Source organism: Mustela erminea, chromosome 12 (genome assembly GCF_009829155.1).
Source record: "Mustela erminea isolate mMusErm1 chromosome 12, mMusErm1.Pri, whole genome shotgun sequence".
Classification (NCBI taxonomy): domain Eukaryota; kingdom Metazoa; phylum Chordata; class Mammalia; order Carnivora; family Mustelidae; genus Mustela; species Mustela erminea.
In genome coordinates this window covers 42,692,509-42,980,866 of record NC_045625.1, presented here as the reverse complement: position 1 = coordinate 42,980,866, position 288,358 = coordinate 42,692,509, and the positions used below count along the sequence as shown (strand labels likewise).

General features: G+C 38.8%; 5 protein-coding genes and 2 long non-coding RNA genes across 14 annotated transcripts in view; 3 read left to right on the top strand and 4 right to left on the bottom strand.

Annotated features, from left to right (window-relative positions):
* Positions 1-16,211, bottom strand: part of PLAA (phospholipase A2 activating protein) — a 40,365-nt gene extending 24,154 nt beyond the window's left edge. For 2 of the 4 annotated variants that reach the window (XM_032306274.1, XM_032306275.1), the window contains exons 1-2: positions 15,635-16,209; positions 9,212-9,405 (exon numbers count right to left, since the gene is read on the bottom strand). In XM_032306274.1, the coding sequence (XP_032162165.1) occupies positions 9,212-9,405; positions 15,635-15,783 (343 nt within the window). In that variant the 5' untranslated portion in view covers positions 15,784-16,209. Of the gene's footprint in view, positions 1-9,211; positions 9,406-15,634 lie in introns of all 4 variants that reach the window. The other 2 variants (XM_032306277.1, XM_032306276.1) reach the window with 2 other exon arrangements.
* Positions 16,212-16,729: 518 nt separating this feature from the next.
* On the top strand, positions 16,730-102,996 carry IFT74 (intraflagellar transport 74). 3 transcript variants are annotated; one of them, XM_032306280.1, is made up of 20 exons: positions 16,730-16,824; positions 20,651-20,786; positions 24,341-24,476; positions 26,349-26,397; positions 28,079-28,177; positions 28,329-28,389; positions 37,135-37,194; positions 38,541-38,602; positions 49,742-49,880; positions 51,083-51,145; positions 55,938-56,081; positions 57,434-57,474; positions 64,935-65,014; positions 82,060-82,113; positions 83,433-83,530; positions 84,341-84,467; positions 94,231-94,394; positions 94,794-94,919; positions 100,656-100,716; positions 102,404-102,996. In XM_032306280.1, the coding sequence occupies exons 2-20, from the start codon at positions 20,667-20,669 to the stop codon at positions 102,520-102,522; spliced, it is 1,803 nt and encodes a 600-aa protein (XP_032162171.1). In that variant the 5' UTR covers positions 16,730-16,824; positions 20,651-20,666; the 3' UTR covers positions 102,523-102,996. The 3 variants fall into 3 exon arrangements, with proteins under 3 accessions (XP_032162171.1, XP_032162170.1, XP_032162169.1); XM_032306279.1 differs by lacking the exon at positions 16,730-16,824 and adding an exon at positions 18,152-18,346 and having other exon boundaries at positions 102,404-102,992; XM_032306278.1 differs by lacking the exon at positions 16,730-16,824 and adding an exon at positions 18,159-18,239.
* Positions 41,265-47,536, bottom strand: LRRC19 (leucine rich repeat containing 19). Of its 2 annotated transcripts, none has more exons than XM_032306283.1 (5): positions 47,452-47,536; positions 46,501-46,590; positions 43,957-44,470; positions 43,131-43,316; positions 41,265-42,618 (listed from the first exon to the last, which is right to left on the bottom strand). In XM_032306283.1, the coding sequence occupies exons 2-5, from the start codon at positions 46,579-46,581 to the stop codon at positions 42,293-42,295; spliced, it is 1,107 nt and encodes a 368-aa protein (XP_032162174.1). In that variant the 5' UTR covers positions 46,582-46,590; positions 47,452-47,536; the 3' UTR covers positions 41,265-42,292. The 2 variants fall into 2 exon arrangements, with proteins under 2 accessions (XP_032162174.1, XP_032162173.1); XM_032306282.1 differs by having other exon boundaries at positions 47,446-47,533.
* A 34,401-nt stretch (positions 102,997-137,397) lies between the features above and the next one.
* TEK (TEK receptor tyrosine kinase) lies at positions 137,398-233,470 on the top strand. 2 transcript variants are annotated; one of them, XM_032306250.1, is made up of 23 exons: positions 137,398-137,852; positions 181,425-181,736; positions 190,421-190,531; positions 191,388-191,540; positions 195,270-195,401; positions 195,715-195,855; positions 196,599-196,727; positions 199,465-199,616; positions 201,246-201,390; positions 206,081-206,242; positions 207,397-207,531; positions 211,530-211,817; positions 213,829-214,128; positions 216,193-216,347; positions 218,066-218,276; positions 220,650-220,760; positions 223,011-223,201; positions 223,751-223,864; positions 228,003-228,073; positions 229,113-229,153; positions 230,257-230,353; positions 232,036-232,135; positions 232,968-233,470. In XM_032306250.1, the coding sequence occupies exons 1-23, from the start codon at positions 137,801-137,803 to the stop codon at positions 233,040-233,042; spliced, it is 3,378 nt and encodes a 1,125-aa protein (XP_032162141.1). In that variant the 5' UTR covers positions 137,398-137,800; the 3' UTR covers positions 233,043-233,470. The 2 variants fall into 2 exon arrangements, with proteins under 2 accessions (XP_032162141.1, XP_032162142.1); XM_032306251.1 differs by having other exon boundaries at positions 137,400-137,852; positions 216,193-216,344.
* Positions 233,471-236,963: 3,493 nt separating this feature from the next.
* LOC116569862 lies at positions 236,964-252,576 on the bottom strand. Its single transcript, XR_004277226.1, has 6 exons — positions 252,314-252,576; positions 251,597-251,715; positions 247,943-248,016; positions 247,654-247,761; positions 245,870-245,985; positions 236,964-237,600 (listed from the first exon to the last, which is right to left on the bottom strand). It is a non-coding gene; the product is annotated as an uncharacterized LOC116569862 (long non-coding RNA).
* A 7,107-nt stretch (positions 252,577-259,683) lies between these two features.
* LOC116571035 lies at positions 259,684-279,205 on the top strand. Its single transcript, XR_004277660.1, has 3 exons — positions 259,684-259,821; positions 264,525-264,599; positions 278,873-279,205. It is a non-coding gene; the product is annotated as an uncharacterized LOC116571035 (long non-coding RNA).
* Positions 274,987-287,796, bottom strand: EQTN (equatorin). Its single transcript, XM_032308730.1, has 8 exons — positions 287,624-287,796; positions 287,286-287,396; positions 283,860-283,946; positions 281,817-281,906; positions 280,427-280,477; positions 279,113-279,178; positions 276,164-276,317; positions 274,987-275,698 (listed from the first exon to the last, which is right to left on the bottom strand). Exons 1-8 carry the CDS (start codon positions 287,700-287,702, stop codon positions 275,416-275,418), a joined length of 921 nt encoding a protein of 306 aa, XP_032164621.1. The 5' UTR covers positions 287,703-287,796; the 3' UTR covers positions 274,987-275,415.
* Between the last annotated feature and the right edge of the window lie 562 nt (positions 287,797-288,358).

Below are 288,358 nucleotides of genomic sequence, written 5' to 3'. Positions count from 1 at the left end.
AGCACATGCAGACAGAGAGGCAGGAAGAGACAGAGAGAGAAGCAGGCTCCCTGCTGAGCAAGGAGCCCAATGTGGGACTTGATCCCAGGACGCCAGGATCATGACCTGAGCTGAAGGCAGAGGCTTTAACCCACTGAGCTACCCAGGTGCCCCGAGGTAATTAAATCTTATTATCTTTTTTTTTAATCTTTTTTTTTTTTTTTTTAAAGATTCTATTTATTTATTTATTTGAGAGAGAGAGCATGATAGGGGAAGTCAGAGGGAGAAGCAGACTCCTCTTGGAGCTGGGAGCCCAATGTGGGACTTGATCCCAAGACTCCGGGATCATGACCTGAGCCGAAGGCAGTTGCTTTACCAACTGAGCCACCCAGGTGTCCTCTTTTTTTTTTTTTTTTAAAGATTTTATTTATTTATTTGACAGATAGAGATCACAAGTCGGCAGAGAGGCAGGGAGAGAGTAAGAGAGGGAAGTAGGCTCCCCGTTGAGCAGAGAGCCCGAAGCGGGGCTCAATCCCAGGACCCTGAGATCATGACCTGAGCTGAAGGCAGAGGCTTAACCCAATGAGCCACCCAGATACCCCTAAATCTTATTATCTTAATATAAAATTATATAAGCTAAAAATTAAACATGTGAAAAATTATCTAAAACAAAAACAAAAACAAAAACGAAAACCCAGAAACAAAAAAAGAGAGTTCTGCTTAAAAATGGCAGACTGTTGGGGCACCTGGGTGGCTCAGTGGGTTAAAGCCTCTGCCTTAGGCCCAGGTCATGATCCCAGGGTCCTGGGATCGAGCCTGGAATCAGGCTCTCTGCTCAGCAGGGGGCCTGCTTCCTCCTCTCTCTCTGCCTGCCTCTCTGCCTACTTGTGATCTCTGTCTGTCAAGTAGATAAATAAAATCTTAAAAAAAAAAAAAAAAAAAAGGTAGAGTGTTGGGGTGCCTGGGTGGTTCAATCAGTTGAGCATCTGACTCAATTTTGGCTCAAGCCATGACTTCAGGTTCCTAGGGCTAAGTCCTGTGTCAGGTTCTGTGCTCAGTGGGGAGTTTGCTGGAGATTCTCTCTCTCTGCCCCACTCCCCAGTCTTTCCACTTGCTTGCTTGTTCACTCTGTCTCTCAAATAAATAAATAAATCTTTCAAAAAAATTGACAGATTCTTCATCGTAAAGCTACCAATGGCATTAATCTATAAGGAGAAAGAAAACAGAAAATAACATAACTGATTTAGGAAAATGGAGATTATAATTTAAACACCCAGAGAGATTAGAAATTAATTCCCGGGGGGGGGGGGCAGGAAACTCTCATGAGACTCCGTAGCCAGCTACTAGGTTCCATGGAGAATGGGGCTAGGCAGAGGACTTGAAAAGCTAGATCTCTCCTTTCAACCTTCAGTGTTAGGAAAGCACATCCTCACCCACTGCAGGAAACTGGAGGTTTATTCTCTGGAGGAACTGAAGCACAGTTTGCATATTCAGGCAGCTGGACAAAATAAAGGTCTGGAATAAGAAGCCCCATGGCTCAATGGGTTAAGCATCTGCCTTTGGCTTAGGTCATGATCTCAGGATCTTGGGATCAAGCCCCATACCAGGCGCTATGCTCTGCTCGGCGTCTGCTCACCTGCACCCCCCACCTCCGCCTGCCTCTCTGAACTACTTGTGATCTCTGTCAAATAAATAAAATCTTAAAAAAAAAAAAAGCCCCATGAAACACAAGGGAAATAAATGGAAAATCTACATCCCCTTCTCTCACTGTACCAGCAGCCATGCATATATTCCCCGCCACCCAGGCAACAGACGGGAGAATTCTGCTCTAGGAGACTGAGAAATGCTAAAGAACTTCAGATAATGACATGTGAGAGGGTGTCCCATCTAAAAGGATAGACCGGTACCAGTTTGCATTCTAATGAAGCTCACCAATCACTAAGCTCTATCTACACAAGCTAAAAAGTTTTCTGTCTATTTCTTTATACCTTATTCTTGAATATGAGCAGCCAATTTAGTATCAACAATCATTTAATCAAAGTCTCCAACATGAAACAGAAAAATCCAAAGAAACACAAAAATAAGGGAGGTCATGAGGTCAAGCCCTGCACTCAGTGTGGAGTCTGCTTTAGACTCTCTCCCCTTTGCCACTCCCTCCTCCCCTGCACTCTCTAATAAATAAATAAACCTTTAAAACACACACACACACTATAGTATAGTATACTATACTATACTATATATACTATACTATACTATACTATACTATACTGTGTAATATACTATGTATACTATATATACTATGTATACTGATTGAACCACTATATATACTATGAATACATAGTATATTACCCAGTATAGTATACTATACTATAATATATATAGTATATATATATATACTATATACTATACTATATATACTGTATACACTCTACTATAGCAAGTACTATAATATTTGCAAATAGGTAGAATATTATATAAGAAAAATTAGTGACAGAATAAGAAAAATAAAAGCTAAAAGTAAAAGGTCCAAAACCCAAACCAAAACTAAACGGCAGTAGAAAAAAAGTCTCTCTGGAAAATTAGATGAAAAAGACAATGACACAAAAAATGGACAAGGAAAGCTTAAAAAGTCAAAATAATTTCAGAATGTTCAATATCCAATGATAGGGACTGCAGAAAGAGATAGCAGGGGACAGGGCAGAAAGGACAAAGAAATAATATAAGAAAGATTCTCGAAAGTGAAGGACATGAACCCACAAAGGTGCCAAATGAAAGGCATTTTCAGAGAGATGCACTGTGAAAATCTGTAACATCAGAAATAGAGGCAATCCTAAAAGCTTACAAGGGGAACAGAAATGTGTCTCACAGAGAAGATGGGAAATCAGAACAGAATCAAACTTTTCAGTTAACACCATACACTAAAAGGAAATAAAGTAATGTCTTCAAAATTCTACGAGTAAATGGTTTTAACACAGGATTTTACATCTAGCCAAAGCAACAATCAAATACAAGGACAGAGTAAAGCCATTTTCTAATATATTTAGCCCCTACATCACAGCTTTAAGAAGCTACAAAAGTTAAGTTAAAAAATGACAAAAATATGGGAATTTTTTTCTAGGAAATACATTGGCAAAGAGGAATCCAGGGTTCTTGCCCCACACTGAGAGAGAGGTGGATATGTTCTGCCTACACAAGGGAGAGCAAGCTGAATAAACAATATGGTAGCTTGCCCTTTCTGGGCATGACATTAGGTGCAGCTAAATGATGCAGACGTGAGTCAACAGTATGAATGGTGGCTGACACTTTCAGGTATAGAAGTTTCAGGTTTAAGAGTCCATGTATTATTAATCACATTGCCCTTTCACTGCCACAATAAACTCTTGAAGCACAGAGAGAGAGAGAGAGAGCCCCCATCAGCCTGGGTCCCTGAGAAACTCCAAGAACATATTCCCCTCCCTAATCCATGATGAATATGTATGGTGAGTGAGAAATACTCTTGTGTGATGACACATGAGTTCAGGAAAGTGTTTGTTACTCTACCATAACAGCCTATTCTGACTTATTATGTGTCTGACTATTTGAAAAAATGTAATAGGCACTTAGGAGACTTCCTGCAGCCCTTGTAAAATATCAACTATAGTTATGCAGAATTTCTATAGTTATGTAGAAATGCATATAGAAATGAAAAAAAAGGGGGGGGTCAAGGGGTCACTATCTTTAGGAAAAAACAATTTTTTACCTGGATAGGAATATATTTAAGAACTATATATGAATTGATATTTAAATAACATTCCCCGAATTTTATGACCTACTGTGCTCCAGAAAAATTTTAAGAGACTTTCATGAACATATACAGTGTAATAAAATTAAAAACAAGTAGAAAGTAGGACAAAAAGAAAATAGGATTTGTATGTAAAATATGAAGTAAACAGGTGCTGGTGTTGGGCTTCTGCAAAGCAGCAGACACCTTTGCTTAGTGATACAGAGACAGAGAGAGATACAGTCCTTACCACATGCCAGACACCATAAAAACATTATATTCCACAAGAATCCCAGGAACTAAGTGCTGCTATTAGTCCCATTTAACAGATGAAGAAACCAAAGTTCAGAGAAATGAAATGATTTTAATCTCTAAAATGAAAAAAATTAGATAGGAAATAGTCTTGGTAATTGGAGAAGAAAGTATCTTCTGTGAATCTGTAAAGTATTACCCACGCTTAGTCATAGGGACAAAGACTGAAACAGATGACTGTACACATAAAAATATGATTACTGGGGCGCCTGGGTGGCTCAGTAACCACTGAGCCTCTGCCTTTGGCTCAGGTCATGATCTCACGGTCCTGGGACTGAGCCCCGAATTGGGCTCTCTGCTCAGCGGGGAGCCTGCTTTCCCTTCTTTCTCTGCCTACTTGTGATCTCTCTCTCTGTCAAATAAATAAATAAAATCTTTGGGGCGCCTTGGTGGCTCAGTGGGTTAAAGCCTCTGCCTTCGGCTCAGGTCATGATCTCAGGGTCCTGGGATTGATCCCTGCGTCAGGCTCTCTGCTCAGCGGGGAACCTGCTTCTCTCTCTTTCTCTCTGCCTACTTGTGATCTCTGTCTGTTAAATAAATAAATAAAAATCTTTAAAAATAAATACATATATAAATAAAATCTTTAAAAAAGATATGACTACTGTATCTGAATACTGAAATCAAAGTAAATTTTTCCACTTACATGAAGAATTGTTATTCAAATAATTAAAATTTTTAAAAAATCAACTTAATAGCCTATGCATCATCAGTCGTTCTTTAAACTCAAATGTCCTGAAGACTAGTAAATTAACCATTTGATTTTATATTAATATATTATTAATGAACCAGTCTAAAAACAGAGAACCATAAGCTTTCAGGAAATGGTTCATTTTTAAAAACTTTTTTCTTTTGGATAAACTTATTTCTCAGATAATAATAATTTACCTCCAAAAACTTGTAACATATATTTCCTAATGGAAAATAGTGAATCAAGCTGATTATACAAAATAAGTTTCAGTTTTTAAATCTGTGGGAACAGGAGGTTCTTTCATGAAAAGAATTAATTACCAATTCCAATTTTCTAAATGTCTCATCTTGATAGTGTATTCGGGAATGCTTTTTATATTCTCTCAGAGATCAATGTAGCATACAATTCAAGAGAAACATTATTTTAGAAAGCTCAAAAAATTTCTTTCTTAAAATTTCTTTCAAGATCAGGCAGAAAGAATGAATAACAAAATAAATCTCTTTCAATATGTGTAAGGAAGATTCAGCTTTGAAAAAGCCTTTAGAGATCATATAATGAAACATGTAATTACTTAGAATCACAACTTATAATGTAACTGGGAAGTGTTATACATATAATATCAACTAAAGGATGGTACTACTTTACGATATTTAGAATATAAAATTTGGGCTAGAAAACTGACCAAAAAAATGACATAAAAATATCAATCATTAATTTCTTCAGCTACATTTGCTAGCATGGTATGGGCTATCAAAAAAGGAAAAAAAGTGCAAATAACACTTGGCCCCTAAACCATCACGCAAACTAACAGAATAACAAAAGATTACCTTATGATAACATAGAAATAAATCAGACTGGAAAAAATACCCTGCAAAGCTGAAGCAGTATTTTTTACTGTACAGATCTCTATGAGATCTTCTAACCTTAAAAGATCAAGACAAACATGATTACATAAAAACTGACTTTTGCATTACAAAAAAATGTGCAAAGTTAAAAAAGATAGCAAAATGGGAAAATATTTGTAATTTGTATTTAAGGGTTAATAAATATAATTAAGGATTTCAAAAATGGCCAGTAACCCTGTATTAAATAGGTAGGAGTTTTTAATACAGTTCACAGGAAAAAGAAAGGTAAAAATCCCTTCCATATATGAAGATGCCCCCCCCCATAAAAAGAGAGATGCAAATTTCACTTTTCACTTATTTTGGCAACAATCTAAAAATCTGACAACATACTCCATTGGCAAGGGAAATAGAGACTCATATGATGCTGCTAGAAATGCAATAAAAGTTACAACATCTAATGAAGGGGTTCCCCAATACCTAACAAAACTGCATGTGCACTTACCTTTTGATCCAGAAATGGGTATTAAACCTAAGTGACACTTCCAAAAGAAAGAAATGACATAGGCACAGAGCCATTTATCATGACACTATCTGTACTAGCAAAAGATTAAAAACTCAGATGTCCATTAGTAAGGGACTGGTTGAATAAGCTAGAATCACCACAGTACAACTAGCTAAACAGTGAATAAAAATGCCACTGTAAAAACGAATGACGATTTCTATATAGTATAATAAAGAGATCTCTAAGTTGGTAATATTATCAAGCAAAAAGAGGAAAGGCAGACAATTTCATATAGTATGCTATCTTTATCTTTTATATATAAAGGAGCAATACATACATACCTAACAAAGTTAATAAAAAGTATAAGGAAAGGAATAGTTTAAGAAAGCAATACAGACTAAATCTACACTTCTTTGAATATACCTTGAGTTGTTTTTCCTTTGAAACTGTTTGTTTTACAGAATTATAAAACAAAATCACGTTTAAAAAATTTCTGTTGAGCACCATTACAGCCCAAACTAAGGTTTCCAGCTATTATTGCCTGCTAAAAAAACAAAAGCAAAAAACATAGGCTTCTTGGTGAAACAGGTGATTTCAGGTCTAGAAGAAGAAAAGCATAAAGTGAACCTAAAACATTCTGTAGTACCTAAAGGAAGGAAGACTGCTAAAGGTCTTATCAAAAGCCCACAGGGGCCCATTTAAAGAGGTTTCAAATATGTCCCAAATATGGGACAACTTGAGAATTAAAAGAAAAAAAAAGCTTCTAGGAAACCTACTCATTCTGAAACTCAGTAAAAGAGCATTTATCCTGCCTTTCCTGTATCAAAGTCTCCCATGTAACCAAAGAATTGGTATAAGAAAAATCTATATTTAAAAATGCTAGCTATTGGGACGCCTGGGTGGCTCAGTTGGTTAGGCAGCTGCCTTCGGCTCAGGTCATGATCCCAGCGTCCTGGGATCGAGTCCCACATTGGGCTCCTTGCTTGGTGGGGAGCCTGCTTCTCCCTCTGCCTCTGCCTGCCATTCTGTCTGCCTGTGCTCGCTCTCTCCCCGCCACACTCTCTCTCTGATAAATAAAATCTTTAAAAAAAAAAAATGCTAGCTATTAAAGGCAAAAATAATGGTAGAATTAAAGTACAATGATTTTTCAAATTTTTTAAATATTTTACTTATTTATCTGACAGACTGAGATCACAAGCAGGCAGAGAGGCAGGCAGAGAGAGAGAGGAGGAAGCAGGCCCCCCACGGAGCAGAGAGCCTGATATGGGGCTCGATCCCAGGACCCTGGGACTATGACCTGAGCCGAAGGCAGAGGCTTTAACCCACTGAGCCACCCAGGCACCTCAATGATTTTGCAACACGAGATGTGTGTGATCATCAATACATGCTAAAAACCATTACATAAAAGACTGATCGGAATTTAAGATGAATGAATGATACAACACTTGAACCTACTAATTAATCTTAATATCACAGAGATTTTAAGTGCCTCTTAATGTGCTACAACAAAAAGTACACAATATTACCTATAATGTGTATTTGCCAAGAACTTGAATCTGAATCTGATTAAGCTTCTAGATCTAATAGCTTATAAGACATACAAGGGATTGAGGAACATGTAAAAGGAAACAATAAGGCTTTAATCAGCAAAGTTCAGATTGTGGGAAATCCTACAAGATAAATAAGCTGATTTCAAATACAGAGAGGTAAAAAAGGGAAAGAAACCCATAGAGTAAAAGACATGTGGACATTAGCTGGGTCACAGTTCAAACTGTAAAAAAAAACTTGCATGAGACAACTGAGTATAATTTGAGCCTTGATACTTGATAATAAAAAATTACGTTTTGTTTTAGGCATAATGATTATTTAAGAAAAAAAGATAATTTGTATCTTTTAAAGGGCTCAAGGAACTATGGCCTGTGGGCCACCTGTTTTTGTACAGTGTACAAACTAGGAATGGTTTTTACATTTTTAAGTGATTGAGGGAAAAAAAATCAAAAGCTATTACTTAATATGTGAAAATTATGACATTCAAATTTCAGTGTCTACAAATAGAGGTTTACTGAAATACAGACATGCTCATTCATTTATTTATTGTCAATGGCTGCTTCTGTATACAATGGCAGAGTTGAAAAGCTGTAAAAGTGACCACATGGCCTGCAAAGACTAAAATATTTACTATTTGGGTCTTTACAGAAAAAGTCTGCCAAACCCTATTTTAGAGCTACATATTAAAGTATTTACAAATGAAATAGTATATTGGAAATTTCCTTCAAAATACTGTTGTGGAAGAGGGGGTAGATGAAACAAGATAGGCCATGTGTTGACAATACATATAAAGCTAAGTAAATACATGGGTGGAAAAGAGCATTATCCTTTTATATATAACTCATAAAATAATGTGTTTCTACTCTTACATACATTTCAAGACTTAATAAAGTTTAAAAAAGTCTGTATCATTCAAGATTTCACATACATACACACAAAACAAACCAAATTTTTTAAAGGAATTAAGTTTAATGTGTTGATGGGCCATCCTATTTGCTTACAGATATGGATACAAAATAAGTACATATACTGCACTGATTAATAAGCTTATCATTTTATAACAAAGAGCTATGAAGCCACACAGAAATCTAGGAAGATCAATCAGAAATTTATACAAATCATAGAAAACAATATTCAAAAGTATTAAATATTCTGCAGTTATGATACAAGGCCCAAACACATTTGTTCTCAGTCTTCGATTTGCTTTATAAATACAGATGTAACAACCAAAAGATGAAGAAATACTTTTGGTCTTCCCAAGCATATTAATTCCTTGCACGAAGTAGTTGAAAAACCAAAACTACAAAGTGTATTAAAATTTTACAGCTTCTTCCTTTTAAAATGGAATACCTTATTTTTATGTATGTATTTTTAAGCATGTCAACCTTCACTGATGACAACAAAAAAATCTGTAACAGAGAATTTACAGAATGAGGATGATCTAAAAATGTTTTCACTAGCAAGCCACAGCCTACGTAAAACAAACATAATAATAGTATGGAATGCAGATATGTGAATTTTACTTTCAAAAGGATGAAACTTCTTCAAATAGAAAAAAACCGAAGCATTATACTCACCAGTATTCTTGTGACCTTTCAGTATATAAAGCGGTGCTGGACTTTCCAGTGAGAAAATGCAAATATTGTGGTCATTTCCTCCAGTGGCGATTAGTCCATGAGGGTACATGTCACTTGAAGGTATGATGCATACACAAGATACAAAATTGGAGTGACCACTCATACAGTGCATTTCTGTAAAGCCCCTGTTAGGACTAGAAAGATGTGGTAATTAACAAGACATACACCGTCCCCTTAATTGGCACAGGACATGAGATGAATTGCCAAAGTACTCGCTTCCTTTTAGTGTTTATTAGGTTGAACTTTATAGTACATATTACTTTAAGATATGATTTAAGTTAAATATGAAATAACTAATTTTATTAGCAACTATTGAGATTCACATCAAATTCAAAGTTTAATTTGTATTTCACTGAGAACAGCATGTTAATTAACAGAAAAAATAAGGAAGGAAAGGGAGGGAAACAAATATCGTAAATGGCTTTTTCTCATACTCCATCTTTATTTCTATTCATTTGTGACTGTTACCCTTAGAAAACCCTAGTGAAGTGAAACATTCATGCAATTAGGATAATGGAATCTACTATCAATAAGCCTTAAACACAATGAGTGTATATTCATACTATGAAACATTAACTTAGTACCCATTAGTATAGTATGTATATCTAAATAGCTAAACTACCAATCTAAGGGAATAAAGGGATATAAAAACAACTGCTCTAGGGACACAGCATATTAATAACTATCTTGGTATTAGAAAGATTATCAACTTCAGGGGTGTCTGGGTAGCTCAGTCAGTTAAGTGTCCTACTCTGGCTCTCACCTCAGGTCTTGATCTCAGGGTCATGAGTTCAAGCCCTGTGTGGTGCTCCACACTGGGCATGGAGCCTACTAGAAGGAAGGAAGGAAAGAAGGAAGGTTGGTCATCAATTTGTTTTACTCTTCAGTCACTCAGCATCACTGCCTTACCTACTATGTCAAACAACAGTAACTTAGAGGCTGAGAGCAATATAAAAAATTATATCCCTGACTCAAGCTAAATCAAAAAGTCTGCAGTGTAGTGGAAGGAGATAGGACAACTGCATATCAAAGACTCCCACATAAACATAAATACACACACATTTTAAAGAAAAGCATAAACCCACAAGGTCAGGAAGAATAAGAAGAAAAGAAACAGGAATACTATTTTGAATACTAAAAGCTGGCTGAAAAACAGTAAAGGGTATAGGAGACCTGAGAGAATTGAGTTCTAAGTAGGTATTAGGCAAAGTAGAGGGCCAGTCTACCAATGAATCCCCAAAAACCTCAACAATGTTAGCAGCACTATCTAGCAATAGGGACAAAAAAGGGTAGGAACTAGAATAAGGAAGACTACTGCAAATCTTCAGAATCAGTTGGAAGCTGAATCATACGAAAAAATCTTCAAAGGATGGTATCTGGTAGTAGCTATTTTTAACTTATCCAGTGCACTTTGGAAAAAAAAAAAAGTGCCCTTAGAAAGCATTATCAATATGCCTAATGAAATCCAAAAGACAGGACATGTTTAAAAATATGTATTATATAAACCACTAAATATACTTTGGGACTCTCAGCACTTCCCAGTATAGATGTTTATGTGCATCTTCTTTAGTGATCTATGAAGTTCTGAAAGGCAAAATCCAGATCCAGTTCTTCTTTTTATCTCCCCAAGCTCCTCACACAATGTTATATGTGGTAAGCATTAACTATTTCTTGAACTGATGAAAAAAAAAAAAAAACTTTAATACCAGTGTTAAGGGAAAAACAACAACAACAAAAACAGCCAGACACTGCCCTTCTTGCACCCAGCAAAAGCCTGAACTTTTATTCTTTAGAAAAGCTTAAAATCTTTGAGTGGAAGGACACAAGGCATATTTGAACTTTGGGGTATAAGGAACATGTACATTCACAAGGGCAGTCATTCTCAAGGCAGGAGATCAGTCCAATGAAATGGTCCAGCCAGATAATCTTAAAATGAAGCTGAGAGCCAGCAAGTCTGAACCGTGAGCAGACCCAGGAGCTTCTTTTTAGTTTTCCACTCTTAACAATGAGTACAAAATAAGGATTAACAGACATCTAGGGAAAGCCATTTTTACAATGAAATATAGCGATCAAAATAAATGGGGGGGGGGGAACCAATTTGAAGGAAACAGATCACTAAGAAAAAAATAACTTAAAAATTAAAAAATCATCACTATTATCCTTATTTTTTTTAAGATTTTATTTACTTATTTGACAGAGATCACAAGTAGGCAGAGAGGCAGGCAGAGAGAGAGGGAGGAGGAAAGCAGACTCCTGCTGAGCAGAGAGCCCGATGCGGGGCTCGATCCCAGGACCCTGGGATCATGACCTGAGCCCATGGCAGAGGCTTTAACCCACGGAGCCACCCAGGCGCTCCCCCATCACTATTATTCTTAGAGATAGAAGATATTGCAACTATGAAAAAAGAACATAATTTCACAAAAATTTAAGGCAATTTCTGAGAGAATAGAGCAGACAGAGAGAGAGAGAGAGAATAAATTCAGAAACAAGTTCAATATCTGAATTAAAAGTTCCAGAAAAGGGGTGCCTAGGTGGCTCAGTGGGTTAAAGCCTCTGCCTTTGGCTCAGGTCATGATCCCAGAGTCCTGGGATCAAGCCCCACATGGGGGGGGGGGGTGTCTCTGTTCAGCAGGGAGCCTGCTTCCTCCTCTCTCTCTGCCTGTCTCTCTGCCTACTTGCGATCTCTGTCAAGTAAGTAAATAAAATCTTATAAAAAAAAGTTCCAGAAAATAGGACAGAGAAAATGACAAGGAATAAACCTAAGAACTGAGTTAAGAAAATGTTCCAGAACTTACAGACACGAGTTTTCACATTTAAGGGCCCACTAATGGCTCTAAACAATGCATAAATATACCCTGCCTTCCAGAGAGAAAAAAATTATAACTCAAGAATCGGATTGGTTTCAGACTTCTCAATTGTAATATCAGAGGCTAAAATGCAATGGAGCAATTGCGCCTTAATTCTGAAGGAAAATTATCTGGGAATTAGAATAGTACAAACATTTAAATTATTATTCAAGTAGCAAGCAGAATAAAATAATTTTCAGACTTGCAAGGTCTTAATACATTTATCACCAGGGCACTGTATTTCAGGAAGCTCCTGAAAAATATGCTCCAAAAAGGCATCAGGAAAGAAAACAAGAAAGTAAAAGGATAGAGATAACAGAAATCCAATACAGGAGGCCCAAAAGAAGGAACTGTGGAGAGCACAATGAAGGGAGATTTCAGGATTTGTTGTGTACCAGGGATAGAAAGATTAGGGTCAGAAAATTTTCATTGCCAGGAAGATAAAACTGAAATATCCAGAGTGTCAAAAGGTCTTAAGAGACTTGGACAACTAGCAAAGAATATGAAGTTAAATTGATGATAAATACATAGAAAATGAAGCAAATGAAAACCTAAAACAGGGCACTTATTAGCTACAGGGAGATCATAAAATGGCTGAGGAAAAGTTATAGTTTATTCCACAGCTCCAGTGTAAATAGACTCTATACAGTCATAAGATACTGATTTCGTCTAAATTAAGGTTAACTATTAGAGTCAGAGCATAGAAAAGATGCATATGTGATGGGGGTTGGCTGGGTGCAGAAAGAGCTAAATTCTAATACTCCTCTGTAGGAATAGAAAATGCCTAAAACATTTAAAAAATAAAAAGAAACAGCATTAAGCACTTTATACATAGACACAGAAGTAAAACAAAAAAAAATAAGCAGTTAAAAAAGATAAAAATTTTGCCTCCAAGAAAGGGAAACCGGGGGCTAGGGAGAGAATGGCTCTGATTTCTCAATAAACCCCAGGGAACTACTGCACTTAGGTCCCAAAGTGCTGAGTGTTTACACAAGGGAGAAGTTATTTCAACCTCAGCATGGTCAATGAAGATTTAAAACACAACCTTAAATCTGAAGTTGCTTCTTTCAAATATAGATAGTTTTCAAAAGGCAATGCAACAGTTGGTAACGGATTTGAGAAATCCAGTTTAATTTGAAGTGGGCTTATAGAGAGGCCTGAAGCAATCTGGAATAATGGCATGTTGACTGGTTCAGTTCAATATACAATCAAAAAATAATGTCTTCATTCTGAAGAGACTTCAGAAGGCCCAGAGAGTTTTTTCAAGGGGCTTTTGCAAAAGACACAGTAAACCTGGTTTAGTGCATATAACTATTTTGCTTCCCTAAAACTAAATTAAATTCTCCCATCATCCCCACTCCTCTGTATACTAACTACCCTGATAGAGAACTCAATTAACAGTGCACTTGGGAAAACAATTTTTATTTACTATTTGGCCGCAAAACTTTTAGCAGTTCATTTACTTTATTAACATACCATGAAATAGAAATTGTCAGGATGTCAGCCTTGAGGACACTTTTTCTATGGATGTAGAAAAGACCCATCACCCAGTGGCTATGAGATGCCCTGCTCTGAGCAGTTGGAAATGAGAGATAAAACAATCTTTTCCCACTAATCACCCACTATCTACTGTGTGTGGCACAATGCATACTCTCAATCAGTGTTAGCTGAATACATTCATGAATGATTTTTAAACCAAAAACAAAAAAACAGGAGTTAAAAAAAATTTTTTTTTGCTCGACTACTTTCCAAATAAATGATCTCAGCCTCAAATTCCTGAAGTTCATAAAAAATCCAAATGCTCCAGTGACTTAAGCTCTTATTACCTAGCAGAGGCCTACCAAATGTGTGAAGTTTAATGACAGGACTCAACTATGGCAGCAGACATCCTTTAGTTACTCCTTGCTGCAATGTTTATATCCTACTGGTATATGCATCTAACTGAACTCAACTTTAAAGATATAAGCTTAATCAGGGGTCATACTCAAATACACAAAAGTAATGTATTAGTGTTACTAAGTGATTTGGAATATCACAGAATCTTAGAGGTAAAAGAGACCTGTAGAGATCATCTCATTCAATTCAATACAGGAGGTTGCTCTGCAGTATTTCTAGTCTCTTGATCATCATGTATTGGCTGCACTACAGCAAAAGCCTCCAAACAGATCTATTTCCACGTTTATCCCTTTGCAATCCAATCTCCACCAGCAGCTAGTAGAACTTCTCAACAAGTCAATCAAATCATGCTGCTCCCTGTATGATACTCACTGAAGGCTTCTGCTTACTTTCTAGCAGCGCTCATACCACAGTATCTGGTTCCCTCCAAACTCACTCCCTCCCGCACAAAGGGACTTGCCTCTTTCTTAATCCAGGGTCTCTGTGCTTGATCCTCCCACTGTCCATAGAGCTCTCTGAATTTATCCCTCCTCATTCCTTGCTCCCATGACCAGGTCCATCTTAGTGTCAGCTTTAAAAAACAAAACAAAACTGAAACCCTCCTCGAAGGGCCTTCCTTCTTTAACATCCCTCCACTCAATTCTCTATCTATACTTGCTTTTTTCATAGTACACATGCCAATGAACAATTACCTTTTTTTCTGATCCACCTTTCCTTCCAGACTATAAGAAAGCTCCATAAAAACAGGGAACTTGTCTCTTGTCTTACTCTTCCTCAGGATTGTAAACAAACAGGAGGCACTCAACCAACAGTTATGACCTGAATTTATGCATGGTTACCCAAAATGAGTGAAACCTATACCAATGGGGACTTACTACAAATCAAAGTAAATAACCAGAAGTTTTCTCTTTCTGAACTGAACTATGTCTCCCGGGTCGTAAATTTCTTGTAAGAACCAGACAAAAAAGAAAACGACACCTTAACAGGATTTGGACCTAAGCTTAACCTTTTGTTCCTTAATTTCTCTTTTTGGTTAATCTCTCCGACAATCTTTTGAAGGCAAATGGCTTTCTCTCAAGAAAATAGCACATCCCCAAACATCCATATAACATGTGAAAATCTTCATCCCCTCCATCCAGGCCCACCCCAGACTACAGACTAAGAAACTCTGATTTCGACTATGAGTAGAGGAGCCAATGCAACCTTCTGCACGCAATTTTTGAGAACCGAGGTTCTCAAAGAGGTTTCACAATATCACATTTAGGGAGAATGCACCTAGCATCAGTACATTTTCAGATCTAAAAGAAACATGGAAAATCATCGCCCAAAGGATAAGAGGATCGTCCAAGGTCACCCATCCGTTAGTGATTAGGTTAGGACAAGAATGTACGTCTCTGTTAACCGAGAGCCGTGTTCTTTCTCCCTAAATCTTACAGGTTTCTTACAGTGTGAGCCCACAGTACTAGTGCTCTCAGAACTGGGAGGGAGCGCGGACTGGAGTCAAGGCCGGGAAGAGTGCAGAACAACAGCAAGGAAGCGTCCCTCCCTTCCCATTAGCAGTAGGAAGCTTGCAACAGAGGCGGGGATGGGTGGTGGGAATCCCCGGACTCGCAGCGCTCACCTGTCGGGGACCCAGAGGCGGGTAGTGCGGTCTCGGGACACGGACACAAAGGCCCCCGGCGGATACAGACTGCATACCAGGCCCCGCACATCCAGCTCGTGGCCTGGGAGCGAGCAGCTCAGCCGGTACCTGGCGGCGCCGCTGGCCATGGCCCTCGTCGGTCCGGCGCCCGGGACCCAGGCACCGCGCGAGATCAGTTCGCAGGGGTGGCCGGGGGTGCGCCCGAGCGCGGCGTGCGAGGGGCCTGCAGGTGAAGGGCCGCTGAGGACCGGAAGAGCCCGAGAGCCGGCGCGGAAGGGCGACGGGAAAGGGGAGCGCCGAACGGGCCGAGTGACACAGCAACCCTGACATGCACACCGGAATTCATCATCTGTCTCAGCCCGCCATGACGCAAAGCGTGTGCGTCCCAGCTGCGGAGGCGACGCCGAGCTGAAGTTCGCTTCCCTTCCACTCCTCGGACCGCCAGCCAAGTTAGAGCCAACGTCCGGCTCTTTCGCCCGGTCACCCTAATCCAGATCCTGTCCGAGTCCGAGTCGTCTCCGAGTCCTGGCTGTACTGTTTATTGCGGTAAAAGGTGTGGGCTGGGACTACAGATCCCACAATGCCACGCGCCAGCGGGACGTGAGCCGCAGGGGCGCCGAATCCGGATATTTTAAATCTTGAACCGAGGGGCTGCGCGCTCCCTTGTGGTTGAGAAAAACTGCTTCGGTCCCTGTGTCGGGGCAGCTTAGCCCTGAATTCCCCAAACCTACTCTAAAGTCTCAGGAGATTTTCACAAGCTAAACGTTGTTTTTAGTTAAAACGAGAGAGCTAGGGACAAGTTGTAATCAATCGTTTGCCTTAAATCCTGTGAACCTAAGCTGCGTTCTTGGTACACTAAAAAATGAAAATATTTCATGCGTTAAGCCATTCTAAGATTAAAGACGTTTTTCCCAACTGTGACATCTTCATACAAATGACAAATGCTGGGTCTCTCCCCTATGTCTGAAGGCACTCAAGGAGAAACCTCCAGGTCAGTAGCTTCTCCCGGACAATTCTGTTTATGGAGCACGTGGACAGAGGTTGTAGGGAAGGAAAACTTTTTTCTTTCTACCCTTGTAGGCTTTCCGTGGGGGCGCTGTAACAAAAGATTAACAAGAGAAAAACAAACATAAATATGTATATCACATTCGTACAAGAGAAACTCAGAGGTGAATACTCCAAGAGGTGGCTAGAGTCTGGGCTTATATAATATCTTAACGAAGGAACAGTATTTACAGAAGAAAAGGACCTTAAGTCTCTAGACCTTAAGTCTTTAGAGGCAGCAAATTATGGAGAGGCAAATATATGGGGAGCTAAAGTTAGTAAAGTTTGTTACGTAGATTTCTCCATGTAGCCTCTAGGCTGACAAAAGGTCTGAAATTGTCTTCCATGACTTTTATCCTTCCTGGTACAGAGACGCAAGAAGGGACACCGTTGAAAATTTATGTCCTGCTTTTAGGCAAATAGGGGAATGGTCGGTTTTCTTGTATCTTCTTTCCAATTGCATTTAGCTCAAAATAATCCTTATACGAAAGTGGCATATTTTGGAGTGGCAAATGCTACTACCATTCACTACAGTGACCAAAAGGATAATAAATGACCACTACAAATATGCTGGGCTCAAATGGGAGAATTACATAAAAAATATCTAACAAACTTGAAGTGAGAAGTTAGCCACATGACATTATTTCATTTTCTGTTGGATTCATCTTAAATTACTTGAAGGCAGGCATATTAGAAAATAAATCTGGATATAAATAATATATGCAACTTGGAAATAATGTAAACAATGTTAAAAGTCCAATATATATGTAGGTTGTGAGTATCGCAGCCATCACATCAACTCGATAGGAAGATTGGAAGAAAGCAAACTGCTAGTTACTTCACTAGAGAGGTGGGATTTGAGATGAAGTAGTTCTTAGACTGTCTGGGTTTTTTAAAAGAAATACACTAAAATATTTCAAGAGCACTGTCCTTTTAATTCATCCTTTCTCACAAACTTTGATCAAAAGAACTCTGAAAGGAAGCTTAAAGATAGAAAACTTCCAACCATTGAAGAAATAGGTGGTACGAGAAACACTTCTATAATGTTGTATGCGTTGTGCAGTTCTAACGGGAAGGAAAACTGCCTCTAATAAAAAGATCGTACCAGGCTGCCTACCACAAAAAAACTTTAGTTTTTACTAAAAATAATAGCGCATGTGAGGTAACATAGTGTTATAATAAAACTCGCTAGGAGTGAATTCAAGTAGGGCACACTATCAGAGAGGTTGTTGTAACTATAAAAGAACACTAATGTTTTCCAATAAAATGTTCTTTCCCAGCTAAATCGTGGTTTTCGGCGGCTTCCAGAAAAGCACCGTGGTATTTCGCCGCAAAAATTAGCCCTCTACTCTCGCGAGAGCAGTTTACTCTCGCCTTGCCTGTGATTACCCGCAGAGGCTAAAGATTGGCCAATCAGGACGAGGGCTCTCTCCCCGCCCCGCCCCCGTTGCCGGGATACGCAGTCGCGCGGGGCTGGCAATGTTTAGGTCGCAGAGTCCGGGAAAGCTGCGCGAGGGCGAGCTGAGGAGTCGCGAATGAGGTAACGGTTACTGAGGTAGAGTAGTGGGATCCGCCGGGGCGGCGGCTTCGGAAAGTAGTTGGAACTCCCCTGACCGCTGCGAACTCCTTCCTGAGGCGACGGAGAAGGTGAGAAATTCCGGGTTTCATCTATCCCTCCCCCAGTCCCTCGGGAGCCTGTTTTCTCACGTTGGAGAACCTGGTCCGCTCCAAAGAAGACCTACCCGAACTTTCCCATTCTTAGCTGTTCTCCTCAGCCTGTCGCCAGGCTAGGGAAGTCCGACCCCAGTCCCGCAAAACTTGTAGAGAGACCGCCTCAGACAGTCCCCTGAGGAAACCTGACAAGGCGAGACCAGAGAGAAGAAATCCAGAACCTCAAAAAGGAAATTCACTGTGGGCCGAAGGATTTTACTTAAAGTAACAGATTTCTGTCTCGTATTGGCAACTTTCCACTTCTTCATATATTTTTAAATGGCTGGTTTGGGGACAATAATGTAGCAATAATTAGGAGGCAGATCTTTTAGATCTAGTATCTGTACTCTCCACAACAGCTCTGCAAGGTACAGGCTCACTGCCACACTGGGTCCTACAGAGGAGGAAAAACATCCAGCGGGGATTATATAGCTGGTGACAGTCAGAACTAAAGTTTATGTCACTCGTTTTTCTGGAACCAAAGGCCAGGCTGCGTCTCTGTGTGAATAACGGTGGAGATGGTGTGAATGTTTGCGTGAATGGCCCAGGAGTTAATGGCATGTTTGTTAAAAGTGACCCTTTTCATTTTACCTTCTGGGTCTCATCTAATGCTAAGCTTTTGCAAGACAACAAGGCAGTGGCAATCAGGTGGAAGTTTTATATATTGTACATTTTCTTGAAGTTATCAGGAAAGCTAGAGTAATAGACTTAAATTTTACATTGACAGCGGTCATTCCTCATTTTTCTTGAGCTTCCCAGATACTGTGTTGTTTTTGTTTGTTTTTGTTTTTACAAATTGAAGGTTTGTGGCAAACCTGCCTCAGGCAAGGCTACTAGCACCACTTTCCCACCAGCATTTGCTCACTACTTTTCTGTCACATTTTAGTAATTCTGTAATTGAAGTAATACTTCAAACTGTTAAATTTGTTATAGTCGTCTGTGAATAGGGATTAGGACTTGCTTAAATGATGGATAGCATTTTTTAGCAATATTTTTTCACTAAGGTGTAAATTTATGTAAAGATAACTGAAGCAAAATTTAATGAAACAATACTCTTCCTTTATGCATTGAACTCGTATTTTTTATTCCATGTTTGAATGGACCCTAACCCTAACCCTAATTATTTTCACAGCCCACTAATAGGTCATGACCCATAATGTGAAAAATGCTATTCTAAATTATCAGCCAAACTTTAAATATTATATTCTGATGAGCAAAGGAGGGGGCTGATAAACTGCGAGAGAATGAATGAATTAAAGAACTGATTTAAAGGGAGATGTAGTGAGAATAAAGATGAGACTGGTATAAGGAGGAGACTAAGATCAGAGAATGAAGTATTTCAGTTGATACTGAAGTGAAGCAATTCCAGGTGATGACAAGCTCCAGGTCTACCCACAACTATAGGTGACTGAAATGGAGTGAAATGGTTACTGAAATTTAAGTCTGGAAACTGTGACCTTGAATGTTAGGTATGTTACCTTGAACCCAGTATCCCCGTGGAATTCATCCAGGACATAGGTTGGACTGAAAAAGAGAGACTGAGCTAGGTACAAAAGACTTTAGTGAAGATGTGGGGGGGAAGAGGTGAGGTGGTCCCTAAGCAAAGCAACCAGAAAAGATCCAAGGCAATAAGGTTGCATTCCATGGTCATCAAAGGAAGAGAGTCTTGTTCTTTTTTTTTTTTTTTTAACATTTGTAAGAGTAATATTTTGAAAGTGACACTGGGGAGCAATGGAAGTGTTGTGCACTCCCTTTGCTTTGGATTTGTGGATTGAGAAGCAAAAACAGCCTTTACTACTGAAAGTGTTTTGGGGACAAGTTGGGATTCTGGTAAAGCAAAGAGTAAAATGAAGTATTTGACAATAGAATTGAGAATACAAGAGAGTGAATCATAGACCAAGAGTGCAGAGAAGAAATAGGGGAGAACAAAGCTGGATATGTCAGAAAAGAGAATTTTACTAGAAGATGGGAAGAGCTCAAGACAGGGGCATGCATTTTGGTAAGAAAATAGGCAACTGAGGAAGGCATATTATAGTAAATGATTTCATGGTTCTGTTTTAAATGTAACAGTGTCAAATTTGAATGAAATGAAGCAGGTTTAGCCTTGAAGTAGTACTTGGAATGGCAATTTGCAAGAAAAGTTACTGTGGATTAAATGTTCAAAGGAAAGCTATGTGGATTTCCATTGTCTTGCTATAGAAAATACAAGGGAGAATTGAACTGTTTCTTGTTTCCAAATAGTGGTCAAAGTGAACAAATGGCCAGTAATCACAAACCTTCAGCAGCTCGCCCTGTTTCTCGTGGTGGAATTGGGTTGCCTGGAAGACCTCCTTCTGGAATACGACCCCCATCAGGAAATATTCGAGTGGCAACTGGAGTAAGTTTCAAACAATTCTTGAGCATATGTCCTGGTAGAAGTTGGAAAGCCTGTTTATAATAATTCTTCTTTGTTTTTTCTTTATTCTGTCAGCATACTATTATACATGATTTTTTGGGGGAAAATACCTAGAAGTATAAATGTGGGAGGATGTCTGAAAGACATTATTGAGAGATGTCTGCTAATACTGATACTCAAATTTATTTTAAAGGTACAATAATTTAAATGGTATAGTTTATTGGTGCCTGGATCAAATGAAATGGAATAGACAAATAAAATTAGACATATATTAGAACGTAAGGATTAAGGAGACATTTCAAAATAGTTGGAAAAACATGAAGCATTCAGTACTGCATTCAAATAATGGGTAAACCATTTATTTTTAAAAATTGACCCCTCCCTCACACAGAATTCTACATGTTTTAGAAACTTCATATTTGAAAAATGAAACCGTCAACACACTAGAGGAGAATATAGGCAAGTACTTCATATAAACTTGATGTGGACTAGGCCTTTGTAAAACAGGAACACCAAATACTGATAGGGAAAGTATTTTATATTTACATATTTGAATTTTTAAAAATTGAAAACACCATAAAAAGTTAAAAATGACAAATTGGTAAAAAATATTTGCAATATATATGTCATAGAGTTCAGAATCTTAGAATGAGAAAGCAAACTTTACTAACTTGTAAGAGCTTTTTCTATATATAGTAAGGCTATGAAACCTATGTTCCATCAAAATTACATGAGATATCATATAAAACTATTCTAAAATTCATTTAAAACAGTAAAAAAGCAAAAATAAGGAAATGTACCGTACTCTAATATAAAAATACATTATAAGTAATAAGACATATTTTGGTTGCCACAGCAGTCTAGAAACAAACTAGAAAGTGTTAATAGCTTAATGTGAAATGGGGAGTGTCATAAATCAGTAAGGGAAATGTACACCACATTAGAAAAAATTAGATAAACATTATAAACTGATAATTCTAAATAGAATAATATCCTGTAAAGATGATTATTACAGTTTCATTAGAATTATAATAGTGAAAATATGAAAGCAATTACCTCACAACAGGTAAATCTTAAATAAATTATGATATATCTATCCCTATAATAGGCTATTAAGTAGTCTTTAAAAATTATTTTCAAAGAGTATTTGAGGAATTTATATGTCTTTATAATACAGTATTAAGTGTAAAAAGCAATGTGGTGCCAATTGAATAAAAATATACATTTATACATACATAGAAAGAAATTAATATGCCAGAATATTCATATTAATTTTTCTGATGCTTGCAACAGATGATTTCAACTCCTTGTATGTCAAGCTTACACAGTAGACTAACTGCAAACTAGAGATAATGCTGGGTCCTGTGTTTAATTCACAAGAAGAATAGTAATTTTTGGAGGGAAAATTTTTGGTTAAGTCAGGTTTTCTTAAACTTTTTGGATTTTTCTGGAGTTTCAGGTAATACTATCAACATCATCAGCTTATAGTGAAATGATTTTTCTAAAGTCTTCACATACATGGTACTGAGCTTCTAAGAATTTTTATTTTAGTAAGAATTTATGCTTGCTAATTAAGTATTCATAAAAGAATGCGGATACTTACTGGCCACCTACTCAGTGCCATGTGCTTTACCCATTTAATGTTTGTAGTTTTTTAAAATATTGATGCTTGCTGTAAAACATACAAAGGGGAAGTGTCAGAGTTCCTTCCTAAACTAGGTATAACTATTGTCAGCAGTGTGCTGTGTATCTTTCCAGACTTTTTTCTGTTCGTTTACAAACACTAACACACATGCATATGAGATTATATGATTTCAGTATTTTCTAAAATGACCATAATACTACATACATTATTATGTATCTTACCCATTACTTTCAATAATATATTGTAAGTATATTTTCATATGAATACATATGTCTATTCATTCTTTTAAATGTGTGTAATGTTCGTTTATACTTCTCTGTATTTTCATTTGGTAAAGTTTACCTGGGAAGAGATTTAGCATTCTCTTCCACAGATCACTCAGGATAACCCTGAACTAGTTTAGTTTGAATTTGTGGTAAACAGTGTTTCTGTGTCCAGCATATTCTTCGGAATGTTTTACTGTTGCTGCCCCCCGCCCCCCAGTAAATTACCAAGTAATTCTCAGAACCACTTAAGAATTATGTTAGCTGGGGCGCCTGGATGGCTCAGTGGGTTAAAGCCTCTGCCTTCGGCTCAGGTCATGATCCCAGGGTCCTGGGATTGAGCTCCTCATCGGCCCCTCTGCTCAGTAGGGAGCCTGCTTCCCCCTCTCTCTGCCTGCCTCTCTGCCTATTTGTGATCTGTCAAATAAATAAATAAAATCTTAAAAAAATTATGTTAGCTGATAGGATTAGAGAGTAGCTGTATTAAAGACAGTCAAAATGAATGATAATGGTTATATATAATCCCTGCCTAAAATGTCTACTATGTATTTAATCTACTACTTCATTCTTTGACAAGAGAGTGGGAAAAAAAGAGAGAAAGGATGGAAGATAAACAAAAGAAGGATAATTTGGAACAGGATCGGGTAGTCTCATACTTTCCCAACCTGTCCATGTTGTAAGAACTGACAAGAAGGGAATCTTTTTTTCTCCGGCTGATTTTATTTATTTATTTGAGAGAGAGAAAGCACAAGCGGGTGAGGCAGAGAGGGAGCTGGATGACATGGGGCTCAATCCCAGGACCCAAAGGCAGAGGTTTAACTCACTGAGCCACCTAGATGCCCCAAGAAGGGAATCTTTTGTTCTTTCCTCAGAGTGTCTAATGTTATATTGGATTTTGTAGACCTGACATAAAGAATCATGTGTAGTAATAACATGAATGCTTGTTGAATGATGTAATCCTTTAACACTTACTTGGCTTTCTTGTGATAGAATTATACATAGCTTCAATTTAAAAATGAAAATTTTTTCTTCTTTTGTGATTTGAAGGTCATATACACTTACTGTAATAATGCTGAAAACATCAAATTGTGAAAAGGGTAACATAAAAATGAACTATAATATCATTATTTTATATGAGGATAACCATTGTTACTGCTTATTATGTAATTCTCCATACTTTTTGTTTTACAAAGTAGAATTATGAATACTGTTTTATAAACTTTTTAAAATATATTACAACTTATTCAACCATTTCCTATGGTTAAATAAGGACAAATAGGTATATATTTAGTTCCTTTCCAATTTAGGGGTATTATAAATAATGTCTACACATAGAATTTTATTCATGTGTCCATTTAACTTATTTTTCTTGAAATATAGTTGACATAGAATTTAAATTTTTTTAGAATTTTAAATTTTAAAGAAATGTGCTATTTAATATTCACAGCATTTTAAATGTTAAAGAATTTCACTTAATATTTCATATTTCAGAAATTCAAAAAAAGGAATGCTTTACAAATTAAATAGAATTTTAATTTTTAAAATATATTATCTTTTCACTCTTAACAGTAGTAGGAGGTATAGTATTTTTCTAGTTTACTAAAACTGCAATCACATTTTTCATGTAGATGCCACCTGGAACAGCAAGACCAGCCTCTCGCGGTGGTCCCATAGCGACAGGAGGAGTTCTTTCTTCTCAAATCAAAGTTGCTGACCGTCCTGTAACACAACAAGGTTTGAGTGGAATGAAAACTGGAATGAAAGGTATCTATTTTAAGAAGATGAGTATATTTTATTTTTTTTTTTTTAAGATTTTATTTATTTATTTGACAGACAGAGGTCACAAGTAGGCGAGAAGCAAGCAGAGAGAGAGGGGAGGAAGCAGACTCCCTGCGGAGCAGAGAGCCCGACGTGGGGCTTGATTCCAGGACCCTGGGACCATGACCTGAGCCGAAGGCAAAGGCTTTAAACCACTGAGCCACCTAGGCGCCCCGATGAGTATATATATATATATATTTTTTTTTAATATTTTATTTATTTATTTGACAGACGGAGATCACAGAGAAGCAGGCAGAGAGAGAGGAGGAAGCAGGCTCCCTGCTGAGCAGAGAGCCTGATGCGGGGCTCGATCCCAGTACCCTGGGATCATGACCTGAGCCGAAGGCAGAGGCTTTAACCCACTGAGCCACCCAGGCGCCCCATTTTTTTTTAAGATTTTATTTATTAACTTGACAGACAGAGATCACAAGCAGGCAGAGAAGCAGGCAGAGAGAGAGGGAGAAGCAGACTCCCTGCGGAGCAGAGAGCCCGACGTGGGGCTTGATTCCAGGACCCTGGGACCATGACCTGAGCCGAAGGCAAAGGCTTTAAACCACTGAGCCACCCAGGCGCCCCGATGAGTATATATATATATATATATATATATATATATATATATATTTTTTTTTTTTTTTTTTTTTTTTTAAGATCTTATTTATTAACTTGACAGACAGAGATCACAAGCAGGCAGAGAAGCAGGCAGAGAGAGAGGGAGAAGCAGGCTCCCCGCTGAGCAGAGAGCCCGACGCGGGGCTCGATCCCAGGACCCCGGGATCATGACCTGAGCCGAAGGCAGCGGCCTAACCCACCGAGCCACCCAGGCGCCCCCCGATGAGTATATTTTAATTAAGAAGTATTACAGGGGCACTTTGGTGGCTCAGTAAGTTGAGCATCTACCTTTGGCTCAGGTGGTGATCTAGCAGGGGTTAGCAGGGAGTCTGTTTCTCCCTTTCCCTCTGCTACTCTCCCTGCTTGTGCTTGCTCTCTCAAATAAATCTTAAAAAAAAAAAAGAAGTGTTACTTTTTCTGATAATTAATGCTTCATTATAATATGTAAGTCCTTAAGGGACTAAGGCTAATGTATAAATTTTTACTGCATGTTTCCTTATGTCTCTGTATTTAAAAAGCCATAATAGTACACTCCATTTTATGATTAAAAAATTGGTTTGTGATATATATAAATCAAAGCATGGTGAAGTGCTTTATAGTGAGTTTGTCTCAGAGATAAATTATGAAAAGTCATAATCTCTTGCATTGAGAAATTCAGTCTAAATCTGCACTGTCCATTATGATAATCAATAGCTACATGAGCTGTAATTAATTAAATTAAGTAAAATAAATAATCAGCTGTCCAGTTGCATCAGCCACATTTCAAGTGCTCAATAATCCCAAGTAGCTACTTTGCTGGACAGTGCTGATATAGAATATTTGCATTGTTGCAGAAAGTTCTCTTGGATAAACCTATTCTAGACTTTCTCAGTTTGCATTTGGTTAACCTGACCTATAGAGTCTGCTGTCTCAACAGCCCTACCTCTAGTCCCATTTTTGTGGTCTTAATTCAAGTTTCCATTATGACATGATTCTGAGATATTCTTTTTTCATTTTACCCTGAGATCAAGAGTCACATGCTCTACTGACTGGCCCAGCCAGGTGCCCCAGTGTTCTTTATCATTTTAATGATTCGTCTTGATTATCAACTTTATTGGGGCATAAATAAAGACTATCAGAATGGTGGACTATAACTATGGTTGTGCTTTGGTTTGCTATTTTGGTGGCATTTCCAAACTGAACAGTAATAATTAAAAACTTTTTTTTTAGGTCCCCAGAGACAAATTTTAGACAAATCTTACTATCTTGGGCTTCTTCGGTATGTATTTCCCTATGTATGGTTATGAAGTTTTAACTCTGGAATTTATTAAGATAATTAGGTATCTTTTGATTTCTAAGAATTATTTTGTGTTCTGATATAATTTCTGGTTAATTTGGCTGTGTTACAAATGATAATACAGTTAGGCTGAGATTTTAAATTGTTAATGTATTTGCATGAAGATGAACTATTTATGTCAAGTTCACTATTGTTGATATAATGATAAGAATAATCTTTCATGCTTCTTTTCACTAATTCCCTGGAATATATTATTCATACCACTGACATGTCACCAGTTGCATCTAATAAGAAAGGGAAAATGTGTATACTTATTTATGATATATTAACTAGTGTAGGTTTTTACATAAATGTATATTTGGTCAATTGCTACAAGTGTGACCTAATTTTAATTAATTCAGAAGGTTTATTCTGTGGCTCTTAAGTATGAAGCTCTAAATTAAGAACTTTTTTCTTTTTCTCAGTCTACCTTTTTCTTGTTCAGATGACCTACTCTATTTTCCCATTTTACTTTGCTTTCTTCTTGGCTCATCTAGATCTTCTTTTTCTCTTATTTCCATTTCATTTGATCCATACTTCTATCATGTCCTAAAAGTTCTGTTTTCTTTCTTAGTTCTTTTGGATTCTTTCATTTCTTCATTATCAGGATCGTTTATGATTCTCAAACTTCTAGAAGTCAATAAAGAGAAGTGTAGGTTTTCCCCATCAGTCCATTAGTTAGCATTAAGCTAAACTAACATCAGAAAAAAAAAAACAGTAGTGAGACCATCAGTTGTATAGCATCTCTTAATATCCAGCCACGTTGCATTTCCTTGTTTCTCCAGGATTTGTGCTTCTGCATAAAAGAATAGTTCTAGCTATTCATGTAACTGTTTGATGCTATAGCAGTGGTTCTCAGCTGGCAGTGATTTTGCCCCCTAGAGAATATTTGGCAATTTTTAGATATATATTTGGTTGTCACAACTGGGGTTGAGGGGTTGTGCTACCAACACCTCGACCAGGAATACTGTTAAATATCCTACAGTAGACAGGATAGCTCTTTCACAACTGCCAGACTGCGAGACTATTCTTTAATGACCTAAAATAGAGTAGTGCTGCTTTTCAGAAGCCCTGTCCTAGAGGGTAGCAGGAGCTGTAAGGGTGACAATTAAGTATCTACTTCTGTCTAAAGATTATTAGTTTGACCAGGCTTACATTCTGGTCCTAATTCATCTTAATGATTAGAGAATATCTTTCAGTTTCTTTCTTTCTTTCTTTCTTTCTTTTTTTCAAAGTTTTATATATTTATTTAAGAGAGAGAGTGGGAGAGAGCATGAGAGGGGAGAAGGTCAGAGGGAGAAGCAAACTCCCCATGGAGCTGGGAGCCCAATGCGGGGCTTGATCCTAGGACTTGATCCTAGGACTCCAGGATTATGACCCAAGCTGAAGGCATTTGCTTAACCAACTGAGCCACCCAGGTGCCCTCTCTTTCATTTTCTTGTCAAAGTTGGGATATGCCTCATTCTTAGTTAAATAAGCCACATAATTTGTTTTTCTTCCTTTAGTGAAATTTCACAAAACCATTTATATTGTTACACATTTATGAGAAGTTTGTTTTGTTTGACTAGAAAGGCTCTTTTCTGTTTTAGAAATATTGTTCACTTTCTGATTTCTTTTCCTTTAGAAGTAAAATAAGTGAACTTACAACAGAAATTAATAAACTTCAGAAAGAGATAGAAATGTACAATCAAGAGAATTCAGTATATTTGTCATATGAAAAGAGGTAAGTAATTTTGGAGTTAAAATTATACAAGAAATTTTTTATTAATAGGCAACATTTAATGTAATTTCAGAAGTTTAATAATGAATTTATAGTTATACATAATGTAGTGCTCTTATTTATGTGTTTATGAATATTTGTTTTATGCTTGCAGAGCTGAGACTTTAGCTGTTGAAATCAAAGAGTTTCAAGGACAACTAGCAGACTACAACATGGTATTTTCTCTTTTCTGAGATTTTTTTAAAGATTTTTATTGCTTTTTGCTACTTTAAAGATATATTATTTTAAATACCAAATACTATATGAATACATGCTTCTGGTAAAAGATAGAAAGCAGGGAAAGTGTACGATTAAAGTATCACTTTTCTTTTTTCTCATTTCCCTACCCAGAAATAATTTGGTTTAACAGATTGATATATATTCTGCCAGTCTCTTATTTTTAATGTTTCATATTTTTATTTAAATTCTAGTTAGTTAACATACAGTGTAATGTTAGTTTCAGGAATAGAATTTAGTGATTCATCACTCATGTATAACACCCAGTGCTCATCACAACTGCCCTCCTTGATATCCATCACCCATCTAGCCCATTCCCACTCACCTCCCTCCGTCAACCCACAGTTTTCTCTCTGTTATTAAGAGACTCTTTTATGGGGGCGCCTGGGTGGCTCAGTGCGTTAAAGCCTCTGTCTTCGGCTCAGGTCATGATCCTGGGGTCCTGGGATCAAGCCCTCACGGGGCTCTCTGCTCAGCAGGGAGCCTGCTCCCCCCTCTCTGCCTGCCTCTCTGCCTACTTCTGATCTCTCTCTGTCAAATAAATAAATAAAATCTTAAAATATATATATATATACATGTGTATATATATATATATATATTTTTTTTTTTTAAAGTCTCTTTTATGGTTTGCTTCCCTCTCTCTTTTTTTTTCTTTCCCCTGTTTGTTTGTTTAATTCCACATATGGGTGAAACAATATGGTATTTGTCTTTATTAACTGACTTACTTCACATAGCATAATACACTCTAACTCCATACATGTCAGCCCAAATGGCAAGATTTCATTCTTTGTTATGGTTGGGTAATATTTCAGCATGCGCACAAGTGCACGTGTGTGTGTATCACATCTTTATCCATCAGTCAATATCCATTCCTCAGTCGTTGGACATTTGTGCTCTTTCCATAATTTGGCTATTGTTGATAGTGCTGCCGTAAAATCGGGGTCATATGTCCGTTCAAATCAGTGCTTTTGTATCCTTTGGGCAAGTATCTAGTAGTGCAATTGCTGGATCATAGAGTAGTTCTATTTTTAACTCTGCGGAACCTCCATGCTGTTTTCCAGAGTGGCTACATCAGTTTGCTTTCCCACCAACAGTGCAAGAGCCTTCCATTTTGTCCATATCCTCACCAGCCTCTTTTGTTTCCTATGTTGTTATTTTTAGCCATTCTGACAGGTGTGAGATGGTATCTCTTTGTAGTTTTGATATGTATTTCCCTGATGATAGGTAATGTTAAGCATGTTTTCATGTGTCTGTTAGCCATCTCTCTTCTTTAGAAAAATGTCTGTTCATATCTCCTGCCTTTTTCTTAACTGAATTATTTGTTTTTTGGGGGTTGAATTCATAAGTTCTTTTTTCTTTTTTTTTTTTAAGATTTTATTTCTTTATTTGACAGAGAGAGAGATAAAGTGTGATTGCACAAGCAGGAGGAGTGGCAGGCAGAAGCAGAGGGTGAGAGAGAAGCAGGCTTCCCAATGAGCAGGGAGCCTGATGATGGACTCCCTTGATCCCAGGACCCTGGGATCAAGACCTAAGGTGAAAGCAGATGCTTAACTGACTGAGCCACCCAGGCGCCCTGAATTCATTTATTTTTTGATTTTTTATTTTTTTCTGAATTCATTTATTTATAGATATTGGGATACTAGCCTTCTGTATCATGTTGATTGATTTGCAAATATTGAACCACCCTGGTAACCCAGGAATAAATGCCGCTTGGTGGGATTTTCCATTATCCAATGGAAAAAAATGGTAGGATTCACATGGTGAATGATTCTTTCAGTGTTCTGTTGGATTTGATTTGCTAGTATTTTGTTGAGAATTTTTCCATCCACATTCATTAGGGATATTGGCCTGTAGTTCTCTTTTTTAGTGGAATCATTGTCTGGTTTTGAAATCAGGGTAATTCTGGCCTCATAGTTTGTAAGTATTCGTTCCATTTCTATTTGGGGGGAATAGTTTGAGAAGAATAGGTATTAACTCTTCTTTAAATGTTTGGTAGAGGAGCATCTGGGTGGCTCAAGCATCTGCCTTCAGCTCAGGTCATGGTCCTGGGGTCCTGGGGTCCTAGGGTCCTGGGATTCAGGTTCCCTTCTGAGTGGGTAGTCTGCTTCTCTGTCTCTACCTGCAGCTCCCCCTGCTTGTGCTCGCTCTCTCTGTCTCTCTGGCAAATAAATGAATACAATCTTAAAAAAAGAAAAGAAATAAGTGGATATAATAACATCCAGTAATTATAATAAAAAGAAAGTTTTGGTAGAATTCCCCTGGGGAAGCTATCTGGCCCTGGGCTTTTGTTTGTTGGGAGAGTTTTGATTACTGCTTCATTTTCTTTGCTGCTTCAAACCGTTGCAATTTTCTGTTTCTTCCTGTTTCAGATTTGGTAGTTGATATGTTTTAAGGAATTTATGCATTTCTTCCAGATTGCCCAATTTGTTGGCGTAGAATTTTTCATAATATTATTATAATTGTTTGTATTTCTGTGGTGTTGGTTGTGATCTAGTCTCATTTGTGATTTTGTTTATTTGGGTCCTTTTCCTTTTCTTTTTGGTAAGTCTGGCTAGGGAGTTACCAATTTTATTAATTTCTTCAAAGAACCTGCTTCATTGATCTGTTCTACTGTTCCTTTTGTTTCTATTTCCTTCCTTCCTTCCTTTTTTAGAGAGAGAGACAGCTTGAATGGATGGAGGGCCGGAGGGAGAGGCACAGAGAGAATCCTAAGCAGATTCCACACTCAGTATGGAGCCCGACTCAGGGCTTAGTCTCAAGACCCTGAGATCAAGACTTGAGCTGAAATCAAAAGTCAGATGCTTAACCGACTGAGCCACCCAGACATCCCTATATCATTTATTTCTGCTCTAATCTTTATTCTTTTCATTCTTCTGCTGGCTTTAGGCTTCACTGGATGTTCTTTTTCTAACTACTTTATGTGTGAATTTAGGTTGTATATTTGAAATTTTTCTTGTTTTTTGAGGTAAGCCTATACTGCTATATACTTAGCTTTTATGACCATTTTTGTTGCATCTCTAAGGTTTTAGACCATTGTATTTTCATGTGTTTCCATGTATTTTCTCTTTTATTTCTTCTTCAATTTCCTGGTTAACACATTGATTCTTTAGTAGGATGTTCTTTAACTTCCATGTATTATGGTATTTACCAATTTTTTCTTATGGTCTTATGATTGACTTGTTCCAGTTCTATAGCACTGTGGTAAGATAATATACATGGTATAACAGTTGCTTTGTACTTGTTGAGCCCTGATTTGTGACCCAGTATGTGATCTGTTTTGGAGAATATCTCATGCGCCCCTAAAAAGAATGTATATTCTGCTGCTATAGGATGGAATGTTCTGAATATATCTCTTGAGTCCATCTGGTCCAGTGTGTCTTTTAAGCTGTTGTTTCCTTGTTTTCTGCTTAGATGATCTGTCCATTGCTGTAAGTGGGGTGTTAAAGTCCCTACTATTATTGTGTTATTATCAATGAGGTTTTTGTTTTTTTTTTATGTTTGTTGTTAATTGTTTTATACATTTGGGTGTTCCCAAGTTAGAAGCATAAATATTAACAATAGTTAGATGATCTTGTTGGATAAACCCCTTAATTATGATACAGTGCCCTTCTTCATCTCTTGTCATAGTCTTTGATTTAAAATCTAGTTGTCTGGTATAAGTGTGGCTACTCTGGCTCTTTTTTGATGTCTGTTTGTATGGTAAATTGTTCTCTGTCCCTTCACTTTCAATTTGCAGGGGTCTTTAGGTCTAAAATGAGTCTCTTATAGGCAGCATATAGATGGATCTTGTGTTTTTCCATTCTGATGCCCTATGTCTTTTGATTGGAGCATTTAGTCCATTTACATTCAGAGCAGTTATTGATATATATGAATTGAGTGCCATTTTATTACCTGTTAAATGTTATTTCTGAAGATTTTCTCTTGTCTTTTCTAGTCTTTGTCACTTTTGGTCTTTTTTCCCCCACTCAAAGAGTCCCCTTTAGTATTTCTTTTGTAGCTGGTGTAGTGGTCATGAGCTCCTTTAGTTTTTGTTTGTCCTGGAAACCCTTTATTTTTTCTTCTACTCTGAATGACAACCTTGCTGCATAAAATATTCTTGGCTGCATATTTTTCCCATTCCCGCTTCTGGTCTCCCAAGTTTTTCTGGATAGGTCTGCTGATAACTTTATTTGTCTTCCCTTATGAGTTAGGGATTTCTTTTCCCTTGCTGCTTTTAGGATTTTTCCATTATCTCTGTATTTGGTGTATTTTACTATGATTATCTTGTGTTGGCCTACTTTTGTTGATTTTGGTGGGAGTTCTCTGTGCCTCTTGTATTGGATGTCTATTTTGTTCCCCAGATTAGGGAAGTTTTCAGCTATAATTTGCTCAAATAAACCTTCAGCCCCATTCTCCCTCTTTTCTTCTTCTGGGACTCCTATGATAGAATGTTATTGGGACTCTTGGGTGGCTCCATGGCTTAAGTGTCCACCTTCAGTTCAGGTCCTGATCCTAGGGTCCTGGGATTGAGTCCCATATTAGTCTCCTTGCTCAGCAGGGAGTCTGCTTCCCCCTCTGTCTGCCTCTCCCCCTGCTTATTCTTTTTCTGTCTCTGACAAATAAATAAAATCTTGGGATGCCTACATGTCTCAGTCAGCTAAGCATCTGCCTTCGGCTCAGGTCATGATTCCAGGGTCCTGGGATGGAGTCCTGAATCAGGCTCCTTCCTCAGTGGGGAGCCTGCTTCTCCCTCAGCCTGTTGCTCCCCTTGCTTGTGCTTGTGTGCACATGCTTTCTCTCCCTCTCTGTCACTCTTTAATAAATAAAATCTTAAAAAAAAAAAAAAGAATGTTATTACGCTTTAAGGAATAGTTGAGTTCCCTAAGTCTGTATTCATGATTAAATATTTTTCTTTCCCTCTTCTTTTCAGCTGGATTTTCCATAAGTTCTTTTTTTTTTTTTTTTTTTTATTTGTTTATTTGACAAAGAGAGAGACAGAGCACAAGCAGGAGGAGTGGCAGGAGAGGGAGAGAGAGAGGCAGGCTCCCCACTGAGCAGGGAGCTGGATGTTGGTCTTGATCCCAGAACCCTGGGATCATGACCTGAGCTGAAGGCAGATGCTCAACTGAAGGCAGATGCTCAACTGAGCCACCCAGGCACCCCTAATTTTATCTTCTTTATCACTTTTTCATTCCTCTGCTTCTTCCATCCTTGTGGTCATCATATCTGTTTGGTTTTACATCTCAGTTTTAGCATTTTTTATTTTAGCATGACTAGTTTTTTAGGTCTTTTATATCAATGTAAGGCACTCCCTGGTGTCTTCAATGTTTTCCTTAAACCTAGCTAGTATTCTTATGATTGTTGCTTTAAATTCTGGCTCAGGTTTATTACTTATATCTGTTTCGATTAGATCCCTGGCCATGTCCTTTTCTTGTTTTTTGTTTTGGGATGAATTCCTCCCATTTCAGTATTTTTTCTAGGTCTTTGTCTTCTTTTGTGTGTTAGAAGAGCCTGTTATGTTTCCTGCTTCTGAGAGTAATGCTTTATTAAGAAGGGGTCATGTACTGTCCAGAGCTTGGTGGTTAAGCAAGTGTTTCTGGTGTATGCTGCATGCACTCTGCTGTTATGTTTTGGCTGCTCTTTCCTTCAGGTCAGTCCTCTGCAGAGTTTCTTCTTCCCTGCAGTGGGGAGTGTTTGGACCTTGGCCAGAGCGGCAGGTTTTAACTAGGTGTGCTCTGGTCTGCTTGTTAAAATGGGCCTGATACTGTTACCACTAGAGTGGCTCTCTTTGGTCATCAGACTAGGTGTGTGCTGGGGGGGAGGGGTGTTCTGCTGGTCTTTTGGGGGAGGGGGCTGATGCCCTGGTTCTCAGGTACACTTGCCCTAGTAAAGAAGAACCTGCAGAGCACAGGGGGCGGGGCTTGATGTAAGGCTCTCAGACCTCCACTGTTGGCCCTGTGCTGCTCACTGAAGTCCATCCGTGCTGATGGGTAGGGGAGAAAAATGGCACCAGCCCTCTCCCTCATTCATGGAGAGGGGAGTTCACCCCTATTGCTGTCCGGGAAGCCCTCACAGAAGAACATTCTCCCCTTGTGTGTCCCATGCATCCCTCAGATCCGTGCTATCACCCTGTCTGTCCAAGCTGCCGCCTCCTCGCAGTGCAGTACTCTTATGTTCTATCCCAGGCAGGCTGCCCAATTTTAAAAACTTTCAACTGTAGGGACCTGGTGTGAGTGGACCTGTTCTGGTCTTTTTGCCCGTGCTTGTACTGTTGCTGGTTTGTCCCAAAAGGGCAGTTGCACTAAAACACAGGGTGTAGAGTTTGTAGTTAAACACTGTGAAGAGCAGGTGTCTAAGTTAGCCACCCTCATCAAGTGTCTCTGCCTCTGCTGAGGTGCAGGGAAAGGAGTTGGTGCTCACTAGCTCTTTTGTCCCAGAGAGGCAATGCCATCTCTCCCAAGTGCAGTCAAGGAGGGGGAAACGTCTCTCCTAGTGCGTCTCGGGATCCTTGGATTGCACTGTCTGCTCCCAGGCCTCTCCCCTCCTTCTCCACAGGAGTACCACAGCACCTACCAGGCTCCATACCAACCATGTGCAGACTTCTAAAACTCCAGTCTTTGAACTCTGCTGATTATAAAAACTCATGATAATCAGCCCCTCTCATTTTCCTGGTCAGTGGTTTTGGGAAGTCTTTTTGTTATGTAATCCTCTGTTTGCTGCTCCCTCTCTCTCCTTTCTCTCTCTTTGTCTCTCAGTCTCTCCCTTTTCCCCATGCCCCTGTTTCCACGATCTGGGCTCCCTCCTCTCCACAGTACCCATGAATCTCTTCCCCTATAAATCATGTCTCCACGAGCCCTGCCTCCAGAGTGTGGTTTCTTCTCTCCACTAGTTGTTTTCCCTCATAGCAGTTTTTTTCTCTCAGTCCTCAGATCGATTTCTTGGGTGTTCAGAATGATTTCATATTTATCTAGGTGTGTTCAAGGGATGAGGCAAGCATAGGGACCTTCTACTGCTTCATCATCTTAACCCCTATTCTTCCAGTCTTAAAAAAATGTATTTTCTTATAAGTACTGCAACACACCTGTATTTTTTCCCTAACAATATTAAAATATTAATTTTAAAAGTAGCTAAAATTTTTTGTGTACTGAAGTTTATTTCTTTGAAAAAACACTTTGCTTTTCTATGGAGAGTGGTTATCATGAATTTTTAAAAACTCAACTACTTAGTACACAGATTACCTCCATCCTTATGTTCCATTCAAAATACAGGGGTTACCTTCTGCCAAAATAGAGTATGTAATATAAATATGATTCCACCAAGAATTTTTCTCAGTGTGTACTTCCTGAAGAAGTAGTCTCTTTGGCCTTCTTCATAATTGCCCCAGTCTTTGGGGTGATCTTAGCCCCATGAAAATATCTAGGGTCAGAATTTCCTTCTAACTCTGTAGGTCCTCTAGACAGCAATGGCATTTGGACTTAAATAGGGTAACTTTTATCTCACTTCTATTAAAAAATAGTGTTATATAAAATAAACATTCTAACATAATGGCTAGGTAAATTATGCTATATCTACTTGATATTGTTATATTGTACTCATACATTTTGCTGTTTATGGAATATTGTAATTCTCAGATATGTTGGACTATATAAAATCCATAACGAACATTTTGTAGAGCCTAGTATTTAGTGCATTTTTTTTTAGTAAATGTTCTGTTCTAAATATGAGGAAGTTTTTTATAAAATATGAAATACATTAGATAAAAGCCGTTTTTAGTTCTAGTATGTATCAGGCAAATTACTTAATATAATAATATTAATAATGTGTAAAACATGTTGTTTGTAGGATAATGAACTAATACCTAATGGAGGGAAAACATTTAGCCAATACCTAACGTATAGTAAGATCTCAAATGTTAGGTCTTAGTAGCACTTATTCATATCAGAAGTGAAATATTGCATATACTAACACATAGTATGTTAGTAAAGTTTAGTCTTTTAGAAACAGTTATATCCAAATAGTTAGCTTTTAGTAGCCTTCCTGTTCAGTTTCTGGCTCCACAACTTGATGAATTTCTTTATCTGCAAAACGTGGGTAGTGTCTTCTTTGTGGAGTAATTGTTAAAAGTAAGTGAAATGTGTAATACATTCAACAGGCCCAGAATAATGTTTGGCACAAGGTTAAATATGTTAGCTATTTCTGTCATTGCCAGATTTTTCGAAATAAGCTTACTGGTGTTCTGATGGTGCCTTACTTACTGTGTTGGGTTTTATTTATTTTTTATTTTTTAGAAGACCAAGAAAATTTTGCATTTTCACTGATATAAATTTATAAATCTGTTAATACCCTCTCTTCTGGGGAAAAGAGACAGACAGACATAGGTTTCCCAAACTTTTGTCTTCTTCAGACACTTCTTTTAAGGTCAGACATCTTTTCAAAGCAGGCAAAGCTCTTCAATGTATGGTCTTTGGGAGAGTAGTTTATTACTGCTCACTTTGCCACCCTAAAAATGTAACTTATTTATTGGCCAAATGCTTAGTGTATACTTAGATAGTTCAATATTTGTTTTTATCTTAGAAGATACAATACTTGGAAATATTAACACTTAAAATGACTACACATTGTTTGTAAGATTGAATACCAATTTATGAATTATAGAGAAAATTTATAAAGACTAAAGTGGTTTTTTTTTGTATCTTTGTTTTTAGTTGGTAGATAAACTTAATACCAATACTGAAATGGAAGAAGTAATGAATGATTACAACATGGTAAGAAGATTTATAAGTATAAGCAATAGACTTACATAGATCAAGTCTTCCAATACAAAGCATATATCTAGAAATTACACACCTTACAGATAGGTATTATTCTGATCCTAAATTCCATTATTACAGTTGAGGTTCCTCAGTTGCTTTCTTTTTTTTAATTAAAGATTTTATTTTTAAGTAACCTCTACACCCAACATGGGGTTTGAACTCACAAACCCAAGATTAAGAGTTGCATGCTATACTGAGCCAGCAAGGCATCCCTTCAGTTGCTTTTTAAATCTCTTCCTCTTGATCAGATCTCCCTAATATATGCTTTAGTTTCTTTGTACAAGGCTGGGTTGAACTGGTCTCACATACAGTATTAGTTAGGGAGTCTCATCTATATTTCCTTGTATATAAATTAGTTTGGTATACTTTTGGTTTAATATTTGTACAAATGGAGCTGAGTACTCACTGAAAATGCAATGTCATCTTTACAAAGTTGTATAAGTAAGAAAGAAAAGTAAATAGTTACCATATGATGCCAGATATAATACTTTTTGATTGATAAACGAGAACTTGTGTTCAGTGTTCTTAGATTCTTTGGTAGAAAACAAAATATTAGTAGCTAACTTGTTTTGATTCAAATGTTTGGAAGAAAATAACAAATAGAGCCGTAGTTTATATAATTTATAATTTATACAATTTTTATATAGCTTATGATTTAGGTTAAAACTTACAGTCAGACTATTCTGTGAAAGTATAGAATTTATACAATGACTTTTTTTTCTAAATTGGGATTCTAAAAACATAATTTGGTGAAATTAGTCTTAGGAACTCAGCAGAATTCCCAATTAAAAAATATATTTTTAATGCCACATGTAAAATGTGGAAACTTCTTTATGTGTTCTGTCAGTTGTTTCTGATAGAACCAAATTCTAAGTTGAGTATGCACAGGTAGAGTCAATTAGTAGTACTCAGGTAAAATTCTGTTTAAGGATGAAACTTGTGTTTGTTTGGCCTAAAATCAACATACTACTAATCAACTATTGAACATCCAAAAATTTCAGAAATTCTATTTACATAAATGAAGTTTACATTGGATTATTTGGTAGGTCACTAAAGAATAGTGATATTCGTAATATTTTTGGTTTGAGATTACAGTGCCTGTGAAAAAGACTTCCTTTTTGGGGGGTTATAGTTTGTTTTTAAATAAGTACTGTTTTGTTTTTTTTTAACTTTGCATGTGGCATTAGGATTATTATAATAATCTCTCAATTAGTTCATGACCAGAATAACTTTTAAAGAAGTAGTTCAGTTTAATAGTAATTTTTTATCACTAACTTCTCCATTAACTCTTCATTCAGCTTAAAGCTCAAAATGATCGAGAAACACAAAGTATGGATATCATATTTACTGAAAGACAAGCGTAAGTACAATCCATTTAGAAATCAAACACTTCTAAGGAGCTAAATTAGACAGTTTAGTGTTGAAGTCATTTATTTCCTTATAAATTCTCTTGCTTTTTTTTTCTTGCATTTTTCTTTTCTTAAGTAAGCTCCACACCCAGTGTGGAGCCCAGTGCAGGCCCAAACTCCTAACTGTGAGATCAAATCTTGAGCTGAGAGCAAGAGCTCAACCGAGTCACTGAGGTGCCCCTTCCCTTGCATTTTATTTTAAAAAGTTGAATATTTGCAGTACAAATTTTATTGTTTACACATCTGTTGTTTTCATTTACCATTAAGCACCCAAATCCTGGATAAATAAAATTACTATCATTTATCGTTAGGTACCTAAATCTGGGTAAATAAAATTAATACATAGACTAGATAAATAAAATTCCTATTTCAAGTAGGTTCAGAACCTAAGATGGATAAGAACATCTTCATCTCTACCATTTACAGCTTTATCACTTGTTTGAATTATGAGATTCAAGGTCCAGTCTAATAAAACACACATTATTAGTGAGCTATTTACATTATTTCATTATTCAGTTTTTAACTTCTAATTAAGTTATATTAATGCATATATGTGTATGCATCTTTTTATATAACATCATTAAAGATCCAATAGCAAATAATTTTGACTTTGGTAATAAGTGGAAGTGTGGCAGTGACAAAAGCCTGCAAAGGTAATAGGTAGATGTGATAACTTGTTTTAGTCCATTTGGGCTGCTATAACAATATACCCTAAACTAGGTAACTTATAAACAACAGGAATTTATTGCTTACAGTTCTAGAGGCTGGGCAATCTGGGCTCAAGGCAGCAATTTGGTCCTGTTCTGGTGAGATCCCTCTTCCTGTTCATACCAGATATCTTGCTATATACTGCTATGGTAGAAGGGGGTTGTGACATCTTTTTTTTCTTTTTCTTTTTTTAAAATTTATTTGACAGAAAGAGAGTGAGAAGGAACACAAGCAGGGGAAGTGGGAGAGGGAGAAGCAGGCTTCCTGTCGAGCAGGGAGCCTGATACAGAGCTGGATCCCAGGACCCTGGGATCATGATGTGAGGCAGACACTTATGACTGGGCCACCCAGGCAAGCCTGTGGGATCTCTTTTATAAGGGCACCAATCCTGTTTGTGAGGGCTCCACTCTAATTACCTAATCACTTCCCAAAGATTGTACCTTATAATGCCATTACCTTTGGGGGCTGGGATTGCAACACACATTTTGGAGGGACATAAATATTCAGATAATTACAGTAGTTAACATAATTATTCTTCATTGATTTTTGGCCATAATTAAATACTATCTGATTCTATGCAAATAGAATTTTATATACTCCCACCCCATACATATTTAGTCTCAGAATTTTATCAATCTTAATCTCTTTGAGAACAAGGGTAATAATTAATCAAAATTACTTAAATTCTGTGACACCAAATACACTGTCCTGTTACTTATGCATATAACATAAATATTTGATGAAGAATAAGATGTTAACATGTAATGGTAAAACATTTGAAAGATTAATATAATTTTTTTGTTGATTAAAAACAGAGGAACCTCTTTTTCCCTTATCTGTCATTTAATACTGCTATAAACTGCTGCCTGAAAAATTGTAAATACCAGAAGTCTCTTCCCACTTATGAAGAAAATTACATATGCATGGTGACCAAGCTCTTACTTGGAAACTTCTTTTTTACTGTTCTGGTTTCTGGTTTTAATTTAGGAAATATTTATCATTTATAATACAATAAAATAACTCCTTTAGTTACCTAAAAAGTAAATAAGGAACTGTAGTCCGTTGAACACCTAACAGAGTTTAGAACGTTAAGGTCCTCATTTATTTCATCACTTATCTGCAGTTATATGATGCTCGGGTCAGATTTATAAATACTATATGTATATGTTTTATATATATTTCATTCAGAAAGATAACTCACAGATTATAAATTTAAGACTGTTTTAGGCTTTTATAATATAATAATAGGCTTATAATATTATATAATATTATTATATATAATATTAATATATATAATAAAATAATAATATTTTATTATAGTGTTTTAGAGATATTCTTTTCTCTAACAGTTATACATGCACTTAATTTTTCACCCCTATGGAAGGTAAAAATGGTGGATTTTTATTACAATTCTTAACCACCTCTATTTGCATTGTTAAAATTATGATTACAGCCAATTGGTTATAAGGAAATTAGTAAATAATTGGCTTTAGACTCTTTAACAGTCTCAAGGTCATTGTTGTCCAAACTATGTTTTTTGGACCATTATTGTATTATGAACTCATTATAGACGTACCTGAAAGAAAGGGTTTTGTTGTCCAGTAAGTTTGGAAAATTCTTAATACTTGGTTCTTAAAGAGCAGAAAAAATTTCAGCTTTTTAGAGTCTTGAATTAAGTCCTATAGTAAAGACTCTTGTTTCACTTTGTTTAAACTCAGTATTTCCTATAGTAATTGCATAGTACTTTGACCATGTACTGTTTTTTTTCCCCTATAAATATTTCTTTTTTTTTATTTATTTATTTGACAGACAGATCACAAGTAGGCAGAGAGGCAGGCAGAGAGAGAGAGAGGAGGAGGAGGCAGGCTCCCTGCTGAGCAGAGAGCCCAATGCGGACTCGATCCCAGGATCCTGAGACCATGACCTGAGCCGAAGGCAGAGGCTTTAACCACTGAGCCACCCAGGCTCCCCTCCCCTATAAATATTTCTGAGCATTTCCCTGGAAATTAATATTTTAGAAAACAATTTGGGAAACATTGCTCTATCTACAGGATCCCAAACATTTGTTCATGGACCAACTGAAGATTCCTCTGCCCCAGCACAGACTCATATGACTAGAACTCTTCCAAAGAGAGGCAGAAATACAGGTTTTGAAAAACAAGATTTGTGGAGACTTCTGATACTCATTTTGGTATTTATCATACTATTCAGTTATGACAATCATGCATTATGGTGATGGTCTTTATAACTGAAAGCAGTAGTACCTTTTTTTTTTTCAAGTCCGTAGTAACTTATTAGGAATTGTGCTTGGACATTGTACCTGTGCTTTAAGTTGGTATTAAATTTTTAGGAAATTTATTGGGCTAATTCAGAAAGCATTTAAAAAAGTACTTTCCAATTCCATGAATTCATTCTATGAGTATAAAATGAATCTTGGTGTGTTGTAAGCATTTCACTTTGACAAATCCAAAACCTTTAATTTTTAAAAAATTTTTTCTAAAGATTTTATTTATTTATTTGAGAGAGGCAGACTTTAAAAAAACTTTATTTTTTACTGATTCTATTCAATAAAAGTTTATTGTAACTTAATATATATTATATCAAATATGTGGGCCAATATTAGAATCAGTTCATTTTAATAAATAATTTAATAAGTCTTTTCCTTATTAGGTTGTATGGTCTCCTGAATACTACTGAAAATAGTAATTTTAATATTGTCCCTGTAAGCTTACCAGAGGATACCATTTACTATGTTTGGACCTACTTGCTCAGTACCAATGAGAAAAACATGATTTTATGATCTTCCTGTGTGTTGCAATTAATATGAAAGTCTACTAGCCACAGTTTGGTATATCACATGCCTAATCTCCATTTATGTCTAAATTGTGAGTACACCGATAACATTTATTAAAAAAATCAAGCATTTAAGGGAATTAATTTTCTTCATGTAATTCATGAGTATCTATATATTTGTCTTCAATAAACCCATCGTCATCTACCACAAATGAATGCAGTTTTTCAAATATTACTATAGTTTCTTCAGAGTTTGTATCTGGGACCTGTGAAAGAGAACTTGAATTTCCAGTAAAACCATCTTCATAGGTTTCTGCTTCATGCTCTTCCAGGCGATGATGATTGTAACTAAGCAGAAAATTATACCATACTGGGCATTTGATAGCAGCAAAAATGAGGAATGAAGTCATCAGTACAGTGATCACCACACCAACCAGAAAAGCCCAGCTTTTTCCAAGTTTATGTTCTTAATTGGAATAACGAGAGAGAGAGAAAGACAGAGAGAGATTTTGTTAAATTGACAAAAATAAAATAATCATTAATCATATGTCCTAATAACTACATAATATTGGTATTAGAAATAAACATAATTTTCTTTAAGCAGTTTACTAAAACACAAGATTCTTATTTCACAGTGTGCTGAAAAAAATACCTTTATTCCAAAATAACTACTTGTCTTTGCAGGTATTGTTTATCAATTCACGAAAGAATATTATTGATTTATACTTGTTAAGAACCATGACTTACTTAATTGGTCAAAACTAAGACTCAAAAGTTAAATAAATTGCATAATGGCATTTGAATGGTAACTAGCAGAGCCTAGTTTGGAAACTTAGTATTTTGTAAATCTTTTGTTGAGATGAGAAACTGTTCTTTTACTTTGTTTCTAGAAATTTAAAATTTAGAAAAATGAGAACTACTTCAGTTTATTTAGTATACTGCCTTCAGCAATATTAATATTCAAAACCAGTACATTACCTGAATTTTTTAAGTTGTTCAAAGAGCTATTAAATGTTGAGTTGCTAATGGACTGAAGGTGGTTATAAAGATCTTCATTTATAGGTGGAGGAAATTTTGAGTAGCACTCAGCATTATAAGGTACTGTTTTGATACTGTAGAACTTCAGGATATCTGGGTAGGTACATGTGGTGATGTTCTCATTTTCTGGTAAATCAGAATAACATTTATTATGGAAATAGGATTATTATTGTTAATAAATTATTATGGCTTGCATTTTATAATTATTTTTACCTAGAATTTTTTGGTATACCTACCTGTCATTATTACAGATCATAAGAAACTTTTGTATTTGCCTAGCAATACAAGAAGGGAAAGATTCACCTTCTTATTTATTAAGTTATTTTATGATATATATGGTTTAAATGCAGTATCTGTTTATGTTTAGTGTGTGTTAGTGAAGATGTTATGATTAAGATTGTGAGCAAGGTTTGCAGTTAATGAAATAGGGCACCTGTTTTTACCTATTGTCTGGCAAGATATCTTAACCAAAGGAAATACTGAAAAAATTACTTTTATGTATTCATATTCAAACTATAAACTTAATACATGAAGTCACAGTCTCATCTTTGCATATATAGATCATTTAAATTTCTTTTCTTCTTTTTTTTTCCTAAAAGGCAGAGGAAGAATATCTATTCAACAATTACTTTTCAGTGTTTCTTCCTGCTTCCCTTAAACAGGAATAATTTCTTTTTCTTTAAAACATGAAGTGACAGACTTTCCTGGGGTGGGACAATAAAAAAATCAATCACAGTTTTGTTTTGATTAAATAATGATAGCTTACCTAGTGTCACATTTGATGTGTTCAACCAGTTCTGCAAATTCAGTAGACTGCAAGAACAGTTCCATGGATTTCCATATAAAATTATTAATTCCAGATGAAACAGTTGTGGTACATCAAAATAGCTAATGAAATTCCCTTGCAGATTCAGAAGTATCAGGTTTTTTAGAGGTACAAATACATCAGGATTCAGGTGAAATATTTTGTTTTGACAGAGGTATAACTGTTTTAGTTTATTTAAGCCCGTGAATGCACCCTGTTCAATTACATGGATGGAGTTTCTACAGATATTTAAAATTTCTAGATTGGAGAGGTTACCAAAGCCATTATTATATAACATAGTAACATTGTTCTCAGTCAAATAGAGTTCAGTGAGTAAAAAATATGTTTGTAGAACCCTAGTGTCTATAATATTCAAAGTAATTTGGTTATAACTGAGATCAAGTATAGTAACATTTTTATTGATATCTGTTGGAATCAAAGAATAATTATTTTTGGTGAAATTACATTTGACTTCCTAAAAAAGAAAAAATACAAATGCATTAGTTAGGAAAAATATTAACAGAATTTTCCAAATTTTTATATGCAGGCAATTAGATATTGGAAGGAGATAGTTTTGTTTTCTTTTTAGGCGGGGAGGGGTAAAGGGAGAGGAAGATCTCACAATTCTGTGTTCATGACTTGAGCTAAAATCAATAGTTGGATCCTTAACTGACTAAGCCACCAGACACCCCTGGAAGAAAATAGTTTTAGAAAAACATTTCCTCTCTAATATTTTGATGTTATAGTGTAAAAAAAAAAAAGTAAAGCAAATGCTTTTATTTCTTCATTGGGATGAAATACTGAAGATTAAGGAAATTCTGATGCCTGTACCTGACCAAAGAGATTCTAGTTGATCATATAGATAATCTTTTCTTACTACATACTCATTACAGAAAAAATGTGGGTATAATTTCATTACATATGTGGAAATACATGACAAATAATTCTCTTATATAGTATTTCATTTGCATATGATTTATAATGAGGAAATTATTTTAAAATTTGTTTTTAGAAATCAGAGCTACCAACAGTAAATAAGAAGTAATACTCAATATATAACTGTATATAGCGTTAAGAGCTCAAAGTTTGGTATTTAAAAAGAAATATTAATTTTTTTTAAGTAATCCATATAGCCAATGTGGGGCTTGAATTCATGACCCCAAGATCAAGAATCAGATGCTTACTTGCTGAGCCAGCCAGGTGCCCCCAGGAAATATTTATTTTATAACGGAAATTGAACCATATGAATTTAAGTGCCAGCTAACATGAGTACTTTTCTTATGTGGCTGCAAATCCAAAAAAATATTTATTTTGTTTATAATAATAATAGTAATGCAATACTATATTCTTATTAGGACGTATGGTCTCCTGTATACTACTGAAAATAGTAATGCTATAATAATAATAATAGTAATAATAGTAATGCAACAACAATAATTTTCCCATAATAATAGTAATGTAACAATAATAATTTTCTTCATAAATACGTAATTTTTAAAAAACACTTCCTACATTTTATTTTTTTTAAACATTTTATTTATTGGGCACCTGAGTGGCTCAGTGGGTTGAGCCTCTGCCTTTGGCTCAGGTCATGATCTCAGCATCCTGGGATCGAGTCCCGCATCAGGCTCTCTGCTCTCTCTCTGCCTGCCTCTCTGCCTACTTGTGATTTCTCTCTCTGTGTGTCAAATGAATAAATTAAAAAAAAAAACATTTTATTTATTTATATGACAGAAATCACAAGCAGGCCAAGTCAGGCAGAGAGAGAGGGGAAGCAGGCTCCCAGCTAGCAGGGAGCCTGATGGGGAGCTTGATCCCAGAAGCTTGATTCCAGGACCCTGAGACCATGACCCGAGCCAGAGGCTGAAGCTTAACCCACTGAGCCACCCAGGTGCCCCAACTCCCTACATTTTAAAAAGTGGTGTTTAGGGGTGCCTGCCTGGCTTGGTTGGTAGAATGTATGACTCTTGGCCTCGGGGTACTGAGTTTGAGCCCCTTTTTGGGCACAGAGATTACTTATAAAAATAAATAAAACATAAAAGACTGGTATTTATATCCTGAAACTAGTCTCAGATTTTATAGTGAAAATTTACAGACTTCTTTAACCGTTAAAGAATTTAGTTTAAATAAAATGAAGACTGCATTTGTCAAATTAGAATCTAGCTCACATACCACAGATTTTGAATATATATAGCTAACCAATTAGTTATGATAGTTCAGGTATTTTTTTTTTTTGCTTTAATTGCCTTGGCATATTTTACTAAATGTACATAAAGTATACTTTTTTTTTTTTTTTTTGACAAACAGAGATCACAAGTAGGCAGAGAGGCAGGCAGAGAGAGAGGGGGAGGAAGAAGGTTGAGCAGAGAGCCCGATGGGGGGCTTGATTCCAGGACCCTGGGATCATGACCTGAGCCGAAGGCAGAGGTCTTAACCTGCTGAACCACACAGGCGCCCCAGTATACCTTTGAAAATATTTTCACCACCTTGATTGTAAAAACTTACTATTTTAGAAGACTGGCTTTCGTCTGATAATAATAGCATAGAGAGGGGCCAAAACAAGGTTGTGATGCATGTAGTTTTCATATCGCAGGCCTGTTAGAAAACAGAGTATTTTCGTCTCAATAGAGAAAAACTTTATATTGAGAATATTTTAATTTCCTTTTTTCTTCTTTTAAATCCATTTTTTCTTAAAACATATGAAATGTGAAACAAGTACATATTCTGTCACCCTCCCCACACTCTAATCTTAAACTGGAAAGTTCCTGGCAAATGAAAGTGTTTTTTGAATGTCTCATTAGTTCCTGGATCAATTGAAATGAACTTTGAAACAAGTGAAGTGGTTATATATTTTAAAATTTTAATATATGTGCGTGAAAGAAAGTTAGGACTATATATTTATGTATATGTACATGTTTAAGTATATGCTTAAATTGCTATTTTATGGTTTTTCATTTTTAGATATTGTCTATTGATATAATCTGTTGACTTAAAACTGTGGAGATGAAAGCCATCAGCTCTTTTTCAAACATTCCCTACCGTCATCTTCAATCATCAAGTGTATGCTTTCTATCTCTTCATTCTCCATACATAGTTACTTATAATTTTCGTCTTTTTTCACCTTGTAAATTTGCTTTTACGTTAATGTCACTTTCAGAATGCTCTGTGATTAGCACATTTCAGAATAAAAAGATCTTATAAATTTGATTAGATGAAACCTTTTTTCCCCCAAAAGAAAATTAATTATATTACATTATAAATTTATTTGGAAAAGATTTTTTGGCCACATCCCATGTTTATATTTCTAAGGTAGATCATATGAAGATATAATTATATTTTTTGCTCTTACGCCCCATATTAAAGATTTTTGTAGATTAATAAGCCTAAATATGGTTTGTTTTTTTAAAACTCACCAGCAACCATCAAACCTGTAAATATATGGAATCTTACCTTTACCTGTTTCTTTTCTCTGAGACTTGTGTGCTAAGGAATCTATTCTGTTTCTTCTGCACCATTAAAAAAAAGTATGTCATATGGTTGCATTTCACTATGCTTTAACCTTTGTACCCAATGAACACGTGATGTAAAAAAAAAGCTAGACTTCCTTAGCAAAAGATTGACTAGAAGAGTAATTTCTTAGTCATCTTTGACTTTTTTGGCATAACAAGTAAAGTGCTTTGCTTAACCTTTGTGTTTCTTAATTACTCTTGAAAAATGTAAATATTAGCAAATTTACTTTGCAAGTTAAAGTATATAATATTGAAAATGCGTACTTGGAAAAATACATGGTTAACGTGATTTAAGGTTAGTCCTAAAGGTATTTCGTGTTTAAAAAGACTCAAGTTGAAAAGATACCGAGTTTTGTATTCCCATTTCAACTTTGTTTATTCATTTTTATGACCTGTCATTGGTGGTTTTATTGCCAAGTTGTAATAGGAGCAAAGTGCTCAAAGGATCAAAAGACCTAATGCTGGCCATATTGTGGCCTTCAAAAAATGAGTTACCTTCCTTGTGCTGCAGCTTCCCTTCTGTAAAATGGAATACTGTACAACACTAGCTCCTGTGTAACTACAGTAAACAGGTGTATCAGGCAAAAACATGGTTAAGATTCATTGTTGATAGTAAATAATCATGGAATTCAGAACGAGTTAGTTCCAAAAGATTAACTCCCTTGAGCCTCAATATCCTTAATTTATGAAACAAAGAGATTGAAATTGATGACCTTTCCTACTTGAAAGTTCTAAGCCCATAAACCCATATAAATCCAGCAGCAAACACATTTGTTAAATGATAATAATTTAAGTTCAAAGTGAAGATATTACTCCTTGTCCAATAGACAAAAATAAATAGAAATTTCATGTTGTTTGTTTGATTTTGTACATCTTTTATTGAGTTATTATGAGATGTTGTTTGTAGAAAAATTTCTGAATGTAGATTACTTTATTCTGGCAGTGTAAAAAGTGTGTGGGGAATACATGAACCTGTAGGGGTTAGAGAGTGATTGTGAAAACTGTAGTAGTTGATAACTACATGTGGAAGATTAAGTAGAATACTCCTATTTTGAAACTCAAAATTTTGATATTGAGAACAAACATTTATCTTCAAGTAGTCTTTTTATATGTAAATCTTGAAGTATTTATGTGATAACTAGCATCTTTTCCTTTTTTTCAAAATTCTAGAGAATTTTTTCAGAATTCTAGAGAAAAATTCTATTGATAACTGACTGTGCTTAGGTAATAAGTGGCTTATCACTGGTATTTCTTGTGATTATGTGATAAAGATGGTTATTATTTGTAATTAATTTAGTGACTATTACTCTTATATGATTTCACTTGTGATATTCCTGTTACATTTTCAGAGACACTAACTTATTATTTTGCACCGCTAAAATATAGTTGATAACTTTTGGAATACCAATTTTAATTAAAGTAGGTAAGCAAGATATATTATTAATCTGAAGTTATGTTTTTTTAAATCAAATTGCACTACTCTTAGATCAGTCAGAGCTGTGTTACTTTATATCATTTACATGGTGAACTACAATACAAGATTTCATTTGGTTAAAGAATTCCATAGCTACAAGATGTTTGAAAACCACTGTTCTAAAATTGTTTTGTCTTGTGGGTATGACAAAGTGTAAATACCTCCTCTACCACCTCATGTGTACAAGGCTTTAAAGATTTTCTGTGATAATCTTTGAGTTTTCTTACAAGAAAGTAAAATGAATAGTAGGGAAATAGAAGGATTTGGGAACTGAGAAGAGAAAGATGTAAAATAAGTCTCTGTTGATGTGAACAGTTCTTTTTTTGGAAGTATAAGGGATTTTCTTATTAATTTTTATTTGAGGTATAGTTGACACATAATGTTAATTTAAATTTCAGGTGTACAACGTAAGTGATTCAACAGTTCTATATGTTATGCAGTGCTCACCACAAGTTACCATCATCATACAGCACTATTATAATACCGTTAACTATATTACCTATGCTGTACTTTTCATCCCTGTGACTTCTTCATTCCATAATTAGAAGCCTATACCTCCTACTCCCCTTTACCCATTTTTGCCCATGCCCCATGCTCTTCCCTCTAGCATCCACCACTTTGTTCTCCAAATAGAATTTTTTATACGTCTATAAGAATTTACAAGCTCTGTTAAATAACTTTACCCTATTTAGTTGAGACTGTGACCTGAGTAAAATTAATCCCTCAATGTATTAAGAGGAATGTTGAATACTTTTGATTTCAGGAAGGAAAAACAAATTAGAAGTGTAGAAGAAGAAGTTGAACAGGAAAAACAAGCAGCAGATGGCATTATCAGAAACATGTCTCCTGAAAAACAAGTCAAGTACATAGAAATGAAAACCACAAATGAGAAATTGTTGCAGGTAATACTAATCGCTATCCTGTTCCTCAACAGGATGCAGCAGTCTTGCTACTATATAGTCTGAAGATGAGCAGCATTGGCATCCCTGAGAACTTGACTAGACCTACTGATCAGCATCTTAATTTAACAAGGTCCCCAGATAATTTGTATAGATGGACATTTAAATTTGAGAAGTACAATATAGAAAATTCATTTTCTCATGCTGCATGATGACCAAATATTACTCTAGTATTTGTTCATTTCTATGCATCTTTCACTTTTGCGTGTCATACAGATACATGAAAACACTTGCTTTTTAAATGAACTACTAATAGAAATAATAAAAAACCTCAGATACCAGTGCCATAGAGATAATTACTTCCTTTCTTCCCTGCCTAATAAGCAATGCATCTTTTACTTCTCTGTCCTTAATTTGAATAGCTCTTGCCTCCTAATCGTGGTATTTAAATAAGCAATTTGGGAGCCTGCTGAGGGGTTATTGAGAATTCTCCCAACATTCAGTGATGGTGGTGACTCAGATTTGCAAGTTAGTGCCCTTATATACCAAGATAGCCCTTAACTAAACAGTTAACAGAGAATTAGTCCCCATAAATGCCAAAAGTGAATGTAGTTCTGGTTTCTCAGATATTACTTAATTGACAATTTAATATAACTTTCTATTTTAGTCAGGATTCATAAGATACAATGAAACACTGAAGAAAGGGTATTACAGAAATGCTGAAGTACCATCAAAATACAGTTAATCTTGCACAGTTGTTTTTGAATAAGTAAATAGCTTGAAAGTCTTGTCTGTAGGAATGAGCCATATAAATTACTATATGTCTTGGCTCTAAAAGAAATTAGGCAAAAGATATGGAAACATGGTTTTAAAAAATCAAAGTTAAAAATCATAACTTTAAACAATAACATCATTAATTTGAGGGCTCCTGATATTTTCTAAACGGCAGTGATGATTCATTGTGAAAAGGTTTGGCTACCTTTGACAAGCTCATAAAGTATTTTTTAAAGGTAGATCATGACAAGTTTTGGGGAATAATGAAAGAAACTGGCAGAGATAGAAATAATGTTAATAAATTCTAGTCAATAGCAAGTGTTGGATGTGTTTATAAAATTTACTTTGTCACATCCATATACGAAAAGCTAAGAAACAAACATATTCTAAATATTACTTGTATGTATATTTACTTTTTTCCTTTTTCTTAGGAGTTAGACACACTTCAGCAACAACTAGACTCATTGAACATGAAAAAAGAGAGCTTGGAAGCTGTAAGTATAAAATCAAATAAGGGTTTTTATATTACTCACCTACAAAAGATAATTCCGCTAAATATATTAAAGGAACTCATTCAAGTATGTATTTATTTAGTAGTTTACTAAGAGGAGTATAACTTTTTTCCCATTCAGCACCACAAATATCCTACTTTGGTAAGAAATTAGATTCAGTTATTGAGTACCTACTGTGTGCAGGATCATTCTACCTTGCTGAGGCATGCGAAATCTAATGGTAATTTAAAGACATGAACAAGAGATTAAAAAGAATTGAAGAGGGAGAGAGAAATTAGATTCAGTTATTGAGTTCCTACTGTGTACAAAATCATTCTGCCCTGATGAGGCATGCAAAATCTAACGGTAATTTAAAGACATGAACAAGAGATTAAAAAGAAGTGAAGAGGGAGAGAAATCAGTTCATCACTTTAAAGATATAAATGCTTGCTATTTGCTATTTGTTCATTTAAAAGTTTTAATTAAAAAAAAACATGTTTATGGTTAAAAAAAAATTAAATAAGATGAAAGTGAAAATTCTCTTTTCCCTCTTTCCAGACAGAACTACTTTGTATTTTTTGAACACTTATTCTGTGCTTTTTTTGAGCTCTTTACATAGATCACCAGCATTGTCATTTAGTCTTTTTTTTTTTTTTTGTCATTTAGTCTTTACAACAATTTTATTATCCTATCTTGGTTTTATTGTTGTGGAAAACCTCAAGTGAGATTCACATTTAATATGCTGTCTGCAGTTTGGTTTGTTTGTTTTCACCTAACATTCTCTCTTGAATGTCTATATACATCAGCTCTCAGAGATCTCCTTCATTATTTTAAATTACTGTATTGTGTTACATTGCATGACTAGAACACAGCCTTGTAGATGAATAGGTTCTTTACATGTTTTTTAGTTTTGGGGGATTATAAACAATGCTGCAGTGAAACAATGCAGCATTAAATGGCTGTGTCATCAGATAAATTTGTTGCAATGGATCAAAAGATAAATACACACTTCTAAAATGTAAGGCTGCAGATTCCCTTCCAAAGAGGTGGTTCCGTTTACTACTTCTAGACTCAGTGTATGAGAGTGCCTGTTTTCCCATGCATTCAATAGCAAGCATTATTCACTTTTTCCATTTTTACTAGTTTAATACATGAAATTATTTCTTTATATATTTTTTGGCCAATGTATATCTTTTTCTGTGAACTACCTTTTTCAAGTCCTTAACACTTCAGTGTACTGTCTATACCTCAAACCTTGCCTATCTTTCTTGATTTCCTCTGGATTCAGGTAGGTATCATGATTCTAGGATTAGTAACAATTGTAGATTTGACAGGAGTGCTGTTACCCTTTCTTGCACAAGAAATAAGTGTGAGTATTTTGTAATTCTTTTGTAAATTTGCTGTTGAAAAAGTAGTTTGCTTAAAAATGCTAAGGGGTACCTGGGCGGCTCAGTCACTTAAGCCTCTGCCTTCTGCTCCGGTCATGATCCCGAGGTTTTGGGATCAAGGCCCACATTGGGCTCCCTGCTGAGCGAGGATCCTGCTTCTCCCTTTCCCCTTGCGCTTCCCCCCCCCCCGTTCATTCTCTCTCTCTGTCAAGTAAATAAATAAAATCCTTAAAAAACATTAAGATGGCTTTCTATACATATAGTCTACGTGTGAATATATATAATTTTTATTTTTTTTTATATCTCTGGTAATAGAAATATGCTTCAAAGAATAAGGACCACATTTAGTATTAACACAGCTATGCTGCAGAATTCCTTACTATCTGTTTTAGGGTGTGTGGGGAATGTCAGGTCTTATTTCTCTTGGCATATTTAGTTTCTGCAGGAAGAGGTGTAAGCTATGTCCTTGGATTTAGTGTTTGTATCGATGCCACTATATTGATGTCACTTTTTGGCATCAGCACAGTAACGTGAAATTTTATAAAAATTTATCTCAAATCAAGAATATATAAGTAGTGGGGCGACAGGGTGGCTCAGTCACTTAAGCTCTGACTTGATTTCAGCTCAGATCTTGATTTCAGATCAAGCCCTTGTGTTGGGCTCTGCGCTCAGCTCATAGTCTGCTTGTCCCTCTCCCTCTTCTCCTCTCCCTATTCTCTTTCTCTCTCAAATAAACAAAATATTAAAAAATATGTATATAGAAGTTACTAGTTCTGTTTAACTTTTGCCGGATTCCTTGTATTTTTTTTTTAACCTCTTCTTCAAGAAAACATTTTGTTAAATATCACTCATCTAGTATTTATTGAATATCTACTGTGTGCTTGCTCATTACGGTGCTAAGTATTAGTCAGTTCATCATGGAGTCGAAAAACAGGTGAAAGATCAGCACGAGTTTTATTGAGGAATAGTTTTATTGAGATGAAATTCGAACAAGTCTTAGGATGATTAAGCAAAAGGAAGGAGGAGATAACTATGAAAAGAGATACCCCATGGGGAGCCTGGGTGGCTCAGTGGGTTAAGCCTCTGCTCGGGTCATGTTCTCAGAATCCTGGGATTGAGCCCCACATTGGGCTCTGCTCAGTGGGGAGCCTGCTTCCCCCTCTCTCTCTACCTGCCTCTCTGCCTGCTTATGAGTAGGCAGAGTAACTAAATAAAGTAAATAAAATCTTACTTACAAGTAAGTAATCTTACAAGTAAATAAAATCTTTTAAAAAAGGGGATACCCCAAAATATCGTATTTCATTATCACGCCTTTTCACCTGAACCTAATCCATTACTTTGAGCTATGTATATGATGAGGGTTTTTTTAAGATTTTATTTTTAAGTAATCTCTACACCCAACATGGAGCCCAAATCCACAATTCCTGAGATCAAGAGTCCCATTCTCCACCAACTGAGCCAGATATATATGCCACTATATTATGCTTTTTAATAGACTTTCAAAGATTTCCACTAATTTACTTTTTCCTTTTAAGATTCCTTCTCTTTGAAAGACAATTATCATATGAACTTCCTGATGTGAAGAATTTGAGAGACAACGTGGGGGGTTTGGGAGGTAGGGAAGGAAAAAATGAAACAAGATGGGATCGGGAGGGAGACAAATCATAAGAGACTCTTCATCTCACAGAACAAACTGAGGGTTGCTAGGGGAGGGGGACAGGGAGAGGGTGGTTGGCTTGTGGACATTGGGGAGGGTATGTGCTGTGGTGAGTGCTGTGAAGTGTGTAAACTTGGCGATTCACAGGCCTGTACCCCTGGGGCTAATAATACATTATATGTTAATAAAAAATTAAAAATTAAAAGATTTCTTCTCTTTGGCTTTCAAAAAAGAAGTCTTGCCTCTTAAAAATTTGGTCTTATTCATGCTGTGGACCTAGTTTCAGATATCATCATTCACTTTTTTGTTGGTTAATATAGAAAATTATTTAGATCTGAGATCCTCAGTTTCTTTATGTGTAAAACAGATGATGATATTATCTGATAGAGTTGTTTTGAGGATTAGATACAGTATATAAAGAACATGGAATATAGTGCTTGGCACAGAATAAGTTATTAAAAAATAACAGCTTCAAATGCCATTTTCTCCCTCTTCCTCATCACTATCAACAACACTAGCTCTTTTGGTTGTCTAATAAAGTTACCACAGCCCTTATTTTCTCTTTGTGAACAGTAGAATAGTGTTGAATATACAACAACTATTCTACTCTTGTGTATTAATTTCCTCGTGCTGCTGTAATAAAGAACAAGAAATTTCCTAACAGATCTAGAGGCTAGAAGTCTAAAATCAAGGTGTCAACAGAGCCGTTTCCTCAGAGACTCTGTTAGAATCTTCCCTGACCTCTTCCTAGCTTCTGGTGGTGCCTATTGATCCTAGGCATTCATTCTTTATTTTAGCTGCATCACACCAGTTTCTGCATGTGTCATTGCATGGCATTCTCCTGTGTCTCTGTCTGTATGTCTTCTCTTACAAGGACAACCGTTGTTCCAGATTAGGGCATTAGGGTCCACCCTAATTACGTTGTCTTAACTTGACTAAATTGGCAAAGACCCCAATTCCAAGTTAGGTCATATTCATAGGTATCAGAGATTACCAAGACTTCATTATATCTTTTTGAGTGATACAGTTCAACCTATATAACATTGTATTAGAGTATGTATATGACTATATGTGTGGGTGTGTGTATGAAATATATATATATAATATATTAAATGAAATATATATGAATATAACATATATTATATGAAATATATGAAAATATATTCCCTCTAGAGATCAGTTCTTTAGACTTTAATATTGTGGTTAAAGTTGTACATACATTGGGGCGCCTGGGTGGCTCAGTGGGTTAATCCTCTGCCTTCGGCTCAGGTCATGATCTCAGGGTCCTGGGATCGAGCCCTGCATCGGGCTCTGTGCTCGGCAGGGGGCCTGCTTCCTCCTCTCTGCCTCCTCTCTGCCTGTGTCTCTGCCTACTTGTGATCTCTGTCTGTCAAATAAATAAATAAAATCTTAAAAAAAAAAGTTGTACATACATTGTGACATTTTCTTTATTATCTTTCCATTGGTAGAGATATCTTATCTTTGTTCAGGTTTTATATTTGGAAGAAAATATAAATTACCATGTTCTTATGAATCTTAGACTGAAAATAACTTATGAAGGAAAAGGAGTGTATTTTAATTCCAATTTACAAGTGTACTTTGTAGCATCATTGAGTACTATAGATATTTGATATCTCTATTTAAAAATGCTGATGGTTTAAATTCTCCTTTTTCTTATAAACTGAAACCTATATGAGAATAGTTCCTGATAAAATATTAATTAAATTTTTCTTCTTTTTGTGCCCTTCAGGAAATAGCACACTCTCAGGTAAAACAGGAGGCTGTCTTGCTGCATGAAAAACTTTATGAATTGGAGTCCCATCGAGACCAAATGATTGCTGAAGACAAAAGCATGGGATCTCCAATGGAAGAAAGAGAGAGATTACTTAAGCAGGTAGAAAAAACAAAAATACTTATTTTACTATATCAAGGTGTGGTAAATGTATTGATTTCTTTCATTTAAGGCATATGAATTGAACAGAATGCCAGTAAGTTGATTGTCTTAAAAAAAGAGTAAAAAGTGAGTTTTATCTAAATTGAGATAAACTATTTGACCAAGAAAAGCTGGGTGAAAGTCATTTCTCATATAAACTGTTTCTTGATTTAAGTCCTAATTTTATATGGTCATTATGCACATTTTGGCCATTTTTTCATCTTTTGGATCCACTAAGGAAATTGAAAGCCCTTTTTTTGGTTAGTAAACAATTACATGAGCTTACTGAAGTTCTGTTCCGTTATTTGTTTGGGGCTTCATATTTAGAAAATGATGTGCTCCAAGGCTAATGAATTTTTGTGGTTATTATTATCAGCGTCTTCATGAAGCGATTGAAATTAAAATGTCTTATTAAATCACAGTATGTCACCAAGTTGTGTTACATGTTTTCAGTAGCTTTATTACCACCCAAGCCTAGTTTTAATTTAGCACCAAGTTATAATTACCCTGTTTCTTAGAATGAGCCACCCTAACTATAGGGCCCTTAGGAGAAATGCAAATATATTTGGGAACAGCACCTATCGGAAATGTACAAATGAGACTCCTTTGTGGTCTGAGGTTGAACCCAAATGGTTTGGAAGAACCTTAGGATCAACTTGGGAGCTATTTAAGTATTAGAATCATTCCAGGAAGGTATTAAAATCTAAAATCTCTGAAGTTCCTTGGGAAGAGATCATTGGAGGCAGGGGACAGAGAATGTGATCTTGGGATAGGATTGTCAAATGAAATGCATAATAGCTATTTACATTTTAATTTCAGAAAGCAGTGAATAATGTTTTGAATAAGAGTGTGTGTGTGTGTGTGTGTGTGCATTAGGATGTTGGTATATACATGCCCTAAAAGTTATTTCTTGTTTACCTGAAATTCAGTTGTAATGGGTATTGCTAAATCTGGCAACCTTTGCTTTGTGTGTGGGGATTGAGAGGATGAGGGGAGACAGTCTCAGAAATCCTGAAAATCCTGGATATTTATGTAAACTGTTCCTGGCCTGAAGACATGTTAACCTCATGGTGCCATGTGGAGGGTATAGCTGTATCAGTCATCACCCTTCCTTTGAGGATGAAGGAAGAATCTATGAATAGTTCCTTAATGATGTGTTTTTTAACTTGAAAGGTTGAATTTTAAAAAATAGGTTTCAAGAAAAAGACTACATTTGGCATTTTAGTACAGCATACCTTCAAAGAAAATTATGTTTAAGGTATTCTAACAATGAGTAGTTCTTTAAGTACTATTTTCTTTTTATGCCTTTTTAGGTTAAAGAAGATAATCAGGAAATAGCCAGCATGGAGCGACAGTAAGTACATTTATAATAGGACATTTTCCATCCATTTCACATCTTTTAAATTACATTCTAAACCTGCAGTAGGTACATATTGTTACAGTTATTTTTCCTATAGTTCATACTGGTACTGTTGATGCAGCTTTAAATCTTATTTACAGCTTTAAATGTTTATTTTAATGTTTAGTTAAGAGCCACAGTGTAGTGTAATTATTTTTGAGAGAGAGAGCATAAGGTGAGTATGGGGAAGGGCAGAGGGAAAGAGAGAATCTTAAGCAGACTGCATATCCAGTGCTGAGCCCGATGTGGAGTTTGATCTCACGACCCTGAAATCATGACCTGAACTTAAATCAAGAGCTAGAAGCTTAACCAACTGAACTAACCAGGTGCCCCTAGTCTTAAAAAATAGCTTTATTAAGATATACATACCATACAATTCATGTATTTAAAGTATACAATTCAGAGGTTTTTAATGTATTCAGAAATGTGCAGCCATTACCCACTGAGCCACCCAGGCACCCAATAAATAAAATCTTTAAAAAAGAAATACATGGAAACAAATCAAGAGAGAGAAGTGTATAACAATACAGGCCTTTCTTAAGAAGCAAGAAAAGTCTCAAATAGACAACCAAACCTTACACCTACAGGAGCTGAAAAAAGAATAGCAAATAAAGCCTAAAGCCAGCAGGAGAAAGAAACAATAAAGACTACAGCAGAAATTAATGATATAGAAATAAAAGAAAAACAGTAGAGGAGCACCTGCGTGGCTCAGTGGGGTAAGCCTCTGCCTTTGGCTCAGGTCATGATCTCAGGGTCCTGGGATCGAGCCCCGCATCGGGCTCTCTGCTCAGCAAGGAGCCTGCTTCCCTCTCTTTCTCTCTCTCTGCCTGCCTCTCTGCCTACTTGTGATCTCTCTCTCTGTCAAATAAATAAATAAAATCTTAAAAAAAAACCCAAAACAGTAGAACAGGTCAACAAAACTGGGCATGGGTTCTTTGAAAGAATCTGTAAGATCTATAAACCCCTACTAGCCAGACTTATCAAAATGAAAAGAGAAAGGACCAAATAAATAAAATCATAAATGAGAGAGGAGAGATCACAATGAACACCAAAGAAATACAAGCAATTATAAGAGCACATGAGGAACAATTATATACCAACAAATTATGCAATCTGGAAGAAACGGATGCATTCCTAGAAACATATAAACTAGGAACAGGAAGAAACAGAAAACCTGAACAGACCCATCATTTAACAAACTGGAGCAGTTATAAAAAATTCTCCCAACCAATAAGAGTCCAGGGCTGGATGGCCTCCCAGAGGAATTCTACCAAACATTTTAAGAAGAATTAATACCTATTTTTCTGAAGCTTTTTCAAAAAATAGAAATGGAAGGAAAACTTCCAAATTCATTCTATGAGGCCAGACTTACCTTGATCCCCAAACCAGTCAAAGACCCCACCAGAAAGGAGAATTACAGACCAATATCCCTGATGAACATGGATGCAAAAACTCGCATCAGGATGCTAACTAATAGGATCCAAGAGTACATTAAAGGGATTATTCACTACGACCAAGTAGGATTTATTCCTGGAATGCAAGGGTGGTTCAACATCCTCAAATCAATAAAAGATTAATAAAAGAAAGACATTAATAAAAGAAAGGACAACCATATGATGCTTTATTTGCTATTCTTTTATTTAGGCTTTATTTGCTTTTATTTTTAAGCTCCTTTTGGTGTAAGGTTAGGTTGTGTATTTGAAGAATTTTCTTGCTTCTTAAAGGCCTGTATTGCTATATAATTCTCTCTCTTCATTTGTTTCCATGTATTTCTTTTTTAAAGATTTTATTTATTGGGCACCTGGGTGGCTCAGTGGGTTAAGCCTCTGCCTTTGGCTCAGGTCATGATCTCAGGGTCCTGGGATCAAGCCCCGCATTGGGCTCTCTGCTCAGCGGGGAACCTGCTTCCCCCCCTACTCTCAGCCTGCCCCTCTGCCTAAATGTGATCTCTCTCTCTCTCTCTGTCAAATAAATAAATAAAGATCTTAAAAAAAGAAAAATTTTGTTTATTTCCATGGAGGAAGAGAGAATGGGCACAAGCAGGGAGAGAGGCAGAGAAAGAAGAAGCAGGCTCCCCGCTAAGCAGGGAGCCCATCACAGGGCTCAATCCAAGGACCCTGAGATCATGACCTAAGCCAAAGGCTGATGCTTAACCAACGTAGCCACCAAGGCACCTCTATTTCCATGTATTTTAAAAATTCTTCTTTAATTTCCCAGTTACTAGGATGCTCTTTAACCTCCATGTGTTTGTTTTCTTTCCAAATTTTCTCTTGTGATTGAGTTCACGTTTTAAAGCATTATAGTCTGAAAACATGCATGGTATAATCTCAGTCTTTGGTACCAGTTGAGGCCTGATTTGTGACCCAGTATGTGATCTGTTCTGGAGAATGTCCCATGAGCTCTCAAGAAGAATGTGTATTCTGTTGCTTTAGGATGAAATGTTCTGAATATATTATGAAGTCCATCTGTTCCATTGTGTCATTCAAAGCCCTTGTTTCCTTGTTTTCCTTGTTGATCTTCTGCTTAGATGATCTGTCCATTGCAGTGAGTGGGGTGTCCCTTACTATTATAGCGGTATTATCAATGTTTTTCTTTAATTTTGTTATTTATTGGTGTATATAATTGTCTGTTCCCAACTTAGGGGCATAGATATTTATAATTGTTAGATCTTGTTGTTGGATAGACCCTTTTATTATGATATAACATCCTTCCTCATCTCTTAGTACAGTCTTTGGTTTAATATCTAGTTTGTCTGTTATAAGAATTGCCACCTTAGCTTTCTTAGCTAATGTCCCAGTAGCATGATACATAGTTTTCCACCCCTCACTTTACATTTGGAGGGCTTTTTGGGTCTAAAATGAGTCTCTTGAGACCACATATCCATGAGTCTTATTTTTTTTTAAATCCAATGCGATACCCTTGTCTTTTTATTGGAGTTTAGTCCATTTACTTTCAGAGTAATTATTGTAAGATATGAATTAATGCCATTGTATTAACTGTAGAGTCACTGTTTCTGTATTATTTTTGTTCCTTTCTGGTCCTTATTCCTTTTTGGCTCTCTCTTTGCTCAGAGGATCCCCTTTAATATTTCTTGCAGAGCTGGTTTAGTGTCCACAAATTCCTTTAGTTTTTTTTGCCCTGGAAACTCTTTATCTTTCCTTCTATTCTGAATGATAGCCTTGCTGGATAAAGTATTCTTGGCTGCATATTTTTCCCATTTAGCACATTGAGTATATCATGCCAGTCCTTTCTGGTCTGCCAGGTCTCTGTAAACAGATATGCTTTCATTCTTATCTTTCTACCATTTTAGGTTAAGGACCTCTTGTCCTGAGCTGCTTTCAGGATTTTCTCTTTCTCTTTCTTTCTTTCTTTCTTTTTTTTTTTTTTTTAAGATTTTATTTATTTATTTGACAGAGATCACAAGTAGGCAGAGAGGCACGCAGAGAGTGGGAGGGAAGCAGGTTGCCCGCTGAGCAGAGAGCCTGTTGCGGGGCTCAATCCCAGGATCTGGGATCATGACCTGAGCCGAAGGCAGAGGCTTTAACCCACTGGGCCACCCAGGTGCCCCTTCTCTTTATCTTTGAAATTTGCAGGTTTCACTATTATATGTCAGGGTGTTCACCTGTTTTTATTGATTTTGAGGGGGTTCTCTGTGCATCCTGGATTTAAAGGCCTGTTTCCTTCCCCAGATTAGGGAAGTACTCACCTATAATTTGTCCAATAAGCTTTCTTGCCCCTCTCTCTGTCTCTTCGTCTTCTGGGACTCTTATTATTCAGACACTAGTTTGCTTTATAGTATCACAGATTTCTTGAAATCTCCTTTGGTGATCCAGTAGTTTTTCTCTTTTTCTCACCGTCCTTATTTTCCATCATTTTGTCTTCTATATGACTGACTCTCTCTTTTGGCTCATTTATCCTAGCTGTTAGAGCCTCCATTTGTTACTGCAGCTCATTAATAGCATTTTTGTTTTTGGTCTGATTAGATTTTATTTCTTCTGTTTCTACAGTAAGGGATTCTCCAGTGTTTTCTGTGCTTTTTTTTTTTTTTCAAGCCCAGCTAACATCTTTATTTTTTTTTTTTTTTTTTTAAAGATTTTATTTATTTATCAGAGAGAGAGGGGGGCAGAGAGCAAGCACAGGCAGACAGAATGGCAGGCAGAGGCAGAGGGAGAAGCAGGCTCCCTGCCGAGCAAGGAGCCCGATGTGGGACTCGATCCCAGGACGCTGGGATCATGACCTGAGCCGAAGGCAGCTGCTTAACCAACTGAGCCACCCAGGCGTCCCCAGCTAACATCTTTATAATCATTATTTTGAATTCTAGTTTCAATATCTGTTCTTTCTTTCGGGGTGAGTTTCTCTGTCTCATTATGTCCAGAAAAGAATAGAAAAGAATGTGAGAGAAGACAAAAATAACAACACCAGAAAAAGAGCAAACAAAACTAACCATAAGAAAGCAGAAACAAAACAAAATAAGAAAAAAAATAAAACAAGAAGTAAAACAGAACAAAACAACAAACTAGATCCTGGGTGTGTTTGTTCTGTTTGTTAAAAGAAACTAGATCCCAAAATAGGAAAGAAAAAAAAATTATGCATATAGAAAAATAAAATACAATGAAAGGAAACAACAATAAGAAAATATATATATATATATATATATATATATATATATATATAAATTTTAAAAAAAGAAATGAAAAAATAAGAAAATCGCTGGAAAAAATAAAACTGAAAAACTAAAGAATAATAAAAAAAAAAGGAACCACAAATGCTATATACTATTTTCCCCAAGAGCTGAAGTTTTGCAACTTATCTGTGATTAGTAAACTTTGTGCTAGCCAGTTATTCTTCTGGGGTAGGGGCCTGTGAGCTGATTCTCAGGTGTCCTTGCCCTGTTGGAATTGCACCCCCATTGCCAGGGGGTAGGGCTCAGTGTAAGCGGCTTCAGATTGCCTGTGTGGTGCTGTTTTGCTCCCTGAAGTCTTTCAGCATCAAAGGAGGGGGATGAAAATGGTGGGGCCCCATTTTCTAGCCCTGGGGCTGAAGTTTGTGCCCCTGACTCTTCAGTGAGCCCCCAAAGGAAAGCAGTCAGTCACTCTTGTCTTTGTCTCCATTTGAATAGTGTGTTCACCCAGTCTGTGACTGAGGTTTTTTTTTTTTTTTAAGATTTTATTTATTTTTTTGACAGACAGAGATCACAAGTAGGCAGAGAGGCAGGCAGTGAGAGAGGAGAGAGGAGGAAGCAGGCTCCTTGCCGAGCAGAGAGCCCAATGTGGGGCTTAATCCCAGAACCCTGGGATCATAACCTGAGCTGAAGGCAGAGGCTTTAACCCACTGAGCCACCCAGGCGCCACTGTGACTGAGTTTTTATCTTAGGCATGCAACCCAGTTTTGAGTCTCTGGACTTTTTGGATTCCTGTGGTATAGATTCATACGTTTGTCCTGGGATGGGGAGGAGGGATCTTCCTGCACTTCTGGCTTTTGCTGGATCCCTATCCAGAGAGCAATTGTGTGATTCCGTAGTGATTCTCAGTTTATGGCAACACCGAGCAGAAAGCTGGCACCTAGATTCACTGTTTTCAGTCAGCTTCCCCACTCTGATGCCTAGGAACTCTGCTGCACTCAGGCACCCCTATTCTTTTTGTGAACCCAGGGTTCCTGAGACCTTGCTTTCCCACCTGGAGTTCTGCCCTGCTTCATCACTAAGCACCTTTAAGCTAGGGACTTCCCCCACCACAGCAGACTTCTAGAAGTTCCAATTTTGCACTCATTTGCTCTAATACTTTGTAGTAGCCTCCTTAAGAAAGCTCCCTCCTTAAGAAAAGCTCCCTCCCCTTGCTCTATCCAATATATCGCCCAGGATTCATGTCTCCATATCTCCTACCTCCCCAAAAGTGGTCACTTTTCTGTTGGTAGAATTGCAGCATTTCTTTTCTCAGATCTTCAGTTGATTTCATAGGTGTTCAGACTGACTGATAACCGTCTAGCTGAATTCTGGGGACCAGATGAACTTAGGGTCCCCTACTCCTCCCTGATTTATTTTTTATTTTAGGGAGAGAGGGAGAGAGAGAGAGAGAGAGAGAAGGCAAGTGCATGCATGAGTTGGGGGAAGATGGAGAGGGAGAGAAAGAATTTCAAGCAGTCTCTGTGCTGAGCAGGGAGTCAATGTGGGGCTCAATCTGGTGACGTTAACTGACTGACCCATCCAGGTGTCCCTCCTTTGCCCAATTTTTAATTAGGTTGTTTATCTTTTTATTATTGTGAGAAATCCTTATATGTTCCAGAGACAAGTCTCATATAATGTATTTGTTTTAGGGGTACAGGTCTGTGAATCATCAGTATTATATAACTCACAGCACTCACAATAGCACATACCCTCCCCAGTGTCCATAACCCAGTCAGCCTATCTTTCCTCTGCCGCTCCAGCAGCCTTCAGTTTCTTTCCGAGCTTAAGAATTTAAGAGACAAGTCTCTTATCAGATAAATGATTTGCAAACTTTCTTTTCCATTCTCTGGGTTCTTCTTATTTTCTTAAGTCATGTCTTTTGAAGCACAGAAGTTTTAAAATTTTGATAATGTCTAGTTTATTTTTTCTTTTGTTGCTTATGGTTTTGGTGACCTATCTAAGAAACCATTTCCTAATCCAAAATCAGGAAGATATATGCCTGTGATTTATTCTTAGAATTTTGTAGTTTTGCCCTAATGTTTAGAGCTATGATCCATTTTAAGTAAACTTTTGTATCTGGTGTGAGGTAGGAGTTCAGTTTTATTCTTTTCTTTTTGCTTATCCAGTTGTCTCAGCAACATTTGTTGAAATATTCTTTCAACAAATACTATTTAATATTCTTTCCCTGCTTAATTATTTTGACACCTTTGTCAAAAATCAGTTGTATATAGATACAGGGTCTCATTTCTTATTTTGTTGCTGTATATATTTTCCTTTATTTCAGTACAGCACTATGTTAATTACTGTAGCTTTGTAAGAAGTACAAATGCTGTTTGTTAAAATTTTAACCTATATAATCTTCAATCAATGGTAAATTTTCTCTTATTTCTAATTTTTGAGACTAATTTGCCATTTTAGTTCAGTTTGTACAAACCAACAAAAAAGAAGGTTGTTAAAGATTTTTCACTTTAATACCACAAAGTAAGCTCAAAAGAATGTTGGGGAAAGGTTTGCTTTTGAAATCAGGCAACCTAACATGCTCAGAACATACTTACACTCTAAATATGAATCCTAAAGAAAGATCTAGAAAAGATCTTTCTCTCTAAATTTACATATTGTCTTCAGAATAGGGCATATTATATACAGATACTATTTTTGCAACTTAGAAAAGATTTCCTAATATCATCATTAAATGTTTCTGTTGAATTTCTAAATTATCTGTCATAAATTTATTAAATAATATTTTCAACAGGTTAACAGAAATAAAAGAAAAAATAAATCAGTTCAATGAAGAAATTAGACAACTGGACATGGATTTAGAGGAACACCAAGGTAATTTTTCTGGAATTTTTATAATGTATAATAACAGATATATAGCAATATTGACTTAGTATTAACTCGGGTCTCAGGGACTATTTCCCTGGGATTTATTATTTAATTCTTAATGAGTTCCCTAACATAACTACTAAAATGATTAACTGTACTATAATAGTAAATATTATAATTACTGTTAAATTATTTAAGCAGACTAAAAACTTAAAATAACTTAAAATGGTTATATGGTGACAAGAATTTTTGTTTTTGCAAATCATTTTGTTAAAAAATGAACTAAAACATTTGAAAGTTATTACAGATTTCTAGTTTATACCTCCTTAATATGTCAACTATCAATCAGTTGGGATAAGAATTGAGATGGGAGAGAGAATCATGTCATAAATAGAAAGAATTAATTCTTAAGGGGGTCTTAGTAATGAGGTAGCAAGCACTGATAATTCTGTTCCTTTTCCAACTTTCCCCAGCTGTGGGATTGAAGAGCCAAAGGGACTCGAACACTTGTGGGAGCCTGGGGTCTGAACTAAGTGGAAATGCTTTTGGTGGCTGCTTGGGAGTTACAGTGTGTATGTGTGGTTGACGGGGGAAGAGATTGGGTGTTGTAGTTTTATTACCAGCTTCTTTGTAATAAGGATGAGAAAGGTGGGTTCCTCGTGACACTCTAATCCCAGATTAACTGCAAACTGGCATTTATGTGCTTGTGGATTAGCAAGAATTGACCATGTATTCTTATGAGTTACATATGATAATTGTAAATAGTATACATTTTTGTATATATCTATTATGGCTGAAGAAACACTCATAGCAGGGAAAAGGGGTGTTCAGTTCCTAAATAAATTTTTAACTTCAGTTTTAAATGTAGTATATTAGTTTTATTTACATTTTTCTTGATGTATGAATAATAGCATTAGCTACTATTGATTAATTACGTACCTCTACTGGGTACTATGTGATCTTTGCAAGAACTTTTTGAAGTCTTATAAGCCCTTTCATATTTGTTGAAGCTCAGAAAAGTTACTCAAATTCCCACAACTTGTAGGATTGTCTTGATTTTAGATACTTTATGGGAAACTTTCTAAACAATTTTCCTCTTCCTCAATTTAAATTTTTAAACAACATTCAATTTGTGTTTCCAGTAAAGTAACTTGGTTTAAGCACAATGATTTATTATTAATTTCAAGTTCTAAGATAAGTAGAATGTTTTGAATTTTAGCTTCTGTTTTCTTTTTTGATTTCTAACCTTCTTTGTCCTTTTTGATTAATGTGGAAAAAATCTAGAATATAATAGTACATATTAAATATATGTATATAGATAGATAGATATATCTCAACACATGCCTTTTTTTATTCTTCTGCTATAATGTGAACATCCTGAATTATGGATATAAAAGTACAGGGGGTTTTGTTAGAAGGTTATGTATTAGTTCAGGACTTCATTATTTCTTACCTATTACTATTACTGACCTATTACAGTAGATGTGAACATCCTGAATTATGGATATAAAAGCACAGGGGGGGTTGTTAGAAGGTTATATATTAGTTCAGGACTTCATTATTTCTTACCTATTACTATTACTGACTTATTACAGTAGATTTCCAACTGGTTGTCCCACCTCCAATCTGTCCCCTCTCAGATTCATCTACCACTCTGTTGCTAGAGTAACTTAATGTAAAATTGATTCTGTGTCATTCTCCTGCTTAACAGTGGCTCCCAATGACCTATGAGATAAAGTTTAAGAATCTTTGCATGGCATTATAGTCCCTCTGCAGTCTGACCTGTATGTTGTCCATCTCCTCTCCTACTCCTCATCATCTTTATCCTTACAGTCTAATAATAATCGTCTTGTGGTACTCCACACCTCACCCCCTTTTTGGTAAATCAAACTGTGTCATGCTCAATCCTTTGCTCCTACTATTTATTCCTTTGTCTTGAATGTTCTATCCCCTGTTATTTACTTTGTAACTTCTCACCTTTTAAAATCTAATTCAGGGGCGCCTAGGTGGCTCAGTGGATTAAGCCGCTGCCTTCGGCTCAGGTCATGATCTCAGTGTCCTGGGATCGAGCCCCGCATCGGGCTCTCTGCTCAGCAGGGAGCCTGCTTCCCCCTCTGTCTCTGCCTGCCTCTCTGCCTACTTGTGATCTCTCTCTCTGTCAAATTAAATAAAATCTTTAAAAAAAAAAATCTACTTCAGGTATCCTTTAATCCACTATTAATAACCCTAACTTCCCTCCCTGACCTATTCTGGGCTGAGCTAAGTGAGTGAATTACTCCATTATCAGAGCACACTGCGTATATCACTATATTGACTACATGATATTATCAGCACCTACTTGGATGTTTGTCTACCTCTGAGGCTAAACATCCTCAAAGGATCTAGACTGTGTCTTATTCATTCTGATAACCTCTTTCATCAACACAGAGTCTAAGAAAATAAACACTCAATAAATGTTTGTGGAATGAATGAAACAGTGCTATATTTCAGCAGGGAAAGATTTGTAGAATGAACAAAAGATGAAAGTTGGACTCTATCACTTCTTTCTGCCCTCTAGTTCTTAGGATGTACATATTCACTCTTCTCCAGAGATAGCTGGATTGGTTAGCAAAGGTTTTGTTATTTTCTGGAGGTTTTACCTTGGATTAATAACTTCCGGTGAAGTGGTGGGTTCTCACCTACATCTGCGTTCTCAGCATTTCCTCAACACAAGACTATAGATCATCCAATCCTTAAGATATGGAGGATAATCAAGTTATTTTGAGTTTCCAATTCATACTTCTTCCTGCCTCAGGCTTTATGCCTTCTGGCCTATTTTACTAATTTTGTAGATGGCTATCTTAGCTTCTGCTATTTATGGTACCTTTGTATGATCCACCTAAGACTACCTTTTGCCTTGTAGTGGTTCTGGTTAAGATAACTTATAAACTATGAATGATTTATATATGTCTCACTTTGTTAGTAGTTGCTTCATCTTTCAGTATTGTGTAATTCATTTTAAATTCAGAGGCATACTCTGGGGCTACATACAGTTTTATTCTCTGCTAGGTATTAATGGTGGCTGTGTAGTCCAGTATCTTCCTTAAGTGTATTATATGTATTCATTTTGGCAAGTCTCTAAAGTTATAATTTGCCAAAAGTTTCATTGAGTAACTATTTCTTAAAGTTAAACTAAGTAAATTCAATGAAGAGTTATTTGACTGTTCATGAAAATCTTCATTGTGCAGATGCTAAGTAATCCTCATAATACACCTGGACTTTTGACCAATTCTAGATAGGCTTCTTAGATCTAAAATCTTTACTTTGTCTTTAAGTGACTGAAAAGAGTAATAATTTCCTTGCAAAAATTTCAATATAATAAAATAGCATTACTCCTTTCAAACTGCTGAAGGATTTAATTTTATCATCTTAAATATTTGCTAGGCTTCACCCAGATAGTGGTTTTGCCTTCTTGATGGATGAAGTAATTTTTTATATGAGTTCTAAAAAGATTAAGATTGAAATACATATACTGTTCTGTAAATAATTATTATTTATGCTAACTAGAAGCAATGAGAAGTAGTTCTATTGAAATGGCCAGAATATGAGTATACTAAATGTATACTAAAATGGCCAGAATATGAGTACAAACTACATCATTGCTAAAGCAGAGCATTATTGGCTGATGCTGTACTATTTTTCAGAAAAGGCAGAACCCATCCAGAGTTCTCTTTTCTCAGCTAAATGCCAGCCATTAAATATTTTCTTAATTGTTGCCTTTTATTTATTTATTTATTTATTTATTTATTTATTTTAAGATTTTATTTTTTTATTTGACAGAGATCACAAGCAGGAGAGAGATGCAGGCAGAGAGAGAGAGGAGGAAGCAGGCTCCCCGCTGAAGCAGAGAGCCTGATGTGGGGCTCGATCCCAGGACCGCGGGACCATGACCTGAGCCGAAAGCAGAGGCTTAACCCACTGAGCCACCCAGGTGCCCCAGTTGTTGCCTTTTAAAATATGTTTCTTCTTAAAGCCAGCAGAAGGGGGAAAGTATAAAGATTAGAGGAGAAATAAATAATACAGAAACAAAAAAACCAGGAGGCACCTGGGTGGCTCAGTCAATTAAGCATCTGCCTTCAGCTCAGGTCATGATCCCAGGGTCCTGGGATCAAGCCCTACATTGGGCTCACTGCCTAGTGGGGAGTCTTCTTCTCCCTCCCATTCTCCCTCTGTGCTCTCTCTCAAATAAATAAATAAAATTTTTTTAAAAAGTAGAAACAAAAAAACCCAGTAGAACAGATCAATGAAACCAGGAGCTGGTTCTTTGAAGGAATTAATCAAATTGAAAACCCCCTAGTCACTCTTACCAAAAAGAAGCGAGAAAGAGCCCAAATAAAATCACAAATGAGAGAGGAGAAATAACCATCACCACAGAAAGGTAAACAATTGTAAGAGAACATTATGAAAAATTATATGCTAACAATTTGGGTAATCTGGAAGAAATGGGTAAATTCCTAGAAACATATAAATTACCAAATCTGAAACAGGAAGAAATAGAAAACTTGAGGAGACCCATAACCAGCAAGGAAATTGAAGCAGTAATCAACAATCTCCCAACAAAAGTCCAGGATCAGATGGATTCCCAGGGGAGTTCTACCTATTCTTCTCAAACTGTTCCAAAAAATAGAAATGGAATGAAAACTTTCAGACTCATTCTGTGAGGCCAGAATTACCCTGATTTCAAAACAAGACAAAGACTCCATTAAAAAAGAACTATAGGCCAATATCTCTGATGAATGTGGATGCAAAAATTCTCAACAAAATACTAGCAAATCAAATCCAACAGTACATTAAAAGAATCATTCCCCATGATCAAGTGGGATTTATTCCTGGGTTGCCAGGGTGGTTCAATATTTGCAAATCAATCAACATGATACACCACATTAATAAAAGAAAAGAACCATATGATCCTCTCAATAGATGGAGAAAAAGCATTTGACAAAGTATAGCATCCATTCTTAATAAAAACTCAACAAAGTAGAGATAGAGAGAACATAATTTAACATCCTAAAAGCCATATATGAAAGACAGTTAATTTCGCGCTTAATAGGGGAAAACTGAGAGCTTTTCCTCTACAGTCAGGAACAAGACAGGTATGTCCACTCTCACCATTGTTATTTAACATAGTGGTAGAAGTCCTAACCTCAACAATCAGAAAATAAAAGCATCCAAATTGGCAAGGAAGGTGACATGATACTCTATACAGGAAACCCAAAAGGAGGGCCTGTCTGGCTCAGTCAGAAGAACATAGGTCTTTTGATTTGGGGGTTGTGAGTTTGAGCCCCTGTTTACTTAAAAAAATAAGATCTTAAAAAAACAACCAAGAAAATCCCAAAAGACTCCACTAAAAAAATTGCTATACCTGATAACATGAATTCAGTAAAGTAACAAGATGCGAAATCACCGTACAGAAATCTATTGCCTTTCTGTGCACCAGTAATGAAGCAGCAGAAAGGATAAACCATGGCATTGCTCCCATTTATAATTGCACCAAAAACCATGATACCTAGGAATAAACCTAACCAAAGAGTTAGGAAATCTGTACTCTGAAAACTATAACACACATAGGAAAGAACTTGAAGATGACACAAAGAATGAAGGAACATTCCATGCTCATGGATTGGAAGAAGAAATATTGTTAAAAGGTCTATACTACCCAAAGCAATCTACACTTATAATGCAATCCCTCTCAAAATACCACCTGCGTTTTTCACAGAGTTAGAATAAACAATCCTAAAACTTGTATGGAACCAGAAAAGACCCTGAATAGCCAAAGCAGTCTTGAAAAAGAAAAGCAAAGCTGGAGGCATCACAGTTCTGGATCAAGTGATACTACAAAGCTGTAGTGATCGAGACAGTATGGTACTGGCAGAAAGACAGATACATCAGTGGAACAAAACAGAGAACCCAGAAGTGGACCCATAACTATATGGTTCAACTAATCTTCAACAAAGCACGTAAGATTATCCAATGGGAAAAAAGACATTCTCTTTGAATGGTGTTGGGAAAACTGGACAGGAATATGCAGAAGAATGAAACTGGATTGCTTTCCTACACCCTACCCAAAAATAAATTCAAAATAGATGAAAAGACTTAAATGTGAGATAGGAAACCATCAAAATCCTAGAGAGGAACGTAGGCAGTAACCTCTTGGACACTGGCTATAGTAACTTCTTACTAGATATGTCTCCTGAGACAAGGGAAACAAAAGCAAAAATGAACTATTGCAATTTCACAAGATAAAAAGCTTCTGCACAGTGAAGGAAAGAATCAACAAAACTAAAAGGCAACTTTCAGAATGGGAGAAGATATTTCCAAATGACATATCTGATAAAAGGTTAGTATCCAAAGTTTGTAAAGAACTTAATCAACTCAACAACCCTAAAAATAAGTAATCCAGTTAAGATACGGACAGAAGAAATGAATAGACATTTTTCCAAAGAAGATATAAAGCTGGCTAACAAACACATGAAAAGATTCTCAACATCACTCATCATCGGGGAAATACATATCAAAACTAACATGAGATACCACCTCACACCTGTCAGAATGGCTTAAATTAACAACACAGGAAACAACAGATTGGCAAAGATGCAGAGAAAGGGGAACTCTTTTGCACCATTGATAGGAATGCAGAGTGGTACAGCTACTCTGGAAAATAGTATGGAGGTTCCTCAGAAAGTTAAAAATAGAACTACTCTATGATCCAGCAATTGCACTACTAGGTATTTACCCAAAGGATACCAAAACATTGATTCGAATGGGCACATGAATCCCAATGTTTAGAGCAGCATTATCAACAGTAGCCAAATTATGGAAAGAGCCCAAAAATGTGTCAAATGGGTGATGGGTATTAAGGAGTTGACTTGTTCAGATGAGCACTGGGTGTTGTATATAAATGATGAATCACCAAATTGTATACCTGAAACTAATATTACAATGTATGCTAACTGGAATTTAAATAAAAACTTGAAAAAATATTGCTCTGAATGAGAAAGAGTAAGTAATGGAAAAAAACACTATTGTTGTGGGTAAAGAAAAAAAATAGTCGTCTGTATTATAACACAGGATATCCTTTAAATAAGGATCCTTTTACCTCAAGGTTTATTTGTGACATATAGCTAAGTAATTTGTTTTTGTGATTGTTGACTTAGGATTTTTTTATTCTCACCTACATATTAATACTTGAGACTTTATATAGTCTCATATTGAAGCTTCCTCAAAGTAGGTATTGTTTCTTGGTCTACTTATATCAGATCCTTTATTTATTCTTCACTATATTACATTAAATAGAAGAATGTTACTGTTTTTTTTTTAAGATTTTATTTATTTATTTGACAGAGAGAAATCACAAGTAGATGGAGAGGCAGGCAGAGAGAGAGAGGGAAGCAGGCTCCCTGCTGAGCAGAGAGCCCGATGCGGGACTCGATCCCAGGACCCTAGGATCATTAAAACATGACAAAACCTTTTATGGAGTAGGAACACAAAATAAGTGATCGGTCTTCTATGCAAAATTCTAAAACCTTTTGAAACTGACTTGGTTCTCAGCTTTACCCAGTGCTGGCTTAGGTTTAGGCTTTCTCTAGTCCGTTCAGTTAGTTGCTACTTGTCCATCTACTTACAGCTTTTGAAATTTTATTTCTGTTATTTTCTTTTTTAATTTTCATTTTTCCTGGGAATTTTACCTTTAAAAAATTTTTTTACTATAGTTTTAATTGAGTTTGGTGAGGATTAGAACTAATTGTGCATATTCAATTTGCCATCTTTTAAGAAATTATCAATTTCATATACCTAACTTACTCAGAATTTCTAGAGTTTTAATCACCTGAATGTGCTTTATTTTATAGGTGGTGTGTGTGTGTGTGTGTGTGACTTTGACCATTCTCATGCTTTCATTAACTGTACAATTAACCTTACCAGGTAGGAGGTTATCCCTTCCTGTTTTTTAAAAATCTTTTTCCTTGGGGATGCCTGGGTGGCTCATTCAGTTAGGCATCTGCCTTCGGCTCGGGTCATGATCTCAGGGTCCTGGGATTGAGTCCCGCATTGGGCTCTCTGCTTGGTGGGGTGCCTGGCTTCCTCCTCTCTCTGCCTGCCTCTCTGCCTACTTGTGCTCTCTCTGTGTCAAATAAATAAATAAAATCTTTAAAAAAAAATCTTTTTCCTTGAACTAGTTATTTTAAAGACTAGTTAATTTATTTTTTAAAATTTGTGCTTTTGATATAAAAATCTGGTATGTACTTAATTTGAAAATTTCAAGCGAAGAAAAGTGTATAAAGTCAAGTCATCTCCTTTCTCCTCATGGTCATCCCAGTGTTGAGTCATCCCAGCCTTTCAAATTATTTACAATTCGATGTCTTTATAGACTTTTAGATTTGTTCTGTACATACATAAGCATATGTATTTTAAGATGGAGTAATCTATAATTCCTCTGAGGTTGAATCTTTCATTTAACACCATATTTAATGTACCTTCTTCCATATGAGGATGTATACTTCATTCTAGGAAGTATAGCATAGTGGTCAGTATCAGGGTTTTAAAGCCAGGCCAAGAATGGTGCCTGGCACGTATTTATTACTCCCAACAACTGTTAGCTACCATCATCATCTTTGTTAGTGTTATGGTTAAATAGTATATTCACTGTATCCACATTGACATTTAAGTGGTTTCTATATTTTCACTACCAAGAATACTGATGCAGTAAATAACCTTGTTGCATACATGTTTTTTAACTTGAATATTTCTATAGGTAAATTTCTAGAAATGAAATTATAAATAGAATGTTACTTAAGTTTATAATTTTTATTATTTTTGCAAATTTCTTTCAGAAAAAGTTGTGCCATTTTATACATCCAACAGCAGTATGTGAAAGTTCTTCCTCACCAGTTATTTATAAATTTATTAGTTTTTGTCAGTCAAGAGAATACACACTTTTTAAAATTTAAATTCAATTAACATATAATGTTATTGGTTTCAGAGGTAGGGATCAGAGAATATACACTTCGACTGTTCACTGTTCCTTAAGGCCTGCATTTGTAGTACTACTATGATCCACAAGGTGGGACTGATTTTCTGAATGTCTACTTACACAGATCAGGCTTAACCAATAGAGTTGAGAATGTAGTCACATTATTTAAAAAAAAAAATCTTTTATTTATTTATTTTTAAAGATTTTATTTATTTATTTGACAGACAGATCACAAGTAGAGAAGCAGGCAGAGAGAAAGGAAGGGAAGCAGGCTCCCCTCAGAGCAGAGAGCCCAATGTGGGGCTTGATCCCAGGACCCTGAGATCATGACCTGAGCTGAAGGCAGACTTTAGCCCAGTGAGCCAACCAGGCGCCCCAAAATCTTTTATTTTTAAGCACTTGTCTCTCAAGAAGATTTGGGGGCATTATAGCTCACTAAAAATTATTCCTTCATTTTTAGAGTACAGTATCTTTCCAAAGATGGATAAGATTGTAAAACCAAATATGTTGTTATTGGTATAGCATATCAGACATTTAAAAATCTAACTACTACAATGTGATAAATATGTATCATGATAGAAATATATATGAAGTGCTATAGAATAATTGTATTACTGTCCTAAACTCTGTATAAAGTCTTTGCAATTTACTCTATAATTTATATGCTTCTTTGAAGGGTAATAAAAATATAAAATTTTTTCTTTGGTTTGTCTATAGACTACTTTTTTCGTAGTCAGGGTTCTATGGCCTAGTTTAGAAGCTTTCATTCTCTGCATATGTCAGGTAATTTGGAATTTATAAAGACAGGATAGTTTTATTAAAGAGTACAGGTCTGCAACCAGAATGTCTGGATTCAGAGCTGAGCTGTGCTATTTTACTGGCTGATTTTGGAATACTATTTGACTTTTTTTATATACCTTAGTTTCTTCATTTTTATTTTCTATTTTTTAGTTAATTCATTTTTATTTATTTTTATTTTTTAAAGATTTATTTATTTATTAGAGAGCGAGAATACACATGTGTGAGTAGGGGAGGGGCAGAGGAAGAGAAAGAATCTCAAGCAGGCTCCATGCTTAGTGCAGAGCCGGACTTGGGGCTCAAACTCACGACCCTGAGATCATGACCTGAGCCAGAATAAGAGCCAGCTGCTCAACTGACTGAGCCACTGCGATGCCACTAGTTTTTTCATTTTTGAAATGGAGATGATAACAGTACCTTCTTTCTACTTAGAGTCACTGTGCAGATTGGATGAAAGAGGTTTTGTGTGTGTGTGAGAGAGACTGAGAATAGCATACCATTATAATAGTGCATATAGTATTAGTTATTAGCTGTTATTATTAATGGTTTTAATTTATAAACTGAAACTTGAATAACTTTCCTGGGGATTTCCCCAAAACATATTTTGAAAAGTATTTTCCCCAGGATATTTAAGTTAATCGATTCAGTTTCCAAGTGATTTATATTCTGGTATCTGAGATGCCAAATGGCATTTACACATTGCCATTCTATAGGGATTCAATATACATTCAGTGAAGAAGAAGGAATCATTGCTTATTGTTCAATTTGAAGATTTGTTAAGCTATATTTTGTATTTTTTCATTAGAATGATGGTATTTCCAGATCAAGTGCATAAGCACCATCTGTAACAAATTCTGGGGCTCCACTTCAGACCTATTGAGTGTGAAATGCTAGGGATAGGGTTTAGCAATTTGTGTTTCAGCAACCCCTCCTGATGATTCTGATACATGCAAAGTTTATAACCACTGCTTTAGGAAATAATCAAGAAGTTATGTTGTATTTAGTACATTCCAAGGACTATTTTTTTTACCATCCGGTTTTATTGACATTACTCTGTTAAAACAATTTTTTTTTAATATATATGATTTTTATTTATTTATTTATTAAAGACATTATTTATTTATTTGGCAGACAGAGATCACAAGTAGACAGAGAGGCAGGCAGAGAGAGAGAGAGGAAGGGAAGCAGGCTCCCTGCTGAGCAGAGAGCCCAATGCTGGGCTCAGTCCCAGGACCTGGGATCATGACCTGAGCCGAAGGCAGAGGCTTTAACCCACTGAGCCACCCAGGCGCCCCTATTTATTTATTTGACAGAGACAAACAGGTGAAGTAGCAGGTAGAGGGAGTGGGAAAAGCAGGCTCCCTACTAAGCAAGGAGCCCAGTGGGGACTCGATCCCAGGACCCTGGGAGCATGACCTGAACCAAAAGCAGTTCCTTAACCAACTAAGCCATCCAGTTGCCCCAAATCAAATGTCTTCATGGTCCTTTTTCTTTTGTTTATATAGTGAGGCTTTTAGCAATAATTTAACTTTTGCATATTTGGAGAATTTTTATTATATATTTTTAAAGTGCCTCTAGTGTGTAGAAATAGAATTATCAGACTTGGTCTGCATAGCTGTAAAGAAACTCGCCTGCCAAAATTTAAAACATTTTGCAGAGAATGTATGGTTGATAAGTTGGAAGAATCCTGAAGCCAAAAGTTAGTTTAAAACATTAAACTTAGAGACACGTGGGTGGCTCAGACAGTTAAGCTTCTGCCTTCAGCTCAGATCATGATGCCAGGGTCCTAAGATTGAGTCCTGCATCTGGCTCCTTGCTTAGCAGGGAACTTGCTTCCCCTCTGCCTGCTGCTCCCCCTGCATGTGTGTGCATTCTCTCTCTCTGACAAATAAATAAATAACCTTTAAAAAGATAAAACATTAAACTTATATGGACTCATTTAAACATAGCAGTTTGGTGGTATTTGACATGCTAGTTTATTACTTACTGCTCTAATGACAGGTGGAGAGTAGGTGGGAGAGAGAAACTGAATATAAAAAGATGGAATATAATAGGAACCCTAAAGTAATTAAAATCGAAGTAAGAAAGGGAAGGAGAAAGTACCCTGGCTTACTGAAATATGTGAAAATGTTAGCAGAGATTTAAACAACAACTCAGTATTAATTAATGTGATATAGCCTCCAAAACAGCTGAAATTCTAGATTGCATTAACAGAAAATGAACATATAGACTGTGGGAAGTGATAGTTTTGAATCCTTAATTTCTTGGCATTCTTTCTTTCCCTTTCCCTTTTCCTTTCCTCTTTCTTTCCTTCCTTCTTTCTTTCTTCCTTTTCTTTCTTTCTTTCTTTCTTTCTTTCTTTCTTTCTTTCCCTTATCTCTCTTCCTCCATCGCTCCCTCCCTCCCCTTCCCTCACGCCCTTTCTTTCTTTCTTTCTTTCCTTCTCTTTCTCTTTTTCCAGTAGGGGGAGAGGGCAGAGGGAGGGAGAGAATCTTAAAAGACTCCATGGCCAGCCCAGAGCCTAGTCTTATGACCCAGAGATCATGACCTGAGCCGAAATCAAGAGTTGGATGCTTAACTGACTGAGCCACCCAGACAACCCTTGGCATTATACTTCAGAAGGGATAAAGAAGAACTGGAACTCACTAAGAGCAGATTGAGCAGAATGGCAGAGACTAAAAAAACCATGCCACATAAAGAACATTCAAAGGTACTGAACACTCAAAGGCCCTGGGGGAACTTAGCTTGCCTCAGAAGGACCCCAAGTGCTAGAGAGGAAGGAATTTGGACATGCAGAAGTCCTATGGGGTTTTATTCTTGGCCCACTTCTCTGATTTTATTTTCTTTTTGCTGCTCTTTCACCTCCAAAATCAGTAGACTGGTCAATTTGGGGGGCTTGAGGGCAAAAGAGTCATTAGCTTATAGCTTGTTATATATTAATCAAGATAGCAGGTGGGAGAAAAATGGTACTCAGACCTTCTCAAGTGGCAGAACTTCTCAATATAAAATTCAAGATAGCTCTGTAAGGCTAGAATCAAGGAAACATTGGATGGGGGAGAAGTAAAAGTCAGATGAGCTGGCTGTGAGGACAGAGGCGGCTGTGGTGTGCTACTCAGCCCCATGGGAGTACAAGAAGAACGTTATCTCCCTTACTCCACTAGCTTTCTATGGCAGAGAGCATCAGAAAACAATGATAATCCTCTGTACAGTATTCCAAGTCTTTTGTAATAGTCCATACCCATTTCTTAATTTGGGGTGCTTGTAGTATAAATGTCTTGAAGGCCAAGGTCTTCATCTCCGTAATTCCTTCGTTACCTATTAGAGTGCCTTGCTGATACAGTATTTTCTACATAAGAACCTTCTGAAGTCTTTCAACTATCTGCTTATTATAGGACTTCATACATACCTCATTTAGAACACTTAACGTTCCATTGTAGCTTTTGGTTTTGTACATCTAATAATTTGTAAGCCCTTCTAGGATAGAGTTAACGATCTTTTTTTTTTTTAAGATTTTATTTATTTATTTGACAGAGGTCACAAGTAGGTAGAAATGCAGGCAGAGATGGAGGGGGAAGCAGGCTCCCTGCTGAGCAGAGCACCCGATGTGGGGCACAATCCCAGGACCCTGGGATCATGACCTGAGCCAAAGGCAGAGGCTTTAACCCACTGAGCCACCCAGGCGCCCTGAGTTATAACTATCTTGCTCATTTTTATGTCCCCAGCACCTGCTATAGTATCTGGCATGTAGTAGGCATTCAGTAAATTTGGAATAAATAAATAAATAAAGGTAGAACTATAATTACATCAAATGTTAAGAATTTGAGGACAGCCCTAAAATAACCCTTATTTGCCAAAGTGCCCTTTTCCTTCTCCTTTGGTCTCTTTACTCTGATTACTTTGGACTCTTTTTTGCTTGCCTGCTTTTGTACCTCCAGTGTGACATATTGATCCCCATTATATGATCTTGTCCTCTCCTATGATAGTAGGATGTTATTAGTCTTAGACTTAGTAATAACTCCTTTATTTTACCCTGTCTTAGGACTGTCTGTATCTGTACGTTGCTTCTCATGGGCAGCTCAGTTAAGAATCCTCCAACTGAGAAATCACAAAATAGAGGAGTTCACTAGTTGCCTGATCTCCTTTCTTCTTAGCAGCAGTGATTTGGGAAGAAGTTTTATGAAGCTTGGGAATCTACAAAGATATATGGGATCTCTGTCCTGTCTAATCCAGCTGGCCAGCTATGTAACTGGAGACACTGACCAGATATGTCCTCTAGCTCAGTCTGATGACAGTTAAGAACATGGATTTGAGAAGAAAAGAAGGTTTCTGACTTGGATGATAAGTGTGTGGCCAAAGACTTCCAAACATAATAGGGAATGCAGAGGGGTGCAGACTTTGAGAGGGAAGACTGATGAGTTTAATTATGAATATACTGTTAGGATATCCTGAAAGATACCCACATGAATGTGTCTAGTAAGCAGTTGGATAAAATAGTCAGAAAATTAGGGAAAAGGTCAGTTTGAGAGTTTTTAAACCAAAAGAATGAGTGGAATTTTTTTGGATGTAAGGTAGTATTAGAAGTCAAGTAAAAGCAGAAGCCAGAATTTAAATGTTAAAGAAAGGGAAAGCCACGAAGAGAAGACCTAAAGAATGATCTGAGGGTAAGAAAAACCAAAGAAGTTCCCGCCCCAAAGACAGAAAAACATAAGGAAAAAAACTGAAAAGAAAGAAGAATGTATCAATAGTGTCAGATATTGCAGACTGAAGTAAGAACTGGGAATTGTCTCCTTGGATTTGGTAAGTAAGGAGTCATATAATCTTATTGAGAGAAATTGCTTTGGGATTGCAGAATGAGAACCTCACCTCAGTGTCTTGACGTCTGATAGCAAGATGAGGAACTTTTAAAAGCATGTATAGAAGATTTTTTAAGTTTATAAGAAAAAAGATAAGATGATAGGTAAATTTTTCTAAAGCCTATGGTGTAGGCCTTGCTCCTAATCCCTTAATGCCTAACCAATCTCTGAAGAGTGGGACTTCTCAGACAACCATGACTTTTTTAGAAACCCAGGATATTAAAAAAGAAGAAGAAAGAAAGAAAGCTAGGATATGGCAGGTTCAGTAGAAACTAGCTTTTCTGCTACTTCACTTATGTTGTATAACATTTCCATGCATATTACCCTCTTATGGAGGGTAATCCAGCTCTAATTCTTTGTTTCCTTCTCAAAAACCATTGCCATAAAGTGAGCAAACAGTGACATAGTTTTAATTTGTCTATAATCTATTTTTTAAAAAACTTAATCATATACAAATTTGTTATTAGTAATAAAGTCCATGTCTCCATGTTATTTGAGGCTCTACCCTAACTATCTCCCCTTAATCTTCCTAACTTTACTCTCGCCAGTGTTTGAAAAAATTGCATAGGAGTTTATACAGAACATGGGCTGACCATTGCTTTTTAACCTCTGCCCTGTAACTTTTGGTTCTCCTGGTTTTGTTTTTGTTTTTGTTTTTAACCCTTAAAGCTCTTCTTTTTTTTTTTTTTAAGATTTTTTTTTTATTTATTTATTTGACAGACAGAGATCACAAGTAGGCAGAGAGGCAGGCAGAGAGAGAGAGGGAAGCAGGCTCCCTGCTGAGCAGAGAGCCCGATGCGGGACTTGATCCCAGGACCCTGAGATCATGACCTGAGCCGAAGGCAGCGGCTTAATCCACTGAGCCACCCAGGCACCCCCTTAAAGCTCTTCTAAATGCCATTTTCTTATCAGGAACTGCCTTAGGAATCTGAACTCTATTGTTCTTTCCATCCTTACTGGGCATCATCTTAATAAGTTTCCTTAATTTTTCCCAGAATGCTAAAAATTGACTGATTTGGATAAATTACAGATTGGTGCAAGCACAAATTTATTCTGCTTTCTCTACCTGGACCCTGAGAACACAGGGCTGCAGCTGTCTCACTAGTCTAGGGAAGTAGTAGTGTCCTTCCAAAACTCAGTTTTTGTTACACTGAAAATCCTTTTGTTGTAAAATTATCATGATCCACCTCTGTTAATGGCTCCTTTATGCTGCTAAAGTGTCCATTTTCGTTCATTTGTCAGGATCTTGGGTTTTTGCCCTTTTAAACATGTCTTTCACATATATTAAAGGCAACATGTCCAAACCTGTTGTAAGCAATTTGTTCCTAAACTTGCTTCTCTTTTCACTTAATAATACCACCATGTCTTCCGTTGTCCAAGACAGAAACCTGTGAGTTACACAAAATCTATTTACTCTGGTTCTTAAATGACTGGATTGAAAATATAATTTCCATCCTGTTTGCCATTGCTCTGCTCCAGGAAACCTTCATCTTTTACCTGCATTACTGTGACAGCCTCCTAACAGATCATATTGCCTCCAATATTACTTGCCTTTTATTCACTCAACCAGAAATATTTTTCAGAAATGCAGATTGATCATTTTATTCCCCTGATTTAAGTTCTTTGGTAGTTTTACCATTTTCCTTAGATGGAAGTACAAACTTTTATGTGTCTTATAAAGTCTCTTATCATTTGTCTCCTCTTTATGCCACTTGTTCACTTCACATTCTCTGACTCAGCCATACCACTCTTTGACTTCTTTGTGCTACTATATTCATCCTCACTTTTGGGTTTCTCTACTTGAATTGCTTTGACTTTGAACCTCTTCTTCTCTGTTTCAGCCAGGTAACTCCTATTCATTTATTCTTTATAATGAAGCTTAGGTATTACTTCGTTAGAGAAAATTTCTGGAAATTCCTTAACTAGATAAATTGTCTTTGCTCTGCTTTTATAGCACCTTTTTTCATATGGTAGCACTAAGGCCATTCTAATTGCTTATTCAGTCTTTATAGACTTTAAGGTCTGTGAGGGAGGTTACTTAGCTATTTTGCCTGCCCTTGTGAGTTATTCAAAGATGGAATGAACTTTTAGGGGTGCTTATGTTTCCCATTACCAGAAGTGTTCATGTGCAGGTTGAGTATGTCCAAGTTAGGACCAAAATAGAGAACCATTGGGAAGTCTTTTAAGTTCTTTCCAGTCAGGAGATTGTTTTTTCTAAATTATCAAATATACATATATAGTTGTTTTAAAAGATTCTATGTTAATTAAAAAATTTTCACCGAATTAAAAATTTTGAATATTCAATAACTACTGGTATATAGAAAACCTAATTACATTTAGAGCACTGTGTCTGGAGTTTTTGAAATTGATGTTATATTTTGTATCTCTTGTAGGCGAAATGAATCAGAAGTACAAGGAACTAAAAAAACGAGAGGAAAATATGGACAGTAAGTGACCTTACTGATAGGAAAATATTCTGATATCTGTTCATGTATACAAAATCAGAGATTTCATTTTGGGAAGATACAATGGCTGATAGTAAGTGCAGAAGTGTGGACATTCAAAGTATTTGCCTTGAAGAATTAATAAATATCTAGCATAGTTTAGGGATGGGTAGAAAATTTTTAAAAGGTTTTGTACATTTGTGTGTATATGAGTATTTTTGTTCTACAGTTGGGTTCTAAGGCTAGTACTTATATTTATTGTTTGTACAGAGACCACTTACTAATTGAGTGTTGAATGTTCTCTTAACTGCTTCACTGTATTCATCCTTAGTATCTTTTGCCCTTTTATTTTTAGCTTTTCATAATACTTCCCTCTCATTATTTATCAGCCTTCACCTCAGATCTTGCTACTTGGTTCTGTTACTGACTGTAACTTTAGAAGCCTTGCAGCTGCTCATTTACTTTTTAAAAATCTTAACTTTCTAAGTAGATCTTCACTTAATTGCGTTGTATCTATAATATAGATAAATTTTTAAAAATTTATTATTATATTATCTGTTACCTGGTTTCCTTTGCTAATAATCATTTTGGTAGAATCTGAAGTTTTATTGGTCCGATGTCAATTGTTACCTTCATAGAAGCATGCCATAACGTAGAAATTGCCAACTCTGATTTAACAATATTCTAAGATTTCTTTAAATCTCAGCAAGTACCAAAAATTATCTCAAAGTAATTAGTTGTTTTGTGCTAATAGTAAAGTTATTGTAACTGTAAGTTTTATTTTTTGAAAGAGCCATAGAAATACCTTAAGAATATAAAAAAGTAAATTATATAATGATTCTATATTAGACAAGGGAAAGGAAGATTTCTTAGAATATTTGTAATGTGAATAAATTATTTAGTCGAGATTAATACAGCATTTTAAGGAAAATACTCATTTTCAGATGAAATAAGTAATTAGCAACTATTTTCCTTATTAAAATTTGTGGCTAGTTATAAGTATGAATAATTATATCAAGGAGAGCCTATGTAAAAATGGATTTTTTTGTGTTCTTCTATATATCAGCTGTTACCTCTGAGCCTGAATTTATACCTTTTAGCTTATTTGTATTAAGATCGTAACTGTTAAGCTTTAGAAGCTTGAGAATATGTAGAAATATTCTTACTGAGTAATTTAATTACCTGTGGTTAATAAAAGATTAAATATAGTCATAATGTAAAATTTGCTTTGAATTTCTAAAAAGTACTGTTAAGACCTATAGATCAGAATTTATATAGTGTTAACTATATTAACAGTAGCTTATCATATTTTGAATCTGCAGCTTTTATTGAGACGTTTGATGAAACTAAGAATCAGGAGCTGGAAAGGAAGGCACAGATAGAAGCCAACATTGTTGCACTTTTGGAGCACTGTAGTAGAGTGAGTACCATGTGCCTGTCTTAGTGTCCTCATTATTTTTGCTGTGATTACCTTTCCAAATATAGCTCAAAAAATGCAGTGGTGTACTATTACATCTGTTAATTTAATCTGTTTCCTTTACACTCCCTTGCTTATTTTTTTAAGCTATTAATTTGTTTATTTCTAGCAAAATTCAGCTAAGGATGATAGGGGAAAGGATGATATATGTATAATGTCAATTTTCAGTAAGCAAGGGACCAATTCAAAGTAATTATTATGATTTTCTTCTATTGTTAATGTATCTGAACTTGGATAAGTAATGTTTGCACAGAAACTTCAAAATCTGGATGTTATAATGGAAAATGATACATTTTTACATAGTCATTTGTATTATGAATAGAAGTGATTCTTGTAAGAATCTATAAGAGTATAGTTTATCAAGGAGTATCTTGATTCATAAAAAATGTTTATTGAACGGTTACTAATGAGTGCTAGAACAGAAGGAAAAATGCACAATCTCTTAAGTATTCTGTGTCTGAAGACTCCAAGCAGTTCTTAAAATAGTATATTTGAATTTCTTCTACAGTGAGATCAAATTCAGAATTATTTCTTTTACATTAGCTTTAATTTAGTCTCTCCTTATTGCAAAAACCTGACTTTGAATCTCACTATATTCTTCTAAGCAGACATAAAACATATATGATAAATGATGTATTTCAAAAAAGGATACTGACTCAGAACATCTAGTTGGTTAGCAGTGTTTTCCAAGAGTTTTCTTGGGGAAGCAAATCAGTGGAATTTTTTCCCATTTTTATTTCTCTACAAATATAGAATCTAAATCGTATGAAACAGATCTCGTCTATCACCAATCAAGAGCTGAAAATGATGCAGGATGATCTCAATTTTAAATCTACTGAAATGCAGAAATCACAAAGTACAGCTAGGAATTTGACTTCAGGTGAGAAAACATAGATTTTAATATCTTTTTTTTTCTGTAACAAATTGAAACTTTAAAACTTTAATGTTATTTTATTTGATATTTTAGAAAGGCTGATAGAGTAATTTATGATTGCTTATTTATAGCCTCAGAATTTTGTGTGACTTTTCACATCAACTTAATAGTATTTCATTGGGATATTCTGATCCATTTTTAACATTTATTGAATGCTTGCTCTATGCCTTTGCTATAATGTAGGTACACAGAGATTTTTAAAAAAAAAAAAAATGCGGTCTCTTTCCTCAAGGAACTTTGAGCTTGGTGGAATAATGACAAATAACTAAAATATAATGAAACAGTACATGATAGAAGGATAAAGAGCAACAGAATTATACTGTGTTCATATCCATCCCAGTCTTGGGTAATTAGGAGAGGAATCCTCGAGGAAGTAATATTTTAGTATATGTGCTGCCGAAGTGAGCACGAGGAAGTAATATTTTAATTATAATTAGTTTCAGCCATTATAACTGACATGATACTAGAATGCCAGCTACATATATAATTTAAATTTCCTAGTAGGTAGGTTATAAAAGTAAACAGGTGGATTTTAATATTTTATTCAATCAGTTTATCCAAGAGATTACTGTTTAAGCTTGTAATCAGTACAAAAATGAGATTTTGCAGTTACAGGTCATCTGGATGGCTCAGTTGGTTAAGCATCTGCCTTCAGCTCAGGTCATGATCCCAGAGTCCTGGGATTGAACCTCACATCAGGCTCCCTGCTCAGTGAGAAGCCTGCTTCTCCCTCTGCCTCTGTTCTTCCCCCTCTTCCTCTGCTTGTGCATTCTCCCTCTCTCTCTCTCTCTCTGTCAAATAAATAAAATAAATAAATAAATAAGTTAAAAAAAAAGTTACAGTCCATCTCAGCTTGAGAGTAGACATAGTCAAGTGTTCAAAAACTGTATGTGGCTAGTGGCTCTCATTTCGTCCTTGCAGATAGAGATTAAAAACAAATACACAAAATTGAGCTTAAAGAGTTCAAGATAGTGTGTCAGCTACACTCAAAAGAAAAAAAGAGTTTAGGATAAAGTCAGAATTTAGAATCTTTGTTTCTTGAACTGATGGTTTCTAACTATGAGTGTTTTTTTATGCTGGTATGTGGTGATTTTGAATTAGTCATTTTTTTTTCCCTACTTGGAATTACACTGGCAGTTAGTGAAATTATAAGGAACAAGGAATTAATATTTGCTAACTTAAAAATGTTGAGATTCTTGATTTGGAATAATGAATCCACAGTGTTTATTTATTTGGAATCCCAAAATCTAAAATGCTCCTGGCAGCAAAACCTGTCCTGACCTGAACTGACATGAGGCTACTTATAGTCTTAATTATCCTACCTAATGTGACTGTTCATCATTTTTACTGCAGAAATAGTTAAATACTTGATGACAGGGTGGTGCCTTAAACCCTGCTGTGGGAGTTACAATATATGTGCTATATTATTTTTCTAAAATCTGAAAAATTCTGCATTCTAAAATGCAATAACCTGGGAGTTTTATATAAAGATTATAGACCTACAAATATATGCTGAATGTTATTAATATACAGTTGAATTTAGATTGATGATATAGGTGGACAATAGTTATTTTACACATTTAAGTATATTTTATCTGCCCAGATTTTCTTGTATCTAGAACTCACCATAAGAAGTCTATACTATTCTTGTTCACCTTTCAGAGAAGATGAATTTTACATTCCCACTTGTGAATTGCCTCCCTTTTGGCTCTTGCATTTATAATTAGAAATCACCTGATTTTCTTAGTGTACTGTTTCTTAATAGGGCAATATTATTCCCACAGGGACAAAATTAATTCTTGGGGGGAGAGTAAAAAATATCTTAGTTATAATGGTTTGTGAACCCTCAAAAGGGTCACTGTACATAAACAGATATATATCTGTAATATATCTGTAATAATAAAGTTTCATGGGAGGGTGGTGATTAGGAAAAAATAGTCTACAAAAGACTCCTTTGGGAGGACAGTGATGGGGTAAAAAGAGATTGTGAAACACTAGTGTATTGCATGAGTAAAGAGGCAAGGAATCTGTCAGCAATAGTTTTTATTTATATTTTTGGAAAGGAAACTCCAGGGAATAAACAAATGCACTGATGGCAGAATATTTCAGAAACATTTCCCCATGTCAAAGTGGTTCCTTCTGAGATTTTGCTACTATGTACACACTGCTTAGTAAACTTTGCAACTTCATAGCATATCAGAAGGAACTAGTCTGCATCCTCTTCCTGTCTCTTCCCTTGGAGAAGTTTTTAACTTTTCAAGGGAACCTGCTGTTAAAGGAAGATAAACTTTACCCTATACCAACCAACCATTTTCTTTTTTTCTCTGGAAAAGCAGTTTGTATAACTCCTAAATGTATGTCCCTAATATATCTTCAAATTAAACTTTTAGTTAGAGTTCAATAATATTTCCACCTAACAGTCAAAATATATAAGCTATATGCATTTTCTTTTTAGAGCATTGAAACACCATAAGCTTCAGTGACTTTGATTTAGCACTTTGATTTTCATTTTAACTGTTTTCAACACTAGTTGAGATACGAATCCAACAAAACAAAACCCACTCAACATTTAAGTCCATATATCTGTATGAATTTTAAGACTCTTAAGGGGTCAAAAGGAAACGCTCAAGTTTAATTATACCAATTTCAATTTTGTTGGGAAAAACTTCCTTTCTTAAACCACTGTTTTTTGAAGCCTTAAACAATTTGATATTTTATGCTCTATGATAATTGTTATACCTGGAGAATCATTCAGTTTTGAACATATTTTTACTATATTACCTTCCACCTATATTTTGATTCATAAGGTTTCAGAGGTTGAAGAAGAAAGTTTAATATCTTTGTATTTGATTTTCTCATTAGGGAGTCTATATAGATAATAAACCTCAGTTTCAAGTAGAATTTGCTAAATTTTATGAGAAGAAGCCTACTTAATGCCTCCCACATAGAGGGAGACATCATGGTAAAAGTGCAGTAAAGTGCCAAAATCCACACGCAAACTCTATTCAGATCCTAATCTGACCAGTGAACTGTGTAAGCATTTGGGTAAACTTCAGGGGACCTAGGAAAAAGCAGCAGTTAGAAGTTGAAAGAGTTGAGTACAGAGATTTTATATACTGACTGCTACAAAGGAGAAGAGTTTAGGGTTTAAGTTCAGCAAAGTTTATTACTTGTTTAGTATAAATCAACACTTCTCAGAGGAGCACAGTTTAATCCAGAATCTCTACTACATATCATTTAAAGTTTCAATTATACTATAAAAATTTATAGGAAAATGTGAGTCAAGGGGAAAAACAGTTAATAAACATTGAACCCAAGATAATCCAGGTGTTGAATGAACAGAAGACTTTAAATGTTTAGGAACATTTTTAAGGGTTTAAAGGAAAATAAAATCATAACAAGTGAACCAATGGAGAATCCCACAGAAAGAGAAAAATTATAAAAAGAACCAAGTGGAAATTTTAGCATTGGAAATATACCTAAGATGAAAAATTCACTGAATGACCTTATATGAAGGTTGAAGACAGCAGAAAAAGAGTCAGTGAACTTGAGGATCAATAGAATAATATAATCTGGAGAAGAAATAAGAATGAACAGAACCTAAGTGATCTGTGGGACGGTTTCAGGCCATCTGACACGTATATAATTGGAGTCTCAGAAGGAGTGGAGGGACAGAGAATGGGGGAGAAAAGATAGTTGAAATATTAATGGCTGAAAATTTCCCAAATGTGATGAAAAACCAAGTTTTACAGATCTAAGAAGCTCATTGAACCCCAAACATGATTGGTATAAAAATCCTTTACGTAAGCCCATTGTAGTTAAAGTGCAAAAATGCAACATAAAGAAAAAACAATGAAAAATGCCAGAAAAAAATAATACATATATACAGGGAATAATACATCCCACTATAAGATTAAATTTTATGTTATTTTATTTTTAAAATCTTTCACCCCTAAATCTCTAAGTAATAAAAGGAAGATGTTCACATTTGTCTTAATACTCTGAAATACCACCATACTTTTCTGAGGCTATTTATATCTCTACTTTAAAATAGAGGTAAAATGAAAGCAAAGTGCTCAGAGATGAAAATGTTTCCCTACATGCCTCTATATACAAACAAATAACTCTTTGGGGTGTTATTATTACTGTCGTACCTAGTCCAGGGAACATAGAGAGGAAACCAATTTAGGCAGGTTTGAATTCAGATATCTTCATCTGGATGTGCATGATATATATATTTCAGTTCCATTTTAGTTTGCTAAAATTACATTTTACTTTGATAGCTGTAAGAAAAGCAAAACAGAATGATGCCTGGGGAAGCATGAATAGCAAAATTGAGCAAGTGTTACTACTGTACCTCTTCTCATAGCTCATTGTTACTCTTTGAAGCATCTTTCTGGATCATTAACATTTGCTGTTTTAAAAGTAAACCTTTCATAAACATGATAATATCACTCAGCACCAAAGCCTGACTGGCTGTGTGACCTTGGGCAAATTACCTTTCTAATGGGGTGCCTGGGTGGCTCAGTCAATTAAGCATCTGCCTTCAGCTCAGGTCATGATGCCAGGGTCCTGGGATCAAACCTCACATCAGGCTCTCTGCTCAGTGAGGAGCCTGCTTCTCCCTCTTCCTCTGCCTGACTCTCTCTTTTCTCTTTCTATCAAATAAATGAATAAAATCTTTTTTAAAAATACCTTTCTAAGCCTCAGTTTCATCATATAACATTTACCTCCTAAGGCTATTAAGAAAAGTAGAAAAGATAACATAAGACCCATCATATTTCAGCTATTCAATAATATTAGTTCCCTCCATTACTTTTCTTTCACCTTAAAAAAGAACTTTTTGGGGCACCTGGGCGGCTCTGCCTGTTAAACATTCGCCTTAGGCTTGGGTCGTGATCCCAGGGTTCTGGAATCAAGCCCTGTGTTGGGCTCTCTGCTCAGCAGGGAGTCTACTTCTCCTTCTCCCTCTGTGCTCTCATTCTTTCGCTCTCCCTCAAGTAAATAAAATCTTTTTGAAAAATTAAAAAATAAAGTTAGTACCACAATATTAAGAAGTCTCTGAAATATAGAAGGTAGATATTGTGTAATTCTATCAGAACAGAATATTTTTTAAAATATTGTTTTCTTGTTATTTGTACTCATTGTAGAGGATTTAGTAGATACAGAAAAAGATGAATAAGAAAATTTAAAATACAGTCTATCAAGAGTTTGTGATTATTAATTTTGGTATTTACAGTCCTTTTTTTCTTTTTATTAAGCTTTTTAATTCCAGTATAGTTAACATACAGTATTATATTAGTTTCAGGTGTGGAATATAGTGATTCATCAGTTCTATAGATTATTCAGTGCTCATCACAGTAAGTGTACTCTTTAATCTCCCATCATGTATTCAACCCATCCCCCAACCCACGTCCCCTCTGGTAACCATCAGTTTGTTCTCTATAGCTAAGAGTCTGTTTCTTGCTTTGTCTCTTTCTTTCTTCTTTTTTTCACTTGGCTCATTTGTTTCCTTTCTTAAATTTCACATATGAGTGAAATCATATTATATTTGTCATTCTCTGACTGACTGATTTCACTTAGCTGTATGCTCTGTAGCTGCATACATGTTGCAAATGATGAGATTTCATTCTTTTTTATAGCTGGATAATATTCCATATATATATGTGTATGTGTGTGTGTGTGTGTATATATATATATATATATATACCACATCTTTATCCATTCATCTACCTATGGACACTTGGGCTGATTCCATTTTTTGGCTATTGTAAATGCTGCAGTAAACATAGGGATGCATGTATCTCTTTGAATTAATGTTTTTGTATTTGGTGGGGTGAATACCTAGTAGTGTGATTACTGGATTATAGGGTAGTTCTGTTCTTAACTTTCTGAGGACCCTCCATGCTGTATGCCACAGTGGATGCGCCAGTTTGCTTTTCCACCCATAGTGCACAAGGGTTCCTTTTTCTCCACATCCTCACCAACACTTGTTTCTTACATTTTTTTATTTTAACCATTCTAACAGGTGTGAGGTGATATCTCATTGTAGTTTTTGCATTTCTCTGATGATGAGTGATGTTGAATATCTTTTCATGTGTCTGTTGATCACCTATATGTCTTCTTTGGAGAAATGTCTGTTCATGTCTTCTGCCCATTTTTAATTAGATTATTTGAGTGGTTTTGGTGTTGAGTTGTGTCAGTTCTTTATTTATTTTGAATACTAATCCTTTAGCAGATATGTTATTTGCCAATATCTTCTCTATTTTTTTTTTTTTTTTTGCTTTTTTCCCCATCTTGGAAAAAAAAGAAAATGCCTCTCTAGAGTATTCTCTGCCCAACTATCATCCTTCCTTTCAGAGGTTTCACATCCAGATTTTTAAAAGCCTTCCTTTCCCTCTCGGTCCCATTTTTTTCAATGAAATCTTTTCTCAGGAAATATGTCAAGGTTTTCCTGGACGGTAAATGCAACTTGTATTTTGCAGTCTTTTTGTTTGAAATCTCTAAGTAGTAGTCTTCATTACAAATCATTCCTTTATTCTTGAAATGTCTTTTCATTATCATTTGTGATTTTGCTTTTATTTCTTTGGTCATTTCTTATTCTCCCTTATGGGATCTTTCATGTAAATTTATTCTTTAAAAATTTTTTATTCTTGGGGCGCCTGGGTGGCTCAGTGGGTTAAAGCCTCTGCCTTCGGCTCAGGTCATGATCTCAGGATCCTGGGATCGAGCCCCACATCAGGCTGTCTGCTCAGCCCGAAGCCTGCTTCCTCCTCTCTCTCTCTGCCTGCCTCTCTGCCTACTTGTGATCTGTGAAATAAATAAGTAAATAAAATCTTTAAAAAAAAAATTTTTTTTTTTATTCTTATAGGTTCTGTCATGAATCCTTTTCTCTTGATGATTTTAGCCATTCCCATAGCTTCAGGTGCTTTCTCTATGTTGATGACTTCAAAATCTCTATCTTCAAATTTCTCTCAGGGCTTCAGACCCATTTATATCTATACATGGGCATGTTTACTATTTGGGTGCTTCTGAGGTAACTCGAACAGCATATCCTAAGTTCACTTGAATCCTTCATCTCTTTACCTCCTACAAACAAAAGTTGATACCTCCCTCTGGCTTTCCTAATATCTACACCTTTACTCAAGTTGGAAATGGGACTCTGCAATGACTCCTCTTCTCAACCATTGTTTTCAGTCAGTTCCCTAATATCTCTTGAGTCCGTCTACATCTCTCCATTTTTTTCCTCATTTATGTCCATGTGAAGTAACTTGAGATTTCACATAAATAGTTGTCTTCCATTGGAATATAAGTTCTATCAAGATAGGGATTCTCATATGTTTTGTTCCTTGCTATATCCCCTATTCCTAGAAGTTTGCCTGGCACATAGAAAGCACTTAATCAGTATTGCCTAATGAAAAAATAATCCCCAAAGTAACTATACTAGTCTAAGATTTATTATGTAGATCACTGAATCAACATTTAACTGGTCTTCCTGGACCAGTTAATGCTTTTCCAATTAATTGCCCACATTGAAACCAGAGTGAACTTTCTAAAATTTAATTATGCCATACTCTGATTTAAAATCCATCAATTACTTTTCATAGCCCTCAGGATAAAGTTCCAACTCCCTATTTTATTTTAAAAAGCACTTCATGAACTGAAATCCATCCCACTTTGAAGTTTGGGTTCTAGTCATATTGAACTTCTGTTATTGGCACATATGTACCATGCTTTTTTACCTCTAGACTTTGCACATTTTGATTGTGTTCTCTGGAGCACATTTACTTTTTCCTTGCTTTGGTTGATTGCTAATCCTTAAGGCCTTAAGTTAAAAGGCATGTCTTTAAAGAGCTCTCTTGGCAAGTACCACATGTTCTCATGGCTCTCTTTATTACTATTTTCATAGTAGTTATCTAGCTTATTGTAAATGCTCATTTAATTTCCTAGTTCTACCTCTAGAATATAGCTCCTTGAACAAAAACAGTTTCTCTGTTTTCTTAGCATCTAGCACATAGTAGATGCTCCACACTTTATTTTTTTTTAAAGATTTTATTTATTTATTTGACAGAGAGCACACTTTAAAACAAAGTATGAGACACAGATACACTTACTCTTTCACATACACATCTATACAGTCCACATTATTCAGGGTTGTGAATTTGCCTACTCTAGCATAATTAATTTGTAACCCCGAAATCAGTACTTTTAGCACTTTTACAGTCATTTGTGGATATGTGCAGAGTCAAAAATGTGAATTGCCTGACATAACGTTCCCATGAAGGTCAAATAAGGCAACACTGTCTTCTAATATTTTTTCCATTAACATATAATGTATTATTTGCCCCAGGAGTACAGGTCTGTGAATCATTAGGCTTATACATTTCACAGCACTCACCATAGCACATACCCTCCCCAATGTCCATAACCCAGCCACCCTATCCCTACTCCCCCAACCCCAGCAACCCTCAGTTTGTTTCATGAGATTAAGAGTCACTTATGGTTTGTCTCCCTCCCAATCCCATCTTGTTTCATTTTTTCCTTCTCTACCCCCAAGATCCCCCACCCTGCCTCTCAAATTCCTCATATCAGAGAGATCATATGATAATTGTCTTTCTCTGATTGACTTATTTCGCTCAGCATAATACCTTCTAGTTCCATCCTTGTTGTTGCAAATGGCAAGATTTTGTTTCTTTTGAGGGCTACATAGTATTCCATTGTATACATATACCACGTCTCCTTTATCCATTCATCTGTTGATGGACATCTAGGTTATTTCCATAGTATGGCTATTGTGGACATTGCTGCTATAAACATTCGGGTGCACGTGTTGCTTCAGATCACTACATTGTATCTTTAGGTTAAATACCCAGCAATACTCTTTTTGTTTTAGTCCTCACACTATTAATAATTATCCTTTATGTCACAAAGTTAGTGCCACTTTTCCTCACATTTTTGTACTTTTTGTTCTCAATTTTGCTATATAAAATGGCTCCCAAGCATAAGCTGAAGTGTTGGCTTGTGTTCCTAACCCCAAGAAGCTGCATTGTGCCTTATAGAGAAAACGTGTATTAGATTATCTTCATTCAGGCATAAGGTTGGCCTAGGGTTCAGTGTTAATGAATGAAAAATATATATGTGTGTTTAAATAGAAATACACATAAAACAAGGTGATGTGTTAGTTAATTGGTTGATGAAAATACTATGACCAGAAGCTCTTAGGAACCTAACCGTATATCCCCTCTAGGAGAAATAGTTCAGTATTTGCTAATTCAGTATTACAGTGACTTTATAGAATATAACTCCCATAAGTAAGGAGAATTGACTGTATATGTAGTTACAAAATTTTGTTCAACTATTTGTAATATTTCATAATTTGCCTTCATGTCCCTATTAAAGATAATGGGCCTTTATCTCATAATATATGTTATGTTATTAAGTAAGGAAAAAAACACCTATGTGCATTCTTAAATATTTTTGTAAGCATGGAGACAAATATGGCTGATATACATCAGGTTATGTTGGTTACCTGGAGGATGAATATTATTTTTCTTAATTTTTCTTTGTATTGTCTCACTGGTTGCAGTGAAACATGTTTCTTTTGTAGATATTCTTATAAAACATGATTTTTAATGGTTGCATCGCATTTCTCTTTGTGAAAGGAATAAAGTTTTGACTAATTATCATCTTGAATTTTCTTGTGATTCAGATAGTCAACGTCTACAGTTGGATCTACAGAAAATGGAACTTCTGGAAAGTAAGATGACTGAGGAACAACATTCTCTGAAAAGCAAAATTAAGCAAATGACAACTGACCTGGAGACATATAATGATTTGCCAGCTTTAAAATCATCAGGGGAAGAAAAGAAAAAGGTAAATGGTATTATAATTCAGATTGTTATAATTCAAATTGTTTTTTCTTGATCAAATCTAGCATATATATGTAGTTCATAGAATTTATTATTTGCAGTTGATTATTTGATATATAAGCTAAGATGTTTATGTATATAGGAGGAATTTAGAGAGATGTAGGTTTTAAACAAAAGGAAAAGCAAGAGCATTTCAACAAATATGAACTTTGTTAAATGCAGGTTCAATTATGAAATTTCCCTCCTTAAGACTTACTCATCAGTGGCTTATTCATTCAGTAATTATAATCTTGGTAGAATTTTACCAGAATATCATTGAAATTATTTAAGTTAAAAATGATTTATGTTGGCTTACTTGATATTTGCTAAAGTCTGTTATTTACTTCTATTTGGATCTATCTAGAAGTTACATCAGGAGAGAACAGTATTAACAACCCGCAGAAATGCTTTTAAGAAAATAACAGAGAAGCTAAACGTAGACTATGAGACACTAAAGACACAATTGCAAGAAAATGAGACACATTCTCAGGTAAAAAGGAAAAAAAAGACACTGAAATTTATTTCGTTTTTAAACTATCTGTCCCACGTTTTTAATCTCTATTTCTACTCCAAAACAGTTTTGGGGGGGGGCAGTTTATAGATTTCTGGTTTATTTTAGGATATCTTCTCTTTTTTCCCCCATTTTATTTTATTTTTTATTTCTTTTCAGTGTTCCTAAATTCATCGTTTATGCACCACACCTAGTGCTCCATGCAATACATGCCCTTCATAATACCCACCACCAGGCTCACCCAACTCCCCCTACCCCGCTTCGAAACCCTTAGTTTGTCTCTCAGAGTCCACAGTCTCTCATGGTTTGTCTCCCCCTCCAATTTCCCCCAGTTTTTAAAAAATTTGCTTTATTTATCCTTCCAGACTTTCTGGCTTTGAAGATAGCCTCAGGCTTTGAAGAAGCTTGTGTACGGGCTTCAGTTAGAATGAATTTACTTTTGCTCTCCTTCTATAAACCTATATTGAGGGACTTCTCTGTGCTAGGTCCTGTTCTGGGCATAGCTGATATGATAATAGCTTTTAAAAATTTCAAAAAAAATATTTTTTGAATGTAAAGCATTTTTAATGGAGAAACTTTTTTTTTTCATTTCTTTTCAGTGTAACAGTATTCATTGTTTTTGCACCACACCCAGTGATAGAGAAACCTTTTTTTTTTTTTTTAAAGATTTTATTTATTATTTATTTGACAGACAGAGATCACAAGTAGGCAGAGAGGCAGGCAGAGAGAGAGGAAGGGAAGCAGGCTCACTGCCAAGCAGAGAGCCCAATGTGGGGCTCGATCCCACGACCCTGGGATCATGACCTAAGCCAAAGGCAGAGGCTTTAACCCACTGAGCCACCCAGGCGCCCTGATGGAGAAACTTTTTAATGGAGATATTTTAATGGAGAAACTTTGCTAACTCAAAAGAATCACAAATAGAATTAAACTTTAATGACTAATATCCCACAGAAGAAATAATTCTTGTCATTTTTTAAAAATTCTTGTCATTTTTGTGTGGGTTCTTCTAGTCTATATATGTACATACATTTTATATATATGTATACATTTCTAGGTATTTATAGAAATGGTATCATATTGTACATATTATTTGGAAACTTGTTTTTCATTATTAACTATACCTAATAAGTAGTTTGCCTTGTCATATCTTTTAAAAATATGATTCTATATAATATTTGACTTAATGGATATAGTATAGTTTACTGAAACAGTTTCATATTATTAGACATTTAGGTTATTTTTAGTTTTAAAACTGTTTAGTGCTGTAGAAAAGCAGTCCTGCCCTTGAACTTCTTGATTTACACTTCCGATTATCTATACAGGATGCACAGACAAGCCCCCTTTTTATATCATTTATTCTACTGATAGAGTTAGCTAAGCAATATCAGATGTCTTCTAAATTGAGTGCCCTGTCTGAGAGGATAGAGAAGATACCTGTTTCATTCACTTTCTCCCCACACTGTGCCAGTGGTTGACACTTAATGGGTGTTTAATAAGTATTTGTCAGAGGATTAAATGAAGCATGTGTGACATGTACAAAATCAGTAAAGATTGATCATTCTCATCTAGTGAGTATATATTAGCAATTTACAACTATGATTTATTAATGCTAAATGCATTCTTCCTTTTCTTTAAATGGCAATATGATCATGATAGATAATAATTTGTTAACATTGGTATAATATTCTTGTAAATGTTTTTCCTTTGCAGTTGTATACCCATATTGATTATATTTTTACAAAAGGTGGAATACTATATATATAGTCGTTAAACATTCATTTTCTCACTTAAATATTTTCAGGCTCCTTTTTGGATTTTTTAATGACTATTTCATTATATGGATTTACCATTTTAAAAACAAAGACACACATTATATTCTTTTTTTTTTTTTAAAGATTTTACTTATTTATATGACAGAGAGAGATCACAAGTAGGCAGAGAGAGAGAGAGGAGGAGGAAGCAGGCTCCCTGCCGAGTAGAGAGCCCGACGCGGGACTCGATCCCAGGACTCTGGGATCATGACCTGAGCAGAAGGCAAAGGCTTAACCCACTGAGCCACACAGGCACCCCCCTTATATTCTTTTTGAAAGGGGTAAAATCTCATCAGAGTTTGCCACAACTACTTTAAAAAGATTAGAAGTCACTATTTTACATATTTGGATTTATCAGTTATTTTTGTCTCTACGTCATAATATACAGGTCTGGATATAGATTTGTAAGTGGCAAAATTATCCTAGTTTAGAGTGGGGATGGATACTGGAGAAGAAATATAAGAAAAAGTTTATGAGGCCATTGTCTTAAATGATTCTTAGGAAAAAGTGTACTGATACTGCTTATGAAATATTAGCTCTCCTTTTCTTTTCTTTTTTTTTTTTTTTTTTTTTTTTTTTTTTTTTTTTTAAAGATTTTATTTATTTATTTGGCAGAGAGAGATCACAAGTAGACAGAGAGGCAGGCAGAGAGAGAGAGAGGAGGAAGCAGGCTCCCTGCTGAGCAAAGGGCCCGATGTGGGACTCGATCCCAGGACCCTGAGATCATGACCTGAGCCGAAGGCAGCGGCTTAACCCACTGAGCCACCCAGGCGCCCTAGCTCTCCTTTTCACTGAATAGATTATTTAAGGAGGAAAACATTTGACAAACACAATTTCTTAGAGCCAGTCAATGGCTACTTGTTTACTGGCACATCGAATGCTAATCACATACTTAACCCCTTATACTGATAACAGGAATTCATAATATATCTGTTTGTTGCTTTTTGGGAATCCCCATTGATCAAATAAAATCTGATCTTATCTTTTGAAGCTCTTTTCTTGAAAACCATTTAAGATTTTTTTTTAATTCTACCATTTCAGTATTCCAAAATTCATTGTTTATGCACCACACCCAGGTCTCCATGCAATACATGTCCTCCTTAATACCCACCACCAACCTCACCCATCCTCCCAACCTCCTCCCCTCTAAAACCCTCTGTTTCTCAGAGTCCATAGTCTCTCATGGTTCATCTCCCCCTCCGATTTCCCCCAACTCCTTTCTCCTCTCCATCTCCCAATGTCCTTCATGTTATTCCTTAAGTGAAACCATATGATAATTGACTTTCTCTACTTGACTTATTTCACTCAGCATGATCTCCTCCAGTCCCATCCATGTTGATAGAAAAGTTGGGTATTCATCCTTTCTGATGGAGGCATAATACCCCATTGTATATATGGACCACATTTTCTTTATCCATTCACCTATTGAAGGGCATTTTGGCTCTTGCCACAGTTTGGCAATTGTGGACATCGCTGCTGTGAACATTGGGGTACATATGGCCCTTCTTTTCACTACATTTGTATCTTAGGGAAAATACCCAGTAGTGCAATTGCCATAGGGTAGCTCTATTTTTAATTTTTTGAGGAATCTCCACACTTTTCCAAAGTGGCTGTATCAACTTGCATTCCCACTAACAGTGTAAGAGGGTTCCCCTTTCTCCACAACCTCTCCAACATTTGTTTCCTGTCTTGTTAATCTTTGCCATTCTAACTGATATAAGGTGGTATCTCGGTGTGGTTTTGATTTGAATTTCCCTGATGGCTAATGATCTTGAACATTTTTTCATGTGTGTGTTAGCCATTTGTATGTCTTCTTTGGAGAAGTGTGTCTGTTCATGTCTTCTGCCCGTTTTTTGACATGATTATCTGTTTTTGGGGTGTCGAATTTGAAGAGTTCTTTATAGATCTTGGATATCAGCCCTTTGTCTGTGGTGTCATTTATGAATATCTTCTCCCATTCCTGCTTCATTGTTTTGTTGACTGTTTCCTTTGCTGTGCAGAAGCTTTTTATCTTGATGAAGTTCTAAAAGCTCATTTTCACTAAAAACCATTTTTTGGAGTCTATAAATTTCATAACAGACTTTTTGATGAAAGGCTATTATTTATTTGCTATTATTTAAACATATTTATATTGGAATAAACTATAAAACTCCTAGAAGAAAATATAGGGATAAAGCTCCTTGACATTAGTCTTGGCAACCATTTATTGGTTATGATATCAAAAGCATGAACAGCAAAGGCAAAAATAGGTATGCCTACATCAAACTAGAAGGCTTCTGCACAGCAAAACAAAACAAAACACATTTTGTTTTCAACAAAATGAAAACAACCTACGGAATGGGAGAAAATATTTTCAGATCATAATATCTGATAAGGGGTTAATATCCAGAATATATAAAGAATGTACAACAGAGTGTTTAAATAAGTTGTAAGAGAAAAACAGATTCATGATTCAAGATATTCTCGGAGGTTTAAAGGCAAGTCACTAATACAGATGTATAATATATAAGGAAGTTGACCATCTGACAGAGTGTTGCTTTTGTAGCATTATTCATTTAGCACTTAAGAGGTCTGCATTCTAAGAAGGCCACCTCTTTGTCTGAAACAAAGGGGAAAAGTTTGGTACTTGACTTTGCAAAAGGTTATTAGAGATTTATTGCCAAAATGTGCTGACTGTTTCCTTAAGTCCATCTTAACTTTGAGTTCCTATCTGGGAAGCCAGATAGAATTATTTATTTATTTATTTGTTTATTTGTTTATTTTTATTTTTATTTTTTATAAACTTATAATGTATTTTTATCCCCAGGGGTACAGGTCTGTGAATCACCAGGTTTACACACTTCACAGCACTTACCATAGCACATACCCTCCCCAATGTCCATAACTCCACTCCGCTCTCCCAAACCCCCTGGCCCCCGCCAGATCGAATTTTTAATAGTGTTAACTCACAGCATATGCAGTTTACATAATTAATTAGTTAGGACTTATCCTAATATCTAGATTTATCTCTTTAGAGGAAACAGTGGAATAGATGGTACATTAACACTGAACTTATGCCCTGAAAATAATTTTAACATGAGAGTAGAAAGAGATATTAATGCTGCTTCAGTTTTCAGATTCTTAAAACTGATCATTACCTCTTAGAAATGTCCACACAGAACGTTATTGTAATGTTTCATTTTTCAGATAGTCCTTTGCCTAGGAAAAATACTATGTGCATCTTAAAAAAGAAAGACATAACCCAGAGTTAAAAGGTTAATTAAATCAGAAAAACAATTTAATTCTATAACAGTAAAATTGTCTTCTGAGGAAGCAACCATCAATATAATATCCACATTAGCTTCCTGTTGATGCAGAAATTATTGTAACAGTGCCAGTTTTTAACCAACCCTCTTATAATCTTCACACTGCAGCTCTGCTCTTATCACAGCTTGTGGAATTAGACAGGAAATTTAGCCCTGGAAATAAGGAAGTTACTCCTATATAGTTGAACCTTTGACAGTGTTAGAATATATATCACATTCGTAGCATTAGACTTCTAGATTTCAAGGAGAGAGTCCCACCATGTCCCATTCTTTTCTTTCAAGTTCTTTTTGGAAAGGGAAGAGTCATAAATTATCTTCAGTTAGCATGTTCATTGGCATAATAAAATTGTAAATGTTTTCCAATTACGTATATAGAGTAAAACCTCTTGTCAAATTCAACATTATACTTATTAATGTACTTTACTATTGTTTAATCTTTTCTAATTTTCCTTTTTGTCTGCCATAGGTCTTTATCTCACCAAAATGCAAGCAGTTGATACGATTTAAAATTAAATGTTTTTTTTTCTTATCCTCTTAAAAGGGTGTATAATTGTTTTGAATATGGGTACTGTTTAACCTTTTTATTTTGTGTTTTTTAGCTTACAAATTTGGAGAGGAAATGGCAACACCATGAACAAAATAATTTTGTGATGAAAGAATGTATCCTTTAAGAAGAAGCAAATGAACTTGACTGAGTGATTTTTTTTTTTTTAAGATTTATTCACTTATTCGAGAGAGAGAGAGAGTAGGATGGAGGGGAGGTAGAAGGAGAGAGAGGATCCCAAGCTGACTCCCCACTGAGCAGGGAGCCCGATGCAGGGCTCGATCTCACACCCTGAGATCTAACCTGAGCCCAAATCAAGAATCAGATGCTTAGCTGACTGAGCCACCCAGGTGCCCCAGAGTAATTTTTTTCTAAGAATTTCTTTAAATAAATGAAATGAAATGAAATTTAACACAAACTTAACAAATATGTAATATGTATAAAACACCAAGCTTAACTATGTGGGGAATAAATGAGTAAGACTTAGTTTCCAGTCTATAATAATTAGGGTGTGTACAAAAGTAACAATAGAAAGCAGACTATACAAAGTCATAGTGTGGCAAAGTGACTAAGTGCACAGGATTTGGAGTAAGGAGATCTAAATTTCAGTGTTGACTGTACTGCTTGTAGGTTAAGGACTTTGGGCAATTTAATTTGTTTAAGCCTCACTTCTGTCATCTCAAACAAAGTTAATATTTCCTTCTCATAGAGTTATTGAAAGAATTATATAAAACCATGCATATATGTATATTCGTAATTGTTTGCTGTTGCTAATAATGCTGTACCTTGGATATCTGGGCAGCAGAGGAAGATAAGCCTAAGTAGTATCCTGAGAAATTTGACTTTCAAGCTCATTCTGTGTTTAGCCAATTCAACTTCATATTTCTATCAATGTAGTACTTAAATCCCATCTTCTTGCTAATTTTTCTGTGTGCTTACATATGGAGGAAATAGCTACTGAGGACATGTGTTGTGCAATTTTAAGAAACATTAACCCAGAAGTGATTTTCTATTCCTTTCTTTGACCCTTTAAGGACATCTCTGCTTGGAGAAGTAGCTCCTGGCTCATTGGAAGTTTAGATTCTCCTCTAGGAAACTGCCAAACTTCAGTTCCGGGCAGCATGGATCCCAGCTTACTTCCCCACCAAATGCATCAGGGGCAGTCATACTACTCAGTTTAAAAGCAAAAGACTCTAACTGAATATGCTTTAGTCTATCAGTCTAGTTTATGCAACACAAAGTAGGGGATTTTGAAATAGAGTGAATTATAGAGACTTCTGAAATTCAGTGTACTCTAGAGAACATGGTTGTTCTGAATATTCAGTTCTCAGACCAGAATTAGATTGAGATGCATAATGTTAAGTATAAAAAAGCTCGTAGGAATGCCTGGGTGGCTCAGTCAAGCATCTAACTTGATTTTGGCTCAGGTCTTGATCTCAGGGTCGTAAGATTGAGCCCCATTGGAGCCCTGCACTCAGTGCAAAGTCTGCTTGTCCCTCTCCCTCTGCTCTTCCTCATGCTTTCTCTCTCTTTCAAGTAAATAAATAAAACCTTTTTTTATTTTTTAAACTGTTCTACTGTAGGTGAAATTTTTTGAAACAAGTTTTGCTTAGCCTTTTAGGTTTCAATTGATCTTAATCTGTTAATATGTTTATTTTTAAATATATTCTATTTGTGCTTTTTCTGGCCATTTTCAATTTTCAGTAAGAGAAATTAAAAAAAAAAAAAGGATTTGATTCCTTCCTAACCCAAGTAGATTACTATTTTTGTTGATCACTGTTTCCCCTTAACTCATGTAATTAGTTATAGCAACCAAGAGTCAAGAGAGTGATTACCAGTCAATCATGAAGAATGTGACCAAGCAGATTGCAGAGTACAATAAAAACATTGTGGAAGCTCTACATAACATGAGCAGAAACTGAGTCTGAACCATCTGCAAGTCTCTATAGTAGTACACTCTTGTTGCTAAACTTTGTATAAGCTGACTGAAAAAGAATAGCTTACCCTTGAAGAGTTTAAAAATTTTGAGTGCTATAATTTTTGCGACCTCTTTGAAGAGGTTATACTATTTTAAATAGTATAATAGTTCAATAAAAAGTTTGCATATAGAAAAGCATCTTTTTATATTTGTATTTATTTGTGTGGGTGATAAAAACGTGTCAGCCAACTAAGAGATGAACTAAAAGTGGCCACTGAGATTCACTTAGTTGGTATAATCCATCTATGGCAGTAAATGAGATCATTTTTTTATGTGTCAACTTTAGGAGGAATACATGGAGTGAGATTCTGACTTACTACTTATATCATCCTTGTCAATTTTGCTTTTAGAAAAAGTAAGAATGGAAGGGAGTTGTTTAGCTTTGAGCTTTATCTTAAATAGGGTATATTTGATGTATTTTAGGGAATATAAAGTTCCAGGTAAATGTATTAATACATATTCTTTGTATATCAGTTATCCTTAAAGATTCAGAATTGAAAACTTTAACCTTTGCATTTTAAAAATATTTTCTCGTGTATATGCTAGGAAAAACATGAAGTTTAAAAGAAATGCTGCACATATGGTAGTCTGTTTTAGATGATGCCTGTTGCTGTTTATTGCCACTCTGGAATATACATTCACTCTTTTGGACTGTAAGTAGATTAATTTTGTATTGCCAGAACATTTGAAAAGAAAAACTAGAAGAGGTAGAATTGTATAGTATAAATCTAGGAGATATTTTAGTAACTATAGATGTATCTTCTCTTGTAGGCAGGAATAAGTCATCTTTACCAGCATAAGATAGTTCTTGCAACTGTCCTCCTTTTGCTCTGATTTTATGTTCATCAAGTAACTCCACTTCTCAGTATTCCTGAAACAAAAGTGGGGGGGGGGCTTTATTGAGCTACAATTTACATATTATAAATTACCCATCCATGTTGCTTTCTTGAAGTAAATATCACCATAAACTCTTCAACTTTAGTGTGTGTGAGATTATGTAGACGGCTGAGCATTGTCGATTTTGGTTAACTCTGGATTACTAATATGGCTAAAGATCCTGGACAGTGATAACATTCATTAAGGTGGCATTCTGAAAATATGTTCCTCTAATATTAAGTTCTTCAGGTTGTTAATAGGTGTTATGCCACCAAAGGATTCATGGTCAAAGAAGTTTGGAAAAAATGGTTTGTAACAAAGGTAAATTATTTTTATTCTTGACTGCTAAGAGGCCTTAATGTGCTAATGTACAATAAGATCAAGAAGAGTATATAGTATTTAAGGAATTTTTTTTTCCCCTGAGTGGTGGAATTGTGGTTGTTTTAATCTTCCTTGGACTTTCTGGCCTAAAAATTTTGGTTCAAAATCATCTATTGTGTATATAAAATATTTAGAAGTGCAGTCTTAAAAAAAAATAAAGAAGTGCAACAAAAATTCAGATAAAGTTCTATATACAGTTAGTAGTTCTAACCTGTGGAAAAGGAGTATAATAGTAAGACAACTCTGCAGTTATTGAACTAGATCTGACTCAATCTTCACCCAGAAAGAAGGTAGGAGGAAGAATCTAATAAACATATGTGTTTGCATTATAAGAATGAGAAGCTTGGCGGAAAAAAAAAAAAAAGAGTATTTCTTTTCAAAAAAGCAAGGTTTGCAACCTCTGTTTTAAATTACTCATATATGATATTTGCGGAACATAATTGAGCAGGATTTCTTTAAACTAAAATGTGTTATCTGAGGGAAATTCTCACTAATGTCTCTTCCTTCCTCTCAGAGCTTTTCAACAAATCCAACAAGAATATTTCTTTGCTAGGATAGAACTGGTGGCTACTATCTGCATGAACCGGCTCTTCCTCAGTCAGTCACATTGCTCAGTGAGTTCCATTCCTGTTAAAACAACACCTTGTAAGTCATATGGAAAGAAGCTGCAGACTGAACAAACATGCTGAGTAATTTTACTAATGAAAATCAACATGGGGAAGTTAGCAAGTCTTTGTTTTTCCCATCCTTATCCTTCATCAATAAATAAACATGAGTTCTTGAATCTCATTTTCACTAACTGGGGAGTCCTTGATTTGGACCACATTCTGATGGAATAATGCCATTCACACTAGAGATAAAAGACCAGTTAATAGCAGCTCCCAGGGTTCTTGCTATCTGCCTGCCAGGAAATTAGAACATTTAGACTTAAAGAAGGAGAAATCAAGATGGACTACTAGAGCATTATTGTCATCTATTTTAATATTAACAGATCTTTCATTTTATAGTATAGAATTAAGTATAAGTTTTGGATTAGGTAAATGAATTGAACAATCATGACTCCTCTACTAACTTGTTATATGACCTTGTGAAGTTCTCAGTCTCTGAATTTATTTTTTTTCATCTATAAAATAAAATAATAGGGCTTAATCATAAGGTTGGGCCAAACAGTGTGCGGAATTCAAGGCTTTTGACACAAATGGCTTTCAGAAAGGTAGCATGATAATTAGCAGTGTGCAAGAGTGCTGTTTCCCTGCACTCTTCAACACAAGTGTTATCCAGATTGACAATGCAGTTCCTCATTTGTTTTAGTTTTTTTAAATAAACCTAATTGCCTCATTACTATAATTAGAAACTTTATTGGGTTTTAATTAATATGCAGGGTATGTTTCATGCTAAAAAATTAATCTATTAATAAAAATAGAATTTAAAAATATTCATTATAACTTTGTAATAACAAAAGGTTAATGCTTGATGCTTATTTTTAAAAGATAGTAGACTATACTTTGCTGCTTCAATATCTTCTCTCATTAATATATCATAATGTGTTACTGCTCTGAAAAGCTGCCTGTATAACCTTAAGTGGAATAGGAAGAATCTGTGTAGAAATCTACCTGATAATAACCAGAGGTGTTCTCTTTGATAATTTTCTCTGTCCTTCTCCAGAGCAAGTACACATAAGGATAAGCTATGTTAGAGGAGAGACCATAATATCCATTAAAGAGTTCAGGGTGCAAGAGAGTTTGGAGAAGGCATGAGTCCTTAAGAATTCAATGGTCTGCTACCTAAAAGAGGCTTAGACACATTAGGTAAGTCTCTCACAAGAGAAATATAAAAACTAAAATTAGATTTTCAAAATTAACTTTTGTTTTATTTCCAAATCTTTCTGTAAAACAGTATTCTTACCATGATAACAACATGGTGATACCATGGATGAAAAGCAGACTTAATCAGTTAAAATTATATTTGGCACAAGGCCAAGAAAGAACTACTACTAACCAAATTGAAATATTATCTCATTTTCTGTGTTTTCGTTTTCAGTAGATAAACTTACCCTATTAGAGGAAGCCCAGACTGACATGAAAGTGAGAATATTTGAAATAGTCCATAAATTCAATCTGAATTTTTTATCAAAGGACACTAGTTCATTTTTTAAAAGCCTCTATGTTTAATTTGCTTCTTGCTGAAGTGAACTTTCCCTTAGTTTACTGGGGGTGGGAAGGGCTGCCTTAGAGATTGCCCCACCCCATCCCCCCTGCCAAGGACAAAGCAAGTCCCTGTGTCTCAGGATTAGGGGAAATGGTTAAGAAGGAGAGGAAAAGAAAATTGCTTTTCCAGCTTCTCTAACTTCCCATGTAGCCTACAGAGAAAAGGAAGCATCCCTTGGGAGGAAAAAACAAAAGTGCTAAACAGTAGATGGATGGATGAAGCCTGCATCCCTGCAGGGTACTGGAGCTCTTGCTTTTATAATGTCCCTTGGCTTGTAGTTATCAGAAGTCCAAATGGACGTTTACTACCAACTGGCCCAACCCTCCTGGGGCTTCTACCTTTGAAGATGTTCCTTGGCTCAGTTCTTTTTCTTGCCAGAAATATCAAAGTCAGTAAAGGGGGTTTGGTAAAGCTGTCAAAGTCTGGTTGCCTTGTTTCCTTTTCCAAGGGCACACTTGAGGTATCAGGTTAGACCATAAGAGAGATTCACAAGAGACCTTAAGAGACAGCTAATTAGAACAAGTGTCAGGTAATAAGAGATAAAACTCTTCTTGCAAAACCACGCAAACCTATATTATCTCCAAGGTGCCACCACTTCAGCCAAAAAAGAAAGTCCTCCACAAAATAAAGATTCTTTTCATTAAGCATAGATTGGAATTACTTACCAGATACTTTGATTGGGGCACCTGGGTGGCTCAGTGGGTTGAGCTTCTACCTTTGGCTCAGGTCATGATCTCAGGGTTCTGGGATCCAGCCCCGTATCGGGCTCTCCGCTCAGCAGGGAGCCTGCTTCCCCCTCTCTCTCTGCCTGCCTCTCTGCCTACTTGTGATCTCTCTCTCTCTCTCTCTGTTAAATAAATAAAATCTTTTAAAAAATACTCTGATTTGTCAGATGTTTGATTCTTAAAATATTTCATGACCGTCCTGTGTACTGCCATCAACAAGCATGGCAGGTATTGATGCCATATTTGCTTAATTATCTTCTCAGTAAGAATTAGAGTATGATCTGATGAAAAGAATCTTTATCTATCTATTTAATAAAGATTTTATTTGAGAGAGAATGTGCATGCATGGGGTTGGGGGAGGAGCAAGGGGAGAGGGAGAAGCAGGCACCCCACTGGGCAGAGAGTCCTGTGCCATGTGGGACTCGATCCCAGGACCCTAGGGTCATGACCAGAGCCAAAGGCAGATTTTCAACCGACTGAGCTACCCAGGAACCCCTAAAAAGAATCTTTAAAAGAATTTTTTGGTTTAATTGTCTGAAATTCATACCAAGTTAATGCTTTGATATTGTGTGATCACAGCCTCATAAATTTTAATGTAAACAAAAAGGATATTTCCAAATGATGAGAGGAAACTTAACACTAACACCCCAGTTAAGGAAAAGTCCCTGGGATTTCAGCTACCACATGGGTTAGACCCTTTGGCATCTCTTGTAATAATCTGAGTTTCTTTCTTTTTCGTTCATTATGATGAAAGCATCCATGACACAAATAATAGTTCTTTAGCTTTTTTTTTTTCTTTTTATTTATTTATTTGACAGAGATCACAAGTAGGCAGAGAGAGAGATGGCGAAGCAGGCTCCCCAGCGAGCAGAGAGCTGATACGGGGCTCAATCCCAGGACCCCGGAACCATGACCTGAGCCAAAGGCAGAGGCTTTAACCAACTGAGCCACCCAGGCGCCCCTCTTTAAGCCTTCTTCATTGAAAGACTTTTGTAAATCTAATTACTGCAAAGATTTCTCTTACTTACTGGAAAAGATCCATCCGTTCATAATACTCAAGCTAGTCACATAGTTGCCATGGCTCTTTGCTTTACCACCTCACTCCTCTGCTTGTACATAATTACAGAAACAACTGAAAGGGCATGGGACCTTTGAGTTTGGAAGTTCTTCATATGCAGCTCCAATAGCTGACAGCCTTTGGGCAACTCGTTCCAGTCTCCCTGAACCTATTCGCAGGGTTATTATAAGATTCCTATGCAATTAAGGTGTGGTGAAATTGCTTTAACATGTAGAATGCCATGTAAGGAAAGTAGTAGTTTCTATATTTCTTAAACTTGTTCTCATCCCCACTGCCTGCATACATCTTCATCAGTACCCATTTTTCCCTCTCAGAAGCACACATGTTCCATCTAAGAAGCAAATGTCTTAGGAGCATAGTTTCTAAGTCCTAAAAGAAGGTCCCTCTCTGTCCAAGGCTAACTCCTCCCCTGGTGCTTATCCTGTCCACTGCAGATTACTTATGAATCTTTCTTAATCTTCTATCATCCCATTTCTCCTGTGGTTTTAGTCATTTCTCCATTGATTTGATCATCTCAGTATAGAAATATATTCATCTTCTTCCCATTACTTTCACATTCATTGTCTGTAAAAGACTGATCTACTTCACACCCTGGTCTCTTCCCACCAAACACTGTTCTCTATTGCACTAAATCTGCTTCGTTAACACAACTGATAACCTTAATTACCAAAACTAATGGACTCCTTTGTGTTGTATTCTAGTAAAATTTTTGTGTAGGTTTTAAAATTATTAACCACTCCTTCTTTCTTCATTTGCATTTTATTACCTCTCTTTCACTTAATTCCTCTACCTTTTTGTCCACTCTTCAGTCTTTCCTAGGCATTTCCTCTTTTTGGTTCTACAAGAGGCTTAGAGAATATTAGCTTGCCAAATGAAATAGAAGTTTTCCCCTTGGCTATTGGAATTGTTTCAAAGATCCCTATGTGATAGGCTAATTTGATACTATGATAGTGAGTTCATGATTGGGATTACTATATAATGAAAACTGGACCATGACTGCTTATTTTCCATAGACTTCAAAAGTGTCACTAGATATGGGTAATTTTTAGTAACCGCTAACATGAAATTAGTTTAAGCCTCATGTAAAGGTATGAAAAGCTACAGTAGCAGAAATATAAGCCCCAAAAACCTCCATTATTAAACATTTCCTGAATACTAGTTGTGTAATTACCAAGTACCAGGGTCACTTGAGCATCTTGTCTTCATCTGATATTGCTAGACCACAAGTATTTTCTCCTTCCCTCTTTAAGGCAGGTTAGTAAAAATAATTTCTTATTTCTACTGAACTATGACATTTTTCATCACATTGTGGGCTTCCTGAGGTCAGAGATGATGTCTTAGTCATCTGTGTCTTCTCTGCCAAGCAGACTACTTGACATGTAAATTCACAGTGAGAGCTTACTGAGTTGAATTTGTTTGGATATGATAGACTAAACCAAATTAAAATGGCATGGGAGATGCTTTGGAAAGCGGTTTGGAACTTCCTTAAAAAGTTAAGCATAGATCACCATATGACTTAAAAATTCCGCTTGTAATTGTATACCAGGGAGGTGAATCCTATTCACACCAAAACTTAAACATGGATATCCATAGCAGCATTATTCATAATAGTCTAAAAGTAGAAATAGTCCAGGGGCGCCTGGGTGGCTTAGTGGGTTAAAGCCTCTGCCTTTGGCTCAGGTCATGATCCCAGGGTCCTGGAATTGAGCCCCGCATCTGGCTCTCTGCACAGCAGGGAGCCTGCTTCCCTTCCTCTCTCTGTCTGCCTGTCTGCCTACTTGTGATCTCTGTCTGTCAAATAAATAAATAAAAATCTTTAATAAAAAAAATAATAAAAGTAGAAATAGTCCAAATGTCCATCAGCTGGTGAATGGCTAAATAAAATATGGTATGTGTACACACACACACACACACACACACAAACATTATTCAGCCATAAAAAGGAGTGAAGTACCAACATATGCTAAAACATGATGAGCCTTGAAAACATGCTGAGTGAAAGAAGCCAGTCATAAAGGGTATAGAATTTTGTACGATTTTATTTATATGAAATATCCAGGATAGATAAATTAATAGAGACAGAAGGTATATTAGTGGTTGCCTATTGATGAGAAGAGTTGAGGCAGTAATAATAAAGGTGTAATATTTATTTGGGAGTGATGAAAATATTCTAAAACTGACTGAAGTGATGTATGTACAACTCTGAACATTTTTAAAAAATTTAATCATACACTTTAAATGGATTTTATGATATATGAATTACATCTCACTTTAAAAAAGAACACTAAGGGGCACCTGGGTGGCTCAGTTGGTTAAGCATTTGACTTTAGATCGGGTCATCATCTTGGGGTCATCGGACCAAGCCCTGTGTCGGGCTCCCTGCTCATCGAGGAGTCTGTCTCCCCTTCTCTCCCTACCTACCTCTGCCCCTCCCCTCATGCTTGCTTGTGCACTCTCTCTCTCTCAAATAAATAATAAATAATGCTAAGAAGAGTTAGGAAACTACATATAAATCATAAATCTAGACTTTGGTTAATGTGGAAGAGACTTTACATGAAATTACTCATTTTTTTAAAAAATTTTTATTTGAGAGGCGCCTGGGTGGCTCAGTGGGTTAGAGCCTCTGCCTTCGGTTCAGGTCATGATCCCTTAATCCTGGGATCGAGCCCCGCATTGGGCTCTCTGCTCAGCGGGGAACCTGCTTCCTCCTCTCTCTCTGCCTGCCTCTCTGCCTCCTTGTGATCTCTGTCTGTCAAATAAATAAATATTTAAAAAAAAAATTTTATTTGAGAGAGAGCGCACAAGCAAGGGGAGTGGCAGACAGAAGGAGAGGGAGAAGCAGGACTCCCCACTGAGCAGGGAACCTGATGTAGGGCACAATCCCAGGATCCTGGGTTCATGATCTGAGCTGAAGGCAGGCAGATGCTTAACTGACTGAGCCACCCAGGTGCCCCAGTATTACTCATTGTTTTAAAAAATGAAAATATGTGGGAGTTGTATACAGTTACTCAAGAGCTCTTTGAACATTCTCTTGGATTCTGCTCAGAAACAGAAATGTTTAAAACCCTATTTTTCGGGGCGCCTGGGTGCCTCAGTGGGTTAAAGCCTCTGCCTTTGGCTCAGGTCACGATCTCAGGGTCCTGGGATAGAGCCCCGCATCAGTCTCTGCTCAGTGGGGAGCCTGCTTCCTCCTCTCTCTCTCTCTCTGCCTGCCTCTCTGCCTACTTGTGATCTCTGTCAAATAAATAAAAAAATATTTTTTAAAAAAACAACAACTATTTTTTTCCCCTAGCATCACTACTATAATCCAAATGGAGCTTTCTAAAGCTTATTCAAAGATAGGCCAGATTTCTGTTCCTCTGGGGATGTTTAGATAGATAGATAGAAACAAAGAGAGCTGATTACACTTGTTGGAGAAAAATAAAAGTACAAAACTTGCCCTTCTGTAAATTGAGAAAAGAGTTCTTTTTTTGTGGAGTATTGGGATGGGTGAGAATTTTGGTAACTTTTCTATCATAATACTTCTGACATTTGCAGCAATTGATTCAGTTTTCCTTTTTTCTCTTACTGTGGCTGAGGCAGCATCTGTTGAAATTCATCATTTAAGCTTGCCTTTGCTTCCTAGCTATTTTTTGAGGGTCAATGATTTGTTATTTCTAGGCAGGATTTTTTTTTCCAATGGGCAGACTGTTTCTTCTCTAAGAATATATACAAAGAAAAGTAAGTATGAAGGCACTGGAACTGTCTGGGTGCAGACTTAGAGCCACTGTACAACTTGTACATTTTTAACATCATGTCAGTCATTTTATGTCTGTGGAGCTGCATTTGGAAAATGGGGGACATAGCTGTCTACTTCTTGAGAAAGAGCTAGCTAGGAATTAAATAGATAATGCTTTAAAAATATTTTGAATTAAAGATATATATATGTATAAAGATATATATGTATGTATATTAGAAATTAGAAAGCTTCATCCTTGAATAGACATGTGTGAGTGACTTATAGTCTGTGTCTATATATATATGTATACATATATACACACATATATGTATATGTAATATGTGTATATATAAAATATATATTTTATTTTTATATTTTGTACAATATTTTGTATATATACACATACATATCTATGTGTGTATATATGTATACATATATATACATGTCTATATATATAGACACATATGTATATATATACATGTGTGAGTGACTTATAGTGTAAGTGTCTATATATATTTATATATATAGACATGTATTTGACTTTAGGTCAGGTCATCATCTTGGGGTCTTGGGGTCAAAACCCTGTGTCGGGCTCCCTGCTCATCGAGGAGTCTGCTTGTCTCCCTCTCTCTCTGTCTACCTACCTCGGTCCCTCCCCTCACTCATGCTTGCTTGTGTACTCTCTCTCTCAAATAAATAGTAACACTAAGAAGAGTTAGGAAACTACATATAACATACATATAGGAAACTACATAAAACATAGGAAACTACATATACATATACATATACATATATATATAGACACATATATATGTATACATATATATATATATAGACACACACACTATAAATCATTCACACATGTCTATTCAGGTATGAAGCTTTCTAATTTTGTAGGAGGAAATACTGTCCTGCATATTTAGAACAGTGATGTCCAATAGAAATACAGTATGAAGTAAAAATGTGACCCAGAATTTTTAATTTTCTAGTACCCACATTAAAAAATGGAAAAAGAAACAGTTGAAATTCATTTTAATATATTTTATTTAACTCAATATATTCAAAATACCATATTAATGTGTAATTAACAAAACAAGTTATTGAGATATTTTATGCTTCTTTTTCTGTTCTAAATCTTTGCATTTTTATAGTATATTTTACACTTAATTGCTCAGTTTGGACTGGCCACATTTCAAGTTCTCAATAGCAAAATATCAATAGTGACTGCCAATTGGACAGCATAGATTCAGAATTTAGAAATTTTTATTCTGATTATAGCAAGGGGATGAGCCTTAGGAGGAGGCCAAATGGCAGTTTTGTTAAATAAAGTAAAATTGTTTCATAAGGAGAGAAAAAAAACATTTTCCTATGTGAGATTATAATCTAAAGTAGGACTTTCTGTATTCTTTTTGATTAGTCTTGTTACTTTTACAAACCTATTTTCTTTGAAAAGTAATTTTAATTGGCCCAATAAAGAAAAAAAATATATGTGGTAGTTAGGGATATTTTAGATACTTTCTTCTGAATGGACCTCTGAAAGAATCAGACTGGCCAGATCTTCTTAATTTCAGGAACTGAAAATATCAGAGGATTTGTGAATTGTGCTTACATTTAATAACTCCAATACTAAGAAACATTGTATAGCTATATAATATATGAATTAGTTATATATAATAGTATATTATTTATATATAACATATGCTAGTTATATATAGCTATAGTATTTTATATCCATTTATATGATGCCATTATCAGTAATATTTTCTTCATTTTTTTCTGTATCTAAATAGTAAACTTTAATTGCATGATTTGGAAAGCTTTGAATTACAGTGCTGCTCTAAGAAAGCCTCTAAACTGAGACCTCCTTTGGAAAAAAATCAATGCAGGAATGTTTTTCTAGTCTCTCCTCCTATGCCCCCATGTCCATTGTCAAAGATAACATATTGATAAGTCTATTTGACTAATAAGTATACCCTTTTATTTAAAATAATACTACATTGCGGGATGCCTGGGTCGTTCTGTTGGTGGAGCATCGACCTCTTGATCTCAACTCTGGTCTTGATCTCGGGATCCTGAGTACAAGCCCCACATTGGGCCCCATGCTGGGTTTGGGGCTTACTTAAAAAAATAATAAAATAATATAAAATAAAACTTATATTGGGAACTAATAGAAGTTTAGATGTAGCTACAAACAGTTCTCAATAGGGATTTACTTTAACCTGAATTTTGACGCTTAATGAATTATCAAATATTGTTATGTAACAATGTTTAAATGTTTAAAGTAGGCTGGGTCACACAAATAAACTTAAATTACATTCTGCTACTCTTGAGCTCTGCATGAAACTCTCTCTGCCTCATTTTGAGCCACACTCCCTCTCCCCAGGCCTTCCTCTCAACCTCACAGATCTCTGGCACTAGTATCTGCAGAGGAAGGAGTGGGGATGAAGGCAAGTGGATTAAAACAATGGGGAAGGGAAGAAGACAGAGTAGGCAAAGTACCTTGTGACCTTAAAATAACGAGCTGTGTTTTCCTGTGTGTCTGGTATACTGTCTCTAAAGACAATTCCAAAAAAGAAGCTATAAAAATGTTTAGAATAAAGATAACATCCTTGGGCTAAGAGCCTGCCCTACCAAGTTTGCTACTATGAAGCTCGTCACGTTTTTTAATGTAACTGAAAAGCAGATTTTAGTGTTTGAAAGGTGAGGAATGGGAATGAGGCGAGGTTAGTCTTGTTGTTAGTCTACAATCTTTTCAAAGAATGACAAGAAAAGTAGTATTTGCCCCCGTTCCCATCTGTGAGAAAAAATAACCAGGACTTCTTGCTTGAAAGAGAAGTTAGTTTCCAGGTTTATTGGCTCAGGTAAAACTGTCGTGTGCCTCTAAATTTTTCAGGTTTTTTTTTACATTGAAGCAACAAATAATGAATGAGCAAAGAGTGAAAATTTCAATGCAAGTAAGATTTCTAAATAACTGTGGTGCACAGAATATTGCCTCCCAAAGATGTTCACATCCTAAATCCCACAATCTGTGAATCTGTGCCTTAAATGGCGATTAAATGTGATTAAATTAAGGATCTTGAGATGGGAAGATTATTCTGGATTAGCTGGCTGTGCCCAACGTAATCACAAACATCCCTTTAAAAAGCAAGAGGGTCAAAGCCGCGGAGATAAAATATTGAGGAATAGAATCAAAATTTAGAATGATATAATTTTAAGATGGAAGAAGGGCTATAAGCCATGAAATGTAGCAGCTTCTAAAAGCTGGGAAAAGAAAGGAAACAATCTCCCCTAGAGTCTTTAGAAACATTTTAGCTACAGATCTCTCAGACTTGTGATTTACAAAACTGTAAGGATAATAAATTTGTGTTTCTTTAGGCCACCAAGTTTGTGGTAATTTATTACAGTAGCAATATATACAACATAAGCCTCAACCATCTGCAATGAATTTTTATCAACTATAGTTTCTGTCCTTGCATTTATTTATCATAATTTCACTGGCAATAACAGGAACTACTAATGTATGAAGTCCATCATGGTGAAAGCAAATCCTACCCATACATATAAAGGCAACCATACCAGCAAGTAAGGCTGCCTATTTCCATTTATCAAATTCATTCAGCTAATATATATTGAATAAAAAAGTGACCAAGACCAGCAAAATTCCTGCCCAGATGGAGCCTGCATTCTAATGCAGGAGACAGACAATAACCAAACAGTGCTGTTTCATATGATGATAAATTTTCTTTGTAAATGCAAATACTGGCTGATTTTGAAAAAGTAAACAAGTGTCTCTTTGTAAACCCAGCTGCTGAGTTCATGAATTCTTTACTACTTAAGACGTTTTTCTTGAGGGGGCCCCTGGGTGGCTCAGTGAGTTAAAGCCTCTGCCTTCAGCTCAGGTCATGATCCCAGGATCCTGGGATCAAGCCCTGCATCGGGCTCCTGCTTCCTCCTCTCTCTCTCTGCCTGCCTCTCTGCGTACTTGTGATCTCTGTTAAATGAATAAATAAAAAATCTTAAAAAAAAAAAAAAGACGTTTTTCTTGAGGCATTCAAGTAAAGCCTCCAGGAGTTCCTCAAGACCCGGCATCCCATCTATTCCATACCAATGTTCTCACATTTTATGGGATAATCACTTTCTAAAGAAGACATAAATGAATATAATAGCCTCTGTCCTGATAATCCACCTCTAGCCTTAATGCCATGTTCTGGCCAACATCGCAGAATAACCCAGGACTGCTGAGTCTCAAGTTGGCTCCAGAATCTTTATATAAGACTGTTTTAGGGATGGTAATTTCACTGAAAGTTTGGTTAGGAGACTCGTCTTAAAACTCTGTTGGATAGAAAGCACACCTTTTATTTGCAGAATAGTAATGTAGGGTAGGGGGTGAAATTCAAAAGCGTCCCCTAAGCCAGGTATTGCTACTGCGCTGTAAGACTGGTAAGTAGAAAGTTAAAGAAATCCAGTCACGGCCATGGGCAACTAGGGAAGTCTGAATCAAAACAAGAAAAGACTGAAGTCAAGGAAATCAAAATCAAGAAGGTTGGTTAACTAGAAATATGGTGGACACCAACTAAGCTCTGTTAATGTTCTGCCTTTGTGTTACCTGGGAGTAGAGCACCTCCTAACAAGATGTAGAAATACAGTATTCTTACCTTTATGCCTGACGTCATTAACCAGTAATTGTTCCAGCTGACTGTAAGTGACATTTAATGGAACTGCACAGGGAGTTTCATACTATCTGTGTTTTTGCCCTATAAGATAAAACTCTGAGCAGGTAGTAAGTTTACATGCAAAAACAGATTTAAGAGACAGCCTTCATTCTTTCTCTTACACCTTATATTTGATTCAACAGCAGCTTCTAAAACATCACCTGATTAATCTACTTTTTCCCATTTCTTTTATTATAATCCTAGTTGAAGCCACCATTGCATTTTTTTCTTGGACCTTAACTGATCTCTTGCCTCTCTACAATCCATTCTTTAAGAGCAGCCATGGTAATACTTTTTATTTTATTGAAAAATATAAGAAGTTGAGTAAATACAAAGAATTTTACAATAGTTGTCAGTATACTCACCAGAATTAACAGGTTAATATGTTGTCATTACAGATATGAATGGCATTTGAAATATAATAGAAATAGATATTACAAGAAAGGTGATGTCTTTTTCATTTCTTTTGTCATTTCCATAGCCCAGAACTAATCATCCCCTTAAATTTGGTGTTTATCCTTTCAGGCTGTTTTTACATTTTTATTCCATGTAAATAGTTATAAACAAAAGAATAGTATTCTGTATTCTTAAAAATTTTACATGAAAATATTATTGTGGACCTTCTTTTTCCCATTAAACATTGCTTTGTTGAAAGCTATCTCTATTGATTTTTTTTTTAAGATTTTATTTATTTGACAGAGATCACAAGTTGGCAGAGAGGCAGGCAGAGAGAGAGGAGGAAGCAGGCTCCCTGATGAACACAGAGCCTGATGCGGGGGTTCGATACCAGGAGCCCGAGATCATGACCTGAACCGAAGGCAGAGGCTTTAACCCACTGAGCCACCCAGGTGCCCCTTAAACTTGAATTTTTTTTAAATTGTTGTCTTAATGGTATTTCTGTGATTACTAGTGAGCTCAATTATCTTTTGTTCTAACTATTGGACATTAATTTTTCTTTTGTGCATTACCTGTTTATATCTGTTGCCTATTACTGATTTGGATCCTAATAATTTATATTTTATATATACCTTATCTTTCACTTTAATCAAAGTGATATTTAAAAATGCAAATTAGATCATAATCTTCCCCAGCTTAAAATCTCCAGTGATTTCTCACTGTTAAATACTTTGCAAGTCAATTTTTGTGATCTTGGAGATCATGATCTTGGGGAACTTCTGGCTAGATTGCCCTATCCCCCTCTATTAACTTTCTCTTTTTTGCAGTTATATTTCTATCTCTTCCTGGTATGTTCTTAAGTGTTTGATTAAGGTTGCCTCCACCCTCCAGCCTAGCAACTGAGCTCCATAACAGAAGAGACTTGGTCTGTCTTTTTTACTATAGTATCCAGCAGCACCTTAAGAAATGTTAGTAGGCACTTGTGTTTTTGTTAACAAACATAAAACGACCCTACTATAAATCCTGTGCTATTGGTAGTATATATCTGTATATAATAGAATGTGGACCCATTCATTCTCAAAAAGCCTGGAATAATGCTTAGTGCATAGGTACCTGGTAGGTACTCAACAGATACTTTTAAATAAATTAGTGATTATTTTTATCATTGCCATAAAATCCTGTATTGAGAAACTTATGCTTAGTGTTGGATAGTCCAAAAAATTTTTTTGGATAGTTGACAAAACTATCCAAACTATCCAACACTCATCATAGAATTTTTCTTTATGGTCTTTTCTTTCTAGGTATACCACATATCAAAGAAACCCTTTTCAAGAGAAGAAAGGGTTACAATACAGAGGAAATCTGGTTTCAGAACAATGGGGAACTAATATAGAATACTAGTTAAGAGAATGAATTCTGGAGCCATGCAAATACAAGTTTTAATCCTGCCTGCCACTTGCTAGCTGGGTAACCCTCACTACCTACCTGCCTTTTCTAATTCTCAGTTTTAGCAACCACAAAATAAAGAATATAATGTCTCCCTCATAGCATATAGATGAGGTGAACTAATAAGGTAAAGTAACTGCACAATGCCTGCCACCAAAAATGTTCAAGAAATTGTAGCAGTTAATATCATCAAATGGAAGTTACTATATATTCCCAAATATTCTATAATGGAAATAGAGAGATTTTAAGTTTTAATGGCATTTTAAAATTACATTAAGGTTACAATGTCCTAAGGAATATTTTTTCATTATGAGAACCAGTTGCCTCAGGTGATTTATTCCTATCTTTACTTCTGGTCTCCATCGATGAATTATTACAGATCTGTGCAAATTTCAAATATTACTGCCTAAGCCTTTTATTTATAAAAATGTTCATTTATTAATATATATGTATAAAATTTTAGATAATACATAAATATGAACACATCTTTAGTAGTGACTATTTTTTAAAATATCATCTCTCTTCCCCCACTTCAGGTCTTTTATACCCCATTTCTGTGATAGCCCATGTTAACAGCCTAATATGTATCCATCCATTTTTTCTCTTGATTTATATAAATCTATGCAGACCTATTCATATTTTTTACTTAAGAAAATACACGGTTATTTTGATCTTTAACTTAAAAAAAATGGGACCATATTCTCAAGTGTATCACCCAGTAATACCCAGAGGAAATACCTTTAATTCATTTGAGTATAACATGAATTCATACTTTAATAGCACAATAATCCATAATTTAGAAATAACAATATCTAGGGGCTCCTGTGTGGCTCAGTGGATGAAAGCCTCTGCCTTCAGCTCAGGTCATGATCCCATGATATGGGATCGAGCCCCATATCGGGCTCTCGGCTTGGCGGGGATCCTGCCCCCCCCACCCCACCTGCCTCTCTGCCTACTTGTGATTTCTGTCTGTCAAATAAATAAATAAAATCTTTAAAAAAAAAGATTAACAATATCTATCTAGTATTTCTCCAAGTATTGAGCATTCATTTTGTTTTCATTTTTTGGCACTACAAATTATGCTACAATAAATATCCTTATATGTCTTTATCTACCCGTGTATTTATTTCTTTGGGAAAGAGTCCCAGGAGTGGGATCTGTAGGTTGAAAGGAATGTGCATTTAAAATTTTAATAGATATTGATAAATCTTATCCCCTAGAAGCAAGAAATGTAAAAACAGCTTATGTCACTTTTACCAAAAATGCGACTTCTACACAACGGTTATGTAGCAATAAATGTGAAACCTTTAAAAAAAAAAAAGAACAATAAACTTCTGGTAAGGAAGTTTAAAACAAAGATGCATTCCATTGGGATATGTCCTCCTTTTTAATTACTGTAATTGGGAAGTAGAGTTGAGTAGGAGATAGGGGCAGGAGGCAGGAGACTTTAAAAAAGAAAGGATACTAAAATAGAAATCTTTCCAAGTTTACTTTCATCAATAGGTGACTTTCCCCTCCATTAAGTGTGCTGTTCTAAAACAGGATGTCTGAACATCCTGGTAATATACAATCATGTGGCTGTTACATACTTTTTCTTGCAAGTTCATTGGCTTCTTATTTTGGCTACATGTGGTGTTCAGCATGCTGATTTTTACCACTTAAACATTTTTCATTGATTTTCTGTAGTAAGGAGTGGAGAAAGGGGAGAGAGTTATAAGAACAAAGGCTGCCTTGGGAAAGAAAGTACAAATATATTATCAAGTCCTTCAGCAAGTGCAAGTGAAGTCTTAGCAGAGCTAATTGCCCATTTCACTAAGTTTATAGTGCATCTTTGTAGGGAGCAGCATAAAATGTATGCTTTACAAGTTGGAATGAAGGAAACTTCATAAAGCGAAGTTATCAGTCCATTACTATTAATAGAAAGAATACTAATAGAGGATAGTATGCATTCTAAATGTTTCTTCATTAGTAATTTCTGTTAAGAAATACAAGTTTTATACATGGTAGATGTATAATAAGAAAGATTGGCATATTTAATTTTCACACTAACTTTAAAAATATGATAGATGAAAATTGGCTAAAAGGAAACTGTTCAAAATGGTAAACAAATAAAAACGTAAAAAGATCTTTCTACTACAGACCAACAGGAGAAGAGCCTGATTAATTAATGGCCAAGTGAATTAATTAAAAAAGACAACATGAAAATGACATTTGAAACAAAGTTGAGGGACCCCTTGGTGGCTCAGTAGTTAGGTGTCTGCCTTTGGCTCAGGTCATGATCCCAGGGTTCTGGGATCGAGCCCCACTTTGGGCTCCCCGCTCAGCGGAAACCCTGCTTGTCCCTCTCCCACTCCCCCTGCTTGTGTTCTCTCTCTTGCTGTGTCATGCTCTATCAAATAAATAAATAATATCCTAAAAAAAAACAAAATTGATACAAGATTTTACATTATTTCAAGAATAAATCAAGCCCTTCTGCAAATATGTTTTATTAAAGAAGAAAATATTGAGAAACTTAGGTAATGGGAATACTTCCTTAGTGTTTGAAAATGAAACATTTCTTGCTTCTTGCATCACAAGGATGCTCCTTGCATCACATTGTGCTTTAGATGAGAACGTTCTGGAAAATACATGTATGTATGTATGTATGGATATGGATATGGATATTTTTTAACTGAGAAATTTGTCATCTTCTTAAAAGATAAAAAACTATTATTTTTAAAAAATACAACTTTAATTCAAATTGCGTGGATAATATGTTCCAAAAAAAGAGAATTTTCCTTAATTCCTAGGAAAAGGAGCAGGATATATAATGTTTTTCTACAGTAACATTGGAATTGTTTTTCTTCATCAACTGTAGGTTTGGACAAGCTCTAGGCCTGGTCTTTATCAGGCTTTCAATGAACTGAAGAGAAGCGGGTGAAGGTACAGACCAGGCATATCTCCCAGTGTGGGAGTGACTAAGAAGTACTGTATCTCTTCTTTTAAGTCTAAATCTTCAAAGAGAGTAATGATTAGAGGGCAATTGAAACTATCAAGCCAAAGAAATGCACACACCTAATACCTAACTGTCAAAGGGGTGATTCACAACTTAGTCTCATAACTGGAAGAAAAAAAGAAACTTTTGGAATTAGAATAAACAAATACACTTGTACAAGATCTGCTGAAACTCCAAGTGGTTCTTCTCATAATTTGGAGAATTTTTTAAGAAGGGTGCCCTGAAAATCCCAAAGTTATCTAGCGGCAACTCAAATTCGACATAAACCAGAAAGAGTCATCTTTCTCCCTGGCCTTTTTTCTGCTGTGGATTCTTTTCTATATGATCGAGCCTCTGGGCTGTGTTTGATTTATATTTTTTTATTCTGTTATTTTATATGCATTTTTAGAGAAATCACAAAAGGAAACCCCAACTGAATTTACTTTTTAATAAATACTACATAATAGAACTTTTCTAGACTTCAGTTCCTTGTTTGTAAATGAGGAATCAAACCAATTACGTAGAAAGATTATAGACTCAAAAACCAGATGTGTCTGTTCATACTCCCAACTCTGCCACTTACATGTATGCTCTCCTGGAAAATTTTAACAACTCATCTGCATCAAAGTTTCCTTGTTCTTACATTCTTTGACTTGATGATTTATCTGATGATGTTTCCATATTTCCATATCATACTAAAGAAAATTAAATAAAATATTAACTTTAAGAGAGCCATGAAATTAGATATAGACTGCAGAATTCATATATATTGCAGTTTGAAAAATTACAGTTGGAGGCTCCCAGGAGACTATTTCAATCCACTTGACTCTATACAACCATGTTCTTGCCAGCCCGAGTGACTGCCTCTAGCTGCTTCCACCTGAGATGCCCTCCTCCTGCCCATTTATATGTACCCTAGCCCCACTTCAAAGCCCAACTCAACTCACATTCTCTAACTGAAGCATCCATTTCAGAAACACCCTTCTAAAAATTTCAGTAAAAACTGAACAGTAACTGACCTTTCTAATTAAACAGGACTTAGGCTCATTTTGCATTTCCACCCTTAGCAATATGTAATATACCATTTTGCATGCATGAGGTACTTAAATTATTCATTCTCTTATTTACTTTCTTTAAATGCTCATCAAAAATGTACCACATACTCTGTGCTCTAGGACTTTATGTTTCTTTGTAAAATGGAAATGAAAATTCCTATCTTTCAAGGTTGTGGAAGATTTAAAACGATGTTAATGAAAGGGCCTGGCCTGAGTTATGGCATAAATGTCTGTTTCTTCTTCTTTTGTAAACAGGTATTTTCTGAAAATTTAAAAAAAATTAATTCTCAAGAATAAATGATATCCTATCCAGAAAGCAGTTTTCTTTTTTTGTCACAAGCAGCATTGTAACACTGTCTTTTTTATTAGAGTATTTTGGTATCTACTTGGAGATGTCTGTCACTTAAAAAAATTTTTAACTTTGCTAACATTAATAGAATTCCATGACCATAAGTTTAGAATACTGGGGAAAGGTGATTCCTTCTCTTCATGCTTGAAGGGTTGCTACATACATTTGTAATATAGATAGACTCTTTTGTTATGTTCTGTACTACATCTTTGGCCTCTTAAATAATTTTTAAAAAAATTCGAGTGCATTAAGTTTCACTCTTTGTGCAGTAAAGTTCCATGAGTGTGACAAATGCACAATGCCATATATCTACCATTACAGTACGATACAGAATACTTTCAACTGCTTCTAAAAATTCACTGTACTCCATCCAATCAATACTACCTCCAATTCCTAGAAACCATTGATCTTTTGACTCCATAGTTTTGCCTTTTCCAGAACATTATAGGAATCATACAACATCTAGCTTTTTTATACTGGCTTTTTAAATTTAGCAATATGCATTTAGCTGTTTTTATCACCAAATAGTATTCCATTGTATGCATATATCTGAATATATTAAAAATAGCATCTTATTCTTGCTTGTCTATTTCCTCCAGTTGCTTTTCTTCTGACTGTTTCTGTAAGCCTCTGGTAAAACCAGGCTTTCCTCAGATACCTGGCTCTCTTGGCTGTTTGTTTAAGAACAGGGGACCAAAAAGCTAACTGGAAGCTCTGAGCATGAGGTCAGTATGTTGAGTACGAATTTTCCTGTAGCAAAACTAATGGATTGGTTTTGTTGGAGGTGTCTTACTGACATATCTGTTGGAGAAATATCAACATCTTCAGACATAGTCACTAGGAATGGTCAGATTGCCTAGAGATCTGCTGATCCTTTTTGCCAACTTTCTGCAAGTAAAAGTGGGGAGAAAGCCCAAGGTTTAAATTCAGTTCAGAACTTTAGCCTATTCCTGTTGCCTATAACTGTATGGTCTAAAGAACCTCTCTTTTATACCTCCTTCAGCAAAACGGACTCCCATCCACTGTACTAGTCTTCTATGTGGTAGAAAAACTATGTTTGCTCTACTGTACAAGAAAATGCCTGGAGGGTCTAACTGTTGCATTTGTATTGGAATAGTTTTATTGAGATACAATCCATAAACCATACAATTAACTCTTTAAAGTACGTAACTCAACATTTTTTAATATATTCACAAAGTTATGCAACTCACAGCACATTGATTTTAGAACATTCTCACCACCTCACCAAAAGGCCCTAAGTCCTGCCCACTATACCTCACATCCTCCACTGCCCCCCAACCTTAGCCCTAAGCAATACTAATCTACTTTATGTGTCTATAGATTTGCCTAGTTGGGACATTTCATATAAATGGGTTCACTTTTATTTCTGCCAAACAATAGCTCATCATGTGGATATACCATATTTTATTTATTCACTTATCAGTTAATGGTTTGGAGTTGTTTCTACTTTTTGGCTCTTATAAATAATACTTCTATAAACAATTGTGTACAAGTTTCTCAACAGACATGTTTTTACTTCTCCTGGGTATATACCTAGGAATGGAATTGCTGGTAACTCTTTTTTAACTTTTTGAGGAACTGTTGGTATGTTTTCCAAAGTGGCTCAACCATTTACATTACCACTAACAATGTATGAGTGTTCCAATTCTCCACATCCTAGACAACACTTGTCATTATCTGACTTTTTTATTACACCACTCTAGTGTACATGAAGTGGTATCTCATTCTAAATGGTTTTAAAACATACTTCCAGCTACTCTTAGTTTTATTTCCACTTTGTCTCCGCTTCCAGAAGTATAAGTGGCTGCTAATTTATCATCTTTTAGGGGTTCTATAGAGTATGTTGCTTTCTCTACCAATCACTTAGCAGTAGCATTTTGGGGACTGCTATATCAGGTAACTCTGACCCATCAGTTTTTCAGCTTCTAAAGTTTTGTGGTTTCTGTCTTTCCCATTTTCTTTGGTTGGCTTTCTATCCTTAAACAATTCATTTGCTTTATTTTAATGATTTTTAAAGGGAAGAGTAGCCATGCATATGATTAATTCACCATCTCTAAACTGGAAGTTTATTTTCAATTCTACTTGCATGTTGCAGTTTTTGTTTATAAAATAAAGAGAATAAAGTTGAACTGTTTCTTTTTTCTAAAAGAGACATAAGGTGGCTTATGCCTCTTTTCTGAAAGAGGCATAAGCCATCTTAGAATAAAATACTACTTTTGGGAATAAAGGCAAACACAAACATACTTGAATTCTTTGTCATGGCTCTTTTGTGATCATTTAAAAATATATAAATTATATGAATAGAAACAACTTGTATTAATTTTTCTCATCTTTTAAACCCCTGAGCCACCCAGGTGCCCCAATTTTTCTCATCTTTTAAATTAATCACTGAGATACATTAAACTTTAAAACATCATACAAATGATGGCTATCAACTTCCTTTTTAAACTTTTAATGATGCTAATAGTAATACTTTGTACATACTGTATCCCAGGCACTGTGCTAAGCATTTTTCATACATTACCCCACATAATTTTTCTGGGAGGCAAGAACTTTCGAACCGCTAGTATAGAGAAGGAAGCTGCAGTTTTCATATCTACTGTAACATGCTAGGAAATAGTGGACTTAAGCATTTATATTTGCTTTTCTGATTCTGAGGCCTGTTCTCTTAACAATATGCTATATTTTACTGGGGAAGACCTTTGCTTATTCAAGTTAGAGGCAGCCCAGGTTGGTTAAATCTGCCATAGCAGGGACAGCTGGGTGGCTCAGTTGGTTAAGCCACTGCCTTCAGCTCAGGTCATGATCCCAGGGTCCTGGAATCAAGTCCCACATCCGGTTCCTTGCTCAGTGGGGAGCCTTCTTCTCTCCCTGCCTTTGACTGCCACTCTGCCTGCTTGTGCACCTACTCTCTCTCTAAATAAAATCTTAAAAAAAAAAATCTGCCATAGCATAAATTGTATATCTATGTGTTTAAACATTGTGCTTGGGTCTGTAGGTATTACTAATATCTGTCTACATTTTAAATTGAAGATATATAATTGATTAAATTCTTTCTGCTGATGGATTTTTTGAGCTTTAATCCAAATTAAAGTACAGATGATTATAATCAATTAACAACTTAATGTGGGATTCTGGAATGCCGGTTTTGGAAATCAATTAAATATGGGCTTTCCCGTTTTAAAACAATTTGTAGCATGTGGGCCCTTGGGTGCTTAGTCTCTTAAGTGTATGCCTTCACTGTAGGTCATGATTCCCAGGTCCTGGAATCAAGGCCCACATTGGGCTCCCTCCTCAGCAGGGAGTCTGCTTCTCCCCTTGCCCACCCCAACCCAGCTCATGCACTTGTGTTCTCTTGTTCTCTTTCTCACGAAAATAAATAAAATCTTTTTTAGAAAAAATCTGTAGCACAAAGGGACTCCATGTTCCTGCCTTAAAGAGTATTTTGCCAAATACAGGAGGAAAATAAAAACAAAACAAAACCTTCTTACTTAAAAAAAAAAAATTGGTTTCTATTTTGAGTTGTTTTGTCAAATTCCTCATTACAATTGTTTTTTTGTTTGTTTTGTATCTCATAAGAAGGACTGTGATTACTATCTCAGAGATTGGGTGTGGCTGAAGAGATGATACACAATCTAACATTCTTTCCGAGTTAATTTGTTCTCTTTCTCCATCTCTTCCCCCCTTGACTGAAGTGATGAACTGAAAGAGTTTTCGAGATAATGGGATGACTTACCACAAAGGCCCCAAGGAGGGGAATGGTTTATGAGGCTATGTGTTTAGAATGTTCCAGGAATAGTGAGGAGACCATTGTGCCTAAGTGCAGAGGGCAAGGGAAAGGCAGCTCCTGATAAAGCTGGAGAGGTTGGCAGGATGGCTCCGCTCCTGTAGGCACTGCAGGCCACACCAAGAGTTCACAATACAGAGCTGATGAGTAGCAATGAGTCACAAAGGGCAGGGGGCCTTCCATGTGGTCAAAGCCTTGTATAAGAGAGCACCTCATGACTCCCTACTGTTTTAGCCTCAAAAAATCAAAAGGGAGAAATTTGGGTCTGAGTTTCTAAATATTTTGCAGGCAGTTTTAAAAGTCAAAGAATTACTGTTGATTTATTTTACAGTGAGATGCCTGTATTCCTGACTGGCCAGGCCAAGATAGCTTCAATTTCATCTATGGACACATACATGTGGAACTATAAATCTTATATGCAAAAAAAAACCAAAAAAACAAAAAAACAAAAAAACTTAATGTGCAAACTGCCTCAATTCAGAGAGCTCTTCCTCGACATTTAATCCATCAGTGCTAATGGCACTGAACTGAATGAACTCAGGCTCGTGTAGGAACTAGTTGTATTTGCTTTTCCAAAATACTAATGCTATCCAAACTGCAATGTCTCCTAAATAGTATTTAAGGGCTCTGTATTTCACGTTTCGATTCTCTGAACCTTTATAGAAATAGCTGCTGAACAAGATTCCTGCTTTCAGGGAGCCCACAAACTATCTACTGTGTTAGAAAGACAGGCACACATTTTTTTTCTTTTTTTACATAAAGCATGATAGATTGTCCAGTGGAAACCTGATTCAACTTTTTCTCTGGTTGTCATAGGTGGATGTTGATGCTTTTTATCTGTGAAATGTATGAGTTCTATTTGATGATGATGATGATAACTATCATCAGGCATTCTGCTGGATGATTTACACAAATTACATGTATTTCAAAGTAGAAGTCCTCCTCCCTCTTCCTTCATTTAGTGTGTGAAGAAATTAGGCTTCAGAGAACTGAATTAGCCAAGGGTAAATTAGGTAGTGAGTGGGGTCACTGTGATCCCCCCATTAATGATTCTGGAGTTCTGTATTTCTTGAACCCTTCCACAGAGCAACTCCTTAAATACTATGATATATTTCTGGAATGAATCAGAGGCAATTTGATAGCAACTTTATCACTAACCCTCTAAGGACATTTGTACTTGTTTTGTTTTGAATGATCAAATTGTTCTCAAGTGTGGGCCCTTCTGTATTCATTTACCAAAACTTCACTGAATATCTGTGAGTGAAGCATGATGCCAATGGAGCTGCAATGATGACTACACCATTGTGCTTGACTCTGAAGAACTTCAAGCCTGAAGAGAAGCAAGGAATTATAATGTAGAGTCACAAATACTGTTAGAGTAATTTTAAAAAGCCCCCTTCCTGCTTCTCGAGTCCTGTCTGTCTCCCTCCTCTACTCTTCCTCCTCTATCTACTTCTTACGGTAGTAGCTTCTCTGGGGTCCCTCACTTTGCATGCCATCTGAGTGACCTCCTTCATCCCCAAAGCTATGCTCAGACTCTTCTCTTGAGCTGCAAGCTAAGCGTCTATCCAAAGTTGGCTATCCAATATCCAACCCAAACCTATGTATCCTAGAATTTTATGCTGAATTTTCAGTATTTCCCGAAAAATGAGCCTGCTGATCCTTTCACAGTGAGTATTATCATGTAAATATCGTTATACAAAACAGCAATCATGGACTTACCTCTAGTCTCTTCCCTCCATGTCAACCCCTAACACTCATTAAATTAATATTTATATCACTTTAACGCCTATCATTTTCTCCACCTCTGATGCTAGTAGAGCCTTAGCTCAGACTTTAATGATCTCTAAATGCCACATTGTAATATTCCTCTATGATGAGTTTTTCTAGCTATAATCTCTAAAAATTTAACATGTCCATTGTTTCCAGAGTGATCTTCCTAAAATAAAGTTTTGGTCATGACATTCTTTGATTTAAGACCTTTTATTTCCGGGGTGCCTGGGTGGCTCAGTGGGTTAAGCCTCTGCCTTTGGATCGGGTCATGGTCTCAGGGTCCCGGGATCAAGCCCCACATTGGGCTTTCTGCTCAGCAGGGAGTCTGCTTCCTCACACCACCCCTGCCTCTCTGCCTACTTGTGATTTCTCTCTCTGTCAAATAATAAATAAAATCTTAAGAAAATAAAATAAAACCTTTTACTTCCAAACATTGTTATAGACCTCAGTATTGTAGACCAAATCAGAATCCAGTTTGATCAATGCACCTTGTCTCTTACCAAACGCTTTCTCACCCTTATTTCTGCTTGCTCAATTAATCATTTACATTTCCCCTAATATGGTACATTGCCTCACACCCCTGTATTTTGGTTCAGACTACTGGTCCATTTGTTGAAATGCCTATCCTCCCTCCCTCCTGTTCTTATCATGGTTCACCTGGTAAACACTTCTGCTTTCAGCATCCCACTGGAGAGTCCCCTGAGCCATATGGACTTTTCTAGAGTGGAGGAATGAATAAGTAAGCATGAAGAAGAGAGAATAAATCTGCTATGACAAATTTCAAAAATTGCCACAATATCAAAGTAGACTTCAGAACAGGAAATATCAGAAATAAAGATTAGTATTAAAGACAAGTCAATTTACAAAGATATGTAACAATCCCAAATATGAATAAACCTAACAAATAACCTTCAAAAAATACATGAAGCAAAATTGATAGAATTGAAAGGATAAATACAAATCCATAATTATAGTTGGAGCCTTTAACACTCTGCTTTCAGAAACTGATATAACTGGTAGAAAAGAAATAAATAGGGATATAGAAGACCTAATTAACACTATACTCCAACTGGAACTAACTAATTTTTGGAACATTTGGCCACCAACAGAATGCATATTCTTTTTAAGTACATGTGGAACATTCACCAGGATACACCTTATTCTGGGCCATAAAACAAACCTAAATGAATTTAAAAGAACTGAGATCGGGGCGCCTGGGTGGCTCAGTGGGTTAAGCCGCTGCCTTCGGCTCAGGTCATGATCTCAGGGTCCTGGGATCGAGGCCTGCATCGGGCTCTCTGCTCAGCAGGGAGCCTGCTTCCCTCTCTCTCTCTCTACCTGCCTCTCCATCTACTTGTGATTCCTCTCTGTCAAATAAATAAATAAAACCTTTAAAAAAAAAATAAAAAAAATAAAAAATAAAAGAACTGAGATCATACAAAGCATGTTCTCTGATCACAACACAAACTATAAATCATATAAAGAAAGACACCTATAAAATTCCCTAAATATTTGGGGAGTAAACAGCTCATGGATTATAAGAGAAACTAGAAAATATTTTGAACTAAATGCAAATGAAAATTCAATTTATGAAAGTTGGAGGTGCAGCTAACACTGTGCTTAGAGGGAAACTTACAGCATAACATGATTGTATCAAAAGAAAAAAAATATCGATTTAGTGATATAAGTGTCTACCTTAAAAAACTACAATTTAAAGAGCAAATTAAATCCAAAGTAAGCTGAAGAATACAAAGAAACTAGAATAACTAAAACAATTTTGAAATAGAAGTACAAAGTTGGAGGACTTAGGCTCCCTGATATTAAGATTTACTCTAAAGCTCTAATAACCAAGATTAGTACAGCATTCACAAAAGAATAGACACAGAGATTAATGGCATAGAGTGAAGAGTCTAGAAATATACCGATACATTTGTGGCCAATTGATTTTTGGCAAAGATGAGAAGCATATTCAATGGAGAAAGGGTGGTCTTTTCAACAAATGGTGCTAGAATGGTTGAGCTTTCACATGCAAGAAAATGTACCTGAACTATTATCTGACATCTCATACAAAAATTCAAATGGATTAGTGAATGAAATAAAAAATTATAAGACTTTGAGAAGACAACACAGAAAATAATCTTTGTGACCTTATGTTTGGCACAGAAGTAATACTTTTTTAAAAAGATTTTATTTATTTGACAGAGAGAGACATAGTGAGAGAGGGAACACAAGCAGGCAGAGTGGGAGAGAGAAAAGCAGGCTCTCCACCAAGTAGGAAGCCCCATGTGGGGCTCGATCCCAGGACCCAAGCATCATGACCTGAGCCGAAGGCAGACGCTTAACCAAATGAGACACCCAGGTGCCCTCAGAAGCAATATTTGTAAAAGAAGATACAACACAGAAGCAATGTATATAAAAGAAAAAGATAGGGGCGCCTGGGTGACTCAGTCAGTTAAGCGTCTGACCAGCTCGGGTCATGATCTCAGGGTCTTGGGAATGAGCCCTGTATCAGGCAACTTGCTCAACAGGGAGATTGTTTGTTTCTCTCCCTCTCACTCTGTCCCTCCCCTTGCTGTTCTCTCTTTCTCACATAAATTTTTTTTCTTTTTTCACAGCAGGTGCTCCAGCGGCTGTGGATGCTGCGGTGGTCCATCCTTTCATGGCTTTCTCTCTGCTCCCAGGTCAGAGGCCACAGAAGAAGGAGCGGTTCTAGATTATCACATGAGAGAGGGGTTATAGCACAGAACCCCAAAAACTTAACTTTAAAAAAAAAATGACCCAAAGTCTTCATTTTGAAAATTTTTTGCCCTTTGCATTATAACTTTATAACTCTTCATACCAAAAGATGAAGTCCGTTTCCACCTCTTGGATCTAGTCTTAGCCAGGTGACTTGGTTAGGCAAATAAAATGTGGCAGGAATAATGATGTGCCTAGGTCTTGTTAGAAGATAAACTGAGCCATATAAAAAAGTTAAGAATTTATTTGAGCAAAAATTTATTTGAACCAGGCAACACCATATCAGAAGTGGTTAGGAACACTCTACCTACAGGAGTATGGGGAAGCAGCTCGGAAAGAGGCTTTTATAGAGAAAAGGAGGAAGGAAATTAAGAAAATTGGTTAGCTGTAGCTTAAAGCCTATTTGGCTGTGATTGGTTGTCCTTAAGGAGAGTTTTGATTTCATAATCTTGAGGCATTTACAGGCTTGGATTTTGGTTTACTTACCTTGGCCTAGGGCCACCTCAGTCTAATGAGCTCATTAAATTAGTTGAATGTCTTCAAGAAAACTTGCATCCCTGACTACAGACAAATGAGGGAGTCCAGGGGCACCTCGGTGGCTCAGTTGGCTAAAGCCTCTGTCTTCAGCTTAGGTCATGATTCCAGGGTCCTGGGATCGGGCCCAGCATCCCGGGGATCGGGCTCTCTGCTCAGTGAGGAGCCTGCTTCCCTTACCTCTCTCTTTGCCTGCCTCTCTGCCTACTTGTGATGTCTGTCAAATAAACAAATGAAATCTTAAAAAAAAAAAAATGAGGGAGTCCAGGTGAGCCTGAACTCTTTGTCAACCCACAAAACCACGAGCTATGAAGGTATTTGTTGTTTTAAGCCAATAAATCATGGGGTGGTTTATTGGAGATCATTAACCACCAACTGAAAGTTTTCACAGATGAAGTAACATATGAATTGTATTTTGAAGGATGAATAAAAGTTTCTTTTTCTCTTTTTTCTTATTATTTTTGTCTTTTTTGAAGGGTTTTTTGGGTGGGGGGCAGTTCATGAAAAATACCTCCAGTCTATTCTGTCTGTGGCATATTAGTCTCATAGTGGTTACGGGGCATCCCGGTTACCCGTTCCCCCAAGCCATTGAGAAAATAGCACAGGATCATCTGGAATGAATTACAGAGTCCCTGCAATCTTGGGGGCAACAGCACAGACTCCTAAAAATTTTATTGCCAGTACCACCCTTTGGTATTTAGCTACATAATGCCTGATTTTGTTATTTAACTTTTCCTGTTTTGATACATCATTGTCATGCCAGGACGGTGTCATTGTGAGGTTCAAAAGCTAAAACTACATCTTCTATACCTGCATCTCTTCCTACAGCAACAGGCATAGTCCTTGTCATTTAGATGCTAAAAGAAAAAAAAAAAAGATTTAGAGTAAATGAGGCTCATGGAGGGTCAGGTTTTTTTCCGTATTTTCCATAGCCATCAGCTCTGCTCTAGACCAGAGTGGGTGTTGCCACTTTAATTGTGGTGTCCTGGCAGAGGCCCAGGACTTAATTGTTGAAGACCCTTCCTTTTCTCCTAGCCACTGTTAAGTACAGAAGGTTCACGAAAAAGTTCATGAAAGTCCTAAAGAAGTCAGACGTGATGGCACTGGAGGTTCAGTAACCACAGCCCTACAAAAGGCAGGATGATACCAAGACTACCCTGTGGGAAACCAACACTGGAAATCTGCTCACCCCCTCGATGCTGAGCTTCACTTGGATCCCCTTCATATTTGTCATTGGGTGTTTTAAGGTACATCCTATGGCCTTGGGTCAACTCTCTCAAGGATTTCCCCCAGTCTTCTTATTATTTTTTAAAATGCTGAAATTATAGAAAGTTATAAAGAAGAAAATATTGTCAGTTTTCTAATAAACTAGAAATAATAGCATTTAACATTTTGGTATACATTTGTCATATATATAGGAGTGTGTGTGTATGTGTGTGTGTGTGTAAATTTCACACTGATCAAACTTTTTTCCCAGTCAACAATATGCCATAAACATCTTTATATCCTTCACTGTCAGTATGCTGACATTTTGACACTTTGTCTATTTTATTGTATATCATGATTTATATAAATCATCCATTTTTATTGGCTGTTCACATTGCGACCATGTTTTGATTATTGTCAACAATGCTTCTATGATGCCCTTGTACATACATTTTGGAGCACATCCTTGACCTTCACTTGGGATATATCATAAAAGTGGATTTTCCCAGCTAAAGGATATACATCTATGGCTTTTGCTACATATTTGTGATACTGACCTCTAGACATGTGAAACCAATTCACAGTAACATTGTATACTTTCTACACCTCTTCACATTTTTTATTGTCCCTTGATATTTTTGTTAATATGTCTCAAAGATTTTTAATGTTTCTTATGGATATTTTTTCCTATATTAAGTGCAAAAACCAGAGAATAGAAAAGAAAAGATTAGCCAAGTGCCTTGTTTGCTCATTGCTGGTTTGGTTCTTTTTGTTCTGTTGTAAGTATGTCTAGAAAAATAAAACTAAACTGAGTAAGCTTGACTCATAAGGAAGCTCCCTTTCATTTCCCTGGAGCAAGCAAGGCAGTGGGGTGCTCACAGGTCCTGGTATTAGCAATTACTATTTTGGAAGCACAATGAGAAGTGACTACATTCCTCAGTGTTATCAAGCTTTTTCCATTATCTGTCAAAGTTTCATTTCACATACTTTCTTAAGGTCTGGGTATACCCTGTTGATGTTTATGATATTTCCTATATTTCTCTTTATCTACTTTATCTACTTTTCAGCATATTGTAGTTCATCTAAAGATGAACTAAGCAAAAGAAAAAAAAAAAAGAGTCATATATTAAACTTGCAAAAATTGGAAACCAAAAGACCAGGATTCTAATAGTCCCTCTGCTACCCACAGCTGAACACATCACTTAGACTGTGTGGGACCTCATTTCTGCATTGCAAATAGCTCTATATAACAGTCCCGGGGGGTAGTGGTGGCTGTAAATGGGGAAAGAATCTGTAGAGAGCCTTTATTAAATATCACTTGTGCCAGTTACTATTTATTTATTACCTTGCTAAATAAGCATTATTTCCACTCATTTTATTTTTTTCTTTTCTTTTTTTCTTAAGCAGGCTCCATACCCAGCACAGCCCAGTGCAGGGCTTGAGCTCATGACGCTGAGATCAAAACCTGAGTTGAGATCTAGAGTCAGATGCTTAACTGACTGAGCCACCCAGGTGACCCCTGCCCTCATTTTAAAGAAGAGGAATCTGAGGTTCAGAGATGTGAATGGCCCAGGTCATACAGTGAGTTAGTCATAACTGTAACACGAAATCTAGGTTTGCCTAACTCCAAAGCCCTTTTTAGATGTGAGTATTATTTATTACTGACTAATGAGTAATTTGTTAGCTCAATTTATTATAATTATTATAATATTATATAATACATAGTATATATTTATATTATAACTATTATAATTATTATTATAATTTATTACTCAATTTATTATTGAGTGGTGAGTAATTTATTAGCTCATGAAGTATTTATTTAAGGCCTACTATGTGCCAAACACTATGCTCAGGTCTGAGAATTCAGTAAATAATTTATATCTTCTGCCTTATGAAGATTACAGTCAACTTGAGGTGGGAAGAAGAGACATTTAAAAGATAAGGACATGGGGCACCTGGGTGGCTCAGTGGGTTGGGCCTCTGCCTTCGGCTCAGGTCATGATCTCAGAGTCCTGGGATCGAGCCCTGCATCGGGCTCTCTGCTCAGTGGGGAGCCTACTTCCTCCTCTCTCTCTGCCTGCCTCTCTGCCTGCTTGTGATCTCTCTCTGTCAGATAAATAAATAAAATCTTCAAAAAAAAAAAAAAAAAGATAAGGACACAAATGTAGGATTACTAGTTGTGATTAGCACCATGAACAATAGGGCATGGAGTTGTGAGAGAACAGGGGAGACCTAATCTGAATTGAGCAGTCAGGGAAGAAATTCTGGAGCCTGAGAAGGTAGCAAAGAGTTAGTCAGGCAAGGATGGGAAGATAATTTCAACCTTTCCATGTGGACCAAGCTGCTAAGGGTGGAGAGCTGATCCAGCTGGCCCCCAACAAGCTCTTCAAGGGATGGAGAGGCCCTGATGATGGCCACAGCTCGCTTTCTAGAGAAGGGCTGTGGCATGTCCAAGTGTGTGGTATTTCCTTAATACGTTATGTACTGGGGAGAGTCCTGTCCAGACGTGGAAGTGGCCTCTCCCTTCCCTTGGAAATTCTGGCATGCCATCCAGTTTTGCAACTTCCCAGTATGTTGCCAGTCAGCTCTGCTAACCTATTGGCCCCACATCTCCTGGTGAATCTTGTAGTATTGTTCCTTGATCGGTTCTTCATGTTCTAATATCCACAGGGCAGAAAATGAGAGCTGAGCATGTTTAGCCACTTTTGTCTCCAATAATCTTCACTTTACACTGGGAATTTACATGCTAAAGATTCGGACATCTCAGAGAAAAGTTGCTCAGCCTTTTGACTAGTGATGTAATAATCATAGGCTCAGGAAATCTAGCAGTTTTTATTCAGTGGGGTCAATACTTTGGATAGCATTGGAAAGGATTACATGGAAGATGAGATCAAACTACATAGCTCTTTTGGATAATGGAGCAACATTGCCTTTTCCATAATGAGCAGAATTTCTGGATTACAAATGAAACTGAGTCATCTATTCTGGAGATGGGAAGGAGAGAGGACTTAACAATTAACAGTAAGTGTAGATCTTTCTGGATAACGGGGGAAAGATGAAACTGAGGTGCTTTTCTGAATAACAGAGAAATAACTGAAAAAAGGAAGCGAGGTAGTAGCATCTTTGGCCCACAAGAACAAGCCAACAGGAGGGTGTGTGAGCAAAGACTTCCTTGTGTGGCCATCAAGCACAAACAGAGGAAGCTGTGCCTGAGGAGGCAGGTGCCCTAGAGTTTGTTTATTTCCAAGGCTTTCCCTCGTTGCCGCATATGGCCTGGGGCCAGTAGAGCTCACAAAGCCTCAGCCGCCATGTTCTTAAAATAGAGCATGTTGTGACCCTCTAGGTTCCGCCGTGACTGAGATACAAAGCTAGCATCTTCTCTGAACTGCCCAGATAAGAGGATCTAGAAATCTACTCAGGGATGCTGTGAGAGGACAGTTTAGTCATTTAGACTTATGAACTGTTACCAGCGGAGGGAAATTAGTCACATCCAGTACAAATCCTTCATTTTACAGTTGAGGAAACTGAGGCCTGCAGGTGGGAAATGACTCGTCCAAGGTCTCACAGGAAGAACAGAGCTGGGACAAGATCCCAGAATCCCCGACTCCCAGGCTGATTCTTTACAACACCAAACTTAAAGCCATTTCATAAAACGAGAGAATGGCTTTCAGAGAAATTGCTTGGGGTGGAAATCAGAGACTGAATGGAAAGACTCAAGGAAATGAATACTCTAACATTTAACGAAAGCCTTCTATGAATTAGGCACTGTGCCAGCCTCATGTAATCCTCTCAAAAATCCCCCCATTGGAGATATTATTGCTGTTTTACAGCTGTTGAAACGGAGACTCCAAGAGATTAAGTAAATATGTGGCTGAGTAAGTATTTGAACTCAGGTCTGCTCGAAAACAGCCTGCGCCTTTCTACCAGAGCAGACTGGAAACATCCATGGTTCTCAAGATCATCACTGATGTGATAAAACCTGGGACAGAAATGAGGCAAGGCTAAGAAGCGCCTGCCTTTTTCTGTGGTGAGCAGGTCAGGAGGAGCAGACCGCTCTTTCCTCCGGCATGAAGGCAGGGTGATGAACAAGAACACTGACATTCTGTCCTGACGTCACAGTTTGTGTTAGGGAAAAATGATTTTCTGGATCAGTTCAGCATTTCTGATCTCATTTTAGCTATGGTTACTCCAAAGGCTGTTTTCCTTTTGGCCTATGTGGTCTCTCTGGTCTTATGAATGCTATTTTTATCCCAATTGAATCCCTTATATTAGGTTTTGACAGAGGTTATTTGTAAAGTTTTGTGTATAATTTGCTTCTGAAACACCAATGGCCAAGAACCATGAAATTCCTGTCATCACTAAAACTCTTCTAGACAAAGTGCTTTAAGAAATGAAATCACCTTCAGATAAATTGTTAATAAAAATTAAAGCCATAGCCAGTAGCATGGATATTTTTGGGCTCTTGGCCAGAAAAGTAACCATCTGTGTGCAGGAAAACAGGCCGACAATTTTGGATTCTGGTCTCCGGGGCTGCATTGTGCGTTGACCTCACCGGTAATTACCCAAATGAATTGCCTTTGGGTTGTGTTCTCTCATCATGGAAACCTTCTCTTACCAATGCAAACCACGTGGGTTAAAATGAGAAAATAAAAGCCAAAACTCCTCCCCACCCCATACCCGAAAGCCCCTCTGTCAGGGAGCCCAGGTGGACCTGGTGGGCGGAGGGCGTTTGCTGTTGGAGGCTGAGAAGGGCTGGTCCCCCCCCACCCCCCGCATGCCATCCATAGGTGGAGGGCTGTTATTCTGTTTCCCGCCTATGAGAGGATACCCCTATTGTTCTGAAAAAGCTGACCAGGACCCACACTTCCAACAAAAATTCCTCTACCCCTACAACAGCAGCAAGAGCAGCGGCAGAAGCAACAGCAATAGAGAAGTGTTTGATGAATTGCAAGACGGATAGGGCTTGCCATGCCCCCGGCCCTGCAGATACCAAATGCCTTTAAGATACAGCCTTTCCCATCCTAATCTACAAAGGAAACAGGAAAAAGGAACTTAAAACTCCCTGTGCTCAGACAGAAATGAGACTGTTACAGCCCGCTTCTGTGCTGTTCCTTCTTGCCTCTGACTTGTAAACAAGAACTAGTAGAACATGCGAATGGAAAGTCACAAACCTCTGTGTGTTTGAAAGGCTCCTTGGGACCTCATGCACATCTGTGGAAACTGGATGGAGAGATTTGGGGAAGCATGGACTCTTTAGCCGGCTTAGTTCTCTGTGGAGTCAGCTTGCTCCTTTCTGGTAAGGTTTGGCTTTGTTTTCTGAATTTAGTTTTTTTTGGTTTATTTTGGGTTTTTTTGTTTGTTTGTTTTTAACGGAGTTAGTGATTCTGGGCTTTCTCACCAGCTGTTAGTACTAGTTAACAAGGGGCAGCTGTGGCTTCGGCACTGTTTCTCCAGGACTTTCCATTTAATCTATGTGTGGATTGAAATGCAATGTCTTTACGGCATTGAACTGATTTTTCTAGAGTTTTCCTTCTGCGCAATTGCCACCTGTGTTGCTGCAGACTCTGTGAGAACTGAGCAGGTCACTTTATTTGTAGAGATCCACTTACTGTGATATAGTATTTGACTGCCCCTCATTTGGGATTGTTTTCTTATTTAAAAAAAAAAAAAATTCCCTGCTTCAAAAAAAAACTCCCATAATTTTGTAAAAAACAAAATTCATGCGGAGAATTATGGGACCCACTTACAGCAATGTGCAGATTGTTATTTTTAAATGAGAACAAAAACGCTTTTCTATAAGGATTTCATATCTATCCACCTCCTACTTTAAGCAAAACAGCCAAAGGCTTTTCTTCTTTTTCTCTTAGAGCTGGGGTCAGGACTTTATAATTTTTGTTAGATTTTTAAAAATATTTGGCATGTAGTAATTTATAAAGTCTTCATTATCCCAATGGGACGAAAGTTGGGGCAGTTACCCCGATCCCTGGGCACAGGAGAGTATCGAAAGCTGCTGGAGAGCTAAGAAATGGTGGGTTTGGGTGTTTTGGGATCTGGTCTGTCTGTTGCTCAGATTCTCCAGATAGTGGCATGCCTCTTCTATTCCCTCACTCTGTGGGAAACTGGCTGAGAGTGGAATGAAATCCTGACGTGCAAATCACAACTCTAATCGCCGGCAGCTTTTCCCTTTTAGTTTGAAAACATTCTAATTATTGTAATGAAAATAGAATTGTTAGTGGAAATCAAATTGGGAAAATGTGCTGAATTCAATGGTGCAGCCTATATTATGTTATTAGAAATGGATCCAAACATACACAAGTATGTGTTACATTATTTCCATCTTTTTCTATATGTTTGAAATACTATATTAAATAGTCAAAAAATTAATCCAACAAGATAAGAGAATTGCAGGTGATTTGTCTATAGCTTTTCAGTTTGCTTTCAACACCCAATTATACTGAGGATTTAATAATATTCTTAAGACTGTGTAATATAAACTGCTGAGATGGTTCAGTGTTTTGTACAAATTATTTATATTAACATAGAAATGCTGATTTCTCTAGTAATAGGCACCTTTAAAACAAATAATTACCATGATTCCATTTTTATTTTGCTTGCTTTTCTGTGTGACATATTTATCAGTAAAATGAAATCTGAAACTACTCTACGCCAAGGATTACAATAAGGCAAAGCCCAGGGGGCTACAGTTGCTCTGAGATACTTTATAAGTTAAATCACCTGTGTGTGCACACATGTGCGTGCGTACGCACACACACACACAGAGTTTTAATTCATTTTTTCCCCCTCAAAGTGACTGGATCATGGTACTTTGCAGCATAAACTTAGACATAAAATCAGACAAAAAAAAATTATGTGGCTGAAATAGTTGCTCTGTGTCTAGACCTTAGTTCCCTGGAAACATAGCCCTGACTTCAACAGGGAGAGGCTCAAAGAGAGGGATTTCATGCTCCTTTTGAAAAGAAAGGGTGACACTAGCAAAGTTGGTTTCTGGGGAAGGTCTGTTGTATTGGAATCCTAACTTACTTTGCCAGTATAACCCTCCATGGACATGGATACACAATGCTTGGTCATTGCCACAAGAATCCAGCGTGATCATGTCTATAAGCATAGGACTCCATTCTTTTTTGGGGGGGAGGGGCATGGGGAGGCCATTCTTTATACCAAACTCCAGTCGTGCACCACTTAATGGAACAAAGGACTTACGGCTTATGCATTTCTTTCTCTATTCCAGTGGGTGGTTTCTGATTCCTTTTTTCTTTGGACATAGAGGACTGAAACAATATGTCACATTTGCCTCAATGAAGGTGGTTCTGGGTGGCAGATACTGACCCATAAGGGGTTGGAAAATGTCTATAATTTTCAGAAGAATTCCCTAGATTGTGGAGAATGGAGATTTCCCCTCCCAAGGGAGAATCATGGCCAACTTCCAAACAAGTTCTCATAAACACACTAGCTTTTCCCTACTCTCCCATTCTCTCCAGTCAGGCTGTTTAGTCTAAAGAATTGTATATGCAGAAATACAAAATATATTATTCTTTGTGCTTTATCATAGTATGTCCTATACGATCAACACCGACCCAATGGTAAGTCTCTAGTAGTGTGCCTTCATATCTCTTTCCTGTTTCATTTGGCATTTTAAATAACAACTATTATCTCTAATAGTGGATATCTTGTCTGGAATGACAGTGGAAATTCGGTTACAAGGTCAGGGAAGTGGTCCCAGATGGAACCTTCTCTTTAGGGCTGGTCTTGGAAGGTTATATCGGGTCTGAGTAATCTAGGGTGGAGGTCCAGAAGCTGGGACTAGAGACACACCTGGGAATTAGTCTCACAGGGAGGAGTTTTGCTTTCTTCACAGATGCTCCCTCCTAAGCATTGTCTTTGTTGGAAATGTCAGGATTTCCCTTTCAGCTCTATGCTGGGAGAGCTTCCTGCAAGAGTTCTGGTTCTTTTAAGACCTCTCTCGAGGAGGGAAGTACTCATCCAAGTCCATTTCAGAAGATTGTGCTGTGTCTTCTGGGGGAGTCATATGGGTGGATTCCAAATTTTTCTGACGTTATAAATTTGTCTAGTAAAAAGATATGTGTATGATTGTGTAACCTGCTTATTCCCTGTAGATGGCTTATTGGTTAGGCCACAGAATCTGTATTCAGATGATTTCTCTAAGATGAATAAGTGGACCAAACCCAAAAGATAACATTTTAAAATGGATCAATGTGAAGTTTGGTTTCCACAATGTATATATTTATGTTCAGTGTGAGAGAGTCTTGTTTTGTTGAAAGTTCTAGGGAATAATACCTACATTTTGGTGATACACACAATTCATAGGTGCCAACATGTGCTCTGTTTACTAGAAATGTAATAGATAAGCTGCAACAGTTGACTTTAGTAGAAATATAAGGTCCACATTAGAAATGGTAGTCACGGGGCGCCTGGGTGGCTCAGTGGGTTAAAGCCTCTGCCTTCAGCTCAGGTCATGATCCCAGGGTCCTGGGATCGAGCTCCGCATCAGGCTCTCTGCTCAGCAGGGAGCCTGCTTCCTCCTCTCTCTCTGCCTGCCTCTCTGCCTACTTGTGATCTCTATCTGTCAAATAAATAAATAAAATCTTAAAAAAAAAAGAAATGGTAGTCACATCTCCACTTCCTCATATCAGGGAGATCATATGATAGTTGTCTTTCTCTGATTGACTTATTTCGCTAAGCATGATGCCCTCTAGTTCCATCTATGTCGTCGCAAATGGCAAGATTTCATTTCTTTTGATGGCTGCATAGTATTCCATTGTGTATATATACCACATCTTCTTTATCCATTTGGGGTGCCTGGGTGGCTCAGTGGGTTAAGCCTTTGCCTTCAGCTCAGGTCATGATCTCAGGGTCCTGGAATCAAGCCCCACATTGGCCTCTCTGCTCAGAAGGGAGCCTGCTTCCCCACCCCCCACGCCTGCCTCTCCTCTTATTTGTGATCTCTCTCTGTCAAATAAATAAAATATTTTTTAAAAAACATAAAAAAAGGTAGTCACGTTATTGCTCAGAGAATATCTATTAAACACTGAAGAGACTGAGAAATTTGACAGCAAACAGAGTGGACAAGCAAGAAGGTAAGTGCTTTAGAAAAATATTTAGCCAGGAGAAAAGAGATGAATTTTTAAGGTTTTCCATAGAGAAGACACCATAGATTGACATTGTATTTTGCTAGATCTAGCATACAAGGATGAAGGGAGTTTAGCTTGATTGATAGAAAGTTTCTGAATATTGGACCACCATCCCCATGATGAGTGAACTCCCACACTGGAGAATTTTGAGGCATAGATGGGGTGATCCTCTAGCAGGATCGTCTGAAGACACTTCTCTTTTACATCCCTTTCATTTTACTGTTTGTGGCTCTTCCCTGATCATTTAAGTGAAGAAGAGTTCAGAAAAGCCACCAACATCTTTGCCCAGTGAAACCAACCTGGGTGTTTCCTGAATTTTAACTCAACATGCCTTATGAGGAAAAACAGCGTATGCGTACATGTGCTATGATGACGCTTCCGAAGCCACTACTCTTGGAGACTGAGGTGGAGCTACAAAACAAACAAACAAACAACAAAAAACAGGAGAAACAGTGAAGAGTATGCATTGTGAAACCACAGATCTGGGGTTAAGCTCAAATTTGATGACTATGGGAATGTCACTTGATTTCTCAATGCCGCTGTTTTCTCCTCTTTCGTGGATGAGAGGACTTATTTCCCAAAGTCATTATGAGCAGCATGTGATGCAAATAGAGAGCTTAGCCAGTAAGAACTTCCTTAATAAATGAAGCAAGTATAATAATAATAATAATAATAGTAATAATAATAATAAGTGTTTCTATGAGGAACTCTGTGGTAGTTCAAGACTAGTTCGATATTCTCCAGCATGTAGGGAAGTCACTGCTCAGAGAGGAGGTACTCTCCTTCTAAAAGACATCAACTTTATCTAATTCCACAAGTTTTATGTTCGTCTCCAACAATGTGGAGCACTGGATATAGCTTCCCCTCACTCCTCTTCATCCTTGCTCTAGGCTCTTTGCATTCAGTCAGGCTCATCTCTACAATCTATGCATTCCTTCCTCTTGGCTCTTGTTTATGCTCCTCCAACCATTTGGAAAGGACACTCTCCATGCTTACTCAGCAAACACATATTCAACTCAACCTGCCTAGGCCAAATTTTCCTCCATGATCTTCCCCTAATCCTCAGTTCCCTTACCATAGAGGCTGTGTCTTTGTGATTTGGGCACATGCATTTAGTACATTAGCCTGTAACATTTTTGGCAAGAGATGTTACTTCTTTTCTTTTTTATTCTCCATAACACATGCATTTGATGTTGAATAATCTTTATTGGATAGAGTTTAATATGCCATAATAAGAAATTGTTGGTATGCCACAGCAGGCCTGAAAGAAAGAGGGAATGTTGTAGAAAGGGTTTTAGTCACAGTGAAGTAATAATAATGACAAAAATAACAAATAATTGGATGACAGTAATCAATTTCATGTAAATGGCAAGTTGTATTTGCTCAAATCTTAAAATGTTAGCTTATGTTATATATATATGATGTGAACAAGGTCAAAAGAAAATTCCTTTATTCCCTTAGATGCGAAACATAAAAAAAATTCATGAAGATGGGTCTAACCTGGCCTTTACCTAATATTAGATATTGTACTATTATTGAATTTCACCCGAAAGATAGACTCTTTATTCAATAGATTTTTGAGTTCTTGCCCACCTTTTCTTTGTTCATTTTATTCATTCCTTTACTCAACTATCATTTCGGTCAATGAAGACATATTGAAGATTTAGTTTATGCCAAGTACTGTACTACTTATGAGGAATGCAAAAAGGAATGAGTCATTTTTTTCTCCCTTCACATTTTAGTAGGAAAGAAGAGTATAGGCAGATGAATTATGTGATGTGATAAATGGTACCATAGGGATACATAGAAAATCAAGCTTTTCAAGAGCTACAAAAACTATTAGTGACTTCAATTTAAAAAGGAACTTTAAAATCTAAATTAAATGTCTAAAAACATAGAATGTCAACTTCATGAGTTGCTGAACATAGTAGGAATAAAATGAATAATATTTCACAACAATCTGTAGGTTAGATTTTCCTCACTTTGCAAGAATTCCTAAGTAGTTGTGGATATTGCCAATTATTGCCAATTGTAATTATAAGTTGCTCATAACCAAATGATTTGAAAACTAAGAATAAAAAAAAAGGAAAAGGGAAGAAAGCACTTCCCATTAGAGGGAGCAGGGAGTGTGGAATAGCAAGGCAAGTTCAAGAAAGTCAAGTAAGGTTGGAATGTAGGGTGGGAGTGGAGAATCATGGTTGGGGTCAGAAAGGGAAGGGCCTTGTAGACCATTTTAAGTAACTTGTACTTCATTCTGTACATGTTGAAATTTAGTATGGTGTTTGTCCCATAACAGCTGATTTATATCTTGGAAAATTCACTGTGATAATGGTATGGAAGATGGGTTGACCTGGCAGAGAGTATCAGCCCAGACTAATAATGTTTCTCTTCAAAACTCCAGGAAGGAAGGCCTGGATGGGCAGGGGTGTTGAGAATGTGAAGCTATAAGGGTTGGTGATGCGTTGCATTTGGGAGATTGAGTGATAGGGGACAGAATAAGTATTGCTCCGTGGTTTTGGTTTGAGTAACGGTGGTAAAATTCACAGTGCTGGGAAAGGAGGCAGAAGTAACTGGCTGGAGATGAGCTGAGATGGAGCCCGTCATTATTTTGTTCATGTTCACATTGAGGTTCCATGAAAAGGGAAATATTTAGCAAAATTGAGCTCTCTGGGTCTGAAGCTTAGATAAAGGAGACTGGGCAAGGGTTTGAGACATAGGCAACCTTGGTTTATGGGAAGTGAAGCCATGGTCATGGATGTGTACAAAAATTAAAGGATGAAAAATAGGAAGTCAAGGGTTCTATGAAGAAGCAGTCAGGGAGTTGGTAAGAGAAGTAAATCCAATCAGATTTCTTTTCTGGAATTTTAGAGAATTGGTGTGGCAGTAGCTAAAGAAGAAGAGCTTTTTAAGAAGAGGAGAGTAGGATAGGGACAGCAGAGTGACAGCCCCCGTGCTTGACGTGGGAGCACCAGAGTATCGGTGTGTTGTTTTACAGAACACCAGCTGCACTCATAACATTCTGGACCAGAACTGGAAGGGATGTCAGACGATCAGTTGGCATCACTCCCAGCCTTCAGGAAAGGGAATGTCTAAAGTTGCCTCCCTTATTTCTGGAATTTCGAACTGATAACCGAGTTCCCACCAGTCTGGCCAGACTATTCCTTACTCCTAGTACACGTGCACAATGTTTTTTAGCTTGATCTGTGCCTGCTTTCCTCTGCACCCCATCCCCCCACCACCTCCACTTGTCCCTTCAGGAATCTGACCATCCTCCTCTCCATGTTTCTTTACCAAGGCAGCAGGGGCAGGTGTGGGGGCGTGGGTCTGCCAGGTGGAGAGACTCCTCTTTTCAACACGTCTGCTGATGAGAGGGAGTGAATTCCTTCTGCCCCGCTGTTCTCTGTGGGACATGGTATGGATATGACAGGGGAGCCTGTCCGGCGGCCAGATGACAGACACTCTGGGTGGCTGCTGTTAGCTTTCTGTTGGCCACTGCCCTTGCTCAGAGTTTGACCAGTGAGGTGTATATGGTGGTCACACCCATCTCAGCAGATCTGTCAGCTTTCCCGCCTTTGTTAGAGGGTGATATCATGCTTCCTGGGGGGAGCGCTGGAAGACAATGCTCGGCCACTTTTCTCCAGATACAATAGGCGGAGTCAGGAAGGCAGTATTGACATTGCTGGGGCCAGGGAGGCACTCAGAGCTCTGCGGCCGTCAGATGGTGAACCAGCTTAACCTTGGCACGCGGGGCCTGGGTTGTGCAAGGCGTCTGGCTGCACAGCCAAAGGGGACTCCGCCCTGGGGACAGGACTGCTTTAGACATCTGGGAATCTGGGATTGGCTTCCAATTCTGATCCCTCTGTCAAAAACAACCACAAAACAGTAACAGTACCAGATAACAAAAATGACTACCATAGACTGAGTGTCTCTGTGGCAAGTATTTAATAGGATTTTTCCTAACTCACAACAATCTTGCTGAATAGATAATATTATTTTTTAAATAGACGGTAAAACTGAGGCTCAAAAAGTGACTCGCCCAAGGTTAAAAACTAAGACCTGTGTTATTTTGGACTGCCTAGCATTCCTATTTTTCAAGAGCTGTCATTAGTTCCCTCCATGTGACCTTGATGGGACTGCCAGTCACTGATTGCAGAGGGTAGCACTCCACTGACCACAAGAGTTGGTTCCGACGGAGGAAGAATGACCCAACAGGGACAGTTAGACTCTTTCTCCGGGAATTTGTGAGCAAGAGGTTCTCCTTGTCCAGTGAGGACACTGAACACCCATAGCTACCAGCTGAGAGAAATTGGTCTTTAGCAGGAGAGAATGAGTTCAGTCACGCAGAGAGAACAGAACCATGGCAGGCGCTCTGTGCTTACTGGAGTGTTGAGTCCAGTGGTTTTAGATTAGAGACCCAACCCTGTACCTTCCAATTATGAGAACCAGTTACCTTCATTTGCTTCCACTATTTTGAATGTTTTTCTGTCTCTTGAAAGTGAATAGTCCTGAGAAGCCCCATTACCTCAGGCTGGTTCCTGGAAAATGAGCTGACGACCACACTTCTTCATGTGGTTTTGGTAATGATTTTAAAAGAAATACTACTTAAAGTACTTAGTATAGTGTTGGTACATGATCCGTACTCAGCAAAACCAGATGCTCTTAAATGTTTGCTTATAAACAGAGCTTCAGACTCTTACATTGTTTGATGCCAGTCTTTTCAAAGTTCATCTGTGTGAGGGCAGGCAACTCCTATTCTATGCCAGATGGGGCTCCCCATCTTCCCTGGGTGAAACAGCCTTCGTATCCCACATTTGGCTTTGTCTTGGGGAAAGAAGAGAGAGCTTGGAGCTGTGGTTTCTTGGGTTTTTGCTAAAAATCTGGAGTGTCAGGTAGGGGAATTCCTTCCAGTCCCTCTATTGGGTAGCAAGATGGTGCTCCTTACTTTTCTCTGGCCAGCCCTCAATTCCTCCTTCTCTCTTGTCTTGATTGAACAGAGGGTCTAGGATGATTTGTCACCTATAAGTCCCACCTCAATTATCCCAAACCTAATTCCTAGTTCTTGATGATTTATGGTGGAATTGTCAATTCCAAATAGAAGTCACCTCATTTTTGACCAAGCTCATTATTGGATTTTTGGACCCAACTAGATTAAGTGTGCGTGTGTGTGTGTGTGTCTGTGTGCATGTGTGTTTGTGACAGTACTTCTTCTCCCATTTCACCACTGTCTTTGCTCCAATTACTCCTGCTCTTATTCTTAATTCCTCTTTGTGTCTAGTGCCCTCACGTCTAGAAAGCGCTTTTTTGTCTTCTGGGGTTGCTTTAAATGTTCACCTGTTTTGTTCCTTCTTGCTGCCTCTTCAGACTCAGACAGCAGGGTGCAAATAGCCGTTGGTTGTCCAACGGCTTGGTTGTCCAAGACCCTCACCAGGGTCTTGGGATTCTCAGTCCCTCATGCTAACCTGGATGTGTATTTCAGCCATTCCAGGCTCTTTGCAATCTCTAAACATACACTCCCAAGCCTCCCTGTCTTTGTATGTGCTGTTTCTCCTGCCCAGAATGCCCTCTTCACCTTCCCTTCTTCATTTGACTTATTCATGCTTCAAGGTTTATCTCCAGTGTCATGTCCTCCAAGAAGTCTCCCTGAACCTTCTTGCATGGGTTTGGGTCTGCCCTTGCCTGGGATTCCATCAGAAATGTGGCCTGAGGCAAAGGCACGTGCGTAGGTAGGTTATCTGGGAAGTGATCTCGGGGAGCAGAAGTGAGGAATGAGGGGAGCAGAGCTGTACTAGGACATGTTATCATTCGAGTTCCTGCTGTGGATCGTGGATCCTGGATCCCGCCGGCATCCCGAGGAGCCTTAGGAAAGGAGACTCAGGACTGTTCACCTGTAGCACGGGAAAAGGAGAGGCATTCATCCTTTGCAATCCTCCCCCTTTGTGCAAGGTTCTGTAGATAAAAGAAGCTGGTGAGTTACTGCTGGTGTCCTGTGCTGTTGAGCCAGAGGAAGTCCCAGGAGAGGAAATGAGATGGACTCACATGGGCTCTGGGTGAGCTACTTGGAGATTACATCCGCTGCAAGCTGGTGGAGGTCTGCTCAGAAGTGGCTGCTGCAGGTGGAGCTGGCCTGAGAGCTGGGATGGGGAGGATTTGCATTCATGCCCAAAAGGGGTCGCATGTAGGCACCCTTATGCTTGCTTCTGTCCTCGTACTTAGAACATTAAATTATAATTAACAGTTTACTTGTTGTTTTGTCCACTAGGCTGGGAGCTGTGTTGGGCGTTTCAATATTCTAAGCACCAGACATAGTATACTGGCTGGCAGAGAAATGCTTTAATAAATGGTTTTTGCATTGGTTTAATTGTTCTAGCCATTGCCTCCCTAAGTGTACTGTATATATGACTGCTGGCCAGAAAAAAATAATTTGATGTAGCTCTTGGAAACATATTCTAAAACTATCTACTTGTTTTTATATGTAAGTATAAATAGATGTGGTATATATATATATATATACACACACACACACACACACACACACACATATATCTATACATTTATCTATACATATATCAGTCATAATTTTTTGAATATTCTTTTTTTTTTTAAGATTTTATTTATTTATTTGTCAGAGACCGTGAGAGCGAGAGCGAGCATAGGCAGAGAGAGTGGCAGGCAGAGTCAGAGGGAGAAGCAGGCTCCCTGCGGAGCAAGGAGCCCAATGTGGGACTCGATCCCAGGACACTGGGATTATGACCTGAGCCGAAGGCAGCTGCTTAACCAACTGAGCCACCCAGGCATCCCAATTTTTTGAATATTCTTAATACAAAGCTAAGAAAACATGAGTTAAAGAGAATGGTTAGTAGAATAATTGTACAAGCAGCATGTAGAGTCAGTAAGAATCTGACTATCATACATAAAATTATGCAGTTTGGGAGACATTGTTCTAGTTAGTTAGCTAATCTTTTTCAGAGCTCTGTGTGTCCAAATAAAAAATAGAAAATAATTAGGTATATAATTAATACTATCCAAGTGAGATGAGCAAAGTGAAGGCATCTGTGGTGATCAACCTGTCTCAAGGACAGTCTAGGACTCTAATCTTACTTTTCCCAGTAAGCCTGGAAAGTGGGCATTTGTTAATAAATCAGATACCTAGTTTGCCCCTTGGGCATACTGGGAATCCATGAAAATAGGCTGAGTGGTCAGCTAGCAAGCCAAGAGTCATTGTCAACCAGGGGAGGAATGGATATGTCAGTGACAGTCACACATTCAGGCTAACTTCTTCTGAGCCCTTTCTATGTCCTGGGAATCTGCTAGGTAATGCAGTTAGAAAGATAGTGAAAAGAGGCACATAACCTCCAGTGCCTTGTGGTCTGCTGGGTGAAAATCTCTTTAATGGAGGCAGACATTGGGAGCATGGGAAATGGCGGCGGTGGGGGGCGGGGAGTGGTAATCCTGGATGTTTGAGGAGGATGAATAGGATTATGTTTTATGGAAAATCAGGAGTGAAAGAGAGGAGTAGAGCATTCCAGGCAGAGGAAAAGCATGAAAACGGGGAATAGAAAGTTTAAGAATCATTGGTACACTGGTTCTACATGGCTATACTCCAGGGCACACTGAAGGAGGTAGCAGGGGATACAGCTGGGGAGACGAGTGGGGAAGAGAAGGTAATTTGGTTTGAAATGGGCTGAGTGGGCAGGGACAGCGTAGGGACGCTTCCGGGAGTCATTAATACTGTAGGGTGAAGCTGTGTGAGGGAATGAGATTGCCCAAGAAGAAGACAGCAGAGTGGGTCTGGGGACACCTATATTAAGGGGTGAAATGGGTAGAGGAAGAGGAAACTGAAGACATTCAACGAGAGAGGCCAAGGGTGAAGGGAATTTCAACCACATCAAAAGTTGTAGAGGCAGGGGCAGCATAAAGAGAGGGACTAGGGACTGGGTAATTTGGGACTGTGCACTGCAGAGCATTCTTAGTGGATGGGCTGGGCTGGGGTTGAGGGGTAAGCGGGAAGTGGGGAAGTAGAGTAGGTAAGTGTAAGTTCCTTTCTGAGAGATGTCCCTTATCCGGGCAGGTTCCTGTTACCATGTGCTTTTCTCTACGCTTGATTCTGGGTGATCTGGTAGAAGGTATGAAGTCCTCTCTGCCAAGATTGGCTTGAGATGCTAGGAAGATAACACAGAGGTCTGGAGATAGTAGGGAAAGAACTCTTCCATCACAGACACCCTCTTTTGCCCCTGGATGCGGTCCCAAGTTACCTGTATTTTTTTTTTTAAGATTTTATTTATTTATTTGACAGATAGAGATCACAAGGAGGCAGAGAGGCAGGCAGAGAGAAAGTGGGGGAAGCAGGCTCCTGCCGAGCAGAGAGCCCGATGTGGGGCTAGATCCCAGGACCCTGGAATCATGACCTGAGCTGAAAGCAGAGGCTTTAACCCACTGAGCCACCCAGGCGCCCCCCAAGTTACCTGTATTAGGGAACTATTTTAGTCTCACAAACATGGTAATAGAGGTCTTCATGGAATAGAGTCTTCACGGAAGGGCCACACATTAACTGTTATACAGAGTAACAGAATAATAGGATTTAAGACTTAAAAGATTATTTAGTCCAGCATTTCTGAATACCAATTCCAGGAGAATCCTAGAATCTTTTATTTTTATTTTTTGTGTATGCTAGGGAGCTAACACAAGGTACCTTAAGAAATACTAACTTGGTTCAACTTTCTCATTTTATAGACGCCAACACTGAGGCTCACCACTTTGGTCAAACCCACTGAGCTCATTAGAGGCTAAGTTTTTTCTCTTTACCAGAGAATGTGGAAGGCAATAGAAATTAGAGCTTAATGCGCGTACTGTGTCATCAAACTACCTTTTTAAGGATAGTTTGTTATCATGTTATGCCTTCAGCTCAGGTCATGAATTTAAGCAGCAATAAAGTGCTGTTTAAGTTAGAGTCCCCATATCGTCCACTTAAAAATTCCTTGTATTCTTTTTTAAATGCTTAATGGACACAGCTGTAAGGCCCCCTAGCAGCATTGGCTTGCTTCGTGCTGCCCGGCCCTCCCATTCCCCTTCCCCCTGTGGATCTCACACCCAGAGTCAGTGGTGCTTTTCACACAAATAGTCTGCCAAGAGGTGTGGAACTAGAGCCAGAAACCCAGAGCAGCTGCAGAGACTCAGCCACATCTAGAGGCTTGCAGCAATCTCCAGCAGGCCTGGCCACAGCCCCAATCACTGAGTGACTCTAGAGTACATAAACTATCAGCAAAGTGTGATTCCAACATGAGTAATACATGCATTCTGCCAGCTGCTTCTGGAATGAAACAAACAAACAAAAAGAAACAGTTTTGTTGCCAGCCAGGGAGAAAAAAAAGATCACCATTAATTGCATCACTGTCTTCCTATTAAAGCTGGGGAGAGTCTGTGACTCAGGCTGATTTCTGTTAGAGAACCTCTTTTTCTCTCCTAGAGAACATTTTCTGATGGAACTCATGGCTTATCACCCCCGCCAAGCGCACATTTTCACTCTACCCAGATTATGAGCACAGACTGTGGGGGCAGGAGAATCTGGTCTGGAGCTCCACACACTGTGGCAGCTGTGCGACCCTGGACAAGTCCTTTGTCCTTTCTGTAGAATGGAGATATGTTATGCCTCTAAAAGTAGTGACAATTACATAATATAAGTAGATCAGAGGTTCAGCAAGTGCTGTTCCATACAAAAAGCTCAATAAATATTAGCTATCATTATTATTTCTTATGTTTCCCTATGTGCTGAAGAGCTCCCTGTTGCTAAGAATCTGTGCAAATGTTATTCTATTCCATCTAGTCCACTCGATCTCATTTCAACAGCTCCTTCCTTCCCAGCCTATTCTATTCTATGAACATTTCTTGAACTTGTCTCTGTGCCCCACCCTGGGTCAGCAGATGTGAAGATAAATACGGTCCCTGCTGCTCAGGGGGGCTGCCCGTGGGGTGGGACATACCGATGGCCGTCCAGTAGGTTCTCATCATTCAGAATAGTTCTATAAACTGCAAACACAGGGTTAGATTCAGGCAAGTCACCGCATTTTTGTCAACTAGTTGATACACCTAGGTTTTGTGTGTGTTTTGTTTAAAGGCAAATCATTTAGCACATGTGGCTGATGGATGAGCATGGACGTCAGGGTCAATGGCACTAACTGCTGCCTGAACAGAGCTCCTCTAACACACGCAGTTTCTTCGGAGGCACATCACCGCTTTCTCATGCTTAGCAACATGAGACAGCACTTTGACACTTGGGGACACTTAAACTTGGGACCATTTCATTTTTTTTATCTTTTGAGTTTGTCTTAAAAATTTTTTGAATACCGTTGGCGCACAAGGTATGTAATAAACGTTATGCTACGTTTATTACAAACGTAGCATCTGTGTTGTTACATCACTATTCTGGTATCATTGACTATATTATGATATGCTTTTTATTTGTTTGGGAGTCATTTTTTTTAGAAGATTTTATTTGAGAGGGAGAGAGCACCAGCAGGGGGAGGGGCAGAGGGAGAAGCAGGCTCCCGGCTGAGCAGGGACCCAGACCTGGGGCTTGATCCCAGGACCCCGGGATCATGACCTGAGCCGAAGGCAGAGGCTTGAGTGACCCAGGCTCCCCTAGGAGTCATTTTACATGGTGAAATTGCCAACTAATACCACCAAAAATGTGAAAAAAAAAATAGCACTAGGTACGGTGTGAGGAGGATACTGATTTACAGTTAGCAACATGGGCATCTGAGGACAACCTAAGCCACAATGGGGGTTGATTTTGAGGTTGTAAATAAACCGTAAGCACATTGACCGGTACAGAATCAACAAATGAGGATAGACTGTTGATACAAATGACTCAACTCAGGTGGTAATAAAATATCCAGAGACAGTCGAGGACAAGCACAGGAGAGAGAGAGAGAGAAATGGGATCCATCTGGGACAGTCCGCTCCACTGACGGCAATGAGGTGTTCAGAAAGGCATTTCTGACAAGCAGACATGGAAACTTGGAGGGGTGACAGTATGGCCCCAGGTTAGGGTTCAGGGCTGGAGGGCTCTGGGCCTCCAGCACTCTACTGTGCGGTCTGACTTGACTGGATACTTTTCGGCAGGCCTCTTCTTGCCCGCGTTCACTTAGAGGCAAGACCCAGCACTCTGAGACTCCAGACACATGAAACAATCTGACCCCATGGTGTTCGTGAGTAGTAGACTACTTAGTGGGCTGAAGGGAAAGATGCTTTGCATTGTACAGTGTGCAGCACGTTCTGAGCGCGTAAATAGACATCTCTCTATTTCTCTGACAAAGTTCATCTCCAGCTCCCAGTCTCCTGATTTTTCTTCCCTCGCTCCATTGCCCGCATGATCTAGTCCATTCCATTTTAACCCCCACTTGTACATACCACTCAGCCAAGGATAGACCAGCTAGTTATCTGGCCCCCTCTCCTCTGGAAACTTAGCCGGAGCCCAGAATTGTGAGTCGAGCATGGTTTTGGGGAGTTTGCACTCTATGCTTCATTTCCCACTTATCCAAATACTCACTCTGTAAAATATTTTCCTTCATGGTTTGGCATAAGCAATAAAGAAGTACAAGGTCCCAGATGAGTTACCACTCCCTATTACTGCCAGTTACTCCTGGTGGAGTATTTTCTCATCTTGGACATGTGACCCATGGCTGCTACAGTTTCTTAATCGCCTCGTCCAGGCTCTAGTCACATTAGATATTTGATAAATGAATAGATTTCCACTGAACTGATGATTTGGGGGAAAGGAGACATTTTTATATTTTTCTTCCTTAAAACTGATAGGTAATTTTACTGTCATTTTCTTATACCTTTTACAAGGTTTTGTAATTCTCCTCATGTTAAGTTCTAAACATTTCTTCCTAATAATTCTCATCAAAATTTCCAGTGATACTATTTTTGAAACTTAAAATAATTGTGAATTTTATCTTGAGGAATAAGCAGAAGGAGCAGCTCAGAAAATTCTGGAAGGAAGAAAGTACTTCTTGGGAATAGCTCTATTAGATCTTAAGGGCATCTTAAGGGCAGAGTACTATACTATATTAACAGTGGGGTACAGAACAAGAGTCTGGAGACACAGCTTGACAGACTAAAAAAATCAGAACCAGACCCAAGTTTATATAAAATTTTATTACCTATAAAGGATACAGATTAGTGGGGAAAGGAGTAATAGTTCTGGGAAAATTAGTTTTCTGTTTAGAAAAAATAACTGTTTAAAAAAATCCATCTGTTACCACACAGCAAAACAAATTCTAAATAGATTAAAGAGCAAATGCAAGAAATCAAGCCATCAAAAGAAGATGGAAGTGAATATATTTTGACCTTTTATATGGAGAAAAACTTCTTAAGTTTAAAAACAGTGGAAGAAACCACAAAAATAAAAATCAATAAACTTAGCTACATAAATATTTAAACTGTTAATTTAACAATAAGCAAAATTAAAAGGCAAAGAAAAAATGAGAACAATATTTACAACAATTATGGTAAATAAGCAACTAAAGGATTTTCATACATGAAGCTGATTGAAATTGATACAAAAAAATCAAAAACATCAACAGTAAAAGAGGAGCAAACAATTCACAGAGAAAATATAAATGGCTAATAGTCTTGTGAAAAAGTTCATTCTCTAAATTAAAGTAAAATCAAAACAAGATACTATTTTTCTACATCAAACTACCAAAGATTAAAAACCAGGTGGGCTAGGGTTGGTGAGATGAGTGTGTTTTCATATACTGTAGCTCTTTAAATAGAAATTTAGAAAAACAAAGCAAATTTTTACAAGATTTAAAATGTTGTAAGGTTAAGTTAAAATTTAGGATATGAAATGTTCTGCTTTAACCTAGGAAAAAACCTACATATGTTGGTTTCTGCAGTTCCTCTTTGTGTATACTTTGTGTATAAAGGATATACATCAAAATGTTAACAAGAGTAAAAATGTTTCATCATAACCATTTCTTCTCACCGTATTTGGATCTCAGTGTCCAGATTTGGATAGGCTTATCTGGTATTTAAAGAAAAATTTTATGAAAAGAATATGTATTTTTAAGTAGTTTACATTCTGAATGTTTTAAAAAGAAGATTAAATACAATACTTCTGTAGTTTTAGAGATATTCCCTGCTGATCATTTTTATTCTCAAATTGTTACTACCTAAAGGATAAAAGTAATAGGAAAGGAACCCACGTTTATCAGGATTGCTTTCTATTTTGCATACATAGATTGTTAGTGACTGTCAATATATTAATTCATGCTGCATGAATACTGGAAAAGAACAACATCTTCCTTGGACATTTTCATTGGGCCATTCAGATGATCTATTGAAATAAGACCAGGAGAGACTGAGAAATGTTTCTTTCACAGGATTCAGTTAATTTTTGATGTTTGGGAATAAAAAAGTACTATTCAAATTGGAACTCTGTGGTAGTTATTTCAAATTATAACATTTGTATGCATTAGCTTCCTTAAAATGTATATTTTTCTGTAAAAATAATTTGATTATAAAAATATTGACAAAAGTATTTCATGTTCCTATTGAAAAATTTGGATATGCATAAAAACATTTTAATATATAAATGAATTTTATACTTTTTAAATATACAAATATATTAAATACGTGTTAATATATAAATATAAGATAATATATAAATACAGAAATAACATATTTACAAAGGGATCAAGAGAGAAAGAAAGATTAAGAGACAGACTGAGAGGCTGTAGAAATAGATTTGATTATTTGGTTTTAAACATCTGTTAATTATTGTCTTAAGGCATAAACCCAGTTTTGCCAGCTCCCTTTTATGATGGGAACTGAGAGAGGGACAAAAAAGGGGTCTCCACCACAGCATCATTGACCATGAATCAGAAGGGCCATGCCAACTGAAGACAGAGCTAAGCCAGGTCTTTTTTTTTTTTTTTTTTTTTAAATAAGATTATTTATTTATTTAATTGAGAAAGGGTGAGAGAGAATGAGGGGGAGAGGGAAAAGCAGGCTCCCCACTGACAGGGAGCCTGACACGGGGCTCAATCCCAGGACCGGGAGATCATGACTTGAGCCGAAGGCAGACCCTTAACCAACTGAGTCACCCAGATGCCCCTAAGCCAGGTCTTCTGATGGTGCCATGTTATACTCAACCAAGCCCTGAAACAAATACTTTCCTCTTGTCCCTGGACCTCTCATCACTTAGACTTAACCGTGAGAGATGAAGTGAGAATTCAGGGAAGTGTGAACGATGAAGGTAAATTTCAGAAATGGAATTGGAATGTCATCTACATGTTACTTGTTCATAAAGAAGACCTTTTGGTATTGATGAAGAAGAGGGTCATGGCTTGTTTTAGGGTCACAAGGCTTGAGAATGTCCAGGAAGGCATTTTTCAAAATGTTGTGTCCTTCTGGCTCTGTGTCTTTTGCTCTCCATGTCACCATCTCTTTGTAAAACAGAGGGGCCACAGTCAGCTGAGTTCGAGGAAGGTGAGGACGGCAGCCGCCAGTGCCCTCCCAGTCTTGCTTCTTGGCCTCCTGTGTTATCACAGTGGCTGTGATGTGGCCAAACCTGAAGGCCAGTGTCCTCACCTCACCTTGGCCTTTAGTATTTGTATGCAAACTAATTACCACACCATGTCTGATCTTTCTACAGATATACCATTAGGAAGGCCAGTGGCTCTCATATTTTCTTTCTGGGGTCCTGGGATTGCGGGGGGCACCTGTGTGTCTGGCACACCTGGCCAAAGTGAGTGAATGCCCATTGGTCTCCAGCCCTATGCCCCTACTTTGCCAACTTCAATCAAGATTACTATACTTTTTATATAGTTAACATCATCTTCTATATAATATTTCACTTGGTAAAAGGACGTCTTTGTTTAACAAAAGTGCATGGGGAAATAGCTGACATCAGTTGCAAGATATACTCAGGCAAAGATGGCCCTGAGCTGGGCTGGGTAGACACGTATCCCGTATGAGGAATTATTGGCTCAAAACTGGCTAGAAGTACAGGTTTTGAAACTGAAATAAGAAAGCTGATGGGTTTCTTTATTTACTGTAAACCAGAAACCAGGTCATTACTTCTATCTGTAAAGGCTGATAAAGTTTTGAGAAGGTTTGAGAGACTCTTCTAGGAATAAAGGGGATGTATTTTTAAGCCATGGGCTAACACTGATCTTAGTGTTATGGAAAAGATTGTTTGCAAAAAAAACCCCAAAAATGGCATAATTTTGGCTGGATGAACTGTTACTTTATGGATATTAATATTTTATATATTTGAATTAGGAGTTAACACCATCTCATTTATTCTATGAGATTTATTGCCAACGAACCCAAAGTTGAGTAAGTCCTTTGGAAATCTATTGAATATGTACAGGTATTCCCTTTTAAATTGACATTTGAATGTTGATCCCTTTCACACATTAAAATTTTGAAATTAACCATTCAGACCTCAGCAATCAAGTTTTAATTTCAAGCAAAATAATAGAGCAAAAAATGATCATACTTTGAATACATTTTACATCACACAATCTAAGAACTAAAGTCAATTTGATCTTGTTTTGAACTCCTTTAGGAGCCAAGCATAGGACTCTCAGAAATTCTTTTTTGAAACCTAGGGCTCTGGCTGATGAGTCCTCATTTAAAATTCAGAATCCAGGGATTTTGGATTACATTCCTAGAGCAGATGGTAAGTCTTGTTTTCCAGTGGTGACCTTAGACTTAGTCATTCTTAGAATCAGATTTCATTATCATTAGAGAAACCATAGATTAAAACTCCATGGCCCCTACTAGAAGTTAAATCCATTTGAAGACCCAACCCATTAAAGGAATGGAGGCTTGAGCAACACAGCCCAGGAAGCCGGATGTAGAAGGAAGGTAGTTCTGAATGTTCAGAAGCTGATAGGCTGAGGGAGACTCATTTCTTGCCTCTGTTTGTGTTGCTTCTCTGGGCTGTTAGTATCTGGAAAAAAAGAGAGCAAAAGGTATGAAATAAATTTTTAAAAGGATCCTTGTCCCAGTGCACCGTTACTGTGCGGGATGGTATTTAACAGCTCACTCTCTGGACCCTGTTTTCTCTGGATGTAAGATAAAAATGCTACTATAAACTTGAGCTTTTCCCTGTGATGGGCTCTGCAAGCAGGATCACCCCTCGAGAGGGTGGAGTTGGGCCTATTCTGCAGGACAGCAGACCCTATTTTCTCCTCATCGGTCTCACAGCTTTAGGGAATCCTGAGGTCCTCATCTTCCTCCTCATCATCGCTGTTCATCGACTATTACACTATTTGTCACACACTCTTAACACATCATAGAATTTACAAAAATCGTTCTATATGATGTAGACCTGCACATGTATCCATCCTCAGCAAAATGCTAAGCGGTCAGGATCCTCCTGTCCTTACAATGACGCCTCGAAGGCACAAAAAGCTCAGTCATTCGAGGATGGGTCTGTGTTACATGAATAGTATATGGCAGATCTGGGACTCAAACACTGGCCGCTGGATTCCCGAGATTCTGACTGGGAACTGCATGGCTCTGCTCCTCAGCCAGGCTTACCTCGCTGGCCTTTCACGCCATGGGATCGGTTTTGAGATAGGCGTGGCAGGGCATTGAGGGCTGATACAGAGTTTAGACCCATCGCCACAGTGAGAGGCAGGACTGTAAATCCAAGACTTAGCGGGCAGAGCACAAGCCCTTTGCTTTCCTTCCAATGACTTCATTTAAAAAAATGTTTATCTTTTATTCTGTGTGTCTCCTACCACCATCCAGAGATAGCCACTGTTAACATTTTCCAGATAAGATTGAATTTTATATCCCTCCCTATAGAATTCACAAGCCTCCTACCAGGTTTCCCCTGTGAATTCCCAGGGCACTCCCACTCCCAGGGTTTCCCCCTACCCTAAGTTTGGCTTCAGTCTTTGTTTAATTTATGCCCCCCTCCCTCACTCCGTCCTGCTGCTCTAGTCTCTGTTCCACTTGGTGTCAAGCTAGACATGCAGCTCAGGCTTTTATACCTCAATTAAAAATAAAAAATGGCAACAGTTGTTCAACACACAGACAGACAACACATTTGTGATTATAACGCACTTGAGTTGAACCAGAGGTGGGGTTTATCCTGTGGCGACGCAGACACACCTGCTTCCTAAAGTCCTTTAGCTGCCCATGGTACTGCTCGAACTTCTCTTTTTTTCTCCTCTTTCCTTTTGTGCCACCAACTGGGATTATCTTAAGTTTATGAGTTAGTTTAGGAAGAGTTATCTTTCCACTTCAGAACACAGAGCATTTCTCCGTGTCTTTAGAGCTTTTTTTTTTTTTTAATCTTTCAGTAAAATTTTATAGTTTCATAAAGCTCCTACACGTTTCATCGTGAGCTATTAATACCACTGTGATCTACAACACCATTCTTGCCTGCTGGGAACCATAGATGTATTTACAGAGAATGAATCCTTTAATAAAGGGCTAAAGTGATTTTCTAATATTTGGGATTTTTGCTTTTTCAGAAGTGAGATAAGGAGTAGTTTTCACTTGTCAGCTATTTATTTGAGGTTAGATAACAGGATTATACTACCTTAAAGGAATTGGTAGATTTCTTTCTTTTTTTTTTTTTAAACATGCTGATGTATTGAATGAACTCATAAGCAAAATCAGTTGGCTCTGTGAATTTTTTCTTTTTTATTATGTTCAGTTAGCCAGCATGCCCTGTGAATTTTTGATGAGCTAATTCAGGCTTTGTATTTTTCGAGTTTAAGAATCTATATTTCCTGGGGCGCCTGGGTGGCTCAGTGGGCTAAGAATCTATATTTCCTAATAAAAATCACTGAATATATGTTTTTCAAATCTATTGAGAATTATACATGAGATTTTCTCGTGATTTAAAACAGCTTTTCAGGGCACCTGGGTGGCTCAGTGGGTTAAGCTGCTGCCTTCGGCTCAGGTCATGATCTCAGGGTCCTGGGATCGAGGCCCGCATCGGGCTCTCTGCTCAGCAGGGAGCCTGCTTCCCTCTCTCTCTCTGCCTGCCTCTCCATCTACTTGTGATTTCTCTCTGTCAAATAAATAAATAAAATCTTTAAAAAAAAAAAAAAAACAGCTTTTCACAAGCTATTTTGCCTTGTGTTTTATTGACAATTTTAGTTTTTTTTTTTTTGAGGACTCTCCTCTTATCTTTTATTTTAATCTTTTTTTTTAATTTAAACTTTATTTTTTCAGTGTTCCAAGATTGATTGTTTATGAATTGTTTACCACATTGTTTACCACACCGAGTGCTCCATGCAATATGTGCCCTCCTTAATACCCACCACCAGGCTCACCCAACCCCCCACCCCCTCCCCTCTAAAACCTTAAGTTTGTTTCTCAGAGTCCACAGTCTCTCATGGTTCATATCCCCCTCCGATTTCCCCCAACTCCTTTCTCCTCTCCATCTCCCAATGTTCTTCATGTTATTCCTTGTGTTCCACAAATAAGTGAAACCATATGATAATTGACTTTCTCTGCTTGACTTATTTCACTCAGCATAATCTCCTCCAGTCCCATCCATGTTGATACAAAAGTTGGATATTCATCCTTTCTGATGGAGGCATAATACTCCACTGTATATATGGACCAGTCTTCTTTATGCATTCATCTGTTGAAGGGCATCTTGGCTGTTTCCACAGTTTGGTGACTGTGGCCATTGCTGCTATAAACATTGGGGTACAGATGGCCTTTCTTTTCACTACATCTGTATGTTTGGGGTAAATACCCAGTAGTGCAATAGCAGGGTCATAGGGTAGTTCTATTTTTAATTTCTTAAGGAATTACTGTTTTCCCAAGTGGCTGCACCAACTTGCATTCCCACCAACAGTGTGAGAGAGTTCCCCCTTCTCCACATCCTCTCCAACACTTGTTTACTGTCTTGTTAATTTTGGCCATTCTAGCTGGTGTAAGATGGTATCTCAATGTGGTTTTGAATAGATTTCAGTGACTTGCTATTGTGAGTTCTATCCACAGCATAAACAACCTCTTGGAATTCTTCTTTTTTCTATTTTTATTAATATCTGTATTTAGCTTTATTTTTTCTTTTTCCCTGCCTTAATTTTTTTTTTTAACTTATTATCTATTTAGAGAGCGAGGGAGAGAGCAAGAGAGAGAGAGAGTGCGAGTTGGGACGGGCAAAGGGAGACGGAGGCACCATACTCAGAACAGAGCAAACACGGGCTAGAAATTGAGATCATGGACCTAGTCAGACCAGGACCCTGAGATCGTGACCTGGGCCACAATGAAGTTAGACGCTCAACCAACTGAGCCACCCAGGAGCCCTTCTCCCTGCCTTTTTAATGATTTATTAGTTCTTTTACACATATTTCCTGAGTAGAGTTATTGGTTTGTTTATATTCATTAATAAGCAAAGTATTTAAAGCTATACATTGTCTCTGAAAGTAGTTTTGGACTCGTATAGTTTTGAAAGTAAGAAGATTATCCTTTATTGTCTAGAAATCTTGTCTTTTTAGTTCTGGTCTTTTCTAAAAATTAGTTAGAAGACAGTTTTATGATTTTGAGGAGTTGGGAAGAGTTGGATTGTTTTCACTTGTTCATTGATAGATCATTAAACTCGATTTATCATGCTGTGTATGGCATCATTAGGTTGTGTTTGGGGAATGTCGCATGGGTTGTTTGTCTTTGTTGGACTTCACTGAGGCATGCATGCACCATGAGTTACGGCAGGGCTGATACTCCACTGTTTTATACTCGTTCATCTGTACTGATTGTTAAAAGAGTGAAATAATTCTGTGCTCTCTGGTAAATGCTGCTTTCTCTTCCTAAAGGCCCCCTGTCCTATCACCTTGGCTGCCTAGTCCCTGTAGACTTCCCAACCATCTAAAGGGTAATGTCTGGCCTGTCAGAGTCTTTCAAAGCATTTTCTGGCACTCAGATCAATGTGCATTTTAATTTGGTTGGCCCAGGTTGTTAAATATTTTGAATATTACCTCTGAGCCAAACCAAATGGAAATTAAGCAAATGCAACTAGATATGCTTGGTCTAAACCATATACAAATATAAAACGGTGCAGATAATTTCACATGCCTTCCCTCTTCCACAGAGCTTGGTCTCTATTCAACTGCTTCCCATGGTCTGGTTGTGAGCCCTCTGTGTGGAGGTACATATTTTTTGTGTCATCTGATTCCTGAATACCAACCAGCTCCTTTATCTGATTCTCATCCAAAGCAGCAGTGATCTCTTCCGGTGGGGGAGGAAAACCTACATGTTACATTTGTGGATTAATGACACACTTCCACATTATCTTTCTGGATGAGTTAAAAGATTATCAAAAGTAATTTTGTCTATATACAGTTTGACCTTACATGCTGATCTTACTGAATGTGTTGCTCCTTTGAGTGTACTCAATTTTGGTAAATACTGTTTGGATGGTTGGAGAAAAAAGAACCTGAATTCCTTGTTTTAAGGTATAGAATTATAGAAAAATATGTGTGTGTGCGTGCATGTGTGTATAATTTATAATAATTATATGTTTGATTTTTAGTCTACTTCATCAGTCCGCACTTGAGAGAGATGTGATGCTGTCCCCCAAAACTATTGTACTTATATTCTTTTTGCTTTTACCTTTTTTTTTTTTTATCTATTTGACTCTATATGATTTAAAGCACAGCAATTCATGACCACTATGTTTTCATTGTGGACTTCATTTTCCATCAGCATAATATAGATTTAGTTCCATTTCCATTTCATGCCTTCTGTCTTGAATTCCTCTTTGTCTGAAACTAATATTATTACCTTTGGTTTCTTTTTTCTTTATTTTTTATTCTTTTTTTCTTGTCATTTCTTGATCATCTCTTTGTTTTTAAGATTGTGTGAGTTTAAGTGAGTCTTCTATAAGGATCATCTAGGAATATTTTAGTTTTTAAACTAATTTTAATTAATTAATTTAATTTTAATTTTTAATTTTTTTCTGAGAGGATTTGTTCATAGGTGATTGTAAACACTTATCTTTAAATCATAATATATTTAATTTTAACTTCTAACCTCCTGTTTTATATCTGTTTTTTATACTTCCCTGATGTTTCCTTTTAGGTTTTTTTTTTTTTCCTGTCCTTTGCTTATTTGACTTATAGTTCTGTTTACCTTAGTCTTCTCTGGTCATTTTTGATATATACATACTGTTTTTAAATTTCATTAGTGGTTACTCTAAGTTTGTCAAAAACATTCTTTAACTTCTACTTCTCTATTTATAATAGTAAATAATGAATCCATATCTTGAACATCTGCATATCATTGAGGAACTCATCACATTTAAACTTCGTCCCATCCTTCATTCTCCCTTCTAAATCCTTGCTTACGTCATATGGAATTTGAGATCTAAGTTACAAATTTTCAATTTTAAGAGATACTTTTATTTTTTAAAAGATTTTATTTACTTGACAGAGAGAGATCACAAGTAGGCAGAGAGGCAGGCAGAGAGAGAGAGAGGAGGAAGCAGGCTCCCCACTGAGCAGAGAGCCCGATGCGGGGCTCGATCCCAGGACCCTGGGATCATGACCTGAGCCGAAGGCAGAGGCTTTAACCCACTGAGCCTCCCAGGCAGCCTTAAGGAGATACTTTTGATATTAAAAATATTTTAATAATAAAAATGAATACATTTTTCAGTCCAATTTTATTGGCCTTTGTGGTTGTTAGATGCTGATAATAGGCTGATCACTATAGCAACAATTCCTCATTCTTTGTTTTATCTTTAGAGAAAAATTGAAAGAAACTACACTAAAGGTGCTAGTCAGATGACACTGTAAATCTGAGATCCTCAGCTCAAGTGTTTGTTGATGGATGAATGGATAAAGAAGAGGTGGTGTATACACACAATGGAATATTAGTCATCACAAAGAATGAACTCTTGCCATTTGCAATGACTTGCATGGAGCTAAAGTATATAATGCTAAGCGAAATAAGTCAGAGAAAGACAAATACCTTGTGATTTCACTCATATGTGGAATTTAAGAAACAAAACAAATGAGGGGTGCTTGAGTGGGTCAGTCAGTTAAGAGTCTGCCTTAGGCTCAGGTCATGATCCCAGGGTCCCACAGTTGAGTCCCACATTGGGCTCCCTGCTCTTTGGAATCTTCTTCTCCCTCTCCCTCTGCTCCTCCCCCCTGCTCATGCTGTCTGTCAAATAAACAAATAAAGTCTTTTTTAAAAAAAGAAAACAAATGAGCTAAGGAAAAAAGAAAAGAGAAACCAAGAAACAAACTCTTAAAAAAAAGATTATTTATTCTAGAGAGAAGGAGAGAAAGAGAAAGGGAGAGAGAGAAAGAACATGAGCTCGGCAAGGGAAGAGGGAGAGAATCTCAAGCAGACTCCCTACTGAGCACAGAACCCAATGGGGGCTTGATCTCATGACCCTAAGATCAAGACCCGAGCCAAAAATAAGAATAGGAAGCTTAACCCACAGAACCACCCAGAGACTCCAAACAAACTCTTGACTACAGAGTAAACTGATGGTTACCAAAGGGGTGGTGGGTAGAAGCATGGGGGAAATAGGTGATGGGGATTAAAGAGTACACATATCATGATGAAAAAAATAAAATGACTGAAACAAGGGGCTCCTGGGTGACTCAGTTGTTAAGCGTCTGCCTTCAGCTCAGGTCATGACCCTGGGGTCCTGGGATAGAGCCCTGTATTGGGCTCCCTGCTCAGCAGGAGGCCTGCTTCTCCCTCTCCCCCTCCCCTTCTTGCCTTCCCTCTCTCGCTATGTCTCTTTGTCAAATAAATAAAATCTTGAAAAAAAAAATTGAAAGAAAACAAAAATAAATCTGAGATTCAGACTTTAGTATTTAGTGTTAATAAGCTCTATTTCTATTTCATGATGTTATTAATTTAATATCTCACATTTGTTATCTTAAAGTCCTCTGTATTCTTTAATTCAAAAAATAGGTATAGAGGGTTTGAGTTATCAGTTATGACAGCCTACGCATCTGAACTCTCTTGAACTTTGCAAAATGGAAGGGAAATTCCTGTTACCTTAGAGACTTGAACTGAGTCTCAGAAGAGACTGGACTTGAGCAGATCAACATACATAGGCAGGGGCATCCTTAGCAGAAAGAACCACGTCAGCAGTGGCCAGAGAGGCTGGGACTACAGAGACCACTATAAACTCACAGTAGTTCAAGTGAGAAAGAATGAAGGCATGAAAAGGGGTTGAATGTGAGAGACAGCGTCAAGCTAGAATGTGCAGAACATGACGATTGGCTAAAAACAGTGGGGGAAAGAGACTCGTCAACAATAACATGGAGTTTTCAGGTATCTGTTAGGAAAGGTGGAGGCTTAAGAGATTGTAGGAGAGGAAAGGTTAAGGCAAGAGAAGATGCTGAGTTTGTTACAGTCCTATGACACTTGAGATGCCTGTCGAGGGGTCCGTAGGCATTTTCATAACGTGTGCTTGTAGCTGGGAAGAAGTTAGAACTGGAGACCCCGATTTGGCATAAGTGGTCACTGAAGCCTTGGGAGTTGGTGAGATCACTGGGAACACGGAAATGGGGTGTTCCATAACCCTGGTCAGGCCATAATCTCGGGGCTAAGGCCACAGCCACTTGCTGAGTTTTGGCAAGAAGGGTGAACGGGAAATGAGATCCAAGGGAAACCTGCTCTTTTGGATGGCCGGTGTTACTCGCAGAGTACTCCCCACCTCTACTGGGATGACCTGATGTATGGGTACTGAACCAGTGCACATAGAGAACCTCCTGTGCCAAGCTCTCCCTCAGGGAAAAGGAAGAGTTAAAATTCTAACTCTATTGCGGGTGTTTTCCATTTGAGATCCCTCTTAGTCACGGGTTGCTTGGTTCAGTCACCACTGATGTACAGAGATATAAATGACCAACAGGATTGTTGTGAGAATTAAGTAAAACAACGCACTTAAGGTTCTGAATGATGGTAGGTTCTTGATAAGCAGTGGTTATCGTATTACTAGCAGTTTTAGTAATTGTTCACGTGTAATTGACACAATGCTATTGAAACACCAAACTAGCAAATACTTCACACTGATTTGCAAATGCTTAAACGAAGAGCTCTAGAGAGGCGCTCCAGGGGCTGCTTCAAGGTGGGGAGAGTAGGGACGAATGCTGGGCTCCGATTTCCCTGCCAAGCCACAGGAAGCATGGTTTTATCTGTTTTAGTTATCAGACATCACAAAAAAATGAGAGTTGTTTGAAACGAGCATAGACCTGAAGGCACGAGGGAAAGGAACAGTCACTGAACCCAGATAGAGCAGTGGCAACAGGGGACAGTCCACCAGAGCCATGGCTTCTGTAGATGGCTCAGCGCGGGGGATGCTGGGAGAACAGACGCCCTGACCGCACGCTCCTTCCACCCACCAGTCTCCTTCTGGGGCTTCCTACCAGCAGAACCCGGTGGAACACAGGGGACCTCCATGGACCCAGCGCCAGGGGAGAGGAGGTAGGAGAGTGGCTGTTGCGGGGCACATCTTGTCAAAATAGAACTGAGGAAAAGCCTGACCCTAGTGGTTGAGACTCGTACACTGTGACCTTCACATTTGTGAACTAAATTTGACTTAAAAATGGACTCAGCCTATCTATGTCCAGAGTATCTGACTCGGACATTTCATGAGATGCTTCTCTGGCTTTCATGTTTTCGGACTGCTTCCCCTCAAGTGACTGCACAGACAGGCTCTGTCTCCTTGATGCCAGAACAATCTAAGTACATCCCACCTTGTCTAATTGGGAAGATAAAGGAATTGTTCTTCTAAACCATTACAGTGATTAACTGCCCAGCAGCAGCTCTCTGTAGGATCACAGCCTCTCACACGGCCATACCCATCTGTGCCACAGGTACCACATCTGTGCAGTCCCTAAGACACAGCCCTGGGATGTGGCACCTGGGATGCTTCCCAGCATTACATGAGAGCATTAGCCTAGCTCGTGGGCCAAGCAACAGTTGACCAGTTGAATGTGGGCATAAAAGCCCTGGAGGAGGGCCATACAGGCACGGAGTGTGGTTCATGCCAAGAGATTCCAAAGTTGAATCCTTGGGAGGAGCTGCTGACATGTTTGAAATGATGTCATTGTCATTGGAGTAAATGTGTGGGGCCTGGCAGGAGCCTCAGGGATTACACGAATTGTAGCCTCCAGGGCTTCTCTTAGGAAGAGCACAGCCTAACACCCCTTGAGACATTCAGGCTGCCGTGTGATCGGGGAAAACCTGACAGAAAGTTGAATTGGTTTTCCACCTGGCAAATGTGTCTGTAATTTGGAAGTACAAAGGATTTTTTTTTTTTAAATGAAGGCAAAGGTATGTGAGGACATGTGACCAGACAAGCTGCTTTGCTTCAGAAATAGGTGACTTCCATTCACAGAAGTAATTCATGTAAGGCACAGAAGACAACAGATTCCAGAATTGTCATAAAGGAATTTCTAAACTAAAAGATGCAAGGCTAGAGGGCATCTGCCTTTTTTTTTTTTTTTACTATGAGTTAGGATCATGACCCCATTGATGAGGCCAATGCTTCTAGAATGCAGACCTATTGTCCTGTTTAAAGAGTAGAGAAGTATATAGAGTGCACAGACTCACTTTTAAAGATGTATATAGAGTGCACAGACTCACTTTTTTAAAGATAATGAAGAAAATGTCAGAGCAAGTGCTCTGGCCCAGGGACACACACAGTGGGGGGCTACTGGGTTAGGTGAGTGATTTATCTGAGGCTAGCAAAGGCTGATGGAAAGATTGCTTGTGTTATCTTCAAGTGGCCCCTAGTGCCTCTCAAAGTTGCCACTGTGTCATCAAGCCAGTTGTGAGACTGCTTTTCTAGAATCACTTGCACGTGCAGAGAATTGGTTTCCTGTTAAGGTCAGTCCTGTAAGAAAGGGGACAAGAATCAAAGTGCTTTTGAAGGAAACAGAGGGAATCTTCATTAGCTCAGGACTGGCCTGTTTCCTGTTCATGTGGGTTTGAAGTGTGTGGGAGGGTAGGCACGCAGCAGGACAGAAAGCCCTTAGCTTCCTTTTGTGGGTGCTTTCGTTCCCAGATGACTTAAAAAAATAAAACAACACAAAACAAAACCCCAGCTGTCCCCTAAGGCTAAGGCAGATCATGAGTTGATAGAAATTCAGTGATCAAATTGGCTTTGTGACAGGTTGATACAAATTGTCCTTGACACAGAAGTCCATGATTGAAATTTCATTCTCCCATTTCACAGTTGAGTAAAATGAGACAAGATTTCAAGACCAAAGATTTTAACTACTCCGTTATCTGGTTGACGGTGCCAGGCAATTAGTAATTCACAAAATAGTCACCTGGGTTTAAGATGGATTACTTTCAATTATTGTGGAATTCTCCAGTTCAACTTAAACATACCGAGAAGACAAGCTGTCAAACATAGTGCTTGATGCTGGAGAGTCAAGGGTGAGCAAAGCAGTTCTTTTCTTCAGGGAGCTCAGAGTCTAAGGATGGAAATGGACATCTCGATTACTAATTAGAACACGGCCGTTAGATTGATTCGCTGTGTTACTAATTAGAACACGGCCATTAGATTGATTTGCTGTGTGTGCTTTTCTGTAAATAAAAATATTTTAAAATTACAAAAAAATAAAACACTATATGAATAATAAGTGAACATCTCTTAAAAAAATTTTTTATTAACATATAATGTTATTATTAGCCCCAGGGGTACAGGTCTGTGAATCACCAGGTTTACACTCCACAGCACTCACCATAGTACATACCCTCCCCAATGTCCATAACCCCACTTCCCTCTCCCCACCCCCCTCCCCCAGGCAACCGTAAGTGAACATCTTGAACAGATACTGAACACAGTAAGTGAACATCTCCCTTCTTCCTCACCCCACCCTTAATTTCTTAGCCAGACAATTTCATTATCCAAAGGTACCACTGTTACTAAATCGGAGTATGACCTCTAGGCTTTTCTCTGTTTGGCAAAGACGAGATCACGCATATGGTTCTGTGTCTTTATTTTTATTATTTTTATTTATTTTTTACACTTTTGTTTTCTTAATGTATCAGGGGCATAAATCCCTGTAAACTTCTAATATTCCATTCTATGTAAGAATCATCATGTACTTAGCCATGTTCCTATTCATGAATTTCATGGTGTTTCCAATTTTTGGCCATAGGCTGTGATAAATATCCTTGCCATGTCTTTGCATATTTTTACCAGTAATTATGGAAGATACATTTTTATTGTAATTTTAAAATTAACATACAACATAATTGTGTGTGTGTGTGTGTGTGTGTGTGTGTGTGTGTGCAGCCCTATGAGTTTTAATGTTTTAGAAATTTGTGCAACTGTCATCATAATCAGAATACAGAACCATTCCATCACCCCAGAAGTCTTACTGGACTGACCCTTTGTAGCCCGATCTCTCCCACTCCTAATCCTGGGCAACCACTCATCTGTTCTTCAGCCATAAAAGGCTTTCCTTTTCCAGAATGTCCTATAAATGCAGTCATACAGTATGTAGCCTTCTGATGCTTCCTTATTTTACTCAACATAATACCATGTTGTTGCAAGGATCAACAGTTTGTTCCTTTCTGTTGTTGAGTAATATTCCATTGTGTGGATGTTGATAACTTCATCTATTGAAGGTCATTTGGGTATGTTCAGTTTTGAGTGATTATAAATAAATAGAGTTGCTATAAACATTCGTTGCAGAAACAAAAATTTCCATTTCTCTAAGGTAAATACCAGGAGTAGCCTTGCTGGGTGATATGATGAATATAAGTTTGATTTTATGAAAAAAATGTGAAAGCATTTTCACAGTGATTGACCCATTCATTTTATGTTACACCCAGGAATGAATGAGAGGTAGAGCTGTTGTGCTTTCTTAGTGCACTTAGTATTATCAGCGTTTTTTGATTGATAAGTTTTGTTTTTAGCCATTCTGATAGGGGTATGGCAATATCTCATCTTTTACAATTTAATTATAATTAATAATTTTAATATCTAATAGTTTTAACGAGCATTTCCCTAATGGCTAATGAAATGGGACATCTTTCTGCATGCTTTTTTGCCATCCATATGTTGTCTTTGGTGAAATGTCTCAAGTCTTTTGCCCATTACAAAAAATGAATTTTTTTTTTTTACTGTTGAGTTTTGAGAGGTTTTTTTTTTTTTTTTTTGATACCTTCTGGATACAAGTTGTTTGTCAGATATGTGACTTGCAAATATCCTCTCCCAGTCTGTAGTTGTCTTCTTACTTTTAACACTGTCATTTATAGACTGAAGTTTTCAATGTTGATAAAATATAATTTGTTCATTTATTTCCATATGGATCACAATTTTGGTGTCCTAGCTAATAACTTACAGCCTAACTCCAACATCATGAAGATTTTTCTTCCATATCCCCGAATTTTAACATTTTATAGGACTCATTTTCAGTTAATTTTTAAGGTTGGAGGTTTTTTTCAGGGCTCAGTTATTTTTGCATATGGATGTCCAATTGTTCCGACACTATTTCTTAAAAAGACCTATTGTCACTGAATTGCTGAAAGATACATTTTTTATGTGAAATGGTGTAATATGAGTATAGTTTAACTGTTAATAGGTTTTGAAGCCAGTCTGCTTAAATTTGAACCTCAATTCTACCACTAATTACCTTGGTGACACTGACCACGCACTTAACCTCCCTTGGCCTTAGTCTCCTTTTTTGTAGAACAAAGAGTTACAGTTCCTACTCCGTAAGATTGCTATGATGATGATTATGTGTAATACACTTGAAGCAGCACTTGACATGTAGTAAGTAATGAATTAGGGTTAGCTTTTATGTAGCTTTATAATTATTGTAGATATTGCAAGCATGTCCCATAAGTGCATTTCCAAGAAAATATAAACTATTGCAACCATTTTTTCTTCAACCTACTAGTTGGCTATTTGTATTTCTTCATCTGTGAATTAACACTGATCTATTTTCTCTAAGATTTTATTTATTTATTTGAGAGAGAGAGAGGGGGCACAAGAGCAGTGGGGTGGGGCAGAGGGAGAAGGAGGAGCAGATTCCTCACTGAGCAAGGATGGGGTGCGGGACTGGATCCCAGGATCCTGGCATTATGACCTGAGCTGAAGGCAGACATTCAACTGACTGAACCACCCAGGCACCCAACACTAATTTATTTGTATATTATATGTATTAACACTTGAAGTTTCACATATAATAGTGTTTTTTTCCATTAGAGGCTGGACCTTGAAGTTCCACCTCATACCCTCTGGGGAGAGGTGAGGAGCTGGAGGTTGAATCAGCCAATCGCCAATGACTTAGTTATGAGTCATAATGAAGCCTCCATAAAACCCAAAAGAACTGGACTCCGACCTTCCAGGTTGGTGAGAACGGAGCTGGGGATTCAGGGACCGTGGTGCTCCTGGAGAGGGCACGGAAACTCCCAGACCTCCTCCCATACTTTGCCCTCAGTACCTCTTCACCTGGCTGTTGATTTGGATCCTTTATCATATCTTTAATTAACTGGCAAATCTGTTTGTCTGAGTTCTTTGAGCCCCTCTAGCAAAATAAAAGAAATTACTCTAGCAAACCTCCTAAGAGGAGGTCCTGGGAACCTCTGCTTTATAGCCGGTCAGTCCAAAGTACAGGGAACAGCCGGCACTTGCAGCTGGGATCTGAAGTCCAAGGAAGAGGGTTTGGGAACCTCTGATCTGTAGCCCAGTGGAGAAGCACAGATAACAGCCTGGACTTGTCACTGGCATCTGAAACAGGGTAGAGGGTAGCTAGTGGGCTATCTTACAAGACAAAGCCCTTACTCTGGGGAATCTGATGCTGTGTCTGAGTACATAATGTCAAAATTGGGTGGAATTCTCAGACACTTGCTGCTTCCAAGAATTACTTGGTTTGGGACATTGGGGAACTCCTCCCCTCACATTGGAATTGAGTCCAGGAACCCAAAAAGGGTTGGTGTCAGTAAACCTATAAAATGGAATATAAATACCTTTCTTCACTATTATTATAAGAATTCAGGGGTACAGTGTTTGTAAAATACCCAGTACAGTACCTATTAAGTAGTATATGATAAGGAGTGCTAGCTGTGTCCCTACAGGGTATAATCTGAGGCCTGCTGGCAAGGCTACCTTCCTCCTTTGTCACTCTCTTCATAAAGACTATTATGATTCTGAACTTTTTCCATTACAGACTCATTTCTTTTGTTTGCTCTTCTAATAGTTCTCAGTATGTGGTCACTTAAGGCAATTCTTGATTATTCTCTTTTTTGTGCAAACAAATCAATCAAATTGACTTCTTTATCAGGATCTGGAGATCAAGGCATGAGGAGATAGAGTTGTTGAATTCTGCCTTGGAAGATAAAGACATTAGATTGTAGAAGCAGACACTCACACATTTGGGCAGCCTACGGGTGGGGGGGATCTTGGCAGGTGATTAAATCGGGAGAAGAGCCCAGAAAGAATTGGTGGCCTGGCACCAAACGTGGATTCCTCTGACACCCGATGCATTTCCTGGCGCAAATGAACGCAGTCCACTTAGGGAGCAGTCTTCTCTCGGGGTGAAGTGGACAGGAAAGATTGTAAGGCAGCATTGTAAGACTTGGGGGTATTTGCGAGGTAGGCAAACTTCATTTCTGCGTATTCCCAATCTCTCTGTCCTGTATCCTTTCCAGATTTTTGGCTGCCTCTCCTCCAGCTCTTTCCTCCTTGCCTGAGCTTCTACCAAGCGCCAGGATTCTCCACGTACCATTCTGCCAGATCTGTAAACATTCCCAGTTCCCTCACATTAAAGATCTGTCCGGTTACAATCCTATCCCTGGTGACAGAAAGGGCCCTGGAGCGAAATCAGCAATTGGGGACTGGCTTGACTATCGCCTTTCCTGTGACCACTGATGAGTCTCTTGTCTGTAGGCCTCAGTTTACTTTTTAAACACTGTGAGTCTTGCTTTGGGAAGTCTCTCAAGTCCCCTTCAGTTCAAACAAGCCTTGATGGGATGGTACCATGCTACCGCCATCTCCACGATGTGGAACAGAGTTTGTAAGTAAGTGCACAGGTGTGCTTTATACTCAGTAAAGTCTTACTGTGTGGATGTTCTGCCTATTCCCTGGAAATAAACAGTTTCCTGCCAACTGACTGTAGCTAATTCTAACTAGAACATGTGTTACTCTCAAAAAGAAATTGATAGGAAAAGAATGATGCTGAAATTGTAATTAGGTGGACAACATTGTAGTCTTGAGGTAGAATAAATGATGTCACTAAACAATATCTATAAAGTTAGAATATTTGTTATTTGCTCAATGTGTGAATTTATTCTAATTTAAGTTATCATATCTCAGGAGGTACTATAACCTCAAGAGGTGGGAACTGACTCAGTTTTTCTCACTGTTATGTTCTCACCACCTAGCACAGTGCCTGGTATGAGCGAATGCCCAATAAAGGTTTCAGGAGGAAAAAAAAAAAAGAACATGTGTTACTTATCCTGAATGGAAAATTTCTGGTATTCTAAGGTGGGAGAGGTTGCCATTTCATCCAGGAGACAGACAAGGACCGTATTTGGCTGGGAGGCAGGGATGGGAAACAGGCATGCCCTTTGGGCAAACAGGCTTGGCACAGCTCCTGGTGAGATGTTAGAGATGCACAGCCTAGTCACATCAAGGATGTCCTTCTCTAACTCCAAACTCCCAATTATACAATAAAAAAGTTAGCAACTTCCTTTAGTTATTTCTAGTCTTGTACGTTTTGGCATCTTCTCGTTAATTGCCCAATACCTTCTTGGAAGGAACCTTGAGGATAACGTTAGTCCTCAGAGACTTACTACATACATAAAAGGATCATGAAGAACAAAAAGAGATTAAAGTGTTGGAAGCATGCCTGGGAACTGGATTTCTTCAGAGAAGGCAAGAAAGCAGAGAAGATACTAAAAATATTTTAGCACAGACACATAGAAATGGCTCTAGTAGTTCTTAGGATCCAATAAGAAGAAACTAATGCCAACTTTAGGATAGATTTAAGAAAGAACATTCTAGAATAGAGTCTTATCAAACACTTAATCATTCTTAAAACCCTGCTTTGTAGTTACCCTTTCAGGGAAAAGTATTCTGTCTTCTCATATCCCTTTTGCTTTATCTGAATGAGTCTAATTCTCCTTCAGGCCAAATGTCACTTCCTGAGGGAAATCTACCTGACCCACAAACCATTCCCCCACCCCAGCCAAGTCTGATTAAGTTCACCATTATGCTATCCCACAGTCATCAGAACTTGTCATTCTCTCTCGTACTATTTATCATGGTTCCAGGGTTACCTTTATTTATGTACCTAGTTTCCTACATCTGTCTTTCACATTTGCCTGGAAGCTACATGAGGGTTGAAATCATCTGTTTTATTTATTGTTGTGTCTCCAAGATGGAGTACAGTCACTGGCACAAGGGCGGTACTCGGGAAATTTTTTTAGTAGATGGATGAACATATATAAATGACTTCATGACAGGTTTTTAACCCACAGATTAATTTTCCTTTTCTGGGCAGTATATAAAAAATAATAACTATTCCGCCAAATATCCTGGGTAGTTTGGGGGTTGTCTTGGCTTCTTCAGCTCTGTGCCAACTCCCTCATTCCAGAAATGCTTTGGTTAAGATAGTGTTCATTGACATTTTAAATATTTGGAAGTTTAAGACATCTACTGCTGTTATTAAGCTGAGACATCCAAGAACACCTTGAAAAGGTTTTAAATGTGGTTAAGATCAAATTTCCAAGAACTCATACATACAGTTGTTCTAGTCTATGGCCATACTACCCTGAACGAGCGCCTGATCTCGTCTGATCTCGGAAGCTAAGCAGGGTCGGGCCTGGTTAGTACTTGGATGGGAGACATACAGTTGTTGTAAAGACATGATATCTTACTCCAGACACATATTGATGAAACTTTACCAATACTACAAATCTAAGGTGTTAAGAAGCACAAATAAATGGCCTCAATATGCAATAATTTAACCTGCTTTTTCTGCTTACCCTGTCAGTGCTTTGAAGATGGGGGAGCTGGTTTAATCAGAACTTCATCATCTGCAAACAGTCTCGAACTTGAATGTGGGAAGAGAGGGACAGCAGGCTAATTGGAATAAGCATGTTGTACTGCACTGGAATGTATTCTCATTGATAATCATATTTAACCTTTCAGTTTTTTCATCTGTAAAAAGAAAAGTAGTTAAAAGTGGTGATCTTTGAGGCTTTGTGTGTCTTTATTGAAACCAATTTTTTAAAAGATTTTATTTATTTATTTGACAGACAGAGATCAGAAGTAGGCAGAAAAGCAGGCAGAGAGAGAGGAGGAAGCAGGCTCCCCATCGAGCAGAGAGCCCGATGTGGGACTCAATCCCAGGACCCTGGGATCATGACCTGAGCTGAAGGCAGAGGCTTTAACCCACTGAGCCACCCAGGCGCCCCTGAGACAAATTTTTTTTTCCCAATTTTTTCCCCAAATGAAAGCTTACATGAGTGTAAATGTAAACAGATAAAAGTTAAGTAGCTCATTGAGAGCATGTATGTGTGATAATTTCACCTCCACCAGTCTCAGAAACTTCTGGAACAACATTTTAGAAAACTGAGAAATAACTCCTTGAAATAATACAGCTTGAAAAATGGCTCCATCTCTAATTTCCAAATCAGTTAATTTCTATTGTATGGGTATTCATTTAGGTCCACAATCCTTTCATAATAATTTAAAAAAATATTTTTATTTAAAATATTTTAATTACAGCATAGTTAACATACGGTGTTATATTAGTTTCAAGTATACAATACAGTGATTCAGCAAATCCATATATGACTCGGTTCTGTTCAAGATAAGTGTACTCTTGGGTCACCAGGATGGCTCAGTCCATTAAGCGTCTGACTCCTGATCTCAGTTCAGGTCATGATGTCAGGGTTGTGAGATTCAGCCCCATGTTGGGCTCTGCTCTTGGTGAAGAGGCTGCTTCACATTCTCTCTCTCCCTCTGCCCCTCCCCCAGCTCCTGCACACTCTCGCTCTCTCTCGAATAAGTAAGTAAATCTTTAAAACAACATTAAGTGTACTCTTAATCTTCACGTTACCCTATTTCACCCATCCTGCCGCCCACCTCCCCTCTGGTAACCATCTTTTTATTCCCCATAGCAAAGAAACAGTTTCTTTGCGTTGTCTCTTTCTCCCTTCTTTATTAATTTATTTCTTAAATTCCACATATGAGTGAAATCATATGGTATTTTTCTTTCTCTGACTGGCTTATTTCACTTAGCCTAATGCTCTGGAGCTCCATTCATGTTGCTGTGAATGACAAGATTTCCTTCTTTTTTTATGGCTGAGTAATATCTTATTGTGTATATGTGTGTGTATACACCACATCTTTCTCCATGCATCTATTAGCAGACATCTGTGCTGCTTCCATAATTGGGCTATTGTAAATAATGCGGCTGTACACATGGGGTGCATATATCCCCTTGATTCAGTGCTTTTGTATTCTTAGCGTAAATACCCAGTAGTGCAATTACTGAATCATACTCTTCTTTAAATTTTTTGAGGAGACTCCATACTGTTTTCCACAGTGGCTACACCAGTTTGCATTCCCACCAACAGTGTTCAAGTGTTCTTTTTTTCCAAATCCTTACCAAAACTTGTTAAAAAACAAGTTTTTGATTCTAGCCATTCTGACAAGTGTGAGGTAGTATCTCATTGTGGTTTTGATTTGCATTTCCCTGATGCCGAGTGATGTTGAACATCTTTTCATGTATCTGTTGGCCATCTGGATGTCGTCTTAGGAGAAATGCCTGTGCATGTCTTCTGCCCATTTTTAAATTGGATTATGATTATTATTATTGGTATTGAGTTGTATAGATTCCTTATATATATTTGATACTAATCCTTTATTGGGTACGTCATTTGCAAATATCGTTTCCCATTCAGTAGGTTGTCTTTTAGTTTGTTGGTTATGTCCTTTGTTGTACAGAACTTTTTATTTTAGTATAGTCCCAATAGTTTATTTTTGCTCTGTTTCCCTTTCTTCAAGGGACATATCTAAAAAGATGCTATTATGACTGATATCAAAGAAATTACTGCTTATGCTCTCTTCTTGGATTTTTATGGTTTCAGGTTTTCCATTACGGTCCTTAATTCATTTTTAATTTCGTTCTGTGTACAGTGTAACAAACTGCTTCCGTTTTCATTCATGAATGTAGCTGTCCAGTTTTTCAACACCGTTTTGTCGAAGAGACTGTTGTTTTCCCTTTGCATATTCTTACTTCTTCTGTTGAAGATTAATTGACCATGTAATTGTGGGTTTATTTCTGGCCTTTCTATTCTGTCTCACTGATCTATGTCTATTTTTCTATGACTATTTTTGTTTGTTTCAAATTTTTATTTAAATTCTAGTTAGGGGTGCCTGGCTCAGATGGTTAAGTGGCTACCTTCGCTCAGGTCATGATCCCGGGGTCCTGGAATCGAGTCCCATGTCGGGCTCCCTGCTCAGTGGGGAGCTGGCTTCTCCCTCTGCTTCTCTTTCTCTCTCTATGTCTCTCATGAATAAATAAATAAAATCTTTTAAAAAAGATTAATTCTATTTAGTTAACATATAAGGTAATATTGGCTTCAGGAGTAAAATTTAGTGGTTCATCACATATAACACTCAGTGTTTATCACTAGTGCCCTCCTTAATCCCCATCACCCATTTAGCCCATCCCCCGCCCACTTCCCTCCATCAACCCTCAGTCTGTTCTCTATAGTTAAGAGTCTCTTATGGTTTGCTTCCCTCTTTTTTTTTTCCCCCTTTACCATATGTTTACCTGTTTTATTTCTTAAATTCCACATATGAGTCATATGAGTGAGATCATATGGTATTTGTCTTTGTCTGATTTATTTCACCTAACATAATACACTCCAACTCCATCCACATCAATGACTATTTTTAAAGAAAAAATTTCTTTGTCTTAGTTAATGAGTCATTATTCAAAGCAATATTAAACATAAGAAAATCTAAGGGCAAAAACAATTTATAAACATTTCGAGGGTACCACAATGCAGTTTAATAAGCAAATGTTACTGTGAATGATTAGATAATGTGTCCTATAGCAGACAAATGACAGAGTGAGAGAAGTAACATTTTAGGATATTGGGCTTCAACTGTGATGGACAATCATTTGTTAACTTGGCAGATGCCATGTCATGATGGAAAGCACTTCTTTATAAATAAGACACATTTTAGGCAAATATTAAAAAGTGTTTGCAAGGTCTTTGCTAAGGAAAAATCATATCAACTCCCAAAGCATGGAAGATGCCTGAAATTCAACATGCGTCTTACTTACTCATATAGCAAACTTAGCCTTTTCCTTGATGCTAGGTGTGTCAAGAACTAAGCACTGGATTGGACTAGAGCCCTTCAGACCGTGCCTGAGGTGAAAGAACTCCATGCCCGTCCCCAGTGGGACTTGGGGAAGACAGAGTTATAATGTAGGAAAAGGCGTTAGGCACAGGAAATGATACTGGTGTGAGCCTTGTCTGTCTTCTGGCAATTTTTCTGAGGCCCGTGTCCCCAGTAGCAGATTTCTCTGTGGCACCAGCTGTGTACCTACAGTCACACCTTTCACAGTGTCAGTGGCTGAACTCTTTCAAGAAGCCACAGACCACAGCTGTACCCATGGCGTTAGGGCCCCGGCTCCTTTATTCTCTTTGAGAGGTCAAGTATGGTTACTCTTCTTCTCCCTATTCTCAAGGGCTTTCTCTCTCTTTTTTTTTTAAACCCATGTTTTTCCCCCCGGCATTGTGGAATGGTATCACATTTCCCACTAAAGAAGAGACAAAGAGAAAAATGCATTACTTGGATGCAATCCAAAGAGATTGGGATATAGGGACAAATGATGAGAGACACATAGATCCCTCTGGCTCTTGATTCCTTTCCAAATACAACTTTTTAAGGGATGAGCAATAGCATTTACTTTTTACATTTGATTTTTATGTGTAGGTATTATTCAAATGGTTCTAAAAGCCAGCGTACATATGTATATGGTGACAAACCTTCCTCTTATCACGTCCCCCAGGTACCCCACTCTCCCCTAATGGGTCACTCTTGTTCTCAGTTTCTCGTCTCACCTTCCAGAATTGCTTTAGGCATATGCAGACAAGTTACAAATGCATACTGTTGTTTCAGGAAAATTAAGTAGATGATTTTTAAGATCCACCCCAGGAATCTGGTAGGGATTTCTTCTCATCTCCATAGCTCACATACAAAATCCTTCTGACACCTCACCGTAAATGGCATGACCAAGGACCGACAACTCACCAGTGGGAGAGGGCTTCCTGTAAGTGGCATACTGAGTAAGGGGAGGGAAGCCTAGTCCAGTCTGGACCCGCAGAAGTTACATGATTTCCCTTTCTGTCACTGAAAGTAAAGGGAGAGAACTGGGAGCAAAAAAGGGAAAAAGAAACCAGATCCATACCCAGAAACCGTATAGAGATGAAGTGTGGCTGTCTTTTCAAATCAGCTGCGTTTTCTATTATTTCCTAACATCCTTCAAAAACCAGAGCCAGCGCAAGTTCAGTGAGTTCAGAGTCGGTCCCTCAGTTTTGGCAAGTCACTCACCTCGTCCTAGAAATGAGCCTCGATTGAACCGGAGCTGAAAGAATGACGGTGTTTCCTTCCTCTGATGACTCTCTCTGGGAACATGCCTGGAATGAGTGAGTGTGGGAGACGAGGTGGTATCCACTCCAAGGCACAGCTGGACCTACGTGTGGAGGGGAGCTGGGCTCCAGTGTTATTTTTGGAAGCCCTAATTCCACTGCTAGTTTTCCTCACTCATCCTCTCTTACAGCACTTTTATTATTATTATTATTATTATTATTATTATTTTAAATCACAATCCCTGTCTCTTCTCTAGAGATCGTGAAGTTACCATTGAGGCTTGGAGCAAGATACATGCTTCTTTCGGGTCAGGTTGGGAAACCCATTCACGGCAAATTTTGTCCCTCAGTCCCAAATATTGAGTTAACATTACAAGAAAAAAATATATATATAGCTCTCATTCCCACTTACATTAAGATCTGACTTGGACATTCTTCTTAATTAATCAGACAAAAAGGTAACTCCTAATAGTGTCCTTCTCAAAATATCATGGCGTCCATCCAACACTGGCAATTGCCATTAAAATTCTAAGAGGACTTCATGGCAGGCATAATGTCTGATATAAGCAGAGGCTCAGAAAAGATCTGGTAGATGAATACCAGTCAGCCCTGTATACTCAGCAATTGATCACCTTCCTGTGGCATTTTATAAAAATTAAAACACTTGCTTTTTCTTTCTTTAAACTTAGTACTTCTCAAAACAGCCGTTTAAATTTGGGCAAGGATGTCAATTTAGACTCAGAGGAACACTTCCACGTTTAACTCATTATTCTAGAAGTCGGAGTTGTAAACTTGAACCAGGCAGATCTGGAATAAAATTGGTCCACCCATCCATCCACCCAACCACCCACTCATTCAACAAATATTTTGTTAAGTCCTACATGCAGGGACTAGGCAGGGTACTCCTATATACGTCAGTGTGAACAAAACAGCTTCTCTCCTTCACGGAAGAGAACTTGTCATCCATCGTGCTTGACCTCGGTAGCCCCCAGGTCACTGCATGTAGACTTGGGGATCAGCCATCACCTGAGCCAGTGAATACCCTTCATCCCTGGTTTTCCACACTTGAGAGGAGCAGAGATTTCATTAGTTCATCTTAGAAACTTTGGAAATCAGAGGAGAAGAGAGAGGAGGGAGGGAACCTGAAAAGAAGGCATTTTCTTTTCTAAAATGTGCTTCATCATTTATGGAAAACCTTTTAAAGGCCAGATAGGATTTCATTTTCACATGTGGGGATGGTTGAGGTGTGGGCCTAGGTGTTCAGGAAACAGAATTAAGAGAACTGAAATAACTGTCATTGTAAACCCCATAAGATACAGTGCTTAGTAAGTCTGGTACCTTATCTCATTTAATCTTTACAGGAATCCTGCAAAATAGGTCTTGTTAGCCTCGTTTTTTAAAATAACTTTATATATTTTTTAAGATTTTATTAATTTATTTGAAAGAGAGCAGGAACGAGAGAAAGCAGGAGCAGGGGGAGGGAGAGGGAGAAGCCGACTCTGCTGCTGAGCAGGGACCCAGACACGGGGCTCCATCCCAGGACGCTGAGATCCTGACCTGAGGCAAAGGCAGATGCTTCACCCACTGAGCCACCCGGCACCCTTGTTAGCCTCTTTTTAGAGATGAGGCAAAAGAGGCTCGGAAGGAAACGTGGCCCTCACTCAGTCCTTCTCTATGGAATTCTTTGATAACGATGAGAGTACCACATTCTCATTAATTTTTAATAATTATAATTACTTTCATTAATAATTAGTGGCAATAATGCTATTGTTGTCAATTTAAAAAACAAGCATTTGCTGAACACCTAACTAATGTCACAGACACTGGAGTGGGTAGAGCTATAACGCACAGCTCTGTTGGGGGGGATGGAGAAGAACTGAGAGTCCATGGCAGCCACGGTGTGCAGTGGGGCAGGAGGGGCTCGTAGTGTCTAGGTGATGCCATGGTAAAGAGTTTCAGTTCTTGTCCTATGGAACAGTAGCATTTTAGAAAGATGGCTCACCAGCTATTTTCAGCCAGGACTCTGTAAGCCCCCATTTATCCCATGGAGCCACATTAATAACCTTCCTCGTGGATGACGCACCTTCTTTCTTTTTCAGGAACAGTGGACAGTGCCATGGACCTGATCCTGATCAATTCCCTACCTCTGGTGTCTGATGCGGAAACGTCGCTCACCTGCATCGCCTCTGGCTGGCGCCCCCATGAGCCCATCACTATAGGAAGGGACTTTGAAGCCTTAATGAACCAGCACCAGGATCCACTGGAAGTTACTCAAGATGTGACCAGAGAATGGGCTAAAAAAGTCGTTTGGAAGAGAGAAAAGGCTAGTAAAATCAATGGCGCCTACTTCTGCGAAGGGCGCGTTCGAGGAGAAGCAATAAGGATCCGGACCATGAAGATGCGGCAGCAAGGTAACATGCCCATTCGTCGGGGGCCATGGCATCCGCTGAGGCTCACACAGAGCTTGTCTGCGGCTTGTCTCTAGTACGCACATAGCATTCGGGAGCAAAGACACCGGCCAGTCCGCCTCACCCACGTTCGACCCCTTCGCCGGACGTTGTGCCTGGTTCCTGAGATGAAATGAACTGTAAATACATATTGTGCTAAGGTTTCCGTGGCCCTTATGGAGATAGGAACATGTTACATGTATGGAGTAGGGAAATCACAGAGACGAAGACAACTGTCCATGCCAAGATAGGAGCTGTTTTGAGCTTTCTAATTGAGTTTTCATTTGTTTCTTTGTTTTGCTTGCCCCTGAGTGTTCTTAACAGAAGTCACTGTTTTCAGGGGACAATGTGGTAGAAATAAGAAACTTAAAAGGGGAGCATCTATCATTAACTTAACTGGTTCCTTAGTCTGTCGGTTATCTGTGGCCGAGGTCATGCTGTGTCCCACACAACCACAGACCCCAGTGGCACGGCACAAGTAAGCGTTCACAGCCTGTGAGTATAAGTCAGCTGGGCGGATTGGGTGGCTCTGCCATTCCTGACCCGGCTTTCTCACACGTGGATGTTGGCCGACAGTAGGCGTATTATGCCGGCCTTGGCTGCACCAGCCTGGGTCTGTTCCATGCGTCTATTTTCCTCTCGCAGGTTTAGCTAGGTGCACTCTCACAGAGATGGCAGAAGTGCAAGAGAACAAGAGGAAACGCACAACGCTTCTTGAAACCTAGTCTCAGTGTTGTGCGTTCTCACTCCTATCCCATTTCTTTGCCCAAGAAAGTCAGATAGCTGAGCCTAAGCTCACAATGGCTAGGCCTCCCACAATTAAATGGCAAAGATGACAGAGACAGGGAAGGTTGAAGCACTGGGGCCCTTCCAGCCCGCTGCCATTCTTGGAAAGAGAATGTGGTTTCGTTTTGGCACTTGAGTGGCCACACTTAGCTCACAGAACCCTGGAATTTTGAAGGCAGATGTTGAGGGCTTTCTGCAAAGGGGCACATTATTCTTAGCTACTGCCTCACAAGGCAGTGATGGGATGGAACCTTTGTCCCAAAATACAAGTGGCTCTAACCTAAGTCTTTAGGCCCGTCCACCAAACTGATGACCACTGGAGAAGGCAGCTGTGCGTATTCTTTAATGGTTCTGTTTTGCCCTAAGACTCCCAGGCCTGGACAGGTGGGTAGACTCCTGGTATCTTGATGCTGCTTGCTGGGAGGAAGGCACAGAATTCCAGCAGAGATGACTTCTCCTTGTTCTGACTGGAATGATCTGGCCACTCATGTGTCAACCCTTTTTTCTGAGCTGGTCATACCTCTAGAGGAATCCTTTCCAGATTGATGTCATCGTATCCACAGGGACCGTGGCCTGAGAAAGTGTCATTTTAGGAGATAATGACATTGTGAACTCTTCAGGGTTTGATTTTTCATTGTTAGACTGATCCACATAAATAACACAGCTCTACATGTGTCTCTGATGGTCTGTTTTTTAGCTAGGAGTCTGCTTTTTTTTTTTCTTAGCCCAGTGTCTCTCTAAGTTGAATGAGCTTCTAGACCAACCATGGGTCTTGGTAAAATGCAGACTCTGATCCGTAGGTCCTTGAGGAGAGTCCCGAGATGGTGCATTTCCCACAAGGTCCCAGGTGGTAAGATTCCTCTGGCGTGTGATAATGAAAAGATTTGAAGGCAGCAAGCTCATTTTAAAGTCAAAAGTGATAAAATCACCATTCATTACAAATAAAGGAAAAGGTTTTCTTAGCAAAACTGCACCGGTCACCTTTAAATGACACTAGGGTGAGTGGGAAAGTGCACAACAGACGTTCCCAGGAATGCAGCTCTCCGGTGAGGGAAGAGAGTTTGAACAAAGGGATGTGAGGTGTGCCAAAGCTATCAGAGCTGAAGAGTCAGCCCTGTTATGTTCCACACGTGTCATTCGGGATTTGACTTGTGTCAAGAGTTAGTCCTTTCTGCTGACGCTTCCACATTCAGAATGAAGATAATCCGAGACGTGGGCCCCAGTGCCTTCGTAGGAATGAAATGTGGGATGCCACTGTGCCCTTTTCAGGCTGGTATGGGTCTGTCCTTGATGGTATAGAAGTAAGAACCTGCAGAGTATATTAAACCAGAATTTTGGGAGTCAAAGACCAACCATAACAACTGCTCCAAACCGAAGGTCTAGGCCAGCGCAGGGAAAAGAGAGATTAAATTCAGCTAAATGAAGTGAAGGCTGGCTTTCTAGCGAGAAAGCACGGGGAGGAGATGGTTTTTAGATGCCTTTTCTCATGAGTTTTAATTCTTTCCTCAACACTCACCAGCTCTGGGGCCCTGGACAATTCCTTTAACATCCACTGGTCTCATTTTTCATCATCTGTGAAATGAGTATAATGATACCTTCAAAATACCATGAGTGCCTTTCCATGAAGAGTGGATGGGTACGGTCGACATGTTGCTAAAAGCTGGGGTGAAATGAGACTTTGCAGAGTGAGTTACAGAATAGCAACAGTGGTTTATAAATGGTGGGAATGGGATTTTTAAAAAAGATTTTATTGATTTATTTGAGAGAGAGAGAGAGAGGAGAGAGAGAAAGCATGAGAGGGGAGAAGCTCAGAGAGTGAAGCAGACTCCCTGCAGAGCTGGGAGCCCGATGCAGGACTCGATCCCAGGACTCCAGGATCATGACCTGAGCCAAAGGCAGTCACTTAACCAACTGAGCCACCCAGGCACCTGGGACTGGGATTAAATGACCTGTGACCTGACTGCTGAGCCTATGTGGGTGACCGTTACCATACGCTTGGCACATCCCTCCCACTTGCTGTTAACCCCCCTCCTCCATTCTGAGCACATGTTTTATAAGGTAGAGCCAGTCCATCGGAAAGCCTGCAGGGCACTCCAGGGCACAGTGTAGAGACATGGGCTTAAGCCTCTGCAACTGAATCATAGGATGCAGGGAAAACTCCTTCACTGAAATCATTTTTCTCACTTGAAAAAATTGATGGAGGTAGAGATTTTACCCCAGACATCTGAGAATCAAAGGAGATGGCCAATCTATCTGGCTCCTAGTAAGTCTTCAATAATCATCACAGTGCCATGGAAATAAGCAATACTTTAATAAGACTATTTTTCTACTCAGTTGTGGAAAAATGTAATACCATCCATTAACGTAATTGTGCAAATGTATACAAAAGAGAAAAAGAGGTAGCGCTTTCTCTCTTGCATTTTAATAACAACATCACCGGCTGTTGAACTGATTCTGTTTCTTTTGCTGACCATCCAGTAGCTGAAATGTGGTGGGAGGAAAGTGTTATCCTTTACGGTCAATCAGGAAAACCTGCACAGCTCGGTCTTTGTGACACTATTAATTCCCTAGCAAAACACCAGGGGATCTCAGAGGTGCCTGCGCAGGGACATAGCAGGATAGGATAAACAGCAACGTAGTCCAGCTTGCTGCTGACTCGTGCATCTGGGGAGGAAGTGGAAAATCCATTTGAGATGGGCCAAAATACGCTTATGTTGGCTCTCACACGCCAAACAGTCAAACCATTTTTATCAATGGCATCAGGCAAAAAAATCAAAAGCAGTTTGTTCAAACCTCGGTGATGATTTCATTTGGGGGTAGGGAGGTATAAGTGAAGTTTGAGACCTTTTTACATCCAAATGCTGTCTCGGTGTTCCATCAGAAGGAAGCATAGGGGGCGCCTGGGTGGCTCAGTGGGTTGAGCCGCTACCTTCAGCTCAAGTCATGATCAGGGTCCTGGGATCGAGTCCCGCATCGGGCTCTCTGCTCAGCAGGGAGCCTGCTTCCCTCTCTCTCTCTGCCTGCCTCTATGTCTATTTGTGATCTCTCTCTGTTAAATAAATTAATAAAATCTTTAAAAAAAAGAAGGAAGCATAGGTATTTCCTTCCTATTTTCATCTGAGAAATCGCTTTACTTTAAGAACATCAAACTTTGCAGGGGCACCTGGGTGGCTCAGTGGGTTAAAGCCTCTGCCTTCATGATCTCAGGGTCCTGGGATCGAGCCCCTAGTGGAGTCGGGCTCTCTGCTCAGCGGGGAGCCTGCTTCCCCTTCTCTCTCTGCCTGCCTCTCTGCCTATTTGTGACCTCTGTCTATCAAATAAATAAATCTTAAAAAAAAAAAAAGAACATCAAACCTTGTAAATATGTTTTGTGATGTTGATAAAGAGGAGCTATTTCTATCTAAACCAACACAAATGAATGTGTTAAAAGCAGAAAAAAAATAGGAAAACTTGAGATCTGATTCATTCATATATTCTTTCATTTCCCAAGTACTCTTAGGCCTCTTTTTGTGTCACACATGGGAACTAAAGTGACAGTAACATTTCCTGAATACTTCTGTGCCTGACATCCCCTAGCAATCTTATAGACATTACTGCATAGTTTAGTCTTTACCAAATGTATCTCTGACGAGGACTGTTAGGACCTGTATTAATAGATGAGGCTTAGATCAGTTGCAACTTAGATGCACTCACACACCTGGTTTTCATTGTCGGATCTGGAAAGGTTCACTCGGGCTGATCCCAGAAGCCAGGCCCCGACCAATACCCCATGCTGCCTTTCAAAACAGATGTGAACTTGTGTCTTGGAGCGTTCGGGCTAGCAGGGGTGCTGCGCTCTGCGGGGGCTGGCATGGGGATGTGCGGGGCCTTCGGAGAGCAGCCTTGAGGCACTCACCCTGGATCCCAGGGGAGGGGTAAAGTTTCTGGAGAAAGGGACATCTACGTAGGGGCCGAGGATGAGTGGAACTTGGTGAGACATAGGGGGAAGGAAGGAGCCAAGGAGAGAGAGAAAGTTCATGACTTGCGTATGAGTGATCCGTGGTCTTTGTAGAGCTGAGTACAGTTCAGAATGGCTGCCGTTGAGAGCTGAGGACGAGGACTTGGAGTGAGATGGGTCTGGAGAGCTAGCGTTGTTGAGCAAGTGGGGGCATCTTGAGTTCCTGTCTCAGCTTTCACACGGATTCACTGTGATTCACACTACCGAGGAAGCCTCGGGTAAGGGACTAAGTCACCTTAACTCCGTCTCCCACATGGGTCGACAAATGGATACACCATCTTTCTAGCACACTTGTGAGACTGCACAAAAAAGTAATGGGCATAAAACTATGTTATTACCCTTAGTCTCTATCATTAAAGGAGATACCCAAAATTGAACTCAATTATTTTACATCAGTGAGAAATATCTTTGTTTATAAGTGTTACTATGACCTCTTCTCTTCATCAGCCCTTAAGGAATAGGGAATCATGTTCTTAGTTAAGCTCTGTCCATTAAATAGCCCATTCAAATGACCTTGAGCAGTCATCTTCACATTCAGTCCCTAGCAATCTCATTGATAAACGAGGTACTAGGACTTTAAAGCCTTGTGAGTAGTAACATTATATAGCCTCTGAAAAGCTTCCAGACCCAAGGAATCTAGTTTAAATCCTGACTCTCCCATGAATTTGCTGCATGAATTTGAACAAGTTACTTTACCTCTCTGCATCTTAATTTCCTCATTTGTAAAATTAGGATAATTAATTGTAGTACCTATCTGATAGAGATATTGTGAAAATTATATCTGAATAAAGTGCTAAGAAAAAGTCGTGCCTGATCGTAGGCACTACTGAAAGGTGCTTATTATTTTCATGATCCTGTAAAGTCACATGAAATTAATCTGTGCATGCTGTAGACCAGCGGGGCTCCAGCAAAGGTCAGTGTGAAGGTTGTAGATCCCTATATTAGTACTCAGCAGAGAACAGTCAATTTAGAGCCATTAATGCAGGCGTGGGCAGGATGGGTGGCGTGGACTCTGCTGTTACTGTGTTTCTACCTAAGGAGACAAGGAGCTTATGGGACACCTGGATGGCTCAGTGGTTAAGCATCTGCCTTTGGCTCAGGTCACGATCCCAGAGTCCTGGGATCAAACTCCACATTGGGCTCTCTACTCTGCGGGGAGCCCGCTTCTCCTTCCTGTCTCTTGCTCCCCCTGTTTGTGCTTTATCTCTCTCTCTGATAAATAAATAAATAAAATCTTAAGAAAAAAATGAAAGAGAACAGGGAGCTTAAAAGGCACAAAGTCTAAAATAAGAAAGAACCACAGAGTGGAGGGGGGGAAGCCCCTTTGGAGCTGAGCCTCGTGGGGAATAGCAGTTCCTTTTCAGGATATGATGTTGAGTGAGAAGTTCCATGGTCAGCTCCACGGTCAGACCGCCACACAGAGGGGCAGAAAATCAAAACAAACCACAGAGAAAGGAACAACAGTAAAAAATGGTCACAAAAGGTTCTCTCTGGTTCTCCTGCTACAGAAAGCGGGAGCCGCATGTGTCACGACTGCTTGAGGAAGCCCCTTGTCACTGCGAGCAGGAGCCCCAAGTCCCCCTGCCAGTCATGCATGCCTTCCCTGCATGCTTGATCCGTCTCAGTCCCCGTGAGAAAGCTGCCCCTGTTGTCCGTATTGCACATGTCCGTGTAGCTGTGCTGTCGTTTGTTTATATTTGGGAAGGATGCTGATTGCTTCTAAGTCCCCCTGTGCTTGGAATCCATCATTTCATATTCCCCAACAACCTTTTAAAGTGAATACTTTTACTTCTAAATTAGAGACGAGGAAGCTGAGATGTTCAGAAGTTAAGTAACTCCTTCAAGGTCCAGTAAGTGGTGGAGCCACTTTGACAGCCCAGGACTGTCTTCTTCCAGTGCTCCCACTGCCCTTGGGTCTGTCCCATCCCCCCTCTAGGTGCTCCCCATGTCACCAAAGGCATTGATGGGTGTGTCCTGGGAGGGCGCTATGCCTGGGTGTGCAAAAAGACAAGAATAGACAGATGAACCTAAGGCTGAGTCCTGCTGAGTGCAGTTCAAGGCATCGTCTGCACCCAGAGTAGCCCTCTAAGCCCATGGTGTGCACATACCTAATCAGCCTCTCTCAAGGCACCAGTCTGAGAGCCACAGAGGAGCCAGGAAGGAAGGCTGATTCACCCTGCTGTCTGCAGAAGGCTTGCTCCTGGGCTGAAATGCCTTAGGCATCCAAACGTCAGGGCATAGGGTGCTTTGCTACTGATGACTAATTTAGGTGCATCTGGTCAGATAATTTGTTCCACGGGATATTGGTTCTATGTTATTTATGGAGATGTGCTTTGTGGCTTAATAAGGGAGGCAATGATCTTAGAACTGGGTACAGGGATCTGTGAACAGCCAACAGATCTTTAATTGTGTTACTCAGTAATTTTTGGTCTGTTTGATGGATCAGTTTTGGGAAGCTTCCACAATGTTTGTGGGTTTGTCAGTTTCTTCCTTTAATTCTGTCAGTTTCTGTTTCGTGGGTTTTGAACCTGTTGTTAGATGCATATATAGGTTTATGATTACTAGATCTTCCATTTTTTATATCATCATGTAAAGACCATCTTTATCCTTGAAATTTTGTTTTGGCTTTAGAGTAAATTATTTTTTTCTGACATAATTATTGCAGTACCAGCTTCTTTGAATTATTGAGTCTGGCATACATTTTTCTCTCCCTCAGTCTTATGTTTTACTATGTTTAATGTGTAGGTCATGAAAAAGAGCATGTGTGTGTGTGTGTGTGTCTGTGTAATATATTTTTAAAAAATTCATTCTAGGATTCTCTGGCTTTGGACATACATTTGGCAGAATCTATCTTTTCTGTATGTTGTGATTTTTACTTGGGCTTTTTTCTCCTTTTTTATGTCCCTCCTGGCCTCCATGTTTAGGAAATTTACATGTTCTGATTCTCTTTTTTAAGTAGTGATGCTTAAATTTTAAAAGTTGGCTTAACATGTATGTCAATTATACCTCAGTAAGGCTGAAATTTTAAAAAATTGACTTACCTCAGTAAAGCCTAAAATTAATCCCCCCTTATTCTTATAATTGTGGCTCTCTATAGATTATGGCATAAATTAAGGGAATTCAAATACTGTTGTGGCTGGAAGAATGCTAGAAGATTTTATCCACATATCTTGTCCAACAAACCAAAGGACTCAGACATATACATACATACATACATACATACATGTATACATACACACACACAAAATTAAGAGGAAGAAAGGAAGATACTGGATCTCATCTTTGCCTTACTGTCCAATATTCCAATATTTACATCATTAGTAATAAGTCCAGTATTGTGCTGATTCCATTTGAGAAATACTTGCTGCATTCCAAAGCAATTAGAATTAGTTGGATCGACACAACCCAGAAGGACCTTGACCCAAAAGGGAAGAGCCATTTGGCAAATCTCTAACCACTTCTATTCTTTTCTACTTTGAGAAAACTTGGTAGGAACTGGAGAAGGTTGTTTGATCCATTGTTACTATAGTTTATAGCTAATGTCAGGTCTTAGTTTGATATCGGATACTAATCAACATAAAGTCCTTATCTCCCCAACTAGTTGTATGAAAACAATGTGTTTATGTATAGTGTGTGTATATATGTATTTATATTTTTATGGAGAGAATGAGTATTTCTTTCATCACATTTTTCAAAACCTTAATGAAGTTTATAATCTGTTAGGGGCCATCGATTTTGCTGTCCTACAAATCAGCTGACTTCTGGCAAGTGCCATTCCCCATCTGTTGAAGTTCCAAGTTCACTTGCTCCTGAAGAAAATGTGTGACCTCATTTTCTTATTTGTTTTCCTTCTTTCTTTCAAAAGCTTCCTTCCTACCAGCTACTTTAACCATGACTGTGGACAGGGGAGATAATGTGAACATATCTTTCAAAAAGGTGTTGATTAAAGAAGAAGACGCAGTGATTTATAAAAATGGTGAGTATGTGTTTCATTTCCTGCCAGCACAATGGTGTGAGACATTAGATAGCATGAAATGTATCGGGTCATTATCTTGGTGCAGTCTTGGGGGCAGATGTTGCAAGCAAAGCTCTTATGATGCAAGACAGTTGAATCTTATTAAAGAAGCTCTATGAGTCACTGTGGTTGATTGCTTAATTAAGTAGAGATTCATATACATAAATGAATGTACATTCTAAATTTATGAGTGTATAATGTGAAACTGAATGTACAATAGACACCCCCTTATGATGTGATAAGAGAGGGCCCAAATTCAGCCATGTAAACTGAGGGTTGCTTGATTGCAAGGTTAAAGAAATTAGCAGATTGAGCCTGGGAAGCCAACTGGAAGTAGGTCTGGGAGTCCAACTGTGTCTTACAAATCTGTCCAGTTCCAGCCGTGATTTGGCACCTTGTGGTGGCAGTTGCCTGATCCAGCTGGAATATTGATGGGGACTATGCTGAGTTTTGTGGGTGGAGAGGACTTCCAGATTGCAGCAGGGATTCTAGGTTATCTCCTGGTTAGCTGATTAGTCGGCTGGGTGTCTTTGCCTGTTTATCTCGTCCTGCAGAAGATAAGCACTTTAGCCTTACCTCTATCTTCATAACTTTGGTGGTAGATCACGTAGACTAACCTATCTGCTCTATCACCATAACTTTCTCAGTTTGGGGGAGAGCACTGCATGGCTCAGCCTTTTCATTCTTCTACACCCAATATGCTAGAGCACGTTTTCTGTATCCAGTCAGAGCTGATGAAGTGGAGGGGCCAGAGGTTTCCAGGGGAAACAGAGTGTCTGCGTATGACTCACTGTTCTCTACTCTTCGCCCTCACCAGGTTCCTTCATCCACTCAGTGCCCCGGCATGAAGTACCTGATATTTTAGAAGTGCATCTGCCTCATGCTCAGCCCCAGGACGCTGGAGTGTACTCAGCCAGGTACATAGGAGGAAACCTCTTCACCTCAGCCTTCACCAGGCTGATAGTCCGGAGTAAGTGACTGAGAGGCCACAATCTGATGATTGGGTCATTAGGATTTTTAGTGGCAAATAACAGAAACTGACTCTGACTACCTGAGCAAAAACCAGGGGATTGGTTGGAAGTTTACTAAGGACTCTAGAAAATTGGTAGAATGGCTGACAAAGAAGTTTCCAGAAAAGATAGGCCCCAGGGAAGATCTGGGGCTCAGCGTGGGTGGGGGCAGATGGACTTTCTCTCAAGGAGGCTGAGCTTACTCTAACTGTGCTTCAGCAATGGTTTTCTATTTACTAAATTTGAATTCCCAAGATAGAGAATCGGATAGGCCTAATATATGTCAAATGTCTACTGGCTTACACCAATGAGCTATAGTTGAGTGTGGGGGCAACATACCAAAGCGCAGACTCCAGGACCTTACACTTGAATAGCAGCTTCATTCCCCTAAGAAGGGGGCATCGCAGTGAGCTGGGCAGTCTCCCTGAAATGCATCTGATACACGGGGATGAGTTGGGCCTTCTGGATTGGTCTAATAGCTAGTTAAACATTCAGTCTCCTGTGAGGCTCTTGGGTAGCTCAGTCAGTTAAGCATCTGACTCTTGATTTCAGCTCAGGTCACGATCTCAGGGTCATCAGATCAGATCAGATCAAGCCCCTCATCGGGCTTTGTGCTCAGCACAGAGTCCGCTTAAGGTTCTTGCCCCTTCCTCTCTCTCTGCTCCTCCCCCGTGTCCTCATGCTCTTTCTCAAATAAATAAATAAATAAATAAAATCTTTTTAAAAAAGCCACATTAAGTCTCTTATAAATCCTATACTGTCCAGACTATTTAATTCTCAAATGGGATTTCTATTCTCATGTTTGAAAATGTGCATGAGTTAGAGAACTAGTAAACACCCTGATCCCTTTTTACAACTATCAAAGTAGAGAGGAACTGTCAACCAGTAGTTTTTTGTTTTTTCTTTTAAGATTGTATTTATTTATTTGACCGAGAGGGATCACAAGTAGGCAGAGAGGCAGGCAGAGAGAGAGGAAGGGAAGCAGGCTCCCTGCTGCACAGAGAGCCCGAAGCGGGGCTCAGTCCCAGGACCCTGAGACCATGACCTGAGCCAAAGGCAGAGACTTAACCCACTGAACCACCCAGGGGCCCCTCAACCAGTAGTTTTTATAAGAAGTTGATTTATAGAAAGAAAAACTTGCCTTGAACTTCCTGGCTATTCCACGTATTCGCAGGTATTTGGGCTGCTCCTTCATTCTAATGATTGGAATCTTACAGTTTTTCTTTTTCTTTGCCTTATATTTATTCATTTGTTCATTCAACAAAAATCTATTAATCATAACTCTGTGCCTAGTATTGTGTTAGTATGAAAATACAAGGATGAGAAGATGAATCACTGTCCCTTGGGTAATTCTCAGAGCAGTTATATCGGCAAATGGATAAATCGTTTTGGATTATGACAGTGGAAGTGTGAAAAGTGTGGTTCATCTGGTTTAGTTCCCTTTTATTCCACTGCTCTCAGGAAGAGTCCAAATGGCAAGAGCACGGTTAGACTTCATTTCATTTAGGTGTTTCTCTCCAGCCTATATAGCACTGCGTACCAGGTATACTCAGAGTCCAGGGAAAAGGGCACATTTTCTAGTCATATCAGAAACACCAGATGTTGACATATGGTAAAAGATTTAACTTTTTTTTTAATGTCAAAACAATCATGATATAATATAGACTAGAATTTGAAACTCACCTGAAGTTTTAAGATAAAGTGAAAGATTTCAAACACATTTTGATCTCTAGCTATCTCTTGAGACTGCTAGGAGCACTCCTTTGCTTCAGAGTATTTTGGTGAAACTGAGAAGCATTGCTAATATCTAAAATAATTCTAAGAAAGTTTGAGTTCTACAATCATCCAGTTTAAGAGTATTTTTCGCCAGTATGATTTACTTGATGTTTTAAGCAATGAGGTACAGCTAACGGTATTTGTCCATTTCTCATAACTCTAGGGTATCTGTCCTGGACAAATTGAAACCTAGGAGTAAATCACAAGTTCCTTAGACTTTGTGCCAAGAATCACACTGGTTATATTTATAGCATTTCTTTTCAAAATAAATTCTCTCTCTGACAAAAGATTTCTTAGAACCAATGAATTTATAGGATTTCTCTCTATATGCATGAATATTTGGTTTCCTAAAAATATAAAACCTCAGGGTTTTTGATGAAAATCGCAGAAGCCTGATTGCATCTTGTTGCTTATCAAAAACCACTTTTCCTAGCTTCTCCATCTCTAGGAGATCACCTCAGTTTTCCCTTCAAGCTTTATTCTTTTGTCTTTCTCAGGATGAGGGGAAAAGCTGGGAAAGGTCTATAGATAAGTAGAGAGCTAGAGACATAATTCAGCGTAATAGGAAGCTCATCTTCTTCTCCATGGGCTGCCATCATTAGTATTCAACACGTGCAAATAAATGTGATGTGGCTTTCAAGAAATCACTAATTGTGCAGAAGTATTTTCCCCTTTATATAGTAAGGCATGTAAATATTAACTTTTTGACATTTTGTAGCTTTATCTTTTAAATGGAAGTCTGTAAGAAAGGGTCTGTGTAGACAGTCTTCCTGATTGTTTTAGAGAAAATACTGATAACCAGGAATTCTCGCCAAAGAAATTATTACATCAGCCGTAGGCACAGGTCCAACCTTACCACCGTGAGACTAAGATTCAGGGACAAAGACACTCGTTCCTATCAGATGAGAAATTAAATCGCTGACCACAGAGGGTCATCCCAACCCCCCTGCATTTTTTCCTTATATCAGAAGGTGTCTTTGGACCTAAAAAAAATCATCTAAAATCACTAAATGTTAGAAAGAAGTAACCAGTAAATAAGAATCTAGGAACATTTAACCATTCTTGTACTTTGGGTGGATGCTAGCAGCTCCTGCTCGCTCCTTCAGCCACATCTTGTCTCTACAAACTGTGGACCAGAGGTTCTCACACTCTGGCATGCATTAGAATTATCCGGAGGACTTGGTAAGAATAGATCGCTAGGCCACCTCCAATTCAGTAGGTCACGGATGGGGGCTACATTTGAGATTTGCATCTCTAGCAGATTCCCAGGTAATGGAGAAGCTAGTGCTCAGGGATCACACTTGGAAAACAATTGCTCTAGCTCTGATCGTACCTGCAGCTCTGGAAAATGCCAGGCCTTCCTCCCCTGCCCTACCTTTGCTTGGAACACACTTTGCAGCCTATCTTCTTTGCTAATTATGTGGTCATGCAGGTTCTGCTCGCATACCACCTCCTCCAGGAAGCTTTCCTTTCATCCCCAAGACAGGATTAGGTACTCCTTGTCTCTCTCTCTCTCTCTTTTTAAAGATTTTATTTATATATTTGATAGGGAGACACAGATAGCGATAGAGAGCACAAGCAGGGTGGAGAGGGAGAAGCAGAGAGCTTGACTGTGGGGCTTGATCCCAGGACCCTGGGAACATGACCCAAGTGGAAGGCAGATGCTCAATTGACTGAGCCACTCAGGCACCCCTCCTTGTCTTTGTTGCTATCCTTATTTCCTGTTTCCCACAGAGGACTATTAGCTTTTAAAGAACTGAGATTGTTTAAAAAAAAAAAAAAAGAACTGAGATTGTATTTTGTTTCTCTTCATTTACTCGTGTCTATTGAAATGACTGCCATGTTGTAGGTGTTCGGTAAAGGTTTATGGAATGAGTGTGCTCTACTCAGCAGAGCCTTGTTTTTCTTAAAAGGATGTGAAGCTCAGAAGTGGGGACCTGAATGCAACCGTGTCTGCACCGAGTGCAAGAACAACGGTGTCTGCCATGAAGACACGGGAGAATGCATTTGCCCCCCTGGGTTTATGGGGAAGACCTGTGAGAAGGGTAAGTCAGGAGTGCTTGATGAGCAAGTTCCACATTTAAAAAGCCATCATTGCTGGATGTAGAATTTTAACTCTGGACACTGTTGGGAACAGAAACTAAGTGGCTCATGTTAGGCCATGTAGGAACTCGGTGGGAACTGGAAAAAGGCACCCTTTCCTAAAGGTTCTTTATTGCCAATCAAAGTTGTCCCTGCCGCAGCTGAGATTGGATTGTTTTCTGTTTTCACTAGTCTAGGGGAGACCCGTAAAAGAAGACCCATACATTTCAAGGGGTTGAATATTTGACTCTGACTCATCTTTTTCTCCCACCAAAGCTTGCGAGCTGCACACATTTGGCAGAACGTGTAAAGAAAGGTGTAGTGGACCAGAGGGCTGCAAGTCCTATGTGTTCTGTCTCCCAGACCCCTACGGGTGCTCCTGTGCCACAGGCTGGCAGGGTCTGCAGTGCAACGAAGGTACGTGCCAGTCACACCCCTGAACATAAATGTTCCAGCACGTACACCCGGGAGACCCAGCTTGCAGGAGATCAGAGCGAGGGATGAACCTGGACTGTTCACTCTGCAATCCAGTGCTGAGCTATGGGTTGGTTTGTTTTTTTAAAAGATTTTATTTATTTATTTGACACAGAGAGAGCAAGAGAGACAGTGAGAGGGGGAACACAAGCAGGGAGAGTGGGAGAGGGAGAAGCGGGCTCTGATCCCAGGACCCTGGGATCATAACCCGAGCCAAAGGCAGATGCTTAACAACTGAGCCACCCAGGTGCCCCTGAGCTACAGGGTTTTGAATCACAGATGTTTTCATTGCAAGTTAATGATGCTTTCATAATTAAGCATAAGACTCTGGACGTTAGAGAAAGTGTTTTTCCTGCACATTATCTAGGGTTCTTATTAAAACACAGCCTCTTGTTCCATAGGTGTGGACTGGGTCCTGGGGTCTGAGTTTCCCAAAACTCCCAGATGGTGCTCCATGGTGCTGGTTTTCAGACCACATTTGAGTTGGAAAGGCCATAGAGATTTGTATTTTTTTAGTGGACTCTAGATATCAGAGCTCTTAGGTCCTATCCAGACAGGATTTGGGCTTTGAAAATAGAGGAAGAGCTTTCTTCTGTGGACCCAGTAACATCACCTCCTAGCCACCCACAGACTTCGTTTTCTCCCTTCGTCTCTGTTCACCATGGTTCTGGGGTCTTGGTTTACAGCATGCCAGCCGGGTTATTACGGGCCAGACTGCAGGCTTAGCTGCAGGTGCACCCACGGGGAGCTGTGCGATCGGTTCCAGGGATGTCTCTGCTCTCCAGAACGCCAAGGGCTGCAGTGTGAGAAAGAAGGTAAAGCAAGGTAACACTGTAATTAGGGCCGTGTTTAGCCTGTCTGCGCTGGGCTTTGCCGGTTTTAATTCTTGCCCAAATCCTCAAGCCCAAATTCCTCAAGCCACTTCTGTTTCCATCCAGAAGTTGGGAAGAATATACCCCAAGTTCTAAAGGACAACATTCTTGTTCTTTCCTACGGGCCCTCCTCCCGGCCTTCATTCCTCCTTCTGCGAGAGGAAACCACGTTCCCTTTGTGGAGCAGGGAGTGATGACTGGCGGGCGGAGGGCTCTGCCTACCCCGGCTGCTCCCTTCCAGGGCACCCATCTTTTCCCAGGGTATGCACAACAGGAGAGAATTCCTTTGGAGGGATTTGGACAAAGGCTATTTTTGAAAAGAAAGATAGAAAAAGGAAGCAAAAAGAGAAAAGATGAAGCCTCAAAGCGCAATTTTAAGTAATTCTACTTCAAAAATTACTGTAGAGCAAGGGGTCCACAAACCCTGACCCACAGGCCATTCAGTCCGCCATTTTTTTTAACAACTTTATTGAGATATCGTTTCTATACCATGAAGTTCATTCCTTGTAAGTGTGCAATTGAGTGATGTTTACAGAGTCGTGCAGCCATGACTGCAATCTAATTTTAGGATGTTTCTGCTCCTTCAGAGGAGACCTTGTACCTATTGTCTATAGATCCCATTCTCCCCCCCCACCCCGCCCCCTGGCAACCCTGAATTTACTTTTTGTCTCTATAGAATGACTTATTCTTGACACTGCATAAACTGTAGATGGGATCACCCATTACGTGGTCTTTCGTGACTGGCTTCTTTCACGGACCATACTGATTTTGAGGTTTAACTGTACTATAGTACTTATCCTTTTTATTTCCCCACCGTCTGTTGTTGTACAGAAAATTTGATTGGCAGGAGCCATACTAATTCGTTCAGAACATGTACTCGCTAGCTGCTTACACTCTACATCAGGGTTAAGGAGTTCGTTATTAGAGAACTTCCAGTCCGCAGAGCTGAAAGTATTTACTGTCTAGACAGAAAAAGCTTCATACTTCCTCTAGAATATACTTTATAAAATGAAAAGAAACATATTTTTATATATTTTCCCAAAATTTAAAAATAATGAACCTATATAACTTTTCCAACCCTACAAATCTAAATGTTCCAGAAGGAAATCTACACTCAGAGCAGCAAGACCAAGACCCTTACAGCTTTTTGTCTGTTCGTTTTTAAATTCAGAACAAATATGGGAGGAAAATACCAACAATTGTTTTCTCAAAGGCTTTGGCTTCGTTTTACTGTGTTCAGCCGAGCCCCCCCCCCCCCCCCCCCCCCCCCCCCCCCGCGCACTGTTCGGACTTCTGGCCACAGGGCAGGAACCTGGGAGGGTCTAGAAAGGCCTTGGGGCTGCCGGCGGCCAACACGCCCAGGGATTTGACTTTTCAATTTCATGCCCGCTTACCTTTGCTGAGCCTGAAGTTGCGAAAAGTGGGAAACCCTCAGACCGAGATGCAGCCCCCGGCTTTCAGATAGCAGCCCCGCACCCCGCTTCCTGGCTTCTCCTCCATCTCCACCTGCAAACGCGCCTTCCAGCCGACTGCAGGAAGTGCAAGGCGACAGAGCAGGAAAGACTTAACTGCCTTCAAAGTGTCAAAGCGCTTTTTAAAGTTCCTATGTGAATCACTTCTTAAGCCGAAAAATCTGGTAGATTCTAATCACAATCCCTTCAAGTCTACAGATAGATCAAGGAATTACCCTTGTAATTCTTAGACCTCTTTCCTCCCTGCTCCGTGCCTTTTACTCATCGCGTTCTAGGCCCGGGAATCAGGACAACAATATAAAATATGAATGTTGTGTTCAACACGGCCCCATCGCCTTACCCCACCTCCACCAGTAACCAACAGCTCGTAAGTCCCTGCTGCTCTTGGGGGGCATTTCCATCACCCACAGTCTTCATGAAGTGCTGGACTGGTTTCTACTGCGTCTCACTTTGAGTTACAAAGGTCTGAGGTTCTCTAAGACCCTACAATTCAGAATAAAATCGTTGTATTTCAGGATTATTCATTCTCTACCATGTAGGTATTAGGCAAGGAGTTCTGATACCCTTGTAGATACCAGAGACAGTGTCTTTCAGTGTTGGTGGCAACACTAGTGACTGGGCTGTTGCCTAGAAACCAGTTTGAGGGACTAGTTCTGTTCCACTTCCCTTCTTGCGTGTGTCAATGTTCCTCATTGCTCACCACCTGCAGATTCAGGGAGCTCTGTCTTGTTGAGCACAAGGGAGGCTCACGTTGGTCAGCAACGTTGTGGGGTTGTTTGCAGAGTCAAAGAGGACCGAGTTTTTGTTTTTGTTTTTGCTTTTTTTTTTTTTTTTTTTTTTGGTCAGCATTCTCTTAAAAAATAAAGGGAGCTGAAACTTCAGATCAGGGATGATTTGGTCATGAGGATCATTTTAACATAGAGACTGTCCACCCCAGATCCACTGAGGGGAGCACAGCATTATGGCAGAGTGTAGACTCTGGATTCATACAGATCTGAGCTTGATTCTGGGCTATGAGCCTCAGTCTTCTCATCTGTAAGGTGGGACCACAATAGCATTTTCCCCCACAAATTTATTACACGATGATAAAACAATAGAATACTTGCAAAGTTCTTACCGGGGACGCGACTTGCCAAATGGTAGCTGCTTTTACTTCTGTTGCTGCTGTGTCAAAGACTAGATTTCACAGTGCTGTTTTCCTCGTGCAGGCACACCAAGGATGATCCCAAAGATAGAGGATTTGCCGGATCACATAGAAGTAAACAGCGGCAAATTCAACCCCATCTGCAAAGCATCTGGCTGGCCACTACCTGCCAATGAAGAAATGACGCTCGTGAAGCCGGATGGGACAGTGCTCCACGTAGGAGTTCTTCTTCTTCTGGCTCCTGACAGCACTAGATGCTTTCGGTGTAGCAATCCCGCGCTGCAGGCTGGGTTCCACCCTGGGCTTGCATCCTCCAAAGCCAGTGTGTTGTCACCTTGGCCAGAATGCTGTGTCCCTGGGGAGGTAGAGCAGAGTCACCGCAGCCTGGCCAGTGCCACGGGGCAAGGCTGGAAAGAGACCACCACAGTGGAATTGAGGAAGCTGAGTGCCAACCACCCCACTCTTCCCGCAGAGTTTTCCCACTGTGTGTGTTGAGAGGAACATGTGAGGCTATGCAGGCTCTACTCCTCACAGTACATCCCCTCGGTCTAGCATCTATCAGGAAGAATGAGGGGGACTTGTGGCCACCAAAGGGTGTGGCTAGGTGTGGCCACATGAATCAGCAGGAGATTTTTGTGTTACCTACCATGTGCTATCAGGAAATGGAAATTTGATGACTGATCTACTTCTATTGTGTTCTTTGGAGCAAAAATTAGCAGAGCACTAAAGAAGGCAGTTCAGTCTAATTTCGTTGATTCCAGATAGATCTGCTCTCACACCTCCCATTCAGAAACCATAAACCATGGAATCCCTTGGATCCGAATACTTTCCTTGGGCCTCCGACCTCTTCATTCTGCCCTTGTGGCAGGAGCTCAGCTCTGGTTAGAGGCGATCAGAGCACTTCTTCTTTGCTGGAAAGGACTAAGCAACTTTTCCAAGTGTTTCCCTTCTCTCTTCCAACAATCTCCAGTGTGGCCCAGAATGGAGTTGCCCAAATTTCTCTGGGTCACCAGAGATCCTCAGAAAGTTGATATATTTTCTTGTCTAAACATTTTGAAATGGTTATCTTTTTGTTTTGTTTTGTTTTCCTCTCAAAGATAGCTGAAAATCAACCTGGCAAGAGGGACAGGGAGGGCCAGTGTCCTCCCGGGTGCAGGATATGTGGAATGTGCCATTATTGGTTTCCACATGTCAGCTGTTCCTGACTCCCGTCAAACAATTCCTTAGGCAGTGAAGCCAGTTGACAGCTGCTTAAAATCTTGTTGGCCTTTTCCTGACTAATGGAAGTAAGAGCTACCCTCTAGGGAGAGTCAGCCGTACTGTATACGTGCTGCTTATTATTCCCTGTCCCCTCACTAGAGAAGTGGAAATGGGCTGGGTGACGTTGACTCAGGAATTGTCAAGAGTGGCAGAGTAGGGATGTGAGTTGATGTCCATGTGTCTTCAGGGCCCAGATTTTTCCCACAACACTGCACTCGATAGCTCCTCAGTTATTTTGGGGAGCCATTTTGTCCTCTCACCCAGCCATCTCTGTATTAAACTGGGAAGGAACAAATATTGCCAGAGCAGTTTAAAGGAATTGGGTTCTTAGTCTGTAAGTATTTACCCCACACTCCCAAACACACAAACACAACAGCAGGATCTGAGAGGGCGTCAATCCAATATAAACTTTCAGGGTTACTACAATAGCTTTGGAAATAAGCCAATGATTACACTAGCATTGCATTTGGCTTCTTAATCTCTCCTAGAAAACTTCTTATCAAACAATGAGATGGGATCAGTGTTATGGACCTTTCGTGTGTTTATGCCTCCCTAGAAGCTTTTATTTGTGTTTGACCCTTCCAGCCCAAAGACTTCAACCTTACGAGTCATCTGTCAGTGGCCACATTCACCATCCACCGGATCCTCCCCCCGGACTCAGGAGTCTGGGTCTGCAGTGTGAACACCGTGGCTGGGATGGTGGAAAAGCCTTTCAACATTTCTGTTAAAGGTAAGCTCCATTTTCCAGAGAAGAGCTGGCCTCCTCGGTGCAGTGTTTATGTATGTTTGGGTGCGGCTCCCAGACAGAAATGTTATCTGAACACGAAAATGCCTTTTTGGGTATTTTCTAGGTTTTAAAATTTTTTTCATAGGCAAGAAAATGGAAAGGAGGGATTAAGCAGATAACCTTTAGAGTCACACAGCCCTGGCTTTGATTTTTGTCCCTAAGAGCAAGACAGCTTTTGTATAGCCCTGAGCAGATGAGTTTAACTTCTCTGAGCCTTTCTTCATTTGAAAATAAAGTTCAGTTCATCTACTGCTCAGGGTGACTGTGAATATTTGTTAAATATGCAAAACACCTGGAACTGTGTCTGGCACAACATGTCTAGTCGTGTTTATAGTACATGAAAAGTTTGACTTCATCATTGTTGTGACTTCCTATTCATTATTGTACAGAATAATTTGGAAAATACTTTGAGAATTACTCACTTATTATGAAGCACAGGCTATGCTATATAATAAACAATAATTTTTTCACATATTCTGCATGGCGCATATTCTTCCTGCTATGAATTAGTTTTCCAAAATTTACATTGATCTAAGTAGATGGGTATACATTTGTGGCTTGAGGGGGAGAAGGAACAGGAAGGTACATCCAAATTATCTTGGCTGGTATACATAGATACCACAAGGAATTTTAAATTTGGAAGTTTCTTATGAACCCATTTAGACAGAAATAGCTAACAGCTCTTGGATGTATTTTGTAGAAAGTCACCAGGCTAAGTACTTCACACACTTCATCTTATTTAATTATTATAAGAACTGTATGCAGTAGATATTGTTATTACCACTTTACCAGTCAGAAAACAGGTGCAGAGGGTTTAGTTAACTTGTATAAAGTAGCACATTTGTTAAGGAATAAATCTTAGTTTTGAACCGGGGTCTCCTGACTCAGATGCTGCACAATCTTTTCTAGACCATTTCGTTTTCTCTGTCTCCTGTGTTAAAGTTTAGGAAGCAAGATAACCAATGATGACTTGTATTTTACCCATTTGATTGCTTGATTAGGAATCTTTGGGCTATCTGAGAAGTAATTTCCATAAATAAAATAAAAGTAAATGCCCAGAGCATAATAATCTTTTTAAAGAGACCAGTAACGACATTAGCCTAAATACAACCTTGTAGATTGGGATTCTCTACTCTGAGCATCCATATAAACTGTCACAGAATCTTCAATATTTTTTTTTTGGAATTACTGGAAAAAGCCCTGATCTGTTTTATTCAGTAGAACATTCACATGATCAAAATAATTTCTTGTATCTTGCATGTTCTTGAAAGGAAGGAAATGATATGCAGACAAGACAAATTACCTTATTTTTAAGCTTCTTGGAATGTTTGCTGCCCATGGAAAATAAAAGTCAAAAATAAAACATGTTGCTAAAAGTCCATGGTTATAATTTTTATTTTTTAGTAGAAGACACAGCACATAAAATCAATGCATCAAAGCCTTTGTAGTACTAAGTTACTGATACCTCTTCATGTCATATATACTGATAGATATAAAATCAAAATAGCCATTTGGTAAATTAGTCAGTGTCTTTAATCACAGCAAAAAAAAAAAAAAAGTTGCAAGGCTTTTACTACCAGAATATAAGTTGGTACAACCACTTTGGAAAACTGAAAATGTATGCTTAAGTTAGCCTACATATACCTAGGACCTGGCAGTTCTCCTAGGTATAGGCTCAAAAGAGTGTATATGTTCAAAAAGACATCTTCAATATTCAGAGCAGTTTTATTCACGATAGTCCCAAACTGAAACTAACCCAATTATCCAACCACATGATAAAGGAGAAATAGATTGTATTAGATTCATACCTAATGGGCTGTCATACAGAGTGTCACAGATGAGGAGGCTTAAACAGAAATCTGTTTTCTCACATTCTGGAGGCTAGGTAAGTGATTGAAGTGTCAGCAGAATTTATTTCTCCTGAGGCCTCACTCCTTGGCTCATAAATGGCTGTCTTTTCCCTGTATTTTCACATGGTCTTCTGTGTGTGAGTGTGTGTGTGTGTGTGTGTGTGTCCTAATTTAATCTTATAAAGACAACAGTTGTATTGGATTGGGACCCACCCTAATGACCTCATTTTGACTTCCTTACCTCTTTAAAGACCCTGTCTCTAAATAGAGTTTCCTTCTGAGGTACTGGGGATTAAGACTTCCACTTAAGAATTTTGGGGGAATGCAGTTCAGCTCATAACATCATACAATGGAATATAAAACAGCAACAAAAGAGAATTCCTGCAACAATATGGCTATCATAGACATAATAAAGAGCAAATGAAAATAGATGCTTTATGATTCCATTTATATAAAGAACAGGCAAAACTAACTGATAGTGACAAAAGCCAGGGTAATAGTTCCCTATTGAATAGTTCCCTGATCCTCACAAGAGTGCCTTCCTGGGGACTGGAAATATTCCTTGTCTCAGTCTGGGTAATAAGTACATGGGTATGTGCACAAGTAAAGTCCCTCGAACGAAATACACTTAAGAGTTTTGCACTTTATGGGCGCCTGGGTGGCTCAGTGGGTTAAGCCGCTGCCTTCGGCTCAGATCATGATCTCAGGGTCCTGGGATCGAGTCCCGCATCTGGTTCTCTGCTCCACGGGGAGCCTGCTTCCTCCTCTCTCTCTCTCTGCCTGCCTCTCTGCCTACTTGTGATCTCTCTGTGTCAAATGAATAAATAAAATCTTAAAAAAAAAAGAGTTTTGCACTTTATAATATGTATATCTCAATACAAATTACTAAAAGACAAAAAACTAAAATAATAAATTACTAAAAGGAAAGTTTTGGAGCAGTTTGTTTCATGTTAATATCATGCATATACTGCATATCTGTTTATTACTTTTGTAATATCTGAGGCTTTTTTAATCCCATAAGAACCAATTTTAACCTATATGGAGGTGTTATTTCACCCTATTGAGAATATATGGTCTTTGAAATGGGGAGATTATTCTAGATTATCTGGGTGGACCCACTCTAATCAGATGAGTCCTTAAAAGCAGTTATCATTAGATAGAGATATCACAATGGAAGAAGGGTTCAAGATACATGATGTTGTTGCCTTTGAAGATGGAGGAAGGGACCATAAGTGAAGGAATGTAGGTGGTTTCTAGAAGTTGGAAAGAACAAGAAAACAGTGTCTCCCTTTGAGCTCTGTACAGTCCTACTAACACCTTGATCTTAGCCCAGTGAGACCCCTGTCTGACTTCTGACCTCCAGAACTATAAGAATCAATTTGTGTTGCTTTAAAGAGAAAGACCATGCATAGTTGAGAGGAAGACCAATATCAAATGTTCACACAAGCTCTCTAAGAATAATAAATTCTGAAAATTGCAATGGAGGACAAGATTAAGTTCTTTGAAGCCTAACTGAGGTTCTAGTATAGCCCCTGTAAAGAAATCACATCAGAGCTGATTAATGAATGATCAGTTAAGAGGTAACAGAGAAGGGTGAGAGGCCTGGGGTTTTGGTTTCAGGAAAACAACACTTAAAAAGAACAGAGAGATAGAAAGGAGCTTGTCACAGTTTTCCTTGGATGAATTGAAAGGTCAGTGGCTCGGTGATGGGCGTTAAGGAGGACATGGGATGGGATGAGCACTGGTGTTACACGCAACTGATAGATCATTGAACACTACCTCTGGAAGTGATAATGTACTGTATGTCGGCTAACTGAATTGAAATTAAAAAGTTTTTTAAAATTAAAAAAATGTCAGTGATACTGGAGGGTATTGAGTGAGGGGAAGAGGAGGCAGGGGCTCAATGTGCAAGGCCTGATAGGTCATGGTATAAATTTTAGATTTTATTCTAAACATGATGGGAATCCATGGTAAGGTCTTGATTAGAGGAGTGATCATATTTTAAGAAGTACTTTGCGGATAGTGGGTGGGAGGGGAAAGAGCAAGCCAGGAGACCACAGCGCAGGCGACTGCATTGAATCTGAACAGAGAACTCTTAAGAGTGGTATGGGAGACTGGGGGAGTTTTCAGGCCCTGAGACCTCAACCACCAGCCAGTGCCAGGTTCTTGACTCATGAGAAAGAATTCAAGGAATTCAGAGTATAGCAGAAGTTATATTACAAAGCCAAAGTACACTCAGATACAGGATCTGAGATGCCCTGGGTGGATGCTGAGTTCTGCTTTTTATAAGTAGTCACAATGGGCGGGTGATATATTCTTGAAAGCTGGGAATAGACGGGGTCTTCCAAAAGCTTTGTATATCATTATGCATGGTTTATGGCAGCTACTCTGCGCAGGCGCAGTCTAATTTTTCCTCGTACAGATACTCCATAGTCAAAATGTACGAGGAGTACTCCGGCGCCCCCAGTGGAGGAGTCATTCTGTCATTTGCAGGCTGACTGGGACTGTGTGTATGCGCGCCATGGGCTTGAGCCATAAGGGGATGCTTAGGGCCCTGAGAAACCACGGAGCTATCGCGGGGTTTACTCAGTTGTCACAAACAGTCTGTCGGGTGTCAGACTCCGTTCCCTGCCTTTTGTTCCTCCTGCAGTTACCCAGTGTTTCCCTATATACTGCCTCAAGGGGGTTTTGTTGGAAATGTAAGGTTACCTCTCCTCTGTCCTCATCAAAGTACAGGTAATCAAACTCCAGAAACTAATCTGATTGCTGAAATTTTTGTTTAGTTCTTCCAGAGCCACTGAATGCCCCAAACGTGATTGACACTGGACATAATTTTGCTGTCATCAACATTAGCTCTGAGCCTTACTTTGGGGATGGACCAATCAAATCCAAGAAGCTTCTATACAAACCTGTTAATCATTATGAGGCTTGGCGGCATATTCAAGGTAAGGTTTGAACAGGAAAGACTCCAACTAAAGATGGGGCACCAGGAGGGGAAAAAAAAATTCCTCAAATAAAGAAATACAGAAATCCTCTCTTGCACTCTCATTCCTCTGCCCCAGGGTAGTGGCTGTAGCCAAGGATTCCATTTCAGAGTTAATTACCTACCAATCTTTTAGTCTCACTATGCCCGTGATTTCCTAAAAAGGGCCCTCTAGGCACTGCATGTAGGTAATTGAGGAAGTTACAAAAAGGAGAACAAAAGGAGTTTGGGGCTTCATATTAACCCAGCTGACCTGGATATGTGAAATTAAGTCATGGCACTGTTACCGAGCCCTTCACATTCTATTGTAGACTCAGCCAAAATTCAGAATCTAGTGACGTAAGGCTGATTTGCAAAGTAGCTGTTGACAATATCAATGGAGAGGTTTTATTAAAAAGCAGCTTTTTTTTTCATATGATGGTAATAATTTGTCACTTTCCACAAACTGTTCTTTTAAGAACTTGTAAACCCAGCCCAATTTTTTTTTTCTTACCAACTGGAAATTTATCGTATGGTAAGGCAGTACTTTTGCAATACCTGTGGAGAATAGAGTGTGGCTAAAGCAAATGGCTAAGGAGAAAAGATGCACATACTATTTCTTTATGAGATCTATTTTTCAATGACTTCAGAGCCCTTCATTTGTAAATGGCATGATTATTACAAATCTGCTTTCTGGTCTTTGTAAGCAAATCCTCAAAGAATCTCTTCTCTTGATAGTCTGGTTGTGATCACTATGTATTTAAAAACAATGGCAATTAAATTATATTATTTTAATTGAGATCCCCCCCATTAAGTCTAATTGCTATTCCATATAGTTGAAGATTTGTGTGGTTTTATCCTATAAGTGAAAAGACAAAATCCCTAGAGCAAAAGTGATTCAGTGGCTCAGAGAGACTTACATTAATGTATACATTGTAATCTGGAAACTTCCTTAAAAAAGCCTCATTTTCCTTATGTTAGGAATGGTGAGGCCCTAAAGGGGGGGATTGGCTATTTCACTTAGAACATTGTATTTTTGAAAAACCAAACACTAGTTCACATCACAATAACAACATTCCACTTTAAACAATGTACAAGTATGCCAGCTTAAGTTTCCTGAACTTTCCCTCTTCTCAGTGACAAATGAGATTGTTACACTCAACTATTTGGAACCTCGCACAGAATACGAGCTCTGCGTGCAGCTGGTCCGGCGTGGAGAGGGCGGGGAAGGGCATCCGGGACCCGTGAGACGGTTCACAACTGCTTCTATCGGTCAGTGGAAGCAAACAGCATTTATTCCTGCACTGGGTGGGAGGGGGGAGGAAGGGGAAAGAGGAAGGAAGACCAGGAAGGGTGGTGGTGGGCGAGTGGGTGGGTGGAGATGTAGGGGAAGGAGTTGCTTTTGAATGGGTGGGAAAGTGACAGGAAGGTTGGCAGCTTGGAGCCAAAGAGCTCTTTTATTTGGGCTGCACTCCTGGTCTATGTCCCTGGGGGAGGGTGTCTGCAGCAGTACGGGGACAGAGGAGGAAGCAGATGAGCCTTCAGGAAGTCAGGGCCATCCCTTAGGACTTGGGATTTACTTAGCAGCAACTGCTTGGCTCCTGAGTTTTACCAACAGCTTCCTGTTTCCATCTTAAGGGCCTAAGTCAGACTCTTGCCACATACGTACTTCAGATATCCCAGTTTATTTATTTTTAAAACTAATTTCTAATTTTTCAAAGTAATTCATGCACAGAGTTAAAACATCAAATAGGATAAAAGGCTTTTATCTAAGACCCCTGTTCCACCTCCCAACCCTCCAGTGCTGCCTCCTACAGGCAGCCTGTTTTACCTCCTTAAGCTAATTTTTTTGAAAAGTTTCAAGATTATTTATTTGTCAGAGAGAGTGAGAGAGCACAAGCAGGGGGAACAGGGGAGTGGCAGGGAGAGGGAGGAGCAGGCCTCCCACTGAGCAAGGAGCCCAATGTGGGGCTCCATCCCAGGACCCTGGGATCATGACCTGAGCCAAAGGCAGATCCTTACTGGAATGAGCCACCCGGGCACCCCCCCTTAAGCTACTTCGTATTGTATATACGACTCCATGTGTCTAAATCACTGGTTCTCAAACATTAGTATCCTTAAGAATTACCTGGAGAGCTGGTTAAAACACATTTCTGGGCCCCACCCCCAGAGTTTCCAATTCAGTAGGTTTGGGGTAGGGAACGGGCTTAAGACTTTGCAGCTCGAAGAAGTTGACAAGTGGTACTTGTTGTTGATCCTTGATCTGTACATGCTGAGTAATAGTGCTTGGAGAAGCAGTGTGCAAATAAGGGATGGTTTCCTGGAACTCACCAGGTAGCAAATACAAAAAATAGCACCAGAAGCACTATATATATAGCGCTTCTGGTATTATATATATATACATATATATGTATATATATATGTATATAAAAATTATATAAATAAATTTATTTATATAAAATTTTATATATAAAATTTTATCTATAAAAATATATTATATACTTATATAAATTTATGTAAAAATATATAAATATATATTTATATATATATAAAATAAAAATAAAAATATATATAATATAAATAGATATATATATATATAAATAAAAGTTGGAAGATAAAGAGGCCTCTACTCTGTGCTCAGGTTGCTGCTAAAAGGCAAATGGTAGTTAATTCTCTCTCTGCCAGTGTTAATGAATCAAAGGGGAAGGTCATAATCTGACTCAGATGGAAAGTATTTATGAAACAGATCATAAAACACTTCACAGACCCACACAGTACTGTCTTCAGCATTCAGAGTATGTTCCAGCCAGGATGTCTTTAGAAGTCTCTTGGACTATTTCAAAGTAGTTCTCAGGGGTAGGTGGGGAGGGAATTCTTGAAGGTTCTTCTTTTCCCATCATTTGAATTTTGCTGATGTTTGTTTTTTAATTCATTGGGCAGTTGCACTATTTATAAGTGTGTTGATTTAATGGTGAAAGCCAGGAGGCCCGGGTTGGGGCTGGGGAGGGGAGAGAACACACTCTGAACACAGTCAGCAAAAGGGCAGGTGGGGCGGGGGGCGGGGGGGGGGGGTGAAGGGTAAGTTATGTTCCTGAAGGAAAGGAAAGGAAAAGGAAATGACCATTTATCAAGAGACTCTTCTGCACCAAGCCTAGGTTTCGGAGGTTTACGTATATGCTCTCATTGTCAAAGCAGAACAAAACTTTCTGTTCTGCTTTGTCATTCTAAGTTTGTCCGGCTCCTCTGGGCGGCTTCTTTTAGAACTTAAACTTCAGAGATAAGGAAAGGAGTTACCATCACCTCTTTCAACTTGTAAAGGTTATAGAGAATAAGAGCTATTTTAGAGTAATAAATGTATTAATATTAAATAGTTAAAATAATGATTATATTTGCAAAGGCTACAGGTGGTCATCCTGATGTATGGAAACGACCCTTTCTCTCACCTCCAACTGAAAATAGCAGTTTTTCAACCTTTTCTCCCTCTTCCTCTCTCTCCCCCTGCTCCTCCTCCTCCAACTACTGCCCCCTTTAGACATCTGTGTCCTTAGGACAAAATGCCTCTTTTGTCGTAATGCCTCCCCTGCCATGAGTTTTAATACCATAGATATATTTGCATACTGTGGCCCCGCATAAGCCACTGTAATATCTAAAATATTCTCATAGCCCACAAACCAGTTTTTGCCCTCTTAGGAACAACAGTGTCCCCACTGAGAATGCAAGAGTTAAAGGATCCCTGTTGCATGTTTTGAAAATACTTAATATCTAGAATTTAAAAATCAATTTACTGTTATTATAAACCGAGAATACAGCGTCCTGTGCCCGCTGACACAGATAAGACAGGAAGGAAGGAGGGAAAGTAGTTTATGTACGAGTCCCTGACTTCTCGTAAGCATTCTCCCATCCATTATCCCATGTGTTCCTCCTGAGTCTGAAAGATAACTAGTTCCATTTCGTGTTACGTGTGAACTTGGAGAGCTTAGGAATTTTCCCAAGGCTGCAAAACTAGGCGTGCTCCTCTCTCTTTCATTTCAAAACCCTTGTCGTTTGCGTTCGGGGACCTGTCTGGTAGCCCAGGTTCTCAGTCAGGGCAGCGTGTAGTCAGAGCCAGTCCCTTGCTGTGATCAGAGCAGGGTGAGGCCAGGCCCTGCCACCATAGCTGTTCCAATGTGTGAAATTCTTGCTACAGGGAAGGAACCCTGAAATTGCGTTAAAATAGATTGCTCAAAATCGTAACCGAAACACTGAATAGTTACCCACCCATCCTATCCCACAGCCTTGGAGCATCCACTGTTTTAATTTATAACAGTTTCCTCCCTATCCTTCACCAGCTGTATCCAGGACTTTTAGCAAACTGCAACTAGAGTTTTTTCTCATGTATTATAGATATTTTTATTGGCCTCCCATGCTTCTCCCAATGATCTATTTTAATCCATTGGATGGTTATATCATAATTTATTAAAGCACTTTCCTATTTTGAGCATTTAGGTTTCTTCTGATTGTTTGCTATTATTGAATAATGCCACAATGAATGTCTTCACGCACTTAGGTTTTTCTCTTCTTCTGGATTATTTCTTCAGGATAAATCAGGATAAAATTATTTCTTCAGGATATAATCTATAGTCAGATTATAGGGCCAAAGCAGATAGTTACTTCTAGAACTCTTGAAAACACTCCCAAGTTGTTCTCTAAGTGAGTTCCTCTATTATAATAACTCAAACTACAAATTAGAACTGTTATAAAGGGGCACCTGGGTGGCTCAGTCGTTAAGCGTCTGCCTTTGGCTCAGGTCATGATCCCAGGGTCCTGGGTTCCAGCCCCACGTCAGGCTCCCTGTTCCGTGAGTGGGAAGCCTGCTTCTTCCTCTCCTACTCCCCCTGCTTATGTTCCCTCCCTTTCTGTGTCTCTCCCTGTCAGATAAATAAATAAAATCTTTTAAAAAATAGAATTGTTATAAATATTTGCTATTTTGATAAGAAAAAAAAGTATGGCATGGCTGCTAGCTTGTGTTTCTTTGATGGTTTGTGAAGTTGTCTATTATTCTAGATGCCAAGGTTATTCTGTAAAGCTGCCCTTTGGGGCTGTTTGTGCTTCACCTGATACAAAAATCATGATCCAGGGGCACCTGTCTGGTACGACAGGTAGAGCATGTGACTCTTTACCTTGGGATTGTGAGTTCAAGCCCCATGGTGGGTGTAGTGTTTACTTAAAAACAAAATCTTTTTTAAAAAAACTTAAAAAAAAAAATCCGTGATCTTTCTGATTTCTCCCAGGTCTCCCACCTCCAAGAGGTCTCATCCTCCTACCAAAAAGTCAGACCACTCTAAATTTGACCTGGCAACCAATATTTCCAATTTCAGAAGATGATTTTTATGTTGAAGTGGAGAGAAGGTCTGTGCAAATGAATAGTGACCAGCAGAATATCAAAGTTCCAGGCAACCTGACTTCAGTGCTCCTTAACAATTTACACCCCAGGGAGCAGTATATAGTCCGAGCCAGAGTCAACACCAAGGCCCAGGGGGAATGGAGTGAAGACCTCATCGCTTGGACCCTTAGCGACAGTAAGTAACTCACCTGGCACTGGCCTTGCCCGAATGACATTTGGGTGCTGCTGCTTGGACTTAGCTACCATCAAGTCAAGCCTGTTTGCTAGACATCATAAAACGCAGTTAAGTGTGCATGGAGGTTAACTAGTGTCCCCATCCCAACATACCAAATCATTTAAATAACCTGTAATATATAAGAAAGCCCCATGTATTTAGATTTGCAATAATTCAGGCAGGACTGTGCTAAAATTTACCTTTCCTTGGTATGCTATTATCTATTAAGTAAATTAAATTAATAGCATGAATAAAGTTTCTAGGGTATGTTTAATTTGTTGTAGGACAGGTTTCAGGATTGTCTTGTTTCTTCAGACCCACAGATGCTGGTTAATTAGTTAGGTCTTTCTTAATCTTAAAAGTTGAAGAATTCTGCATGAAAAATCTTCAGTAGTAGATAATTCTTAGGGTTAGAAAATACATTTGAGAGTAATAAAACCTCTTTTCTTTCAAAATATTCTGCAACTCAGGATTTCCTCTATTTCAGATTGGTCATTTAAAATTAGATGGAACTTCTTGGGTTTCTTGGTAGTATTGAAAGTTTTTCATCATTAAGCAAGGAGTTCTGTTTTGCGTCACTGCATTAGAACTGTGTCTGTGTATTTTGGAGTCCTTGGAAAGATAAAATATGTCTTGGCCACACGGACTATCTTTAGGTTAGGATCATGGGGTCCCTTGCCAACACCCGATGTCTGAGGTTCCCCTCTGCAGCTGCCTATCTCCACTTGCTCAATACCAGGTGTAGAAATGGGCTCTGTGTTCCTCCAGCCACTCTCCTGTATCAGTGACATGTGGAAGTCTCACCTGTTATGGTGGCATTCAGGGATTCTTCATCACTTTTTAAAAATTCGTGAAATTTACAGAATACTCAAAGAGTAATTCAACAAACACCCACATTCCTACCACCCAGAATTAACAACTGTTACTATTTTGCCATCCTTGTATTCAGCTCTTTTGTTGATTTGTGGAAGTAAAAGCACAATACAGATCACAGGGCCCTTGGCCTGTCCTCCCTACTCTCATTTGGTGGCTGACTCCCCGGAGACAATCCAGTTATGAGTTGGCTGTGTATCTTTCCATTCAAGGTTGAATCAGCTTGATATGTTAGATTCATCCATAAGTGCACAGTGGCATACGTACTGTTCTTCATTTTGCTTTTTTGAATTAACACTATGATTTCTATCTTATCCATGTTCATTGTTTAGATCTGACATATACTTTTAAAATTTCTGCATAACATTCTATGTTCTGACTATATGGTCTTATTTATCCATTCTCTTTGAGGTGGACATTTAGGTTGTTTCCTTTGTGTACCATGTTCTCCCCCTTTTTTTTAAACTATCCCAAACAAAATTGCAATGACCATCCTTATACTTGTCTCCAGGTGCTTAGATGTGAGAGCTGTCCTAGAGAATATGTCCAGAAGTAGAACTGATGGGCAGTGTTTCTCATTCAATGTGTACAATGTCCAGGAGTATATGAGAGTATCATTTTCCCTACATCCATCTCTGTTCATATATCTTTTCCCTATATCTCTATTACTTGATGGTGGAGAACTTTTTATTTTTCATAATCTCAAAGGTTAAAAATGGTACCCCACTGTTAAATTCAATTTTCATTTTCTTGATAATTAGCAACATGGAGTATCTTTTCTTTGGCATATGGATTTCTGCTTTCTGATGAATTTGTTCATACACTTTGCCCAATTTCTACTAGTTGTAACAGAATTTGATATCTTAATTTAATGCAAGGAAGAGAAAACATATGATGAAATACGTGTTGCCATTTTCCTGTCTTGTGCCATTTTGTCAAGTCTTCATGGAGTCCACTTCCAGTTGATTGGAATTACTACCCAAGAAAACACCTATTTGCCCTTCTTGGTTTATGTGCTGACAGTAAGTATCCATTAAAAGCACAGTAATCTAAGAGATGGTAGCGTAACTTAAGTGAATTTTTTTTTTTTAATTTTCAGTTCTTCCTCCTCAACCAGAAAATATCAGGATTTCTAACATCACAGACTCCACAGCCATGATCTCTTGGACAATCTTGGATGGCTATTCTATTTCTTCTATTATCATCCGTTACAAGGTTCAGGGCAAGAATGAAGACCAGCATATTGATGTGAAGATCAAGAATGCCACCATTACCCAGTATCAGCTCAAGGGCCTAGAGCCTGAAACAGCTTACCAGGTGGACATTTTTGCAGAGAACAACATAGGGTCAAGCAACCCAACCTTTTCTCATGAGCTGATGACCCTTTCTAAATCTCAAGGTTGGTAGAGTGGACAGGTATTTACCTAGGATTGTTTCTAGAGAGTATCAGAAAAGCCCCATTATCTTAATTAAGATATTTACCTCATATGTATGTGATGTGACATAATTCATTTGTCCAAATAGGCTTCACCATCTCTAGATAGGTTCTTTTTTTAATTATTATTTTTATTTTTTTATTTTTAAAGATTTTTAAAAATTTATTAGAGAGAAAGAGATCACAAGTAGGCAGAGAGGCAGGCAGAGGAGGAGGGAGAAGCAGGCTCCCCGCTGAGCAGAGAGCCCGATGTGGAACTGGATCCCAGGACCCTGAGATCACGACCTGAGCCAAAGGCAGAGGCTTTAACCCACTGAGCCAGCCAGGCACCCCTCTAGATAGGTTCTTAAAATGAAAATGCCCCTGGGAGGGATACCCTGTTGATCCAGTTTCTTTTGTTAAGCCTGAATCAGCCCATCAACACTCCCCATCCAGGAATGGAGGCTCTGAGGAATATGAATTTCATTCCACGGAAAAAGAACATAGAACCTGCTTAGTGAAGGCAGGCCTGTGCGGGTGTTTCAGTGGGAGGTTCCAAGAATCAACTCCATTCTTTCTCAAATGAACTCCCCTTTTAGCTTTGAGGACACTATGCTCTTCCAAGTTGGGTTTTTTTGTTGGTTGGTTGGTTGGTTGGTTTTGTTTTGTTTTGTTTTTACTTTTTGGATCCAAATTATGATGTCTCCATGTCCACCACTAACCCCCATTCCAGTGAGAGTAAGCTTTTTGAGATAGCTGGAGGTCTTTCAGAGTGCCAGGCACACGATGCTCTGTGTTTATGGCTGATAGTGCCAGTTGAATGTAGTTAAGTGGATAACGGACCAGGGTTGGTGGGGGGTGGGGTGGGCTGCAGCTCCCAGAGCACCTTCCCTTTGAACTCTGCCTGCAGTGGCGCCTGCCAGCCCTCGGCAATGTGTGCAGGGGAACACAGAGTGAGGTTAGATGGAGAGTTTTGCAGATTTATAATCTGGGCTAGAGTTTATTTTACAGAAAATCTTCTGGTAGTAAAAACTTCTTGGTTTTCGAGGGTTACTTAAGAAATAAAAGGAACCATGCCATATTTTCAGGACTGATTGTTTGGAATATTTTTGAAATGTCCAAGGAATGAGGAGTCTGCCAGTTATAGAGAGTTGCAGTTTTCAGGTGACACCCTTAATTAATGCCTATTTTTTACAATTATTTGTGCTTTGGTACAATGTATACAGGCCCTAAATCCAAGCTATACATAAAATACAAACAGAAAAATTAAAAACAAGGCATAACAAAGCAACAAAATCCTCACCATTCTGTTCCAGATGTGTCTTTATGTACCCATGCTTAGAGAGAGAAGGAAGGAAAGAGGTAATCGCAAGAGTACTTGTAAGAACATAGGGTCTTGCTCTACATACTGTTTTTCAGAAAATGTATTGCATTTAATTTTTTTTGTTTAAATAAAGGGAAAAATGGGTTAGAGCAGAATCTTTAACAGTTGATTTTTACTTAAGCCCTAATTTAATGAGTTTTCTTTTCTGTCTTTTCCTCCTTCCCCTCCTCTTTTCCTTCATTCTCCCAATGTCATTCTTGGGTTTTCTCTATCAGGCTTTAAACAAGAAAAAAAAAAAAAAGGCAAGATAACTTACAGATTTAAATTCAGCAACTTAAGACTTGAGAGCTTTTCTAGTTAGGGAAGTTGTGCAGGGACGTTTAGCCACCTTCCCAAAGTTTTATATCTAGTTAGTCTTTCTTGCTGCTACTTGATTATGCGCTACTGCTTGGGCCTTTACTTGGAAGTAAAAGTGGGACAAATGGTAATAACTAATGCTTAGCACTTTTCCCTTTCTTTTTTTTAGGTCTTATAACAGTCCTGTGAGTCAGACTCCTCTCCATTGAGTTTCAGAACATATAAATGAGTAGCTGAACGTCTCGTAACAATTAGTTGGCAGAGCCAGGGCTGCCATTACATATCCATTGTACCATGGTGTTGCCCAAGGATGGTCTTGGCTTCTCTCTCCTAAACTAAACCTGCTGCTTCTCCTGTGTTCTGTGCAGCACCAGCAGACCTTGGAGGTGGGAAGATGCTGCTTATAGCCATCCTTGGCTCGGCTGGAATGACTTGCCTGACGGTGCTGTTGGCCTTCCTGATCATGTTGCAATTGAAGAGGGCAAATGTCCAAAGGAGAATGGCCCAAGCTTTCCAAAACGTGGTAGTGCCTCATCTTCCTACTAGCTAATAAGTACAAGTCTGCATGTATGCAGAATCCTCATTTAAAGATGTGGACCAGGAGGGGTGCCTGGGTGGCTCACTTGGTTTAACAATTGACTCTTGATATCAGCTCAGGTCCTGTTCTCAGGGTTGTGAGTTCAAGCCTCATGGTGGGCTCCATGCTAGGTGTGGGGCCTACTTAAAAAAAAAAAAAAAAGATGTGGACCAGGAAATTTACTTGTAAAGCAAATATTTCCCTTAGGCAGGTTTCATCTTCTCTTTGACTTCCATTATGAAATGGGAGATAAACAACATGACTATGTAATTTGTTGTCCAAACTGGAATGAATTTGAGAGTGGAAAGTTTGCTCTTAATTATTTAGGAAACCAGGGCTAAAACAGAACTATTGCCCTGCTGAAATGAGATGTATTATCATCATAGTGATGAGTCACCAGGAGGACCAGTCTTGCAATATGAAGAATGGAATGCTGTTAATAAGGAAGGACATGAACATAACTAGACCTCAGTGTGATGGGTAACGATGTATTGTGCTAGACAAATTTTCCCCACATTTCCTATTTCCAGTTCCTATTTAATTCTTCTAATATCTCCCAACCTTATTATTGCTCACATATATTATATGTGTAATATATGTAAATTTTTATGTTCACATGTGTCTCTCCATTCTTGTGTACCCTTCAGTCTACAGCCATAGTTTATAATACCTGGCACAGCCCCATTCTTTCATCTAGAAATTTTGACCAGTAACCAAGGCTTACAAAATCATTCCTGACCAGTATACACCCAGTTTGATTCCTTTAGTATGCTATAGCCTGAATGTTTTTCTAAAACTAGAACGTTTTTCTAGTTTGTAGTTTCAAACTAGAAACTTGTTTGAGGTTTCAAATTCTATAAAGTACCTGACTTTATCAATTCCATGTTTGAAACATTGGGTACAATTACACATTCCAGATGAGGTGCAGCTTCCTGTCCGCGAATCCCTGAGAGTCCCCTCCTTGGAGGATAAGGGGAGCTTTGTTATCTGACTCCATGCCAGAAGTGACTCAACTCAGGCTATCTCTGGAGAAGAAAAACTAGCAAGGGGGCTGGGAATGCTGGAGCTGCTCATGGTCCCACTGCTTTGTCCTGATATGTCAACAGTCTATCAAACTCAGGCGAAAAGGGTTTATGCTATGTTGGGCTTTACTGTATGCCTCTGTCATCCTGGAGCCAGAGTCTGCTCCAGAGTGGGCTTGAGATGTTCAAAGGTTTAGGATAAGTCAGAGAAAGTAAGAGTCAATAATGGACCAAGATAATGCAAGGAAAGCTCTTAGCAATGCATGGCCTGTTACTGCCCCAGACAGGATCTCTGAGTTCTTTTCCAAACCAGAACCGAACACCTGTTCGTTTCCCAGCTCAGCAGAAACTCAAGTGTGACTAACTCAGGGATGCGCCATCCTGTGGCATACTTGCTGTTATTCCCCTCTGCCTTGTGCTCTGCAGACATTGTTAATCGATTGCAGCATGCCTTCCACCTGAGCCCTGGAATTACCTCATGCAGCCCTTTAGACAGCCTGTTAGATGAAACCTATTTCCATCTGCATTTTAGAATTAGACAATTTCTTGTTTTACCTGGTATGGATACAAACCAGGAATATTTAAGTACATTAGAATTATGAAAAATCCTGACACTAAACCATGAAAAAATTATTTCTCCAGAGGGAAGAACCAGCTGTGCAGTTCAACTCAGGAACTCTGGCCCTGAACAGGAAGGCCAAAAACAACCCGGATCCTACAATTTATCCAGTGCTTGACTGGAATGACATCAAATTTCAAGATGTGATCGGGGAGGGTAATTTTGGCCAGGTTCTTAAGGCGCGCATCAAGAAGGATGGGTTACGGATGGATGCTGCCATCAAGAGGATGAAAGGTCAGTGCTTGACCAGATCAAGTCAGCATTTCACTAGGGTGGGGAGAAAACTTCACTTCCTGTCAAATCTTTCCGCTATGGTCTTAAATTATTTAAACAGAAAATTGGCATGATGTCAAATACAGCTGTTCTGAACAATGGCAGGTGGCAGTTCCTTTGAGGTCAGCCGGTGATAGGGCCAGGCCATAAACATGAAGGCATGAGCTGTTTACATGCCACTGTCTCGAATCATTGGGATGTGACAATATAGATAGTTCTCTGTCACACATGGCTAACTTCAGGGGAACGCTGTTGTTTTTCTTGATGCGGTGGCTCTCAGAGTGGAGTGAGTATCTGAATCACCTGGAAGGCTTGTTAAAAACAAACTGTTGGGGTCCATCCTGGTTTCTGATTCAGCAAGTCTGGGGCGGAGCCAGAGGATTTGCATTTCTAATTAGCTCACAGGTGATGCTGATGCCAGGGTTTGGAGATCACACTTTGCAAACTACTGTCTTCGAGGATGATCTGCAACAGAGCTCCTGGAGACATTGTTAGAAATTCATCTTCTTGGCCTCTCTGTTGGGTCTAGTGTAGGTGAATTTCTTGGGGGGGGGGAACACATGAGAATCTGTGTTCTTAACATGTGTGCTCTGTGATCCTTCTGTATGCTCAAGTTTGAAAGCTACCAAACTAAGATCAGAAGAACTCCATCTTTTCCAGTTGTGTTCATCTCAGGACTGCTTGGTGCTTACCCACTTACCAAGATGGCTAATATACGTCCTGTGAGAAAGCAGACTGACCAGCTCACTGGCGGTCCTGGCTGTGTTCTCTTGTTGTGAGGAGTTTACGCGTCGCTTGACTAGGAAGCCACGGTGTTGTTTGTATAGCATCCGGCCTTGGAAAGCCATGAATTAGAGCAGGAATGTCATGAACTGTTGTTGTTTGTCACCTTCACAAAGCGGGCTCTCTAAGGTTGCTGCTAGGTTTTCCTTTTTGACAACGATATGGAACCTAAAGTTGGAATTAACCCTAAATCTCATTATGTCATTGCTACTTTTTGCAGTGTTGACAGAAAAGAAATAAAATAAATCAAACAGTGTCTGTGCTTAGGGATAGTAGTATGTTTCAAACACACACACACACATGCACACACACACATGCACAATCTTGCTTAGCATCCATAAATCTCTTTTCCATTTTGCTACATTAGTCATGAGGAGTTTGGGCATACAGTAAGGACAGAATGAGGGAACAGGGTATAGAATCTTGTAAAAGCCAGGCTTTTAAAATCTGAACTGAGCCTGATTGTCTCATGCCCGAGTGAAGAGGTGAAATAGCTTAAATGGGGCATCAAGGCAGAAATTATCTATAGAAAGAGTGATGCATTCAGAGGACAATGACCAAAGTAGGGAGACAACTTGTTTATAAAGAACTTCATTTTAAAAATGCTCCCAAGGCATTGACCCTCGGGCTTCTTGTGGTAAGAACAGTGTACCTGGCCTGGGATTGCCTACTAGCTAGTTTTATGGGTACCCTTAGCGCCTAGGAAACATTCCTGTAATTTCCAAGCACATTCAGGCCAGCACAGGGCCACCAGCACCCAACAGTCCCCCTTTTCCCACCTTTCCTATGCAATGCTATTTTTCAAAAAGCAGCACAAGTGCTTTGTCACTGACCAAGGCTGATCGGTTTGTGCAACAACCAGAGAGCGCCTTCCCTTCAGCCTGGTTGGTCCTGGAGATCCTTCTGACCAAATGCTAAGGGAGAGACAGGACTAAAAGACTAGTTTCCTGACCACTAAGCACTTCCATAAAAATACTGTGGGATTTGAGTTTCTATTTTAGCAGGACTGCTTTTTAGAAAAGCAAGTTAAAATGATGGTAATAAAGCAAGGTGTCTGCATTCCTTGTGTTGTTGCTCTGAAACTGGTTCTCCTGCTCAGCCTATTTATTGCTGGACAGTGGCTTCAGCTAGAACAGGTAGAGTCTAAAGTGGAGGCCACTCTGTCGCTACCAAGTCATTTCATGGGGTCTTTGAGAGTCGAAATGAGGAAAAGTGTAAAGCAGTGGTTCTCAAGCAGGGGTGGTTTTGCCTTTTGGGGGAACATTCAGCAGTATCTGGATACATTTTTGGCTGGGTTGCTGGTATCTAGTGGGAGAAGCCAGATGTGCTGCCAAACGTCCTATTGTGCACAGGACAGCTCCCAACAACAAAGAACTGTCAGCCCAAGGTGTCAGCAGTTCCAAGTACTCTTCCTAGAGTAATCTCTGGTTTCTGTACAGTTTTCTAGAGCTGATGGTGACTCTGAAGGTCCTCTGAGGGGAGCAGGACAGGACAGCTGTTTCCAAAGAGGTCTAACAGAGAGGGAATCACAACTCTTGATTTTTTTCCCAGAATATGCCTCCAAAGATGACCACAGGGACTTTGCTGGGGAACTGGAGGTTCTCTGTAAACTTGGCCACCACCCAAACATCATCAATCTCTTGGGAGCGTGTGAACATCGTGGTAAGATGCGCTTTTCCTATCTTTCCTGACAGAATTTTTTCTTTTGAAACAGGCACAGTCCATATTAAAATCAGTAAAGATAATAATCTTAAGAATGTTACCTTTTTTAAAAAAAAGTTGCAGTCTCAATCAGAATGTCTAGTCCCATTTATAAACTGTGCTGAGGTTTGACAACTTTCTGGAGGTAGGTCTCAAGGTTGGATCTTTTGCCCTCCGATGTGGTTCATCATTACTGCCCAGACGTTCCCATGGTTGCTGCAAACTCCCATCTTTGCTGACCCAGAGGTTTCCTCGACTGCTGTTGCTTAGGTAGATTGGGGAAGCCTTCAGCATCAGGAAGAGAGAAGTGCTTTGGCTCTTCTTAATTGCTTACCTTTTTCCCTCCAAACCCAAGACACTGATATTCTGAATGTGAAATCCATGAATGCCAATAATCAACTGTAATATGAAAGCATTGGTGATGATTAGGATGAAATAAGAACAATAATCTTATATCTGATTGAGCTTTATTTTTTTCCAAAACCATTACTGGTACAATTATGGTGGAACATTACAACTACCCTATGTAACACTCTTAAAGTTAACTTATATTATTGGTTTTTTTAAGATTTTATTTATTTATTTGACACACAGAGAAAGTTCACAAGTAGGCAAAGAAGCAGGCAGAGAGAGAGGAGGAAGCAGCCTCCCCACTGAGCAGAGAGCCCGATTTGGGGCTCGATCCCAGGACCCTGAGACCGTGACCTGAGCCGAAGGAAAGGCTTTAACCCATGGAGCCACCCAGGCATCCTTCAACTTATATTATCAATTCAGATATTACTGAGTACTTCCATGAGCTGACGTCTCCAGGCTACCTGGGTTTCTAGTTCTACAGGAATGCTTTCACTTAATTTCTCATGGAAAAGTTCGTGTCCACAAAAAAACTCCACACAGCAATTATTTACAAACTTGACAACCTCTTGTTGACTTTGCAGCACAAACAGCAACAATAGAAAAGAGACTACTTCCTCTTCCTCAATTTATTAAACTAAAAATACTGGGACTTCAAACAATATATCATTCTGTGATCCAATAAGGGTGTAATTCTGAAAGCCAGATCATGTCCCTTAGGTTAGATAATGAAGTAATGACATTTATTTTTGAGCTATTTCATGAAAAGAGTAATCAGCATGGGACAACAGTAAATGAAAAGTTTAAAAAAAAAAGTAACCACCATCAACAGAAAAATATGTATCTTCCAAATTTTTGCTCTATCATCACCTTAGCCCATAACTTGTTGGCTCTTAAAATTTGTAGTTCAGTAAGGAAGTGAGAAAGCATTGAGGTGTATCTTGACTTACAGTGTAACATGGTACAGTGTTAGACTTTTTTTTTTTTTGGCCAGAATTTCAATGTCTTAGAATGGCATTGAAGTTTACAATCACTTGACATTTTAAATTTAAAAAATGGTATACCAAAAAAATTTACCTCTAAAAGACAGTAAAATCAGTCTACTTTTCATCAACTCTAGAAATCAACATTTTTATGGAAGTAAGTAATTTTATTAAAACAAACAATTTGGAATAAAACTAAGACAATGGACCATAATTTGTTCGAGGATCTATTGTTTTATTTGTCTCTAAAAGTTTGAGTTTCCTCATCTCTCTAAGCAAGATGCAGTCTCTAACATTAGACTGTGCTGACCAGTGAGCTAATCAGCAATACAGTGACCAAGTACGAACTTCCAGGGAGGAATAGAGCCAGTAGAGAGAATGTTACCTGGTGTGGGTCCTTCTGCCATGGATACGGAATCTTTTCCTTTTTTAAAAATAATCTCAAGAAAAGTTAGAGACTAAATGGAATAACGTGCCTGGTTCATATTAGTTCTCCATCAATATTGACAAAAAAAAAAAAAAAAAAAAAAAGCTGACGTGCACCTGCTGTCCTAGAGCTTCTGAAGGGAAACACGTTCATTTCATTCTGCTCTTCTTACTGAGAGGGTGAAAGCATTCAGGAAGCTTCCATGTTAGTCCACTGGCGGCAGGAGGGAGGGGTGTGGGAGAGAGGGGACCCCGGGTTCAAGCATGGTGCCCTTTAAGCACGGCAGGAGCATGGAACTTCTCTTCCTCCTGTCGCCAGCGTTCCCAAGGTTGGTACCGCTAGACCTGTTGCTTTCAGATACCGAGTTTTATAAGCAGTTCCCAGGACCATAGCCCATCTCAGAAATTTCACAGCTGCTGAGAAGGTGATATGTCTCCCTTTCCCCCACAGGCTACCTGTACCTGGCCATCGAATACGCCCCCCATGGAAACCTCCTAGACTTCCTGCGCAAGAGCCGAGTGCTGGAGACCGATCCAGCCTTTGCCATCGCCAACAGCACCGCCTCCACGCTGTCCTCCCAGCAGCTTCTCCATTTCGCGGCAGACGTGGCCCGGGGTATGGACTACTTGAGCCAAAAACAGGTTTGTTGTGAGGACCTTGCTTTGGACATCTTTCCTTTAGAATTCTCTCCAGAATTAGAGTTGAGTTAAATCTATGCATTTTTCAATTCCTCTTCCCCAGTAATTCCCCTTAGAATCTCCCTAATTTTCATGTCTTTGTTACTGTTCTATTTGTATAGAGGTTAAAGCCGAACACTGGCAATACCTGTATTTAGTGAAGGTCGGCATATGCATTTGGTGAGGTGCCCTTACCCATCGTAGCTTCTCCTGGGTCCAAACGATGCGCAGTGGCAGAGGACTTACCTGGCAACGGGAAGATTTAGTGACTTGGGTTTCTTTTCTTTCTTTTTTCTTTTCCTTTCTTTCTTTCTTTCCCCACCATGAAATGCTTCCCAAGACATGGCAGGTCACTTGGCAGAACCCACTGAGGATTTTGGAGGGGGATGTTTAAGGGACTTGGATTCCTCACTTCTCTACTTCCCAGAGTTCTTGCCCCAGTGGCTCTGTGCCAGCAGAATGAAGCGAACAAGCAAAAATGCTGAAAATACATGATGTTTTTTAAAATTTCAGTTTATCCACAGGGATCTGGCTGCCAGGAACATTTTAGTTGGTGAAAACTATGTAGCCAAAATAGCAGATTTTGGATTGTCCCGAGGTCAAGAAGTGTATGTGAAAAAGACGATGGTAAGTTCAGAGCACAGACACGGAGAACGTCCTCCTCAGGGCCCCTCCCTCCCACGATGGCCCTTCTCTTGGAATACCTCCATTCTTTGGTGACTCGGGCACCTGGTTGTGTACCCCAGGAGTTAGTGCCCTGGCCCAGAACACATCCCTTCAGAGTTTTGATTCCTAAAATGCCCAAGGGCTCCACATTTACCAGTGAAAAGCCACCATCACATGTGGCCAAGGGATGGTATATGCAAGTCTCATGGTGTAGGGGCTCTGGTCTGCTTCTAGCCCAGGCCCTTAAGTGTCTCACCCCGAAACCTCTGAGGAGCTCCCTCAACCCCCTTTCATGTACAGCAAGCATAGGAAGGGCTAAAAAAAGGCAATTAACATACTTTCCAAATATAAAGGAAATAAATTAATGAGGTTCCTAAATCACAAGGAGGCCCTGGAGAGAAATTCATAACTTCTAAAGCCTCTTCATCACAAGTTCTCCACTGTCTCTCCAAGCCCACATCAAATCCACATACGCCTGATGATACCTCCTCTCCCAGATAGTGATATTTAATCTTGATGTACAAGATCCCAGAGAACGTCCCCACAGCAGGAGAGAAGCTGGACTCCTTCTGCTTCTGTGGCCCAGTGTAAATCATAACGCCCCAGAAATGCCCCCCACCAGGGACGTGAAAGCTGGGTGTCAACATGGCGCCGCCCTTGCTTTCCCTCTGTGGCTGGGAGAGTGCAGGACCTTGGCACTGACAAATCCTGTAGTCATCACATGTGTTTGGTGGCTCTACCCCAGTGGCACAGCTCCCCCTTCCCGAGGGCTGATGGACATTGCTCGGGCTCAGCTTCCCTGTGACTGTGGCAGTTTTCACACGGTCCCTTTATGTTTGTGGGTAACAAGGTGTCTCGCCAGGCTCAGGCTTCTGTATTTATTCTCTTATTCAGGTTTTTGTTTGTTTGTTTGTTTCTTGTTTTTCGCAATATACTTATTTTAGTTACTGACAAGATAACAATATTCAAGAATGTTTTGAAAAGGAAATGACCCATTGTTCACCCCCTTGACCCATTTTTATTTTTCCTTTACTTATTGCCTTCCACAAACATACATATTTTTATATGGTTACCATCCCAGTGAACATAACCGTTTTGGATCTTTCCAGTCCCTTTTTGGATGGGGGGTTTGAAGTGGGACCCCTTCGGCCTGTAGGGACCATCACACACAACCAGTGGGACTCCAGATGCTCATCGATGGCAATGCTTTCAGAAGCCATAGCCGCCTCCTTGAGGACTGGCTTCCGTGTAATACTTTTTTCTCTTGTTCTTTTCAGTTTTTCTGAATTTGCCTGACCCCAAACAGGCAATGTTTCTCTGCAGAGGGACTGGGCTTGTCTTAAAGAGCCAGGACCCGCCCCTCACCCATTTACTCCCACTGTCCCTGCTCCTCCTGGGCCACCTGAAGCTTGAGCTCTCCTTCACAGAGCTCCTCTCCTTGCTTCTCTCTGGCATCTGGGGGGCTGTGGTGCTCTGGGTGATGGGGTAGAGGCACTAACACAGTTTACGCCACAACCTACACATTTTATCTGGATCCTGCCCTCCGATTCCTAAGAAAAAGGCTGCTTTGCTTGGCATTTCATAAAGGGCAGGGATTTCGGCAGTCTTGGAAAGTTTGGGGAAAATGTTTAGAGGGTTAGAACACTTAGGTAGGTCAGAACTTAATTCTGTCTGCTAGCAGCTGGGTGAAGTGTCGTGGCAGCACCGTCTGGGAGGAATGACACAGGGACAGCCCAGGCTGAGGAAAGATGAGGGAATGGAGAGAAGCCGGCTCCCGGCATGAAGGGTGTAGTGTGGAGAGTGACCACCAGAGGGCAGGGTGGCTGCCTTCCCTCGCCTACCGTTTAAATCCATGATTTTCTACTCCTTGCACTCCAGAATTTCTGGGAAGCTTTCAAAAAGTACAGATGCGGAGTCCTATGGCTGAGATACTATGATTCAGCTGCCTTGGGATGAGGCTCCTACATCAGTTTCTGTTTTTTTAAGTCCCCCAGGTGATGCTAATATTGGAAGTGCTGGAAGCCAACACACTAAGTGATTTGGGGCTTTTTATTATCATGGATAGATCCATCCCCTCATCATCGATTTATTTATGACCACAATGTTTCATGCCTGTGCTAGGTTTTGGGGTAACACAAATTGAGCTAGTCTCAACTTCTAAAGAGCTCGGACAAACAATGAACGATTGTTAACAGTTGGTGAGTGCCAAGGGCCAGGAGGGCACAGAGGAGGAACACACACTGAACTGAGCCCGTGTGGAGTCATGAGGGCTCCCTGGAGGAGGCCAGCTCCTGGGTTTTACAAATGTTAAACAGATATTGGAGACACAGGAATGAATTGGATCACCTGGAGGGTACAGTCTATATAAAAACTTAGAGGCAAACATTCAGGTCAAGTAATTCAATGTGGCTGGAATGTAATGCAGAGAAAGAGAGTTAAAATTTAGGGTGGGAGGAGGAAGGGGTTATAACGTCTTCTTGTAGATTCTTGATTTCCAGCTAAAACATTTTGGATTCAGTTAGGGACTTGAGATCTTGAGACCATAAGGGACATTGAAGAACTTGAAGAAAAGGAACCGTGTGGCTGGATTTGCCATTTCGAGTTGGTCTGGCCATGGTGAGGAGGACTGATCCTTAGGGAGTAAACTCTGAAGCAGGAAGGTCAGTTAAGAGGTTGTCCTCAGGTAAGAGGTGATGGTGGCCTAAATCATGGAGAGCGCGCAAGGGGAACAGGTGGAAGTGGAAAGATCCTAAAGATGTCAATTGAGAAAAATAAAAAAGTGAACGTGGAAATTAGTCATTGGGAGGTGTGAGATCAGAAGCTAGCAGGTACCTAGAAGCAAAGACAAGACAGAAAATGTTGATGACACCTTCCATTCTTGTGGAGGGGAAGAAGCAGCTAGGATAAGAGATCGGCAGTGGGGAGTGGTGGGCATGGAGTGAAGGGAGGTACAAATGTTGAGGATACATTGAAGAAGTGGGTTTAAGAAGAGACAGTTTTGTAACTGACCTGTAAGGTAGCAATCAGGACTTACGATCAGAAAGAGCTTCAGAATATCACTACTTCACAAAGATCTAGGAGACAAGGGCATGTTCAGAAATAGTTTTTGCGGTCCAGGGCACAGCTTGTCTCAGGATGGTTGGTCTGGGAGAATATCTGCTCCTGTTTCAGGGGGGCTGAAAAGACCCCCCGCACACACACATAGTGCTGGTTGTTGCCCCACTTCTTGGCTACTGTGGGCTGAAACACCACTGTTGGAGCTTGGACAAAACCCTGGAAGGGAGGCAGCCATCTCTCAGGAGGGCCCATGAGATTCTCTGGGTGGGTCTTTAGGAAGGCAGCCCCCAAATCACGTAAAACTAGGACTAACACCTAGAAGTCAAACTTCCCAGCATTCAGTCCACATTCCTTTTTGCCAGGTTGGACTTAAAGAAATGGGGACAATCTGGATGGAGTCAGGGCCGGGCCCCCAAAGATGAGTGTCCCTCACGACACTCCAAACCCAGTGAAAACTGCACTGACAGGAAGTTATTTCTTCCTCCACTGATGTGCATGTGCCCTGTTCCCTTTGGTCTGAAATGTTCTTCTCTCCCCAGGCCACCTGCTGAACCTACACATCTTACAGGACCCAAATCCGAAGTCCCCTTGTCTGAAAGTCTGCCCCATCTCCTCCAGGCACAGTTGGTCACGTGACATGGCCTGAGCCTTTCCCAACTTACAGTTTAATTCCTGGTTTCTCTGCCTCTCTCCCCTTTCAAGCCTCTGAGAGCCACAAAGCGAATAAATGAAATGCTCACCAAGAGGGCACACAGCCGTCCACACATACACATGCCCATGCTTACAATTCTTCTTTATATAAAACTCCTGTAGGGACTCCTTGAAGTAAGCAGGGCTTAATCTTTGCATGTCTTCGGATTTGAGAATGCTCTTGTGCATGGTATGTACACAAACAGCAATTCCTGCTTCTACCACCCCATATGTCTGGAAATTCCAAGTTGAGTTCCCCGTGGGCTTGGGTGAAGCAGGGCTCCAGGCAAGTTACATGTCTTGGGCAGGGGCCCTGCCTTGACTAAGTGGCATCTCACTTTGTTCTCTCCAGGGAAGGCTCCCGGTGCGCTGGATGGCAATCGAGTCACTAAATTACAGTGTGTATACAACCAACAGTGACGTGTGAGTATGCCTTTTATTTTGAGGGTTTTTTTTTTTTTTCCCCCAGGAAAGTAAGCATTTAACAGAGGTCTTAACGAGAGGCAGGAATATGATGTTCCTCTGTAGAAGAAAGCTAGTCCGTAAGCCCAGGAAATAAATTAATAGTCTACAAAATGCAGCCTCAGAGCAGAAAGACTGTTCTCATGGTCGAAGATCATTGGGGGCAGGTTGTGGGTTTTATTCCGCCTGTCAAGGGGAAGTCGTGACTTCTCAATCACCAGAGAATCAAGGGGCGTGTGGGGTTTCCTGTGGCTCCACATCCCCGACTGAGTTCTGCATACAGGTGGGGGGTGGGGGGCAGCCCAGACTAGCTGCTGGGGTCAGAGGTGGCAGGGGCAGAAGGCAGGCTGGGTCTAGAGCGCGTCTCTGCTCGCAGCCTGCAGGGACGAGTCTCAGGCTGGCGGTGGAAGGGAGGGTTGGGAGCGAGACCTCGGCCGCCTGGCCCATACCTTAATGACGGCAGGAGAAACTGAGGCCTCAAGGGTTGAGGTGACTTGTCCAGGGAGTTTAGCTTCTGCCTGGGGAAGGGCGGGGGCTTGGCGAGTACTTGTGTCCTCCCCGCGTGCAACGTGCCTCTGGGGTGTTCGCTCACTTCCTCTCTGTGACCGAGGCAGCAGCTGGTGTCCCCACTTTCCGAACACACGAAGAGGCTTCAGGCGGTTCAGCAACTTGTCCTAGGTCATGCGAGTGCCAAGGTGGTAGAGCTGGAATTTAACTCCAGTCTGTCAGCTTGGCCTTGGCCCTGCTGCCCCGACACCGCCCCGTGCTCTCTGCTGGAAGCGAGTGGGGGCTCTAACCTGGTTTCCCTGTTAGAATCCTGACCTTGGCCGAAGAGGGGAGAAGCACGTGCCCCTGCGGGGCCCTGTCCCAGGGAGCGCATGCTTAACACTTCCTTTTCGGCAAAGTGTCCGTCACCCTGACTTTTGAGGCAGGAAACTAACCTGTCAGCTGGTGTCAGCTTGTCTGTCGGTGATTGGACTCCCCGTTGTGTCCCCTGCAGGTGGTCCTATGGAGTGCTGCTCTGGGAGATCGTGTCCTTAGGTGAGTGTCCACGTTCATCTACGGCAAGACTTCAGGCACTCGGAGCCGGCCCTCCTGGGCCCCCTCGCTGTGTAATTCCACCGGTGCCATTTTTACGTATTTCTGTATTTACGTGGCACCACCGGTTAGGACTGGGAAATAGAATTTGATAGGTTTCTGTCTGTGCTTATTCCTGTCTTTCTTTTTTGAGAGCCCTATAGCTAATGTCATACCTAATACTAACGACCTGGTGTCTGCCAGCTACACTAGAGCTTGTGTCTGTGGGCGCAGAGATGTCCCAGAACTATTGCAAATTTGCTTGAAGATGGCACGCTACACAGCCGTGAGAAGTCCTTTCCGAAGGCCAGTTAATAGTCTGTGAAAACATGTGTGTCAAAACCCAGCAACTGGGGCACCTGGGTGGCTCAGTGGGTTAAAGCCTCTGCCTTCAGCTCAGGTCATGATCTCAGGGTCCTGGGATCGAGCCCTACATCAGGCTCTCTGCTTGGCAGGGAGCCTGCTTCCTCCTCTCTCTCTCTGCCTGCCTCTCTGCCTACTTTTGATCTCTGTCTGTCAAATAAATAAATAAATAAATCTTTAAAGAAAACAAACCCAGCAACTGCCTTACACTAGGACCCCCGTTGAGTAAATACTGCCCATGAAAAACCTGGAAAGACCACACCAGAGTGATACACACTATTGCTTGCTCTCTTCCTACTTTTTTGTATTTTCCAAGTTTTCTGTCATTTGACAGTAACTATTACAGATCAAACAGGAAGTGGATAATCTAATGGCAGACTCCCAAGTAGGGAAAAGATACCACTCATTGGGACGCTAGACAAGTTGTGTGGGCTGACTCAGGGAAGAGAATAGCCCTGTGAGTAACAGCCCTGTGAGCCCTGAACTGGATCTTTCCACCGAGGAGATGGCTGCCCTGTGACGTGGTTGGTGGCATCTGGGCAGCTGTGCTGTGTGGTGGGTTTGCTCAGAGGGAGGGTCACGCTGGGTGGGCACCTCCCTTGCCACACCCTTTCTCCCCGTCTCTCTGCTTGAGAGGCTTGGGGCAGGAGACCCTGTGTGCCAACTAGCAGGGCCTGAGGGTGACGTGGTTTCCTGTCTTCCAGGTGGCACCCCCTACTGCGGGATGACATGTGCAGAGCTCTACGAGAAGCTGCCCCAGGGCTACAGACTGGAGAAGCCCCTGAACTGTGATGACGAGGTGTAAGTCAGGCTCCGCGCTGGGGCCCTGTCACCTTGACCTCCCCCACATTTCTTGAACACACACACTCTCATGGAAGGGGCGTCTGCTTCATACACACGTCGCCATCCCAAACAGCCAAAATGGAGGAGGAGGGTAGGGAGCTCCTTGAACTCAGAGCATGGTGCAGTGGGCAGGGATGAAGAGCTTTATCGGCATAGAAATCCAGCAGGAAGTTAAGGCAGTGATACCAGGAAGGTGGAAATGAGGAAAGGCCCCAAATGCAGAAAAGATCTGAAATTCATAAATAAATGTATGAAACCTTGAGGCTAACTTTGGAGAGAGAGATTTCAGAGCTGTGACGTTAGGAAGATGGATTTTTTTTTTTTTTTTTAAATCACAGAATCTTGATTCTGCAAGGATCATTTTCCAGGAATCAGAATTATTCCCCAGGGAAGAATGAGTAGCTTTTGTGAAACCACCATTCCCAGAACTCCCTGAAGGAGCTGCTGCCTGAAGGGCGTAATGTGAAAGGGCAAGGCGCTAGGTTCAGCAAAGAATTTATTATCCACACGGAGTTACTTTCTGAGAAAGCGTGTTATTCCTTAGGTTTCTGCTACAAGAGGCATGAACCTAGACCACGCTAGGTGGCTAGACTTCTGTGGCTGTAAGTTTCCCTTTAGACATTGTTCCCTATGTGAAATTTTGAGCCCTACCCAACATTGCTTCTTTAAAAAAACCAAATTAACATACAATGTATTATTTGCCCCAGGGGTACAGGTCTGTGAATCATCAGCCTTACACCACAGCACTCACCATAGCCCATACCCTCCCCAGTGTCCATCACCCAGCCAGCCTCTCTCTACCTCCCTCCCCGCAGCAACCCTCAATTTGTTTTGTGAGATTAAGAGTCTCTTAAGTTTTGTCTTCCTCTCAATCCCATCTTGTTTCATTTTTTCCTTCCCTACCCTCCACAGTCCCCCAGCCTGCCTCTCAGATTCCTCACATCAGAGAGATCTTTCGGTCCATAGTCAGACATTGCTTCTCTAGGTCTAGGCTGGGTCCCAGGAATCTGCCTTTTAATGCAAGTGGTTCTGACCATATTGGGGAGCGTACTGCCTTAGACCAGTGCTTCCACACGGTGTTCCCGGGACACACAAGATGCAAATAGGTAATGTAAGAGGGAAGGAATTCTATGGTCTCTTACGTGGGGCAAGTTCCAGGTTAAGTCAGGTTACACAGGTTTTTTTGTTTGTAAGGGCAAGACTTCTCAAGCTTTGACTCTGCTACTCCCTAAGGGGGAGACGCAATAGGTGAGAATCTTGCAAATTACTCTTGAAAATAGGAGTCTTAAAAAAAAAAAAAAAGAATTAACATTTTGAGAGATGTGGCATTCCAAGAGAAATGCTGCCCTAGATGCATGCATGAGTCGGTTCTTTCCAGTCAGGAGAGCTGAGACCAAGATCCCGCAGGAATGGTACTCAGGATGGGCACTAGTTTTCCTGACAGAAGAAAGGGGGACCGGTGGGGCGAGGAGGGAGGCCAGAGAGAAACCCGGTGCTCTACTTTTGTGCTGCCGCGTAAGCGCAGATGCCCACGTGTGAAATGGCTCCCTCTCTTCTCTCGCTCCGGTGCCCCACAGCAGGACAGGCCCAGGACTGACGCAGAGTCACGGAGTTCACTGCTTAACCCTTTGTGTTCACAGGTACGACCTCATGCGACAGTGCTGGCGGGAGAAGCCCTACGAGAGGCCCTCGTTTGCCCAGATCCTGGTGTCCTTGAACAGGATGTTAGAAGAACGCAAGGTGAGCGCGGAGTTCCGGGCAGACTCTGGAGTCACACTTCATCACGCGTCCCCTGTGGTTAAAAAGAAATAGCTGATACAGTTCAGCAAGGCGGTCTGGGCGTAGCCTGAGGCAACAGAGGGACATGAAGGATGTGGCCCCCAGCTCTGAGGATGTTACAGTGTCCGAGTTAATCAGATTTCCCTAAAAGAGAGAGTCACTCGGTAGGACAGATAGAATGACCTCTGAGTTAGAAGGAACCTCATCAGTAATGGAGCCTGATTCTTGGATTTTGCAGAAGAAATCTATACAAAGAGGAGAGATGGAGGTGTCCAAGGGCACACAGCCGGGAACCGGTACAGCCTGGTCTGCAGGGTTCTAGGGGGCAGGGGCAGGAATTCTATAAAAAGGTCTAGCAGGTGGTTGGCTGTACAAATCTGAGGTTGAAAAGACAAATTTAGGTTATAGAACTGGACGAAAAGTTACCACCACCCGAGGGGTAATTAAACCAGAGATGTGGGTGAGGTCAGAGAGAAATGGGGACTGAGAACGATCCTGAGAGACTGGGACATTTCCGGGGGGCCACACCAGGACAAGAAAGAATGGCCTAGACACGGAGGAGAGTGCAAGGGTGAAGTCTTAGGTGCAGAAGGTCAGGGATGCATTTCAGGAAGAAAGCCAGCAAATACAACATGGGGACTGAGGACAGAAAAACATCCCCTAGGTACCTAGTATTTGAATCAAAACAAGTTAAGGAAACTAGGGTCTGATGATTCCTGCCCCTGGCAGTGGCAGAACACTGTTAGACCACTGTTCTAGACGCTGTTGTTCTCAACCACTCTTGCTCTCGTAGACCTACGTGAATACCACGCTTTATGAGAAGTTCGCCTACGCCGGGATCGACTGCTCTGCCGAGGAAGCTGCCTAGAACAAATCACACCCATCTGTACGTAACATTGCCCCTTCCCCGGCCTGTCAGACCCTTGATGCCAAGAAAGCCAGCAAGACTCTGCCAAGAGAGGGGACACAGAATATACAAATGTATATATATTGCTGTATGTCTGGGACGAGACCACAAAAACCCGTGCGTGTGAATCTGTAGGACCCTTTGCCTCTACTAGGACTGTATATACCGTTTTGAGTAAGAATGTGCTGAACTCAGAATGCCTGTTGGTGGTTTCATATGCAATAATATATTTTTCTAAAAATATGGACTTTACAGGAAGGTGTGTGAGTACAATTACTATGATGCCTAACTCATTAGCATTCTGGATTGTTTTTGATATTTACCTTCATAGTGAATGCTGTAAAATGTTTTGCTGTATAGAAAAAAGATGTTAATAAATGTCACACCAACCCTGGTGGAACCGGTGAGGAAATTGGGGGAAATAGGTTAGTTCTATCAGGACATAGTTGAACATTTACAAGGGATTCTTCGATTCCTCAACTGTAGAAGCCATTTCAATGTCATTTGCTCATTGGACCCCACTGTCATGTGTGTCCAGAGCCAGTGTGTCCAGAGTCCAGTCCAGAGTGCTACCATCTAAAAGGGGACTCAACTCTCCTTCAGTGTGCATCTAAGGAACTTTAAAGAAGTACAAGTTTGGTAAATCAACGGGATTTAGTTTTAGTTTCTCTGGTGACACTGCTTTGTGTATTTTAAGAAATCAAGTAGGACGCCTAGGGCTCTATTTGGAAGACATGTGACATTCGTACCAACAGAACACCACGTATTGCACATTGTAAAGTTCCCTGTTGATCAGCTGTGAGTCTGCAGTTTATATGGTAGGCACACATCGCCATGAGATCTCATAGTAAGTGAATAAATGTCTTGCGTACCTGTTTTTTGTCTGGGAGTGTTTCTCCTAGGTCATGCCTGATGTCAAGTTCCTGTCCTCCAACTGTGTTGGTGAGATGCCCATAGTGCGGTGGGTGGGGACTCCAGCTGGAAGGACTGGAAACATCGAGAAGTGTTCGGGTGAGCCCCTTTTCTTGTAGCAGCGCTCTGTGCCCCCAGTAGTGCGCCAGTGTCCACTGAGGGCTTAGAACAGCAGTCTTTTTTTTTTTTTTTTTTTTTTAAAGATTTTGACAGATCACAAGTAGGCAGAGAGGCAGGCAGAGAGAGAGGAGGAAGCAGCCTCCCTGCTGAGCAGAGAGCCCAATGTGGGGCTGGATCCCAGGACCCTGGGATCATGACCTGAGCCAAAGGCAGAAGCTTTAACCCAATGAGACACCCAGGTGCTCCAGAACGGCAATCTCTTAACTGGGATAGTGTGAAATCGGTCGACATAGAGCATAAAGTTCCCTGTTCCTTCCACTTGATCCACCTCGTGTGTTCAAAGACAATAGCAGGGCCCTTTGTTCCCAACGGCATTCTCCAGGGGAGAGCGCACATGCAAGGCTGCCAGCAGACAGAGTCAGCAGCCGGAAATGCGCGAAGAGTCCTTGGGCTTTTTACCACATGTTGTGGAGATACTCCTGACAGCCCCTGGTTTGAAAGTACGTGGAACTGAGCAAGGAGGACCTGAAAACGCAGATAATCCCTTCATTGCATGTGGCATTGCAACACATCTCCCCCCCCCCCAATAGTCTTTCTTAATTCATATTACTTAAATTCATAATGATTAAAATTTGTATTATTTTACTTTACATCAAGTACATGATAAGAGAGATGGCTGAGAAGTACCTGGGGCAGCAAGAAAAACATGTTCAGGCATCACTGAGTTACTTGAAAGTCACAACACGGAGGCAGCCAAACCGACGTACGCTTGAGGGCATCTCACAAGCAACCGTCAGAAGGTAGCAGGTGTACTTCCCGCCAGAAGCCCTCCTATTAATTACTCTGACTCTCCTGTACTATTGGCAGTGAAACCTTTGTAATTTTGTAGCATGTTAGCAACATTAATACTGAAGATTCGTACTCAAGGGTAATCAAACTGAATCAGGTCAGGTACTTCCCCATGATGAGAAAGCAAGAAAGATGGAGCTAACCCCTCAAAGGAATGAGACAGGTCCGGCACTGAACACAGGTTAGTGTGTTCAGAAGATCCCTAGGACTCTGCCTGAAAAAAATAAGTTATGAATTAAAATCCAGTCACAGTACACCAGTTAGAATACAAACATTACCCAACAGCCAAATGACCCAAAGCTTTATGTTAACAGAGCACACTGAAAAGTTTACATTTACTTTGTGAGGAAAATCTATTTATATATGAGACCTAAAAAAAATGTGTTAGATAATGATAGTTTTCGATATTTGGAGAGAAAGAAATGTACGTAACCAGAGACGTGACCCTTGAGGAGGCCACTGCTCCACTGTAAACCGTACTCCTTGGTAAACCTGTCACCCTAGATCCATCAAGAAGAGTCGAAAATTCAAAGCAACTTAATCCTCCCCATTAACCGCCCCCCACCCCACTCACAACTTTTGTTGGAAATTGAAGAAAAAGGTCAAGAAAGTTCCTACCATCATAGACCCAACTCTACCGCCAGCCGCAGAGGCGTCCCTGAAACCCCACGACAGGGATTTAAGATGTGCTCGGGCAGAGCGATCACTCCTTTCCTTTCAGGTCTTGTTTTACCTTCCAGAGAACCAGTTCTATGAAGGCAGTTGCATTTTCACTTGAACTATGACCTTCAAGCAGTACAGAATAGAAGACAACGTGTCAGACCCACAATGACTGCATCCATGACATTACCCACAGCGGTTCTCAAAATGAAGCCTTGAGTTCGTGTTTATAAAAAATTAACACCAGGCACTTACCAACACATGATTCTGAATGCTTTGTAAAGATTATACATAAATCTAGATTTAGCAAACCTCTCCCTTTTCCTACATAGGCTGTCCCCACGTTGTCACTGCCTTGCTGTGACAAGATAGCACATTGTTACCTTCTCTGTAAACCCCTTTTCCAGAGAACAACAAAGTGGGAGAGCTTAGTAAAAGATCTGGCAAAAAGCCAAACATAGTGCTAGAAAAAGTGCAACTCTCTACACAGAGAATGACCCGAAATACAAGTAGATAAAATTTACCCCAAGTATAAAGCCTACAGTTCTGATGAGAATAATAAATGATGTAGGAGGTTAAATGAGAAAAATCATATGATCACCATGTCTAAAATGGTATGGTATTTTTCACTTGTGTTATTCTGGAAAAAATGGGTAGTATATGTTTATATAAGCTGTTTTTTGTTAAATGAAATATTTTCCTGTCTAAGGTTCAAGACGGTTTTCTTTTTTTTTTTTTTTTAAAGATTTTATTTATTTGACAGAAATCAGAAGTAGGCAGAGAGAGGAAGGGAAGCAGGCTTCCCGCCAAGCAGAGAGCCCAATGCGGGGCTCAATCCCAGGACCCTGGGATCACGACCTGAGCCGAAGGCAGAGGCTTTAACCCACTGAGCCACGCAGGCGCCCTTCAAGACGGTTTTCAATAGAACACATTACATTTTATAACAGAATATTGTGGGAATTTTTTGAGATGTATTTTTAGCAAAACAGATAAATACCCACTGTGAGGCAGCAGTAGTGTCTTACACACAAAGAATCAAAGAATAAAGACCATAGGGTATAGCTGATATGTTGTACAATTAATGACACAGTCAGAGGGCCTTCCCATGTCTTAGTTATCTTTAGAAACTCAGCACTATAACAAATTTTAAAATAGGCAGAATTAGTTTTCTTAGAATTCTCTATTGTGCCAAAGAGGAGACTACATGGGTATGCGTGAATGTACAGAGTAACCCCCATTCCAAGGCAGACACTGCTTGACTGTGCATATGGCAATGCCACTAACAGGGTGGTTGTAGCTATACTCAATGTACTTGACTAACTTGTTTACGGCTGGGTGTATTTATCAGAAAAAAACAAGATGTTATGAGAGCAAGATACACACCAAGCCAGTACAAATCACATGCATATATGATGAAATCTATTGAATTTGAACAATAGTTTTTCCAACACAACACGCACAATTTACTCTGGGTGAGATGACCTGACCCCAGTACATTTGGAATCTCATTTAATGAAAAGCTGATATGAAAAGAGGTACCCAGCAAAATTTGGACTGGAATTAGACCTCCCCACCAACCGAAGTTTTATACATGAACTCCAAGACCAGGCAACTTGCTGAACAGCGACCTGGCCACCATTCTCTGTGGCCTGGCTGTTCTGATGCCTGTGGAAGAGCCAGGACGACACCAGGCAGGGGGGCATTTGAGTGGTGTCTCCGTATGCAGATGCTTTAGGGTTCTCCACCCTAGCAGGGAATCCGTAAAGAAAAACCTACCTTAAGCATTTCAGGAAGCAAAGCTTTTACCACGAATCCCATGGTTTGTTTACTCAAGTCAGACTTAGGATCCTGAGATTAATCATGAGTGAACAGGCTCTTACCACAGTCCTGAATGATTCTCTGCAGGTGGTCAGCCACTAGACAAGCCTCGCCCACAAGGAAATAGAATTGCCGTGTCCACAACTGAAGTAGGAATTAGCTGTCAAGTGAATGAGAAAATGCTACCAGAAGCTCTCCCCTCAAAATAACCACATTGATAGCAGCAACCATCATTGTAGAGGGAGAACTTTGCTCCGTGGGCAAGAACGTGAGGCAGCTGTGACCTATCAGTCATTAAGCTCTCCACGTAAATTATCCAGTACAATTTGCAAACCAACCGAATGGGGTATTTTTTTTTTTTTTGTCCCTTTTATGATATTGGCCCTTGTTACAGCCCAGGGAACTGCAGCTCTGAGAAATTAAGAACGGAGTTAGGAGACCCAAGCACTCTGACTTGTGGATCCACTTCCCTGCTGGAAGCACCACCAGGGGGCAGCATGTGCAGACAGGTTCCAACCAAGGGGTAGATGCAGAGCCATGCTCCTCTCACCCTGGGGCGCCACTGAAGGGGACACCCCTCAACTTAGCACATGTCCCATCACATATTAGTGTTTACGTGTCTGCGTCTGGGGAGGCGGCACGGACAAGGACCCTATCCCATCTATGTCCAAGTTTCCTGTGCTTATACATGAAAGATGATGCATACATTTCCACTGAAGTTTCATAAGGCAGAAAATAGGATAAAAAGCAGAGCAGTCAGATAACGGAGAGTCTAGAAAGTGAGGTACCAGTTTGGATTCTTGCGGAGGGGAGCTGTATTGTGAAAGGAGCGTGGAAGATGAGCTTCAAGAGTAATTTAGAGACTCCCCGAAAAATGAGGAGTTGGAGAGTTAACAGTAAGCACCTAGTATGCCGTGTTTCAGAAGTACTGTAAAATGTCCTTTAATGAGTCAACTACCAACCAGACACCAGCTCCTGTATTGAGTAAATAAAAGAAGATGGTGGTAGAAATAGAGGAAAGCTGGAAAATCCATGAGTTATCTGGGCAGAAGAAACAGACGGATTACAGTGAAGAATCATGATAGTTTAACATTTTCTGATCCAGGAGACAGGTGGAGTAGAATGGTTCCTGAAAAAGGAGAGACAGAGTCATGGTGAGAAGTTCAGTTTGAGAGGTGAGGTCTCTGGGCCACAGAAGGACGTCCCTGGAATAACTTTCTCAAAGACAACTTAGGTCTGTTCCCACCTCTCTCTCTCTCTTTTTTTTTTTTTTTAAAGATTTTATTTATTTCTTTGACAGAGACAGATCAGAAGTAGGCAGAGAGGCAGGCAGAGAGAGGAGGAAGCAGGCCCCCTGCCGAGCAGAGAGCCCGATGCGGGACTCTATCCCAGGACCCTGAGATCATGACCTGAGCTGAAGGCAGAGGCTTAACCCACTGAGCCACCCAGGCGCCCCCATTCCCACCTCTCTTTTCGCATAGTTTGGTAGGTCTGGGAGGAGGCACATCCCAGTCTTACCTGGCACGTGCAAAGACAACACTGCTATGGGAAACAGATCTATACTTTGAACACCAGGTGCTTTACAGAGAACGAGGTTGACATTCACCCATGAAATTTAAATAGCTATATTTGTATTCTTGTACTGAAGAAGAACTAGCCCTTCTCAGCATGAAGGTAAGTCCTGGGGGTGGCTAAAACAAATAATCAGCAAATGTCTCCAAAGTTCAAAAGCTGTGCTGTGCAAGTGGTAGGCCACCAGTCGCATGTGGCTGTTTAAATTTAATAAAAATGAAAAAATCATCTTCTCAGTCACATTAGACATACTATAAATGTTCAATAACCAAGTGTGGTTAGTGTCTACCATAGTAGGTAGTGGAAAATCTAGAAAGTTCTATTGGATACCAGTGTTCTGGAACAGAGGTAGCCACCAACCTCTTCACAGTGTCAAGCTATAAATATTTTGGGTTTGCAGACCACATAGTCTCTGTCAAAACTCTTTAACAATGCTTCTGTAGCATGAAAGAAGCCACAGGAAATACAGAGGTGAATGGGGGCAGTGGGTCTAACAAAGATATTTGCAAAACTAGGTGGCCAGCACCAGCTGCAGTGTTTGGACTCTTGTTCTAGAGCAAAGAACAGATAATTTTAACCTGAAGTATATTAAGGGGTAGATTTTTCAAGTCTATCATGCCAAGAAAAGTGAACATGACATTTGATTTTGAGCCTACCTGTAAGACCTACTTGGACTTAACACAAAAAAGTATCTCCAAGTAGGTGAATAAAAAAACCTTAGTCTCACCCATTTGAATATTAAAAGATAATATCAAACAATGATTTTGGTTTAATTCTAACTAATGGATTTTCTTTTTGATCTGGATGAGCCAAATGACTTTAGCTATCTTACACTGCTTCTAGTTTGTGATGGTTGGACTGTTTTATCAACATGGACAGCAATTCTTTCCTTCTTAGTTAACAGGGCAAATCAACCATCAGTGATAATACAATAGTAAGGACTACCACCTTAACTCATACTGCTCTGTAAAAGTATAAGGCTGTACTTCTTTACCTTAAGAGCATACAGACTCCGTTCAAAGCTATGTCCAATTAGTACAGTGTCAGCACTGAACAGGTTCAACAGGGTAGCTTGGACGTCTGGATCGATATTCTTGTGTTCCTCAGGTCATCTTCGACACCAGAAAACCTGCCCCAGTAAGACACACAATGCAAGAAGGTATCTCGCTGGATTTCATCCGTTAGAGTTAGAACACATCACTGACCCAACGTGACAAATATTCACTGAACAAAACAATGATCTTACTTATGATCACCAGCTATCCTTTACCAGCTTATATTTGTAAAATGTAATGTGGACTAATTAATGTAAAGCTGGGAGGGGGAAGACATTAGGAGTTCACAGAGTTCCTTTGAACTCTCTTCGTATAATCTGTGTTTTAGTCCCCCATTTCAAGTAAGCCTCAAAGAGCCACCATGGAAAACAATATGGAAGTTCCTGAAAAAATTAAAAATAGCATTACCATATGATCCAGTAATTCCACTACTGGGTATTTATCCAAAGAACATAGAACCACAATTCAAAAAAGATACATGCAACCCTATGTTTACTGCAGCTTTACTTGTAATAGCCAAGATATGGAAGCAACCTCGGTGTCCATTGATGGATAAAGGTGTGGTACACACACACACACACACACACACACACACACACACACACGTTATGCAGCATTAAAAAAGAATGAGATCTTACCATTTATGACAACATGGATGGACCTAAAGGGTATTGTGCTAAGTGAAATAAGTCAGACTGAGTTTTCACTCACATGTGGGATAGAACTATAAAAATAGAGACCTAATGGTTGCCGGAAGGAAGGGGGATGGGAGGGTGGCCAAAATGGGCAGATAGGAGTGGGAGATACATGCTTTTAGTTACTAAGTAAATTAAGTTCTGGAAATAAAGGTATAGCATGGAGAGTATAGTTTATATTTTAGTAGTGTTGTGTGGTGATATTTGTGAGCATAGAATAATGGAGATATGCTGAATCACAGTTTTTTATACCTGAGACTAATGTCACAATGTGTGTTGACTATACTCAAATAATAAAAAATAATAAAGTCTAACTATGAAATATGGGTAGCATGGAAAGGTCCTAGGGAGAGGTCAGATAACCTAAGTTTGAACTATGCCATGACTCTACTACTTACTTACACTTTTTTTTTTTACTGTTTTATTTATTTTTTAAATTTTAACCTCAGGGTAGTTAACATACAGTGTTATAGTAGTTTCGGGTAGATGATATAATGATTCAACAATTCTATACATTACTCGTGCTCATCATGGTAAGTTTACTCCTACTCCCCTTCACCTCTCCCCAATTCCTCACTCTTCCCTCTGGTAACCATCAGTTTGTTTTCTATAGTTAAGAGTCTGTTTATTGGTTTCTCTCTCTCTCCCTCTTTTCCCCCATGATCACTAGTTTGGTTTCTTAAATTCCACATATGATTGAAACCATATGGTATTTGTCTTCCTCTGACTGACTTATTTCCCTTGGCATTATACTCTCTTGTTCCATCCATGTTGTTGCAAATGGCAAGATTTCATTCTTTTTTATGGCTGAATTATACACACACACACACACACACACACACACACCATCTTCTTTACAGTTACTATATTTGATTTTCAGAAAGTTACTTAACCTTCTGGTCTAGTCTTATCTGTAGAGTTAATTACCAATCTTAATGGCTTATGAGGACCAGTGAAATACATGTAGAAAACACTCTAGTGGCTTCCATGAAGCCCATTCTAAATAACTGTCCAGAAGCATGGCTACTTCTATGCTTTACTGTGATTTAGGAGAAAACCAAGAGATAAAAGTACTGGGAAGGTATTTTTTTTTTAAGATCTTATTTATATGACAGAGAGACAGCAAGAGAGGGAATACAAGCCAAGGGAGAGGGAAAAGAAGATTCCCTGCTGAGCAGAGGGCCCGATGTGGGCTCAATTTCAGGACCCTGAGATTATGACCTGAGCCAAAGGCAGATGCTTAACAACTGAGGTACCCAGGAACCCCCGGGGAAGGTATTTTTTATTTAAAGTGTATACTGATATTATTGTCCCTGTGAACAAAATATATATGGCTCAACTTTTATTTAATATAGTATAGGAAGTATTAGCTAGAGCAACAAGAACATGATTTTATATATAGACAATCCAAAGACTCCACCAAAAAACTGTTAGAATAAATGAGGTCAGTAAATTTGCAGGGTCCAAAAATCAATATACAAAAGTCTATTGCATGTTTATACATTAATAATGAAATTTCATTGAAAGATTAAGAAAATCCCTTTTACAAGCATCAAAAAGAATAAAATACCTAGGAATAAATTTAATCGAGGAGGTAGAAGACCTGTACACTGAAAACTAAGACACTGATGAAAGAAATCGAAGGGGATACCAGTAAATGCAAAGATATTCCATGCTCATGGATTGGAAGAACACTGTAAATATTGCCATACCACTCAAGCAGTCTACACATCCAATGCAATCTTTTCTTTGGAAAATGCAAATTCTAATGGCATTTTCCAAAGAAATAGAACAAACGATTGTAAAAATGTGTATGGAACTACAGAAGATCCAGAATAGCTAAAGCAATCTTGAAAAAGAACAACAAAGTTGGAGGCATCACACTTCCTGATTTCAAGCAATATTACAAAGCTATAGTAACCAAAACAGTATGGGGTATTGGCATAAAAACAAATGCAGAGATCAATGAAACAGAATAGATAGCCCAGAAATAAACCCATGCACTTATGATCAATTAATCTAGTACGAAGAAAGAACGACTACACAGTGGAGAAAGGATAGTCTCTTCAATAAGTGGTGTTGGGAAAACTGGACAGCCACATGCAAAAGAATGAAAGTGGACTACCATCCTATAGCACACTCAAAAATTAACTCAAAATGAATTAAAGGCTTGACTGTAAGATCAGAAACCACAAAACTCCTAGAACAGGCAAAAAAAGCTCCTTGACATTGGTTTTAGACTTCTTTTTTTTAATCTGACTCCATAGGCGATGGCAACAAAAGCAAAAATAAACAAATGGGGCCACCTTAAACTAAAAAGCTTTTGCACAGTTAAAGATACCATCAACAAAATAACCCACGGAATGGACGAATGTAATTGCAAATCATTTATCCAATGAGTGGTTAATACCCAAAGTATACAAAGAACTCCTACAACTCAACAACAACAAAAAATCCCAAACAATCTGATTAAAAAATGGGCAGAGGATCTGAATAGACATTTTTGCAAAGATACACAGACAGCCAACAGACTCATGAAAAGATGCTCGATATCACTCATCAGGGAAATGCAAATCAAAACCGCCATAAGATACCACCTCACACCTGTTAGAATGGCTACTGTCAAAAAGATAAAAAAATAACAAGTGTTGGTGAGGATGTGGGGCAAAGGGAAGCTTTGTGCACTGTTGGTGGTAATATAAATTGGTGCAACCAATATACCACCAGTATACAGTAAATATGGTGCATAGCCATATACTATGAAAAACATGGAGTTTCCTCAAAAAATTAAAAACAGAATTACCATACGATCTACTAACTATACTTCTGGGTATTTATTTGAAGAATATGAAAAGCACGAACTTGAAAAGATGTACGTACTCTAGTGTTTATTGTAGCATTATTTTCAACAGCCAAGATATGGAAACAACCTAAGTAATCACTGATGGATGAATGGATGAGAAAGAAATCTACAAAGAAATCTACAAAGAAATACCACTTAGCTCTATAAAAGAATGAAATCTTGCTATTTGTGACAACATGGATGAAACTTGAGGGTATTAGACTAAGTGAAATAAGTCAGAGCAAGATAAACACTGTATGATTTCACTTATATGTAGAATGTAAAAAAGAAAGAAACAAACAAACAGACAAAATAAATCAACGAACAAAACAAAACTCGGATACAGAGATCGAAATGGTGGTTTCCAGAGGGGAGGACTGTTGGGGGTAGATAAAAATGGGTTCAGGAGACAAGAGGTACAAATTTCCACTTTTAAATCAAGACGTTGTAATGTACACCATGGGGACTATAATCATTAAGACTGTACTGTTACTGTGAAAGTTGTTTAAAAAGTAAATCTTAAAAGTTCTCACAAGGAAAAGTTTTTAAACTGTATGGTGACAGATGGTAACCAGTCTTATTTTGATCATTTCACATGTGAATGACAAATCATTATATTGTATGTACACCTGAAAATGATAATGTATGCCAATTATACTTGAATAGTTAAAAAAAAAAAAAGATACCTAGCTCCATCATCAAGTTTAGGGAATTTGATAAATAATCAAATATTTGGATTAAGAGGAAATTATCATGGGGTACTTGGGCTTATTTTAAAACATTTTTTAAAAATTCAATGTATTGAATGTATTTGACATTTTTTTGAGACTCAAAAATTATTTATAATGCAGGCGCCTCAGTTATAATTTTGTCACTATGAGTATCAATAATTACCAAATATTTCCAAAATTCAGTTAGGAAAGATCCCATTAAAACCATTAAAGAGTAAGTACCATTGGAAGGATAGTAACGTTAAGTATATTACAATTTTGTTTGTCAATATACCCCAATAAAGCTGAAAAAAAAGAAAACAGTTAAATCGATAGGACTATTTAAATGTGGCAAAAATGAGTAGAAAAAAAAAATCCAGAGAGGTCAGGAGAAAGATTAGTATATAAATATTAGTATTTTCTGATCATAGCAATCTTTACTGTTTTTATGCATATAACCATTTTTACGAACTGTGAGGGAATTTAGGTTTAAAAATGTTTATTAGAATTCTCTATACATATTCTCAATATTTATCATCAAAATAACTTTTAATTTACATGACCACTTTGCTTTGTTGTGTTCCAAAATTATGGACATATATACAGTATATATTATATGATATATACTTTATATACAATATTATATAAGATAGTATATATACTATACTATATTAATGTATACTATATACATTATATATACTACATATGTGTACATGTATATACAAGTCATATTTGTTTATATATGTAAACAAATCATATATATATATACACACACACATAACTGAGTAATTTTAAGTACTTTCGGAGAATGTGTTAAACTGAATAAGTACAGTAACATCAATAATAAACACTTCTTATTCTAAAGTGAAAATTTAGATCCTTGCCGTTTTATATTTGAGGAAATATATAAATAGGTCATGTTATTTGGCTTATAAACCTTTAGGAAACCCATATTCAATTGATCAGTGATATCACTGGTGTGTCAAATGAGGTTTTAAAAAATTAAAGGCACATCTATATTCTACCACTTCAAGTTAGCACTGAGTTTGGGTCAGAAATACATCTTATTTTAATAATAATGATTCACAGAATAGAATCTGCACTGAACCATTACTCTGCTTGCCATATCAAAGCCATGTATACTCAGGGACATGTCTACAAGATTGCAGAAATTTTTATCCAATGGGAATTTTCACTGAATGGAAATGGCAAATAGGGAATTTTCAAAAGGAACTGATTAATGATGGAACAATGAATAGAATAATTTATTCATGTTTTTACCTCTCTAGCTTCTACCTACCACTTCCACATGTCAACACCATGAGGGCTGAAAACCTGTTATTTAGGGTTGTAACATGGGGTTTAACACAGTGTCTGTCTGCATAATTTTAGCAAGGTATTCCATAAAATATGAATGTTTTTGAACAAATGAATGAACTAAAGGAAAATAGTGTAACTCCTGCTGTAACATTTACTCAATAAAAGTATTAAGCTAAAACTCACCTAAACTACATGTTGAATATTCTACATTCTCAAAGTCAACCCTTTTATATACCTGGTGTTATAGTCAATGACTTCTTCATCTGGTTTCACAAATGTGTCATAGACCACCTGGAGGCTGGGATCAACCACGGTCACTTGAGTAAGTTCCAAACCTTTGGCTGTACAGCACTATAAAGGGGGACACATTAAACTTACATAGCATATTGAGTAAACATTTTAACATCTGAGATATCCCAAAGGAGTATTTCTGACTAGAATATACAATTTAGTATTATTTGGATTTCTAACAAAAACCAGTCTGACAGTCTTACAAAAGATGTTCCAAACTTTTATTTTTTCTTTAATGTTAGTAGTATTTCTGCTAATAAAATAATTCCATTTTCTTGGCTTAGTCTTTATGATTATTTTTATTAGAATCAGTGCTATCCAGTAGAACATTCCATGATGACCAAATGTTTTATTTCTATGCTGTTTAATATGGCAGCTAGTAGCCACAGGTCTGAGGGGTGCTCGGGTGGCTCAGTCAGTTAAACATATGACTCTTGATTTCAGCTCAGGTCATGATCTCAGGGTCTTGAGACTGAGCTCTGCACTGGACCTATACCGGGCATGGAGCCTGCTTGGGATTCTCTGTCCCAGGGCACCTGGGTGGCTCACTTGGTTAAGGGTTTGCGTTCAGCTCAGATTATGATCCCTGGGTCCTGGGATCCAACCTCGCATTGGGCTCCCTGTTCAGTGGGAAGCCTGCTTCTCTCCCTCCCCCTCCCCCTCCTCCTGCTCATGATCTCTTTCAAATAAATAAATAAAATCTTAAAAAAAAATTCTCCCTCCCCCATTTGCCCCTCCCCCACTTGCATGTGTGCCCCCCCCCCAACCTCTCTCAAACAAAATGAAATATGGCTAGTGTGACTGAGGAACTGAGTGTTACCATATTGGAGAATGCAGTTAAAGATCTTACTCAATGAATAAAAGAAAATCTTTACCATAAATGTATATGGTAAATGTATAAACATGGCATTGTAGAGGACAGCATAGTAAGGATACTGGATTTCAAAGTCTGAAGCAGCCTTAATTGTTTCTAGTTAAAGACCCAAGCTTCAAACTGAACAATGCGTTATATATTTATCATAATTAAACTACAAATCTGCTCTCCAAATATACTACAGGGAATAAAAATTTTGTGTTTTGGGAAAGACAACTCTTCACATGATGTTTGACACATCCAATGTACTTTCCCCTATTTTAGTATATCTGATTCTCACAGTAACCATGGAGTGATGATTAACCCCATACTTCACAGATTAGAGCATCTGGGACTCTTGCTCGGGGGTGACCATGGGGGAAGGGTGGAGGTTCCGAGGTCACAGGATTCCAAGTTCTGTTTGTTCCCTACTTTTTTGTATTGATTCTCATATGAATAAAAGTCCCTACAAATATTTTACTGTCTCTATAAACAATAGTTTCTGAAAAATTTATTCAAGTTTTTATGTTGATTCTGGGGATAACAGCACTATTTATACTATTTATAATATTCTCCACCCATATAATTTCAGCAATTTGAGGAGTAGAAACACCATTGGTAATATATAAAGAAAAATTAATAACCCAAAGGAGCACCAAGGGTCAATGCCTGGCTCTATCCCTAAGTATAGGAAAGTGGCCAAGTGGCCTAACTCTCTTCAGCTTCAGTTGTTTCTGAAAACATATGAACTACAGTGCAGAGCTATGTGGGATGGGGATAAAGCCCAGTGAAGTACTCTCATACGACGAAGGGTGCCACACCATAATTTCCTTATAATTACCCCAAGAAGGGTAAGAGAGAAAACACTGACATACCACCTCACAACTCACAGCAAATAAACCAGGATTACTGTTGGCAGGTGGGCACTTGATGGAAGTCTTCATGAAGCCCTCTAGGTTTTCTTTCCAGTCATGAACATGAAGCTGAAATAAACAGGGCCAAATAAATTACTGTATATTCCTGCAGGGGCGATTATGCTCATAGAAATTTCATCAGTTAAAAATTAGTTAATGAATTCTTTCAAATTCTTTCAAAGGCTTCTTGATCTCTGGAGACAAACCTCTAATCCTGACCCGGGCAGCGGTCTTGGTGAACAAGCCCTACCTTGGTGACCGGACACCCAGCAGGTCCAAGGACAGGTTCCAAACAGCTGTACTGTGTCTCTAAGCCACCAAGGACTACAAGCCAGGAACAAATAAAAATCAAAACAGCCCAACTCTATAAAGCAGAAGGAGACCTCACTCCCAGGTCTTACCTTCAAAGACCTTTAAGGACACTGCTGTACATGTGATCTGATGTTACCACTCCACAGTCTTAGTTCTAGATATTCCATAATGAGCAGAAAAATCAACTCCTGGAAGCAGAGTTCTTATGGGTTCCACTTTGATGAAGTACAATTACCAATGTCCTGAACACTTTCTATTCCCTTCCTTCCTCTTTCCCTCATTCTTGTCCTGGTCCCTCAGCAATTCTCTGGCATCATTTTTTTAAGATTTTAATGTATTTATTTATTGAGAGAAAGAGTGCAGGCACAGGAGAGTGGTGCTGGGGCAAAGGGAGAGGGAGAAAGAATCTCAAGCAGACTCCATGCTGAGTGGGGAGGCCCACAAGGGGCTTGAACCCAGGACCCTGAGATCATGACCAGAGTCAAAATCGAGAGTCAGACACTTCACCAGCTGAGCCACCCAGGCGCCCCTAGTGTGGCTTCTTTATTCTGCTTTGACTTTACCTCAACTATCTTTTTGATCTTCTCTGCTCCTTGATGTTTCCTCTCCACTGGAGCCCTCTGGTTGGGGCTACCAACTACCAGCTTCTCCCTTCCCGTGTCTGAGTTGTTGATCTGACCCAGGAAACCTCACCCAGTTATACAGACTGAGACCACAACATAGGTGTCCCCTCCAGCCTTGGCTAGACCTACGAAACCCTGACACCCTCTTCTTCTGGATCTTTGTTCAGGCATATTGCACATTTTCACAGCCATAATCCCAAGCCTTCATAACTCTTTTCTTACCCCACTCCCATACGCCATCCCATCTGTTTCCTTATCCACCTCAGCCCATTTCCCTCTGGCCAAGACAACGTTCTCTCAACTGCTGCCTATTAAATCCTTCTGTCTCCAGTGGTTTCTGCACCAGTTTTCCCATAAAATGTGGTTAAGACTGACTTTCCTAAAACACATACTCATGATATCACTTTCCTCAAGTGGTTCCCTTGCACATGACTGATCAAATACGAATTCCTCAGGCTGGCCCCGAAGGCTCTTACCGACCCAGCCTTACCTCACTCGCCCAGTCTTGACACCCCACAGCCCCATCTTACTTCCTCCCGGGATGAGGAAGGGGGCGGGGATCCAGTTTTAATGCAGCATTTATTATAAGCCAGGACTTGCACACGTCAGCTCACCAAATTGCCACACACAGCTCATTCTGTGAAGGTGGAACCAAAAGCTCAGAAAGCTTAAGTAACTTGCCCAATGTCTTAGAGGAAGTCGGTGGCAAAAAAAATCCCCACATCTCAGGTCTGCGGACTCCAGAGTCCTCGTTCTACTTCTTAGGCTGCGTTGCCTGATTAGCCCAACCCGTCTCCCTGCTACACTGACTCTTCCTGGGGCATCTTCACTCTTCGTTCTCCTCCCTTGGGAATTCACAATCCCTCCACCCTGTGAAACTAAGCCCTCCATGCTCTAAACACTCGGGCCAAACCTGCCTGGTTTACTTTATTCTTTATCCACATATTTTTTTCTGTTATTCAATCAAGCCCACTGTTCTGTTATCTTCCTCATAGTATTTCATACACTCACTTATATTCATGCCCATCTCTACATAGTACGTAAATAATTCTGCATAAATTCTACATAAATAATTCATGTGTCCACGCACCCACCCAAAGATTTACTGACAGTCCCTATGCATTAGTCTCGCGCTAAGTGCTGGGGAGACACTGGGGAGAGAAATCAGGAAGGGATGGGCATCCCTCCCAGAGCTTACAGTCTTTCAGAGAGGGCAGATAAACGACCAGATTGTTATTAAATATGGTTACATGCTCGGAAAGCAAGAGGCCTGGAGCTGGGATGGGGCTGGGAAAAGATGGAGGAGTTAAGCAGAGACACAGAGGGTAAGAAGGACCGAGCCACAGCACAAGCACAGGGAACAACAGGGAAGGAGGCTCTGGGCAGGGAGCCGGGGGGCTGGGAAGGAAACTTTGGGACAGGGCGGAAGATGGGGGCGGAGGCTGAATCAGGCAGGGGCAGCCAAGAAACCAAAGTGTTTTCATCAAAGCAGGGCAGTGATGTCAAAAGCAGATGTGATGTCAAAAAGTTATTCTGGGGGCTTGGGGGTGAAAAATAGATGGGGAATGGGGGGTTGGGAGGAGCCGTGAGACTGAGCAGAAGGACGGTACAGCAACTGGGGACAGGGATGGGGTGGCCGGGACCTGGGCAGGGGCAGGAGAGGTGGAGCTGTTCGGGCTCAAGCTAGATTCCTGAGGGAGAGCAGAGGAGACGCGCGCGCTGCTGGGACAAAAATGTGTGCGACAGGGAGGCTCCTGAGGGCGCCTAGGTTTCCAGTTTGCATAGGCAGACCACCCAGCTGAGGGGACTGGAGCAGATCTACCATGTTGCAGGGAAGATGGGGGCTGGCGGGGGAAAGGATCAAAGGTTGATGTTCATCAGCGCTGCCGGGCAGAGCGGCAAAGACCATTCTAAGCCCAGCAGGTGCAAAGCAGGTGAAGTCCGGGGGGAGGTGACCGCCTGCAGGTCTGTCCACCCAACTGTCCCAGCCTGGAGTTCCTGAGCCCACGGGCCACAAGGGGAGGAAGTGGTGGTCAGAAGTGCAGACTTCACACTTCACAGCACTCACCAAAGCACATACCCTCCCCAATGTCCATAATCCCACCCCCTTATAAAAAATTTAAAAAAAAAAAAGTGCAGATTCAGTGGGTGCGGTCTCTCTGTGTTTATACATACAGCCAACGGAATACTTAATTCCACTTTTCTCTCAACAGTTTGAGCACTGGCTGGTCAAAGAAGTGCAACAGAGCTACCCAGTATTTGCCTTTATGACTCAGCACCGGGCCAGAGTGGTAGTGACACTTCCACCCTGCTGTGTTTGCCTGTGGGCGACACGCTACGTTATTTCTCTACAGCGACAAAGTATCTTCCTGGAAGCTCAACCCAAGCAGGAAGTGAGATTATTTGTGACTCTATGGAGAGAAAAGAAAAACGGATGTAAGTGCAGGGAATGAACGGCCGCGTGTTCTTGGTCATGCATGGACAGCACATGCAGCGCTGACCATGAAGTCACAGGAGAAGTCACAGGGCGACTCCAAGGAATTCTTGCCGGTGACCTGCTCATGGCAGCCCGGGCCCCTCCTCAAACAGGCATCCCTGGTCTGCCTCCAGAGTCAGCCCAGCGCCAGAGAATTGTGGATTTAGCCCCACAGTCAGTCTGTAGCCAACTTGATTAGCCATGCGTGCTAGCCCATCGTGGCTCCTGAAGTGGGATGCAAGTCTTCCATAGTATTTTATCCCTTCCAGACACACGGTGACCTGTATGTACGTGTTAAGTCGCTGAGTGTTTATCTGAGCTATTCACTAGACCCATTTCTGAAAAATATTCCTCAAACTGGCCATGATGATGAAAGCAGCTTTTGTCTGAAGGCCTACTATGTGTTTCTGAGGCACACGCTGTGCCAAGTGCTTCACATGCGTTCCTGGAACAGATGCGCAAAACAACCCGATGGGGGTAGTAGCTCCATTACCCAGAACTGGGAAGACGAAGGCTGGGAGAGGCTAAGTGACTTCTCCACCTCCAACTGGCATCCAAACCTGGATTTGCCTTCCTCCTTCAGAGCCCGTGTTCTTAACTGGGTGAGGGGGTCTAGGAAAAAAAAAAAAAAAGGTATCACAAATGGTGGAGGTAATCGTGAGAAATATTCTAAAGATACAAAAGGTATTTTATAGTCACTGAAAAATATTCCTATAACTGCATTTCAAACTCCAGTGGACCTAAGATTTGACAGTTGTGGTATCAAGTATCCTGTATTTTCTTGTTTTGGGTGGTGGTGGGGGAAAGGAATGGGTTTTAAGTAACCATGCCTAGCATTTAGAGAAAATGTAGAATAATAATACCAGTTGTAAATCTTTTGGTAGGAATTCCTAACCAAAGATGTAAAGTATTCAGAGATGACACTGCCTATGTATATGAAGAGTAGTTAGGAGGAAGGACTCCAGAGTCAGACTCCTTGGGTTCAAATCCTGGCTCTACCACCTATTTTCAGAGGGAACTCTGACAAGTCATTTGACCTGTGAATGAAGATAATGCTAGTACTTACCAGAAATGATTATATTCAATACAATAAATTATGAAAATAAAATAAACTACGTAGGGAATGGAAATGAAGTGGGAAGGGAAATAGTCCTTTCAGTGTTCCCACCTTAGCAAGTAACAAGGATCATTTTTGGTCCCATAGACTTACTGTCATTCACAAGAGCTTTTGTGATGCCTGGGGTTAAAAGAACACTTCCTGGTTTGTCAGGGTTGGGGTGGGGATAGTTATTTTCCTGTAACTGTTCTTTGGGTTAGAAGGCAGTCTTTCAGAGGTCTGTAGAGACTAATTCCCGTGAGTGCTAAGAAAAAAAAGGAGGGGGCGCTGTTCAATAAAACTTAAATAAATACTTTTAAAGGAGTGGTAAGATTAGAGTCTATTAATCCTTCCAGACATGAAAAGCTAGGATGCTAATTAATATTAAGTAAAGGAGTAGCCTAAAAGAATCCAAGTCTCCATATCCTCTGACAAAAAGATATATATATATATATATATATATATATATATATATACACATACATACACACATATACACATGCATGTGAATATACAGACATATATACATATACATGCATACATATATATTGTTCCCTGTATCATATGATGTCCTATACTTTGGGTAAGAGAGGGGAAAGTAAGAATCAGGTCAGTAACAGCCAGTGCATAGTAAGCATGCCAAAAATTATCCTAATGACTTCGATTTAAACTTTATATTAACCCAGAAGGGCACACATATTGACCTCGTCTTTATAGACGAGGGAGATGAAGCTCAGGGAAATGAAGACACATGACCAAGGTTACATAGCACAGTTGATATACAAACTCAGGTGTTCTGGTTCCATATCATGCTTATTGATTCTTAATAGTCACAGAGATAAGGGTGCAAAAGCTTACAAGCAGGAAACATGGTAACTTTCACACAGGCCAAATGCACAAGTTCAAGGATCTCTTCCCAGCATCACTAACTCTTAAAATGCCTCACACTAATGGATTCTTAAAATTTCCAATACATTATTTAAAACGGACAGAATTTGCTAGACCACCTTTGGCAAACCTTTTTATAAAAGGAAGAATTCTTCTGTGTGAGAAGTATTAAGAGATTCTAGAAGCATCTACTTTGTTTCAGACAGCGTACTTGGAGGACAAGTACTACCATCTGGTTTTATTCAAAATACAAGCAAATTCAAGTAACACCTTTTCTCTAGTTTCTTGCTCCTGGAAGTTTGTTATAAATGCAGACTTTGAGGCTGTTCCCAGACCCGCAGAAGCAGAATCTGCATTTAACAATTCCCAGGCCATTTCATGCATGTTGAGTTTGAGAAGCAGGACTCTTTGTGACTGGATGTATGTTAGCTCTCACCCTCTAAAAAGAGAGGTTGAGAATTCAAATGCTGCCTAAGTATAGCCCATTTCTTCATCTATTTATACTAACTTTTAAAAAGGATATCAAGTATGCATAGTGTGCAGATGATCCTTCACAAACAACAGCAATTTAGTAATTCCATTATGCTACGTTTAGTTCTTTAAGGTGACCCGGTCAACAGTCTGTCATCATTACACCAAGCTTACCTCTTCTCTTTTTCTTCTTTTTTGATCCAGTTGTTTTGCTGTTGTTACTGCTTCTGGACACATCTAGAACATAAAAGAACTTTTCTCCTAAGACATGAATTATTTTTTTTTAATTTTTTATTTTTTAATTTCTTTTCAGTGTACCAGAATTCATTGTTTATGCACCACATCCAGGGCTCCATGCAATCCGTGCCCTCCATAATACCCACCACCAGGCTCACCCAACCTCCCACCCCCTGCCCCTTCAAAACCCTCAGATTGTTTTTCAGAGTCCATAGTCTTTCATGGTTCATCTCCCCCTCTAATTTCCCTCAACTCCCTTCAACTCTCCATCTCTCCTTGTCCTCCGTGTTATTTCTTATGCTCCACAAATAAGTGAAACCATATGATAATTGACTTTCTCTGCTTGACTTATTTCACTCAGCATAATCTCTTTCCAGTCCTGTCCATGTTGATACAAAAGTTGGGTATTCATCCTTTCTGATGGAGGCATAATACTCCATTGTATATATGGACCACATCTTCCTTATCCCTTCGTCCGTTGAAGGGCATCTCGGTTCTTTCCACAGTTTGGTGACTGTGGTCATTGCTGCTATGAACATTGGGGTACAGATGGCCCTTTTTTTCACTACATCTGTATCTTTGGGGTAAATACCCAGTAGTGCAATTGCAGGGTCATAGGGAAGCTCTATTTTTAATTTCTTAAGGAATCTCCACACTGTTTTCCAAAGTGGTTGCACTTGCATTCCCACCAACAGTGTAAGAGGGTTCCCCTTTCTCCCCATCCCCCCCAACACACGTTGCTTACTGTCTTATTAATTTTGGCCATTCTAACTGGTATATCTCAATGTGGTTTTGATTTGAATCTCCCTGATGGCTAGTGATAATGAACATTTTTTCATGTGTCTGATAGCCATTTGTATGTCTTCATTGGAGAAGTGTCTGTTCATGTCTTCTGCCCATTTTTTGACATGATTATCTGTTTTGTATGTGTTGAGTTTGAGAAGTTCTTTATAGATCCTGGGTATCAGTCTTTTGTCTGTACTGTCATTTGCAAATATCTTCTCCCATTCGGTGAGTTGTCTCTTTGTTTTTTGACTGTTTCCTTTGTTGTGAAGAAGATTTTGATCTTGATGAAGCAAAAATTCATTTTTGCTTTTGTTTCCTTTGCCTTTGGAGACGTATCTTGAAAGAAGTTGCTGTGGCTGATGTTGAAGAGGTTACTGCCTATGTTCTCCTCTATGATTCTGATGGATTCCTGCCTCACGTTGAGGCCTTTTATCCATTTCGAGTTTATCTTTGTGTATGGTGTAAGAGAATGGTCAAGTTTCATTCTTCTATACATAGCTGTCCAATTTTTCCAGTACCATTTATTGAAGAGACTGTCTTTTTTCCACAGTATATTTTTTCCTGCTTTGTTGAAGATTATTTGACCATAGAGTTGAGGGTCCACATCTGGGCTCTCTACTCTGTTCCACTGGTCGATGTTTCTGTTTTTATGCCAGGACCATGTTGTCTTGGTGATCACAGCTTTGTAGTAAAGCTTGAAATCAGGCAATGTGATGCCACCAGTTTTTCTTTTTCAACATTTCCTTAGCAGTTCGGTGTCTCTTCTGATCCCATACAAATTTTAGGATTGTTTGCTCCAGCTCTTTGAAAAATACCAGTAAAATTTTGATAGGAATGGCATTGAAAATCTAGACCATGAATTTTTGTCTGCTTTATAAAAAATAAGAGAACACAAGAAAGGTATATAGCATAGTCAAGACTTTATCTTTACCTTAAAACAAGCACCGAGCAAGTGAGACTAAACATCTTCATAATCAATTCCAACTTGGGAAAAAAGTTAAATTTACTGAACTACTAAAGAGATCAAGATTTCACAGTTTCCAAAGCTGATGTATTTTGCATTCTGTCTAGAGTATGTCTAAATGTGAGTCAATTAGTTTTCACCACCATTGACTGCAATGCTAATGATTTGCAAATCCTTTCTATTTCCATTGTAAATATCCAAAATATGTACTTAGACCTCTATGTTCAATTTCTGTATGCTATATTTAATTTGAAAAGGGGGGAATTTAGAATACCATAAAAATACTAACCTATACGACCTTGTATATTTTGTTATTTTAAATTTTTACCTTATTAAGTTTTTAATTCCAGTATAGTTAGCATACAGTGCTGTATCAGTTTCAGGTGTGCAATGCAGTGATTCAACACTTGCATACATCACCTGATGTTCCTCACAAGTCACCTCCTTAGTCCCCATCATCTATTACCCCCACCTCCCACCCACCTTCCATTTGGTAACCATCAGATTGTTCTCCAGAGTTAAGAGTCTGTTCTTTGGCTAGTCTCTTTTTTTCCTTTGTTCATTTGTTTCTTAAATCCCACATACAAGTGAAATATGGTATGTCTTTTCCTGACTCACTTTGCTTGGCATAATACACTCTAGATCCATGTCTATTGTTGCAAACAGCCAAGATTTCATGCTTTTATATGGTTGAGTAATATTTCATTGTATATATATGTATGTGTACATATATGTAGGTATATATAATATAATGTATGTACATATCTTCTTTATCCATTCATCTACTGATAGACATTTGGATTGCTTCTATAATTTGGCTATTATAAATAATGCTACAGTAAACAAAGGTGTGCTTAGATTCTTACGAATTAGTGTTTTCTTCTTTGGGTAAATACCCAGTAGTACATACTAGATCATAGGTTCTTTTGAGGAACCTACATACCGTTTTCCACAGTGGCTGCACCAGTTGCATTCCCACCAACACTGCATGAGGATTCCTTTTTCTCCACATCCTCACCAATACTTGTTGTTTCTTATGTTTTTTTTTAATTTTAGCCCTTCTGACAGGTGTGAGGAGGTATCTCATTGTACTTTTGTTTTTTATTTCCCTGATGAGTGATGTTGAGCATCTTTTCATGTGTCTGTTGGCCATCTGTAGGTCTTCAAGAAATGTCTGTTCATGTGACCTTGTATATCTTAATGCATGTTTAAGTCTACTTGTAGTGCTGTATATTTTTAAAACATTATAAACAAATTATAAACAGTTTTTATATTCTTGAAATTAGAATAGCCTCTCTAAGCATAACACAAAACCCAGAAACCATAAAAGAAATTACCTTCTATATTATTAAAAACTTCGTAAATAAGGCTGAAGTACAAGTGACAAACTGAGGAAAACATCTGCAATGCATTAAAAAGAGAGACGCAAAAAGTTGTTGCAGATGAATGGGCCAACAAGAGGGAGAAGGATGCAGAAAGGGAAATTAAAAAGTGAGAGGAAAAGGAAGGTCTTCATAGTAATAACTTAAAAAAGACTAAAATAACTTCATTTGTGGCCTATACTTTCACACTCTGAATAGGATAAATGATTAACTTTTGCAAGGTGTGAGGACAAACACATATACTCCTATCTTTTTAGTTGAGGATGTAAAGGGCAAATATTTTCTGGAGGCATTTGCAGTATTTACCAATTTTAAACATGCATACCCTTTCTGCTAGCTACTCTGTGCACAGGCATTTATGCTAAGGATGTACCTGCTTTAGTATGAGGAAATGTTAGATTTCACATTCCATTCATCACAGAATTTATGGCAGGAAAAGACATCTAATCAACCTAAATACTCAGATGTGTCTATTTCATTTGTATTAAACATTCCACACAATGGAATATCAATATTATAGGTTCTATACAATCGACTACCCATAGTCATTAAAAAGTAGGATAACAGATGTAGATGTTAACACAGACTGTAGATTAACTGACTAGAGACTTCTGTGATACTTACTCAGTGAAAAAAAGTTAGACCATACGTAAAATTATTGTATTCATTTAAGTCATTAAAATATATTTCTGCATTCATTATAGAGGGTCTATGTAGAAAATTTCGAAGAAGGTTGTCTGGCTGTATTTTTTTTTTTTTTAAGAGAGAGAATGCATGCATTGGAGTGGGGGAGGGGCAGAGAGAGAGAGGAAGAGAGAGAATCTTAAGCAAGCTCTACCCCAGCCTGGAGCCCAAAGGGGGCTCAATCTTGTGACCCTGAGATCATGAACTGAGCCAAAATCAAGAGTTGGATGCTTAACCAACTGGCCACCCAGTTGCTCCTGTTTGTTTGTTTTTTTTTAATGCTTTTCTGTATTATTTGAATTCATGCTATGTATTCTCAATGGGGGTGGTACTGCCTCTGAGCAAACAAAACTGACTCTTGTGGAATTAAAAAAAAAAAAATCACATCTGTTACAATGATATGTGGCTCTCCAAAACTCAACTTTATCCAACAAAATGTTATCCCTTGATACTTAATATTATTGGAGACTGGGAGTGGGGGAGGGTAGAAAAAAAAGATGTCTAAAAAGATACCTGAAGGGGAACAATAATGGAAAAACAACACAAAACAAAAACTAAGCAATACTATCCCACATAGAATGAGTTACTTTTATAACCAAAAACCAAGTTTAACTATCTCTGTGATAACCGCTCTTGGAGAGGTTATAGTCCTTTGTCTAATTTCATAACTAATTTGTTATTTTCAACCCAAAATCCCACTTGCACATCATTATTTTAACAGAATGCAGAACGTTTTAGAAGGACACTGCACTGAGTATCTAAAACAACCCTGCTAATGAAAACACACGTTCAGCATCAGGTGTTCACCACAAGTTTTTAATCTCACCACTTGATTAATTAAAAAGAAATTACCTTGATGTCCAGCTTCTTAAGGGTATTTGTTGCTATGTTCACATACATATTTCTACTGCTGCAGCATTCATCAATGGCCTTTTCTTCCGTTTTAGCCTAGAGCATGAAAAGAATTAAAAAATATCAAAATTTCAAGTCTATGGATAATATATGTCATTTATGATATGATGAAATAAATATGGCAAAATATTTAACTCAAGGGATGGGGGAAATAGCACAAATTTAAAAAAAACCATTTTGGGCACCTGGGTGGCTCAGTGGGTTAGGCCACTGCCTTCAGCTCAGGTCGTGATCTCAGAGTCCTGGGATCGAGTCCCGCATCGGGCACTCTGCTCAACAGGGAGCCTGCTTCCTCCTCTCTCTCTCTCTCTGCCTGCCTCTATGCCTACTTGTGATCTCTGTCAAATAAATAAATAAAGTCTTTAAAAAAAAACAAAAACCATTTTACCTACAAAACCATCTATTTATGGTTTTTGAGGGGAAAAAAAAACTTATCCTATATATCAAATCCAAGAACTAGATACTTATCATAAACTAAAACTGCAGTGTAGAGTGCACACTGCAAAAAGCCTAGAGTGTATATAAATAGTGTATCAAGGTGAGGAAGCTAGGCTCAAGTTGCCAAATACTTTGCTTAACATCATACAGCAAAGGGAAGACAGGATCTTCCTTTTATTATCTTTTTGTTACTTTTCTAAAACTATAAAGTAATTATTATTTTTATACCAGGACACATTAACATAGGTCAGTAAAAGAGAAACAAATGGATGTTTTGTGACAGAAACAAGTAAAGGGAACAAAAGAATAATAAATAGTATATTAATACTTTACTGAGCACTGAGTATGTGCAGGTTTAGTATCAGCTCGTTAAATATCTCCTCAGTCTTCATTGTGATTCTGTGGGTGTGGGGTGTCCTCATCACTAACATATATGAGGCTCAAGAGAAAGTAAATATCTTACTGTTGTAGAGCTAGTAACTAAGTCCAGGTTGGCCCAAATGCCAAAGCCAAGACTCTTCTCACTACACTAAACCTCACAGAGAGAAAGCCATGGGAAGTCGGGGCGGGGGTGGGGCGGGGGTGGGGAGAATAGGAAAGTAAACTGAAACAAAAAAGGGTAACACCTCTCTCTGTAAGAGACTCCTTTTTTGTCTTTGCTTTGCCATTATTCTTTAGCCAATATAGAATCCTGGAGGAGACAGACTTCCGGAACGGCAGAACAAGAATCTTCGTGAACTTCTTGTCCCACTAAAATAATAAAAATACTGGGAAAACAACCAAAAGTAACCATTTCACAACTCTGAAAATTAACCAAAGCTACAGAACAAACTGAAAATTAAGAGAACTACTGAACCTCGGTAAGACAGTGGGGTCTGTACAGTTTAGTTTGACTTTTCCCACCCATCACTTCCCACCTCCCAGCTTAGTGGCAGAGCAGTAAAAAGCTGGCAGCCTGGTTACCAGCCAACAGAGAGGACAGATTTCTCTTATAGGTACACAATAAGCATCATCCCCAGAGCCCAGTCAATAGTTTGTCTGAACAAAGCAGTTCCCTGGAAAGTCTCTATTCCCAAGGTCTTGTGGGTATTTGATTTAAACTCAGCTCATGGGGGGGGGGGGGGGACCCTATTCCCAGGGCGCTATTAAAACAGTAGCAATGGGGTGGCAATATGGCAGTTAGCTAATGTTATGATTTCCCATTGGATAACAGGAATCTGTCAGGATTTTTTTTTTTTTTTTTTTTTTTTTTAATCTTGGTGACCTAGATGACCATAAAGAACTTTGAAGAGCTCTGACACATTCCTGGGACTTAAAAGGTGGCTCAGGAAAGACCTGAGAAAAGAGAAGTCTTTATAAGGCTCTTCTCTGAGGACCAGGCCCAAGCAGGAAGTAAAAGCTAAAGCTATCTACAAACTGTGCTAAGTTTTAGGGCATGTCTTCTCACATAGGGCGCCTTGGCAAAGGGAGGAAGACATAGAGACAGGGCACTGAAGAAAATTTTCTAACCAGTCGCTGATTAACCAGTAAGTTACCCTGGCAGAGGGTGACCCCACTGAAGCCAGCCTTAAAATAAAAAAGAACTTAAAAAACAATGCTACCAGAGAACTTGGTGGCCATATACAGAACGTAATACAAAATCTACAGAATTAGTCCAGTAAAGTCTCTAAGTAAGTAGGTAGCAACAAGCAAAATAACAAAAACCTAGCAACAACAAAAAAGGTATCTGATACCAGAGTTATTACAATATACTGTTTAACCATACCGTTTTCAACAAAAGAAATTATGAGTCATGTAAAGAAACAAAAAAGTATACCCCATACAGGAAAACAAACAAACATACAAACAAAACATGAGAGAAAATGTCACTGAGGAAGTCCAGATTCTGGACTTAGTAGGTATAGGCAGACTTTATAAAGATTTTTTAAAAATTAAGGAAACCACATTTAAATAATACAAGAAAATGATACATAGAGAACATGAATAAAGAGAAATTTATAAAATAAAAAAATTTAGAATTTCTAGGGTTAAAAAGTATAAAAATTGATATCAACAATTCCCTGTCCAGGCTCAACAACAGGTACCCGAGATGGTTATTTGAATCCACATGAGAAGTAAAGAATATTGGCAAATATAACTTCATAGGAAAATATAAAAGAGAATAAATGTGTTTGTAATCCTTTTTTACTTTAACAACAGTATAAAGCAATAATCATAAAACTGTTGATAAGCTTATAATCTATGTCACAAACTGCATGGTAATAATGGTATAAAGGAGGGGTTAGGAAACACTGGAAATTTCTGTGTATGAAGGTAGTTTTAATATGAAGTAGATTATTATAAATTAAGATGGTAACTGTAACCCTCAGGGCAAAAACTAAAACAATAACTAAAAAAACAAGCCCAAGAAATGACATGGACATTCGTTTTTTCTTAAGATTTTTATTTATTGGGCGCCTGGGTGGCTCAGAGGATTAAGCCTCTGCTTTCGGCTCAGGTCATGATCTCAGGGTCCTGGGATCGAGTCCCACATCGGGCTCTCTGCTCAGCGGGGAGCCTGCTTCCTCCTCTCTCTCTCTCTGCCTGCCTCTCTACCTACTTGTGATCTCTGTCTGTCAAATAAATAAAATCATTAAAAAAAAAAGATTTTTATTTATTTATTTGACAGAGACACAGTGAGAGAGGAGATACAAGCTGGGGGAGGGGGAGAGGGAGAAGCAGGCTTCCCTTGAAGCAAGGAGCCTAGTGCTTGATCCCAGGACTCTGGGATCCTGAGCTGAAGCCAGATGCTTAATGACGGAGTCACCCAAGCACCCCTGGCATGGACATTTAAATGGTACATTAGAAAATATCTGCTTAACAGAGAAGTGATATAAATCCTCTTGCTGGTCATTAGCTATTAAATATAAATTGATTAAATAATCAAAAGAGAGAGAATGGAAAAACTGGGGAAAATACACTTTACCGAATGCTGTCTATAAAATAGACACTTTAGTTTTTGATTTTTTTTTTTTTTAAAGTAATCACTACAACCAACATGGGGCTTGAACTCATGACCCTGGGATCAAGTGTTGCATACTTTACCAACTGAGCCATCCAGGCACCCCAAGATAGGCTCTTTAGATTCACAGAACTGGTTGAAAATAAAAGAAAAAATAAGTACTTTATAAATAGTAAAAGATATTTAGAATGGCTATATTAATGCCAAAGTAGATTAAAAATTTATTTTAAATTCTAGTTAGTGAGCACACAGTGCAATATTGGTTTCGGTAGAATTCAGTGATTCATTATTTACATACAACACCCCGTGCTCATCACTAGAAATGTCCTCTTTAATACCCATCTAGCCCATCCCCCACCTCCCACCCTCCATCAACCCTCAGTTTGTTCTCCATCATTAAGTGTCTCTTATGGTTTCCCTCTTTTCCTTTTCCCCTTCCCATGTATTCATTCTGTTTTTGTTCTTAAACTCCACATGAGTGAGAGCATATGGTATTTGTCTTTCTCTGACGGACTTATTTCACTCAGCATAATACACTCTAGCTCTAGGCACATCAGGCCTATCCCACAACGCGGTTTCGAAAAAGAAGTGAAGAGAAAATTAAATTGTTTGCTAATTGTGCCCCATGAGTTTTTTATCCAATGTAATAGTCACAATGTTTGTGTGTATCTTCAGATAGACTTTATTATTCAGTACTGACCTTGTTCAGAGACTCATCCTCTGTTTTATAGACCCGCAAGTACTTCTCAACAAAGAGGCTGACAGGGTTGTCTCACTTCCTCAGGGACTTTGGAAGACGACTCTGGTGTTACCAAAGCCCACTTCTGCTGGGCCACCTTGTATGTCAGCATTTTGTTCAATACAGAATTGTTGATTACAGAAATGTAAAACATGTGTTTCTGTTTAACGTTCCTACTATGTGTATGAAAGAAGTAAAACTCTTAGGTAACTGCTATAGCCATTAAATTCAAAAATAATTTCAAGTTTTAAATTCATTAAAAAATAGAACGATCAGAATGCCTGGGTGGCTCAGTTGGTTAAGCAGCTGTGTTCGGTTCAGGTCATGATCCAGGGGTCCTGGGATCGAGTCCCGCATTGGGCTGCTTGCTCAGCAGGGAGCCTGCTTCTCCCTCTGCCTCTGCCTGCGTCTCTGCCTGCTTGTGTTCACGCTCTCTCTCTGACAAACACATAAACAAAATCTTTTTAAAAAATATGATACAATCCATAAGTGACTCTTAATCTCACAAAACAAACTGAGGGTTGCTGGGGGGAGGGGGGTGGGGACAGGGTGGCTGGGTTATGGACATTGGGGAGGGTATGTGCTATGGTGAGTGCTGTGAAGTGTGTAAACTTGGCGATTCACAGACCTGTATCCCTGGGGATAAAAATATATGTTTATAAAACATAAAAAAATTTTTAAAAAAACCAACAGAACAAAACAAACAAACAAACAAACAAACAAATATGATACAAGGCCTAAAATGGCCTGCACTCATCAAAGTCTGCCATCAGACTGTGAAGTCAGAGCTGTGCCCCGTGTGTGCCCCACTGTAGCTGACCTGGGCACCCAACTCCCTTTTCACACTGGAATCTTCCAGCTCCAATGTGGTCCTCTGCTCAGCAAATAGGAAATTTTGTCACTTACCCATTCTTAAAACAAATATATGTCCCCATGTCAGTTACCATGACACAAAGAAAAATGCTGGGACTTAAATAAGATTCATGAAGGATTTGTGCCTACTCAGTATTAAAATGATCCCAGCTGTAAACAATGAGACAATGAGAACTCTAAAATCAGGTAATCTGCCTCACTTTGGAGGGCAGGAGAGCCAATGTTACACTTCAGGAAAATGTTACAACCAGGAAAAGCTGAAACTTTGTAGTTATTTCCTTAGGGCACACAGATGTTTTAGGGAGGGAGGAAGCCTCAAAATTGACGGGTAGTTTTCAGCTGAAAAATATTTAGTATACAGAAAAAAAAAAAAAAGTCACTGCCACAAATAGGAGAAAAATAACTAAAGAAGGAAGGTTATGTCACCGTATCACTGATCGCATTATTTCCTGGAGGTCTGCCTTCTGCCCCTTCTCGCACACACATACACATGGACGCCCTGCACTGGATGCTTCTTGAAAGGTATACTTCAGTGTGAAACTTTCCTCTGAAAAAAGTTTAGGAGTCTTAAATGAATCATAGCCACAGAGGTTTTAGGTCTAAAAATATGCCAAATATTTCCAAGAACAGGATAAACAAAATAACTGAATGTGACATGCAGACACGAATCCTATCATAAAATGAAAACAGCCGCATCAAATAGTAACCAGGAAAAGCTGAAACTTCTCTCTGGGGTCTGGCATTTCTCTGAAGGAGGGATCTCCAGAAAAAAAAAAAAATAATAATAGAAGCACTCTCCTAGGGGCTCTATATGTGGACAGGAAAGCTGGTTGTTGGAAATAGACTTCTGGTCTTCAGACTTATTTATAATACCTTTCTGGGAAAAGAAGCAAGACTTTTCACAGGAATGTGTGATCTGTTTGGCTTTGCGTTGGCTTTTCCCTTGACAGAACCGCATCCAGATGGAGGCTGTTTGACGTAAGCAAATTTTCTAAGAAGTTTTTATGAATAAGAAAAAAAAAAAAGTAAGTTTTAATCACCTTAGCCTCAGATGATTAGAGTTTATTTTAATGATCAATAAAAGATTTCATAATACTTCCTTTACAGACTATTCTTTTCTTAAAACAAAATGTAAACACAAAAAATCCCAGTAACTAATCCCAACATAAACTAAAGAACAAATTTAGACAATTGGTAAAGCTATTCACTCCACATAGATGTGCTTGCAAAATATTACCTTTATGGCTTAGCATTTAGGGATAAACAGTGTAAATGATTAAAGTATCATGCCAATCATATAATCTCACATAAAGCTTCATGTCAGCAACTCAACTATAATTGGTAATAAGTGGATTTCACAGGAAATGTTTTCTAAAATAAGGTAAAATTCCAAAACAAAAACAGAAAAAAAAATAAGGTAAAATTCCATTTCTTAACTGATTTTCTCATACCTTCTGAGGCTTTCCTTTGGGTCTGAGGGATGGGACAGGCAAATACCATTTTCCTTTGATCAGAAAGGGCAGCGAGAGATGCCTGCCCAGTTTAGGTCAGACATGAACTGCACCACCTATTGCGGGGCCCGAAGGATTCCAGGGTGACTAATTAGTGGGGCAACAGTCTCCCTCAATGGGCTAAGGATCTCTTTACTGGTTGGAACCTAGAGAGCACCAAAATGATTTTAAAATTTGAGAAGACGCGGGGCATCTGGGTGGCTCAGTGGGTTAAGCCTCTGCCTTCGGCTCAAGTCATGATCTCAGGGTCCTGGGATTGAGCCTCGCATCGGGCTCTCTGCTCAGTGGGGAGCCTGCTTCCTCCTCTCTCTCTGCCTGCCTCTCTGCCTACTTGTGATCTCTGTCAAATAAATAAATAAAATCTTTAAAAAAAATTTTTTTAGGGACGCCTGGGTGGCTCAGTTGGTTGGACAACTGCCTTTGGCTCAGGTCATGATCCTGGAGTCCTGGGATCGAGTCCCGCTTCGGGCTCCCAGCTCCACGGGGAGTCTGCTTCTCTCTCTGCCCTTCTCCTCGCTCATGCTCTCTCTCCCTGTCTCTCTCTCAAATAAATAAATAAAATCTTTAAAAAAAATTTTTTTTTTAATTTGAGAAGACGGAGCATTTCACTTTCCCTTTCTCCACAAAAGCTTTTGGAATGGACTACATGTATAATACCCCATGTAATACAATACACATAAATGGGGGTATTCCCAGAAACTGGTTGAGAAGAAAATAGAACCTTTAAGGCAAAAAATACAAGAAAATTTTCTTGAAATAAGAGAACACATTAATTCTCCTATGAAAATGACACTTAACTTTGTATGCAGTAAAAATGTGAACAAAAAATGTGAATAAAACCTTTTATGTAGCAAAAATGTGAATTAAAAAATGTGAATAAAACTTTGTATGCAGTAAAAATGTGAATAAAAAAATAAAATAAAAGCTTTTAAAAATAAAAGCTAACAGGAAGACCTATCCTACTACCAAAGTTACTGGAATTTATTGAAGGACTTCCTTAGGTCACCACGCAAAAGTATCAGGTGAAGCATGAAGGTAGAAACAGCAGACTAGCCTCAGACTTCGCTACAGCAACATTCCGTACAAGAGAATGCAACACCAAAAAAGATGTTCAGCTTGATCAGTAACAAAAGAAATGTCATACAAAATAAGGAAATAAAATTTCACCCAGACAGGTTTTTTAAAAAGAATTTAATACCCATGTTTGATGAAGGTTTGTGGGGAAAAAACCTTAACATAACTGTAGAACGCTACGCTGTTACAACCCTTCTGGAAGGCAATATAGCAACATACTTGAAAAATGTTAAAACTCCATCTTCCTTTGACTTGTTATTTCCATTTCTGAAAATTTTAAGTGGAGGAAAAAAAATTTTAAGGGGGAAAAGTGGAAGGGAAATAATGTTAGCTCCCAAAAATTTTTTCCAAAGAGAAGGGGAAATAAACTAAAGAAGGTAGCTATATATCTGACCCTTGGAGAGAGATACTCCATATCTCCATTTCACAGATAAAGAAAATGAAGCTCAGAGATATTAAATAACTTGCCCAGGGACATCTAACTATTCTGCGAAGAACCAGAATCCAGGTTCTCATTTGGGACTTGGAAGCATAAACTCGATTTACGTCATGCATAACATTCTGCCGTCAACGTGTCCCAAGCACAAGTAACACAGAGAATAGAGCGGAGAGATGGAGTTTGTTAAATGTCACTTTTTAACCCAAAAGCGGTAAAGAAATACTACTCAGAGCAGTGCCTCAACTTCTGAAAATGCCATCAAAGGACTTCAGCACATACAGTATTACAAGACGTTTAAAGGACTTTGATAATCTACCGTCCATGCCCCTTATTCACAGCACTCACGGTCCTACAGAGTCCCACAAACAGCTAACCAGTGAATCCTGAACCAGGGCTCCTAGGGCAAATGGAGGTGGGTTCAGGAGCGTCTCCGGTCACATTTCTGTCAACCAGTCAATAACTTCACCTTGTTTGATGTGTTTCTGTTTAGAGATTCTTTACTTAGCATGTATTGCTGATTTATGAATCTCGAACTTGTGGTCGACAGCACTGGAACTCACACCTCTACAGAGCTCAGCTAACACACTGCCTTTGTGAGGCACATCATGGGCCTCTTGATCTCAGCAACATCAGACCACCCTATACTTGGGGGCCATTTTAATCAGCAAAATCACCAACAAATACCACAAAAATGCAAAGAACGTGGCACTAAACAGATTGAGAAAAGGACATGCGTTAACGGTAGGAGAGCCGAAACAAGAAGGCAGTATTGTTCAGTATTAGCTGGGAGTGTGCATGTGAGGCAGTTTTTGGTTTAGGGTTTTTTTTGTTTGGTTGGTTTTTTTTTTTTTTTTTTTTTTTTTTTTTTTGCCATTATGAAGGCAGACAAAGGACCACATAAACACAAGTCTTGATTTTAAGGTTACAAATTAACTTCAATGAGTGGGGAATTCACAAATCCAGAATCTAGAAATAATGAGGATTGATCATGGCAATTTATAGTTCAAAAGCTATGCATTAACCTACCTGCTTTTAATGACAATGTTAGATAATGGGAAGAAAATGAAGGATGGAGACAATGCTTACAAGTAGGAATCAACTGAGTGTCCACTTGTGCCCCCCAGGTGGATAACGGACGGTAGTAATGGAACATGCTTAAAGCTCAAAATGACAAGTCATGCACTTTGTAGGTGTCCCACAAGAGAGGAACTAAATAACTCACATCAAACTTGGCAATGTGCAGAATTTTTTTTTTTTGGTTCAGAAATGTTTTGGTAATATAACATCTCTAATTCCATTTGCTTTCCTGAAGCCTAGTGGGAAAAAGATAGGAATTATCCAATTTCAGCAGAGTAAAAGCAAATCTAGCATTTTTTTCTGAAGAGCCACAGGAATCTAAGCTACAAAATATGGGGCAATTTATTAAGAAATAATTCACAAAAAATTATCTGAACCATTTGTCAAGCATAGAGTACTACAGAATATTTCTCTAAGTTGGGAAATCAATTATAAGTTGCTGTATGTACTACGATGGCCTCTGGAATCTGTCATGTCTGCAAGACACGATATCCGGCTAATTATCAAGGTTTTTGCCTTGCCATTCCAATGTATTACTCATCACAAGCATTAGAATATATTTTATATACACATTATATAATACATATTTCTACAGAGTTCAGCAGAGAGTATGAATTTAAGGGAAATTCCTAAAATGTAGGAAAAGGATTTAAAAAAACAAAACAAAACTGACTGACCTGTTTAGTAATCTCTCTACAAGCTTCACTTCCCATGACCTCAGTGAAAATTCAAAGACATTCCTTCATAGGGTCATCCAAATCAGAGGGAATGTCCTCTCCAGTTTGCTCCTTATCAAAAATCAAATTCAACTAATTTGCAGTCTTCAGAAGTAGTGCAGTCTGGACTACGGTCTTGTCTTCTCGGCCCTTCGTCTTTGGCATGCTCACCTGAGGAAGAGATTGGGGGCTGGCTTGAATACTGACACGGACTTCCCTCATTTTGAGTATCATAAGTTGTTTTTATGTATTTTTTGCTTGTGGATAACTCTCATTACAAATTCTGTTCTGCATTTCTTTGTCACTGAGAGGTGCACAATGTATGCTTTCTTCTCAAACACAGGCATAGTTTTTCTCACCACCAAAACTTCCCATCTTAGAAATGGGGTTTTTAACACCATACAAGTTACTTCTAACATCTAGTGAGCCTTGAATGAGCCGTTTTGGTAGTTCTAAATTGTTACAGTCATCCTTTGTGTGGTTAGTTGGGTTTTCTCTAGTTTTTCTACTTCCTTGTCACTAATTTTTTTTTAAAGATTTTATTTATTTATTTGACAGGCAGAGATTACAAGTAGGCTGAAAGGCAGGCAGAGAGAGAGAAGGAGGAAGCAGGCTCCCTGCTGAGCAGAGAGCCCGATGTGGGGCTGGATCCCAGGACCCTGGGATCATGACCTGAGCCGAAGGCAGAGGCTTTAACCCACTGAGCCACCCAGGCGCCCCTCTTTGTCACTAATTTGATGATTTCTCTCCTCTGAGGACATTATATGTAACCTTTCATCCATATTCGGATACTTGAAGCCACTCCAACCAAGGTTTAGCCTTTTTAGAAATAGGCATGACAGGAGGTACATCCATTACAAGGTTGTCTTCATCAGATTCTTGAAGATGTATTGTAATTCTTATTGGAAAGACATAAGGTCTTTGGCTCTCCTGGGACTTGTGGGCATTTTCCCCCACATATTTTTTCAAGTGGCAGAGGTGGTGTATCAGTCCTATCCTGCCTTGCTTTCGACGTACCAAGCAGCCCTGCAGAATAATTGAGCAAGGGGTCATATTCAAGATCTGTTGCTGGACATTTGTGGTCCAGCACATACTTTCTAGGCTGACTCTGTGTTCTTTGATAGTTTATCCCACTTCTCCTTTGGAAGTAGGCTATTATATTCAAGAAAATCTTGCCTCAAATTTGTGTCACTCAAGGAGGCAATGTGGCTTTGCAGTAGTTCAAATGTTAAAGTAAACTTGGAGAGCCTCTTCTGCTTTTCTTTAACCTCAGTCTTGACAGATTTGAGTTCTTTGTTGAGCCTTTCCAGTTCTTCCATAGTTGTGCCTAGTTTTGTCAATGGAAGAGGAGTTGTATCTTTAAAAATCACCTCAGAAGAAATGCAGACTCCAAATATCGTGGACAAGTAGTTTACTATCAGAAGGACATTAATTCCTCCAAACCCAGCCATTAACACGGGGGGTTGTTTACCAATTGATGGGTTCTTAGAAGCAGAATGAGAAGTCAAGGACTAGCTCTCCAAGTCTTTCAAACATCAAGCCGATGTCTGATTAAATAACATCCATGCCTCATTGCTAGAGTGACTATATATCAGTGGGTCAGGCCAGGTTTACACATCATTATTAAACTGTGTCAAATGTGATACAGTTTGGATATACCCCATTCACCTCATTATTTACCAACCAGTGACAATTTGAAAAGAGTTCAAATAGCTGAATGCGACTTACACAGAATTGCACATAGTTTCATGCACCAATACATCTTGGTTATAAGTTATTTAGAGCACCAGTCTTTCCTAAATTCAGTGGGCCTCAAAATTCTCATTGAGGTCCTTGGTGATCTAATGATTGCCACAAACATAAAATATGCTCCCCCCCAGCATATATCATTAAAAACAAAAACAAAAACAAAAACAAAACAACAACTTTGTCAGAGAGAGAGAGAGAACACAAGCAAGCAGAGTGCAGATAGAGGCAAAGAGAGAAGTAGGCTCCCCACCAAGCAAGGAGCCCAATGCAGGTCTCAATCCCAGAATCCCAGGATCATGACCTGAGCTGAAGGCAGCGGCCCAACGGACTGAGCCACCCAGGCATCCCTAAAAACTTAAAAAAACAACAACTTAAAAAAAAATCTTATAAAAAAAAAATCAGTCAATACAACAAACCTCCAGTGCAGTTTTAGATTCACACTCCTGAGGGAAAACCAGGACAGTTAACAAGAGATAAGGCTTGCTGTAACAGCTGTTCACAACCCCGGCAGCTCCTTCCTGACTTTTAACTAAGGAAATCACAAGTTTCTTTCCTCTTTCCAAGATACATTTTCCTGTATCATTTATGAGGTAATTTACACATCTCTCTCTTCTCTCAAACAAGAGATTTCAGATTTAAAATGTGATCCCAATTTTTGAAACTCTGCATTTATTTTAGATAACCCCCATGCTTTGGTAACACACACATGCTTCTTCTTAACACAATGAGCACTCTCTTGGCTCAGGAACCTTTGGCTTCCTATTAAAAATTAACTCTGCTGAAATCTAAAACAATGTGTTAAAGAAGTATGTGGAGGAAGCAGAAGGCAAAAAAGCGAGCGCAAGAATGAAGATTATCCTAGGATCCAAACATATGCCTGGATCGAATTTCCCTTTACATAAACTTGGACAGGGGACTAAACTCTGGATGCCCAGCCAGAACTGCATTTTAGCTTAAGCTGGGTTTTATTTATTTATTCCTTGATTCAGGAAAGGGTCTTCGGCACTGCTTTGGGGACTCTACTGGGGAAAAAAAAGAAAGAAGAGGGATTATACTTTCCGTTCATGTCACCAGTTTTTAAGAAAAAAAAAAAACTTTTTCCTATCAGAAGCTACACTTAGGGGGCTAATTTTGAAGTTTGAAGGCAGGCGTCATAATCTTTGCTCAAGGTAGAAGTGACTGAGGAGATCCTCTGGACCCTAAATACTTTTTGCTCCAACCAGGGTCCTACCCCACCTTCTTTCACCAGAGCAGAGCAAAACCCCTATGATAACTCCACATTGGGGATGGTGTCAAGGAGGGAGGATCGGACCACACAAGTCCACGCACATCCATCAAAGCGAGCAAACCTGGGCTCGCCTTTCTAGGATCCCACGCTTGGGCATCTGCAGGTCCACAGCAGAAAGACCGCAGGCTGGGCCATCACCGCTCCCCAGACCTCCCCCGGACCACCTGACTTTGGCCCCGCCCCATACACCCTGCCCGTGGAGCCTCAGGTGGGTATGCACAGCTCTCCCTTACTGGGGTGGAGGTGTTCTCTTCTCCCAGCCGGGGAAAAGAGGTTTTTGTGGTTTTTGTTTTTGTTTTAATTTATTTTTATTTATGTATTTTAATTTATTTTCAGCATAACGGTATTCATTGTTTTTGCACCACACCCAGTGCTCTATGCAATCCGTGTCCTCTCCAATACCCACCACCTGGTTCCCCCAACCTCCCACCCCCGACCCCTTCAAAACCCTCAGATTTCCAGACTCTTTCTAGGAAGCCAGCATTACCTTGTTCCCCAAACCAGGCAAAGACCCTACCAAAAAGAATTTCAGACCAATATCACTGATGAATATAGATGCTAAGATTCTCAACAAGATCCTAGCAAACAGGATCCAACAGCACATTAAAAAGATTATCCACCATAACCAGGTGAGATTCATTTCTGGGCTACAATGATGGTTCAACATTCGCAAATCAATCAATGTGACAGAACAAATTAATAAGAGAAGAGAGAAGAACCACATGGTTCTCTCAATTGATGCAGAAAATGCATTTGACAAAATCCTGCATCCATTCCTGATTAAAACGCTTCAAAGTATAGGGATAGAGGGAACATTCCTGAACTTCATCAAATCTATCTATGAACGACCCACAGCAAATATCATCCTCAATGGTTAAAAACTTGCAGCGTTCCGTTGAGATCAGGAACACAACAAGGATGCCCACTCTCACCACTCTTGTTCAACATAGTATTAGAAGTCCTAGCAACAGCAATCAGACAACAAAGAGAAATAAAAGGTATCCAAATTGGCAATGAAGAAGTCAAACTCTCTCTCTCTTCGCAGATGACATGATTCTTTAGATGGAAAAGGGGTTCTTAAGGGAGCCAGCCCACGCTATCTTCCCCCAACATCACTGCCCCACCTCCTCCAGGTTTCAGGAATCTTGCAACCACCCAAAAGGTCTGAGAAACACGTTCCTAGTTAGGACCCCCAGAGCATCCTTACTGTGCTCAGATCTCAGGACAGACTTTCCACGGGAGGGATGAAAAAAGAGGGAATAAAGGTTGGCACTTAAGGCTCCTGATCCTGGGTGTGTGATGCTGGGGAGATTTACTCTTGAGGACTCTGGGACAACTTGGTTCCTCTTCCTAACACAAGCACTGGTTTTTTCTCTGGTCTGTAATAGCCACTCTGTAGGAACTGTCCTTAAATAGCAAAGGTGGAGAAAAATAAAGTCCCTCTCTGAGGGCTGAGGAACAGGCAGAGTGTCTACACCAGAGAAAGGAAGAGGGTGTTTCAGAATGTCAGGGAGATAGATTAGTTAAAAATCAGGTTTTGTTTGTTTTGTTTTTTGTTTTTTTAAAATGCCTTTCAGGGAGAAACACCCAGATAATCTGCTCAGGAAGTGCAGGTTGGGTCAGATAAGGGAAAAATCAGAAGTATCCCCCCCCCCCGCCCCGCCCCACGCCACCCCGGGTTATGTGACCCTCTTCTCGCTTCTAGACTAGGAAGTGGAGAGAAGGTGGACACCAGTAAGGACTACCTGGTATTTTTCATGCCCTCCCCCCCGCAACTTGACTGCAGGTTACATGGTATCTGCAAGCTAACCCCACTGATGAGAAGTCAATTTCTAAAAAATATGTTAACCTCTCTTCAGGCATTTTAGCCATAGTAATGCTATAGTGATTAACTTTCTTGCTCTATAATACTTGTTAAGCACTGGAGAGAAGTTGGGTCATTGAATCCTGACTTCACTTACTTCTGATCAAGGAAATCCTCGGCCCCTCTCAAGGGTGGGTGGAGAAAACAGGTGGGAATGGTTGATAGTCAAGCCCTCCTCAAGCCCACCTGATGTTCCCTCCACACGCTCTTTCTCACCCGTGGATTCAACGTGGCTCCCCCGCACCTGCTTCCAGGCAGCAGCAACTCTCTGCCTCAGTTCCCACGGCATGTCCTGGCGCCCCAACTGGCAATACAAACGCTGACCCAGACCCCCGGCGCCATCAAAAGGGCATGGAAAATGGCAAAAGTAACCCGCTGAGGGTAGCTTGGGCCACTGCCCAAGGTCACCCGCACTGGCTCAAGAGCTCGGCCCACCAAGAGCAAGAGCTTGGGAGAGCTGCCAGGCCACTGCTTTCCCCTGGAGCGTCAGTCTGATATAGTCCGTAGCGCCTCAAGGGCAGAGCTTTCCCAACCAATGGTGAGACGGGGCTGGATTTAGCGCGGAAATGACTTGAGAATGGTTGGGGCGGGGGTTGGGGGGGAGGGGCTGGCTGCTGAGTTCAAACAGACTCTTTCCTCCTCCGCAGAAAGGTTTGTAGGGACCTCCGCCCGAGGTAGAGAAAACAATTTCCCAAGAGCTAAAAGGACCTCTAAGGAACCTCCTGCCCTATGTGGAGCCTAGCTTGCTCCTAACAACCACCTTTGACTTCTGTTATATTTGACTAGTAACCTCCATGGATCACGGAGAGACCTCGTTTTGGAAGCACATCTTAGCTTCTCCAGCAGGTGATCTTAGGCAGCGTATCTGATTTACCTGAGTTTTCATTTCTTGATCTGTGAAATAAGCGTGCCTTTCAGTGTGACGTACCAAACCGCGGAGCATAAAGTAGGTGAGAATTTAGAAAGACAATAAAACCTGAATTCGCACCCTCCCCCCAGCTCCACACATATCCACAAAAGATCTGACACATGTTCCCCAAATCCTTCCAGTTGAAACTAATACCTCAAAGGGAAACGATATCCATATTCCATTGGTCTTCTTTGGAAATTGACATACTTCTGGAATGGACGGCCTCATAAGTGATTGATCACTCGACTTTTAAACAAGAATGCTAAGAGGCTTGTAGTGATCCAAAGGGGAACAGCACCCCAATGTTTGTAGCAGTGATGTCCACAATAGCTGATGGAAAGAGCCCAGATGTCCATCGACAGATGATTGAATAAAGAAGATATGGTGTATATACAGTGGAATATTACTCAGCCATAAAAAAAATCTTCCCACTTACAAGGACATGGATGGAGCTAGAGGTATTATGCTAAGCGAGATACATCAGAGAAAGACAATTAAATGATTTCATTCATATGTGGAATTTAAAAAAAAAACACCGGATCACAGGGAAGGGAGAAAAAAATAAGACGAAATCAGAGAGGGAGAAAAACCGTAGGTGACTCTACTATAGGAAACAAACTGAGGTTTGCTGAAGGGATGGTGGACACTAAGGAGGGAACGTGATGTAATGTGTCCTGGGTATCATGGGCGACTGATGAATCTCTGAACTCTACTGAAACTGATACATTATATTAATAGAATTTAAATAAAAATTTTAAAGTGGCAAAAATTAAAAAGAATGCTAGGAGTCTCTAGTACTAATTTAGTTTCATTTCTTCATAGGGCACAACTGTTTCAGCAGTAAAACACAAACAAGTGTGTTCTTTTTGCTTTGGTGAGGGGGAGGAATGTAGGTAGTGGTGATTATCCTGAAAGTTTCCCAAATGTCCCCAGATAAGACAGATACCTAAATGTCTTCATTTTAAAGCTAATCAGCCTAGAGTAAATAAATTTCATAAGTCACTGTCCAGGATTATTTTTACTGAATGAGTTTTCCACACCTTAAATTATTTTCTTGTATTTTTTTTCCATTGTATAGTTTTTATGGCTGAGATAATTTTATTGAATATGTCCTCCTTTTCAGACACCAGTAAATTTAAGTTTCTCAGCAGTTTCCAAATCATGACGTTAGTGAAATCACAAAGAAACTTCTTTTCTGACAAAAACTTCAAGTCTATTCATCAGTGGGTGTTTCTTCACTTGGCTCCTCACTCTGAATTAAATCTGACTCCTCATTCCCGCCTGTCTCATCTGAGGCTGTGGAAACAATGTCTGTTGTTCTAGATTTTGACACTGTGTCTGGTTTTTTCAGTTCTGAAGAAGTGGTGCCCCAAAACGTGCTGCTCTCAGCACTCTTAGAGAAAGATGTGTCTGATATGCCTTCTGATGGATGAAAATAAGACAGAGTTGCCAGCTCTGGGTTGACGGTGTATTCAGTCTGACATCTATTTTTATAACTGAAAAAGAAAACATGTATTGAGAATTATTTTTCATTACATACATTTGCAGCTCAACTCAATTTAGAAAAGCATCACAAAAATTGAAATAACACATTAATTCTGTCCAATTACTTCGTATAACACCATATAAATAAATGAAAAATGTTAGACCTTAAGCAGATGTGCTGTTTAGAACAGAGTTCATAGCTCTTTTGATCCAAGGCTGGCAAAAAAGAATGCATATCTAGATTTTCTATAGCCTTTCCAATTGACGAATATTACTTTTATCTCTAGATGACTAATACACTGGGGGAAAATTCTCCAGACAGCCCCATGCTCCTTTCTGAATAGGGGAACTGGAGTTTAACTTGAGATCTTATAGATACATTTGGGAGCCACATTTCCTGAACAATTTGCTAAAGAGAGAGGGTGACAGCTTCACATCGTGCACGTTCCAAAGACTCCAGAGGTCTGCAGACTTACTTAATTGTCTTCACTTTGTACAGCATGGCACTACAGACTGCCAAGAGGATAACAAAAAGGAAGAGGGTCATCAACGAGATGCCCAGCATTAATTTTAACTTGATTTCCTGTAGCTTGGTCAGGGTGTCTTCACTTGTGGCATTCAAATCAGACCCTGAGAGGAAAGAAAGAAAGTGCAATGGAAAAGAGTGACTGTTTCCAGCATGTCTTCCTGGACGAGTAAAGAGAGCAAAGCAACTGAAGAGAAGGCTTCACCATCCAGGGTATCACTGTGCACCCTCACTTGCCTCATTCAACGCAAAGAAGACTGTGGGCTACTCCCTAGGGCGAAGTACTCTTCACTTGTTTTGTTGAACCGCCACAGTCATCCCGGGGGAGCTGTTCTTAGCTCCATTTCACAGGATCAGAGAAGTTTATGAATTCGCCCATCTCACATAACGAATGAAGGGCAAAATCTGGTTTCAATCCCAGGTTACCAGATGCTCAAATATATCTATAGCCATCTTCTTCCCTGACTGATAAAGACCATTTCAAGACACAAGAGATGACTATTAAAAAATGTGATGAACTTACACACCAGGGCCTTGTCCTTCAGAAGAGAAAGACACCCTTTTACTCTTGGGGCCCTCATTGACTTTGATGCTAAAAGGATGGTGTACCAGATGTTCTCTCCATGAAATTTAAGAACCTCATTTGTCATTCTGTTACTGAGACCACACCTAGTGTATCTGATGTTAAAAAAGTTAGATAATAAAACTAAAACTTAATATTAAATAAATAAATAAAACTTAAATAAAGCTAAAAAAATTTTTTTAAACTTCTAAAGTAAGTTAGACAATAAAAAATCATGTCCAGATCCAGAGATGTTGAAGTTCTTTTTACTAAATCTATTAATGAAAATACATCTTTACTGCCACACTTTGCATTTTCCTGAATTTATGTCTGACTTAATAGACATTTATTTAATGGTGCCTTGAAATAACTGTGTTGATTTTTCTCTCTTGCCCCAACTTTCTCCCATCTAACAGTTCCAAAGTTTTCATTATTTTCTAGGTTATGGTGTTTTGGTGATAAGCAGTGGCGAGTTTTTATTCCCTGATTCCATAATTGTCAAAGGGTGATCTTAGACCATGAAAAGTGAAATGGATACAGCTGTCAGTGATTGTTGACTTTAAGGCAGATTCTTTGGGGGAATAATCACATTATGTTAGGAGGGGCTGTGTTCTTGAATTGCTCTGCTGCTCCTTCAAAGGGTTTTTGTAAAGAGGTGAGCTTGTAGTACATTTTGTTTTTCAAGATCATGGTCAAAACTAGAGAAGGTTTGGAATTCCCCACCACTGGAAAAGATGAGAAAGCTAATTACAACCTTGGGCAGTTTTTCTAAGCTTCAGTTCTTTCATCTGTAAAATGGGGATAATCCCAACTTCATGGATATATAATAATGTATATAAAGCACCTGACATGTGTAATATGTGCTCCATACGTGATAAAAAAAATTAATCATGTTCAATTTAATTACTTGGAAAGACAAAATATTTCTAAGGTAACACAGTATGAGTCATTCCTACACGTAACTTTTCTAAACAAAGCCTCACATGATATTTTTAAAACCCTGCAAGGCAAATGTTTGTATTTGTCAAATAATCCAATGCAGAACACAGAGGTCAGGCCTTAGATGTATCATCAGATGCTGGTTTTTTTTCCCAATAGTTTATTTGTAGGACAGAGTTTTGGGGGAAATTAATATATTGTCTTTTCATGAAATTTTATATTGAAATCAATTCTTTTATTCACATAAATAGAACTAATGCATGCATGAAAATTACAAACCAAACAAAACACAACACTACATTCAGCAGCAGGAATTCTCTCATTCATTGCTGGTGGAAATACAAAATGGTACCGCCACTTTAGAAGTCAGTTTGGTAATTTCTTACAAAGCTAAACATAGTTTTACCACACAATCCACCTATCACAATTCTTGGTATTTACCCAGAAGAGTTGAAACCTTAGGTCCACACAAAGACCTACATACGAATGTTTATAGCAGCTTTATTTGTTATTGCCAAAAATTGGAAGTAATCAAGATGTCCTCCAGTAGGCGAATGGATACATTGGTATATCCACACAAGGAAATGTTATTCAGTGATAAAAGGAAATAAGCCATCAGGTCACGAAAATACTTAGAGGAATCTTAAATGCATATTACTGAGCGAAAGAAACCAGGCTGAGTCTATGTACTTTATGTTTCCAACTATATAACATTCTGGGAAAGGCGAAACTATGGTGGTGGTGGAAGGATCAGTGGTTGCCACGGATTTAAGGACAAAGGGGCAGATGGTAGAGCCGAAGAGATTTCTAGTGCAGTGAAATGATTCTATGATCGTGTTGGTGAACACAAGATTATGCAGTTGTCAAAATGTACAGACCTGTGCAACACAAGGAGTGGACCCTAATGTAAACTACGCACTTTAATTAATACTAACATTGATGTTAGCTCATCCATTGTAAAACCCGTACCAAACTAAACTCAAGCTGAGAACGATAGGAGAAACCGAGTTGGGGAAATGCAGGAGAGCTCTCTGTACTTTCTGCTCATTTTATTCTGTAATCCTAAAACTGCTCAGAAAACAGAGTCTATCAATTAAAAACACTGTGTTCTAGATATGATTCACTTGCCTACTCCTCTGTTTGGTTTCTCTGTTTCAGGAATAGAAGTCACAAAACCGGAAAATGAAAACATCTCTCTGCATATATGGCGACTGGAGAATAATGCTTAGGGACCTCTTTAAAACAGCACATGTCCTCACTGAGATAATGTTAGCTACCACGCTACCCTTTTACATACATTCCACGTTACTAGGGAAAACAGTATCTCCACGCAGTGAAGTCACACACTGAAACGTGTGCCGGCACTTATGCCATTTAACTGAAGTATTTTGTTCTTACTTGGAATTGGGCGAAATAATTCATCTCTTTCTTCAATCTCCTCAGCTGTTGGTGTTGCATTTAAAGCTGTTAAGACAATAAAGTGGTGTTATGGTAAACAAAATTCACTTATGAAAATTACTGTGTGTGTGTGTTTAATATAGAGAGTGTATTCTCATTATTTATGACAGTTATGCTCCACAAAGTCATGGGAACACTGACTTGGTGAAGTCTGAATTGTTGGTCCTGGAGGAAATGCAAGCTTAGATCCCTGAGAACCTCTGGCCACAACGTCTTCATCAATCAATCAATACATAACTTTTTAATGTGTGTTTCTGTTTAAAAATACTTTATGTAATATATATTGCTGATTTATTAACGCTGAATTCATGATTAACTGCATGATCACTCAAGCCTAAACAAAGTTTATCTGACACATATTTTCTCCGTAAGTTGTATCACCGCCTTCTTGCGCTCAGGAACACTGCCCAGCATCTTAATACTACACTCAGGGACCACGTTCATTAGCAAAATCACCGACCAAAAGCGTACAAATGCAAAACACGTAGCACTAAACAGACAACAAAAAGGACACTTAATTACAGTGTAAGAGCTGCAAAAGGAAGACAGGGTGTTCCTTGTTCTGCCTCCATTAAGCACATGAGCGTCAGGCAATTAAAATTTTTTCCTGCTCTGTGCATGTCTGCAAATGACCATGAAAGTGATTGGGGGGGGGTTTACACATATATTTTAGACATAGGTAAATTCACAAACACAAAATCTGCAAATAATGAGACAACTGAATTCGGTATCTATTTCGTGTTTACAGTGTGTGCATCTATGTGTGTGTGCTACATGAATCACATTATACATGTGTGCATCTACACAAACATGCATTTGTAAGACAAGCACACTACATTTACACACATATGCTTATATGTTTATGATACATGCATTACTTTCTACATGCGTATGTTTTGCTATATACTTTGCATTTATTCACAGATCTCCATGTGCTTAAATGCATACTGCTCTAAACACAAAGATGGACTACATTGAGGGAGAGCCTTATTTAAAATTTGTAATCATAAATAAACTGAATGACAAAATTGCAACATTTATAGGAGAGTAAGCTTTGGGGAGAGAATCAGAAAGTGTGCGGCACAATCAATTTTGTGGGTTTATTTTGCATTTGCTGTTACACGTGATAATGGCAGCAAAATGTTGACTTATTAATTCTCAATTTTAGAACTATTTACACTGACCTTGGCTTTCTTATGTAAGACTTTAGAAAACCAAAACATTTCCCCAGCTACCTAACCACTATGAGTTTACCTTTAGCTAACATTGTCCAAAATGCAGGTTCATTTGGACCCTTGGTTAGTCCTGTTTAAAAAACAAAATAGAACAAGATAACTAAGTAAGGTAAGTTCAGTTTAGTAAATTTGCGATAGAGCATTTATTCACTTGTTTAGTCATGTAACAGTTATACCTTGAGCTCCTACCGTGTGCCAGATGCTGTGGCTGGCATTAAAGTTCAGAAATGAAGAGGACACAGGCCTTGTGCTGACGGGACACACTCTTAGTTTGGGAGGCAGACAAGAATCACCGTTAATTAGCATGTAGGATAGTGGGGGTTCAATAGAAACGCACAAGTGGGATGCACAGAGAGCCCTAGCTCCAGTTGCAAAGGCCAGAAGCCCTTTGAAATGGAGATGGTGCTCAGTTTAGGCTTAGAGGACTAGAAATAGTTTGCCAGGCAAACAAGGCACGAGTGAGATCATTCCACTGAGTCATGAGATTTGGTGAGTTCTGAGAGCCTCAGACAGACTGGAGTGAAGAATATGGATGGGGAATGTGACTGGAAATGAAACCTGAACATTTCTCAATAGTCAGATTATTTTCAGATTTAAATGCCTGGTTAAGAAAATAGAACATAAAAAAAAATAACAAATTAAAAAAAAAAAAGAAATTAGAACATGACCCAAGCTAAGTAGTAAATTACTAAAGATATTTTAGAAAGGAACACCACTAGGATGATGAGATTTCTATTCTTATATATATCCAAAAAAAGTGACTAAGATTTTTATTTGTTTTAGAAATGTTAAAGATGCAAACTACTTCACAGTAACCATATGAGAAACATACTTGGATGCTTCTTGTAATGACAGGTCCATTATCTTCAATTAGACCACTCATCCAAGACTTTAGAGGAGAGCCATCCTGGGTTGATATGGTTCTATAATTATTTTATAAGGAACAATATTCTATAAAATAATATTTTATAAGGAACAATATTCTTATTGAAAGTAAAATAATGATTTTGATTTTGAAACTTGTCACTACCAACCCCTCCCCCAAAATTTCAGGAAATACTAAAAATTGATTCTAATTACAGATAAATTTATTCCTCAAGCAGATAGAAAATTTACATTATTAAAATGTATTAAAATATACTTATATATCTAATATAAATATAAATATAATACATTTTATTAAAATAAGTTTCATTTTAAAAAGAGCCCACATCCTATTCCTTGTCAGACAAATCTAAAAATTGACTCAGATTTTCGCTGTTTAGAAGATTTTAGAGTGACTTTAAATTGTAGCTGTAAAAATTCTTTAAGCATGCTATTACTATATGAAGTACTCAGAGTAGTGAAACATAAATTAGATCATATAATGATATGCTCCAAGTATGACTACAGTTTTGAAACTTTAATACTTTGATTGTATTTTCCAGAGGTTTCTGCTGGAAATTCTTCACTGGTGCCTTTTCCAATAGGTGACACAGTTGTTTCATTGACGAGTTTATCTGAGAAAAGGGTAACAGATTATCAGCACATACAAATAATGACAACATCTATGATTAGGCATTTTTTTAAGCTAAAAAATGGAAGAAAAGGGGAAAAAAAGAGAAAGATGTTGACATTTTCCCGAGATCTCATAAAGGAGGGGAAAGAAGGCGGCATTTGGGATAATGGGTTGCCTGAGAGGGTTTAATACACCTATAATTTGTAAGAGAGAGGAAAAACAGGGACAAGGGTGGGGAATGGTTGTGGTGGTGGCTGTAAGCTTCCTTTAGAGGTAAGACAGATGTACTGGATGAGAACATTGGGTTCAGATGTTTCCCTTAACAGGACTTGAAGTGATCCTATCAGCCCTGGAGAGCTTGGGGGCCAGTCAGTGTTCGGACAAAGAAGAGGAAGGCGCATCAGCGTCCTTGTAAATCAGAAACATCTGCGTGTGAACTACTCAAAACAGAGTCTTGAATACAACCATTTGGGGCTACAAATCAGGGGTTTTCAGGCCTAATTTAGTATATCTCTCAGTCTATAATGTGTCCATCTTCTGGAGGAATGTCAGTAAGAGTGTATTTGGGAACAATTGTGACGGGGGGACATTTTCCACACACATCCCAATGGTGGCCATTTCCTTTAATTTTGTTTAATAGGGAAGTCAGTTAAGTTCCACATGAAGTACAGGCAATCTCACTCTGAAAGAAGCTCTACAGAGAGGCAGAATAAATTGAGACTGAGCCTACCGACAGCACCATGACAGGAGAATTGTTGGCAAGAAAGTTATGAAAAAGAGTCTGTTACCAGAGTTGACATAATTCAAGCAGGACTCCAACAAAATTCATAAGTAATCCTTCAACTATGCCATGCATCCCTTATACTTAGAGAAAAGTGTGTGTATTTTCTCCTTGCCCTCACAGTTCTGGGCACTAAAAGAATTGTTAGTCAAAATTATTCTGGAGAATTCCATCTCCTTGAGGGGCTTGCTCCTCTAGAATGTCCCTACCATGTTAGTATTATTTCTTTCTGTCAGAGCCCCCATTTAAAATGGCAGCAATTTCTTATTCCAATCCAACTTTCTTTGACAATACTTTGAGGACCTGAATTGTGGGAAGAGAAATTAGGGTTTTAGAATTTCTTCCATGGGTCCTATGGTCTTCAATAATCCATCTCCTAAGGGAATTTGAGCTACCCGGTCTGTTGAAGACCTGACTCTCTGTTTCTTGTTCCAAACAACTCAAAATGATGTTTGCTGTGTACATGCAAAATTCCCATGAGTGATTTGCTTAATTAACATATGCCCTTGAAATGCCCCTCTCATTTATGTCCCAAGGTTTAGAATTACTCAAAATATTCCATTATTGTCAAATAACTTTATTAATAATTAGGTATTACGGAATCTGGCTTTTCTCAATATTGAAGCTGCTAGAGCCAGAAACATTCTCTCTTCCCTATTTAATTCTATCCTCTTTTCCTTGTCTTCTGTTTTATGCTAATGTGTTTTGTAGATATGAGCTGTTGATACTTCATGGTGTAAGATATGGATATGTCCTTTGAAGACTTTTAGTGGCCTCTGAAGTCACATGCTGACAAATGTTTTATCTAGCAAATTAATTACACTTGATGGAAAGACGCAAAAAGGAAATAAGAACATTTGAAGTAGAAGGTATAAGTAGAAAGGAATAAGAATGTGGGTTTAAGAAAACATACAATTTTCTAGAGCCCTCGAGTCATTATTTTTCTTTTCAAACCAAAAATATGAGGCTAAGATATGTAAGAACCTCCTTGACTTCTGACTTTATTACTGCAAGGGACATGGAGTCAGTCTCCTTTTTTAGAAACTAAGATTCCCTGACACGAGATCAACTAAGACCTTTTTCTTACTTGATACACTCTAGTGCTGTTTGGAAATCTTGCTTTAAGGGCTTTTCATATTTGTAACAGTGACTTTCAGAACTCTCAGTACTTACAGTTTTTAAGAGCAAATTGCAAATCAGTTGTTGCTCTCACAGATATTTCAGACTGGCTGCCATTTGGATTTTGCGTTGTGAACACATCTAAAAATACAAGACCAAATGTTTTCAGCAACTAACTCAGTTCCTTCTTGTTCCTTTAAATTTTTCCTTATCTAATTTTTTTTCTTAAAACATAGGCACTAATTCTGAGAAAAGAATAATAAAGTATTTGAGACATTCTTTAGCTGCAAATTAAGGAAATGGGGAAGGGTTTAAAAATAAAATTCATGGGGTGCCTGGGTGGCTCATTCAGTTAAGCGTCTATCTGCCTTCAGCTAAGGTCATGGAATGAAGCCCTGTGTTGGGCTCCTAGTTCAGTGGGGAGGCCACTTCCCCTTTTCCCTCTGCTGCTCCCACTGCTTGTGCTTTCTCTGTGTCAAATGGATAAATAAAATCTTTTAAAAATAATTTAAAAATTAAATAAACATAAAATTCATGGAGAAAAAGCCAAATTGGTAAACCTTGTGCTAAACAACATTTTGAGAAGAAATTACTGAGGGTTGGTTATAATTCAAAACTAATGGATATATCCACTCAACCAGAGTCAAAGTAAATTGGATCCAGATGGCAGTCTGACATATTGACATATACATGTCTCGTTTTTCTTAAAATCTCATGAAATGACAGAAAATTTTATACATACATGAATGTATATGTGTGTTTAGCACCTACATATATATTCAATCATCCTACCATGCAGGCATGTGTATGCACACACAAACAGTGTCATTAGTGTATTTTGATTTTTGAGGAATTTCTGAGCTAGATTTATGGGGAAATATAACAAAACAAAACCAAAGCCCAACATGCATGTTATGAGTCACGAAACTATAAAAATTAAAGCATTTTGGTATTTTTACAGGGAAAAACAGCTAGAAGAAACAATAAAAAGGTAATAACTAATCCAGTTTCAAGTGAGAATTTAGATTACATTAAATGGGCTTCACATGAGTAGGGAATTGGTGTTATCTGATATTTGGCAAACCTCCTTGAAAAATATAAAGTTTTGTGCGTATATTTATGACATATACAAAGATAATGATTTAAGACCTAAGAGTTAAAAACAAAAATGAGATTATTTGAAAAAATAGGAAAATAATTTAATTTCTTCAACTGAATAAGACCTACCTAACCAAAATATAAAATGCAGAAATTATTTAAAAATTAATCAACAACTAATTTTAGAAAATTACAATTTTTCTCTATGATTAAGGTACCTAGACAGGTTTAATAATAAGCAACAGCCTGGTGGGGGAAATACTTGTTAACTTTTACTATAGGAAAACGATTAATACACTGAACATAGAAAGAGCTGCTGCAAATAAATGAAAATACAGCCTGATAAGAAAAAGTGGGCCATGAATATGAATAGGCAAATCACAGAAGTAGAAATAAAAATGCCCATAAATATACAGGAAAATACCCAACTTCATAAGTAATCACAATGCAAATGAAAACAGTAATGGAAATTTCTCACTTACAGTCACAAAATATGATTAACAATATTCATTGTGGGTGAGCTTGTGGGGCATTCTCGAAGGACATAAATCAGTAGATGCTTTTTGGAGGGCAATTTGCTGGTATCAATATTTTTAAAGATTTATTCTTTATTCAGCAATGCCCAGTACTTGATATCTATCCAAAGAGAGATACACCCAACTATACATGAGAAGAATGTAAAAGGGGAACACTGCATGTAATCCAATTCTTTAAATGCTAGTGGATAAATTATGGGACATCATTTTATGGAATACTAGGCATCCACCAAAAATAATGAGGCAGATGTGAAAAGAGCTTCAGAGTTGTTAAATGAGAAAAGTAAGTCATAACACAATTTCTTAGGGGGATTTCATTTATGTTTTGTATATATTGTGTGTGTAAAAAAGACTTTTTTCTCTAATCGAAGTAATCATCAGGCTCTTAGTTTATTTACCCTCTGGATATGTTAAAGCAGAGGCACCTGCTTTAAAAGGAAATGACTGAAAAGGAAATGACTGACACCCTAGGCAGAAGCCCAGTGATAGAGACATTAGATAACACTCCTGACTCTGGCTTTGGTAGTGTGAAATCTGGCAATTGACCTCTCTGAGAATCAGGTGGTTTTTTTTTTTACCTACAAAGGAAGGACATAGATTCACCAAAGAGAAAATAGAAATGCAACTTATATGTTATTATTATCAAAGTACTTGAGTGTATATATATATATGTGCATGAATATATATGTAAATATCTTGATTGCATTCCTATTTTTCCTTTGATTAATGTTAATAAGGATCCCAAGACAACTAGATTTAATCTTAACTTTTTATTTTCACAAGAGTTTCTTTTGAGTGGAGGACCTTATAAGGGCACAGAAAGAAAGCCCATATGAGCAATGATGAATAAACTGAAGTTTGATGGAAAATTCAGACATCTTAAAGTCATCTTGTTATGGGTTGAATTCTGTGTCCCTCCCCCCAAAAAGACACATTGAAGTCCTAACCTCCAGGATCTCAGAATCCTACCTAATTTTGAAATAGGGTCATTGAAGATATAATTAGTCAAGATGGAATCACAGGGGTGAAAGGTGGGCTCCTAATCTGATATGAATGCTGTCCTTATAAGAAGGAGGAAATGGACACAGAGGCACAGCAAGAATGCCATGTGAAGATGGAGACAGAGACTAGAATTGTGCTACAAGCCAAGGAAGGCCTGGGGCTACCAGGAGCTGGAGGAAGCAAGAACTGATTCACCTCTAGAGGCTTTGTAGAGAGCATGGCATGATCAAAGCTTTGATTTTGGATTTCTGATTTCCAGAACTGTGAGAGAATAAGTTACTGTTGCTTTGAGCCACCAATTTTGTGGTAATTTGTTTCAGCAGCCTTAGGAAAATGACACCCACCTGCAAATAAATTTTGGTTAACTCACCATAGAATTAGATCAATTTCAAATCACCATAATTACATGATGAACTTTTTTATTTATGGAAAATTATCAAGAGAACCTTGTTAAACTTCATAACATCTCATGAAAAAAAAGCTGTAGAGGGGCGCCTGAGTGGCACAGTGGGTTAAAGCCTCTGCCTTTGGCTCGGGTCATGATCTCAGGGATCCTGGGATGGAGCCCCACGTCGGGCTCTCTGCTCAGCGGGGAGCCTGCTTCTCTTCCTCTCTCTTTGCTTGCCTCTCTGCCTACTTGTGATCTCTGTCTGCCAAATGAATAAATAAAATCTTAAAAAAAAAAAGCTGTAGAAAATGAGAATTCCATTTAACACACAGAAACATTTATGCAATAAATAAGAATTTAGGAAGTAGGAAATAAAATTAGAGTTTTTTAAAACGTTAAATCAAACCAGTATAACTAGCTTTTGTATATGCATTGCTATTAACTTTAAAGACTTACATTGTTTTATATCTTTATAATAATTGCCATTTTTCTCATTAGCAGGAGTATTCTCCTTAATTTCCGGTCCTGGTTTATATTCTTTTATAGTGTTAGGTGCCCACATCTCATCTGCAAAATTCATAAGAAATAAGTTCAGTTCTTTTACTACTTTCTCTTCTTTCAACTACATTTTTCTACAAAGGATTTGAGGCAGAGATTTAAAATGTAAATTATGCCATATTTCCAATAATACACTTCGTACCATTCTATAGAAAACTGTCACATACCAGTTTTCTAGGATAATGGGTCATCTTTCTCATCTGCTCTTTCTGTAAAACCTTTAAATGCTTACTCACCAGCACCACCATGGTTAGTTGTATTGAGGTTCTGTAAGGAAAAAACCCCAGATACAAAAATAAACAATATAAAATTCATAGGGCAAATGATTGATTTATCCAGTAATCTCCTGCTTCTCCTCAAGAGTTTCCTTCTGTTGCCCAGCAGGTCCTGTAACTAGCTAAGACATTATGATGTCACTGACGAATGGAGGTGAGAATGCTGGGCATGGATTTCCAAAAGGTTTGTGACTCAATCTGACGTTGATTTTATCTTTGATATTATGATGGTTTCTAGTTCTTAAAAATTAACCATTATAAGATTTTCTTTGAAAATTAGGAAATACATTTGCATGAAATAATGTGAATTATTAGTCATCGGGTTTTAAAGAACCACTAATATTGTTGATAACAAAGTGAGAACAGAAGCTTTGGTTTTCAAAGCATTACAATATTATATGTTCTTTTGAAAAACTGCAAGAAAGCATCTGTTAAAAAAGTAATCAGAGATCCCTAGATTCAATCCAAGTACCCCGCAAGTTCTGGTTCATGGGCTGCCTTAACTATATAATTCCTCAATAAAGGTGTTGTGAAACTCATCTTTACCCTGTTGATGAATGATGTTGGACATCTTGTGTCTGTTAGCTATTTCTCTGTCTTGTTTGGAAAAATGTCTATTCATGTGTTCTGTCCATTCCTTAACTGAATTATTTGGTTTGGGGTGCTGAGTTTGAAAAGTTCTTTATAGATTTTAGA

Bases quoted from the DNA above. Each gene is read 5' to 3' on its own strand.
- IFT74 (XM_032306278.1), top strand. The intron at 38,603-49,741 runs GTAAGTACAATC...TTTTGATTTCAG, and splicing joins ATATTTACTGAAAGACAAGC to GAAGGAAAAACAAATTAGAA. The intron at 51,146-55,937 runs GTAAGTATAAAA...TGTGCCCTTCAG, and splicing joins AAAAAGAGAGCTTGGAAGCT to GAAATAGCACACTCTCAGGT.
- TEK (XM_032306250.1), top strand. From the start codon at position 137,801: ATGGACTCTTTAGCCGGCTTAGTTCTCTGTGGAGTCAGCTTGCTCCTT. The intron at 211,818-213,828 runs GTAAGTAACTCA...TTTAATTTTCAG, and splicing joins CGCTTGGACCCTTAGCGACA to TTCTTCCTCCTCAACCAGAA. The intron at 214,129-216,192 runs GTTGGTAGAGTG...TGTTCTGTGCAG, and splicing joins GACCCTTTCTAAATCTCAAG to CACCAGCAGACCTTGGAGGT.
- LRRC19 (XM_032306283.1), bottom strand. From the start codon at position 46,581: ATGAAAACTACATGCATCACAACCTTGTTTTGGCCCCTCTCTATGCTA. The intron at 43,317-43,956 runs GTAAGCTATCAT...CTGATTTACCAG, and splicing joins CACATCAAATGTGACACTAG to AAAATGAGAACATCACCACA. The intron at 42,619-43,130 runs GTAATGTACTGG...ATTCCAATTAAG, and splicing joins GAACAACTTAAAAAATTCAG to AACATAAACTTGGAAAAAGC.
- EQTN (XM_032308730.1), bottom strand. From the start codon at position 287,702: ATGAATTTTATATTGTTTATTTTTGTATCTGGGGTTTTTTCCTTACAG. The intron at 287,397-287,623 runs GTGAGTAAGCAT...TGAATTTTGCAG, and splicing joins AACTAACCATGGTGGTGCTG to ATGAGATGTGGGCACCTAAC. The intron at 276,318-279,112 runs GTAAGAACAAAA...CTTTCCTCTCAG, and splicing joins ATTATTTCGCCCAATTCCAA to GGTCTGATTTGAATGCCACA.